At 45.8% G+C, this 288,358-nt stretch overlaps 2 protein-coding genes across 2 annotated transcripts; both read left to right on the forward strand.

Annotated features, from left to right (window-relative positions):
- The first annotated feature begins 76,069 nt into the window (after nt 1-76,069).
- Nucleotides 76,070-83,642, forward strand: LOC146808749 (cell adhesion molecule CEACAM21-like). The gene is made up of 3 exons (XM_085614787.1): nt 76,070-76,100; nt 82,995-83,345; nt 83,539-83,642. Exons 1-3 carry the CDS (start codon nt 76,070-76,072, stop codon nt 83,640-83,642), a joined length of 486 nt encoding a protein of 161 aa, XP_085470913.1.
- On the forward strand, nt 83,216-238,415 carry LOC146808750 (cell adhesion molecule CEACAM1-like). The gene is made up of 14 exons (XM_085615561.1): nt 83,216-83,345; nt 107,020-107,301; nt 109,797-110,081; nt 144,551-144,796; nt 182,071-182,391; nt 195,905-196,024; nt 197,883-197,907; nt 198,893-198,918; nt 218,136-218,180; nt 225,294-225,329; nt 228,866-228,901; nt 230,963-230,998; nt 234,447-234,491; nt 237,678-238,415. The coding sequence occupies exons 2-14, from the start codon at nt 107,079-107,081 to the stop codon at nt 237,680-237,682; spliced, it is 1,449 nt and encodes a 482-aa protein (XP_085471687.1). The 5' UTR covers nt 83,216-83,345; nt 107,020-107,078; the 3' UTR covers nt 237,683-238,415.
- The last annotated feature ends 49,943 nt before the right edge of the window (nt 238,416-288,358 follow it).

Consider the following 288,358-nt stretch of genomic DNA (forward strand, 5'->3'; position numbering starts at 1 on the left):
ACGTGAGTCCCTTGCTCACTTTGCCACTGGATTCAAGCAAGCCTGGCTGAAGACGGCTGAAATGCCAGAAACCGGTCCTAGGAAGCTTGTTTCCGGTCCAGGGAAGGCATGGCTTGGCAGTTCGGGCTGGACTGTTCCCATGAGACACAGGGTCAGACTGATTTGCATATGGCCTTGTCTGAACTGGGGTGGCAGAGTGGGCTAAAGAACGGTGATGGATCAAACCAAGATCTGTTGACTGGGTGTGAGTGTTTGATTGGTTCTGATGCTCCGTCCATCACCACCCCCTTTTGTACCGCTTTGTTCGCCATAAGTGGGCAGGGTATGCTCAGACGTGAGTCCCTTGCTCACTTTGCCACTGGATTCAAGCAAGCCTGGCTGAAGACGGCTGAAATGCCAGAAACCGGTCCTAGGAAGCTTGTTTCCGGTCCAGGGAATGCATAGCTTGGCAGTTCGGGCTGGACTGTTCCCATGAGGCACAGGGTCAGACTGGTTTGCATATGGCCATGTCTGAACTGGGGTGGCAGAGTGGGCTAAAGAACGGTGATGGATCAAACCCAGATCTGTTGACTGGGTGTGAGTGTTTGATTGGTTCGGATGCTCCGTCCATCACCACCTCCTTTTGTACCGCTTTGTTCGCCATAAGTTGGCAGGGTATGCTCAGACGTGAGTACCTTGCTCACTTTGCCACTGGATTCAAGCAAGCCCGGCTGAAGATGGCTGAAATGCCAGGAACCAGTCCTAGGAAGCTTGTTTCTGGTCCAGAGAAGGCATGGCTTGGCAGTTCGGGCTGGACTGTTCCCATGAGGGACAGGGTCAGACTGATTTGCATATGGCCATGTCTGAACTGGGGTGGCAGAGTGGGATAAAGAATGGTGATGGATCAAACCCAGATCTGTTGAATGGGTGTGAGTGTTTGATTGGTTCTGATGCTCCGTCCATCACCACCCCCTTTTGTACCGCTTTGTTCGCCATAAGTTGGCAGGGTATGCTCAGACATGAGTCCCTTGCTCACTTTGCCACTGGATTCAAGCAAGCCTGGCTGAAGACGGCTGAAATGCCAGAAACCGGTCCTAAGAAGCTTGTTTCCGGTCCAGGGAAGGCATGGCTTGGCAGTTTGGGCTCGACTGTTCCCATGAGGCTCAGGGTCAGACTGATTTGCATATGGCCATGTCTGATCTGGGGTGGCAGAGTGGGCTAAAGAACGGTGATGGATCAAACCCAGATCTGTTGACTGGGTGTGAGTGTTTGATTGGTTCTGATGCTCCGTCCATCACCATCCCCTTTTGTACCGCTTTGTTCGCCATAAGTTGGCAGGGTATGCTCAGACGTGAGTCCCTTGCTCACTTTGCCACTGGATTCAAGCCAGCCTGGCTGAAGACGGCTGAAATGCCAGAAACCGGTCCTAGGAAGCTTGTTCCGGTCCAGGGAAGGCATGGCTTGGCAGTTCAGGCTGGACTGTTCCCATGAAGCACAGGGTCAGACTGATTTGCATATGGCCATGTCTGAACTGGGGTGGCAGAGTGGGCTAAAGAACGGTGATGGATCAAACCCAGATCTGTTGACTGGGTGTGAGTGTTTGATTGGTTCTCATGCTCCGTCCATGACCACCCCCTTTTGTACCACTTTGTTTGCCATAAGTTGGCAGGGTATGCTCAGACGTGAGTCCCTTGCTCACTTTGCCACTGGATTCAAGCAAGCCTGGCTGAAGACGGCTGAAATGCCAGAAACCGGTCCTAGGAAGCTTGTTTCCGGTCCAGGGAAGGCATGGCTTGGCAGTTCGGGCTGGACTGTTCCCATGAGGCACAGGGTCAGACTGATTTGCATATGGCCATGTCTGAACTGGGGTGGCAGAGTGGGCTAAAGAACGGTGATGGATCAAACCCAGATCTGTTGACTGGGTGTGAGTGTTTGATTGGTCTGATGCTCCGTCCATCACCACCCCCTTTTGTACCGCTTTGTTCGCCATAAGTTGGCAGGGTATGCTCAGACGTGAGTCCCTTGCTCACTTTGCCACTGGATTCAAGCAAGCCTGGCTGAAGACGGCTGAAATGCCAGAAACCGGTCCTAGGAAGCTTGTTTCCGGTCCAGGGAAGGCATGGCTTGGCAGTTCGGGCTGGACTGTTCCCATGAGGCACAGGGTCAGACTGGTTTGCATATGGCCATGTCTGAACTGGGGTGGCAGAGTGGGCTAAAGAACGGTGATGGGTCAAACCCAGATCTGTTGACTGGGTGTGAGTGTTTGATTGGTTCGGATGCTCCGTCCATCACCACCCACTTTTGTACCGCTTTGTTCGCCATAAGTTGGCAGGGTATGCTCAGACGTGAGTACCTTGCTCACTTTGCCACTGGATTCAAGCAAGCCTGGCTGAAGATGGCTGAAATGCCAGAAACCAGTCCTAGGAAGCTTGTTTCTGGTCCAGAGAAGGCATGGCTTGGCAGTTCGGGCTGGACTGTTCCCATGAGGGACAGGGTCAGACTGATTTGCATATGGCCATGTCTGAGCTGGGGTGGCAGAGTGGGATAAAGAATGGTGATGGATCAAACCCAGATCTGTTGACTGGGTGTGAGTGTTTGATTGGTTCTGATGCTCCGTCCATCACCACCCCCTTTTGTACCGCTTTGTTCGCCATAAGTTGGCAGGGTATGCTCAGACGTGAGTCCCTTGCTCACTTTGCCACTGGATTCAAGCAAGCCTGGCTGAAGACGGCTGAAATGCCAGAAACCGGTCCTAGGAAGCTTGTTTCCGGTCCAGGGAAGGCATGGCTTGGCAGTTTGGGCTGGACTGTTCCCATGAGGCTCAGGGTCAGACTGATTTGCATATGGCCATGTCTGATCTGGGGTGGCAGAGTGGGCTAAAGAACGGTGATGGATCAAACCCAGATCTGTTGACTGGGTGTGAGTGTTTGATTGGTTCTGATGCTCCGTCCATCACCATCCCCTTTTGTACCGCTTTGTTCGCCATAAGTTGGCAGGGTATGCTCAGACGTGAGTCCCTTGCTCACTTTGCCACTGGATTCAAGCAAGCCTGGCTGAAGACGGCTGAAATGCCAGAAACCAGTCCTAGGAAGCTTGTTTCCAGTCCAGGGAAGGCATGGCTTGGCAGTTCGGGCTGGACTGTTCCCATGAGGCACAGGATCAGACTGATTTGCATATGGCCATGTCTGACCAGGGGTGGCAGAGTGGGCTAAAGAACGGTGATGGATCAAACCCATATCTGTTGACTGGGTGTGAGTGTTTGATTGGTTCGGATTCCCCGTCCATCACCATCCCCTTTTGTACCGCTTTGTTCGCCATAAGTTGGCAGGGTATGCTCAGACGTGAGTCCCTTGCTCACTTTGCCACTGGATTCAAGCAAGCCTGGCTGAAGACGGCTGAAATGCCAGAAACCGGTCCTAGGAAGCTTGTTTCCAGTCCAGGGAAGGCATGGCTTGGCAGTTCGGGCTGGACTGTTCCCATGAGGCACAGGGTCAGACTGATTTGCATATGGCCATGTCTGAACTGGGGTGGCAGAGTGGGCTAAAGAACGGTGATGGATCAAACCCATATCTGTTGAGTGGGTGTGAGTGTTTGATTGGTTCGGATGCTCCGTCCATCACCACCCCCTTTTGTACCGCTTTGTTCGCCATAAGTTGGCAGGGTATGCTCAGACGTGAGTCCCTTGCTCACTTTGCCACTGGATTCAAGCAAGCCTGGCTGAAGACGGCTGAAATGCCAGAAACCAGTCCTAGGAAGCTTGTTTCCGGTCCAGGGAAGGCATGGCTTGGCAGTTCGGGCTGGACTGTTCCCATGAGACACAGGGTCAGACTGATTTGCATATGGCCTTGTCTGAACTGGGGTGGCAGAGTGGGCTAAAGAACGGTGATGGATCAAACCAAGATCTGTTGACTGGGTGTGAGTGTTTGATTGGTTCTGATGCTCCGTCCATCACCACCCCCTTTTGTACCGCTTTGTTCGCCATAAGTTGGCAGGGTATGCTCAGACGTGAGTCCCTTGCTCACTTTGCCACTGGATTCAAGCAAGCCTGGCTGAAGACGGCTGAAATGCCAGAAACCGGTCCTAGGAAGCTTGTTTCCGGTCCAGGGAAGGCATGGCTTGGCAGTTCGGGCTGGACTGTTCCCATGAGGCACAGGGTCAGACTGGTTTGCATATGGCCATGTCTGAACTGGGGTGGCAGAGTGGGCTAAAGAACGGTGATGGATCAAACCCAGATCTGTTGACTGGGTGTGAGTGTTTGATTGGTTCGGATGCTCCGTCCATCACCACCCCCTTTTGTACCGCTTTGTTCGCCATAAGTTGGCAGGGTATGCTCAGACGTGAGTACCTTGCTCACTTTGCCACTGGATTCAAGCAAGCCTGGCTGAAGATGGCTGAAATGCCAGAAACCAGTCCTAGGAAGCTTGTTTCTGGTCCAGACAAGGCATGGCTTGGCAGTTCGGGCTGGACTGTTCCCATGAGGGACAGGGTCAGACTGATTTGCATATGGCCATGTCTGAACTGGGGTGGCAGAGTGGGATAAAGAATGGTGATGGATCAAACCCAGATCTGTTGACTGGGTGTGAGTGTTTGATTGGTTCTGATGCTCCGTCCATCACCACCCCCTTTTGTACCGCTTTGTTCGCCATAAGTTGGCAGGGTATGCTCAGACGTGAGTCCCTTGCTCACTTTGCCACTGGATTCAAGCAAGCCTGGCAGAAGACGGCTGAAATGCCAGAAACCGGTCCTAGGAAGCTTGTTTCCGGTCCAGGGAAGGCATGGCTTGGCAGTTTGGGCTCGACTGTTCCCATGAGGCTCAGGGTCAGACTGATTTGCATATGGCCATGTCTGATCTGGGGTGGCAGAGTGGGCTAAAGAACGGTGATGGATCAAACCCAGATCTGTTGACTGGGTGTGAGTGTTTGATCGGTTCTGATGCTCCGTCCATCACCATCCCCTTTTGTACCGCTTTGTTCGCCATAAGTTGGCAGGGTATGCTCAGACGTGAGTCCCTTGCTCACTTTGCCACTGGATTCAAGCAAGCCTGGCTGAAGACGGCTGAAATGCCAGAAACCAGTCCTAGGAAGCTTGTTTCCAGTCCAGGGAAGGCATGGCTTGGCAGTTCGGGCTGGACTGTTCCCATGAGGCACAGGATCAGACTGATTTGCATATGGCCATGTCTGACCTGGGGTGGCAGAGTGGGCTAAAGAACGGTGATGGATCAAACCCATATCTGTTGACTGGGTGTGAGTGTTTGATTGGTTCGGATGCCCCGTCCATCACCATCCCCTTTTGTACCGCTTTGTTCGCCATAAGTTGGCAGGGTATGCTCAGACGTGAGTCCCTTGCTCACTTTGCCACTGGATTCAAGCAAGCCTGGCTGAAGACGGCTGAAATGCCAGAAACCAGTCCTAGGAAGCTTGTTTCCAGTCCAGGGAAGGCATGGCTTGGCAGTTCGGGCTGGACTGTTCCCATGAGGCACAGGATCAGACTGATTTGCATATGGCCATGTCTGACCTGAGGTGGCAGAGTGGGCTAAAGAACGGTGATGGATCAAACCCATATCTGTTGACTGGGTGTGAGTGTTTGATTGGTTCGGATGCCCCGTCCATCACCACCCCCTTTTGTACCGCTTTGTTCGCCATAAGTTGGCAGGGTATGCTCAGACGTGAGTCCCTTGCTCACTTTGCCACTGGATTCAAGCAAGCCTGGCTGAAGACGGCTGAAATGCCAGAAACCAGTCCTAGGAAGCTTGTTTCCGGTCCAGAGAAGGCATGGCTTGGCAGTTCAGGCTGGACTGTTCCCATAAGGGACAGGGTCAGACTGATTTGCATATGGCCATGTCTGAACTGGGGTGGCAGAGTGGGATAAAGAACGGTGATGGATCCAACCCATATCTGTTGACTGGGTGTGAGTGTTTGATTGGTTCTGATGCTCCGTTCATTACCACCCCCTTTTTTACCGCTTTGTTCGCCATAAGTTGGCAGGGTATGCTCAGACGTGAGTCCCTTGCTCACTTTGCCACTGGATTCAAGCAAGCCTGGCTGAAGACGGCTGAAATGCCAGAAACCGGTCCTAGGAAGCTTGTTTCCGGTCCAGGGAAGGCATGGCTTGGCAGTTCGGGCTGGACTGTTCCCATGAGGCACAGGGTCAGACTGGTTTGCATATGGCCATGTCTGAACTGGGGTGGCAGAGTGGGCTAAAGAACGGTGATGGATCAAACCCAGATCTGTTGACTGGGTGTGAGTGTTTGATTGGTTCGGATGCTCCGTCCATCACCACCCCCTTTTGTACCGCTTTGTTCGCCATAAGTTGGCAGGGTATGCTCAGACGTGAGTACCTTGCTCACTTTGCCACTGGATTCAAGCAAGCCTGGCTGAAGATGGCTGAAATGCCAGAAACCAGTCCTAGGAAGCTTGTTTCTGGTCCAGACAAGGCATGGCTTGGCAGTTCGGGCTGGACTGTTCCCATGAGGGACAGGGTCAGACTGATTTGCATATGGCCATGTCTGAACTGGGGTGGCAGAGTGGGATAAAGAATGGTGATGGATCAAACCCAGATCTGTTGACTGGGTGTGAGTGTTTGATTGGTTCTGATGCTCCGTCCATCACCACCCCCTTTTGTACCGCTTTGTTCGCCATAAGTTGGCAGGGTATGCTCAGACGTGAGTCCCTTGCTCACTTTGCCACTGGATTCAAGCAAGCCTGGCAGAAGACGGCTGAAATGCCAGAAACCGGTCCTAGGAAGCTTGTTTCCGGTCCAGGGAAGGCATGGCTTGGCAGTTTGGGCTCGACTGTTCCCATGAGGCTCAGGGTCAGACTGATTTGCATATGGCCATGTCTGATCTGGGGTGGCAGAGTGGGCTAAAGAACGGTGATGGATCAAACCCAGATCTGTTGACTGGGTGTGAGTGTTTGATCGGTTCTGATGCTCCGTCCATCACCATCCCCTTTTGTACCGCTTTGTTCGCCATAAGTTGGCAGGGTATGCTCAGACGTGAGTCCCTTGCTCACTTTGCCACTGGATTCAAGCAAGCCTGGCTGAAGACGGCTGAAATGCCAGAAACCAGTCCTAGGAAGCTTGTTTCCAGTCCAGGGAAGGCATGGCTTGGCAGTTCGGGCTGGACTGTTCCCATGAGGCACAGGATCAGACTGATTTGCATATGGCCATGTCTGACCTGGGGTGGCAGAGTGGGCTAAAGAACGGTGATGGATCAAACCCATATCTGTTGACTGGGTGTGAGTGTTTGATTGGTTCGGATGCCCCGTCCATCACCATCCCCTTTTGTACCGCTTTGTTCGCCATAAGTTGGCAGGGTATGCTCAGACGTGAGTCCCTTGCTCACTTTGCCACTGGATTCAAGCAAGCCTGGCTGAAGACGGCTGAAATGCCAGAAACCAGTCCTAGGAAGCTTGTTTCCAGTCCAGGGAAGGCATGGCTTGGCAGTTCGGGCTGGACTGTTCCCATGAGGCACAGGATCAGACTGATTTGCATATGGCCATGTCTGACCTGAGGTGGCAGAGTGGGCTAAAGAACGGTGATGGATCAAACCCATATCTGTTGACTGGGTGTGAGTGTTTGATTGGTTCGGATGCCCCGTCCATCACCACCCCCTTTTGTACCGCTTTGTTCGCCATAAGTTGGCAGGGTATGCTCAGACGTGAGTCCCTTGCTCACTTTGCCACTGGATTCAAGCAAGCCTGGCTGAAGACGGCTGAAATGCCAGAAACCAGTCCTAGGAAGCTTGTTTCCGGTCCAGAGAAGGCATGGCTTGGCAGTTCAGGCTGGACTGTTCCCATAAGGGACAGGGTCAGACTGATTTGCATATGGCCATGTCTGAACTGGGGTGGCAGAGTGGGATAAAGAACGGTGATGGATCCAACCCATATCTGTTGACTGGGTGTGAGTGTTTGATTGGTTCTGATGCTCCGTTCATTACCACCCCCTTTTTTACCGCTTTGTTCGCCATAAGTTGGCAGGGTATGCTCAGACGTGAGTCCCTTGCTCACTTTGCCACTGGATTCAAGCAAGCCTGGCTGAAGACGGCTGAAATGCCAGAAACCGGTCCTAGGAAGCTTGTTTCCGGTCCAGGGAAGGCATGGCTTGGCAGTTCGGGCTGGACTGTTCCCATGAGACACAGGGTCAGACTGATTTGCATATGGCCTTGTCTGAACTGGGGTGGCAGAGTGGGCTAAAGAACGGTGATGGATCAAACCAAGATCTGTTGACTGGGTGTGAGTGTTTGATTGGTTCTGATGCTCCGTCCATCACCACCCCCTTTTGTCCCGCTTTGTTCGCCATAAGTTGGCAGGGCATGCTCAGACGTGAGTACCTTGCTCACTTTGCCACTGGATTCAAGCAAGCCTGGCTGAAGATGGCTGAAATGCCAGAAACCAGTCCTAGGAAGCTTGTTTCTGGTCCAGAGAAGGCATGGCTTGGCAGTTCGGGCTGGACTGTTCCCATGAGGGACAGGGTCAGACTGATTTGCATATGGCCATGTCTGAACTGGGGTGGCAGAGTGGGATAAAGAATGGTGATGGATCAAACCCAGATCTGTTGACTGGGTGTGAGTGTTTGATTGGTTCTGATGCTCCGTCCATCACCACCCCCTTTTGTACCGCTTTGTTCGCCATAAGTTGGCAGGGTATGCTCAGATGTGAGTCCCTTGCTCACTTTGCCACTGGATTCAAGCAAGCCTGGCTGAAGACGGCTGAAATGCCAGAAACCGGTCCTAGGAAGCTTGTTTCCGGTCCAGGGAAGGCATGGCTTGGCAGTTTGGGCTGGACTGTTCCCATGAGGCTCAGGGTCAGACTGATTTGCATATGGCCATGTCTGATCTGGGGTGGCAGAGTGGGCTAAAGAACGGTGATGGATCAAACCCAGATCTGTTGACTGGGTGTGAGTGTTTGATTGGTTCTGATGCTCCGTCCATCACCATCCCCTTTTCTACCGCTTTGTTCGCCATAAGTTGGCAGGGTATGCTCAGACGTGAGTCCCTTGCTCACTTTGCCACTGGATTCAAGCAAGCCTGGCTGAAGACGGCTGAAATGCCAGAAACCAGTCCTAGGAAGCTTGTTTCCAGTCCAGGGAAGGCATGGCTTGGCAGTTCGGGCTGGACTGTTCCCATGAGGCACAGGATCAGACTGATTTGCATATGGCCATGTCTGACCTGGGGTGGCAGAGTGGGCTAAAGAACGGTGATGGATCAAACCCATATCTGTTGACTGGGTGTGAGTGTTTGATTGGTTCGGATGCCCCGTCCATCACCATCCCCTTTTGTACCGCTTTGTTCGCCATAAGTTGGCAGGGTATGCTCAGACGTGAGTCCCTTGCTCACTTTGCCACTGGATTCAAGCAAGCCTGGCTGAAGACGGCTGAAATGCCAGAAACCGGTCCTAGGAAGCTTGTTTCCAGTCCAGGGAAGGCATGGCTTGGCAGTTCGGGCTGGACTGTTCCCATGAGGCACAGGGTCAGACTGATTTGCATATGGCCATGTCTGAACTGGGGTGGCAGAGTGGACTAAAGAACGGTGATGGATCAAACCCATATCTGTTGAGTGGGTGTGAGTGTTTGATTGGTTCGGATGCTCCGTCCATCACCACCCCCTTTTGTACCGCTTTGTTCGCCATAAGTTGGCAGGGTATGCTCAGACGTGAGTCCCTTGCTCACTTTGCCACTGGATTCAAGCAAGCCTGGCTGAAGACGGCTGAAATGCCAGAAACCAGTCCTAGGAAGCTTGCTTCCGGTCCAGAGAAGGCATGGCTTGGCAGTTCAGGCTGGACTGTTCCCATAAGGGACAGGGTCAGACTGATTTGCATATGGCCATGTCTGAACTGGGGTGGCAGAGTGGGCTAAAGAACGGTGATGGATCAAACCAAGATCTGTTGACTGGGTGTGAGTGTTTGATTGGTTCTGATGCTCCGTCCATCACCACCCCCTTTTGTACCGCTTTGTTCGCCATAAGTTGGCAGGGTATGCTCAGACGTGAGTCCCTTGCTCACTTTGCCACTGGATTCAAGCAAGCCTGGCAGAAGACGGCTGAAATGCCAGAAACCGGTCCTAGGAAGCTTGTTTCCGGTCCAGGGAAGGCATGGCTTGGCAGTTTGGGCTCGACTGTTCCCATGAGGCTCAGGGTCAGACTGATTTGCATATGGCCATGTCTGATCTGGGGTGGCAGAGTGGGCTAAAGAACGGTGATGGATCAAACCCAGATCTGTTGACTGGGTGTGAGTGTTTGATTGGTTCTGATGCTCCCTCCATCACCATCCCCTTTTGTACCGCTTTGTTCGCCATAAGTTGGCAGGGTATGCTCAGACGTGAGTCCCTTGCTCACTTTGCCACTGGATTCAAGCAAGCCTGGCTGAAGACGGCTGAAATGCCAGAAACCAGTCCTAGGAAGCTTGTTTCCAGTCCAGGGAAGGCATGGCTTGGCAGTTCGGGCTGGACTGTTCCCATGAGGCACAGGATCAGACTGATTTGCATATGGCCATGTCTGACCTGGGGTGGCAGAGTGGGCTAAAGAACGGTGATGGATCAAACCCATATCTGTTGACTGGGTGTGAGTGTTTGATTGGTTCGGATGCCCCGTCCATCACCATCCCCTTTTGTACCGCTTTGTTCGCCATAAGTTGGCAGGGTATGCTCAGACGTGAGTCCCTTGCTCACTTTGCCACTGGATTCAAGCAAGCCTGGCTGAAGACGGCTGAAATGCCAGTAACCAGTCCTAGGAAGCTTGTTTCCAGTCCAGGGAAGGCATGGCTTGGCAGTTCGGGCTGGACTGTTCCCATGAGGCACAGGATCAGACTGATTTGCATATGGCCATGTCTGACCTGGGGTGGCAGAGTGGGCTAAAGAACGGTGATGGATCAAACCCATATCTGTTGACTGGGTGTGAGTGTTTGATTGGTTCGGATGCCCCGTCCATCACCACCCCCTTTTGTACCGCTTTGTTCGCCATAAGTTGGCAGGGTATGCTCAGACGTGAGTCCCTTGCTCACTTTGCCACTGGATTCAAGCAAGCCTGGCTGAAGACGGCTGAAATGCCAGAAACCAGTCCTAGGAAGCTTGTTTCCGGTCCAGAGAAGGCATGGCTTGGCAGTTCAGGCTGGACTGTTCCCATAAGGGACAGGGTCAGACTGATTTGCATATGGCCATGTCTGAACTGGGGTGGCAGAGTGGGATAAAGAACGGTGATGGATCAAACCCAGATCTGTTGACTGGGTGTGAGTGTTTGATTGGTTCTGATGCTCCGTTCATTACCACCCCCTTTTGTACCGCTTTGTTCGCCATAAGTTGGCAGGGTATGCTCAGACGTGAGTCCCTTGCTCACTTTGCCACTGGATTCAAGCAAGCCTGGCTGAAGACGGCTGAAATGCCAGAAACCGGTCCTAGGAAGCTTGTTTCCGGTCCAGGGAAGGCATGGCTTGGCAGTTCGGGCTGGACTGTTCCCATGAGACACAGGGTCAGACTGATTTGCATATGGCCTTGTCTGAACTGGGGTGGCAGAGTGGGCTAAAGAACGGTGATGGATCAAACCAAGATCTGTTGACTGGGTGTGAGTGTTTGATTGGTTCTGATGCTCCGTCCATCACCACCCCCTTTTGTACCGCTTTGTTCGCCATAAGTTGGCAGGGTATGCTCAGACGTGAGTACCTTGCTCACTTTGCCACTGGATTCAAGCAAGCCTGGCTGAAGATGGCTGAAATGCCAGAAACCAGTCCTAGGAAGCTTGTTTCTGGTCCAGAGAAGGCATGGCTTGGCAGTTCGGGCTGGACTGTTCCCATGAGGGACAGGGTCAGACTGATTTGCATATGGCCATGTCTGAACTGGGGTGGCAGAGTGGGCTAAAGAACGGTGATGGATCAAACCCATATCTGTTGAGTGGGTGTGAGTGTTTGATTGGTTCGGATGCTCCGTCCATCACCACCCCCTTTTGTACCGCTTTGTTCGCCATAAGTTGGCAGGGTATGCTCAGACGTGAGTCCCTTGCTCACTTTGCCACTGGATTCAAGCAAGCCTGGCTGAAGACGGCTGAAATGCCAGAAACCAGTCCTAGGAAGCTTGTTTCCGGTCCAGAGAAGGCATGGCTTGGCAGTTCAGGCTGGACTGTTCCCATAAGGGACAGGATCAGACTGATTTGCATATGGCCATGTCTGAACTGGGGTGGCAGAGTGGGATAAAGAACGGTGATGGATCAAACCCAGATCTGTTGACTGGGTGTGAGTGTTTGATTGGTTCTGATGCTCCGTTCATTACCACCCCTTTTGTACCGCTTTGTTCGCCATAAGTTGGCAGGGTATGCTCAGACGTGAGTCCCTTGCTCACTTTGCCACTGGATTCAAGCAAGCCTGGCTGAAGACGGCTGAAATGCCAGAAACCGGTCCTAGGAAGCTTGTTTCCGGTCCAGGGAAGGCATGGCTTGGCAGTTCGGGCTGGACTGTTCCCATGAGACACAGGGTCAGACTGATTTGCATATGGCCTTGTCTGAACTGGGGTGGCAGAGTGGGCTAAAGAACGGTGATGGATCAAACCAAGATCTGTTGACTGGGTGTGAGTGTTTGATTGGTTCTGATGCTCCGTCCATCACCACCCCCTTTTGTACCGCTTTGTTCGCCATAAGTTGGCAGGGTATGCTCAGACGTGAGTCCCTTGCTCACTTTGCCACTGGATTCAAGCAAGCCTGGCTGAAGACGGCTGAAATGCCAGAAACCGGTCCTAGGAAGCTTGTTTCCGGTCCAGGGAAGGCATGGCTTGGCAGTTCGGGCTGGACTGTTCCCATGAGGCACAGGGTCAGACTGGTTTGCATATGGCCATGTCTGAACTGGGGTGGCAGAGTGGGCTAAAGAACGGTGATGGATCAAACCCCGATCTGTTGACTGGGTGTGAGTTTTTGATTGGTTCTGATGCTCCGTCCATCACCACCCCCTTTTGTACCGCTTTGTTCGCCATAAGTTGGCAGGGTATGCTCAGACGTGAGTCCCTTGCTCACTTTGCCACTGGATTCAAGCAAGCCTGGCTGAAGATGGCTGAAATGCCAGAAACCGGTCCTAGGAAGCTTGTTTCCGGTCCAGGGAAGGCATGGCTTGGCAGTTTGGGCTCGACTGTTCCCATGAGGCTCAGGGTCAGACTGATTTGCATATGGCCATGTCTGATCTGGGGTGGCAGAGTGGGCTAAAGAACGGTGATGGATCAAACCCAGATCTGTTGACTGGGTGTGAGTGTTTGATTGGTTCTGATGCTCCCTCCATCACCATCCCCTTTTGTACCGCTTTGTTCGCCATAAGTTGGCAGGGTATGCTCAGACGTGAGTCCCTTGCTCACTTTGCCACTGGATTCAAGCAAGCCTGGCTGAAGACGGCTGAAATGCCAGAAACCAGTCCTAGGAAGCTTGTTTCCAGTCCAGGGAAGGCATGGCTTGGCAGTTCGGGCTGGACTGTTCCCATGAGGCACAGGATCAGACTGATTTGCATATGGCCATGTCTGACCTGGGGTGGCAGAGTGGGCTAAAGAACGGTGATGGATCAAACCCATATCTGTTGACTGGGTGTGAGTGTTTGATTGGTTCGGATGCCCCGTCCATCACCATCCCCTTTTGTACCGCTTTGTTCGCCATAAGTTGGCAGGGTATGCTCAGACGTGAGTCCCTTGCTCACTTTGCCACTGGATTCAAGCAAGCCTGGCTGAAGACGGCTGAAATGCCAGTAACCAGTCCTAGGAAGCTTGTTTCCAGTCCAGGGAAGGCATGGCTTGGCAGTTCGGGCTGGACTGTTCCCATGAGGCACAGGATCAGACTGATTTGCATATGGCCATGTCTGACCTGGGGTGGCAGAGTGGGCTAAAGAACGGTGATGGATCAAACCCATATCTGTTGACTGGGTGTGAGTGTTTGATTGGTTCGGATGCCCCGTCCATCACCACCCCCTTTTGTACCGCTTTGTTCGCCATAAGTTGGCAGGGTATGCTCAGACGTGAGTCCCTTGCTCACTTTGCCACTGGATTCAAGCAAGCCTGGCTGAAGACGGCTGAAATGCCAGAAACCAGTCCTAGGAAGCTTGTTTCCGGTCCAGAGAAGGCATGGCTTGGCAGTTCAGGCTGGACTGTTCCCATAAGGGACAGGGTCAGACTGATTTGCATATGGCCATGTCTGAACTGGGGTGGCATAGTGGGATAAAGAACGGTGATGGACCAAACCAAGATCTGTTGACTGGGTGTGAGTGTTTGATTGGTTCTGATGCTCCGTTCATTACCACCCCCTTTTGTACCGCTTTGTTCGCCATAAGTTGGCAGGGTATGCTCAGACGTGAGTCCCTTGCTCACTTTGCCACTGGATTCAAGCAAGCCTGGCTGAAGACGGCTGAAATGCCAGAAACCGGTCCTAGGAAGCTTGATTCCGGTCCAGGGAAGGCATGGCTTGGCAGTTCGGGCTGGACTGTTCCCATGAGACACAGGGTCAGACTGATTTGCATATGGCCTTGTCTGAACTGGGGTGGCAGAGTGGGCTAAAGAACGGTGATGGATCAAACCAAGATCTGTTGACTGGGTGTGAGTGTTTGATTGGTTCTGATGCTCCGTCCATCACCACCCCCTTTTGTACCGCTTTGTTCGCCATAAGTTGGCAGGGTATGCTCAGACGTGAGTACCTTGCTCACTTTGCCACTGGATTCAAGCAAGCCTGGCTGAAGATGGCTGAAATGCCAGAAACCAGTCCTAGGAAGCTTGTTTCTGGTCCAGAGAAGGCATGGCTTGGCAGTTCGGGCTGGACTGTTCCCATGAGGGACAGGGTCAGACTGATTTGCATATGGCCATGTCTGAACTGGGGTGGCAGAGTGGGCTAAAGAACGGTGATGGATCAAACCCATATCTGTTGAGTGGGTGTGAGTGTTTGATTGGTTCGGATGCTCCGTCCATCACCACCCCCTTTTGTACCGCTTTGTTCGCCATAAGTTGGCAGGGTATGCTCAGACGTGAGTCCCTTGCTCACTTTGCCACTGGATTCAAGCAAGCCTGGCTGAAGACGGCTGAAATGCCAGAAACCAGTCCTAGGAAGCTTGTTTCCGGTCCAGAGAAGGCATGGCTTGGCAGTTCAGGCTGGACTGTTCCCATAAGGGACAGGATCAGACTGATTTGCATATGGCCATGTCTGAACTGGGGTGGCAGAGTGGGATAAAGAACGGTGATGGATCAAACCCAGATCTGTTGACTGGGTGTGAGTGTTTGATTGGTTCTGATGCTCCGTTCATTACCACCCCTTTTGTACCGCTTTGTTCGCCATAAGTTGGCAGGGTATGCTCAGACGTGAGTCCCTTGCTCACTTTGCCACTGGATTCAAGCAAGCCTGGCTGAAGACGGCTGAAATGCCAGAAACCGGTCCTAGGAAGCTTGTTTCCGGTCCAGAGAAGGCATGGCTTGGCAGTTCGGGCTGGACTGTTCCCATGAGACACAGGGTCAGACTGATTTGCATATGGCCTTGTCTGAACTGGGGTGGCAGAGTGGGCTAAAGAACGGTGATGGATCAAACCAAGATCTGTTGACTGGGTGTGAGTGTTTGATTGGTTCTGATGCTCCGTCCATCACCACCCCCTTTTGTACCGCTTTGTTCGCCATAAGTTGGCAGGGTATGCTCAGACGTGAGTCCCTTGCTCACTTTGCCACTGGATTCAAGCAAGCCGGGCTGAAGACGGCTGAAATGCCAGAAACCGGTCCTAGGAAGCTTGTTTCCGGTCCAGGGAAGGCATGGCTTGGCAGTTCGGGCTGGACTGTTCCCATGAGGCACAGGGTCAGACTGGTTTGCATATGGCCATGTCTGAACTGGGGTGGCAGAGTGGGCTAAAGAACGGTGATGGATCAAACCCCGATCTGTTGACTGGGTGTGAGTTTTTGATTGGTTCGGATGCTCCGTCCATCACCACCCCCTTTTGTACCGCTTTGTTCGCCATAAGTTGGCAGGGTATGCTCAGACGTGAGTACCTTGCTCACTTTGCCACTGGATTCAAGCAAGCCTGGCTGAAGATGGCTGAAATGCCAGAAACCAGTCCTAGGAAGCTTGTTTCTGGTCCAGAGAAGGCATGGCTTGGCAGTTCGGGCTGGACTGTTCCCATGAGGGACAGGGTCAGACTGATTTGCATATGGCCATGTCTGAACTGGGGTGGCAGAGTGGGATAAAGAATGGTGATGGATCAAACCCAGATCTGTTGACTGGGTGTGAGTGTTTGATTGGTTCTGATGCTCCGTCCATCACCACCCCCTTTTGTACCGCTTTGTTCGCCATAAGTTGGCAGGGTATGCTCAGACGTGAGTCCCTTGCTCACTTTGCCACTGGATTCAAGCAAGCCTGGCAGAAGACGGCTGAAATGCCAGAAACCGGTCCTAGGAAGCTTGTTTCCGGTCCAGGGAAGGCATGGCTTGGCAGTTTGGGCTCGACTGTTCCCATGAGGCTCAGGGTCAGACTGATTTGCATATGGCCATGTCTGATCTGGGGTGGCAGAGTGGGCTAAAGAACGGTGATGGATCAAACCCAGATCTGTTGACGGTGTGAGTGTTTGATTGGTTCTGATGCTCCGTCCATCACCATCCCCTTTTGTACCGCTTTGTTCGCCATAAGTTGGCAGGGTATGCTCAGACGTGAGTCCCTTGCTCACTTTGCCACTGGATTCAAGCAAGCCTGGCTGAAGACGGCTGAAATGCCAGAAACCAGTCCTAGGAAGCTTGTTTCCAGTCCAGGGAAGGCATGGCTTGGCAGTTCGGGCTGGACTGTTCCCATGAGGCACAGGATCAGACTGATTTGCATATGGCCATGTCTGACCTGGGGTGGCAGAGTGGGCTAAAGAACGGTGATGGATCAAACCCATATCTGTTGACTGGGTGTGAGTGTTTGATTGGTTCGGATGCCCCGTCCATCACCATCCCCTTTTGTACCGCTTTGTTCGCCATAAGTTGGCAGGGTATGCTCAGACGTGAGTCCCTTGCTCACTTTGCCACTGGATTCAAGCAAGCCTGGCTGAAGACGGTTGAAATGCCAGAAACCAGTCCTAGGAAGCTTGTTTCCAGTCCAGGGAAGGCATGGCTTGGCAGTTCGGGCTGGACTGTTCCCATGAGGCACAGGATCAGACTGATTTGCATATGGCCATGTCTGACCTGGGGTGGCAGAGTGGGCTAAAGAACGGTGATGGATCAAACCCATATCTGTTGACTGGGTGTGAGTGTTTGATTGGTTCGGATGCCCCGTCCATCACCATCCCCTTTTGTACGGCTTTGTTCGCCATAAGTTGGCAGGGTGTGCTCAGACGTGAGTCCCTTGCTCACTTTGCCACTGGATTCAAGCAAGCCTGGCTGAAGACGGCTGAAATGCCAGAAACCAGTCCTAGGAAGCTTGTTTCCAGTCCAGGGAAGGCATGGCTTGGCAGTTCGGGCTGGACTGTTCCCATGAGGCACAGGATCAGACTGATTTGCATATGGCCATGTCTGACCTGGGGTGGCAGAGTGGGCTAAAGAACGGTGATGGATCAAACCCATATCTGTTGACTGGGTGTGAGTGTTTGATTGGTTCGGATGCCCCGTCCATCACCACCCCCTTTTGTACCGCTTTGTTCGCCATAAGTTGGCAGGGTATGCTCAGACGTGAGTCCCTTGCTCACTTTGCCACTGGATTTAAGCAAGCCTGGCTGAAGACGGCTGAAATGCCAGAAACCAGTCCTAGGAAGCTTGTTTCCGGTCCAGAGAAGGCATGGCTTGGCAGTTCAGGCTGGACTGTTCCCATAAGGGACAGGGTCAGACTGATTTGCATATGGCCATGTCTGAACTGGGGTGGCAGAGTGGGATAAAGAACGGTGATGGATCAAACCCAGATCTGTTGACTGGGTGTGAGTGTTTGATTGGTTCTGATGCTCCGTCCATTACCACCCCCTTTTGTACCGCTTTGTTCGCCATAAGTTGGCAGGGTATGCTCAGACGTGAGTCCCTTGCTCACTTTGCCATGGATTCAAGCAAGCCTGGCTGAAGACGGCTGAAATGCCAGAAACCGGTCCTAGGAAGCTTGTTTCCGGTCCAGGGAAGGCATGGCTTGGCAGTTCGGGCTGGACTGTTCCCATGAGACACAGGGTCAGACTGATTTGCATATGGCCTTGTCTGAACTGGGGTGGCAGAGTGGGCTAAAGAACGGTGATGGATCAAACCAAGATCTGTTGACTGGGTGTGAGTGTTTGATTGGTTCTGATGCTCCGTCCATCACCACCCCCTTTTGTACCGCTTTGTTCGCCATAAGTTGGCAGGGTATGCTCAGACGTGAGTTCCTTGCTCACTTTGCCACTGGATTCAAGCAAGCCTGGCTGAAGATGGCTGAAATGCCAGAAACCAGTCCTAGGAAGCTTGTTTCTGGTCCAGAGAAGGCATGGCTTGGCAGTTTGGGCTGGACTGTTCCCATGAGGGACAGGGTCAGACTGATTTGCATATGGCCATGTCTGAACTGGGGTGGCAGAGTGGGATAAAGTATGGTGATGGATCAAACCCAGATCTGTTGACTGGGTGTGAGTGTTTGATTGGTTCTGATGCTCCGTCCATCACCACCCCCTTTTGTACCGCTTTGTTCGCCATAAGTTGGCAGGGTATGCTCAGACGTGAGTCCCTTGCTCACTTTGCCACTGGATTCAAGGAAGCCTGGCTGAAGACGGCTGAAATGCCAGAAACCGGTCCTAGGAAGCTTGTTTCCGGTCTAGGGAAGGCATGGCTTGGCAGTTTGGGCTGGACTGTTCCCATGAGGCTCAGGGTCAGACTGATTTGCATATGGCAATGTCTGATCTGGGGTGGCAGAGTGGGCTAAAGAACGATGATGGATCAAACCCAGATCTGTTGACTGGGTGTGAGTGTTTGATTGGTTCTGATGCTCCGTCCATCACCATCCCCTTTTGTACCGCTTTGTTCGCCATAAGTTGGCAGGGTATGCTCAGACGTGAGTCCCTTGCTCACTTTGCCACTGGATTCAAGCAAGCCTGGCTGAAGACGGCTGAAATGCCAGAAACCAGTCCTAGGAAGCTTGTTTCCAGTCCAGGGAAGGCATGGCTTGGCAGTTCGGGCTGGACTGTTCCCATGAGGCACAGGATCAGACTGATTTGCATATGGCCATGTCTGACCTGGGGTGGCAGAGTGGGCTAAAGAACGGTGATGGATCAAACCCATATCTGTTGACTGGGTGTGAGTGTTTGATTGGTTCGGATGCCCCGTCCATCACCATCCCCTTTTCGTACCGATTTGTTCGCCATAAGTTGGCAGGGTATGCTCAGACGTGAGTCCCTTGCTCACTTTGCCACTGGATTCAAGCAAGCCTGGCTGAAGACGGCTGAAATGCCAGAAACCGGTCCTAGGAAGCTTGTTTCCAGTCCAGGGAAGGCATGGCTTGGCAGTTCGGGCTGGACTGTTCCCATGAGGCACAGGGTCAGACTGATTTGCATATGGCCATGTCTGAACTGGGGTGGCAGAGTGGGCTAAAGAACGGTGATGGATCAAACCCATATCTGTTGAGTGGGTGTGAGTGTTTGATTGGTTCGGATGCTCCGTCCATCACCACCCCCTTTTGTACCGCTTTGTTTGCCATAAGTTGGCAGGGTATGCTCAGACGTGAGTCCCTTGCTCACTTTGCCACTGGATTCAAGCAAGCCTGGCTGAAGACGGCTGAAATGCCAGAAACCAGTCCTAGGAAGCTTGCTTCCGGTCCAGAGAAGGCATGGCTTGGCAGTTCAGGCTGGACTGTTCCCATAAGGGACAGGGTCAGACTGATTTGCATATGGCCATGTCTGAACTGGGGTGGCAGAGTGGGATAAAGAACGGTGATGGATCAAACCCAGATCTGTTGACTGGGTGTGTGTGTTTGATTGGTTCTGATGCTCCGTTCATTACCACCCCCTTTTGTACCGCTTTGTTCACCATAAGTTGGCAGGGTATGCTCAGACGTGAGTCCCTTGCTCACTTTGCCACTGGATTCAAGCATGCCTGGCTGAAGACGGCTGAAATGCCAGAAACCGGTCCTAGGAAGCTTGTTTCCGGTCCAGGGAAGGCATGGCTTGGCAGTTCGAGCTGGACTGTTCCCATGAGACACAGGGTCAGACTGATTTGCATGTGGCCTTGTCTGAACTGGGGTGGCAGAGTGGGCTAAAGAACGGTGATGGATCAAACCAAGATCTGTTGACTGGGTGTGAGTGTTTGATTGGTTCTGATGCTCCGTCCATCACCACCCCCTTTTGTACCGCTTTGTTTGCCATAAGTTGGCAGGGTATGCTCAGACGTGAGTCCCTTGCTCACTTTGCCACTGGATTCAAGCAAGCCTGTCAGAAGACGGCTGAAATGCCAGAAACCGGTCCTAGGAAGCTTGTTTCCGGTCCAGGGAAGGCATGGCTTGGCAGTTTGGGCTCGACTGTTCCCATGAGGCTCAGGGTCAGACTGATTTGCATATGGCCATGTCTGATCTGGGGTGGCAGAGTGGGCTAAAGAACGGTGATGGATCAAACCCAGATCTGTTGACTGGGTGTGAGTGTTTGATTGGTTCTGATGCTCCGTCCATCACCATCCCCTTTTGTACTGCTTTGTTCGCCATAAGTTGGCAGGGTATGCTCAGACGTGAGTCCCTTGCTCACTTTGCCACTGGATTCAAGCAAGCCTGGCTGAAGACGGCTGAAATGCCAGAAACCAGTCCTAGGAAGCTTGTTTCCAGTCCAGGGAAGGCATGGCTTGGCAGTTCGGGCTGGACTGTTCCCATGAGGCACAGGATCAGACTGATTTGCATATGGCCATGTCTGACCTGGGGTGGCAGAGTGGGCTAAAGAACGGTGATGGATCAAACCCATATCTGTTGACTGGGTGTGAGTGTTTGATTGGTTCGGATGCCCTGTCCATCACCATCCCCTTTTGTACCGCTTTGTTCGCCATAAGTTGGCAGGGTATGCTCAGACGTGAGTCCCTTGCTCACTTTGCCACTGGATTCAAGCAAGCCTGGCTGAAGACGGCTGAAATGCCAGAAACCAGTCCTAGGAAGCTTGTTTCCAGTCCAGAGAAGGCATGGCTTGGCAGTTTGGGCTCGACTGTTCCCATGAGGCTCAGGGTCAGACTGATTTGCATATGGCCATGTCTGATCTGGGGTGGCAGAGTGGGCTAAAGAACGGTGATGGATCAAACCCAGATCTGTTGACGGTGTGAGTGTTTGATTGGTTCTGATGCTCCGTCCATCACCATCCCCTTTTGTACCGCTTTGTTCGCCATAAGTTGGCAGGGTATGCTCAGACGTGAGTCCCTTGCTCACTTTGCCACTGGATTCAAGCAAGCCTGGCTGAAGACGGCTGAAATGCCAGACACCAGTCCTAGGAAGCTTGTTTCCAGTCCAGGGAAGGCATGGCTTGGCAGTTCGGGCTGGACTGTTCCCATGAGACACAGGGTCAGACTGATTTGCATATGGCCTTGTCTGAACTGGGGTGGCAGAGTGGGCTAAAGAACGGTTATGGATCAAACCAAGATCTGTTGACTGGGTGTGAGTGTTTGATTGGTTCTGATGCTCCGTCCATCACCACCCCCTTTTGTACCGCTTTGTTCGCCATAAGTTGGCAGGGTATGCTCAGATGTGAGTACCTTGCTCACTTTGTAACTGGATTCAAGCAAGCCTGGCTGAAGATGGCTGAAATGCCAGAAACCAGTCCTAGGAAGCTTGTTTCTGGTCCAGAGAAGGCATGGCTTGGCAGTTCGGGCTGGACTGTTCCCATGAGGGACAGGGTCAGACTGATTTGCATATGGCCATGTCTGAACTGGTGTGGCAGAGTGGGATAAAGAATGGTGATGGATCAAACCCAGATCTGTTGACTGGGTGTGAGTGTTTGATTGGTTCTGATGCTCCGTCCATCAGCACCCCCTTTTGTAACGCTTTGTTCGCCATAAGTTGGCAGGGTATGCTCAGACGTGAGTCCCTTGCTCACTTTGCCACTGGATTCAAGCAAGCCTGGCTGAAGACGGCTGAAATGCCAGAAACCGGTCCTAGGAAGCTTGTTTCCGGTCCAGGGAAGGCATGGCTTGGCAGTTTGGGCTGGACTGTTCCCATGAGGCTCAGGGTCAGACTGATTTGCATATGGCCATGTCTGATCTGGGGTGGCAGAGTGGGCTAAAGAACGGTGATGGATCAAACCCAGATCTGTTGACTGGGTGTGAGTGTTTGATTGGTTCTGATGCTCCGTCCATCACCATCCCCTTTTGTACCGCTTTGTTCGCCATAAGTTGGCAGGGTATGCTCAGACGTGAGTCCCTTGCTCACTTTGCCACTGGATTCAAGCAAGCCTGGCTGAAGACGGCTGAAATGCCAGAAACCAGTCCTAGGAAGCTTGTTTCCAGTCCAGGGAAGGCATGGCTTGGCAGTTCGGGCTGGACTGTTCCCATGAGGCACAGGATCAGACTGATTTGCATATGGCCATGTCTGACCTGGGGTGGCAGAGTGGGCTAAAGAACGGTGATGGATCAAACCCATATCTGTTGACTGGGTGTGAGTGTTTGATTGGTTCGGATGCCCCGTCCATCACCATCCCCTTTTGTACCGCTTTGTTCGCCATAAGTTGGCAGGGTATGCTCAGACGTGAGTCCCTTGCTCACTTTGCCACTGGATTCAAGCAAGCCTGGCTGAAGACGGCTGAAATGCCAGAAACCGGTCCTAGGAAGCTTGTTTCCAGTCCAGGGAAGGCATGGCTTGGCAGTTCGGGCTGGACTGTTCCCATGAGGCACAGGGTCAGACTGATTTTCATATGGCCATGTCTGAACTGGGGTGGCAGAGTGGGCTAAAGAACGGTGATGGATCAAACCCATATCTGTTGAGTGGGTGTGAGTGTTTGATTGGTTCGGATGCTCCGTCCATCACCACCCCCTTTTGTACCGCTTTGTTCGCCATAAGTTGGCAGGGTATGCTCAGACGTGAGTCCCTTGCTCACTTTGCCACTGGATTCAAGCAAGCCTGGCTGAAGACGGCTGAAATGCCAGAAACCAGTCCTAGGAAGCTTGTTTCCAGTCCAGAGAAGGCATGGCTTGGCAGTTCAGGCTGGACTGTTCCCATAAGGGACAGGGTCTGACTGATTTGCATATGGCCATGTCTGAACTGGGGTGGCAGAGTGGGATAAAGAACGGTGATGGATCAAACCCAGATCTGTTGACTGGGTGTGAGTGTTTGATTGGTTCTGATGCTCCGTTCATTACCACCCCCTTTTGTACCGCTTTGTTCGCCATAAGTTGGCAGGGTATGCTCAGACGTGAGTCCCTTGCTCACTTTGCCACTGGATTCAAGCAAGCCTGGCTGAAGACGGCTGAAATGCCAGAAACCGGTCCTAGGAAGCTTGTTTCCGGTCCAGGGAAGGCATGGCTTGGCAGTTCGGGCTGGACTGTTCCCATGAGACACAGTGTCAGACTGATTTGCATATGGCCTTGTCTGAACTGGGGTGGCCGAGTGGGCTAAAGAACAGTGATGGATCAAACCAAGATCTGTTGACTGGGTGTGAGTGTTTGATTGGTTCTGATGCTCCGTCCATCACCACCCCCTTTTGTACCGCTTTGTTCGCCATAAGTGGGCAGGGTATGCTCAGACGTGAGTCCCTTGCTCACTTTGACACTGGATTCAAGCAAGCCTGGCTGAAGACGGCTGAAATGCCAGAAACCGGTCCTAGGAAGCTTGTTTCCGGTCCAGGGAAGGCATGGCTTGGCAGTTCGGGCTGGACTGTTCCCATGAGGCACAGGGTCAGACTGGTTTGCATATGGCCATGTCTGAACTGGGGTGGCAGAGTGGGCTAAAGAACGGTGATGGATCAAACCCAGATCTGTTGACTGGGTGTGAGTGTTTGATTGGTTCGGATGCTCCGTCCATCACCACCCCCTTTTGTACCGCTTTTTTCGCCATAAGTTGGCAGGGTATGCTCAGACGTGAGTACCTTGCTCACTTTGCCACTGGATTCAAGCAAGCCTGGCTGAAGATGGCTGAAATGCCAGAAACCAGTCCTAGGAAGCTTGTTTCCGGTCCAGGGAAGGCATGGCTTGGCAGTTTGGGCTCGACTGTTCCCATGAGGCTCAGGGTCAGACTGATTTGCATATGGCCATGTCTGATCTGGGGTGGCAGAGTGGGCTAAAGAACGGTGATGGATCAAACCCAGATCTGTTGACTGGGTGTGAGTGTTTGATTGGTTCTGATGCTCCGTCCATCACCATCCCCTTTTGTACAGCTTTGTTCGCCATAAGTTGGCAGGGTATGCTCAGACGTGAGTCCCTTGCTCACTTTGCCACTGGATTCAAGCCAGCCTGGCTGAAGACGGCTGAAATGCCAGAAACCGGTCCTAGGAAGCTTGTTCCGGTCCAGGGAAGGCATGGCTTGGCAGTTCAGGCTGGACTGTTCCCATTAAGCACAGGGTCAGACTGATTTGCATATGGCCATGTCTGAACTGGGGTGGCAGAGTAGGCTAAAGAACGGTGATGGATCAAACCCAGATCTGTTGACTGGGTGTGAGTGTTTGATTGGTTCTCATGCTCCGTCCATGACCACCCCCTTTTGTACCACTTTGTTTGCCATAAGTTGGCAGGGTATGCTCAGACGTGAGTCCCTTGCTCACTTTGCCACTGGATTCAAGCAAGCCTGGCTGAAGACGGCTGAAATGCCAGAAACCGGTCCTAGGAAGCTTGTTTCCGGTCCAGGGAAGGCATGGCTTGGCAGTTCGGGCTGGACTGTTCCCATGAGGCACAGGGTCAGACTGATTTGCATATGGCCATGTCTGAACTGGGGTGGCAGAGTGGGCTAAAGAACGGTGATGGATCAAACCCAGATCTGTTGACTGGGTGTGAGTGTTTGATTGGTCTGATGCTCCGTCCATCACCACCCCCTTTTGTACCGCTTTGTTCGCCATAAGTTGGCAGGGTATGCTCAGACGTGAGTCCCTTGCTCACTTTGCCACTGGATTCAAGCAAGCCTGGCTGAAGATGGCTGAAATGCCAGAAACCAGTCCTAGGAAGCTTGTTTCTGGTCCAGAGAAGGCATGGCTTGGCAGTTCGGGCTGGACTGTTCCCATGAGGGACAGGGTCAGACTGATTTGCATATGGCCATGTCTGAACTGGGGTGGCAGAGTGGGATAAAGAATGGTGATGGATCAAACCCAGATCTGTTGACTGGGTGTGAGTGTTTGATTGGTTCTGATGCTCCGTCCATCACCACCCCCTTTTGTACCGCTTTGTTCGCCATAAGTTGGCAGGGTATGCTCAGACGTGAGTCCCTTGCTCACTTTGCCACTGGATTCAAGCAAGCCTGGCTGAAGACGGCTGAAATGCCAGAAACCGGTCCTAGGAAGCTTGTTTCCAGTCCAGGGAAGGCATGGCTTGGCAGTTCGGGCTGGACTGTTCCCATGAGGCACAGGGTCAGACTGATTTGCATATGGCCATGTCTGAACTGGGGTGGCAGAGTGGGATAAAGAACGGTGATGGATCAAACCCATATCTGTTGAGTGGGTGTGAGTGTTTGATTGGTTCGGATGCTCCGTCCATCACCACCCCCTTTTGTACCGCTTTGTTCGCCATAAGTTGGCAGGGTATGCTCAGACGTGAGTCCCTTGCTCACTTTGCCACTGGATTCAAGCAAGCCTGGCTGAAGACGGCTGAAATGCCAGAAACCAGTCCTAGGAAGCTTGTTTCCGGTCCAGAGAAGGCATGGCTTGGCAGTTCAGGCTGGACTGTTCCCATAAGGGACAGGGTCAGACTGATTTGCATATGGCCATGTCTGAACTGGGGTGGCAGAGTGGGATAAAGAACGGTGATGGATCAAACCCAGATCTGTTGACTGGGTGTGAGTGTTTGATTGGTTCTGATGCTCCGTTCATTACCACCCCCTTTTGTACCGCTTTGTTCGCCATAAGTTGGCAGGGTATGCTCAGACGTTAGTCCCTTGCTCACTTTGCCACTGGATTCAAGCAAGCCTGGCTGAAGACGGCTGAAATGCCAGAAACCGGTCCTAGGAAGCTTGTTTCCGGTCCAGGGAAGGCATGGCTTGGCAGTTCGGGCTGGACTGTTCCCATGAGGCACAGGGTCAGACTGGTTTGCATATGGCCATGTCTGAACTGGGGTGGCAGTGTGGGCTAAAGAACGGTAATGGATCAAACCCAGATCTGTTGACTGGGTGTGAGTGTTTGATTGGTTCGGATGCTCCGTCCATCACCACCCACTTTTGTACCGCTTTGTTCGCCATAAATTGGCAGGATATGCTCAGACGTGAGTACCTGGCTCACTTTGCCACTGGATTCAAGCAAGCCTGGCTGAAGATGGCTGAAATGCCAGAAACCAGTCCTAGGAAGCTTGTTTCTGGTCCAGAGAAGGCATGGCTTGGCAGTTCGGGCTGGACTGTTCCCATGAGGGACAGGGTCAGACTGATTTGCATATGGCCATGTCTGAACTGGGGTGGCAGAGTGGGATAAAGAATGGTGATGGATCAAACCCAGATCTGTTGACTGGGTGTGAGTGTTTGATTGGTTCTGATGCTCCGTCCATCACCACCCCCTTTTGTACCGCTTTGTTCGCCATAAGTTGGCAGGGTATGCTCAGACGTGAGTCCCTTGCTCACTTTGCCACTGGATTCAAGCAAGCCTGGCAGAAGACGGCTGAAATGCCAGAAACCGGTCCTAGGAAGCTTGTTTCCGGTCCAGGGAAGGCATGGCTTGGCAGTTTGGGCTCGACTGTTCCCATGAGGCTCAGGGTCAGACTGATTTGCATATGGCCATGTCTGATCTGGGGTGGCAGAGTGGGCTAAAGAACGGTGATGGATCAAACCCAGATCTGTTGACTGGGTGTGAGTGTTTGATTGGTTCTGATGCTCCGTCCATCACCATCCCCTTTTGTACCGCTTTGTTCGCCATAAGTTGGCAGGGTATGCTCAGACGTGAGTCCCTTGCTCACTTTGCCACTGGATTCAAGCAAGCCTGGCTGAAGACGGCTGAAATGCCAGAAACCAGTCCTAGGAAGCTTGTTTCCAGTCCAGGGAAGGCATGGCTTAGCAGTTCGGGCTGGACTGTTCCCATGAGGCACAGGATCAGACTGATTTGCATATGGCCATGTCTGACCTGGGGTGGCAGAGTGGGCTAAAGAACGGTGATGGATCAAACCCATATCTGTTGACTGGGTGTGAGTGTTTGATTGGTTCGGATGCCCCGTCCATCACCATCCCCTTTTGTACCGCTTTGTTCGCCATAAGTTGGCAGGGTATGCTCAGACATGAGTCCCTTGCTCACTTTGCCACTGGATTCAAGCAAGCCTGGCTGAAGACGGCTGAAATGCCAGAAACCAGTCCTAGGAAGCTTGTTTCCAGTCCAGGGAAGGCATGGCTTGGCAGTTCGGGCTGGACTGTTCCCATGAGGCACAGGATCAGACTGATTTGCATATGGCCATGTCTGACCTGGGGTGGCAGAGTGGGCTAAAGAACGGTGATGGATCAAACCCATATCTGTTGACTGGGTGTGAGTGTTTGATTGGTTCGGATGCCCCGTCCATCACCACCCCCTTTTGTACCGCTTTGTTCGCCATAAGTTGGCTGGGTATGCTCAGACGTGAGTCCCTTGCTCACTTTGCCACTGGATTCAAGCAAGCCTGGCTGAAGACGGCTGAAATGCCAGAAACCAGTCCTAGGAAGCTTGTTTCCGGTCCAGAGAAGGCATGGCTTGGCAGTTCAGGCTGGACTGTTCCCATAAGGGACAGGGTCAGACTGATTTGCATATGGCCATGTCTGAACTGGGGTGGCAGAGTGGGATAAAGAACAGTGATGGATCAAACCCGGATCTGTTGACTGGGTGTGAGTGTTTGATTGGTTCTGATGCTCCGTTCATTACCACCCCCTTTTGTACCGCTTTGTTCGCCATAAGTTGGCAGGGTATGCTCAGACGTGAGTCCCTTGCTCACTTTGCCACAGGATTCAAGCAAGCCTGGCTGAAGACGGCTGAAATGCCAGAAACCGGTCCTAGGAAGCTTGTTTCCGGTCCAGGGAAGGCATGGCTTGGCAGTTCGGGCTGGACTGTTCCCATGAGACACAGGGTCAGACTTATTTGCATATGGCCTTGTCTGAACTGGGGTGGCAGAGTGGGCTAAAGAACGGTGATGGATCAAACCAAGATCTGTTGACTGGGTGTGAGTGTTTGATTGGTTCTGATGCTCCGTCCATCACCACCCCCTTTTGTACCGCTTTGTTCGCCATAAGTTGGCAGGGTATGCTCAGACGTGAGTCCCTTGCTCACTTTGCCACTGGATTCAAGCAATCCTGGGTGAAGACGGCTGAAATGCAAGAAACCAGTCCTAGGAAGCTTGTTTCTGGTCCAGGGAAGGCATGGCTTGGCAGTACGGGCTGGACTGTTCCCATGAGGCACAGGGTCAGACTGATTTGCATATGGCCATGTCTGAACTGGGGTGGCAGAGTGGGCTAAAGAACGGTGATGGCTCAAACCCAGATCTGTTGACTGGGTGTGAGTGTTTGCTTGGTTCTGATGCTCCGTCCATCACCACCCCCTTTTGTACCGTTTAGGCCAGCGGCTGCAGCACTTTGAAAATCCCCTTACAAAAATTCGAGCAGCAGCGCGTGCGCTGTTCTAGGCTCGACCTAAAAAGACCCTGGGATTCATATCTGGTACAAACCTTACCTGTTAAATCAATGTTATGGTCAAAGTCAATCAACAAGAGCCTCAAATCAATGCAATCGTCAAAGGTTATCAACGTGCACCGGTATGTGCCACTTAAAATACGCCAGCTAGTGTGACCTGCTCTCTGTGAATGGAGCTGATAAAGTGCTTGGTTTTGTGGTGCCTAGATTATTGTCATGTGATTTATAAAGGCTACCTAAGAAGCTTACAGACATTTTGCAGAGATTTCAAAACTATGCTGTCAGGATGCCAATAAACCTGCAAAAGGACAACCTCATAAAATGTGCCTTGAAAGCTCTCCACTAGTTTCCGAAGGAGTTTAGGATTGCCTTTAGTGTGTGCTGCTGTGCTCACAATGCCTCCGGATTTATGAAACCCCCTGGTTTGTTCAACAAGTTGTGATTGCCAAAAGCAAGTGTTTCGTAATGATCATGATGAATCTGTCAAACATTGCAGGTGACAGTGACGCATATTGCTTTCTTCAATGCGACTAAGTGCATGCCCATGTTTTTGACCTTATGTGATTTAAATTAATGAACATGATCACATTTTGGGCAGTTTTAAAGTGTCATTCAATGATGAAAGCATATTATTTCTATGCCAGGTCTGGTGGCTTAGTTAACTAATGTCTCCCCTGTAGGTCCCTATGTTCGACCTCCTGGTCACAGGCTCAAATCCTGGCGGGTCTACTCCGCCTTTCACCCTTCTGAGGATGATAAAAAGAGTACCATTGAGTTGGGTACCAATAAACATCTGTTAATCAGCACCAAGATTCCCTTCTGGGTAGACGTATACTTTACAAATACACTTTATGCCTATTAACGAACAGTTAGGCCAATAGGTTAGAACCTGTATTTAGCAAGCATTTGTTTGTGATGCGCCACCATTAAATCAGAACTCTGGAGACACATCAACATTTGTAGTGAGTGTCCCTGCTCATTCAGACTGGGACGCAAAGGAGTCAGTCAGACACCAATAATGAGACTGTGCTTGTATAATATTAAGTGAGTCTTACCTCGCTTAATTTATCATTATGGGTAGGGCCTATTCAAGATAGAAACTAGTTTTACTTCATGAGACCTAACTGCTCAGAATGTTGTTGTGCTAGAACAAAGGCCCCATATACCTGTTAAAATGGTGTCGTAAACGACATCAACAATTTTCAGGTACTTAAAGCGGGGTTTAAAAAAAAGCGATTTGTCTAATTAATCAGTAAATGGATGGAGTGGTTTTACACAATTGAATGGAGGGTGTGAAACGTGTTTTAGAGCGGTCTGATTTATATATGATTTACTCAATTACACATGAAATAAAAAGTGTAAGTTGGTGTCTTCTAACTAAGTGGCATTGATGATTTGAAAGCATATTGTATAGATTTTGTAACTGGTTTCTTTATTGCCTGAAGACGCATAGTTTACGCAAAACACATGGGCAAGTGGTCTAGACATTTTTAATGTTTTAACTTTTATATTGTGAAATATTTACTATAAATACATAATAATATTCTTTTGTATGATGATAAAACGTGCCTGTAGCATAGTAACTGTGATGGATGACAAGTGGCACCGACAAAACCGCAAATTTAAAAATGTGCAAACACTCTGAGAGGGTATCTGGCGTGATGACGTACACTAATACAAGCGCTTGAATATTTCCCAAGTAAACACAGTTGTCAATGTCAATGTCAAAGATTTTTGTATAGCGCACAAATCACCAAAGGTCGCAGGGCGCTGGCAACCAAGACAAAGAAACCGGGCAGTAACGTGATATTAATGTGCCTAAGCTTTTTGAGAAAAGAGCCAGGTTTTCAGCTTTCTACGAAAAAGTGGATGGTCAGTTATGGAAAGTAAATCCAATGGAAGTCTATTCCATAGCATGAGAGCCTGGTATGAAAAAGAGCGACCTCCATTACGGGCAGTCCGGACACGGGGTTGGACAAGTAGAGGTCTAGAGCTAGACCGCAGTGAGCATCCTGGGACGTACCTTTGAAGTTTTTTCAGTTGAATAATAAGTATCAAAGATGTCACCCACTGCACCCCGGCCATGCGTTTCGTTCGGATAAACCACCTCACATCGATGCTAAACACCCCTGGCCTTAAGCTAGAAGTGGGAGAGGGTGTGGTCTGGTGGCTAGACTGCCGACTTTGATGCTGGAAACCAGGGTTCGAGCCTCGGGTTGCGTCCACATTCTGTGATTCTGGGTAAATCACTGAAACTGTCCTTGTGTAACGTAACCGGTGCTCATGTAAACCGCTCCTATACCTACGGGTGGAGTTCAAGCTATATAAATCTGCATTATATAAAAAATAAATCACAAAGGTCTGTCACTGCGAAAAAAGGGTGCGAAATGCTAAACTCTTCAAAGTAGTTAGAATTCCGGGAACTCTGCAAAGCTGAAATGTTCAGATAACAACTCAACTGAAAGTATGACTTTTGTGAAGCTTCCGAAATATACTTTTAGTTGAGTTGCTATCTGAACATTTCAGCTTTGCAGGTAATAGAATAAATACATTATAAATTCACCCCCAATTTAATTTACTGAAATAACTTTTTTTTTCAAACACTGGATATTGATATTTAATGTCGTTACCCAAATTTAGTATTTTCTGCAGTTTTGTAAATCTGATTTTTCTCAATTTGTAAATATTTATTTGGGAAAATCCGGCGCACTGATGTGCTTGCATTTGATCTTTTACTGTTGCTCTCAATCATCTAATTCCAACCATTGGTCATCTTTCTTAATGTGTTTGCGGTCCGGGGTATCGGGTGGCAAATGTGAAGAGAAGAACAAAAAAAGCAGTAATCTGCTCCGCACACACGCTTTGAGAAACATGCGTGCACGAGAAGAGAGCATTGGAATGTTTGTATTTTTTTTTTACTCCGATTTAAGCACAATAATTGGTCGGGTCCAACCTTTACAATAATTGGATAAATCATGTATTTCATCAGTATGGCAATATCGGGAGTACAAACCGCTACAATTCGTTCACAAAGGAAAATGGACACTGAAATCGCATCCAAATCATATTCCCTTTCGTACCCACTTGAGAATTTCCTAGGGAAACTCACTCATCGGTTTATAAAAAGCATAACATCGGGCAACCGAAGGGATATTATTTATGTACTTTACTTTCGCTATAATCACGGCACCGGCGCTTTATTTTTAACACTAAAAGTAAAGCGCCGGTGCCCGATTATAGCAAAAGCGCCTTCATGAAGTACAGTACCCGTGATGGAGACATATGGCGGCTGCGCGCGTTCACGCGCATATGCACGCAGGCTTTAGGCCAGCGGCTGCAGCACTTTGAAAATCCCCTTACAAAAATTCGAGCAACAGCGCATGCGCTGTTCTAGGCTCGACCTAAAAAGGAAAGGGGTCCCTAATGGGTCGCAGGTCCATGTTCTTCACAGGCACACACACACATGCTTGAAATCCTACTGACTGTAGAAAGCGTTGATCCATAACAGTAAGAGCTCTGGAGATGAGTCTGAAGGTTGTGTGAACTTCACACGGTGCTTGTCAGTGAGTCATAAGGTGTTCAGACTTCATGCACATGCAATCTGGGCCAGTAACAGGTCCGCTCTCGCTGCCCATCCTAAGCCCGGTCTGCTGATGTCAGGGGCTTGTTCTAGTCGACTCTTCCACGCCTCCCTCGCTCACATTATTGTGAGAAGGAACTGGACTGGAGTGCACAGCATACTCCAGGCTCTCTCCGAGGTCCTATGCCGATTGGCCTTACATTTCCAAATAACTGGACACGAATCACCGTCCAGTGGTGCCAGTCCATCCTGACCTTCTAAGTTGTGTACACCTCGTTGCCTTTTAGGAAATTTCAGACTCACAGTCTGACATTATTGAGTACGCTGCGCTCTTCCTGGGCCATGAGAGACAAACTCCCTGGATACACATATTGTTGCCCAGTGTGACAAGCGGTTCAAAGGTGACAATGGTACTCATCTATGGCCAAACGATAAGGGGCTTGTTAGAGCCATGCTACTACCTCTGACACTCTATACTTCAAGCCCTCAGGAACATGATGTAACTGATGCAAGGTAATGTTCTGTAATGCAATCATGAGGACATCCCATGGCCATGACACCACAAGTGCATAGGTTTCCAGATCGGCAGCATGATCCGGGTTAGAACTCTGTGTTCCTCTCCAGGGCGCCTAGAAACAATATTGTAATGCAGCACACACTCTAGAAGCGAGCACATAGCAGTAACTTGCATCCTGTAGGTTGCTGCCTCTCGGCACATGCGTCACTAAAGACAGGGTTGCAAAGCCAATTGGACTGAAAGTGCTTCAGCCCTCCCGTCGTGTGTCTCAGCCTGGGCAGCGGCAGCTTCCAGGACACACACAGATCTGGGCTGGACTGTGCTGGAGATGGGGCCTTAATGACAGCCCCATAATATGGCCAAAGTGTCTGAAGTTGTTAGACCTGGCATCCTTGGCGTGGTTGTCCCTGTCTTTTCACCTCCACCCCCTGTGTTTTTGAATTTATGCTGGACTTCGTTTTTGCTGGGTTTTGTACTCTGGGCACTTTACCACTGTTGATCAGTGCTAAAGTGTAAGCTCTCCCTGTGTAAATTGTGAATATGATAGGTTTCTCCAAGACTGGTATATAAGATTTACTAGTAAGTCCCTAGTACAATGCACTGTGTGTGCCCAGGACCTGTAAATCAAATGCTATTAATGAGCCTGCATTGTTCAACACTTATACCCTTTCTACCAAACATTTCACTTTTATTTTATAGGACGTATAACCTACATATACACTGATAGGTACATTATTCCCTTATTGTTTTGATTCTGTGTATTACCAGACCTCCTTTCCTCTTCATATGATAAGTTTTTCTTATACTTGTGTATCACACTTGTTTTATATCTCAATTCCATAACAAACAACATGTGCGTGAACATCACACTCTAACATAGCATGTATTTCTTCCTCTGTTATTTCTTTTTGTTATTGTTTAGAATTTTTTTTTTATATATTATGTGTACAATTAAACCCTCATATGTAGTAACCACACATTTTTGGCAATAGACGCTACATTACATATATATATATATATATATATATCTCTATATTATCTACTGGTGGTCACCAGTAGATAGTTATAATTAGGACCTACTTTCCATTGGAAAAGCCTTTTTTGTTCTCCCAATAACTTTGGTGCCGCTCGACGAATCTTGGCAAAATTTTCAAACCTTATGGCCCGCTCCGGTCAGCTCCTATCCTGAAAGTTTCGGGGTGATTTGCCAAGTAGGTGCCGAGAAAATGGGGGGTCCCAAAACGTGTTTTTTCCATGTTATTTTCCATAGGAAACTTTAGACACGGCTACAGCTCGAACTGCTGAACGGAATTACACCAAGTTTGACAAAAAGGTAGCCCTTGGTTCAGATAGAGACCTTTTTGTTAAATTGTGTACATCCATTCAGTAGTTCCTGAGAAATTAAAAAAAAGAGGTCGAAAAATGCATTTACTATACGAAAATTTAGACACGGTTACAGCTCGAACTGCTGAACGAATTAAACCAAATTTGGCAAAAAGGTAGTGCTTGGTTCAGAAAGCGTCCTTTCTTTTAAATGGTGTAAATCCGTTCAGTAGTTTTTGAGATATTAACGGAAAAAATCTTTATATATTTGGGCGGGACCTAACTACACAAGCATAAGCTTGGCTCTAATTGGCTGCCAACACTTCAGTCCAGGAAGTGTTGGCAGCCATCTTGGTGCACTGCTTTTTAGGTCTTGCCTAGCGATGCAGCGCATGCGCTGCCCACTACACAAACACCACTGCACTACCCTAAACAGTAAAACACTACCCCAGCACAGCCCCCTACACTACCTAAACATCACTGCACTACTCTAAACCCTAAAACACTAACCCCAGCATGACGATCCCCTACACTACCCAAACACCACTGCACTACTCTAAACCCTAAAACACCACACCAGCACGACCCCCTATGCTACCCAAACACCACTGCGCTACCCTAAACCCTAAAACATTACCCCAGCACGACCCCCTACTCTACCCAAACACCACAGCGCTATCCTAAACCCTAAAACACTACCCCCAGCACGACCCCCCACGCTACCCAAACACCACTGCGCTACCCTAAACCCTAAAACACTACCCCCAGCACAACCTCCTACACTACCCAAACACCACTGCACTACCCTAAACCTTAAAACATTACCCCCAGCGCGACCGCCTACACTACCCAAGCACCAATGCGATACCCTAAACCCTACAAAACTAGCACCAGCACGACCCCCTACACTACCCAAACACAACTGCAATACCCTAAACCCTAAAACGCTAGTGCCAGCATGACCCCCTACACTACCCAAACCCCACTGTGCTACTCTAAACCCTAAAACACTAGCCTCAGCACGACCCCATACACTACACAGACACCACTGCGCTACCCTAAACCCTAAAACACTAGCCCCAGCACGATCCCCTTCACTACACAGACACAACTGCGCTACCCTAAACCCTAAAACATTACCCCCAGCATGACCCCATACTAACCAACACCACTCAACTACCCTAAACCCTAAAACACTACCCCCAGCACGACTCCCTACACTCCCCAAGCACACCTGCACTACCCTAAACCCTAAAACACTAACCCCAGCACGACCCCCTACACTACCCAAACACCACTGCACTACCCTAAACCCTAAAACACCACCCCCAGCACGACCCCCTACACTACACCACTGCACTACCCTAAACCCTAAAACACTACCCCCAGCACGACCCTCTACACTACCCAAACACCACTGCACTACCCTAAACCCTAAAACACTACCCCCAGCATTATCCCCTACACTAACCAAACCCCACTGCACTACCCTAAACCCTAAATCTACCCCGAGCATGACCCCTACACTACCCAAACACCACTACACTACCCTAAACCCTAAAACACTACCCCCAGCACGACCCCCTACACTACACCAACACCACTGCACTACCCTAAACCCTAAAACCCTAACCTCAGAATGAACCCCTACACTACACAAACACCACTGTGCTACCTAAACCCTAAAACACTACACCCAGCACGACCCCGTACACTACCCAAATTCCACTGTGCTAAACTAAAACACTACCCCCAGCACAACCCCCTACACCACCCAAACACCACTGCGCTACTCTAAACCCTAAAACACTACCCCAGCACGATCCCCTACCCTACCCCAACACCACAGCGCTACCCTATACCCTAAAACACTACCCCAAGCACGACCCCATACACTACCCAAACACCACTGCGCTACCCAAATCCCTAAAACAACACCCCCAGCATGCCCTCCTAAACTACCCAAACACCAGTGTGCTACCCTAAGCCCTAAAACACTACCCTCAGCACGACCCCCTACATTACCCAATCACCACTGCGCTACCCTAAACCCTAAAACACTACCCCCAGCATGACCCACTACACTACCCACACATCAAAGCGGTATCCTAAAACACTACCTCCAACACAACTCCCTATGCTACCCAAACACCAAAGCGCTACCCTAAACCCTAAAAGACTACCACCAGCATGACACCTTACACTACCCAAACACCACTGCGCTACCCAAAACCCCAAAACACCACCCCCAGCACGACCCCCTACACTACTCAAACACCACTGCGCTACCCTAAACCCTAAAACATTACCCCCAGCATGACCCCCTATACTAACCAACACCACTGCGCTACCCTAAACCCTAAAACACTACCCCCAGCATGACTCCCTACATGCCCCAAACACCACTGCACTACCCTAAACCCTAAAACACTACCGCCAGCACGACCCCCTACACTACACCAACACCACTGCACTACCCTAAACCCTAAAACACTACCCTCAGCACGACCCTCTACACTACCCAAACACCACTGCACTACCCTAAACCCTAAAACACCATCCCCAGCACGACCCCCTACACTACACAAACACCACTGTGCTACCTAAACCCTAACACACTACCCCCAGCATGACCCCCTACACTACCCAAACATCACTGTGCTACCCTAATCCCTAAAACACTACCCACAGCATGACCTCCTACACTACCCAAAGACCACTGCACTACCCTAAACCTTAATACACTACCCCAGCGCGACCGCAAACACTACCCAAGCACCGCTGCGATACCCTAAACCGTAAAACACTAGCCCCAGCACGACCCCCTACAGTACACCAACACCACTGCACTACCCTAAACCCTAAAATATTACCCCCAGCACGAACCCCTATACTACCCAACACCACTGCACTACCCTAAACCCTAAAACTCTACCCCAGCACGACTCCCTACACGCCCCAAACACCCCTGCACTACCCTAAACCCTAAAACACTAACACCAGCACGACCCCCTACACTACCCAAACACCACTGCACTACCCTAAACCCTAAAACACTACCGCCAGCACGACCCTCTACACTACCCAAACACCACTGCACTACCCGAAACCCTAAAACACTACCCCCAGCATGACCCCCTACACTACACAAACACCACTGCGCTACTTAAACCCTAAAACACTACCCCCAGCAGGACCCCCTACACTACCCAAACACCACTGTGCTACCCTAAACCCTAAAACACTACCCACAGCATGACCCCCTGCACTACCCAAAAAACACTGCACTACCCTAAACCCTAAAACACTACCGCAGCACGACCCCCTACACTACCCAAACACCACTGCGCTACCCAAAACCCTAAAACACCACCCCCAGCATGCCCCCCTACACTACCCAAACACCACTGTGCTACCCTAAACCCTAAAGCACCACCCCCAGCTCGACCCCCTACATTACCCAAACACGACTGCGTAACCCTAAACTCTTAAGCACTACCCCCAGCACGACCCCCTACACTATAAACATTATCTACTGGCGGTCTCCAGTATTATCAAATGGCGATCGCCAGTAGATAGGTATAGTTAGGACCTAGTTTCCATAGGAAAAGCCTTTTTTGTTTTCCCAATAACTTTGGCGCCAGTTGACGAATCTTCGTGAAATTTTCAAAACTTATGGCCCGCTTCGGTCAGCAACTCTCCTGAAAGTTTCGGGGTGATTTGCCAAGCAGGGGCCCAGAAAGAAGGGGGGTCCCAAAACATGTTTTTTCCATAGGAAACTTTAGACACGGCTACACCTCGAACTGCTGAACGGAATTACACCAAGTTTGGCAAAAGGTAGCCCTTGGTTCAGAAAAATACCTTTTTGGGAAATGGTATAAATCCGTTCAGGATTTCGTGAGAAATTTTTAAAAAAGAGGTCGAAAAATGCATTTCCTATAGGAAACTTTAGACAAGGCTACAGCTCGAACTGCTGAACGGAATTACACCAAATTTTGCAAAAAGGTAGTGCTTGGTTCAGAAAGCGTCCTTTTTTAAATGGTGTAGATCCGTTCAGTAGTTTTTGAGATATTAAAGGAAAAAAACCTTTATATATCTGGGCGGGACCTAACTACACAAGCAAAAGCTTGGCTCTAATTGGGTGCCAACACTTCACTCCAGGAAGTGTCGGCAGCCTTCTTGGTGCAATGCTTTTTAGGGCTCGCCTAGCGACACAGCGCATGCGCTGCCCACTACACAAACACCACTGCACTACCCTGAACACTAAAACAATACAACAGCATGACCACGTACACTACCCACACACTACTGTACTACCCTAAACCCTAAAACACTACCCCAGCACGACCCCCTACACTACCCAAACATCACTGCACTACCCTAAACCCTAAAACACTACCCCACCATGATGATCCCCTACACTACCCAAACACCACTGAACTACCCTAAACCCTAAAACACTACCCCCAGCATTACCCCCACACTAACCAAACACCACCGCACTACCCTAAACCCTTAATCTACCCCGAGCATGACCCCCTACACTACCCAAACACCACTACACTACCCTAAACCCTAAAACACTTTCGCCAGCATGACCCCTACACTACCCAAACACCACTGCACTACCCTAAACCCTTTAACACTTCCCCCAGCATGACCCCCTACACTACCCAAACACCACTGCACTACCCTAAACCCTAAAACACTACCCCGAACACAGCCCCCTTCACTACCCAAACACCACTGCACTACCCTAAACCCTAAAACGCTACCCCCAGCATGACCCCCTATACTACACAAACACCACTGCACTACCCTATACCCTAAAACACTACCCACTACACTACACAAACAGCACTGCACAACCCTAAACCCTAAATCTACCCCCAGCACGACTCCCTATAGTACTGAAACAACACTGCACTGCCCTAAACCCTAAAACACTACCCTAGCATGACCCCCTACACTACACAAACACCACTGTACTACCCTCAACCCTAAAACACTACCCCCAGCATGACCCCCTACACTACACAAACACCACTGCACTACCCTAAACCCTAAAACACTACCCTCAGCATGAACCCCTACACTACACAAACACCACTGTGCTACCTAAACCCTAAAACACTACCCCCAGCACGACCCCGTACACTACCCAAATTCCACTGTGCTAAATTAAAACACTACCCCCAGCACAACCCCCTACACTACCCAAACACCACTGTGCTACTCTAAACCCTAAAACACTACCCCCAGCACGACCCCCAACCCTACCCCAACACCACTGCGCTACCCTAAACCCTAAAACACTACCCTAAGCACGACCCCATACACTACCCAAACACCACTGCGCTACCCAAATCCCTAAAACAACACCCCCAGCATGCCCCCCTAAACTACCCAAACACCAGTGCGCTACCCTAAGCCCTAAAACACTACCCCCAGCACGATCCCCTACATTACCCAAACACCACTGCGCTACCCTAAACCCTAAAACACTACCCCCAGCATGACCCACTACACTACCCACACATCAAAGCGGTATCCTAAAACACTACCTCCAACACAACTCCCTACACTACCCAAACACCAATGCGCTACCCTAAACCCTAAAAGACTACCACCAGCATGACACCTTACACTACCCAAACACCACTGCGCTACCCAAAACCCCAAAACACCACCCCCAGCACGACCCCCTACACTACTCAAACACTACTGCGCTACCCAGAACACTAAAACACCACTCCCAGCACGCCCCCTACACTACTCAAACACCACTGCACTACCCTAAACCCTAAAACACTACCCCATCATGACCCCCTACATTACCCAAACCACTCTGCGCTACCCTAAACCCAAAAACACTACCCCAGCATGACCCCCACACTGCCCAAACACCACTGCACTACCCTTAACCCTAAAAAACTACCCCAGCAGAACCCCCACACTACCCAAACACCACTGCACTACCCTAAACCCTAAAATACGAACCCCTATACTGAACAAACACCACTGCACTACCCTTAACCCTAAAACACTACCTCCAGCCTGACCCCCTACACTACACAAGCACCACTGCACTACCCTAACCCTAATACTTCCCCCTACACTACACATACACCACTGCACAACCCTAAACCCTAAAACGCTACCCTCAGCACGACCCCCTACACTACACAAACACCACTGCACTACCCTAAACTATAAAACACTACCCCAGTACGAACCCCCAAACACTGCCCAAACACCACTGCACTACCCTAAACCCTGAATCTACCCCCAGAATGACCCCTACATTACCCAAACACCACTGACCTACCCTAAACCCTACATCTACCCCCAGCACGACCCCCTACACTACCCAAGCACCACTGCACTACCCTAAACCCTGAAACACTGCCCCTAGCACGACTCCCTATACTACACAAACACCACTGCACTACCCTAAACCCTAAAACACTACCCCCTACACTACACAGACACCACTGCACTACCCTAAACCCTAAAACACTACCCTCAGCATGACCCCCTACACTATACAAACACCACTACACTACCCTAAACTGTAAAACACTATCCCCAGTACGAACCCCCAAACACTACCCAAACACCACTGCACTACCCTAAACCCTTAATCTACCCCCAGCACGACCCCCTACAGTACCTAAACACCACTGACCTACCCTAAACCCTAAATCTACCCCCAGCACGACTCCCTATAGTACTGAAACAACACTGCACTGCCCTAAACCCTAAAACACTACCCTAGCATGACCCCCTACACTACACAAACACCACTGTACTACCCTCAACCCTAAAACACTACCCCCAGCATGACCCCCTACACTACACAAACACCACTGCACTACCCTAAACCCTAAAACACTACCCTCAGCATGAACCCCTACACTACACAAACACCACTGTGCTACCTAAACCCTAAAACACTACCCCCAGCACGACCCCGTACACTACCCAAATTCCACTGTGCTAAATTAAAACACTACCCCCAGCACAACCCCCTACACTACCCAAACACCACTGTGCTACTCTAAACCCTAAAACACTACCCCCAGCACGACCCCCAACCCTACCCCAACACCACTGAGCTACCCTAAACCCTAAAACACTACCCTAAGCACGACCCCATACACTACCCAAACACCACTGCGCTACCCAAATCCCTAAAACAACACCCCCAGCATGCCCCCCTAAACTACCCAAACACCAGTGTGCTACCCTAAGCCCTAAAACACTACCCCCAGCACGATCCCCTACATTACCCAAACACCACTGCGCTACCCTAAACCCTAAAACACTACCCCCAGCATGACCCACTACACTACCCACACATCAAAGCGGTATCCTAAAACACTACCTCCAACACAACTCCCTACACTACCCAAACACCAATGCGCTACCCTAAACCCTAAAAGACTACCACCAGCATGACACCTTACACTACCCAAACACCACTGCGCTACCCAAAACCCCAAAACACCACCCCCAGCACGACCCCCTACACTACTCAAACACTACTGCGCTACCCAGAACACTAAAACACCACTCCCAGCACGCCCCTACACTACTCAAACACCACTGCACTACCCTAAACCCTAAAACACTACCCCATCATGACCCCCTACATTACCCAAACCACTCTGCGCTACCCTAAACCCAAAAACACTACCCCAGCATGACCCCCACACTACCCAAACACCACTGCACTACCCTTAACCCTAAAAAACTACCCCAGCAGAACCCCCACACTACCCAAACACCACTGCACTACCCTAAACCCTAAAATACGAACCCCTATACTGAACAAACACCACTGCACTACCCTTAACCCTAAAATACTACCTCCAGCCTGACCCCCTACACTACACAAGCACCACTGCACTACCCTAACCCTAATACTTCCCCCTACACTACACATACACCACTGCACAACCCTAACCCCTAAAACACTACCCTCAGCACGACCCCCTACACTACACAAACACCACTGCACTACCCTAAACTATAAAACACTACCCCAGTACGAACCCCCAAACACTGCCCAAACACCACTGCACTACCCTAAACCCTAAATCTACCCCCAGAATGACCCCCTACATTACCCAAACACCACTGACCTACCCTAAACCCTACATCTACCCCCAGCACGACCCCCTACACTACCCAAGCACCACTGCACTACCCTAAACCCTGAAACACTGCCCCTAGCACGACTCCCTATACTACACAAACACCACTGCACTACCCTAAACCCTAAAACACTACCCCCTACACTACACAGACACCACTGCACTACCCTAAACCCTAAAACACTACCCTCAGCATGACCCCCTACACTATACAAACACCACTACACTACCCTAAACTGTAAAACACTATCCCCAGTACGAACCCCCAAACACTACCCAAACACCACTGCACTACCCTAAACCCTTAATCTACCCCCAGCACGACCCCCTACAGTACCTAAACACCACTGACCTACCCTAAACCCTAAATCTACACCCCCAGCACGACCCCCTACACTACCCAAACACCACTGCACTACCCTACCCTTAAAACACTACCCCCAGCATGACCCCCTATACTACACAAACACCACTGAACTGCCCTAAACCCTAGAAAAGTAACCCCCACCCCATGACCAATCCCCCTGTCACTCCTCATGGTTCCTGCTTGACGTCGTCTCTGAGGGGCGGTGCATGTCTTTGTGAGGAAACAGAACAGCCTATGTTTTCTTACAACGACGTGGATCGTCTACATTTTTTTAGAACGTATGGTCGTTAACCATACATACATTTACAACAAAATTCGTTGTAAAGGCATGCGTGGTAAATGAACATGCGTTCTGAAAAAATGCGTAGTAATGACTTCGCTTTGTACAACGCATGCATGGTAATGCATGCGTTGTAATGGTATTGCAAAGTAAAAAAGTCGTTGTAACAGCTGGCCCCTGTTCTCCAGTGAGTCTTTTATTTCATTAGGAGGAAGGAATGTATTTTTTTACCGAAAAGAGCATTCCCGGCTGTTGTATTGTGAAAGTGTCCGCGTGGCCTGGTTTCACTTCCGGTGAGAGAGTGGAAGAGTCGGTTTTGATCTAAAATAGTTCTGTTGTTGGACGGGGCCGGTGCGACACGTCATCAGAAAACATAGCTAATGGAAAGCGCCCTCCCCGAAGTGTGGAGCAGTGCCATGAGAGGTCAACAAATGTGCATCCCACCGCGGTTTAACCGTACTGTGCCGTTTTAGGTTACGGAACGCAGAAGCAGCATCCATCGCAGGTCCTCTTGTACACAAAAAATGGACCAAATGATGCTTTCCTTTCTTTTCTTCTTCTGCTGCACCATCTGTTCTTCTTCCTCTATATCAAGTGGATCAACTTCGGCAAAACTAGAAGCCATAGTTGTATTAAAAACAAACAAACACACAAAAAAGGTATATCATTATAAAGAGAAGCAAGAAACAGGTCTTCTCTCTATCAAGGACACAAAGTAAGGGAAATATCTGAAGGATGGATCCTCCCTCTTTCACAATGAAATTGATTTCAACCAATCAGATTCCTTTTTTCTTTCGCTGACATGAAGACGCGTAGGGTGCCCGCACTCGTCACGCACCCTTCGCGCACCCGCAAAAATCATATAAATCATTATACACTATACATAAAAATTTCTATAATTTTTTAATAAGTATATTAGCAAAACTGTTCAATCTAATATCATATTCAAACTTTCTATAGTCATTTTATCAACTTTAAAAGTACACCGAAGTCTCGACTTCGGCTCGATCTCAGTGCGTTCACGGCACGACCCCGGAAATAAGCCTGGGGAGATGTTGCACACATTAAGCGGCTACACCGCGCATTTTGTAACTTTACTTTCGTCTAAATTATATTGACAATAATACTTTAAAAATACTTTTATTAATAAATTTAGACAAACACTTAAAGGTAAACTTTTATTCATAATTAATTTAAAGATATTTCATACTTTACAAATTATGCCAAAGTCGCGACCCTAGCGCGACTTTTCAAAATGGCTACCGAAATGCGCGCAGCCATCGTGTAGGATGCGCGAAGGGTGCGCGACTTCTGTATACTATTACAAAAAAGAACGAATATAGTTTTCCTAACTAAAAATTATTCACAATTTTTTTATATATATATATATATGTATAGAAAATAAAAAAACATAGGATTCAGGTACATTAGACTTACAAATTTTTATTTAAAGAACCTTTGAAATTCACTGAAAAAACCATAGGTTTCAGGCACGTTATAGTTAGAAATTAGCATTAAAAAAACATAGAAATTCACTGTAAAAACCATAGGTTTTAGGAACGTTATAGTTAGTTGGACATTTCACTCCTACAAAACCATAGAAATTCCGGTGTTATAGTTAGTTCAGCTAACTATAACTCGCGTCCCTGCAATGCACTACTGATGACGTCACATATTACCACATTCATGACATGGTTAGTGACATAAAAATACATTCCAATCTTTTTGAAGGTAGAAATTTAAATACAATTCCAAATCCTTTTTCAGAAACACTTGAGTTAAGTTTTGATATTTTGTGCCTACTTATTAGTCAGTATGCTGTACTTTTTTAATCGAAGCCTCAAAGGGTTAACAATTGGCCATTTGCGTGTTCTTCTTAATACTTCCCAGCGTTTAGGGTCTCCCTAATCTGTATCGGCAAAACAGGGGCGATTGCCATTCATTTTGTAAAGTATCTTCAAATGTATCTACTAACACTAAAAACACTAAAATTACTAAAACTAAAACTAAACTGTGAGGTTATTTTAAGAGTGACGGGGGAGGAAGAGAGGTATGTGCTTACCCGCTTTCACAGTCAGTGTTTTCGTGCGGTTTAATCTGCAGTTCTGGGAGAGCGATTTCCTGGTCTGAGAACTGCAGAGGAAGTTGCATTGCTATTGGTCCTCAACTTAGGTTTTACTCGGCACACAACTCCTACCATTTAGTGTCTTTTACTTCTGTTATTACTACCTACCCTATCGATTCTACTGCACTGTAAGGGCAAGGCGGATATGAAGAGACAGATATATTTTATTGAATTCATTCCTTGCTGTATCTGTCAATAAGTTGGAAGTTAATAAAGACTCGGGAATCAAGACTTTTCAACCCTTCTTTATCTGTAGTTTTGTACACTTCCGCCCTCATTATTTACTATGCGGCTTCCTGTTTTAGGAGCTACAGGGAAAGACGCAATACTATAGGTCCATTGCATGCTCAATTTCAGACCAATCCCTGCCTTGGATTCGAGGAGGTGCATATTGTCCTGTTAACCTACATTTTCAAAAGTGTGATTTGCTTATATGAAAGAACCTAAAGTGAACCACCTCATCCTCCATTATAATACCCAGTCATCAGAATAATCATCTTGAATCATGCGACTGAAACTTTGGCTGCAATTGAATTTCCAGCTAGACAGTTGTAGAATTTGCTTTAACATAGAGTTTGTGTGTTTTTTGTCCACAATGGTGCCAGCGCAGAGGCCGTACACCAGCACTCCCCATGTGTGCACTTAGCATCGCTGTGTCCTGCCTCTTCAAACTAGTGAAGCTTGGCACCAAAATGCTTGTGAAACCTTATTCTGCTGCCACACTAACCAGGGTGCCTGAAAAGCAGCATAAATCTGACTTTGGGTGTAATATGTTACCAAAGAAAAAGCATTGCACCGTGGGAACACTACTTTGTGCACTGCTTGTTCGTGTGCTACCATCAAAAACTGGTAACCATGTTGTCTAGCTTGTTTCTCTCTTGTGGCCCATTCAAGGTTGTATCTTTCTCTACCAGGCTGATTGCTATAGTTAGTACAGACTTTATCGACAAACTTTATAGAGAATATGGTAATTCTTTTCAAAGGTGTTTTGAAGAAATGTGTAATTAATGTTGCATTGTATAATTCACATTGCCTCAGTACATTATTGCTATTTTAGTGTCTTTGACATTTTATGCGATTTGGGAAAAAGGGGGTGGTGATGGACAGAGTTTCTGAATGATGAAGAATACTCTTACCAAGTCAAGAGATCATGGTTTTAATCCATCACCGTTTTTTAGCTCACTGCACCATCCCAGCTCAGAACCTGGCTACATGCAAATTAGTCTGTAGCTGTCCCAGTGCATGATGGGAACAGGGCAAACCAAACTACCAAGCCAATTCTTATACTGGGAAGGAAACAAGCTTCCGGGGACCGGTTTCTGGCATCACAGCCTTCGTCTGCATCATTCAGAAACTCAGTCCATCACCACCCCCTTTTTCCCAAATCGATTTTATCCACACTCAGTGTGGGAGGGTATGCTCAGACGTGAGTCCCTTGCTCATTGCACCATCAGGATTCAGGCAAGCCTGGCCGACGAAGGCTGTGATGCCAGAAACCGCTCCCCGGAAGCTTGTTTCCTTCCCAGTATAAGAATTGGCTTGCTAGTTTGGTTTGCCACATCAATCAATGAGATTGGACGGTAGCATTGTGGGCTGTCCCTGTTCCCCTTTTTAAAAATCGGAACAATTATGGCCGTTGACCAAGATCGGGGAAGGCCCAGCCTAATGGCGGCATTTATCACTCTTGTGAGTATTGGGGCCCATAGCTCAATATTGCTTAGGAACAAATCTGGAGGTGTCCCATCAGGACCGGATGCCTTATTTTTTGTCAAACCCTCAATTCCCGATGTGATTTCTTTTAGAGAGAAATGAACGTCCTGCCCCAGCTTAGTTATCCCCCCCTCCTCTACACTGGGTACTGGGCCAAGACTGTACAAACCCTTAAAGTGTGTCAGCCACTGGTCCGGGAGAATATTTGTTCCAATTACTGGTGCATTCTTGTCCTGGAAACAGGGTTTGTTAATTATTCTCCAGAACTTTGTGATATCTCTCCTTTCTGCGGCCTCTCTTAAGTCAGCCCATGCTTCGCCCTGTAGAGTTGCTTTCCTTCTCTTAATCTCTTTCTTGTACCTCGATCTATACTGGGCTACTTTTTGTTTATCCCTTGGCCTTTCCTTAAGGCTACCTTTAAGGTCCCTTAAAGCGCGAGAACAGTCCCCATCGAACCATCTCGGGCAATCAGTTCTCCTTGTTGGGGCGCTAGTTTTTAAAAGCCCATCCACCAGGTTAGTTATCTGCCCATATGCTTCAATTAACAGTAACCCCTCCACTGTGGGATCAAGACAGTCATCAATGAAGGTTTTCCCTCTGTCCATAAGGGATTTATAGAAGTGTTCCCCATCTATCTTTGACCACCTAAGCCGCCTCCCCTGGTCTGTTGCTCTCTGGTGGATACCACCCGACTGTTCCCTGCCAAACTGGGGCTGATAAAAGAGCCCCAATACCACAGGATTGTGGTCACTGAAAGGACTCCATTCAATCCCTGCGGCTATGACCCTATGTTTTAGGCGGCTAGATAAAGCAATGTAGTCAATGAATGAAGAGCAGCCTCGACCCTTAAAGGTGGGAGGGAACATCCCATCTTTGTCCACAGCCATCATATTCATGGTATGCACCAAGTCGTGAGTGTCTAAAAGTTTGGTGAAGGCCAAGCCTTCCTGTGTGTGGCAAAAATGGGGTCCATTTTTATCTGGGCAATGGGACCAGTCGGCATCAGTGGGAAGTAAAGCCGGGCAAAGATGGCAGTTAAAATCACCCATAACTAGAATAGCAGGGGCTGGTGCCCCCTTGCTCACTTCCATCTCTTGGTTCAACCTATGATCCAATTCCAGGGGGAGTGGATTGTTATTCCCTGGGGACCCATTATTATAAACATTAAACAGGATCAACTTTAGCCCTTTGCCCTTAAACCGTACAGCCTGAAGGTTCTGCGAGGACCAATTCGTGCCTGTCCATGATCCCTGTATATTTAGGTCCACATATATGGACAGGCCACCTCTAGCTCTGCCTGATCTTGATTTTTGGGCTTGGACAAAAAAGCATTTGTACCCAGGCATTTGAACGAGACTGTTGTCAACCACCCAGGTCTCCTGGAGGCTGATTATCTGGAACTGATTTATGTACTGCCTCCACTCATAGTTATTGAATTTATTTGCCAAACCGGCTATATTCCAGGAGATGAGTTGTATCCCTCCCGAAATTTTGTATGTACCAGCTATGCCTGCCGGGTTAGATGATATATTTAACAATCCCGTCGTTGTTCCTGGTACTGGTCCACTACCCCGTGATGTGTACTCACTGCTCTTTTCCCTTGTCTCACTCAGTGCTAAGGTATCTCCCCCCCTGGTACGGTTAACTGTATTGAGGATTTACCGAGGCTCTCCCCCCTACAGTTACACGGGATTTCGGCCTTCTCCCGATGCCGGAGAGTTAATGAGGTGTTTGTTTGTATTATCTCTATTACTGCCTCTTGTGGTTCCTCGGGGGTCATGTTCCTCTCTTTCCGTCTATGCCAGGGATCTGCTGTGAGTGAGGAGCTATTGAGTCAATCATTCTCCTCAAGCGATATCAGGGGGCTAAACCTATTTCGCCAACTTAAGGGTCCAGGGTTCCTTGCTCTAGGGCCGTCGCCAACGTGCCCCTGGGCCCTGTAATTGTTTGGTCTCTCCATATGTCTCCCCACTGATAAGGTTTCATAAGGTGCTACATGCCTGGGATAAAAATAGCCCAGTGGCAATGATTGTATGCCACTAGAGTAATTAACTGTCCCAAACAACCTAATGTGTTCCACAATTCTTTTGTCCCTAAAGTTAACTATAATACAGTTACCCGAAAGGTCAGTCAAAGGGTCAAGTCATAGCTTTGATATGGAGAACACAGAGCATGCATCAATTGGTTATGAATAAAACATGCAATGAGCAATGCATTAATCCTTGCACGGTATGCATATGAGCTACTGAAAAGTTTGTATGACTATGAATACAAGCTACAGGATGAAGAAATATTGTTTTTTCCAAAGAAGAAACTTTGGCTGGCACGATGACGTAGGTGGTGCTGCGTTTAAAATGTCTCTCTTCAAAGGATTTTCCTTCTTGCTACAGCGCTCACCTCAGTGACGACACATGCCGTAAACAGCGCAAAGAGCATGCGCGCGCATGCTCAACCGGAACAATGAAAAACAGGGACATTTCTGTGTTTAACGGGGACACTATTTGAAAACAGGGACATTTGAGTCACTTGGAGAAAAGTGTCGGGACACGGGGACACTTCCCCAAAAACGGGGACCGTCCTGGGAAAACGGGGACATCTGGTCACCCTATCCCAGCCTGCTTTATCCATCCACCGTCTCTGAGATCGTTTGTGCCTTCAGCTCCCTAGAACTCAAGGCTACATTCCAAGAATACCACACAACGCTCTCGAGACCACTGTGGTTACATAGGGCAGGCTGTAACTATACAGAACAAAAGAAAATTACAAAGCCCCGACTGAAAATAAACCATAGACTGTTTTTCGCCTGCCGTGAGGGAAACGGCCAACAAAGACTTCATTCCCCAGCACCCCCAGCTCAGGTGCCTGACACCAGCGTCACCAGACAGCGCCAGGGCTGCATTAAAGCAGAGCCGGTGCCCCGCAGCACGGGACGCGTGCGGACGTGCGCCAGGCTAAGCCCGGGCAAAGGGTGGGCCGTCTGTGGCCGTCAGGGGCCAAAGGAGGCTGGGCCGGGCCATCCCTCTAAGCGGGACATACCGCATTTGGACTCGGACTGTTTTTTGGTAATTTTTAATATGTTGTTCAGTCAAAGTTAGGCTTTAAAGTGATTATTTCATATGATTCACTGTTACAGCGTTTTTAATGGTGTTATTGTTAACGTCTTAAAGACCACTACCCTTTGCAAATTGTGAAGTACTGGGTTACTACTATCCTAAACGATTAAGCATTGTATGTGTTGCATCACGGGCAAAACAAATCCTCCATCCTCTCGCCCTCTCACACGACAAAAAGCAGCCCTAATACCCCCAGTCCCAAGTCTAACTGCTATAGATAAAATGCTACAAAAAACAATAGGGGTGGTAGCATCGGCTATTGAGAATACCGAAAGACGCCTTTCCCTTACTCCAGCTATACCCCCCCTCTTGCTGTCTGGGAATATATCTTTAGCCACTTGTAATGCACCTGACTCACTGTTAGCTTCCTCCTTTGCTGAGCTCCCTTGCGCACAGGTAGTGCAAGATGTTAGCTATCCTACTAATTTGGTCACTGAGACAGCTCCTAATGTGATTTAAAAGGCACCTAAGCACCGTCCCAGAAATAAGAAATCAAAAACGAAAAAAAACCACCGCTGAAGATTAATCATCTGCCCTAGACACCTCTCAGGATGATTTAGGCACCCCTTTCTCCACTTTAGCACCCCCGGTCTGGGCCACTCACTTATTAATCGATTTTCAGGCCCAAATGGAACAGCTTATCAAATCTCAGTTTAAAATCTTGATGAGTAGAATTGATAAAGTAGTCTCATTGATTAACAATAGGAGTTATGGGGGTGAACAGTTGCCCATACGCACTGGGAATAACTCTGGGACATTGGCTGCAGGTAACATTGACCAGGTGGTTCAGGGCCCTAGTCCTAATGAAGGGTCTCGATCTGATGTTCAGGCACAAGGATCGGTATCAATGAACACGTTTAGACGCACCCCTAACAATATTGGTCCCGGCCCTGACACCTGTTCAGGGTGCACCTGGACAAAGTTACTCTTCCCACTCTAGACCCACCCATATTCCAAAAATCCATTAGTAAGCAGCAGCCGGAGGGGGGTCCGGCGCCTCAAAAGCCCAACATGAATTTTTCCAAAAATGGAAATCGTCAATCATTATTTTACCCCCAGTTACCACCCGAGGCTTGTCCGTACGTGGTGGTATTAACCGGTGTCCCTCCGCTGTCGGGCGAACGAGGCGAAACATACACCGCCCTGAAGAATAAAATTACTTTGTGGTTAAACAGACACAGACCACTAATGAGCTTGGGTCAGGGGGAAATATTATTTGTCAGAAGAGTTACCTGGCTGGGGACCAAATCAAAAGATATTGGAGGGGAGTGCGTGATAGTTGATTTTAGGGATCCTGGAGCAGTCAAGCACATCCTTGATTGGGGAGGACCCTGTCAAATGGGGCCAATTATTTCACTTCCTTTGGGGTACTTCTGCTCTCGGGAAATAGTATCAGGGGGACTTGAATCAACTCATTTTCATCAAGGTGGTCTGGAGGAGGAATATAATATACCCACAGCCAACGGATTTAGTGCCTTGAATAATGTAGATTGACTATTTCACTCATTGGGGTCTAAAAAAATGAATTCCGGGACGCGCCATACACTGTTTTTCGCCCTCCGTGAGGGAAACGGCCAACGAAGACTTCACTCCCCAGCAGCCCCAGTCCAGGCGCCTAATACCAGCGTCACCAGGCAGCGCCAGGGCTGCATTAAAGCAGAGCCGGTGCCCCGCAGCGCGGGACACGCACGGGCGGTTGCCGGGCAAAGCCCGGGCAAAGGGCGGGCCGTCTGTGGCCGTCAGGGGCCAAAGGAGGCTTAGCCGGGCCATCCCTCTAAGCGGGACATACCGCATTTGGACTCGGACTGTTTTCTGGTAATTTTTAATATGTTGTTCAGTCAAAGTTAGGCTTTAAAGTGATTATTTCATATGATTCACTGTTACAGCGTTTTTAATGGTGATATTGTTACCGTCTTAAAGACCACTACCCTTTGCAAATTGTGAAGTACTGGGTTACTACTATCCTAAACGATTAAGCATTGTACGTGTTGCATCACGGGCAAAACAAATCCTCCATCCTCTCGCCCTCTCACACGACAAAAAGCAGCCCTAATACCCCCAGTCCCAAGTCTAACTGCTATAGATAAAATGTTACAAAAAACAATAGGGGTAGTAGCATCGGCTATTGAGAATACCGAAAGACGCCTTTCCCTTACTCCAGCTATACCCCCCTCTTGCTGTCTGGGAATATATCTTTAGCCACTTGTAATACACCTGACTCACTGTTAGCTTCCTCCTTTGCTGAGCTCCCTTGCGCACAGGTAGTGCAAGATGTTAGCTATCCTACTAATTTGGTCACTGAGACAGCTCCTAATGTGATTTAAAAGGCACCTAAGCACCGCCCCAGAAATAAGAAATCAAAAACGAAAAAAAACCACCGCCGAAGATTAATCATCTGCCCTAGACACCTCTCAGGATGATTTAGGCACCCCTTTCTCCACTTTAGCACCCCCGGTCTGGGCCACTCACTTATTAATCAATTTTCAGGCCCAAATGGAACAGCTTATCAAATCTCAGTTTAAAATCTTGATGAGTAGAATTGATAAAGTAGTCTCATTGATTAACAATAAGAGTTATGGGGGTGAACAGTTGCCCATACGCACTGGGAATAACTCTGGGACATTGGCTGCAGGTAACATTGACCAGGTGGTTCAGGGCCCTAGTCCTAATGAAGGGTCTCGATCTGACGTCCAGGCACAAGGATCGGTATCAATGAACACGTTTAGACGCACCCCTAACAATATTGGTCCCGGCCCTGACACCTGTTCAGGGTGCACCTGGACAAAGTTACTCTTCCCACTCTAGACCCACCCATATTCCAAAAATCCATTAGTAAGCAGCAGCCGGAGGGGGGTCCGGCGCCTCAAAAGCCCAACATGAATTTTTCCAAAAATGGAAATCGTCAATCATTATTTTACCCCCAGTTACCACCCGAGGCTTGTCCGTACGTGGTGGTATTAACCGGTGTCCCTCCGCTGTCGGGCGAACGAGGCGAAACATACACCGCCCTGAAGAATAAAATTACTTTGTGGTTAAACAGACACAGACCACTAATGAGCTTGGGTCAGGGGGAAATATTATTTGTCAGAAGAGTTACCTGGCTGGGGACCAAATCAAAAGATATTGGAGGGGAGTGCTTGATTGTTAATTTTAGGGATCCTGGAGTAGTCAAGCACATCCTTGATTGGGGAGGACCCTGTCAAATGGGTGCAATTATTCCACTTCCTTTGGGGTACTTCTACTCCCGGGAAATAGTATCAGGGGGACTTGAATCAACTCATTTTCATCAAGGTGGTCTGGAGGGGGAATATAATATACCCACAGCCAACAGATTTAGTGCCTTGAACAATGTAGATTGACTATTTCACTCATTGGGGTCTAAAAAAACAAATTCCAACGTAGCTGGGTGCCCCGTGGAGGTTTCTGGGGTTAAGAAAGTAGGTCTGGGAATAATCCCCTTAAGCCCAGGTGCAGATACAAGCTTGTCAAGAAATGGATTTGAACTGGACAATTCAGCAGGAACTCCCTCTATCAACATGCCCTCTTCCACCTCACCCAGTCCTCATTGGGTGGAACCCCCAAGATCATTATTAGGATTCTGGAATGTAGCAGGGCTGAGATCTAAGCTATCCAATCCAGAATGGGGTGAGTTGGTGGATCAGTATGATCTGTGCTTGGTTCAAGAAACCTGGATGGTGACTGCCCCCACCAGGGTGGGATTTGCAACATTCCATCTGCCCGCTGTACAGGGACCTAGAGGAAGACCCTCGGGGGGACTGGGCATCATCTGGGTATCTACGCACCTAGGGTGTACAGTGAAAGTAATAGAGTCTCATTCCCCGGATATTCTCTCTATCGTCCTTAGATTTATGGATGGCTCGAAGGTGATGGTTGCTAACATATATTTCCGTCCTGCCCCCCATGAGCTGGGGCTATCTATGTTAAAGGCTCTTGATGTACTTCTTTCATCTTCTTCACCATCAACACACAGAATTATCGGGGTGACTTTAACTGTCACTTCGAACCTCTTGTGGGGATCCCTTCTGTATCCTTAGAGGAGGATTCCACCTGGCATATCCAGGAGTGTTCTATGTACCCAGCCAAGTGCTTAATGCCAGTGGCCATACAGATTAATAAGCTTCTAGTAACCCACTCTCTTAGAGCCTGTAATGGCAGATTTCCTCCTGATGTTCCAGGGAATTTTACATTCAATAGAGTGGGGAAAAGCAGTACTATTGACTACATTATGGTCAATGTAGAATTCTGGTCTCAAATAAGGGCTTTTTGTGTAATTCAAAGGGCAGATAGTGACCACAATCTTTTGTCTTTAGAACTAAAACACACACTGGGTCACCCACATGGATCAGGGGAGTTGGAGTTCCGTGTTGACAGGAATTTAATCTCAGTAGCGGGAGGCAGACGCATCAGGTGGGCCAAGTTTGTGCTAGCACTCGAAAAAATTGCTGAGCTATATCTACATGTAGCTCGCTCCCTAGAAGAGGCCTTTGAACTTCCAGCTGTGAATTGTGATCTTTCTTACTTTCAAGCACTGGACTGTACTCACACTAACCTAATCGCCAATATGGCTGATTATTTTTATACCATAGTGAATAATAGGACACGAACAAAAAAACAGGTCCAGTGGTTTAATAAAGCTTGTAGGGAGGCGAAATGTGCACTTGTTAGCGAGGTCAAAATCGTTTCTGTGCAGAGTATTAGAGTGGCCAGAACTGCTTATAAAAGTATAATTGCGGAGGTCAAGTCGGAATGGGAGGCCCTAAGATGGGCAAGTATAAAAGAAGCCTTGGACAGGCGCGACTATGGCGCGTTTTGGAACCTTGTAAGATCAGGCTCGTCAGAAGGGATGCCCGCTATAACACCCAATCTGAGCGAAGAGGTTTGGATAGCCCATTTTAAGCCCTTGTACTCCCACACTGACATTGTTTCCTCTGTAGAACTAGGTCTCCCCGCAAAGTGCACATCCCCTTTAGAATTATCGGAGGTGAAGGACTCCGATTGTCAATCTTGTTCTATGCAGGAAATTAAGGCGGCCCTTAAAATTTTGTCTTCTGGGAAGGCTCCGGGATTGGATAGAATCCCAGGAGAGCTATTTCTGAGTGAGCAGAAGGTTTGGGTTCCCTACATCTGGTAATATTTTAATGCCATCTTACATGGCATGGAAATTCCCCGAACTTGGTTGGGGGCCGAGGTCATTCCCCTTTATAAAAAGGCATCCCCACTTGATCCGGCTAATTACCGTCCCATTAGCCTCATTGATGTCTTGCAGAAACTGTTTGCCCGCCTTTTACTAACGAGGTTGCAGTGCTGGATGGACGATCAACACATCCTGACCTCCCTCCAAGCGGGCTTTCGTGCTAAGGTCTCTACCATCGACCAACTGTTTAGACTTCAATTGGTCTATTGGAAGACGGTGACTCTGGGGGCTGGTAGCCTGTACTTGATCTTTGTAGATCTTCGATCTGCATTTGATTTGGTCCAGAGGGATAAGCTCTGGGCCATACTGATAGAGATGGGTATCCCAGCATACCTGTGCCAATTGTTCAAACGTCTACATCAAGGCACCTTTGCGAGGGTGAGGTACGGGAGAAATGGGGAGCTTTCGGCCCCCTTTCCGGTGGAAAGGGGAGTGAGGCAGGGATGCGTGTTGGCCCCTACTCTCTTCTCTTTGTTTCTTAATGGATTAATTGACCACCTTTTGGGGGCGAGGGATTTAGATTCTCCTAGCTTAGCAGCCCGCAAGATACCAGCCCTGATGTTCGCTGATGACACCCTCTTGTTATCAAAATCCTCTATGGGTATTCAGCGAACACTGGAGGCGTTCTGCTTTTTTTTCAAGACAAGAAATCTGGAGATCAACCTCTCCAAAACCAAATTCATGGTCTTTAATGCAAAATCACCTAATTGCCCCCACCCCCATTTGGATGGCACGGTGTTGGAAAGAGTCTCCACCTTCGACTATTTAGGAGTAACACTCAACGATAAGATGGGTTGGGGGTCGCAGATGGCCAAGGCAAACATGAAGCTGGCCCAATCCTCTGGTGGTATCTTAAAGGTCCATAAAGAGTGTTCACTTAAAACCCTGGGACCCCCTTTAGAAATATAGAAGGCCCAGGCGAGAGGTGGGGCGCTCTATGGGGTAGAGCTATGGGGCCATCTGAGCGCCACCCCCTTGTCCATCACTGAGAATAGCTTTATTAGGCGTCTATTGAGTCTCCCGCAGAGCACACCTCTGATTCCCTTACGGTTAGATCTGGGTCTGGCCCCCATTCAGGGGATCATTTCGAACCGACCTGTGATGTACTGGAGGCGACTCTGGGCTACCCCAGAGCTGCTAAGCTATCGGGATGACCTAAGGGATTTAATGACCATAAGGGGGGTAGGGAAAATCCCCTGGCTAAAATATGTTAAGCAGCTCTGCTATGCACTGGGTAGGGGAGACATTTGGCTCTCTCCAGAGCAGACATGTCCTAAAAGGGTGTTGGTCAACTTACTCAGTCAATATCAAATGGATCTTGTATGTTCTAGTCCATCCCTGGGCAAGTTGACCAACAGATTTCTGGAGGTGAAGGACACTTACTGCTTTGAGAAACTCTTGGATGATATTCAGCCCTCACTGGCGAAGAAACTTTATGTCCAATTTAGACATGGGACACTCCCACTGAGGGCAGTGACAAACAAGTGGTCAATCGCTTCACATGTTTCTAGCTCATGCCCGGGATGTGATGGTTGTGGGGAGACGGATCTGCACGTAAGTCACTGGGTCTCAGGGATTACAGGGAAGCATTTATAATATTTAAATATGACACCACCCCCCTGATTGTCTTTGCGACCTCTAGATACCTCTGGGCCATGTGGTGCGCCAGAGGCGCAAAAATTAAAAAACAATTATCTGCCATACCCGCGTTACCACAGACCCAGCATATCACAGGGATTCCCTGATATTAACTTGTGAAGGGATTGATTTTATTCTTTTATCTGTTATGTTTTAAATTGCATAGGATTATTGCCTGGTTTTATATTTGCATTTTAAAACCATTTTAGTAGTATTCCTCTTCATTACGAATATATTGCATTGTGGGATATTGGTATGTTTTATTTAAATCTTTGTAAATATGTGCTTTTATGGTTGTTAGCCGATAATAAAGCTTTTTTGACTTGACTTAACTTGAAAATAAACCTACACTTCGACATTACCCCATGACATAATCATTACATTTAGAGGGGGTACGACGCAAACGGGATCGCTTCACAGGCACATTTCCACTGCCCATCGGAACAATACTTTTGTACGATTTGCTCCCAGTGTCCTATTCATCTCCATTTGCTGACCTCACCTCAACGACTCCATCAAAAAAGTCCCCATTTATTCCCACACCGTTGTCAATTTTCTTACAGTACAAAGCCACTCTCCTTCTATCCACTTTTCTCCATTCTTTAAAACTATATGCCACCTGTGTACTTCTTTCACTTCCATTGGTGCAGAAAATCTGTGCGCACCATGCCCTTTCTTTTTCAACTTGACTTTGATTAGATCTCCTACTTCTTTTCTTCCATCACACCATCCTTTTCCATGCTGCCACACTCTCTTTCAATCATCCACTGAGGTGTAAGTTTGGTTTTGGGAACTCTGCCCCTCATTCTTTTAAAAGGCATTTCGTCGGTGGCTCCATCGACCGCAGTATTGTAGGCCCAAACCATATTATCCACACATCTCTGAACATCCTGATTTCCCTGCCTGGCCATTTGAATCGTGCCCTTGATGACCCTGTTCATAAGTTCCACCATGCCATTCCCTTGAGGATTATATAGAGACGTGCAGATGTGCCTTATTCCATTGGCATGCAAAACAATTGTGATGTGAGTTGCGTGCCGTTATCTGTCCCTTACACGCTTAGACACCCTTCTCTCTTAAAAATGGCATCTAAGTTCCTGATCACGTTGCTTGTAGTGATATTTCTCAAAAGTAAACATCCACCAGTACCGTAGCAAATCTCTAGTCTCCGGCTAAAAAATCCATGGGGCCAATAAAATCCAGGCAAACCTTTTCCCAAACCGCTCCATTTTGGCCTCCTCCAAGAGAACCCATGCACTGCGTATCAGCTTTGAGTCTCTTCCCACTATCCCTGCATAGACTACAACTTTCTACCCACAATGTGACATCCTCATCTAATTCTGGCCACCAAAACCTGCCCTTGAGGCATTTCTTAGTACTAGTTTGTCCTAAATGACACTCATGCGCCAGAAGAAATAGGTTCCTTCTAAGCCCTCTAGGGGGTACATATCTCTTGCCACTCAGCACTAAGTCATCGGTTGCACCAACACTGAATTCATCCTGTAATTTGACATAGCCCCTCAAAACTGGTTCGAGATCACCCTCACATTTCCACCCAGTCCTGAAACAACTAACCAGTTCCTTGGATACATCATCATCCCTAACTGCTGCATCCCCCGCGTTTCTTGTTACAGACTTAAACTCATTTTTCAACACATCATCAGCACTAGCCACCACACACACCACTTCTTCATCATCCGCTTCATCACACTCCACACCAAGCGGTAATATCGATGCACAGTCTGCCAGCACATTCTTCCAGCCTACTACATGTTCAACTTTATAAATATATTCTTGCAGATTGGCCACGAAACGCATAAGATGTGAAGAACCGTTGCTCACCTCACCCCCCCCCACCCCCCGCTCAGCATTTTGACAAGACTCTTGTGGTCCGTTCTTAGAGTAAAACATGCACCCCTCAGATACGTGTGAAAATGCTGAACACCCAATGATGCAGCTAACGACTCCCTCTCAGATACAACATAGTTGCGTTCCGAATTGCCACAGGTTTTTCTACACCCCTTTTAACTTGTGACAAAACAGCACCAATACCATACGCACTTGGCATCAACAGTAAGAAGGGTCTCCTTACCCGGTTAAAATGGAGTTAAGATGCCAGCATTCACTACTTCATCCTTTATATTTTTGAATGCCATATCCTGAATATCACCCCACTCAAATTGGATGCCCTTCCTCAATAACTCCCTGAGTGGTTCAGTTTTGTCTGCAAAGTTGAGAACAAATTTGGAATTTCAACTAATCCCATAAAAGATTTGAGTTGATCCTTGCCAGTGGGAATAGCTGCAAGCTTAATGGCTTTTAACAAATCTGCTTTCGGTTCTACACCTCTCCCAGAGATAATATACCCTTAATAGTCTACATCCTTCCATAAAAACTTGCGTTTATCCCTTCTTAGGTTAAGACCTGCATTGTTTAGCACCTCCAAGACCTGTGCCACTGTTCTATTGTGCTCTACTACACTTTTCCCAGTAATAAGAATGTCATCCTGAAAATAATGAGTATTCTGAACCTCACTGAGCAAACTGTGCATCATCCGCTAAAAAACACTGGCAGCTGACGCCAGGCCAAAGGGAAGCCTCCTGAATTGAACCCCCCCGCCCCATGGCGATAAAAGCTGTCAATTGTTTTGAATCATGATGACCTTACCTGATTATAAGTAGGCCTGGGCTAAATTTCCGTTCCGCTCACAGAAATTGCGATAACTTGATATTTTCGCGTTCCGCGGAGAGCGCGAAAATGTCAAAATTTCCACATTCCGCAGCTTAGCGATAATTTGTTTCTTGCTCGCACTGTAAAAATAATACATTCTCGCGCACGCGCGATCGCCTTACCTGAATCCCCGCGTTCGCTGACAAGTTTTCCCGATCCGGTCGCGTTCTCCACGAGATGTTGGATTGTTGGTAGCCATTTGCGCTGTCTCGCGACAGTTCACGCCCGTAGTAATGTCATTGGTCGCGCGATCACGTCTTTCTTCTCGCGATCATGCACCGCGAGAAGAGTGAAAACAAGATGGCCGTGCCCGCGAGCAACCGCATGGGTAAGTTGGCCAGCCGCGACCACGCAGAAAATACCGCGAACAGGCGGGAAAAAAACTTCCGCATCTTCACGATATTTCCACGTGTTTGCGGAGATTTTTAACATTTTCGCGATAATTTGCGAAAGTCACTTTCGCAAATTCCGCCCACCCCTAATTATAAGCTGATCTCAGATCTAATTTTGTAAAGAACTTGGCTTCATTTATCAATAGCACCATCTCAACAATTTTTTGTGAAACTTTTTTTTATATTTTTCAAACGAAACAAAAAAGGTAGCGTACAGGGCACATTGTGGTCACCTCTGGTAGAAATATAGAGACAAGGTACATATTTCCAAGTATCTAGAAGACAGCGGCAAATCACAGCAATCACGGTGTATCAGGGTAATTGTTGCATTACAGCCTCAGGGCATTTTCATGCGGAGCAAATATGAGTTAGGGCACATAAAGGCAGAAAAGCCGCTATATTTGCTGCACGTGTGTGCACCAGTATGAAAGCCCAGTATTTAAGCAAGCAAGTAGTGGCCCGTTTGGGGTAGGACATGGTGTATGAAAAAAATAGAAGTGTGTTAGACCTGGCATCATTGGCGTGGGTCTCTCTTCCATTTTTTGCTGTTGCCTCCTGTATTTTTGCTATGTGTTCTGCTAGTCTAGTTGCTTTGGGCACTTTGCCACTGCTTTTCAGTGCGAAAGTGCAAGTGCTCCCTATTGTAAATTGTTGTAATGGATTTGTGACTGCATGATTGGCTTATTTGATTTACTTGTCAGACCCTAGTACAGTGCACCATGTGTGCCCAGGGCCTGTAAATCAAATACTGCTGGTGGGCTTGCAGCACTGGTTGTGCCACCCACAGAAGCAGCTTGTAAAATGTGGCTCAGGCCTGCCATTGCAGGGCCTATGTGCAGCCTGGGGCTGCCATGCCGACTTGGCAAGTTCACACACTTGCCAGTCCCTAAACCTTCCCCTTTCTACATATTAGTCACCGCTAAGGTAGGCCCAAGGGCAGGGTGCATTGTATGTAAAAGGTAGGACATGCCCTGATGTGTGTGGCATGTCCAATTTCGTTTTTCACTACTGCAAGGCTATCTGTTCCCATAGGCCAGAATGGGCATTTTGATTATAACATCTTATAATCATAACTGACCCTAGGAACAAGATCGGAAAATAAAGTTTAGTATGCCTGAACTCAGAATGTTAAAAATACATCTTTTAGTGTGGGTGATTTTTACATTCTGTGTTTGAAATTACCACTTTTAGAAAGTAGGTATTTTCTTGCCTAACCATTCAGCATGCCTCTGCTAGAATTGTGTATTCCATGTCTGGTTTGTGAGTGACAGGGGGCTGGAGAGAGCCTTGGCTCCAGCAGTCTGATGGGTCAGGGCTGGGCTTAATAGGGCCTGCACTGAATAGAGAGTGGGGGGGCGGAGATTTCCTTTCACTGACCTGAGCCCTCATAGAATAGAGAGTAGGGGGAGGGGATTTCCTTTCAGCTACCTGAGCCAGGTCTTCTTTCAACAATGCTGTCTCCACCTCCTGCCAGGAAGCTGCACAGAACTGGTTTTGGTTGGGCACAGGCTCCCTCTACCTTCAGAGGACAAAGGATTTACTGGTATAAATATTGGGGCCCAGACCCCAGAACTTTAGATCACTTCTGGGAATCAAGACAAACCATTGCCAAGGAGTAAAACCAAGGAAGCTGAAGGAGGAGACTGCCCCTGTGCTGTGTTGCTATTTCTGGGGTTGCCATGCAGTGGTTACTTTATTGCCAAGGAAAGGGGAAAAGGACTTTTGTGAACTTTTCATAATGTTGAAGAAGAATCTCCAAGGGCTTGAAGTGTGCTTGCCTCCTGCCTGAAGTCTCAGGGATACAAGACTTCACCACCAGCTCCCCTGAATTCCCTTGCTTGGGATTTTGCCTGCAGAGAGGTGCCTACTGTTGTTTGAGCCCTCTGAGAAGACTGCGTGTCGCTGGGAGCTGGAAGCGCGATGCAACGAGGAGAAGCGTGTCACCGCCGCAGCAGTTGCCGTCACATCACCGAAGAAGCGTGCCGCCGCCGCAGCTGTTCGCTGTCGCATCACTGCCGAAACGTGTTGCATCACCGGAGAAGCGTGTCGCAGGGCCTGTCACGGCTCAGAAGTTACCGTGTTAACCGCACGGCCGTCGGGCGTGCATGCATCGCATCCAACGTTGTTGCATCACATTGCACCGGATCGTCGTATCACATCGAGGCACCATCTTGTTGCATCGTCACCGGGCCACAGTAAGAAACGACGCATCAACTCCCCACACAGTAAGGAAGCGAGCCTCAACTCCCTTGCGCAGCAGTAAGGAACCGTCGCAACCACTTCCCTTTTGCTGGTTTTGCGTGATGCATCTAAGGTACTTTGAGAGTAAAGTGTCACATTTACCATCTACAGTGAACTAAGCTATTTCTACCATTTTAAAGTCTATTTTTGATTACAGTATTGTGGATTATTGTCGTTTGGTCTTGTGTTAAGTCTAGTAAAGATTACTTATTTTTCTAAACTGGTGTGGTGTCCATTTGTAGTGTTTTCCCTGTATTACTGTATGTTTTCACAAACGCTTTACATACTGCCTCTAGGATAAGCCTGTCTGCTCGTGCCAAGCTACCAAGTGGTTGAGCAGGGGGTATTTTAGAAGTGTAGCCCCTTAGCCTGACTAGAAGCAAGGGTCCCTATTTGGACAAAGGTACCTACCTCTGCCAACTAGAGAACCCCAGTTCTAACAAAGTGGTAGCAAAACGTGTTAACAGTTTGTACAGATGAGCTCATGGGTTTGGGCGCTTTTGTGGAGTGTGAGCTGTTGCATCGGTGTGTGCAGCCACCCATGTAATGAATGGGGCCCAGATGTCTTTGGGTCTTGATGCAGTGGGCACAGATCCCAATACGCTGCAAGCATCTCCTGACAGAAAGTCACTTCTTTTATCCACATGTTGACATTGGGAACCCCAGTGTATCACAATGCGGCGTTTGGCCAGAAGAAACATCGTGGCCGACAGGCGTCCAATGCCTGGAGGGGTGTCAGCCATGTGGCCAAGGATGGCAGTGAGGGGGGTACAAAACCGTGAGATGGGACAACAGTGCCATGCTAGATGTAGGAAGGTGGCTTGTGTGTCCGCACAGCGCCAGCATGTAGCGTCTGGTCTTAAGCCCATTTTCTGTAGTTCCAATGGTGTATGTTATAGCCTGTGCAGGTATGTAAAATGTATTAACCACAGCTTATAATTTGGAGAGAGGCGTTTGAGTTGAGCGCAGCAGAAGGCCCATTGTTTATCAGTGGGTGGTGGATCCAGGTCTGAGGACCACTGAGCCAGCTCATTGGGTGTAGTGATCGGGTTAGTTTGTAGTGTGATGTTATACATGCAGGTTATAAGCTTCTTGGGTGAGGGGTTCACTAAAATATTTTCCAGCGAGAGCAAGGGTGCAGGTGCAGTGGGAAATTAACTGTGTTTTTGCCGACACTTAGCCCTGAGTTGGTGATAAAGTAGGAGGTCCAAGAGAGGGGAGCGTGTGTCGTCCAGGTTTTGTGGCCAAGTGACGAACTCGTTAGCCGGGTATAGGTCGGCAAAAGTGGATAGACCCATCCGTCGGGCTCTTTGTATAGAGCCAGTGTCCTGCATTGGGGGGAAGCTTGGGCGGTGTGCCGGGGGCATGGATGGGGCATATAATCTTTGTAGGTTTGCCCAGTGTCAAAGTCCCTCCCAGGCCCAGCGTAGATTTTCCACTGTATTGATTTCGGCATTAGGCCTTTTGTAGGTATAATAGATAACAGCTGAGAGAGGTGCTGGGAAGGCAACATCCCTTTCCACCGCCACGTGCGGTTGAAACGGGACAGGAAAGACCCAGTAGTGAAGGTATTGGTCCTGAGTGCTCAGAGCATAGAGTTCAAAGTCCGGTGCCCCAAGACCCCCTCTGTCAATAGCAGTGTCAGGCCTTCCAAGGAGATGGGGGGATGTTTACCCGCCCAGACGAGAGAGATCAAAAGGGAGCGCAGCCGTTTGAAAAAGGCCTGCGCAAGGGGGATGGGAATGTTGGCAAAGAGGTACAGGAAATTGGGCGATATGATCATTTTAGCGATTGCTAACGTGCCAGCAAGTGACAGTGGCAGTTTAATCCAAAAGGTGATCGTGCTCTCCAGCCAGGTAATGAGTTGACCGTAATTCAGGCCCCAGATTTCCTGTAATTCACTAGAAAGCCATATCCCAAGGTATTGGGATATGGCTTTCTCCCATCGGGCTACGGGAAAAGGTTCCAATAGTAAGTTGTTAACCTTGAGTCTGGCAGTTGGGTTGGTATAAAGTAAATAAATGAGTTTCAGAAAATTAGGACTCATGCTAATGGTGGAAAGTATGGTAAAAAGGAACGGCCACTCGAGAGAATTGAATGCCTTTGTAGCGTCTAAGAACGCAGAGAGCACAGACAGGTTGGGGTCTAACTGATGAAGTATAGAGAGAGGTTGCAATCTGTTGGCAATCAGTTTGGCCAGTATTTTTGCATCAATGTTAATAAGTGAAAGCGGGGGGTAAGAATCACACTAATTTGCCGGTTTATCTGGCTTCAGGATAATCACCATCACAGCCTCACGCTTCGTCGGGGGAGGTGGCCTATTTCAAGGGATTCTTGGCATACTTCTAATAAATAAGGAGCCAGTTCAGTAGCATGGGTTTTATAGAAAGAAGCTGGTAAGCCGTCTAGGCCAGGCGCTTTGTCTCCAGGTAGACTGTTGATGACTTGGACAATATCACCTTTGGTGAATGGTGCGTCTAAATATTCACGGTGGGCGTTGCTTAACCAGACCAACTCGATGGAGTCTAGGTAGATCTGCAACTCCACGTGAGGCTGGGTCTGGGTCACAGTGTAGAGAGATTCGTAGAATCTCTTCATTCTGTCTAGGGTTTTTGTTAGAAATGGGATCTCTGGTTGGCTAAGGCTTGCGCCAAAGCCAGGCAGAGACCACCACTCTAGTCAGGGAAAGGGAGTTACACGCCAATGAGAACCCCTGCTCACCCCCTTGGTAGCTTGGCACGAGCAGTCAGGCTTATCCCGGAGGCCATGTGTAAAGCATTTGCGCACGCACACAGAAACAACATCCCAGGCACACTTCAAAAGGAACTCCACACAAGGTTATATCAAAAATAGCCTTTGCATTCTCACAACACATTAGAAAACACATAATATACATCGTGCCACCTGACACTAGGTCATATTTACAAGGGATTATTTACACCTGACAGGGCCCACTAGACCACCGTCTGAACCATCACAAAGTGAACTTAGTAAAAGTAAAACATATCATAAACGTACAACCAGTAAACACTGGCAATCACTGTACTTAGCATCAGCCTGTAACATAAACTACATTATGCACAGTATCACATCAGATGCGAATTACATTCTGCGCCAACCTCACCAGCATGAACACATTATGCAATCATCTCATAAGTCTAAACGCATTAGACCCTAACCTACTAAGCATACTCACATTAGGGGCATAAATCACTGTGGAGGATAACCTCGCAAGCATAAACCATATTATGCAATAACCTCATACATAAAAAACACATTTAGAGGTATAAAACAGGGTGCGTAAATCATACTACATGAATCACATTTCCTAGCACCACATAAATCACATTTAGCACATAGTCTCTTGATAAAGACCATAGTAGAGGCATGAATCACATTAGGGCCTTGCGCCCCGTTAACCTCCCCGTTCCCTTGGCCAACTGCCCTGTCTTCAGAATGTCAGGGCTGCTGCCTAGCAGCAGAATCCAGAGTGCGCCACTGTACAAACCTAAACGTAGCAGCTGCCCACTACTTGCTGGGCAGTTGGGAAAGTATGGGCAGAGGAGTGCATCCCACTCCTAACTCAAAACATGCCCCCAAAGAAAGAATAGCCTAAATGGTGCAGCTGGCACTAATTTCTGCACAGCTGTTAATCTCCCATGAAGGCCTGGCACTCACTGTGCCCTCTGAACCCATGTCCAGAACGTTGCAGCTGCCCTCTGTCTGGTGGGGCAGCTGAGAATACACAAATAGGCAGCTGGGATCTATCTCAGGAAGTAGACAAGGGCACCACGGGATCCATCTGGGGTCCAGGAACTCCTGTGCCCATCGTTGGAGCAGCCCGCAACAGCGGGACCGCCCGGGTACCTCCAATGTGCACGTGGGGCCCCCACTGGGCTTTTCAATAAAATTGGCACCCACGTTGGAGCCACATGGCTCTAAAAGAAAAACTGGGGACAACACGGGGAAAGAATAAAGTATCCCCCATTGTTGGAGCGACCCCCTATTAGACGGGAGCCGCTTAGGAAATAGGCGGGGACACAGGACCCAACACTGTGCCTCACAAGGCATCACAACACGGATGAAGCCCCTACTCACCAGGGCTTGCGCGGGGACTCTGCCCCTCTCTTCCCGGTCTCCTCTTCACCCGGGCAGCAGGCAAGGCTCTCTCTCTCATGAGAGCCTTCCTGGGGATCCGGATGCACTTCTCTTGCGGTGCGGGGCTTCCCTTCACTCCTGGGAGCCCCGTGCTGCCGTCGGCGTCCTTGGCCGCCTTTACTCTTCACCCGGGCCCCCTCCTGGGACCCGGGACTTTTCTTTGGTGCTTCGGGAGGCGGGGTGGGCTCCAGTTCTCCCTCTCTCTTCACACCGGGGCTCCCATCGGCTCACGGGAGCCCCGCACCAACACGTGCACAACTTCTGGTCCTGTCGCCGGCCCCGCCCAGAGGCAGGCAAACATTGCCTGGCTTCCCGGTAGGCGGCCATTACTCACTCGGGCCGCGGAGGTGATTTTCATTGCAATTAGAACGCGGAATGGGCTCCCGCTTTAAATTAATAAAATCAAATTGCGGCAATGAGGGGTAGGCTCCCTCCTAATTAAAAGTATAAAGCGGGGTGGGCACCCGCGTCGGCCGGCATCACGGGGGAATCCCTACGATGGGGATTCCCTCTAAACAGACGCCAGCTCAGCGCTGCAGAGCATACACGATCCTCTCTCCTGGGGGAATCAAAATAAAGCGCACACAGGGCGCAGAAAGATGCAGCAAAGGACCTGGAGGTCCTTTTAGGAAAAGTCCATGAGAGGTTTTAGGGGCATAACTGGGCCCAGTGGCCAGCACACAGGGCCCTCCAGCAGGGAGGCAGCCCCCATGGCGGTTTCTCCTGGGCCCCAGCAGCAGCAAGCCCCCCTCCGTCAGGAACAGCACACCAGACCAGGCACATTTTCATGGGGTCACAGCCCCTCTATTTATGCTAACATTTCCTTTGTGTCACTGCACAGGGCTTGGGGATACCAGTCAGGGCTGGTTTAGGGGGGATTTGGAGCATTTTGTTTGGCCCAGCTCCTCTCCCCTTTGTCAGGTAGGGGTTAAGTAATCAGACACACCACAGGGGGCGGAGCCATTATTGTGGAGGGAAGGCACAGCCCTATTCAGGTCCCAGGTGCAACTCCTCCCTCCCATCTGCATGCAGATCTCTCTATTCATCACTGGGCTGACTCACCCTGTCTCCTGGAGCCACCCACACCCTTCAGCTTCTGTCACTCACAAGCCAGACATGCAATTTACATCAGGCAGGCAGACACACAGCACACATAAATGCTAACTTCTAAAAGTGGCATTTCTCCACCAGTCACCATAAATCTGCCCACACCATTGCGCAGCATTTATCCTCATGAGTTCATACATACTAAACTCGACCCTGCACTCCTCTCATACCAGGAATTACCATGGACACACATATCCCCCATGCATTCCTATGGGAGGGCAGGCCAATCTCACCACACGCACTCAGAGAGCGCACGCACTTTACACTGGGCCACAGTGCTAAAGTGCCCAGAGGCCTAAAACCACTACCACCATGTCAGAACTTAAGGCAAAAAGTTCAGGGGTAAACCTGCCAAAAAGGGCCAAGTCCAACAGTTTTATTTTATTTATTTTGATGGTTTTGTATAGCGCAAACAAGACCCTTGAGGGTATCAGAGCGCTTTACAGAGCAAATATAGGTGAATAACATATACATATAAATACACAGAATTATGTGAATACAGTACTGGTAACTGTTAGAGATTAGCACATATCTACAAGAGTGTATAAGAAAAAGTTCAAGTGAATTTGGACACGAGAATCGATGTCACTTCTTTTTTTTAAAAAGCAGCGGCTGGATTAAGTCTCGTTTCAGGGGGTAAGGCGTTCCAAATCCTGGGAGCCATTCCTGAGAAGGTACGATTGTATGTTTTCTTCTTGGAGAAATGGTGTGGTTTAAGTATAAGATTATCAGAACTCCTGATAGATGTGTTTCCACCCGATAAGACTAGTTTCTCCGCTAGGTACCTCGGGGTTTTGTGATGCAAAGCCTTATGTGTCATACAGGCGATTTTTAAATGGATTCTGGCCTCAAAAGGTAACCAGTTGAGGGCATGAAGGGCAGGGGAAATGTGGCAATTTCTTTTGTTGCCAGTGATGATTCTAGCATCTGTATTGATTGAGGTTCTTAGCGGAGCAGTCGTTGATTTAGGAAGGCCACAAAGAGCGACACTCCCATAATCAACTCCAGGAATTACTAGAGTTTGAACTGCCTGTTTAAAGTCATTTGCGGGTTTGAAGGGTTTAAATTTTCTCAGGGTGTTTATCTGAAAATGTGCTCCTTTAGTTGCAGCGCTGATGTGCTTCTGCATATTTAGTTTCTCATCCAGTGTTATTCCTAGGGATTTAGCGTAATCGATGATGAGAGGTTGATCATCGAGTGAAGTTAGGTGCTTCATCCACTCGCGGATGATGGTTGTTTGGTTGGGAGGAGCGATTAAGAGGAATTCTGTCTTTAGTGTGTTTAGTTTTAAATGGTTCCTAGTCAGCCAGGTCTGTATTTTTTGGAGCGTTGAGTTAAGGGACTTGATGTCGTCAAAAGAATGGACCTTAATGTAGAGTTGTGTGTCATCGGCGTACAAGTGATATTGGATATTTGCGGAATTAAGAAGCTTAGTGAGTGGTTACATAAACAAATTGAAGAGTGTTGGGGAGAGGGAAGATCCCTGGGGTACTCCCAAAGTGACTTGGGTGGGGTTAGATAAAGATTGGTTGATCTTGAATCTTTGTGTTCTATTTTGGAGGAAGGAGGTGAACCAGTTTAACACCGTTCTAGATAGTCCCATTCTATGCTTCAAGAGGTCAAGTAGGTTGTCGTGTTTGACTGTATCGAAGGCTGAGGATAAGTCAAGTAAGATTAACAAACAGGCTTTGTTTCGATCCAGTATTTGTAATGCATCATCTATTATGTGGGTCATGGCTGATTCGGTACTGTGCCCTGCACGAAAGCCTGATTTGAATTGGTCGAGCAGGTTGAAGTGGTCTTTGTGGTTACTAAACTGCATGTGGACAAATTTTTCGAGCAGTTTGGCCAGGGTTGAGATGTTAAATATTGGGCGATAGTTATTCAGGTCTGATGGGTCTGCTGATAATTTCTTTAGGATGGGGGGAACCTGACCAGCGTTGAGGATGTCTAGGATGGTTCCTTGCAGAAGAGAGGTATTTATAATCCTAGTCCATAGGGGCACTATCAGTGGAATGAAGGTCTTTAAGTGGGATGCTGGGAGAGGGTCTGTGAAATGATTGGAGGGATTCAAAGTAGTGAGCGTGTTTAGGATAGTTTCTTCGCTAGTAGATCGTTAAGTAGGTCTGTTTTTAAGTTTTCCCTTTTTTTGTGAAAAAGGAGGCAAGATCTTCGCAATTGGGGAGTGTATCCGGATTGACTTGGGGGGAGTAGGAGACACCCTTAGATTGAGCATTGATTTTTTTGAACAGTATTTTGGGGCGATTCTTAGCTTGGTCTAATTGTTTGCATATAAATCAGCTTTTGAGCGTCTAATCCTTCTGTAATAGGCATTTCTGGTGCTTCTTAGTAATTTGAGGTGGGTAGTGGATGAGGCGGCTCTCCATTGTCTTTCAATTGCTCTCAATGATCTTCTGTCCTCATTTAGTCTACCAGCATACCAGGGGTTTGAGTTTTTCTGGTGACTCTTTGTAATTGTAGGCGAGCTAAGGTGTCGAGTACCCTGTTCATAGAGTGGAAGTAGTGAGTGGTCATATCCTGTACATCCTTTGATCCACCCAGTGGGGGCATGAGGATGTGACTAGCGGATGCGAGATCGGCAGGATTTATGTTTTCTAGGTTCCTCTTTCAGATTTTTGTTCTCGATGGTTGGACTGAGAGTAGTTTAGCTACTTCCCTGATATGGAAAGGGATTATGTAATGGTCTGACCAATCGCAAGGGAGAATCGATTCCAGCTGGGTAGAGTCTGCTTTGAAAATTACTAGATCAAGGATTGAGTCTTTTTCGCGGGTAGGGCTGCCACAGATTTGGGACAAGTTACGGTCGGACTGGAACGCTTTGAGGCTATTGACCTCTGGGTCATCAGGATCGTTCCAGAGGAGGGTGAAATCCCCCAGGAAGATCTGTGTATTCTGCTGTCCAACATTTGTGGCTAGGATATCCATCATGTGTTTGATGAAGGTAAGGTTGTTACCAGGTGGATGGTAGAAAGAGTGTAGTGAGCATATTGGCTTGCTATTGCTAGTGATGTGTAGGCAAAGGTAGTCACAGGAGGAGTACATAAGGGTGTTGGAGCGGTTCACAGAGAGGTTGTTCCTATGGATGCAGGCAATACCACCACCTAGCCTATCGGGACTATCTAGTCTTGTGATGTGATAGTTTGGGTGAACTAGTATGTCTAAGATGGGCGTGGATGATTCGCTTACCCAAGTTTCCGTTAAAATTATAAGGTCGGGTTCATTGGTTATAATAAGTTCAGCTATATCGGCGGCATGACGTGCTACCGATCTACAGTTTAGTAGGATACATTTTATCCCGGCCTTGGTCAGGGTGGTGTTCTGGTCGTGGGAGATGGGTACTCTTTTGAGGTTGCTTTCAACAATACCTCTGGGAGTGTGTCTTGTAATTCTGGAGGCAATGGAATGGATGGGTTGGATTAAGGACAGTTTCTGTATATTCTCCGTGTGCGCAGGTCTAGAGGGTAGGGAAGGGGGTTCGTAGGAATGAAGTAGGGAAGTAAGATCATTCAGTGATAGGGTTTTTCCCTGATTGGATGGAATGGGGCATTGGGGTAAGGTACTGTTTTCCATCTGGGGAGCAACTGAGGCGAGGGGCTGGTGCATGGCCTCTGAATGGGTTTCACTTGTGGTTTGGGTTGTTGCCGGATCAGGACATGAAGAGATTGGATGTCCTCTTTTATTTGTTGTAAGGATAGTAGTATCTCATCTAATTTGGGGTCAGATGTAGAAGTTGTCATATTGATAGCCTGGCCTGTGGTTAAGTGAGGAGGGGTTGTAGCTTGTGTGGTGTTCCGCGGCGTGATGTGAATTGGTTCGAAGAATGGTGTCTTTTCAGTGTGGTAGTCCGTGGGGACGGGAGGGGTGGAGAGGGGACGTGAAGGGGTATTGACGTGTGCTTTACGGGTATCTGTTTCGTTATGTGGCATTGATGCAGAGTGGAAGTCACTGGAAAGGGGGGAGTAGAGAGGGGATGTGAGGGGTTTATGGTGTGGGCTGTAGGAGGAGGGACGGTGAGAATCGTAGTGCAGGGAGGGGGAGAGGGTGGGACTTCGGACTTATCGGGAGTAGCTGTGTAAGGAGAGATTGGAGTAGAATCTGGAATGGAGAGGGGTGAGCTATCTAAAGAGGTGATGAAGATGTGGTTGTGGAGATGGGATGTGGTAGTGGGGGGCGAGGGGACGTGTGGGAAGGCTGGCGACGAGGTGATGCGAGTGTGAGGCGAGGTGGGTTTAGTAGATTGTAGTGGTGGTGGGGGGACTAGGGATAATGGAGATGTATGTCATTTAGTGGGGTGTCGGTTAGGCCTGGGGTGGGTGTATTTGTACTATGGGATACAGAGAGAGAATGTCTAGATGGGGAGTCAGGTAGGGAGTCAGTCAGAGGGTAAGGAGAGTGGTTTGTTGGGGAGGTGGGATAGGGTCTTGCAACCTTCGGTTTAATGATCAGGAAGATGTAGTCCAGTATATTAAGGTTATGGTCCGATGCCTGCATGAGGATGATCCCATTATGATATATGGAAATTGTAGCAGTCGCTTTGTAGAACGGGGAGAGAATAATAGATAATGTAAGACCATGTGCAGTTTTCTTAGTGGATGGCAGACTGTTCACGTGCAGAGCTGGAGTCATCCTCCAAGAGCTCAGTAAAGTAAGCGGAAGCACAATGTTGTTTAAGTGAGTAGGCTAGGGCTTTGCCCAGGTGATCCCCCTCTCCGTACCTGCGGGCTTTGGCGTTTCTGCCCAAGAAATTTGTCTCACGGATCGCTTTGTCACCGTACTCCAAAATTTTACTACGAATAGGAGCGAGGTGCGATTTTAGGCCCGTTTGGAGGTATAGCATCTCCGCCTTTTGTATTTCCTTCCCTATTCGTTCCAGGGTGAAGCAGATGGATTTTGACACCCCAGGTTTGTTTTGAAATGCAGACCCCTGTATAACAGTTTTAAAGGCATCCCAAAGTGTAAAGGGGGAACCAACAGATTTAACTTTTGTAGCAAAGTATTGTTGGAGTTCCTCATGGACCTCCTCACGAAATACGGTGTTACGCAGTGCATGTGGTGGCCCACGCCAACTGAAAGCTTGCAGCTTAGTTAAAGGTATGGTCAAGGTTAGCTGAGCCAGGGAATGATTGGACAGTGTGCGTGGTGTATGTTTGATGCTAGTGGTCCAAGAGGCTACATCCTGGGTGACCAGCCAGAAATCAAGCCGAGACCAGGCATTGTGAGAGGAAGAGATACATGTACCCTCGCGAATGTGTCTGGGTTCCATAAGCGCCAAATGTCTATGAGGCCATACGTCAGTGCTATGGTGTTGAGTACTTCGGTAGTTTTGGGGTGTGGCTGCCTAGAGGTGCCCACATGGTTCATTGCATCTTGCATGACTGCATTAAAATCTCCACCCCAAAAAACTGTGTTGTCTCCGAACTGAGTTATCTTGGACCAAATGGTTTCAAAGAGGGCAGGGTCATCAATGTTAGGGCCATAGATGGCTGCTAGGGTCAGCTGTGTTGTGTGTAGCGTGCCTTTCAGCAGTACATAACGACCCTCAGGGTCCACACATGATTGAATTGTAATCCAGCCCACATTTTGTTGGATCAGTATTGCAGTGCTTTGGGTGTAGTTGGAGTACGTGGCGGAGTGTATCTCCCCCCAATACCTATTGTGAAACTTAGGATCCGCAGTATGAATTAGATGTGTTTCTTGAAGGAAGCAGATATCTATTTTGTGTCTGATCAAGTAGGCATGCGTGAGTCTCGCCTTTCTGTGCTTGTTCAGACCACGTATGTTCAAGGTTAGGAACGATACTTCGGTCATTCGATGTGGTGTGTAGCGCAGAAAGGCGACCACTCGTATGTGATGAGGGGTCTGTTAATAAAATGAAGTACAGCGCTGCCCTTTGCACCTATTTGTCGCCGAGAGTGGTAGAAGCTGTGCCTCATGATACTCGTAGGAGCGAAAAGAATAAGTGACCTATTAGTGCCTGCAAACATCCAACTGTACATGCTTAAAACCAAACACCTCCCTGTGGGGGCATGGGTTGCCGTCAAACTGCCCTGCATCGGGGGCATGGTGGCTGGGCGTACATATCAGCAAGGGAGGACAATCATAGAGCTCAGACCAAGAACAGTAATTGTGCTAATGGTGGGGGGTAGACTACTGGAGAATAAAAATATACTACAACGGTGGAATTGTGGGGAGTAACAAAATGTGTCCTACAGCATGATCCCATGTTCAATCATTATCGCTGAATCTATCCCTTGACTCCTCGTTTAGGGACGTTCTGGTCGAGGACCATCCCAGACAAATATGTTTGGCGAATTTAAGCGCTGATTTACCGTCAGTGAAGAAGTGTGCTTGTCCGTCGTGGAATATCTTCAGCTTCGCTGGATAGAGCATTGCATAGGGGATTTCAGCGCGTTGAAGAGGGCATTTTGCGGGCAGGAATTCTTTACGTGCGGCCTGAACCGTGGGAGTAAAGTCCGGAAAGATAGATATGTTGTTACCCTTCTGAGGTATTGGGCCATGTTTTCAGGCTGTTTTCAAGATGGAGTCTCTGTCGTGGTAATTTAGTATGTGTGCTATGATAAGTCTGGTTGTGCCACCCACGGGCGGTTTTGGGGCTAAGCGAGTGATGTGTGCGTTCAACCACAAAGACTGCAGAAAGAGCTGTTGGAAAGAGTTCACGAAACAAAGTCTCCACAAAGAGCTCCATTCTGGGAATAGCTGTGATTTCCAGAATCCCAGCTATGCGTAGGTTGTTGCGCCGAGATTGCGCTTCCAAGTCTTCATTTTTTGCCTTTATTAGTGTAAGAACCCGTTCCATATTTAGGAGGTGCTCCTTGGATTCAACTTTATACTCGTGGGCTTCATCTGCGCGGTTCTCCAGGGCATCTAATCGGGATTCATGAGTGTTCACTTGGCGCTTTACCGTGTCGAGCCTAGCTGTCAGGGTGTCAAATTTGGTGTCCGTAGACCTGAGATTGGAGCGGACCTCCAGCATGATGGCACGCAGGTCCTCATCTTGTTTGTCGACGGCTTGAGAAGATTAACCATCAGGCTCGGAGCCTGCTTCCCCAGCGCGGGTTGTGCCCTTATTCTGGAAGGGCAGTTTGGACTGTTTGGGGTCATTTTTCCCCATGATGAAAAGTGTATGCAACTGTTAGGCCGATTGAAATGGCACACTTTAAGGCACTGTGGAGCCACTGATGCTGATGTCTATGTCCACAGGAGCAGGCAACAAAACACATGCCGTGTCTGCCAAGCGCTGGGTCTCTTGCCTGGTCAAACAGTACTCAAGGGGCTAAGACAGGTCTATAAGAGTAATGCCAGTGAGGGGGAGAGCGGAGCGCAGCATCCACAGAGGCGATGGGAAAACAGCACCACCTAGGGTGCCACACTCTGGGCAAACGTGCAGCCCGTAGCACCCAGTGATCACCTAACGGCGACCGTCACAGGTGGCAGAGCCCCCGCAACCCAGCACCCGGAGGTAGGAATCAGGGCCTACAGGCCTACTCACATGACCTCAGGCCTCATGACTTCTGGGTGTCGCAGGATCAGCTTGCACGGTGAAGATGGGCCTCGGATCCACGAGGCATAGTAGCGGCAGTCACCAGCTCCCGCAGTTCTCTTCACTGCTTGTAGCAGCTTGGGTCAGGGGCCACTCCACAGCTCCCGATAGCGAGCAGGGCCTCCTCAGTGACTAACCCCATACACTCGCCAATGTCCTCAGCGGATAGGGACCTCGACAGCCCCTCTTTAGGCCGCCTTACTCTCCGGGCTTCAGCGTAGGTCAGCGGTGCGCCTCTGTGTGCTGCGCAACCACGCCTATCAAACAAGTGCTCTCTCCCCGCGTCCCTGGGTGAGAGACGGAGGGATTGCCGCTCCGCTCAGGGGTGGCCATGGCAATCTCCATAGAAGTCCATCGGAGCCACCCAGTGAAGGAAGGTCGCACAATGGAGGTCGCCGCCCCTGAGCGTTGTGCCCTCATGGGCACTCCGCTAGGCGGTTTACGTAGCCGCCTTTCCACTTCACCGTGCTGCCCGATAAAGGTATGGGCATGTTCTTCGTCTTGTGCCCCGTCAAACGCTGTAGGGCAGGAGACGCTGGCTCTCCGTTGTACAAAGGATGGTGCAGGATAATGTGCCCGACTGGCAGAGCCTCTTCAGAAGGTGGCCATCTTGCTGCTCGGCCAAGCCATGCCCCATCGCTCAGCCAAGCCACGCCCCAGCATCCACTACTATATTCTAATTCACCGAGCAGAGGCCAACACAAAACCTGAGCTTACCATCCTTCTTCTTGGTGATCACTACCAGAAAAAGCCATTCTGACACCTCTACTGGTTCAATGATGGCTCGCTTTTGCATATCACTCAACAATTCCTTGACTTCATCCCGAATAGCAACTGGAATCTTCCTCAACCCATGTCTCACAGGTTGCGCTCCATCCTTCAACTTGATGTCATGCATGTACCCCACAATAGTTCCCAAAATCATCCCTAAAGACATCTTTGTACCTAGCTCAAATAGATTCAAGCACCTCACCATCATCAACCATCAACACTTGTTCTTCCGATCTGGGATCAGGAATCACATGTATATCGTGTTGCTGCACACTGCCCAGAATGGCTAGCCCATCATTCGACACATACACTTTACCCATTGCACTTCTCCTTTTAAATTCAAAACTAGCCTCCACACAGCCCTTGATGAAAATGGCTTTGCCACTATTGTCCTTGGGAGAAATGTCACTTTTACTGAGCTACGTATTCAGCCAATGCGCTCATTGAAAATTCTCTAAGGTAGAATAGTAAACATGGAACCCAAATCCACCATCAACCCCACGGGTACACCATTGACCATGAAAATTGCCTTAGGCCTTTGCATTCTGCCTTTGCATTTATCCTCCACACAAAGTTCAATGTCTGGTGCAAAAGATCCTTCCTCAACCTTCGGGCCGAGTTTGTGCTATATAAATCTGACATTAAAAAAGTGACTCTACCTTTAGGAAGATCTTTGCTAATTCTACTCAGATGTCCTTTTTTACCACACTTTCTGCAAACTTTGGGGCATATCAGCAACAACCGGCGATAATTATCGCTAAGCGCACTTAGCGCTAGGATAATTATCGCCGGCTAACGTGGATTTTTATCGCTGAGGTAGCGTGGTATTATCAACGCTTATCTCAAAAGCGATAAAAATCGTAGCGCTAACTGCCTAACGTGAGATTATAGCTGGAAACCCAGCGATAATCTCACGAAATGTGGCGTTAGCTTGTTGATAGGGCCTCACAAACTTAGCCATGATATCCACCTTCCATAGGATATCATGGCAAAAGTCAGTCCTGAAGCAGGTGTAAGGAAAGTACCGATGACAGGGGTTATCGCTACTTTTCTTGCCGTTATGCTTCATAGTGTGGGGCTTGATGATAGGAGAAATGTCGCTTAGCGACATTTCTCCTGTCATGTCAGATCAGGAACGCCCACTTTGCATCTCATTAGAGATGCAAAGCTGGGGGTTAAGAATACATGCGCTAATGCAAGGTTTCACGCATTAGCGTGACCTTGCTAATTAGGCGATAATATTATCGCCGCTTTTCGGCCGACAACGGCCGCAAAAGTGGCGATAATTTTCTATCGCCGCCTATGCCCCTAAGTCCCTTGCATAATATAACCCATAAAATCAGTTACATGACTCATGCTCCCATACCTATAACACCCATTGAATTTCCTTTTGTTTTCACTCAGAGATTTTGCTCTAGATTTGTATGAAACAGGTTTATAATCATTAATCATTCCTTTGCTTTACTCTGTGGTCACTGTCTGTAAGTTTATCCTTCTTACTAACGACGTTTACTGTATCTTCTTTTTTAACCTCTAAGTTCTGCATCTCTCTCATACATGTGTCGGATTCCTCTCATTGTTTCAAGTGTTAGCCCCTCCCCATTGTTTCACAGTGTTAGCCCCTCCCCATTGTTTCAAGTGTCAGCCCCTCCCCATTGTTTCAAGTGTTAGCCCCTCCCCATTGTTTCACAGTGTTAGCCCCTCCCCATTGTTTCAAGTGTCAGCCCCTCCCCATTGTTTCAAGTGTTAGCCCCGCCACATTGTTTCAAGTGTTAGCCCCTCCCCATTGTTTCACAGTGTTAGCCCCTCCCCATTGTTTCAAGTGTCAGCCCCTCCCCATTGTTTCAAGTGTTAGCCCCGCCACATTGTTTCAAGTGTTAGCCCCGCCACATTGTTTCACAGTGTTAGCCCCTCCCCATTGTTTCAAGTGTTAGCCCCGCCACATTGTTTCAAGTGTTAGCCCCGCCACATTGTTTCAAGTGTTAGCCCCGCCACATTGTTTCAAGTGTTAGCCCCGCCACATTGTTTCAAGTGTCAGCCCCTCCCCATTGTTTCAAGTGTCAGCCCCTCCCCATTGTTTCAAGTGTTAGCCCCGCCACATTGTTTCAAGTGTCAGCCCCTCCCCATTGTTTCAAGTGTTAGCCCCGCCACATTGTTTCAAGTGTTAGCCCCTCCCCATTGTTTCAAGTGTCAGCCCCTCCCCATTGTTTCAAGTGTTAGCCCCGCCACATTGTTTCAAGTGTTAGCCCCGCCACATTGTTTCAAGTGTTAGCCCCGCCACATTGTTTCAAGTGTCAGCCCCGCCACATTGTTTCAAGTGTTAGTCCCTCCCCATTGTTTCAAGTGTTAGTCCCTCCCCATTGTTCTCCCCATTGTTTCAAGTGTTAGCCCCGCCACATTGTTTCAAGTGTCAGCCCCTCCCCATTGTTTCAAGTGTTAGCCCCGCCACATTGTTTCAAGTGTCAGCCCCTCCCCATTGTTTCAAGTGTCAGCCCCTCCCCATTGTTTCAAGTGTTAGCCCCGCCACATTGTTTCAAGTGTCAGCCCCTCCCCATTGTTTCAAGTGTTAGCCCCGCCACATTGTTTCAAGTGTTAGTCCCTCCCCATTGTTTCAAGTGTCAGCCCCTCCCCATTGTTTCAAGTGTTAGCCCCGCCACATTGTTTCAAGTGTCAGCCCCTCCCCATTGTTTCAAGTGTCAGCCCCTCCCCATTGTTTCAAGTGTTAGCCCCTCCCCATTGTTTCACAGTGTTAGCCCCTCCCCATTGTTTCAAGTGTTAGCCCCGCCACATTGTTTCAAGTGTCAGCCCCTCCCCATTGTTTCAAGTGTCAGCCCCTCCCCATTGTTTCAAGTGTTAGCCCCGCCACATTGTTTCAAGTGTCAGCCCCTCCCCATTGTTTCAAGTGTCAGCCCCTCCCCATTGTTTCAAGTGTTAGCCCCGCCACATTGTTTCAAGTGTCAGCCCCTCCCCATTGTTTCAAGTGACAGCCCCTCCCCATTGTTTCAAGTGTTAGCCCCGCCACATTGTTTCACAGTGTTAGCCCCTCCCCATTGTTTCAAGTGTCAGCCCCTCCCCATTGTTTCAAGTGTTAGCCCCGCCACATTGTTTCAAGTGTCAGCCCCGCCACATTGTTTCAAGTGTTAGCCCCTCCCCATTGTTTCAAGTGTTAGCCCCTCCCCATTGTTTCAAGTGTTAGCCCCGCCACATTGTTTCAAGTGTCAGCCCCTCCCCATTGTTTCAAGTGTTAGCCCCTCCCCATTGTTTCAAGTGTTAGCCCCGCCACATTGTTTCAAGTGTCAGCCCCTCCCCATTGTTTCAAGTGTTAGCCCCTCCCCATTGTTTCAAGTGTTAGCCCCGCCACATTGTTTCAAGTGTTAGTCCCTCCCCATTGTTTCAAGTGTCAGCCCCTCCCCATTGTTTCAAGTGTCAGCCCCTCCCCATTGTTTCAAGTGTCAGCCCCTCCCCATTGTTTCAAGTGTTAGCCCCTCCCCATTGTTTCACAGTGTTAGCCCCTCCCCATTGTTTCAAGTGTTAGCCCCGCCACATTGTTTCAAGTGTCAGCCCCTCCCCATTGTTTCAAGTGTCAGCCCCTCCCCATTGTTTCAAGTGTTAGCCCCGCCACATTGTTTCAAGTGTCAGCCCCTCCCCATTGTTTCAAGTGTCAGCCCCTCCCCATTGTTTCAAGTGTCAGCCCCTCCCCATTGTTTCAAGTGTCAGCCCCTCCCCATTGTTTCAAGTGTTAGCCCCTCCCCATTGTTTCACAGTGTTAGCCCCTCCCCATTGTTTCAAGTGTCAGCCCCTCCCCATTGTTTCAAGTGTTAGCCCCTCCCCATTGTTTCAAGTGTCAGCCCCTCCCCATTGTTTCAAGTGTTAGCCCCGCCACATTGTTTCAAGTGTCAGCCCCTCCCCATTGTTTCAAGTGTCAGCCCCTCCCCATTGTTTCAAGTGTCAGCCCCGCCACATTGTTTCAAGTGTCAGCCCCTCCCCATTGTTTCAAGTGTTAGCCCCGCCACATTGTTTCAAGTGTTAGCCCCGCCACATTGTTTCAAGTGATAGCCCCGCCACATTGTTTCAAGTGTTAGCCCCTCCCCATTGTTTCAAGTGTCAGCCCCGCCACATTGTTTCAAGTGTTAGCCCCTCCCCATTGTTTCAAGTGTCAGCCCCTCCCCATTGTTTCAAGTGTCAGCCCCTCCCCATTGTTTCACAGTGTTAGCCCCTCCCCATTGTTTCAAGTGTCAGCCCCTCCCCATTGTTTCAAGTGTCAGCCCCTCCCCATTGTTTCAAGTGTCAGCCCCGCCACATTGTTTCAAGTGTCAGCCCCGCCACATTGTTTCAAGTGTCAGCCCCTCCCCATTGTTTCACAGTGTTAGCCCCTCCCCATTGTTTCAAGTGTCAGCCCCTCCCCATTGTTTCAAGTGTCAGCCCCTCCCCATTGTTTCAAGTGTCAGCCCCGCCACATTGTTTCAAGTGTCAGCCCCGCCACATTGTTTCAAGTGTCAGCCCCGCCACATTGTTTCAAGTGTCAGCCCCTCCCCATTGTTTCAAGTGTTAGCCCCTCCCCATTGTTTCAAGTGTCAGCCCCTCCCCATTGTTTCAAGTGTCAGCCCCTCCCCATTGTTTCAAGTGTCAGCCCCGCCACATTGTTTCAAGTGTCAGCCCCGCCACATTGTTTCAAGTGTCAGCCCCTCCCCATTGTTTCACAGTGTTAGCCCCTCCCCATTGTTTCAAGTGTCAGCCCCTCCCCATTGTTTCAAGTGTCAGCCCCTCCCCATTGTTTCAAGTGTCAGCCCCGCCACATTGTTTCAAGTGTCAGCCCCGCCACATTGTTTCAAGTGTTAGCCCCGCCACATTGTTTCAAGTGATAGCCCCGCCACATTGTTTCAAGTGTTAGCCCCTCCCCATTGTTTCAAGTGTTAGCCCCGCCACATTGTTTCAAGTGTCAGCCCCGCCACATTGTTTCAAGTGTTAGCCCCTCCCCATTGTTTCAAGTGTTAGCCCCTCCCCATTGTTTCAAGTGTTAGCCCCGCCACATTGTTTCAAGTGTCAGCCCCTCCCCATTGTTTCAAGTGTTAGCCCCTCCCCATTGTTTCAAGTGTTAGCCCCGCCACATTGTTTCAAGTGTCAGCCCCTCCCCATTGTTTCAAGTGTTAGCCCCTCCCCATTGTTTCAAGTGTTAGCCCCGCCACATTGTTTCAAGTGTTAGTCCCTCCCCATTGTTTCAAGTGTCAGCCCCTCCCCATTGTTTCAAGTGTCAGCCGCTCCCCATTGTTTCAAGTGTCAGCCCCTCCCCATTGTTTCAAGTGTTAGCCCCTCCCCATTGTTTCACAGTGTTAGCCCCTCCCCATTGTTTCAAGTGTTAGCCCCGCCACATTGTTTCAAGTGTCAGCCCCTCCCCATTGTTTCAAGTGTCAGCCCCTCCCCATTGTTTCAAGTGTTAGCCCCGCCACATTGTTTCAAGTGTCAGCCCCTCCCCATTGTTTCAAGTGTCAGCCCCTCCCCATTGTTTCAAGTGTCAGCCCCTCCCCATTGTTTCAAGTGTCAGCCCCTCCCCATTGTTTCAAGTGTTAGCCCCTCCCCATTGTTTCACAGTGTTAGCCCCTCCCCATTGTTTCAAGTGTCAGCCCCTCCCCATTGTTTCAAGTGTTAGCCCCTCCCCATTGTTTCAAGTGTCAGCCCCTCCCCATTGTTTCTAGTGTTAGCCCCGCCACATTGTTTCAAGTGTCAGCCCCTCCCCATTGTTTCAAGTGTCAGCCCCTCCCCATTGTTTCAAGTGTCAGCCCCGCCACATTGTTTCAAGTGTCAGCCCCTCCCCATTGTTTCAAGTGTTAGCCCCGCCACATTGTTTCAAGTGTTAGCCCCGCCACATTGTTTCAAGTGATAGCCCCGCCACATTGTTTCAAGTGTTAGCCCCTCCCCATTGTTTCAAGTGTCAGCCCCGCCACATTGTTTCAAGTGTTAGCCCCTCCCCATTGTTTCAAGTGTCAGCCCCTCCCCATTGTTTCAAGTGTCAGCCCCTCCCCATTGTTTCACAGTGTTAGCCCCTCCCCATTGTTTCAAGTGTCAGCCCCTCCCCATTGTTTCAAGTGTCAGCCCCTCCCCATTGTTTCAAGTGTCAGCCCCGCCACATTGTTTCAAGTGTCAGCCCCGCCACATTGTTTCAAGTGTCAGCCCCTCCCCATTGTTTCACAGTGTTAGCCCCTCCCCATTGTTTCAAGTGTCAGCCCCTCCCCATTGTTTCAAGTGTCAGCCCCTCCCCATTGTTTCAAGTGTCAGCCCCGCCACATTGTTTCAAGTGTCAGCCCCGCCACATTGTTTCAAGTGTCAGCCCCGCCACATTGTTTCAAGTGTCAGCCCCTCCCCATTGTTTCAAGTGTTAGCCCCTCCCCATTGTTTCAAGTGTCAGCCCCTCCCCATTGTTTCAAGTGTCAGCCCCTCCCCATTGTTTCAAGTGTCAGCCCCGCCACATTGTTTCAAGTGTCAGCCCCGCCACATTGTTTCAAGTGTCAGCCCCTCCCCATTGTTTCACAGTGTTAGCCCCTCCCCATTGTTTCAAGTGTCAGCCCCTCCCCATTGTTTCAAGTGTCAGCCCCTCCCCATTGTTTCAAGTGTCAGCCCCGCCACATTGTTTCAAGTGTCAGCCCCGCCACATTGTTTCAAGTGTTAGCCCCGCCACATTGTTTCAAGTGATAGCCCCGCCACATTGTTTCAAGTGTTAGCCCCTCCCCATTGTTTCAAGTGTCAGCCCCGCCACATTGTTTCAAGTGTTAGCCCCTCCCCATTGTTTCAAGTGTCAGCCCCTCCCCATTGTTTCAAGTGTTAGCCCCTCCCCATTGTTTCAAGTGTCAGCCCCGCCACATTGTTTCAAGTGTTAGCCCCGCCACATTGTTTCACAGTGTTAGCCCCGCCACATTGTTTCAAGTGTCAGCCCCTCCCCATTGTTTCAAGTGTTAGCCCCTCCCCATTGTTTCAAGTGTCAGCCCCGCCACATTGTTTCAAGTGTTAGCCCCGCCACATTGTTTCACAGTGTTAGCCCCTCCCCATTGTTTCAAGTGTTAGCCCCGCCACATTGTTTCACAGTGCTAGCCCTGTCCCGTTGTTTCAAGTGATAGCCCCGCTTCCAATGGTTGGCTTGTGAGCCCCTCCCAAGTTAGGTGTAGTTGCCCCTGACTGAAGGTGCGCTGACCCCGCCCCGGCCTCTCCTGCACTGCGGCTCATGTTCATAATCTAAGTGCAGTTAACTTGAGTCAGAAAAATACATCTCATCTCACAAACACAGAAGGCATGTTAAGATAATAGGCCTCCCACTGAAGTGCGTGGAAATATCTGTTTTAACCGAAGATGTCCATGTTCCGTTCTCTCATCTCGCTGTGTTATTTCTTCTTCTCTCCTCCCTTGCAGCCTGCCTCGGTGTCTGGACCCAGGGGACGGCGGGGCAGTGGCCCGGGGTAGATGTGGTCACTGCCAGAGTGGGAGAGACGGTCAGTCTGTCAGCCCCAGTCACTGCGGATATACTTGTCTTCTCCTGGTACAGAGGGGCAGCTGCGGAGTATGAACAACTGATCTTCAGTTACGTTGTGGTTACTTCCAAGCAGACCAACGGCCCGGAGCACACGGGGCGGGAGACGTCCCTCCCGGACGGGTCCCTGCGGATCAGAGACCTGACGACGGACTACAGCGGAGACTACACGGTGACCGTCACAGACAGTAACGGGAAACCTACAACAGCCACCAGGCGGCTGCGAGTCTACGGTGAGTGAGGGGAACCTGTCAGCAATGGGGGTTTACAAATCAGGAGTGAAGTGTGTAAAGTTCCTTCCCAGGGCCATCACGTTTCTTGTGCCACCGTCACATGTTGAAGGGAGCAGGTATGCCTCAACATCATCCCTTGCCCCTCAATTCCAAAAGGACTGTGCATTATTCACCCTTTGTGCTCTCGTGGCAGCCACCAACCCTACCGGGGGCAAGCGAGTAACTCAGTACTCCCCCCAACATCACTTCCGGCAGATAACAGAAGAACCCACCATGAGGGAACCTGACCACCCATGATAAGAGAGGAGAGGGAGAGCGCCTAGAGGCGAGTGGGCACTGGGTAGGAGCTGCGCCCAGGCACGGGATGGCACTGCCATGAAAGAAGCTGGTTGAACGGCTGCTTCACCCTGGGGCATGAAGGAGGGATATATATCATGCCACCCCTACCTGCACACACATCTTCTTACCCAGGCAACGTCTCAAAGGCAAAGAAGGAGTGAAGAAATACCCAGAAGTGGACAGTAAACTCTCATCTCGGGCTTCATAGCTTGTATTAACAGACCAGGCACTTGTCAGGGGGTTATTTCAATTACCAGCTCGAGGGTATATGGTATCCCTGTAGCATTCATCCATTCACCGTCTGCAGTGAACCGGCGTCAGTCAGACCGCCCTGACCTCTCCTCTCAGAAGTCTAAAAATCACTAAAATGCAGTTTCTTTAATAGTATATTCTAATATAATCCATTATCAAACAAAGCAATATAAAAGAAAAAATAACCAACACATCAAATGCATGCAAAGACTAATTGTATTCCCTTTTTAGGAATATTATTTAAAAAAACTAAGAAGTTTATTTACAGCCTCAATATATATTATTAAGAATTTCAACCACTTGATGATTATGAGGATATATTATGTTTGTAGGTTCTCCAAAAGCCCAAAGTCTTCAGAGCCAATAACTGAGCTGCCCCTTAGCATGGCCTTTGATTGTACATGGACTATAGAGCATTTCATACGGTGAAATATAAAGAGTGATAAATGGGTATGAAGGAAACCTATGTATTTCTGAAATGCACACCAGATACCGAGTTGAGGGGCACTGGTTATTTCTTCATCTCTGAATCACTGCAATGTTATTCAGAGTCCAATTTGCAAAATGTCTTCTTTCTTTCACTCTAGCTTACGTTTAGAATGCCCAAATACAGAGAAATTCAATTGGTAATATCAAACGCTCTACTATTATGTATACCCACATGTCTCCTGATAAAAATGGTACAATGCTCCCTAAAGCGTGACCTGGAGACATCTAAGCCTGGGCAAAGCACTACACTACGCTCGCGTAGTTAGCGAAGTTCGCGCTACTTCGCACTATGCGAACTGCACGTAGCACACGCGTAGCGTAGTGTTGCGTAGTGCTGCGGTCATTTTTTGCTTGCTCGCGGTCCTCAACGTCAAGTTGGCGACCGCGAGCAAGCAAAATGACATCCCGGCGAGACTTTTTCCTTGTTCGCGATCAGCAACATCAAGTTGGCGATCGCGAGCATGGAAAATAAACCTCCCGGCGAGATTCCCAACGCGAGGAGGTCAGGTTTCTCATTGCGAGGGGTCGCGTATGCTCGCGACCGCTCGCGATGAGAAACTACCAGTTCGCGTTGAGAAAGCTGCAGCTCGAGTAAACATCTACTCGAGCAGCAGAAAACTACAGCTCGCACTGTGCAAGATGCCATTTTCAATGATTGCACAGTGCCGGTTGCTTGTCCGCACTGTGCAATCATTGAAAACGACATCTGGCACAGTGCGAACAAGGTACTACGCAGTTCGCAAAGTGCTACGCGTAGCTCGCGTAGTGCGAACTGCGCTTTGCGTAGCTTCACGAAGTGCTACTTCGCGAACTACGCCCAGGGTTAGAGACATCATATGTTACCCAGCAGAAGTCCTGCTTCTGTGTGTGAGTACCTGCAGAATCAATGCTTATTCACCACCCAGGAAAATGTACCAGACCCAAATAATTAGGAAACCTAGACATGTCAGGTTGTCCATGAGGGTGTTACTTGTGTGGTTCTACGAGCTTGTCCTGCAGGTAAAATCCAGGTCACCGGATGACCCGTGCCCTCCCAGAATTCTTCTACTGGCTCCTGATCAGGTTGCATCCTTTCCTCAAATTTTAAGTACTGGTACCTTTCCTCCTTCTTGGAAGGAGGCAGTAGTCACCTCTCTTAAGAAGAAACCCAATGGAGACCCGGAAGACCTTAACAACTTGCATCCCATTTCTTTACTGCCTGCGCCTGCGAAAAATACAATAATCGGGTAATCATGGACTTCCTGATTACTCAAGATCTTTTGCTCTGCTGTTGGCTACTGATGCTATAGGTGGCCAGGTGGACCAGGAAGGATCTGCTATACTGGTATTGTTGGATACCTCATCAGCATTTGATACGGTGTACCCAACCTGCCTGGTACATAGATTGCGTCTGGGGGTGTGAGAGACTGGCATTGCTGGAGTCCTTTGTCGCTAACAGGACTCATACAGAGAGCTGTGGGCATTTAATGGCAGAATCTTACCAGATGCCTTTTGAGGATCCGCAGGGATCTTCACTCAGCCCAACTTTGTTCAATCTGTATGTTGCCCCTTAGGTAAAAAGTATAACATTTTTTGGGATGAATGTATTGTCATATGCGGATGACACCCAAATGATTGTGTCTATTACAGATGACTTAATGTGAGGTAACGGATTGGTTCAAATTCTGCATGACAAAAATTTCTAAAGAATCAAGGAACCCTGAAGGTACGAGGGAAATAGGTTGTACATATTTATTACAAGAACAAAGGTTCATTCCAGGACAAATTAATTAATATACCATAGAATTTACAATGATAGACTTACTCCAAATGGAGACTTAAATCATTTATTGTGTCAAACTCATAGTCGGAGGCATCTCACGTTCTTGCACACCCGACCAGGATTTGCGCCTTGGTTCATTACTTCTCGCTACCGCGGGCACCGCAGATTTCAACGATTGCGTTGAATTCAGTGTTTTTCTTCGAACAGGGCATAACTCCCCAACTCCGTGATTGATCGTGGATCGCCTCTTTCCCCATCCAAAAATTGACCTGGGACTCGTTCATTCACTGTTTCCTTGAGGCATAGTTCTCAGGCATAATTCTTGTGTTCTGATGATGATCCCTTGTCCGATCACCAAAGTCAAAAATCAAGTGGTTATCTTTGCCAGTACCCTCTCTCAGGTCAACACAGTGAGGGCCTGTTTTTTCATCATTAGAGTCTCGATGTATTTAAATATCACTAAAACTAACCTCAACAGACTTCTGATTGCTCAAAAAGCAGCTGCTCGCTTTACTCTGGATGTCCCTAAACGTTTTTCAGTTAGGGAGGGCATTAAATCTCTTCATTGGCTACCCATTAAGAAGCGCATGACCTTTAAAGCTCTGTGTCTGGTTCATAGTGACCTGCACTTGCAGGGCCCACTTGCCTTTAGAACCTCTTTCCAATGGTATATTCCTAACAGACTTCTGTGAACTTCCTCTTTTAGGAAGGTGAATACTCCAAGATTGTGGAAAGCCAGCTCACAAGGAGGAACCTTTTCGGTAGCTGCAGCCAAGCTGTGGAATGCGATACCTCCCGCTATTGCTAGTATCACTTCCCGCACAGTTTTCTGTAAGAAACTAAAAACCTGGCTTTTCCCCGCATGTGATTACTGTGGATGTTTCCCACACGTTACTGCTTCTTTCATTACTGCTAGCGCTTTGACACACTCGGCTACGATGTGCTCTACAAATTCCAACTACAAGTACAAAACGTTACATGGACAGATCAAAATTTTACACTAAAAAAACAACCCTTTTCTGTTATGTTGGTGGATGCAGAATTTGGCTCAGAAGCACCCAGGAAAACCAACCATACCTGCACATTTCTGAGACCTAGATGCCCAGGGGAGTTCAGGGTGGCTCTCACCAGGTTTTTGTTTTATCTAGAAGCCCTTTTCAAACCTCAAACTTTGTCTAAAAATGCATATTTTCCAACATTTATGTGAGGTAAAGTTCTGGAATCTGTGGGTAGCCACACATTTCCTACCACTCAGTGTTCCCCTAAGTCTCCTGATAAAAATAGTATCCTACTTGTGTGGGTAAACCTAGCGCATGCAACAAAAAGGGCCCAAAACGCAATGTGGAAACATCAACATTTGCTGTCAAAAACATGTCCTAATTTGCAATGGGGGTAGCTACGTTATTTGGGCCCACGATCCCCAACCACCCAGGGGAACCTGCCAAGACCAGACATTTCTGAAAATTAGACATCCTCGGGAGTCCAGGGTGGTGTACCTCACGTGAATCTCACAAAGTTTTCCTTCTCACAATGCTCTGCAAACTTCAACTTTTGCTTAAAATTGGGAATTTTCCTTGAAATTCTGTGACTTACACTTAGGAATCAGAACAGATCCACAAAATTCCCAACACCCATGCTTCCCCTCAGCATTTCTCCCTATGAAAATGTAACCACACTTGTGTGGCCGGAACTAGTTCTTGCAACAGGAGAAGTCAAACCAGGGTCAATGAGATTCCTCACTTTGGTGGAGGGAGAGAACAGGCTCGTGCACGGGGATATGTTCCCCTATTCTGGTGTCTAGTGGGGGGAATCGTTTTGGGGCATAGGCCTCCTGCAGCAATTCCCAAGCAGGAATTCACAAGGGAGAGATAGCACTGAAAAGGGGAGATTCTCTCCATACAAATAAGTTCTCGGGGCTGAGATATGCCCCCAATCACAGCTCCAGTGAAAGTGAAATAAGACAATCAGCTCAATTCACTTTTAAGGAAATTATGTCAACATGCTATGTACGCTTATCATCAATGCCTCAGGCTGCTGGGGAAGTTTTCTGTTTACTGTCCAACCAAGCTTTGGCCTGTGGCTGACGGATGCACTACAGTGGGAATGCGAGCGGCAGGCGTTGGTTGGCTCTTACATTTATAAGGTTCATGCTTTAAGTATCCTCCAGGCTAACTAGTATCCCCATGTACCTAACATTTTTTATTGCGGTATGTACTACGGGAACCAATAAATCATAATAGTTTGTGGTGTAAATAATTTAGGTTCCAAGCATTACGCTGTATTTCCTGGCACTGTATCCTCCATTTCAAGCACATGATTTTTCATGAATGCCAAAGAGAAATTAGTCATGTTTACTTACTAAAATGTAGGGGTATCTATACATTTATCAGTGTTGTGTTTTCATATTACTCATGCAGTTATTATAGAATTTAAGCAGTGCCAATTATGATGATATTGGGGTTAATATCACGTGACAACTTTCTGTGAAGATTCTGGGTCAAAGGTAACTTAATGCTACTTCCTGTAGGTCAAAGGATGTGATGTCACTTCTGCTACACTGCCATTTTGGTGAATTTGCATACCAAGCACAGGCTTAGCATTCCATTTCTGTGTGGCATTCAGCTATCATCAAATTAGGCAACGCTTCAATTTAGGGGAGTCACAAACTCTTGGATTAGCTCTAGATAGTGTCCAATATAGCTGAGTTCAGAGCCTCAGAAACAAACAGAATCTGCAGCAGCAGCCAATTTAAGTGGAATATCGCCTTTGAGAACCATTGCTGAAGTCACTTCCACTCTCAATGCGCACGGGTGAGGTTCAAAGGGAAAACGGGCAACCTTTGCTGGTTTCTATGTGTAAATAAAAAAACAGGCTCCACATCATTAGAGCCTATTGCAGTCTTCAGTACAAAACCATGATTATAGAGATCGCCGTTGGCCCCAGATACGCTTACCTCAGAGAAGTGTGTAAAAAGACCCTCAATACTCTATCGGATACTTTTTCCGCATCTAAGATTTGTATAGTTTCAAAAATGCCCAAGGAGTCGAGTCTGCAGAGAAAAACAACAGCCGCATATAACCTCCAGATAGGCCACCTTTAGTAAGTACAGTCTGTGAAAAGTGAAGTAGAATCCATAAGCCACGTTTCTGCAGGCTAACCATTAGGACCTTAGCATCTCAATGACTGTAAATATAACATATAGTTCAACTGTTCCAAAATTACAATTACTGTATGCAGATTTATCCTAATGAGTGCAAACACTTTATGCACTGAACTAGCCTGAGGATTGTTAATTCTTATATGGCTGAGCTATCACCAGAACTGTAAATGCTTTATGCATTGAGCTATTCTAAGACTTATAAAACTTTATGAAATTCTACCTAGAGGATTAAATGCAATACTTGTAGTTAAGTATGCTGCCCTTTATCCAACAGAGGTACCCTGAGAAGTATAAGTGCCTTTTTGCCATCAAGGTAGTCTGAGGATTGTGAAAACCTTCTCAGGTTGAGTTATCCAGATAATTGACAACATCTTAAGCAGTTGAGTCATTCTGTGGGTTATGAACACTTTAAAATGTTCAGTGAGCCTGAGGATTGTAGGAATATTATGCAGTGATGCTATCCTAAGGGTTAAACACTCCATTCAAATGTACCATAAGGATAGTATATACTTTATGGAACTGATCTATCCTAAGAGTTAAGACACTTCATGAAAATTTTCCTTAAGGACTGTAAAGACTTTCTGCATTTGAACTAACCCAAGGCGTATAAACACTTTATTCACTTAAGCAATTCTATTGATTGTTAACACTTTGGCAGTTGAGCTATTTCACGCATTGGAAATACGTTATGTAGAGTGGAACTAGCGTAAAATAACATTTGGATTGTAAACACTTTAAGCAGCTGGGTTGTCATGGCATTTGTAAAGACTTTAAGCGGTTGACCTTTCCTGAGGATTGTGAACTCTTTATGCCAATGAGCTTTCCTGATGACTACAAATAACTTAACAGAATACGTGCATCAAATTATAAACATGAAATCAAAACTAAAGAAAACAATATAATATGAAAAATATGGAAAATTATACCAATAAAGACAAAGAAAAGGAAAAAGGAAAGAGAAAAAGGAGAAAAAAGAGAAAACCCATGTTTAAATATATACAATTCATAGAAAAAGTTTTATTAACAATAATAAATAATTCAATCTTAAAACATATAAGACAAAAGGCACTCAACACAATACACAAACAAAGACCTATAAACAGTGCAATGTGTAAATAGACAAGTGGCTGAGGAAAAAAGTTTGACAAAAATCAGAAGTTCAGGACAAAACTGAAACAACACAAAGCAAACAATACGTCCTCTTCAATTTCTGCCACATATGTGCGTCAACGACGTTTCAACCATAGCGAAACTGAATGGTCATCAGGACAAACGGTACTTACATGAACGTCCATACCAGTTTCAATAAAACATCTATTGTTAAAGTAGACCCAACCAAAGGTGCAACGATCGTATGGGGTCCACCCAGAAATGACCCTGTAGAATGAAGATCAAGAGGAAATGCTGAAATATAATCGCAGGAGCTTATGCATATGGTATTGTCTTCTATGTTTTAAGTTTGAATTATTTCTCATTGTTAATAAAACTTTTTCTATGACTTGTATATATTTAAAAATTGTTTTTTTCTTTTTTCTCCTTTTTCTTTTTTTTCCTTTTCTGTGTCTTCATTGAAAGAATTTTCCATATTGTTCATAATATAATGTTTTCTTTCGGTTTTTTGATTTTTTTGTTTAAAATTTGATGCAAATATTGTGTTAACTTGAACCCTTGTTAGGAGTCTAGTATTGGTTGCCCCTGACTCAGGTTTTTAGGGCTGCCTCTGTTGTTGATAACTACAAATAACTTAAGCAGGTGAGCTAGCAGGAGGATTAGAACTACTCTAACCAAATCTATACTCAGGATTGAAAACAAACACTTTATGCAGTTGAGCTTGCCAAGTTTTTAAACACTATACTCAGCTGAGATATCTTCCGGGTTATAGAAGAGGTTTAATGTATTCAATCTATGCCAAGGCTTATAGACAGATTGTGAGGAAAGTGGTTTATTATGTGGTGTGTTTGTGTAATATGTTCACTAGCTGTACTGGGTCCAGTCACATTTTTTGAAAAACCTTACATCATCCCTGGGCATCTATGGCTCTGAGCAGTCAGGCTTGATCCAAGGAACAATTGTAAAGCATTAAGAAGTACTAAACCAGTTGAGTAAGAAAGAAAACAGTCATGGTATAAATCCAACCCCATTTTATTAAAAATAGGTTGCATTTTATCTTCCAAATGACAGCACATGAACAAAAATCCATCAGAGGCTTATAGAGATATGAATTTATAAATGAACAGTAAACCACTGCTTTCACTTAATGCAATATATCATTGTGATATCTTGCGATCGAACTCGGCAAACTTTGGAATACTTTTATAAAGTTATAAACTACTACACTAGCCTATTTTTAGTGACCAAATCCAGCAGGGAGCAATTCACAAATGTGACAGAGAGGCTTAGTTGGGCTGTTACTTTGCTGCCAAAACCAAAACACACAAAGTACAGAGGGGTGAGAGGAAAAACCCTTTTCGACCTCCCGCTCAATAATTAAATATCACAAAAAGAAGAGGGCTAAAAAAAGGGACTATGTGGAGATGAATAAGTGTGTGGGAATGCACCAATTTTGTAAAACTGCCCTCACACACAGCAAGCTGTGTCATGCTTCATCATAGGGCTGCTAACACACCTCCACGCCAGCCAAGCGTTGGAGGTGGAGCAATAGGGAAGGGAAGACAATACAACACACAATGTGAAGGGGAACCATGGGTGAGCTAATGGTGCAGAACAAGTGATAGAAAGTGATCTAAAAATGGTACCGGGAAGTCCTTATTCCAATTTTAATATTAGGTGCCCAGTAATTATCTACCCTGTTCTCCTGTTCACCATTTACCTAATTACTTAAATGTATAGCTCCTGCCCCTGTTTATTTATCTGGTTTTGCATAATGCTCATGTTTTTTGCACTTTGTATATTTCAAACTTCTGTTGCAATACCTTTCATATGCTTTTATACCCTATGTGCCTTATACTATCCTTATCTTGTGAAGCGCTCTGATACCTCTGGGTCTAGCCAGCGCTATATAAAACCTTCAAAATAAATAAATAAATAACTGTCAAACACACAACCACAACCACACACACAGCCACACACACAACCACACGCACAACCACACAACCACACCCACAACCATACACACAACCACACACAACCACGCAACCACACCCAACCACACACACAACCACACACACAAACACACACACACAACCACACACACAACCACACACAACCACACACAAACACACACAACCACACACACACACACACACAACCACCACATACACAACCACACACACAACCACAACAACACACAAACAACCACACATTCAAACATACACACAACCACACCCACAACCACACACACAACCACACACACAACCACAACCACACACACACACAACCACACACACAACCACAACCACACACACAACCACACACACAACCACACACACAACACACACAACCACACATACAACCACACACACACAACCACACACACACAACCACAACCACACACACAACCACACACACACAACCACACCCACAACCACACAAACACAACCACACACACAACCACACACAACCACACACACAACCACACACAGACACACAACCACACAACCACACACACAACCACACACACACAACCACACACTCAACCACAACCACACATACAACCACACACACAACCTCAACCACACACACAACCACACACACACACAACCACAACCACACACACAACCACACACACACACACAACCGCACACACAACCACACACACACCCACACACATACAACCACACACACAACCACACACAACCACACACACAACCACACACAACCACACAACCACACACACAACCATACACACACAACCCCACACACACAACCACAACCACACACACAACCACGCACACAACCACACACAACCACACATCCACACACACACCCACAATTGCACCCACACCCACAATGGCACCCACAACTGCACCCACACCCACAGCTGCACCCACACCCACAACCGCACCCACAACCACACACACAAAAACACACACACAACCACACACACACAACCACACACACACAACCACACACACACACACAACCACACACACACACAACCACACACACACACACAACCACAACAACCACACACACAACCACACACACAACCACACCAAGCATTGGCATAGCCAATAGGTCTCGCCTTTGGGACCATATAAGTGTTTAGCCACACAACAGTTGATGTGGTTGCACCAAGGATATTGTGCTGCATAACTAAATACTTAGAAGGTCCCAAAAGCGAGAGCTATTGGCTATGCCAATGCTTGTTTTAATTTTGCGGTAGGAAAACACCAGTAAAACCTATTTTTGGATCACCCACATAAAGTGTTAATATAAGTCTAACAGTTTAACAAAGAGAGAACATAAAAGTCGACATACCTGACATGATCTCACCCAAACTAGAGAAGTCATAATTAGGAAACTGTACAGACAGTGAACCGTAGTATTCTTGAATGTCTGCCAGTGCAAGGTATGGACCCCGCGGATAAAGCACTCCATACTAGGCAGGTGAGTGTAGATCATCCTATAGGAGGACATTAATGTATGGTAATTCCATGAGAGGTTTGGCTGTTTCTTGCAAGAGCTCTGTACTTCTTGTATGTTTATGTCTGTTTTTTGAAACCATGAAACAACCCTTTAACACCTCTCACTCACTCTGTAGTGTGTTAGCTGCCGGTGTTGTACCTGCCCTGTAGGTGTGAGAGAATGGTGTGATGTTCCTTCTGCTACTGCCGTCCGTCCTTTACTTATATCTTGTGTTAGCATAGGTTGTGTGGCGGCTGTCCATGTTGTACCTCTGTCTTGTGAGACTTGGTATAAACCTTTCCACTGCACACAAGAAATATCGATTAGAATTGCCAATGCTTGTGCGTGAAAGAGCGAACCCTCACAAACTATGTGAGCAGAGTTTAATTTTGGTTTTACGAGTCAAACAAGCATTATTTAAGACGGAGTAGGCAACTTTCTAAAATGTTAAAACCTAGCTAACAAGTGGATCCATCGCATGTATAACACATGCAGACAATTTTGGCATTTTAGCCAACAGCACGCGACAAGCTGGGATTTCGAGCCCATAATTAAACTATTAAAAGTTACACTGGTAGACCCTCAGTGCGGCATGCTACTGGCTGAAACTAATACATGTTGGCATCCTAAGTCCCAAAGAGCAGAATTGTGAAGCGCAAAATAAAATGTAATTCCTGGCTTTCAGCCGTTCTCTCTTGTAGGCAGTCACAGGTGAGAGAGCCCAGTGTGTGATAGGGCAGGGATGCCTTTCAGATGCAGATGTGAGCATCTCCTCTTGATGGGCAAACATGAACACTACTCGGAAAACCTGCATTCAAAAGGACTTTTAAATAATTATCGCCGCTTTTGCATCCGTTTTCGGACGAAAATCGGCGATAATTTAACGCCCTATTAGCAAGGACACGCTAATGCGTGAATCCATGCTTCTTCGCCCTTTCCCTTAATGCCCAGCTTTGCATCTCTAGTAAGATGCAAAGTGGGCGTTCCTCCCCAGGATAACGGGACAAATGTCGCTAAGCGACATTTCTCCTATTATCAAGCCTCACGCTAAGAAGCATAGCGGCAAGAAAAGTAGCGATAACCTCTGTTATTGCTACTTTCCTTACGCCTGCTGTGGAAATATGGATTTTCCTGATCAGTTATGTCCCCTATCTTGGACCCCAACGGTTCTATATGCATGTTACAAGTACATGTATGTTCCCTCCAGTCCCAGTTTCTAAGACGCAAACATATGTGTGTCTACCGTCGACATGTTCTCTGTCAGATCCGCCATCAATGGGCTGGATATTCGATTCCTAAGCATGAAAAGGCCACCGACTTTATATGGCTAAGTTACTCCATTTTTACAGTTCAGGCAAGTAGGCCCGATTCTGTCCTCAAAGCCTCTCCCTGCTCTCTGTCTCTGACAGCTTCAGCTTGAGCTCGCATCTGTATCCATGAACTTTGTCCTACTCCCTGTGCAGCTAACGGTGCCTGCCTCGGCCAGTTTTCGCCTGTCTGCCAAGAAGCTGTATTTCACCTTCGAATTATCTATTTTGCTCTCCAGCCGATGCATTCCTGTCCAGTGATTCAGGTAAACATTTCCTTTAGCTCACAAGCAAGGGACTCAGCCTTTCCGTCCTCCTGCAAATGATTCATAGCCCTGTTGCCATGGAAAGTTTTCTATCCCTCGCATCTCATATAGACACTTAGACGCTTGTACACGTACACAGTCAGTATAGAATAGATTCTGTCCGAGAGTCTCTTCCTTGTGGATAACATAGTTCTTTAAACATAGGATGTTAGATATGATTTGGGATTAGGTTGACTTGACCCCCAGACTTCTCGTCTCCACATGTAGAGCTAAAATGTCAAGTCCCCTTCACCCCCTAGTTGCACGTCAATTACACGTCATGCTGCCGCGCGCGCATCTATGCCAAGTATTATCTTATAGATCCACCTATGTCTGATAATTCTAACCAATCATGTTTCTTTTATTCCTTATTACGCCTAGTTTCGATTATGTCACTGTTTTGTCACTTTTCTTATCAAATGTTACGCCTTCTACATTCGTTTCATTGTAATGTACTTATTATAAAAATACATGTCGGTTAATAAATTATTGTACTTCACTTCCTGAACCCTCGTGGTGACGGAACCTGAAGGCCGCGACTCGAGTCGGCCATTTTGAATGGAATAAAGCCCATTAGAAAACCTCTTATACCACGGATTCTGCCTCTTGTTATTTTGAGCTATTTACTTTATTTTAAGATTCCGTATGAAATTCAGTCCGGTATTTTTATTTACCACATAATGGCGCCCGAACAGGGACACTTTCTCATCTCACGCGCCGGCGGTGCGTTGCAGGCCCGGTCTCCTGCCACAGCTGGACGGACCATAAACGCGTACCAGCAGGATTTCCTGTAAGCTCCCTCCGGTCAAGCGGGGGCGACTGAGGCTGCGATCAACCCAGACGAGGCGGTGAGAAGTGCGAAGTATCCCGACCAGAGCCTAGCTGAGAGAGCAAGATCCGAGGTATACAGAGGCCCACCAGGTTTTCCGAAATCCCGACGTCCAGAGGGTCCGATGTCCGCAGTTATCGAGTCCTGTCCATTCTCTGAGGCCTTCCGTTTCAAGGAGCTACTCGGTGAGTACCATCGCCGGGGAGGCGTGTTGACGCGCACATAGGTTGTGCCGGTCAAGACGGATTTGGGTACACAAATCCGGTCTGCACTGTTTAGCAGTGTATATGTACTGTTTAGCAGTATATCAAGTATTCCGAAGTATTCAGTTATTGTCAAGAATTCAGCGTGGTGATTAGTTAGGCAGACTGTCATCATTGTCGATCATTGTTATAATGTTTAATGTTTAATGTTTAAAGTATTCAGAAATGTCTTGCATATTGTGGTATGAATGACTGTTCATTGTTCACTGTTCATTTATGGTGTTTTTCGTATTAAGAAAATTCAAGAGTAAGTATCAGATCAGTTGTCAATATGCCGCTCTTCTCGAAGTTAAGACAGATTACTACCAGAAAAGGGGTGCTTGAAGAAGCAGTTCCTATTCCTCCTAGGGACACCCCAGGGCATTTCATGTACCATAAACATGGCTTAGATGCCATATTGTTTCTTGATCTATGGGTAGATTATACCAAAGGATTACCGGAAAGTCAAAGGTGGCCCATAGCGGGAACCTGGGATGCAGAGTGCATCATGAAAGTGGAGGAAGAGTTATGGAAAAGAAAGGTCAGACAGTCACAGAAAGACGCTGTTGAGTTATGGCGTAAAGAATCTCATAGACGAACAGAAAAAGCACGTAGACAAGAAGAGAGGAGTAAAGAAAGTTCAAATAAAGTTCAAGAAAATCTATTTATTGAGGAAGGTATCCGAGTGAAATCAGAACAAGTGAATAGACAAAGAAATGCTCTTATGAATGGTATGTATCCCCTTCTAGCCGAAGGACTACCTAAGGCTGTTACAGGGATGCCAAAAGACTTGCCACCCCCATTATTTCCAATTACGGTACATCCAAAGGGGCATCCCAGAACCGCAGAAGATGTTTTTCTTTCCTCATATCTAGATGACGCAGCTCCCGAGTATGCTAACGCCGCACCACATAGACCGTCTGGCGGAGGGGTTCAACGTCAGGATCAGGTATCTGTCCCCGTGCAACAGCAAGTCCCGATACAAGCTTCGGCAAGCACATCTGTTTCCGCATCTGTCTCCGCAGTCGATTCTACAGAGGTATCAACACCCATAGTTGCTGTGTCACGTTCGACGAACCCTTTCACACCCGACGCCCCAGATGGGGCCACGGGAGGTGCTAGCAGTACTTTTACACCACCTAGAATAAATAAACTTGTCTTTCAAGAGTCAGCACATTCACGTACACCTAAATTCGTAAGTGAACGTACGCTTAAAGAACTCCTTGTAAATTGTAGATATGACCCGGTGGTTGGTAAAGAGGACGAAATGGTCCTGGCATCATTACGTATCAGGCGAGCCGCAGAGTATTTAGCGAGGTTACCAGGGATGACTACGCATCTAGACAACATATATCATTTTGTTCAAACAGGACGAGATCCAGGATGTATTAACAGAGCTATGGAATTCCAGAAGGTAGAGATACAGGGGGAACTGTTACGTTTCCTCATAAACTGTGTGATCAGAAATCAAGATCGTCCGGGGGTAGACCCGAATACAATGCTTATTCTTACAAGATGGAGTCAGAATATATCAGAAGGGAGACACGATAAGCAAAATTGTATAATAGCCATGTGCCGAAAAATCCGTAAAGAAATAGAGCGTATTCATGAAGAAAGATTGGGAACAGACGAGTTTGAGCAAGATGAAGTGTCCGAATCAGGGAACTCTGCAAGACAGTCAGAGACCATAGCCTATGTAGGCAGAGGAAGATCTTGTGAAAATACTAGATGTTTTTCTGATCCCATACACTCTGTATGTCCAAATAATAGCAGAACGTATCCGACGCCTGTAATGAATCTGAAGTCTCCTGAACATTTGTTTCAAGCCGCAGATAAAATACTACGAGAACGAAGAGGTTACCACCTCCTCGATTCCATGGATGAGCAAGAATTAGCCAGATCAGCCGTTCACTGGATTGACAGTCCTGAAAAATACGGTGATGAGACCGTAGCACACACGTTTTTTAACCTCAGTACAGATGAACAACGTTTAGCTGGAATATATATGATTCAGCAACTCCTCAAATTATATAAGAGCCAACATGCTGACCCTGGTCCTTTACCTGATATATTAACGGAACTACTCACGAACAGATGGAGAGGTTCTAGTAACAAGCTAATTAAAGAGATATTAGTGTCACGTAAACAGTATGTCCTTTTTGTAAGTCCGGATTCTCTCTCGCTGCCCCACAGAGAAAGAGTGCCGTACTATATGGATAGACAAAATCCCCTACGAGAAGTGCACCCAATAAAAGGCGAAGACAATGAGTTTCACCGTGTATTTGTTTACACACCCATATCAAAAATGGAATTATTAGAAATGAAAAAAGTAGTACCTAGTCATGACAAAGACCCAGCGGGTTTCCACCGAGAAATTAAAGACATGTTACTGATGGGAGAGTACACCTTTCCTGATATTATGACGATATTAAAGGTGCTTTTGCCTGCTGGCATATATGAAAAACTGAAAGAAAAAGAGTGGGAAGTGGGAGACCAAAAGATAGACTGGACAGCATTAGCAGAGGAAGAAAGGGGCCGAGCTGCAGGTTCGGGGCTCGGGGATAAAGTTAAACTATTACCAGGTTTACTAGTACAGGTACTGCCACGTTTATTAACTACAAAAAAGGAAGATTGGGGTGCAATCACAGCCTGTAAACAAAAGCAAGATGAAGACACAAGCGATTATTATGCTCGATTTGAAAAATGTTTTGGTATAAATAGTGGTATAAAAGCAAGTAGTGATTCATATCCACATTTATTTGTGACAAAATTAGTGGAAAATGCATTGCCCCCAGTGAAGAATAGAATATTAAAATTCGAGAGTACCTGGCAAAGTAACACTCCGTCGCAAATGCTACAAATGTTACAGTATCATCACAATAGAATTAGGGATGAACAAGAACACGAGCATAAACGCATGAAGGATACAAAAATGAAAATGCTAGTTTCTCAGACAGTACCAGCAGATGGTCACAAAAAGGGTGTGACACATTCTGGTGATTCTGCAGTTCCTGTAAAAGGAACCTGCAATTACTGTAAACAACTAGGCCATTATGTACATGATTGTCAAGTCCTGAAACGTAATATAGCTACAGGTATTGCAAAAGAGAGACCACGATTAGTTAGACAAGATCAGAATGAACAAGGAGCTATGCAGCACGGACAGTCCATGCCAGTTCAGCAACAGTCTATGCCAGCCTCACAGCAACCCATACAGTTTGTGCCAGCTGCACCACCGTTGCCTGCTACTGCCACACAAACCACAACACGACAAATGTATCAGACTGCACAGTATGAATACCCTGAGTATCAGCGTTACGCATGAACCAGCCTAGAGAGGGAAGTTGACTTACCGCTTATCGAGATTCCTGTAGATCAAGAAGGACCTTATGTACATAGTGAATTATTAGGTCAAGATAGAAAATTCTTACTCGATACAGGGGCAAGTCGAACAACCATAAAACGTAGTGAAGTTCCAGGGGCACCCCTCTCAGGCTCTCAAAATGTTTCCCTTGGTTTTTCAGGAAAACCTATTGTTAATGAAGTATCACAGCCTCTACCACTTACGATAGGACCTTTGACACGAACTACAGATTTATTGCTTACTAAATCATGCCCAGAAAATCTGTTAGGAATTAAGACTCTGAAAGCACTAGGAGCCATAATATGTTGTTCTCCGGAAGGAGTAAGGTTGTTTTTGCGTGATTTTAAAGGTCACTATGTGTCTAGAGACATGGATCCCCGACTACAGACTTTACCAGTACATCTATGGGCACAAGGCCCTACGGATGTTGGCTGCATGAACATTACACCCTATCGAGTTACATTGAAAGCAGGAGTGGTACTACCACGAATGCGACAATACAAGTTACCGCATGATGCTGTAGTGGCTTTGCTGAAAATCATTGATGAGCTGATTGCCCAGGGAGTAGTTATAGAAACAGACTCCAATATATGTAATTCACCGATAATTCCGATTCTTAAACGAACTGACCCTACTGCCGCACCAGTATACCGATTGGTTATTGATTTGCGTGAACTAAACAAGTGTATTGTACCACAATTCCCTGTGGTCCCTGATATATCATCATTGTTGACAGCAATTGATTCCGAAGCAACATTTTTTACTGTAATTGATCTCAAGAATGCCTTTTTCAGCGTCCCAATAGATCCGGAAAGCCAATACTTGTTCGGATTCAGTTTAAATGGGCGCAGCTTTAAATTCTCACGCGCTCCTCAAGGATTTACAGAAAGCCCCAGCATTTACAGCCAAGCACTGAAACGAGAACTTGACAGTATCCACATGCCAGTCAATACTGCACTGCTTCAATATGTCGATGATCTGCTGATCACCGCAAGAAGCGAGCCAGAATGTGAAAAGGCTTCTCTGACAGTTTTACATTTCCTAGCCGACAAGGGGCACAAGGTGTCCCCTTCTAAGCTGCAATTCTGTGTTCAGCGAGTTATTTATCTTGGTCACTCGCTGTCCAAGGAGGGAAGGCAGCTTACGCCAGATCGCATTCAGTTAATTGCTAACATGTCAATACCCCAGACACAAAAGGAGGTGCGGGCTTTCATAGGCCTCACTTCATATTGTAGGCAGTGGATCCCTCAGTACGCATTTCTAGCAAAACCACTCATTCAGTTAACCACACAGGAGGCAGCCACATCGACTGTTCTCCCTTGGACTCAGGAACATACACTAGCTTTTGAAAGCCTAAAGGAAGCCTTATGTCAAGCACCTGTTTTAGCAACACCATGTTATAGCAAACATTTTACACTCTTTGTTACAGAACGCGAAGGTACTGCCTTGTCAGTACTCACTCAGGATCAAGCAGGATCACGCAAGCCATGTGCTTATTTTTCCAGTACATTAGATCCCGTAGCTCAGGCTTTGCCTGCATGTCTGAAATCAGTGGCAGCGACAGCTTTAGCAATCAGACAAAGCGATGCCATAGTATTAGGACACCCATTGACAGTTCAAGTACCACATGCAGTAGAAGTTCTTGTGAACCGAACACAAACACAACACTTGACCATAGCAAGACTTACCGGTTATGAACTGACATTGTTTCAACCACACATAGAGATCCGACGGTGTAATACATTGAATCCTGCTACACTATTACCTGTAATTGGAACAGACCCACTAGCTCATGATTGTGTTAAAATCATTGAAATAAAGACGAAACCTAGACAAGACTTGACAGACGTTCCATTGTTAGATCCAGACCTGACGTTGTATGTAGACGGATCATGCATGAGAGCAAGTACAGGAGATTTAGTGGCCGCGTATGCAGTCACAACAGACACTGAAGTTATTGAGACACATTGTATAGATACTCTGTCAGCCCAAGCAGCAGAACTTATTGCTCTAACGCAAGCCTGTATTCAAGCCACAAATAAGAAAGTTAATGTATACACTGACTCACGTTATGCATTCGGAGTTGTACACGACTTCGGCGTGCTGTGGCGAGAGAGAGGTTATCTAACGTCCCATGGTGCCCACATTCAGCACGGGCCCCTCATTCATGCTTTGTTAGATGCAATACATCTACCCACTGCTATATCGATTATGAAATGTAAAGCACACACGAAGGTTACTGATACCATTTCTCAAGGCAATGATTTAGCTGACAGAACAGCTAAACAGACTGCTCAGAATCGCACATTAGACATGACAAAGCCAATAGTTCAGACCCCAACACAGTGTATGACAATTAAGGATCCCGCACTTGACGTAATTGACATACAGACACATGCCACAGCAGAAGAAATAAAGAAATGGACTGAACTAGGAGGGATCCAGACAGATCAAGGGTGGATGACGAAGGAGAAATCTGTATGGTTTCTCCCTGATTCCATGGTTCAAGCCATTATAGCTACAGTTCACAGTCCAGCACATTTAGGAGAGAAGGCTATGCTAGACAGCATTCAGCACATTTGGTTCAACAAACATTTACGAGCAGCAGCTAAACAAAAAGTTCGTACCTGTATGATATGTTGTCAGTTTAATCCAGGAAAGAGTGTTCCCGTAGAGCAGGGTGGATTTCAGCCTCCTGACCATCCTTTTGAAGTCCTCCAGATGGATTATATTCAGATGGAACGTTGTCGAGGATTCAAATATGTCCTCGTAGTTGTCTGCGCTCTCTCCCGTTGGACAGAGGCGTATCCCGTATCAGATTACACTGCCCCGACTACTGCCAAGCAGCTAGTTCGAGAATTCTTCCCACGGTACGGTTTACCACGTGTTGTATATTCAGATAACGGTCAGCCTTTCTCATCCGAATTAATGAAACATGTCTCACTTTTGTTGGGATATCAGTGGAAATTCCACTGTGTCCGACACCCCGAGGCAGCAGGTCTCGTAGAAAGACATAACCAGACACTGAAAATCAGACTGTCCAAAATATGTAGAGAGAAAGGTGTCGACTGGATAGTAGCATTACCAGTTGCACTCTTTTACATGAGAATGGTAGCACACTCTAGAACAGGGCTATCCCCGTATGAGGTGATCTTTGGTAGACCACCGAATATGTGGGGGACGCCTATACCACGTAAAATAACTGATGTTGACTGTAATATGCTGACAGATTACTTGGCTTCCTTGATGTCTGCACTACAATCTTCTCGTTCACAGGTAGCTGCAGCCTTTCCCGACAACACTGAGGCGAAACCCCATGACGTTGTTCCGGGTAATCTTGTCTTTGTGAGAAATTTCGACAGGAAAAGTCAATTGGAGCCCAGGTGGAAAGCACCCAAGTTGGTCCTGTTGACCACAAGAACAGCCGTGAAGATCGAGGGACGTAAAGGGTGGATTCATTCAAGTCACGTCAAAAAATTTCATGGACTACCTTCAGATATAGACACTGTGCCCTGCACTCCCTCACAGACTGATTCAAAACTTCCTTTTGTTGAAAAGAATGACTCTCAGTGCTATAAATTAAAGCTTAGGCCCAAACAGTCGAGCAATTTGATTGTTTAAGTCCTCTCCAAGGTGAAGCGGTTGAATTGTCTCCGACATGTATCCCTTGGACCTGAGTAGAGAAAATACCCGAGAAATGTTGAAACGACAGGCGTATTGTAAATCACTGCGTAGCTACTGTATGAGGACATTATTAATTTTGTTTTTATCGAGTATTTTAGTAATTATTACGAGTGTGATTTTGCACATATATCATCCTATCTCTAGACATGTTTATAATGTTGCTGCAGAACATTCTTTTAGTGACCTACCGCCACATGAATTATCTTATAGACTTGCGCTGCGCAATAACACCTTCATTAGTATGTTACATCATTCCCATCAGACTAGTAATGCGACCAATTGTTGGGTGTGTGGCCGACTTCCTCCCTATCAGAATAACAAAGGAGTTCTGCCTTTCTTTCCACATCCATTCACACACAATGGCTCCTGTGGAGCATGGTTTAGTTTATTAAATTCCATAGACCCCGACACAGCAGTTTATCAACAACATTGGATATGGGGAAATCTGAATCTAGTTTTATTCAAAGTCTGTCACCCTAATAAGGAGGGTCACCCCAGTAGAACAGGAACTGACTTAGAAAATGAAGTGTATAAATTAGGTAATTTTACGCCTAATCTTATGATTTTGAATGTCAAATCCGAAGTTGAACTAATTCTGCCCACTATGTCAGTATTCCCAGTAAAGGGTGAATTATGTGTAAGAAAAGTTGGTTCCATACATATGGGCCATAGCAAATGCGTTACTACAGTAGTATATAGTGATCAAGGTAAATCTTCATTTAGAGCTTCTCGCCATTCTTACTTCATATGTGGTCAGACGGCATATATGCGTCTGCCTCTAGATTGGGATGGTACTTGTTACATAGCATTCCTTTTGCCACCTGTTTTCCTAGCTCCCCCTGATTATTATCGAAATGTTCATTTAGTACACAATAGAGAGCAAAGAGATCTCCCAGTTGTCGATTATACTGAGACGGCATGGGACAAGTATGTAGATTTCAATAAAGGTATCTTTCCCTATATAGGTACAATATCAAATAGTAAGCTGATACGCAGACTCACCAAGACTCTTGAAGCTGTAGTAAACGAGACTATAGCCGCCCTAGGCAATCTGACAGAGGAACAATCAGTGATGAGAATTGTTGTTCTCCAGAATCGTCTTGTCCTTGACGTCATCCTGGCCGATAGGGGCGGAGCTTGCAGGGTCATCGGATCCAGCTGCTGCATATTCATACCAGAAAATTCGCCATCTGTATATAAAGCTATAACACGCCTTCATAAGATTGTAAGCCAGATACACGAGAATCCAGGCACTTGGACGTGGTCCGGGTGGTTTTGGAGTGTGATATCAGCCTGGGGATGGAGAGTTTTATCCTTCCTAGGTATTGGCCTTCTTATGCTCTTCAGTTGTTGTTTATGCCTGCAAGGTGGACCAGCGATTTGTGGTCTGTGTGCCACATCATGCATTCCACATCACAGGTCCCGTTCAGAATGCCGGAAGAAGAAGGAAGAAGAAATGATGCTCCATGAGCAAATCGATGGAATAATGAAGATTGATGTCTCTTGAAGGGCAAGAAGGGGACAAGGAGGGAATGTGGAAATATGGATTTTCCTGATCAGTTATGTCCCCTATCTTGGACCCCAACGGTTCTATATGCATGTTACAAGTACATGTATGTTCCCTCCAGTCCCAGTTTCTAAGACGCAAACATATGTGTGTCTACCGTCGACATGTTCTCTGTCAGATCCGCCATCAATGGGCTGGATATTCGATTCCTAAGCATGAAAAGGCCACCGACTTTATATGGCTAAGTTACTCCATTTTTACAGTTCAGGCAAGTAGGCCCGATTCTGTCCTCAAAGCCTCTCCCTGCTCTCTGTCTCTGACAGCTTCAGCTTGAGCTCGCATCTGTATCCATGAACTTTGTCCTACTCCCTGTGCAGCTAACGGTGCCTGCCTCGGCCAGTTTTCGCCTGTCTGCCAAGAAGCTGTATTTCACCTTCGAATTATCTATTTTGCTCTCCAGCCGATGCATTCCTGTCCAGTGATTCAGGTAAACATTTCCTTTAGCTCACAAGCAAGGGACTCAGCCTTTCCGTCCTCCTGCAAATGATTCATAGCCCTGTTGCCATGGAAAGTTTTCTATCCCTCGCATCTCATATAGACACTTAGACGCTTGTACACGTACACAGTCAGTATAGAATAGATTCTGTCCGAGAGTCTCTTCCTTGTGGATAACATAGTTCTTTAAACATAGGATGTTAGATATGATTTGGGATTAGGTTGACTTGACCCCCAGACTTCTCGTCTCCACATGTAGAGCTAAAATGTCAAGTCCCCTTCACCCCCTAGTTGCACGTCAATTACACGTCATGCTGCCGCGCGCGCATCTATGCCAAGTATTATCTTATAGATCCACCTATGTCTGATAATTCTAACCAATCATGTTTCTTTTATTCCTTATTACGCCTAGTTTCGATTATGTCACTGTTTTGTCACTTTTCTTATCAAATGTTACGCCTTCTACATTCGTTTCATTGTAATGTACTTATTATAAAAATACATGTCGGTTAATAAATTATTGTACTTCACTTCCTGAACCCTCGTGGTGACGGAACCTGAAGGCCGCGACTCGAGTCGGCCATTTTGAATGGAATAAAGCCCATTAGAAAACCTCTTATACCACGGATTCTGCCTCTTGTTATTTTGAGCTATTTACTTTATTTTAAGATTCCGTATGAAATTCAGTCCGGTATTTTTATTTACCACACTGCTTTGAAACTGACTTAGCCATGATATCCTATGGAAGGTGGATATCATGGCTAAGTATGTGAGGCCCTATCAGTAAGCTATCGCCAAACTTTTTTGGGATTATCGCTAGGTTTCTAGCGATAATCTCACGTTTGGCAGTCAGCGCTAGGATTTTTATCGCTTTTGAGATAAGCGTTGCTAATAGCACGCTATCTCAGTAATAAATTTCCACGCTAGCCGGCGATAATAATCCTAGTGCTAAGTGCGCTTAGTGATAATTATTGCCGGTCCTCGATGATATGCCCCTAATTTACCAGACAGAGAGAGCAGTAGCTAATCCTGGCTAGAGGCACAGGGGCAGGACAATGACGGTCACCCTCTTCGTGACCCCACCCTCGGGGTTTGTGTGGTTTAGGTGGCTGCCTGGCCGGGTTACATCACCCTGTGATGTGCCCAGTGTTGTAAACACATTGTAAAACTTTATGACAAATGACCGTATGCATAAGAGTGTGCGTAAGGATACATTAAGCACAGGCTCACTATATTAGCTATTTCATTTTGAAACCTTGGGAATATAATGTGTGTCACATATGCATTTAAAATACATTTAAAAATGTAAAATGTTTGCTGTGAATTTTCAGTGTGAACTCGATGTCTTCTAGATATCCTTCCCGAACCATCCCTGGTCATAGCTTCAGGATTGGACTTTAATGGATATAATATGACCCTAAAGTGTGAGGCCTTGAGCCAGACAGTGGAGCGATACCAGTTCATTAAAGATAACGTGAACATCACCTGCGACCAGCAGCGCATCACATGCAATGAATCCAGCCCCTTCCTGCACTTTCACCCACTAATGGCATCCGACAGCGGGGCCTACACCTGTGGAATACACAACCCCGTCAGCAGCAACACCAGCCGCCCCCTGGAGATCAGGGTGAAAGGTGAGGCGTGTTTTGTGGTTACATGATGTCATGCCACATCATTATTAGTTCTTGTGTAATGGTCATTTGCCATTAGTCGGGGCAGATACTGGTTTGTGTTGGTTTATCTGTGTCTTAACATGTTATCTACATGGGTGGGCGGAACTCATGGAGTTTCACTCTGTGGAATTCCGCAAAGTTACAGATAAACTCCATGGAGTTCCACCCATGGGTGGAAAATATGCACGTCGCACTGCTCGCACTGCAATCTAGCGCCAGTAGTGCGAGCAGCACTCAGTGTGAATGGCACCGTGCAGTGCAAAGAGTGCACGCCCATTCAAGTTGATTTTGCTGCCACTCGAGTAAAAGATATACATTACTAACTCCTCTCACCGCTTCACGGCAATCAGTGGGTTAAAAGTGTAGCACTGTGTGATGCTAGCACACCCTGGGGAAGCAGTCTAGTGGAGGCACCAGGTCAGAGTTCCATGTGAATCTCAGGGTATTTACATCTGCCACAAATGTTGTACAACTGCTGAACCCAACTTGTGCTTTGTGGTACTGTGAGCAAGATTGGAGAATAAGTTTAGACCAAATATAGTCACCTCAATTGTAGATGTGCTCAATGCCACCCCCCTGACTTCTTTGGGCGAGGGATAAGACCCGGGAATTTGTTTTCAGCACCTTCTAAGCCGATCTATTTCCATATCACCTGCGGGGGAACTGCCTTTTTCGCTCCAGCAGGAGAGTGATGTGACTAAGAAACAGTGAAGAGGACCTGGCAGACCCAGTGGCAGCCCTGAAGCTGAAGGACAGCAGTGCTGAGCTGTAGGGAGCAAGATTTACACCACACTCTACTCTCAAATGCCTTAATTACAAGTAATTGAACAAGTTCTGCTAAATACCAAGGGGCAGATTTACAAGATGCCAAATCCTTGCGTCACCATGGGTACGCCGTATTTACAATACGGCGCACCATGGCGCAAGGATTGACAGATGCGTCAGAAATTCTGACGCATCTGTTGATGGAAAAGTCACGCATTGCTGGAGTCGTGTCGCAAGCACGACGCAGCTTCAGCAATGCTCAGGGGCGCCCTATGCCTAACATGCTGCGTCTCTCCTTACGCCTGCTTCAAGCAGGCGCAGGGTTTTGACGCAGCATGGGCCTAAAAGTGACTCAGTGAAATCTTGTAGATTTCACTGCGTCACTTTTCCGGGGCTTCCTGCGACGGAACGCCCACACTGCATACATTAAACCTGACGCAGGTTTAATGTGGCACAGGGCTTCACAACGTGACGCATCTCCCTAGATGCGTCACGTTGTAAATGGGCCGCAACTTTTACGCTGCCGCTGCGTCACAAAACTGACGCAATGACGGTGCAAAAGTGACGCAAGGGGCTTGTAAATCTGCCCCCAAGTATGTGTGTGGGGAGGAGAGGGGGGGTTATATCTGAGCTCAGAATTCCAATCCTTGCATAAATTCCTGTTTGCACAGAGCTTCTAATCAAGGACAAAGAAGATGTTAATGCGCCTAGAAGCCAGATCACAAGCGCCAGCCCTGATTTAATATGAGGGGAGAGTTGAGCAGGGTCAGTGGTGCAGAATGACGCCAGAGACCCCACAAGCTAAGGAGAGGGGGCTCCCTTTGTTTTTTCTGAGTTTTCTATAGCGCAAACTTGAACCGAATCGGATATCAGAGCGCTTTACAGAGCACCAGTTGCGTTACATGAGAACACATGCATTTTTGTTAAGCGATGGGAGATTAAGTGATTTGCCCAGAATCACATGATGAGACTCGAACCCTGTTCCCCAGATTTGATGTCACATGTTAAAAGTGACGCAAAAGTGGCGCAAGGGGCTTGTAAATCTGCCCCCTGGTGTCTTGCTGGGCTGCGCTGCGCCGCCTAACGTAACATTACCTTAACCTTAACCTGTGTTATTGTAAGGGCTGCTCACCCTTCACCAGCTCTCTCCTGTTTACACCCAGGAAGAACCCGTGCTTCTAGGCGCTCTGCTGCCTTTCTTTCCCTTATGTCTTTGTTCATCCCTGAGCCCAGACTGCCCTTACTTTATGGTGCTGTCTCTGCAAAGCTCCTCCTTGTTGTCCAACACTCTGAGGGCACACCTTGGTGCTATGTGGAACAGGATGAATAGATGAATGAAGGGGAGCCTGAAGGAAATAGAAACATTCCATTCTGAAAACACATTTTCAGAGCCGTCTGTAAGGTTTTAGCCTTCAAACACCGTCCTGCCACCTGCTCCATAGCTGCCCTATGACATGCTTCATAGCACGTGGACACTCACAAAACAGGTCTCTGTAATCCTGTCCAAGGAGGAGACCCCAGCACCGGTGGACATGTCTCTTTTCACAGAGAGGTGCCATCATGGACAATAGAGAGTGTAGCGCCTAGACACTTTCCCTACATTTGACCTTTCCTCTGAACGCTATCACATATGTTTTGTTCCATAAACACAAACCACTAATCTGTTCATTTTTCTGTCTTCTGATTGGCAGATCCCATCTCCAGTGTGACTATCTCTAGTAATGTGACTTCAGGTCACCTTTGGGAAAATGAAGGATTTGTGACTCTGACCTGCTCAGCTCTGGGTACAGATCCCATCTTCTCCTGGACGTTCAATGGGATTGCTCTACCTCAGGACCCACGGTACCACCTGTCAGCGGACCGGTCATCTCTCGTAATCAGCCCGGTGACCAGAGGAGACACCGGTCCCTTTGTCTGCACAGCGTCCAATCCTGCGAATACCCTGAGCAGCCAGCTATTCCTGCTTACCATCTCCTGTGAGTACGGCCTAGAGAGTGGATGGAGCGATGGATGAATGGTTGGCTCAAAGCTAACTATGATGTGTCTATTGCATGAATCATTGGCCCTGTACTGTAACATATCTTGAATTTCTTAGTCAAAGTAGTTGGGGTGTAAAGGGTATAAGAAGCGCACATATAGTAGTCACACTAAATATTACTAAGAAACAAAATAATACGGTGCATCCAGAAAAGGGAGAGAAATCACCCTAGCCTCTCCAAGATTCAATCATAGGATTGATTACAGCATTCACAATTTTTCGGAGCACACGTCACCAAAATAATCAAGAACATTCATCAAAGAATAATACAAATAGATAGATTATTTTCTTATTCTTCTTCTTGTTTAATTTCCATAAATCTTCCAATTCCTTGTGCCAACGCGTTTCGTCGTTAACGGCATTAAGCCCACGACTTTCTCAAGGCTGGAAGTGACACAAAATTCAATATTGTAATAATAAACAAAGTACAATTTTCATAAGACCAAGAAAACCCAAGACATTTGCACCCAGTGCAATGGGCTATTCAAATGAACTGATTTGTGACAATATAAAATATCCCAAATAGCATTAAAGTAATTGCATTAAAGGATAAGTAAAGCAATGATTCTTTCATTACATTGGCATCCAATTCAAGACCACCAATTACTTTTAAATCATTCATTAAATTTGGTCAATGATAAAAATTATAGAAATGAATATCTGCCTCCTTGATATGTAGTAATTCTTGTAATAGTGATATTGTGATACTCAAAAATCAACCTAAAGATTCCATAATGAGTATAAAACCCTTGTGTCATTAGGTCTAAATATCAAAATTCAGAAAGTACCTTTAGAATCCTATTTAAGGCTGAATCTGTAAAGATCAAAGGTAAAATTGCTTAATAGACAAGGCAATGGTCTTTCATGGTGTCTGTTTTAATCACAAATGACCGTACTTTCCAAAGTAAATCTTACCTTAATAAAGGTAATTTAAGGTAGTATTAATTATCCGCGAAATGAATTTCTACAAAATATCCAAATTACCAATCCTTGTATTAGGTCTGTCCAAATGTTAGTATGTCGATTTTGCAAAATTATAAGATAAATACATTTGTAGCACCCTTTAATATTCGATTAATAACTCATTTCCAAAATTTGGGCAAGCTTTGCCGATCTATTTCATCCAACAATTAAATAATATCAAACTATAGTCCAAGGTTATCACCAACAAAAAAAAGCGCTACTATAAAATACCGTATTCTTTCTCTATGCGTCTTAGAACATGGCGTTATTTTTGCCTTATGTCTCGTGATAACAAAATAATATTTCCAACAAACTGGCACCTTAACATAGCCTTATAGCCCTTCGTAGCGGGATATACCGGCTATTAAAGGCCCGCTGCAGCGTTAAAGGCCCGAGCCGAAGGCGAGGGACTTTAACAAAAGCAGCAGGACTTTAATAGCGGTATAACCCTGCTACGAAGGGCTATAAGGCTATTAGAACATTCTGCCACTAGAGGGCAGAATGTTCTAACAAATTAAACAAAGGCTTCTCGAAGCTCGAGGAGATTTAAATCTCCTCGAGCTTCGAAAGGCTTTTGTAAAACATTAGAATGTTGCTCTGCGGGCCTTTACCGGCCCGTAGAAGCACGGAGCACTCCATTGTCTACAATGGAGTGCTCCACATTCCAATGTTCTAATATACAATATAATATTCTAAATCCTGCAATATGTTTATACAGGCTTGCCCATACGAAAGTACGTCAAGAACGCCAAATCGTCGGCACCCTCCAATGTCCATTAGTTTGAACAGATTAAACCCATCTATTATGTACAGCTAACAACTGATAATCCCCAATAGTCACAAATAGAAAAGAAACGCCACTATATTGTACCTTGAATTTATCTCCAATCGTATCAAAACACGGCGTCCATTACCGCCGTGTATCTTAATAATCAAATAAGGTCCCCAAAGTCCGGCACCTAAAGTACAAAATAATATTCTAAGTATGGAAACTATTTCACGGTCAATGAATTCAATACTAAATGTAACCAATCACAATAAGTATCTTCGCTAGCCTTAAATAGGATTCTAAAGGTACTTTCTGAATTTTGATATTTAGACCTAATGACACAAGGGTTTTATACTCATAATATGCACATTATGGAATCTTCAGCCCCTGATGTGTCACTGCCACACAGTGATGCAGCAAAACACCACCACCCGCATGTGAGGCACCTGACACTTCAGAGGACGAAGATGATGATGAATCTGGGTTTGTGGTAGGAATTAAGTGGTAGCATTCATCTCCGCCACATGGCCGGGTTCGTCTTGGTTCTGCCCTCTGCATCATTCCCTGGAATAACACCTCCCACTCTACCCCAATACACTGAGCGACACTCACCTTGGACTTCGACATGGACTGCCATATTTGGTTTGGTTACCAATGACACAGCAATCACACTGCGGACTGTAGTCTTCCACTCCCTATGAACTTGTCAATCACGAAAGGGCTCTGACTGGCCCTCCACGGGCCGACAATGTAAAGAGCGGTTTGCATGGCCCTGTACTGATCCAGCTTCAACACTCCACTGAATGTGAATAAAACATTCCAATTCACACAGATGTGTAATGGCCATGATCAATCAAGAATGAAAGTATGGATGAATGTAGGGACAGTGATTCCACAAAAAGGCACTCCTGGGTAATGCTATCAATGCGCATGTGTTGAATTGAAGGGGCATTTATAAAGCGCATGGCTACCCTAGAGCATCCCAGCGCTGTAGCAACTCCCAGAGCAAGTGGACGAATTACGGGAACAGAAAAGTTTTTAAACATTTGCGAAACAGAATGTAATTAGATTCAGATCAAATGGTCAATGGTAGGCCATTCCAAAGCTTTGCAGCATTGTAGCCAAAACATCGTCCTCCACTATGCATTCGTTTTACAGTTGGTACTAAAGCCAGGTGTTTATTTTCTGATCTCAGGGATCTAGTAGGACAGTAAAACTGAATAAGATATCGAACAACTGGGGGTCCCTTTTTAGAAAGTGCCTTGTGAGCAATGCACAAGGCTTTAAAGTGGATCCTTTGGGGAACCGGCAGCCAGTGGAGTGATGCCAGAGAGGGCTTGGCAGAGATCCACCTGGCAGAATTGGTGAGAAGTCGTGCTGCACAGTTCTGAATAGCTTGAAGTCTGTTAACGGCGACCACAGGAGCTCCCAGATATAGAACATTCGCATAGTCTAGGCATGACAGAATGAGCGCCTGGACCACTGTTCTCCTAACAGTAGATGGATGAAAATGGAGAATCTTCCTTAACATTCTGAGCAATCCGAAGCAGCTAGTGGCTACCTTATTCGCTTGTTTCTTAAAGTTCAGATCATGGTCTATCCAAACTCCCAGACTCTTAATTTGTGTTTTTGGAATCGGGGGGGGGGGGGGGGCAAGACAGTTAGGCCACCAGGGGGCTATCGATGTTGGGGGACAATTTCCAAGAAACATAAGTTCCGTCTTGTCCCCGTTAAGTTTTAAATAAGAAGCATCCATCCATTTTGATACTTCTTGCAAACACAGCATGAGATTGGGAGCAGACTTATTTTCTTGGCTGAGTGATACCACTAACTGGGTATCGTCTGCATACGTAACAATCTGAATTCCATGGGGAATTACCAGTTCGGCAAGGGAACTCATGTACACATTGAATAGAGTGGGGCTCAGGGACGAGCACTGAGGGACCCCACAGCCAAGAAGTAATGGTTCGGAAGGGACATTCCCATCGAAGACCACAAATGAGCGGTCCTCTAGGTAGGACTGTAGCCACTTTAAAGCCAAATCAGTAATTCCAAGGCTTTTAATTCTTTGGATTAAAAGCTGATGGTTCACGGTATCGAAGGCTGCGCTGAGATCGAGAAGAATCAATGCAGCACAGCCTCCATTATCCGTGATCCTTCTTAAACTTTCCGTCACAACTAGCAAAGCTGTTTCCGTACTTTGTTGGGCTCTAAAGCCTGTCTGAGTTTGATGGAAGCAGTTGTTAGTTTCCAAGAAGGATGAGATCGTAATATTAACATACTTCTCTGCCAGTTTGCCAATACCTGGCAGTAGTGAGATAGGGCGATAATTAGACAGTATCTCAGGGTCCAGATTAGGTTTTTTCAGTAAGGCTCTGACCATAGCTTGTTTCCATAAGAGGGGAACAGAGCCTGATTCTAGGGAGGTATTAATAACTTCAAGAACAGTTGGAGCAATGGTTTTAAAATCGAAGGGGGGGCAACATCTGACGGAGCTCCAGATTTAACCTGGTTAAAAATGTTCTGAAGAATAGTTAAATTTATAGGGGGGGAAAACTTGAGTTGCTTAATGACAGCGCATTACCTGTGATTCTAAGCCGATGGGAAATGATTGATAAATAGTCTGAATTTTTTCATTGAAGTATTTAGCAATTAAATTACAGTGTTGGAAACTATCCTTATCATTGCTAAGGGAAGCGGGGGGGATAAAGAGAGATTTGGCGATTTAAAAAAAGTTTCATGGGGGCTATTTTCAGCTAAAAGAATTTCTTTTTCATAGAAAGCAGATTTTGCTAATTTTATTTCATCTTTATAGCTTCTAATTGCGCTTCTATAGTCCTCCTTCCTATCCGCTGTCGGAGATTACCTCCAGCGACGTTCTAGCTGCTTGGAGTTTTGTCTAAGGGCACGTAACTTAGGTGTGTACCATAAGTTATGGCGACCCCCTCTTTTTTTATGAATAACTTTTTTGGGTAAAACCATGTCCAATGAGGATTGTAGCCAGTTATTAAGTTGGTCATAAGCAATTGTTGGATTAGAGTCTAGTCTAGGAACAGTTTCTTCTAGATGCTTTGACCAAGAATCATATGACAGTTTTGCCCAAGGTAGTACTAACTTGGTACTTTTTTTACCCATAAATCAGCTCCTTGGATTGTCCATGAAAAGGGGATCAAAGAATGGTCTGACCAAGGAAGAGGATTTGGGTCAGCCACCCTTAGATTAGAGATGTTAGAAAAAATGGAGTCAAGAGTGTGTCCTTTATTATGGGTAGGGTTGTTACTCAGTTGTTTTAGGTCCAGTACTCCGAGACCTTCAGTCATCTCCACTACTAATGGGAGAGAAACCTCATCTAGGTGGAGATTAAAATCTCCAAGAAGCTTAAAGTTCGGGAGCGAACTAGCCAGGTTTACAATATTGTCAAGAAGATGTTTACAAAAATTGCCTGCCGGGCCGGGGGGGCGGTAGACTAAAATGCCGGAAAACGTATTCACCTGAGATAAGCTAATCGTGAAGAAGATACTTTCGCAGTTAGGTAATGGACTAGATGTGGTACGACATTTAAGACTGTCTTTATAAATGATGGCTAGGCCCCCCCCCCTCTGCCTGTGGTCCTGTCAAGCCTGGATATAGTGTGGCCGTGAGCCAGATAGGCAGTGAGACACACATTGTCATTCAAATCAACACTCATCACAGTTGAATACAAGTGAAGGTGCGTAGACTTTATTTGCATATGCGGGTCAGTACGAGCAAGATAAGTGCCACAACATGCAGACCAATGCAGCAGTATGTCAGAATGAGGAACGTAGCCAAGCGCCGCTGTCCACTCCGGGGAAGTGCCTCACCTTTCACAGGTGTGTGTTAACCCACGTTGTTGTCCGCTCATGTATTCGGAGTCCAGGCGAATGCAGCCATGTCCACTGTTGTCGTGGGATATGTGACCAGATCTCCAAGAAGCAACAAGGTGTCGGGACATGTGCAATGGGTTCCAATCTTTTGTGGCTGCAGGTACGTAGTTACTCGTCCATGAAAGCGATTGCAGCTTCGTAGGCTAATATTTCCAACATGAGGTCGTTGTTGACTTCATCAAACAGGACGGCGAGTCCATCCATTAGCAGGTCCGGACAGATGTGCTGTGTCCACCCCCTTTCACCAACTTGCGCTACAGCCCAGTAGGGGAGTGGTTCAATGTGGTCACTGCACATGAGGATTTCTGCAATTTCCCAGGTTCAGCTGCCAGCATGTATGCCAATTATCAAGGCATCCCATAAATGTGTATCATGGTGACAGTCCTGGTTGTGTGCCAACAGGGGGTGTACACACATGTCAAAATCCAGTTCATCTACCGTCCTGTTGGATAGGCAGACATCCATGCACCACTCGAATATGCAAAATCGACAATGCAACACAGGCTAAATGCACATGACGTTGGCAAGGCGGAAGCTTAGCCGGTTACTGATCCGCATCACTGCCAATGGTAGTGCCCCCAGTAAATGCAGCATACGTCCATGGTACAGTGCCACGTGACAGGGGTTGTGCATGTGTCCGGAATGTTCTGCCGTTGCGTCAGTGGCTCTGGTTGAAGCGGCACTGTTCTGACCTGCGCTAGGTCTGTGGATGAAATGCTACAGCTCAGATCAATGAGTTGTTTTAGTGTGCAACGGTTGTACGCCTGGGATGGTGTGGGAGTAAGTGTGAAGTCCATTCCATGAAAGATAACTTCGAGCAAGGACTTCTGTCTGTGGGGTGTGTATACGTTGTTCCTTCCTCGGGCTGTACGTAGTGTGGGAGTCATCCTCAGCTGCATGGCATCTGTCAGGGGGTGCCGGGCACATGCAATTCCGAGGTCGGAGGTGCAGATGTGCTCCCGCCTGATAGTTCAAACAAAGGAGCTTTCATCCCTAATGTTAGTTTGTCATCTACTTGCATTCAGGAAATGTAACGTGGCTTGTTGGGGGTGGGGTTTGGGATATATGCGACTTTGGAATTCATGTTTGACATGTCTTGCATGTGGCATATGAGCGGCATCACTGTGTGTTACGTTGCCTCACAGCTGCTCCTTCCTCCCCCCCAGGGGTACTCACAAACTTTCTCTTGGGGGCCAAATTTACAGTGTGGTTTGTGGCCGAGGGCCGCACCTTGGGGGCGGGGTCATTGGGGGAGGGGGCGGGGCTAGAGCAACCAAAAAAAACTGTGACCATGAGGTGGAACACAGGTCCCTGCAGCGGACGCCTTCGTCCACTGAGCCACCGAACCCGGCATATACATATCTCTCTCTCTCCCTCTCTCTATCTCCCTCCCTCTCCCTCTCCCTCCCTCTCCCTCCGTCTCCCTCCCTCTCCCTCCGTCTCCCTCTGTCTCCCTCCCTCTCCCTCCATCCCCCTCCCTCCCCATCTCCCTCCCTCCTCCATCTCCCTCCCTCCTCCGTCTCCCTCCCTCTCTCCTTCTATCTGTCTCTCTCCCTCTCCGTCTCTCTCCGTCTCCCCCTCTCTGTCTCTCTCCTCCTCTGTCTCCCTCCCCCTCTGTCTCCCTCCCTCCCTGTCTGCCTCCCTCTCTCTCCCCCTCTCTCTCTCCCTCTCTCTCTCCCTCCCTCTCCGTCTCCCTCTTCTGTCTCCCCCCTCTCTGTCTCCCCCTCTCTGTCTCCCCCCTCTCTCCCCCTCTCTGTCTCCCCCCTCTGTCTCCCTCCCTTCCTCTCTCCCCCTCTCTCTCTCTCCCTCTCCGTCTCCCTCCCACTCCGTCTCCCTCCCACTCCGTCTCCCTCCCCCTCTCCCCCTCTTCCCCTCTCTCTCTCCCTCTCCGTCTCCCTCCCTCTCCCCGTCTCCCTCCCTCTCAGTCATGGTTACCTTTTTCCTTTAACACTCATTATTCTGAAATTAGTGAGTGCTTTTGCATGAAAAGGTAAGGCCATGACTACAGGGCCCGGAAGCGACCCGTTTCAGTGCCCATTGCTTATATTCGTTCAAAACATAGGCAGTATGGTATAAAAAGACCACATTCGTAAACACACAGTCGCTGTACACATTTTGTTTTCCAATTCACCCATAAAGCAGGTATTTCAGTACCTTCAGGCAAGGTGCACTTTCCCAGACAGGGATAACTATGTTGTTCAAAGAGAGAGGAGTAAACAAAAGTATCACTTCACTGGCAAACACTGTAAAGTGGCGCTAATGTGTTTAGGTGTAAATAAATCAATCTGGACATCTTGCAACCATTCGGTCTTGCTTTAATTAGTTATTTATTTTTCACATTTGGAATGTATTATTTCTCTCCACCCGGAGGCTGCACTTGTGTCAGAGAAAGACAACGTTTCCAGCAAAAATGTTATTCTTTTTTGGATCCATTTCACAGGGGAGCAAATAAACGAAAGGAGGAAAGAGAGGGTAATACCCGTTTCTTGAAGTCTCGGTTTTCATTAAGGAGCGAGACAGAATGAGAGGGAAGACTCTGAGGCTTAGATGCCGTCACCGTGGTGTGCGCGTACAGCTTAATTTATTGGGACTAGGGGAAGCTGAAGAGGATTGCTTCCAGGCGCAGCCGTCTCCCTCGCTTAGAGTGAGGGGGCCCCTGGAGCGTGGGGGCCCCCGCACCACGGGGGCTGCGTTATGCCCCTGGCATCTGAGGCAGCTTCCCTTCCAGGGCACACACACAGCCCCACCCGAGTACTTCACAGGTCTTTAAGAGACCATTTGCATGATAACGAGGCTTTGTTGCATTTCACCTCTTAGCGCCCCAGCAGCTCCACCCGGACTATCGCTTGAATCCCCGGGCCCCACAGAGCAGAGTCTGTGTTTGCTGACACTGTTAAACAAACACCGGTACATGTCTACAAGGTCCGCGGGCCGCCAAGAAAGGCTTGGCGGGCCGCTGGCGGCCCGCGGGCCGTACTATGAGTACCCCTGCTCACCCGAACCCATATACTTATGTGCATTGCACGATTGTATCACTTGCACTCCAACGGCACAGTATTGTCATGCCTGTCTGCGCATGTCCACAAGCCTGACAATGACACAGTGATGTTGGCCGTTGAAGGTGGGCGGCCACGTGAGTGTAGGCCTAAAGAAAGTATAGGGCGGACACAGATGTAGAGTACATGCCTGGCTGAACTGGTGCTGCTAATGTGGCTAGGCATGTGGCTCATGCTGCGGCAATTCAGATTCACACAAAACTTGGCATGCATGATCCTGGACCCCGAGCGGTCTTGTGCTCCCTTCATTACTCCGTTCATGCGAGACCACCTTCCGGGTGCATGCTACATTGTCACTTACAGGGGGGGAAGACTTAGCTACATGTCCAAGCTCTTACCCACTGCCTGAGGGGACATGGTTGCATCTGCAGTACACAGCACAATGCAATGTGGTAGGGCCCGGGGCCATCATTCATACATAATGACCACACGGACACACTTGGATTGGTAGTGGAACTAGCTACGGGCACGTGAGCCCGGCCCCTTTTTATTACCAGGATCACATATCCAGTGGAGCCTGTGCTGGATGGGTGTGCGGTGAGTGTGAGCCAGCTCTCAGGGAGTGGTTGGTGCTGGCAACAACTTGAACAGTGATCACTATTAAAGCGGAAACAGAAAACACCAACATAACACAAACAACTGAGAAGCATCATGGAGGTAGCTGGAGCAAGTACAGTGGCCACCCAATATTCAATCGGAAGGGGCCATGACTTGTGGTGCACTGAGGTAGGGGCACCAGAGCTGAGCGTGCTCATGTGAAGAAATTGTCAATGATTGTGTCCCTTTGGGATATTCCTGCTGCAGCGGCAGTGAGGTGTGTTACACCTGCCTAATCTTCATCATCATCGTCCCAGGTCTTCCACACTGCCTGAGGTGACATTGTAGCATCCGCAGTATGTAACTCAATTATAAAGGGTCCATGCGTTGTGGTGCACAGAATTAGTGGCACCTGTGGCGCTCAGTGGGTGCGCAGCCTGCGATGATGCAGCGTACGTGAAGGTCAGGAATGGATTGGATGTGTGTGAGCCCTGCTGACCAGAGTGTAGGCCAGAGGCAGAGGTCAGCAGGGGCCCACAGCCACATGGCGTTGACTTGTGGTGCACAGAGTTAGTGGCACCTGAAGCACAGCCAGCAATGATGCATCGTCCGTGAAGGTCAGGAATGGATTGGATGTGTGTGAGCCCTGCTGACCGCAGTGTAGGCCAGAGGCAGAGGTCAGCAGGGGCCTACAGCCACATGGCGTTGACTTGTGGTGCACAGAGTTAGTGGCACCTGAAGCGCTCAGGGGGTGCGCAGCCAGCGATGATGCATCATCTGGGCGGGCCGCACTGGGAGCAATGTATTTTGCCTACTGAATTCTACCTCATTAAGACCACGTGGCTTTGACATGTGGTGCACAGAGGTAGTGGCATCTGAAGTGCTCAGGGGGTGCGCAGCCAGCGATGATGCGTCATATTGGTGAGCCGCACTGGGAGCAATGGGCCCGATTCACAGAACTAACTGAAGACAAAATCCTAAACTTACTACCGTTTTGGTATTCACAGAAGGCACTTCCTCATTTCGGTATTCACAGACCTTAGGAGTCCTAACTTTAGGACTCCTAAATTTGGCTTCTGTGAATACCAAAAGTCTTAAAGTTAGGATTTTTCTCAGTTTAGGAGTAGTAAAGTTAGGAGTCCTAACTTTAGGACTCCTAAATGCCTTCTGTGAATACCGAAAGTCTTAAAGTTAGGATTTTTCTCAGTTTAGGAGTAGTAAATTTAGGAGTCCTCACTTTACTACTCCTAAACTGAGAAAAATCCTAACTTTAAGACTTTCGGTATTCACAGAAGGCATTTAGGAGTCCTAGAGTTAGGAGTCCTAACTTCTGTTAATACCGAAATGAGTAAGTGTCTTCTGTGAATGCCAAAATGAGTAGGTGCCTTCTGTGAATACCAAAATGGTAGTAAGTTTAGGATTTTGTCTTAAGTTAGTTCTGTGAATCGGGCTCACCGTCTTTTGCCTACTGAATTCTGCCTCATCTGCAATCGCGACTCAATCTGAATTGTGAGCCCTGCTTCCCGCAGTGTAGGTCAAAGGAAGTAGTCAGCACAGACATAACTCCACAGTGCTGTGCCACTGGGTTCGCTGGGGGCCTGTGTCGACGATGCTGGCAGTCACGGTGGCGGCCTCGTGGCAGGATGAGGGCCGCCTCCCTGGCAGACACGTTGGCCTTCCCGGAAGTGAACCACGCCTAGAGCCCCGGCCTATTTATTCACACTCTAACACTGGACTGGCGTACGCTGGACCCGCCCACTCTGCTTACGCTTACAAGGGGGGGGACACAGCTACATGCCCAAGGTTTTCCCCACTGCCTGAGGTAAAATAGTTGCATCCACTGTCCACAACATTACAAGCACCAGCAGTATATGTCCACATGGACAGCTCTGTGCTCTATATACTGGGGTCTGCCCAGCACATCACCACCACACTTGGCATTGTGTGCATTCTTATTCATGGGTGACTTGCCTCCTTCACACATACTTGGTTCCCACCTCTCCCCACATTCTGCTATTGTGTGGCTGAGGGGCCATGCCATTTTCAGAACGTCCGCTGTCCTGTTCTGTGCTGCCTCGGTGGTAAGTGGGGGGGCACGGGGGTGGTGGCAGTGGATGTTGTGGCCCTCTTGGGTCACCAAGCTGCATGATCAGTGTCTGCATGACATGTGTTGGTCTTCAGATGTGGCTCTGGGCTGGGATCCCTTTGATACTACAGTTAGTCATCCTGCTTAACACCAGTAAAAGGCAGGTGTTAAATCCCTGCTGCTAAGGCGCCTTATCGCCTGTTTTTGAATCGCATCACCGATCTGGCTGGTCGTTGAGAATATCGCGAAGTGGTGTTTTCGTGTTTTTTTGCACCTACTCTGCATATCATTAGCGTTAGTTGTCACTCTTATCTGTGGCGATGTTTTTTGCGGAAGCTATCACTGGAAAACTGGCGATATTGGCAGTTTGCACCAGCTTGAGAAATGGGCGATAATTCTTTTGCCATTTTTGCTGCGCTAAAGTGCTGATAACTTGGCGATAATTCCTTGAGTATATGCCCCTGAGTGTAATACAAAAACGAACTTCCCTCCTGGACAGGCTCTTATTTATTATGGACCTGACGCATGATGCCAGGTCCATCCATGTCATGACCTTTCACAGGGGGATACGAGGAAACCTCCCCTCATTTGGACTCAGGTGGTATTTCTTGATGGACTCGCAACACTGCATCCCTCCCTTGCCCAAAGATAAGAGGAACATAACTACATGTAACATTCATGAACAAGAGTCAATAAACAACGCCAACATGGCCAAAGATGGGGGTGTGGGCTGCCCCACCCCCAGGGTGTAATAGTTCATGACTCTTCTTTAGTCCACTACAAAGTCTGTGCATCGCTGAGAGGGTTTCGGGTCGTATCTCAGGTGACACTGTTCTGTGCCTACTCTTGAACGGGAGCATGGGTGGTTTCATCTGCTCTAGGACCTCTTTCGGCACAAGGGCCCTATTCGTAGCTCTGTGGGGTGAACATTAATAGTGTAATCCTCTTGATCCCTTTCAGCTGCTCAGCGGGGGCTCTCCCGGCTGCCTTGAGGGGTGTCCTTGCATGAGTCCTGGTCAATCCGGATGCTGTCAGTCCCAGCTGGCGCCATTTTGAAATGGAAGAATTTCTGGGTGCCAGTCTCTTTTGCCCTCTTGGCAGTCACCATAGTGCCTTTGGCAGGTTTGACAATTCATGGAATCACTTTGAACTTTCCTCCTGGGTCACTGTCCTTTTCGAACACCTGATGTCTGGTCTGTGGCAGATGGTGCGATGTCTGGCTCGCCGCCTGCGTGCGGCGTAGGCATTGTTATTCACTCAGCAGGCATCTGAATGGTTCGGGGGTCAGGAAGACCAGCCACCTGGGGTGGTGGGGAATGGTGTCTCGTATTGCCAGGCCGAGGCTCAGGTGGCATGGGGCAATGTCGGTAGTGGAATTGGGTGTTCACTGGTATTGTCTTAGGAACATGTGAATGGCGCTCTCCACATTTTTGGCTGCCGCTACTGCTATGCGGAATACTTTTTTCAAAGTTCTCGCAAATCTCTTCACTGCTCCATTGGCCTGGAGCCATCTCGGCATGATACCTCAATGTTTGATGTTGTGCGCCTGGAGATAATGGGCCCACTCCCACCTGTTGAAGGGTGGCACGTTATCTGTACAGATCGTGGGTGGCCGTGATTCTTTCTACCTTTGCGTTGACTACTGATGCAGATGACAATTATTTATTTATTTGAAACGTTTTATAAAGCACGAACATGACCCGCCAGATTATCAGAGCAATGTACATCGTCGCCTGCTTGTTTAGGCTAGAGCGGGAAGATATAATCGAAATCAACGTAACAACAGTAAAAGCAGATTGCAGACAAAGGTAGATCGACATCAGTGTGTTGCGCAAACTGTAGCTTGCAACGAAGGACAGGTAGCACATAAGATGTGAGCAGCATTTCACAGCATGGCACTAGTTCTACTTTATGGTACCAGCAGGAATCATCTATGAGGGTAAGCATGTGCGACCCGTCAGAGAGGCTGCCAAAATCCACGCTGACTCTTTGCCACGGGGCGGTTAGTCCTTCTGTAATAACTGGCACTGGAGGTTCAGGTTGGCTTGTTGTCTGACATGCAGTACAGTTTTTGACGACTTCCTCGAACCATACTTTGCTCCTAAGCCTGTTTTTAGATCACACCACCCCTTAGTGAGCTCAGTGAGCCAAAAGAAAGGCTTGGTGTCTCAGGCTGCTGGAGAGGATAATATGAGTTCTTGCAGAAAACAACCGTCTGCCCTTACCGAGAGGTCCTATCAAACATGGTGTAGGCACTGGAGCATCCTTTTCGCTTTTTCTGTTCAGTGAGTAGAATGGCAGCGGAGGGTGTCCCAGTTCCTAGTATGTACTGCAGTGATGGCGATTTGCAGGCAATCATCTTGCTCCAATGGTTCCATGACATCTGAGAGGGATTTGGAAGTGGCTTCGATCTCTTCAAGACAAGGCAGACGTACTCCTCAGTGTCGAGGGTCATGGGCCTCTGAGGGGGTGACTGGTCAAGCATGGCGTGTTAAGAAGTCTGCTGGAATACTGGTGCCTGGTCAGTTTTCTACAGTGAAGTTGAACTTCTGTAATTGTAGGATCCATGTATCGATTCTCGGTGGTGGCTTGGATGCTGAAACTTTGAACAATAGAATTAACGGTTTGTGATCCATATGGATGGTGAAAGGGTGGCTGTGTAGGTACACGTAGAAGTGGCGACACCTCAGTGGATTGCAATGGCCTCTCTCTCTATCTGCAAATATATTTGCTTGGTTGATGTGAGCGTTTGGCTTACATAGGTGACGTGGGCCCACTCAACACATTCTTGACATTGGGAAATTTCTGCTCTTAGCCCGGTGGGGCTAGCATCTTCACCTTACTTAGATTCTTTTCTGGGGTCAAAATATGCTAGAGTCGTGTCAGTTCACAGCACGTCTTTGGTGTTGCAGAAAGTGCACTCTTTCTCCTCTCCCTACACCCACCGCCTTCTTCGAAGCACTCCAGTTCTTGTTAACCTTGGGGTGAAGGTGAAATACTATCGGCTGTTGGCAGAGTTCCACTGGTTCAATTGACTTTTCGATGTGCAGTTGGATGGATTAGTCCTTGAGACAGACTATGCCATTGAACATGTTGGCAAACTCATGCATGAGCTTGCCAATGTTGCTGGCATGTATACTAAAGGTTAAACACCAATCTGAGTTATTCTGAAACTTGGCAGCTTAGAAGGAAACTAGCACCATCCTGGGAAGCATATATTTTGGCTTTGACAGAGGTGCCTTGCTGGGTGACTTCAATGTGAAATACTCCAGCAAGCTGCAGGCATGATTAGTTGCCAAAAGAATATACTTTTACCTTGGTGGAGTGAAGGGTGGGTGACTCAGGCTTGTTGTAGTATAGGTCTGTGCCCATGTCTATCAGGTAGGTGACTGGCTGGCTCTGAACCTTGAGGAGGCAGGTGGGCATGGATCTGGGTGTTTTGCATGTCAGATCGACAGACTGCATGAAGTGGATGACTTCTTGCTCATCATTGTCTATGTCACTCTCCACGGGTGTGTCAGGATGTGCATCTACAGAGGCGATGCTCTATTTTGGCTGGGCCGGGGTAGGCACACTTTGGATAAGTGGTTCAGTTTTACGCTTGCAGCGCACCTCTTACTCCACGCTGTGCAGTCTCCTTGATTGGAATATGGACCTCCACACCACCGGCATGGGTGGCTGGACACCTCTGGCTTCACTCTCCGGGCCTCTATGCTGGTGTTATTGGCAAGCTCCTCCTTGATTGGTGACTGTAGGGCCATGTCTACATGTGGTGCCCTTGCCTTGGAAAGTTCTTTGGACTGCCCTAGGGACAGAATATCTCTCATAAACATGCAGGATGCATTCTCGAGTTGTACTGATGTGCACCCCTGGATGAACTGTGCCCTCACCTCATCCTCATCATTTGGAAGAGTGCAGGTGCTTGCCAGTTCTTTAAAGTGGCCATGGAACACGGCCACTGACTCATCTGGTTTCTGTTGAGCTTGACGGAGGAAGCTTTCATAGTGAGGGTTTGCAAAGGTTAAAAGTGGGTGGAGATGGCAGTCTTGAGAGTTGTGTAAGTGGGTGACGGGCCTGCTTCAAGGATAGACTTGGAGATATTTTGCACATTGGCTCCACCCAGCTGTAGAAGCATAGGCTGTTTCCTGCCAACGTCAATGTGCATGCTCACAAAAAAGGTCTCCAGGTGCTCCATCTAGGCCTCCAGAGGGTGGGTTGAGTTGGTTAGGGGCCAGTGACAACAAAGGGTTCCAGTGAAGGAATGGATGTAATGCTGGGTACTGGCTTACTGGGTCAGACATGTGCAGCTGGGCTGTGTAATATACCACCCTCAGCAAGAAGCAACCAGGCAGCGTGGAACTTCCAGGTGGGAGCAGGACACTGGGGCGGCAGCAGTAGGCGTGTTGTTCAGTCACATGGAGCTGCTAGGTGCGTCACATGGTGACTCCTGGATTTGAAAACCCACGTGAGCGTTGCTTCTGATGGGGCCAGATTCCACTTCCTGATGGTCTTTATTGCCTGCTAAAGAAGTGTAGAAGGGAGCAAGATAAATTACCAATTATAAATGTTCCTTTTCCCGTCTGACTAAAGGACCACTGACTCCGGATTCGGGTTTTGTTAATTTATTACTAAACCAAAAATAACAGACTAAAGACACACCTCAATATCAGAGTATAAAGATACATGAATACTAATACAGAGTCAAGCCTACGAATATAGTTCATTCGGCACAATAAGCATAACACAATGAACTCCAAAATCAGAACACAACTAAGTATAGACGCTGAGTCCAAATCCCTTTTCATTTGTACTTCAGGAATTAAAAGAATAGTCTGTCCCTCCTCTACCTCTAGAGTGACATCCCTACCTAGCTTCCCAGTCGGATCCCCCTCCAAGGTGTCAGCACGTTAAATGGGTCAAGTAGCGTAAACCCACGGAGCTCATTCCAAGATGCTCCCTTTCCTCAGTCCAAAGCAGAAGTCCTGCAAATCTGTCCTTGTGCCTAATAAAAAAGACAAAGTTACACCCCTAACAAGTCACATGGTAAGCTATTCCCGGGAACACCTTCTTTGAGTAACGTTCCACAGACTCCAATTAATTCGATTTCTTCTCCGACGACCTTGGTTCCCAGGTTTCACAAGGCACGAAAGGTGTCCTCCCTTTTCTCTGTTTGAGTTTTTGAAAGACATTCCTCTCCTCCCATGAATCTTTTAAAATCTAAAATAATGAGGTCGCATTCCTGCACCTGCAGTAGGGGCGAAAGGAATCTTTCTACACACGCATAAATTCTAATTAACTCATAACTTGAAAGCAAACGAGGAGTAACGAAACTTAAGAAAAACGAAAGGTAGGCCTACAACTGTCTAACCGAAGAACGTTTTTTAATGTGCAGCCGTTACACAAGCCTCTATATGAATCATTTATAAACAGTAAATACAATTATATTGCCTAATATTCATAATGCACATTCATGATTACATTGATTTCTCTAAATACGTACAAAATCCTGATCATTCTTGTAAATAACATTACAATTTCATTCTACTGGTTTAATAGGAAGATATAAACTTCATTCTAACAACACGAATTACAGCAAAACAACAGAATATGTGTGAGTGCAGTTTGTACATGAATATAATACACCCTTACAATTTTAAGAGCGTCAAGCGCTCTATCATTCCCCCTCTAATGACTAGTGTAATCAAACATATCACCTTTCCCTCGCTATGTTCTCCTTGCAGAAAAGACCAACCTAAACAGAAGTTGTAGTCTGCCGTTCCTGCCTAAACTTCTACAGATTCTCCAGGTTCTGATAATGACTGTCCTGCAGACTTTCCATCTGCCTTTCCCTTCTCCTAAGGGCGCTCTCAGCCAATCTTGCCTTATGCCACTTTCTAGCTCTGAAGGCACCCAACAATACAATGATACACACCACGACTATTATGATAGGTTTCAGGATGTAGCCAATAATTCCCTGTACTAGACTTCCAAACCAACTTCCAACCTTTCTAAATCCTTGGCCAATTTTATCCCAGATCCCTTCAGTAGCCAGGTCATGTATGTCCTGATGTATCTCAGTGATGTTACTTATATATTTCTTTAAATCATTACTAGTATCAGGAATATAAGTACAACACTGTTGGACCCTCAATTAGCTACAGACTCCCGCCTCTTTTGGCAACAATACGTCTAATGCAAGAAGGTTTTGAAGCACTATGGCCCTTATAGAGACCATCTCTCCATCAACAAGTAGCAAAGTTTGAGCCGTATTCACTGACAGCTTATCCACCAATGTTGACAACCTTCTAATCTTTACGTTATTCAGAACCACCCTAAACTTGGTATCATTGCACCAAACACATCATCAACAATTTCTCCCGCACTCGTGCCACGTTTCTCTCTATGAGCTCGTTCTCCCTTCCAAGGGCCACAAATCTTCCACGTGGAATATCCTAGGACACACCACAGCCAAATAACACGTTCCATACCAATTTTGCTGCAGCTGGACTTACGCGTTTCTCCCACATACAAAATACACATTGGGCACTATGGTCAACTTATCCAATAACGCCTTCTTTATTGATTCTTCAATCAAGAAAATGTGCTCACATTCACTCTCTCCCACAAACACTTTATTATATGTCTTTGGTTGTCCAATGCACAGTTTCCCTTTTTGCTGCAAATCTAGAGCTATTGGACCAGAGCTTCCTTTGCCTTATGATCTAAATCCTCTTGGGTCTATGGAATCACCTCATGCTTAGGATCAGGCATAATAATGTCTGTCTGTGTCTATCCTCTATCTGATCCACAAATTTATTTTCTATGTCAGATAAAATACATGTCAAATTGTGTCAATGGGCATATGCTGTATACAAAGTTACTGTGGGCACAAAATATTTTGACATTCTCTCTTCCTGATTCATCAACTATCATCAATAAATTGTATTCGGCTGCAAATCACCCATAAAAGATTACATAATAAAAAAAATTCATACAATTAATATACTCAAATTTATGATAAAATATTGTTTCAAGCAAAATAAAATCATTTGCCCACCATGTTCCGAAGGCGCATCGCAGTGGAAATGTATTTATAAATCATTAGGCAAATAAATTCATCTTTCAGGAGGCGCAAATATTGTAACGCAGCCCTGCACTTTCTTATATTTAAAAATCTTAACAGTGGTTTTAAACAAGCACATCTAGGAATAGTATATTGTCCACAGAAAAACATAAAATGTAAAGTGCTCTGTGCTGATTCTGAGTCACAAGGACACAAATCCAATTTTGCGTCACAATGTGCATCACGCGGATAGGAAACCAATAAGTGGGCAATACCCATCCTGAATCTTATAAGATAAAACATCTTAGGGTGATTAAAAAAATAAGAGAGATAGGCTTCAGTACCTAAAGAACAAACCAGCAATGAGTGTTCGACAACTCTTTTCTTGCTATATTCTGCACGATCTCTGAGTTCATAGCTATATGTCATAAACATTCTTTTCAATTTGACTCTTGGAATTCTGACTATATTACCAGGAGTGTCAATACAGTCTGGTAGTCCCAACTTCCCTAGTAGCTCGTGTATATACATAATTCAGGGAATTTTCTTGACACAGTCCAGTTTCAAACAATCAGTGATTATAGCATGATTTAGGACAGTCTCTTCTTTCACCCAAATACTACACCATAACAGATGTGGTGATAACTGAAGACGGAAAGATAGCGGGGTTACACCTAATTCATTATGACAAATAGTAAGAGCAGTACTTTTAGGCACTGTTAACAACCGTTTCAAAAACATATTTTCAACTCTCTGTAGACCAGCAATATTACAAAACCCCCAGACACCAGCGCCATACACAGTGACGGCGCACGTGCGAGCCTTATATATGTCTGTAATGACTTTCATAGACTGGGAGCCCAGTTTTTTTGTGAAGCTAAACATAGCCTCAACGTTACGATTAAAACCTCCAGTTCTTGCCTCCACTAAGTGGGACCATGTATTTTTTTGATTAAAAAGAATGCCCAAGTAGGAAAAGGTGGGTACACAAAGTAATTTTTCATTATTAATAAAACATGTTTTTGTACTCATGGGAGGTTTGCCCACCACCATAACATGGAATTTAGCAACATTTGTTTTCCGTCCAAGATCACTCATAAAACCATTAAAATTAGTTAAAAGCCTCTGCAGCCCCACCCCTGTTCTGGACATTAAAACACAATCATCGACATATAGAAGTGCTGGAAGGGGTCTACAGCCTATCTGAGGTACATCCATATTCCCATTGCAAATTACTCTCCAGGTCGTTGATGTAGAGGCAGAATAAAAAAGGGGCCAGGACACAACCTTGACGGACCCCGCGATCCATCTTTATTGCGGCGGTGAGCTCGCCGATGACACCATACCGCACTCTACCCGTTACACCCTGGTGCATTGCTGCCAAGAAGTGGACAATCGATGGTTGTATACCCATAGAGAGCATCTACTCCCAGAGTCTTCCCCTTTGCACCCAGTCAAAGGCAGACGTCAGGTCCCTGAACCCCAAATAAAGGGTTCCTGGCCTGGCTAAGATGTACTTGGCGATGACCAGGTGCAGATTCAGACACTGTTTGACAGTGCCAAGGCCTCTTCTGAACCCATATTGAACATCTGAGAATTTCCCCGTCTCATCTGCCCAAGTCTCTAGCCTCTCTAATATTACCCGTCCCATGATTTTACATGTACAATCAATCAGTGATATGGGGCGGTTATATTTGGGGTCCGATCTATTACCCTTTTAGAAGATAGGGACTATTATCACTGTTCTCCAGGATTCTGGGGGACAATGGGCTGCATAACATCTCAGTAAATTGGTCAGAAGAGGCAGCCAGAGGGGAATATTGGCTAAAAATAGATCTGCTGGCATGCCATCAGGTCCAGAGGCCTTATTCTTGACTGTCTGGGATAAGGCTCTCTCCACCTCTTCCAATGATGGCGGTGCCAGAGAAATACTCCCAGATTGATAAGTGAGCCTCACATCAGAATTATTACAACTCCGGTACAGGCCAGAAAAATGATCTACCCAATCCTCAGGCATAATTGTTACGTTGATATTATCATTAGTAGAACCATTAAAGTAATCTTGATTTACGGTACGCCAAAGAAGTCTGGAATCTCTATTTTGACTTGCCACGTGAAGCTGACCCCAAGCTTCTTGCCTAAGCTCGGTCTTACATTTCTCCAATGCATGTTTGTAATAATGGCGTACATTTTTTATCTTGACAGTATCTCGGGGTTTTTCTTTAAAGGCTTTAATTAATTTACTGTGATGAAAGGTGCAATTACTGTTGAACCACCGTTTATTATTCCGTGGTCTTGCACCTTGCTTCCTGATTAATATAACATTCGTGGTCTCAATTATTGACATAAATGATGTTGCAATGGACTCAAAATGTATATCCTCAGCTAGACAGTCTAAAATTTCTCTTAAATTGACTTCTATGATCTGCTTAAGGACGCGGTCAGGATTTATAGCCGACCCTTTCCTAAGTAACCCCTTATTTCTAACACGATTCAAAGGGGGTATTCTCACAGGATCATAGTTATCATCAATTATGTTTACCAAATCTAGTGAAAGGGGACAATGATCACTTAGTCCATTTTTGTGTATATTAAAGATAACAGAATGCAAGCTAAATTAATATGAGAAGACAATAAAGTCAATCAGAGTGCCCTGGCCTCTTCCTACATATGTTGCCAAGTCATGGCCCACATCTTCTAGGAGATCAATAGTCATATAGAGAGAATATTTTAACAAAAGGTAGTTAAATATATTCCCACATGGGTTATGATCAAAATGGTGACCACCATCACTGTCCCTATTAAATAAATGGCATACAGAGCATTTAGAAAAGGGGCATATCTTACAGTTGAAGTCACTTCCCCAGAGTTAAGCAAAATCCATAGTTATCTCCTCAATATGCCTAGATAATGTGGATTACAATTCTTGGGCAATACAGGTATCTAACATACTAAAATTATTGTGGTAAAAATTTACGACAACCAGAGTCTGATTTGATTTGAAAGTGTGGGGACTTCAGGCACATTTTTCCCAGTTTCCTATTTAAGGTGGTTGAGACCAGGGTTAGACTCCCTCCTTTATTGTGTCCTCCTAGGGATACCCTTGCTGGTGTATGGATGGAGTAAAACCCATTTAAATGTGTAATGTCACGCATCCAAGTCTCCTGAAAACAAATTATGTTATATTTTTCAATAAAGCTGACCCATTTCTCTATCTCCAATTTGTTCCGCAGCCCCGCAATGTTCCAAAAGAGGCTTCCGTGAGTTATCAAAGTGTTCTGAGTGATTTGCACTCTCTCAATGCCATTTGGGCTAGTACTGGACCCTCCCGGAGCACCTGATCAATCGGTGCTTGTGCATCCAACTCAACAGAGGCAGATGAGTCTGTGTCGCTGGACGCACCCAGAGACTGTGAGGCCATGTCACGCTGTGTGTCAGTGGACTCACCAAGAGACTGTAAGACCTGGGTTTTAGAAAGCAATCCAGTGATATTCCATGAGGTAATCCTCCTGAGGTGATCTGCGGGGGTGGGCATGGAACTAAATGGCTGCACAACTAGGGGGGAAGGACAAACCGTACAACATTGGGTCAGGGGACTAGAACAGCGTTCACGTTGGTCTGAGCGCTGGGTCATGGACAGGGTAACACCATCTCTCTCTATTAAGTCCTTTATTTTCCACGAAGCGGGTGATCTTTCCACTATCTTACTACAACGGGGTCTGCTAGCCTGATCTAAAGTACCCCCCTCACAGCCCACAACCGGCCTTCCACCAGATTGTTAAGGGCTTCAAAATAGTTGTTGACTGGGACAGCATAACTGTGCCGAGCTAGCCCCGAACCAAAATCCTCCTCCAAGAAGTGCTGAGAAGGTCTGGGGGTTGATAGAAGAACCCTAAGGGGACAACACTTATCCCCCTACTTCTGACCGGCCAATTCCCCATCCTATCTAAGATAGTTCGGACCAAGGCTGGGGATCTGAAGGACAACACTACAGTCACCGGGCAAAGCTTTATAAGAATTTCTGACTCACCCTATTCGCCATGCCATCCTAAATTCAGTGAAAAGATTAGACGTTATTCTTGTTTTCCCACCTAAGAAATGGAGGGCTTTATTTCGCAAAGTCGACCAATGCTCAGCTTCTCAATGTGGCAGTGGGGACACATTCACCAACACTACAGTGTATGGTGTTGCTTCTGGTGGAAGGTGTAGTTCTTTTGAACCCTGTAAACTGCCCCAAGTGCCCTTTTGGGTACCAAAACTAATTTGATTGTGGCCCACCTGGCCCAAAATATGATCCTCTCTGCCTAATGTTGCCCGATTATGGACAGATCTTATGATGTCCTTACCCAGAGATCTACCCTCTGTGTGTAATAAGGGGCCTTTTGCTGTATTATCGTTGGAAGTGCAACTCCTACATCCTCAGGGGCAGGTCTTACTGAGCCGCTAGATGATGTTAGGGGATTCAATTTATGTTGTCGAAAAAGAACATTACACATAATATTACCCCGAGGGTTATTTGGCCCCCCATTTCCCATATCAGTGCCCGGTGGGTCTGTAAAGCAACTAGGACGACTCTCTGTCAGTAGTACAGGGGAGGAGTTAATATGTCTTTCCAAATTAACTAACCTCCCCTCCATACAAGTTAACATTGCCGATAGTTGCTTTAAAAGGACTGACAGTGTTTCCTCCATTTTTTTCCAGAACTCCCCTTGTTCCAAAGGTGTAGAACCGCCAGACTCTACAATAATATTAGGGGATGTGGCGTGGACCTGATTTAAATCAATGACCCCGGGTGCAGGTGCGAGATTCACAACCGTGTGTTTTTTGCTAAATGTTAGATTGCCTGTTAGTGCCCTGACCCTTTTTCTTCTTCGCCAGAGGGGGGAGGCACTTTGCATGACTATTTTATCCTTTTTGACCCCTGGTGATTACATTGGGTCTATTGGGTCGAGGCAGTGGCTCCTGGGACTCGGGTAAATTGGTATTTATAGTATTTATGGTATCAATTACGGGGGAGTGTGACAGAGAGGATGCCGCAAGATTAGGTGCTGGGGTGATGTAAGCATCCTGTACAATCAATGGCTGTGATTGAACAGCCAGGGGCTCAAGCGACAGTCTGCGTTCAGTTAAAGCACTTTCATGCATTAACGCAGACTCGGCCCTTAACAAAAAAGCATCCAGCGTGCCAACTACCCCCTGCCCTGTTAGTGACTTGCGTTTACTCATTGTAACAGCCCTAGGATATCAGAAGGTGATTTACAGTCCAGTACAGTCCAGTATCTTATAACACACTTGCAACACTTATAGCACACAAACCAGGATACCAATCTCTTCCTGTTTACAATAATCATATTTGTTCAGATATTTAAGTGCGAGGACCTCAGGGAGCACTACGTGATAATTGGAAAAATATGACTCAAAATATGCTTTACCATAAAACATACTCAGCAACACACTACAAGTGATGCCATATGTCAGGGGTAGGTGGCGATATCTAATGCCCTCCTCCACCGATGCTGGCAACTGCATACACACACAGCAATCTTTCCCATCCATGGTGTTCACATACTCATACAATAATCTTGCATACTTATTTAACGTAAAGTCACTTTTGGATAGGTTTACATGTAATAAGCGACTAGTTTCTTTTATCATATCTCAATCTGATGCACCCCCCCCCCCCTTTTCTCTGGTGTATTCGGTGTAGGTGTCCCCCCTTCTCCTTCCTCCACTGCAACATTGGATTCAACTATGGAAGTGATATCCACTACTGTAATGACTATAATCACTCCCACTATAAGTGTACCTATCATGCATTTCTGCCTACGGTTCGAATTTCCAGACTCCATATTGAATCAGTTCTCCAACCAGGTGCAGTAGTGGAATGAAAAAAGGGCTATATGTATCAACACATTTCCCCATATAATGGGCAAAACCCTTTGATACATCTGGCCCAAAGTCTTTTCTTCTCTTCTAATGGTTCTGTGTATAAAGTTCTTACTGATTCCTTATGGGGATTCTGGAATTCTTTTGTAATGATTTCAACAGTATTGATTTACAGTTCATCAATAGCCATCCCTAGCCATTTTTCTTCTTCTACTGGAAAATCCCTCAGATCTAGGTTGGCTTCTTTTAGAACAATGATTATATATTTTCTATCTTCCCTTGCCCAGTTCAATTTTCATCATAGATCTAATCTGTGCCAAGAAGATCAACAACAAATTGCAAGATCTCCATTCGAAAAACTGCCAATTCCTGAGTTGAGGGCTGGCGACCAAACGTTGGAAATGACAGTTCATTCAAGATCAGAAGTCGCAATCCGCTCAGCCTTGGGGATCTGGTACCGTGAGAGTCAACAGCCCTAGGGCCTAATCTCCAGGGACTAACAGTTCAATGTCAATGATCAGTGTGGTCTCCCCTTGTCTCACTTTTCCAGACCCCAGTCTCCTGGACCTCCCGGGCCCCTGCATCTGTGACAAGGTTTGTCCACTCTGGAGCAGCACACTTCCGGCACGGCACTCTCTCCCTCTTTGATCTCCTTAAGCTTTCTTGACTTGGTTCTGATTCACTTTGCTTCGATTCAGACTTTTCAGAAATGGGAGCGAGATCCTTCTCTGACACAACTCTCAAATTCAGTCTTTCTTTTCTCACTGTCCATGTTTGGCTTCCAGCCTCTGCTCTCCTCTTCTCCTTCTGTGCCTGCTCCCACACCTGGATCTGACTCTACTTCAACTTCAACGATCCTGTCTCCCTCAGAGTCCGTACCTGGACTTTGTGCAGCTTGATCCTTTTCAGCTTGATCTGATGAGCAGTCAGTCTCGGCAGGAACCCTTATAGCTTGGCTTGTCTCCTCTCCTGACCTTCTGATTTCAGCTGGAATTCTTTGAGCGGGAGGAGCTGTTTCTTGCAAGGGTTCTGTGGGAGGCGTGGATCCAATTCGGTATGACTCCGCACTTCACAGCTGTGTTTGTTATCAGAATCACATGGTATGGGCCTCGCCATCGTACATCAAGGCAGTTCTTCCTCACTTGCTTGTGGACCAACACCCAGTCCCCCAGGCTTAGCTCATGCAGGAGACCCTTCGAGGTGGGTGCAGTTGTAGCCTCGACCTGATGAGACACAGAATTAAGCACATCAGCAAGACCCTTGCAATAATCGAGAACCATATCATCGGTGATGATTATCAATGCTGTAGGTGGGACTGCAGACAAACGCATCTCCCTCCCCATTAATATCATTGTGGGGTGAAAGTCCTGTTCTCCTATCAGGGGTGCTACGCAGGCTCATCAGCACCAAGGGCAGCGCATCTGGGGTCACTTCAAAGACGTTGACTCGCAAACCTTTGCCACTCTCATTTTAATGGTCCCATTTATTTGTTCCACTAGACCAGATGCCTCCGGCCTGTAGCTACAATGTAGTTTCTGATAAACTTGCAAAGCCGCACATAACAGCTTCACAATCCACTGTCCGATTCCAATTAGGTTGGAAATCTGAACCGTGGGATGAGCTCTCTAAGCAATAACTTTGCTACTGTGAGACTGAAACACCGCCTAGTTTGATATGCCACAACCTAATGTGATATGACGCATACCACCACCAAAACATACCTCAACCTATTGCATCTGGAGATTTCAATCAAGTCCAGCTGCATGCTGTTAAAATGACCTCCTTATCTCCCAATATGACTCAAAGCAACCACAGTTTTCTTTCCTGCATTCATTTGCTGACAAGTAACACACCGATGACACACTGCCTTAGCATGCACACAAAACCGTGGATTGAACCACGTCTGTCAAAACATCCTCACCATTGAATCCCTTCCAAGATGAACTGCTTCAAGAATATGCCTTGCCATAGGATTCAACAAGCAATTGGGTTACACTGCCCTTTCATCTGCTGACATCCAGATTCCATCCCCTCTTTTCTCGCAAACTGCTCTAATCCAAGCTGCTTCTTCCTCTTTGGGGACCTCTTCTTGGAGACGCTTAACCTCGTCTTAGGTATCTGCCACAGCCAACATCATGCTGAGCTCGGTCATTTCTGTGCTCTCTCCTACATATTCCCCATTAGAAATGCAGGCATGTATGACACAAAAGCAAGCTACTTCATCTGCATAGTGGTTTCCCAATTTTTATAAAATCCCCCCCTTCCATGTGCTGCACATTTCACCACCGCCACCTCCTTGGATTTCTGCAAAGCCTCTAACAGCTGTGGCACATATTCTCCGTTCCTGATAGGAGATGCTGATGACGTTAAAAATACCCTCTGTGACCACAACTGACCAAAATCATGAACAACTCCAAACCAATACTGACTATCGGTGAAGAAAGTCACTCGGACTTGAAACGAGATAAGACATGCTTGTATCAGGGCAATTATTCCATCCACGTGTGCGGAGTATACTCCTTGTAAACAAGTGGCTTCCACAATTCCAGGAATGGTGCAAACAGCAAAGTTCCTTTCAAGCAACCCTCTTAAGCATAAACCATCAACAAAGAGGACTAGATCAGATTCAGGTAAGGGTTGATCAACAATGTCGTGTCTCGGTTTGGTAGAAAGTTTAGTCACATCCAAGCAGTCATGTTCTTCACAATCTTCTTCTTCGCTAGGTGGTAATGGTATTAACCCCTTCCATGCCCATGACGGAACGGTTCCGTCATGAGCATCGGTTGCGCTGTGCTCATGACGGAACCGTTCCGTCATGGCCCCGCCCGCGCTCGAACCCTTCAGCACCGCGGGGGAATTCCCGCCGCGCTGAAGGGGTTAAGGCAGCAGGATTCAACATAGAACATATTTTCAAAGAGACATTTTCGGATGCCAATATAACCTACTCATATTTAGTAAGCCTGTTATTTGTCAAATGCTGCGTTTTGGTTCTTGTCAGCAGGAGTTCTAGTGAGTGTGGAACAAAAACAGTAAGAGGGGGACCCATTACAATACTCTCACACTTTTCAATGCTGACACCTGTTGCAGCAACGGACCTGAGACATCCGGGCAATGCAGAAGCTACCGGGTCTAAGGTAGCTGAGAAGTAAGCCACTGGGCTACAGACACCCCCATGTGTCTGTGTGAGCACCGCTAGTGCGCAACCCTCTCTCTCATAGCAAAAGAGCAAAAACGCTTTGTAGTAATCGGGAATTCCCAGAGCTGGAGCATGACATAGACTCTCCCCCAGCTCCCGGAAGGCAACCAAACAGTCGTTATTCCATGGTACTGGATCATTTAAATCCTTGCATGTCAACCGTAACACTGGTTTGGCTTTGAGGGAAAAAATTAGAATCCACTGCCAACAGTAGCCAACCATTCCCAAAAACATTTGGACTTCCTTTTGCGTCTTTCGAGTACCCATTTGCAAGTTTGCCTCTATGCGATCTGGTGACACCTTTCTCTTTCACTTTTCAATCTGACGTCCCAGATACTGAACCTCAGGAAAACAGTACTGAAGCGTGTTTGCGGACACCTTGTATCAATTCTCTGCCAGGTGATTCAACAAAGTCACAGTATCTATCCTGCAAGCATCTTCCGTCTCTGAGACAACCAAAAGATCTTCTATGTACTGGATGAGAACTGAATTTTCTGGCAGTACCAGACTCTCAAGATTCTTCTTTCAGATCTGATTGAAAATGGATGGAATTTCAGTATACCCTTGTGGGACACAACACCAGGTTAACACACGATTTTCCAGCCAAAAATATAATTAAAATTGGTTTTCCTCATGGAGGGGTATCGAAAAGAAAGCTTGACACAGGTCAATGACCGTGAACCATTCCACTTCACAAGGTATTTGGAACAAAATTACTGCTGGATTCGGTACCACAGGACAACATGGAAATACTATCTCATTAACTCGTTGCAGGTCCTGAACTATTCTGTACTTGCCACTAGGCTTCTGCAACCCCATAATAGATGAATTACAGAGGCTCCCTCTAATCTCTTTCAGAATGCCTTGTGTAATTACAGGTCTTATTTTCGCCAAAGTCTCTAGAGACAATTTATATAGTGGTGGCCTTGAAAATACAGCATTTGGTTTGACCTGTACCTTAATAGGTTCATCTCCTCGAATCAGGCATATCTCTTCGCCAGTAAAATCCCATCCCACAGGAGAGACCTAGTCTCTCAAGTCAAATGGCAACTCTTCTGTGGTCAGGACAATGAACATTTCCGCACACAAGTCCTAACTTGCCACCTTAAAGGCGGCATCGTCGTCACATGTCTGTAACTCTACACCCCTGAGAGTACAATAGATGGTACAATTTAACTTGCACAAAAGATCACGTCCCAATAACCCACTTCTCTTCCGACTGGATCAGTGCTTTAAATGGGCCGGTACTCACCGGTACCGAGTACCGGCACTTCTAAATTTTCGGCGCCTGAGTACCGGAACTTCTCTTTGTTCAAAGAGAGTACCGGTACTCATGGAGATGTATGCTTAGCTCAGTGAAATTAGCATTTACAAAAAAGCCTAACAGCTGAGAACAGTGGATCCGTTTTCGTGAAACACTCTGATTGAGTGCTAATCTCCCCTTACAATGTACTAATGGAGCGGCCTTCAGAAGGCATTCATTCAGAGCTGGCTTCCTGCTGGTATAGCAGAGTACAGCAGCACTTGTTTGCAACCAGAATGAGGAGGACGGTGGCAATAGTGATGCTGTAGCACAGCACGTGGGATCACGGTTTAGTAATGAGGGCAACAACGAATGTAAGCGTCTCTAAAATACATGTACTGAATGCCCTGTCTGCCTGCATGAATGCTTTAATGGGTGCCCCTGGCCCGATCCCTTTGCACTGGCCATAGCCCTGCCCCTTAGCCACACCCCAAGCCCCGCCCCCTATTCCACATCTCAATTTGGTGAGTACCTGCACTTATTTTTTTCCATTTAAAGCACTGGACTGGATGACATATGTAACCTATTATTGTACTACCATTCAAACTAGACATTGGTACGCACAAAGTGTTATAACCATTTCTGTTGCTAAAAATGTTTACAAACATCTAAAAAAACAGAAAATGTCTAAAAAACTTTAAAAAGTTTTAAAAAGAAAATGTTTGTGAACTATAGCTCTAAAAGTGTCTGTAGTTATAGTCCGAATCACTATAAGCATTAGAAAGCCATTTATGCCCAATAACGATAGCAATGTCAATGTCAATTTTGATTCTTAGTTCCAAATTGAGTTTGTTTAAAAAAGGGAGAATTTCTTCCAGCACATGACAAGCCAAATGTGAGTCAATTGTTTATGTGTCCTGGCTGGTAGACGCAATATTTTTGTTGCTTGCTTCTGCAGTAGACAGCCCCTGTAGCACCTCGCAGAGTACGTCCATTGAGCACACATGATGTTCTACGCTGTCCGCAGCCAGTGCTGGGGCAGCCTGTGTGCCATCCAAAGCCTGGGTGACGGTGGAGGAGCCGGTGTCCATACCAACAGGTGCAGTTACTACCTGCAGTGGCTCAAGAAATGCCGCCGCCAACATTGGAATACGCTGAGGATGCTCCAGAACATGGGCTGATATTGAGTCCAGTAGAGCAATCACTTCCGGTTGAGCACATGATGGGAGTGTCAAGCAAAGTTCTAACACGCATTCTTCTCCGCAAAACAGGCATCGGAGGACAAGTAAGATGCAGTCCCTCCAGACTGGTCGAAATGACAGGAACCAAGATGCACTTAGTTCTCTTAGGCGAGGCGTGCCTAGATGTTGTACCATGCAATCATGGTATTTCCGCTCCAGGAGTTCTTTTTCTATCTCCTTGGTGACTGGGACATCCATTGCATAGCAGATAGAATACAATCAGGATAACTGCTATTAGAAACAGGATTAGCGGAAGTCTTCCAAAGATGCTTCTAAATACGGAGTGTATGAATTTTGGTATGACTTCAAGTACTGTCTGAAAGGTGCTTAGAAGTCCAGAACCTAGGGTCTTAAATAGGTGAACAATGCCAGTCATATCAGACATGTTAAAGATACGTTTTACCATTCCTACAAAATGGAAATGGCAGTTCATATGAATAAGCACCTGTATCCCTGCTGAAGACCTTGCGACCTGGAGATCAAAAGTCTCTCGAGCGGAGGTTAAGGGCACAGACTTCTGTAAAAGCATGTCTTTCAGTCTGCTTAGAGTATCAAACCGTATAAAAGAAATATTCAGTGAAGGCCATAACGGCGCCTCACTGACTGTATGTGTCAGTGGAAACAACACTTCCATACAACAAGTAACCCTGGAGCTCACGGGTACTAGATATGCGTTGCCCAGAAGCATTCTGCAGCAGCCTTGATCTTTCAGCATCAAGTAACTCCCATTTGAAAGTTTCCCGAATACTGGAGTAATCACTGCAGCTGGGGAACCCCCTCAGATGACAGCACCAGATCACCACAGAACCATTACAAGCCCCTTGCAGCATTATATCCTGAAGTAAAAGAAGGGGGACACTGTTCCTGAGAAGTAGTGCAAAATGTCACTCACTCAATAGGGACAGAGAGGGAAGCAATAGAAGGATGATAGGGATCCGAGGTCTAGAACCCACTGTTCTTCAATCTTAGCAGTAGGTTCTAGAGCTAGGATCCCCATCCTCCTTCTATTGCTTCCCTCTCTGTCCTTATTGAGTGAGTGACATTCTGCACTACTTCTCAGGAACAGTGTCCCCCTTCTTTTACTTCACGTTTAGCGCTTGGAGCACGGGCCCTGGACCTTTAAATGGCTCCTTGTGCCCCCCTCTCTCTTGATTGACAGCATTATATCCTGACATATGAGTGATCCACTAAAAGTGTTCTCACAGTTGGTACTGCTAAGAAACACTTCTCGATCCCCACTCCGGCATCGGAATCTATATGGTAATTCCCAAGAATTCTTAATGTATTCCTTACCCATTTTTTCATATCTGCCTGCCTGGTTTTGCTCAAGGCAATATTGAAACTGAAAAGTAGTGAACAGTAGAGTTATGTGGCCATGGATTAGCCATTCCGTGGTTGGTGATTCTGCCACAGTAGATGGTAATCAACCAGTTTTTCAATACGCAGCATTGTATATTTTGCTCCCCTTTTTGCCATTTCTATCTGTTTATCTGTTAGATTGTATTCAGAAAACAGAGATGTGCTGTTGATAAAACTCCATGACACGTAGCCTGCATGCAAAGATTGCAGTGTCCAGGTTAACAACATGATAGAACGTAATTGAGATTGCCCATGTTGGAATATGGCCAAATCTTGTTCTAGGATGTCTATCGCAGAAGATACTATGAATGTTGCCTAAGGAATATATCCTGGAGATCACTGTTGTTAACCCATTGTCTACCACTGCTAGAGATTTTTCTAGATTTATACAGTCTATTTCCCGTAGTCTCTCTGCGGCCTCTTGGTGGGATATTTTCCATATTTAATTGTAAGCAGCATAAATGCCAGCATATATGAAATGTTTCTGACGTGGTTTCCTCGGACCTAGTAAAAAATCCATAAGATCCATATCCTGTGTGAGTAAGGATAAGTGTTGTTTCACCTGTATGAGTGTTGAGGTTTTTAGCCAATAAAGGCACAACTACCCAACACTGTATGATGTCACTATCCCTGGATGTGGTCTCTGTACATAGCGTGGATCTTGCCTATGGATTGTAAAGCTTTAGGTTTTACCCATGAATCTTTTCTGACAACCATTGGTGTCTGTGGGCCAAATCAACCATTTCTTCCAATCGGGGTCTGATCTGTAATATTGTATGTCATCTATTGTAATCCCTCCCTTTGATGTTTCATTACCCCCAGTGTGTGGTGGTGTTGGCAGCCAAGGTGTGTTCAAGTCTTTGTTCTTGGTTAGTCCAAGGCAAGACGTCTGTTGCACTGTCTCATTCAAAAAGTTAAGTTGTTGAGGGATGAGGCATGCTCTTAATAAAGCTTCTATTCCATGCACTTGCCATTCTCTAGTATTCCAGACTGACTTTAAGTCTATAGCGTCTTTCCATAAGTTGAAACCTTGTGCAGACAACAAGGCAATAAATTATGCAGAGTAAATCTGTTTGGTGTTTGTTAACATATTTTTCTGTGCTGATGTTGGTGCAACCTTATAATAAAATGAGGCTGGGTCAAACATATTAAATCCTGAAAAATATGGAAACTTCTGTGTAAAGGTTTTTGAACTGCCTTTTGGCGGTGTTGGACAATGTTCCCACTGGTGGTATGTGAACACATTTCTAGGATTAGATGATTTGTGCAGAAAGTGATGATCATAATGTTGATAACAATACATGGTTTCGAAATCTGACGTGCCTTGCAATGTTCCACTATTAGAAAACGCAGCAGATTTTTCCAAATCAGACAACCTGTTATTTACAGTCTCAAAATCCCAATCATCGGAAAATGTACTTGAGGTAATGATATAATTTAACAATATTTTAAATATATGTGGAACTTTCAAAAGTTCAGTCAGGCCGAATATATCAAAATCAACCTTGTCCCATACTATACAATCCGGTATAGGAACTGCTGTAATGTTCACAGATGACAAGTCTCTTTGTTGTCGATGAGATGATTGATGCGGTTTTAAAAGTAAATTCCCATTTTGGGCAGCAGAGCTTTGCTGAATGTTTTGTCCATTAATAAGCATGTTAAAAACTATCACTAAACCTACCCAGAAAAGAAAGAAAAGTACCCCGGTAGATTAGTGATGTTATGGATATGCAGATAGCCCTTTTGCCCCGTGGATGAAGATAGCGATGACATTTGTACATGGTGTGAAACGAGACCTTGTACATGATGTTCAGGGCGTTATGTTAATGTTGTGCGAAGCTAGATGTGTAAACAAGTTTAGTTTCAGGGAAAATAATCGAACATTATCGTGCACGCAAATATGTGCGAAAGATCACAGCTGAAAATGTTATTTGTGAGTACAATGTAAGAAATAAGCTGCTTCGCTACATCGCCTAACTTGGGAATATAACAACAGGTCTGTAGCCATGAGGTTTCATGGAAGCCCCGTGTCTATCAGGGCAGAGACTGGCTGGCCCTGAACCTTAAGGAGGCACTTGGGCTCTGATCTGGGTGTTGACTATTTCGGTTCAACAGACTGCATGAAGTGGACGACTTCTTGCTCATCATCATCACCCTTTTCACTCTCCACGGTTGTGTCAGGAGGTGCATCGACAGAGCAGGGTGTTTTGGCTGGGCCGTGGCTATCTTTGGGCAGAGCAACATACTTTGTAGAAGCGGTTCAATTTTACGCACACATTAGAATTGATGGAGCTGGTACAACTGCACTTCTAGCCAAGTCTCTGCAGAAGATGTATACTTTTATTAAGAGGGTTTGTAAAGTATTGTAGTCTCACTTAAAATCGGTTCTATCGTGAAAATGTAACTTATATTCTTAACATGTAGTATCAAGAAATCTATACTTTCTATTGGAAGGTGCTGATTCCTTATTTTAGGTCTGATAGGAAGTGGGGGGCTGGAAGATATAATACTGTCATTGAGCCCCATTCTGATGACTCAATCGATTCTGCCAAATAGAAAAGGCAGATTTATCAAGATTTTGCATCACTCTTGTGCCACGCAAGTGGGTGCAAGGGCGCCGGTAAAATCAAAGTGAGATTTATCAAGTCACTTAAGGCCACCTTGCGTGACCCTGTATTGCTTGATAAATCTAGAGTAACACAAGGCAGCGCAAATCACTGCATTGCGGTAGTGTGCCCCAGAGAGGCATTCCATAGGTGGAACGTGGGTTTTCCCATGCAACCACCCATGGATTTTGACGCATTCCCAGACTTACCATTAGTGGTAGACCTGGGAATGTGTCAAAATGCTAGGCGAGGAGACATATCTTTATTTTTTCCTCGTTCTTTCATCTTACTACATGTGCTGCATTCTGCATTCTTGAGCAGGGTTGGGGTCTATGTGGGATCCTGAGTTGGGATTGAGGTGTATGTGGGATCCTGAGCTCAGCGTCAGGTCTACGCGGGTGCCTGCATGTTGTCCAGTGCAGGGTGCTGTGAACACAAGGCCAGTGATCAGGTTGGAGACGCTCCTCACGCCATCTCTCTTTCTTCCCTTTCAGTGAGACCCAGTGGGAGCATCCAGTGTGGAGCCCAGAGTATCAGTGACAGTCACGTGGAGCTCTCGTGCTCCTGGCATGGGGGGTCCCCACCTGCCAACGTACAGCTGGAGCTGCACCCCAGCATTAGTACCAATGCAAACAACGAGGTAAAGCGGAACGTGTCCCGGAGCGATATCACTTCTAGCATGACCCTGACATGCAGCGGGGCACAGGAAGGCTACACCGACAATTGTTCTTTGACACTGGGTAAGTTTATAGTGTTTACCATAATTAACTCGCTCTGCATATTCAATTCAGTTCAGAAAAACGTTATTTCCGTCTATGCGACCATAAAAGTATACTAACAATAGACAGTGCATTACAATTCATAACAGTTTTAAAATTGTAAAAATGATAACCAGTCCTCTTTGCAAGACTATAGTTACATCACCTCGGTAATTCAGATAAGAAAGAGGGACCTGCACTGACACATGACTAGGTCCAGTAGGCGCATTAAAATACATGTGCGGGGTGAGTGCAAAACAAGAGGCAATAACTTAGAAAGGCAAGCACCTGGTAAGACCCATCAATCGTGGCAATAAGGATGCAGTTAGTGAAGGTAGAAATTTCATAAGATAGTCATACAATGGCGATTCATTATAGTTGTGTTGTAGCCAACATAAAAACAAGAAATGTACACATTTTAAACAATAAAAACATGATTAGTTTTAGAGTTAAAAGTGATAAAAGGTTTTAAAAACCAGTTTTAAAAAAACCCTAGAAAATCAGGGACAATGTGCTATTTGTTACTGGACAGGCATATGTACAAACGTCCAGCGCCTACTCCACATTGAGGTCAAGAATCGCAATACAGCAAAAACAATGGGCTTCACTGGTGTCAAGTTTTAAAACTCTGAGTGCCTCTATACAGTGTAAGAAGCCTAGATTCCTACACAGTGGGACATGCCAGTGCTTCCTCGCTAGTTTGTAGGGAGGGCAAAAGAAGATGACGTGCAGCTCTGACTCTTCCTCCCAATTACAGGCTGGACACTCTCGCCAGGCCGCGTTTGACCATTTGCAGGAAAAAACACGGAGCGGCAAGGTGCCTATGGATGGGCTCCCTCGCACCTCTGCTAGCTTACTCCTTCCGTAGGCTTTTACTACTTCGGAATGGGAGACTGCAAAACAGGCTTCCTCTGGGTTGCTCTACAGGCTTGGTTTTCCCAGCCTGCTACATTCTTATGGGTAAGCCAAGGGATTTTTGCTGCTCTTGGAGAGCACAATATCTCTTTTAATTCCGCTCTGTAGACTGCCAGTTCCGGTGTCTGCGTATTGTTTCTCAGTGCTGTAGGAGAGTAGGATCTGCTTCACATGGGTACCCCCACTTTTTGCTGGTGTTTCACTGTTTTTCGACCTTAGTCTGGCAGTGGCCCTGCTAATCAGGACCACAGCCTAGCTGCTCCCTCTCTAAAATGATTTCCATGTACATTAGGTACCTATCAATTAGATACTGGAGTGCCTTATAAGCCCCTAGTATATGGTATATTATGTACCTAGGGCATAGGTACCTCAGAGGCCTAACAGGGGCTGCAGCATGTATTATGCTACCCTTGGGAAGCACTCCAAAATGGCACCACAGGTCTGCTACTGCAGCCTGGGCAAGGGTGTGCTTGCACCCCCTACAGTGGTATAGGCTACCTATATCCACATATATATAGAGACACATATAAACCTATGAGTCACTCCTATGGCAGGCTCTGACAATCCTGAAGGCAGAGTGCTTGGTTTTGTGTGAGAGGGTGCCAAGCATGAGCTGAGCCCCTCTGCAGCTTTCGGAAATCCTTCCTTATAGCTGTTCTGTGATACAGCCATACCATATACTCTTAAGTGCATTATAACCTCGCGGTAAATTCTAACTTTTGAATGGCTGCGTCAAAACATGTTGTGTTTGGTGTCAAACGCTTTGGAATACTACCCCCGCCGCCAGTTCTGGCGGCGGGGGTAGCATTCCACCCATCTAGAGGGAGAGACATGTTCACACTGGTCAAATCCGGTAGGACTTTCCTGAGCCCTGGCATCACAAAATGGATGCCTCTGCCACAGACACAGGTCTGGCCTTCTGCTGTTGACCGAAACTCTGGCAGGGGAGGCCTGGACAATAGGTTTCCTGTCGAAGGGAGGTGTAACCACCTCTCCAGACAGGCAGATGTGTATTGGGCAGGGCGCAAGCACTCTCTGGTGCTTTGAAGTCCTGCACTGGGGGCACATTTGCTGTCCCTGTGCATAGTCCAGTTCAAACCGGATGCAGGGGCTACCTGCCCCTGCTCTGGTATGAAACTGGACAAAGCAAATGGGTGTAACCACCCCTCTTTCCAAGCCCACCCATAGGTAGGGCCTTAGAGTTAGTCCATCCCCTAAACTTGGTATAAGTCTAGGAATCCAGTCCCTAGGACTTTAGATTACCCTGGACGAAACTCTGCAACATATATCCTCCTGGACCTTCGATGTTCTATCCTGACTAGAAGACTGAAGAAATCTCCCTTGGGGTCACGGAGCGACTCCCCTGCTTGGCAGGCACCAAAGAAGCAACTGACCAGTCTGCATCGCTGAAGCTCTCGACGGAGGCCGAAGTCTTTGCATCACCAGAGGTAGATTTCCAGACTTCCCCAAAGCTACCCTGACTCCACAGCAAAGCTGAGGCCCGTGGCTATCGTGGGTGATGTGGAACCGTGACCCCTGGACACTGTTATCTTTTGCAGCAACAGCATCTTTCTGGTTCTCCTCGAAGTTGTGCTTTTGGCTCTGAGTAGCCCCAGCCTTGTGCACCTCCTGCAACAAAGATGGTTGGCCTCCACTCCACGAGTGACCCGTGGGCCAGCTCCAAGTGCGACCGCTCGAGGCTTCTTCGCGATAACTAGCCCGTTGGCTACAGGTCTCCATGAAGGCAACTCCTTTTCTGCTTGGGCTTACCTGGTTGCTCCAGATGTGCCTGGACTCACCCTTGCTGGGTGAGTCCCTCAGACTTTGCTGGTCTGCACCGCAGTCCTTTCTCTGAATTCCAGTGACTTGCTGTTGCCAAGGCTTGTTGAGTCCAATCTGGTCACCAACACCGAAGCACTCAACAGAATTTGTAGGACAGCTCGAATCCGGCTTGTGGACTTTGTCGATGCCTCCTGGATGTCATGGCTGAAGAGTCAAGACACCCATCAACTCACCTGAAGCACCTAACATCTGTGGGCATTGGTCCATCCTGCCCTCGGTCACTGGCTAGTGATCCAGACTCTGTCCATTCTGCTTTCAGGTTCCTTCCATCCTAGATCCAGGCTTGGATCTCTTCGGACACTTCTCCTCTTCACGGCAGCAGCAGTTCTTTGCAGGCTTCCATTGAAATCGACGACGCGACCCGACACCAAAAGACACCTATGCACCCGGCTTCCCTGGGTGAGGTAACCCGAGTACTCCGGTGCTCCCGTGGGTGCTAGCCCTAGAACTTCTTAAGTCCAAAAGGGTTTTGTCCTGACTCGATTAGAAGTGTCCCTAATCTTTAAATTTCCAACCGCAAAATTGCCCATAGAAGATAACGGGAACCCGCGGTTGTGTTTACACACTGCATACAGTCCCCGTGGGTCCCCTGTGTCACTACCTTGGGGGGTTCCTTGGGGTCCCAGCGATTCTACAGGCTCTAGGCCTTGCGTCTATTCCAGTCATGGTTCTTATACCACTTTTTTGGTATATGGTTTGGTACGTCCCTAGGGCCCAAACGTGTATTTGTGCTATTACTGATAATTGCTAACTTGTAAACAAAGTACTTCGAACTCCAGTCTCATAAAGAGACTAGAGGGGTGTGTTTTAACCTAAATACATATATTTTGAATATATACCTGGTGTGGTTGTCTTTTCATTTGATCATTCAAGAGATTATAGACTGATAACACAAGTTGCTTTACATTCCTTCAAATCTTAGCCTGAAGGCTGCTCTCCATAGCTACCACTAGGATAGCTTTCAATAAAGGTTGTCTTTAACCTATCACCATAAGGGGTTGTTTGGACTGATACAAGGTGCCCACTAGAACTAGTGGACAGCATATATCAGGCCACCTTCTCACATTGGTGTGCAGCATGTGGGATTACAGCTTGCTATTGTTTTACCAGATAATCTCAATTGAATTGATCAACTGAAAACCACTAAAGGTACCTAAGGTACATATAATATCAAGTTTAGCGACAGTAAGTTCTACTGAACTTAGATTTGTGTGTTAAGTGATAGCACACCCTTTCTACAACTCAAGAGAGTTTAGTAGGCCACACTAGTGTAGGTAGTGCAATACACCACACCACATTAGTAATGTCTAACCAGCCAGGAACCAGTGGGTCCCTACCAGGAACCAGTGAGCTCCTTCCCTATAAATATGAGGATCTCTCCTTTGCTCAGCTTAGGGCCTTATGTTCCATTAGGAAGCTGAAGACAGGCACAAGTCCATCCACCCAGCATCTCATAAAGATACTTAAGCTGGAAGATATCACAGGGCCTAGTGGGCCAGATGATGTAGACAGCGTGGGTGGGGCAGCAGGTGAGGGTGGGCCTAGGGGTAACAATTCTCCTGACCCCACCTCTAATGCTGACCAGACTGATGACAATGATCAAGATTTGGTGAACACAGCTCTCCAGGATGAGGGTGAGGAGGATGACAACAATGCTCCTGCCTTTATTCCTCCTGGTAGAGTTAAACATAGGGCTAGGTGGGATAGATCTCTGTCAAGGGGATATATCCAGTGTAACTCCTCTATAGGGACCTCTGTCTCTTCTCACAGAGGGAGGGAAACCTCCCAGGAGAGGAGAGAGAGACTGCTGAAGTATGAGCAAGACAAGTTCAACCTCAGAAAACAGCAGATGGCCTTAGATAGGGAAGCCCTAGACCTCTACAGAGCTAGTAAAAAGGAGGGGCTAGAGTCCCTTGGTGGCAGCAATTTCCCTAGAGATAGGGAGAGGTCTTATGACCATAGAAACCTAAGTAAGATTGTCCCTCCCTACCAGAGTGGGGATGACATCCACAAATGGATAACTGCCTTGGAGAGGGCCTGTAAAGTACAGAAGGTCACTCAAGGTCAGTGGGCAGCAATCTTATGGCTCTCCTTTGCAGACAAAGGTAGAGATAAGCTCCTCACTGTAAGAGAAGAGGATGTTGATGACTACAAAGTCTTGAAAAGTGCACTCATAGATGGGTTTGGCCTAACCACTGAACAATACAGGTTAAAGTTCAGAGACACCCAAAAAGCACAAAATCAGGACTGGGTTTACTTTGTTGGCTGTGCTGCTAAGGCTCTGGAAGGTTGGTTATTGGGCAGTAAAGTGTGTGACTTCAAAGAATTGTACAATCTGATAATGAGGGGGAAGATTCTTAATAACTGTCAAAATCAGCTGTTGCACCAGTACCTGGTAGACGATGATCTGACCTCTCCCCAAGAATTGGGAAAGAAGGCAGACAAATGGGTCAGAACCAGGGTGAGGCAGAAGGTACAGAACCAAGGTGGTGACCCAAAGAAGCAAGATTCCAAAAACTCTGACAAGGGTGGGGACAAGGGTAAAGACCAGAAGTCTTCACAAGGGCCCCAAAAATCTTCTTCAGGTGGGGATTCACAGTCAGGAAAGGGTAAAGGCCAAAAAAACCTGTAAACAGAAAACTCACTGGACTAGTGTTAGACCTGGCACCTTGGCGTGAGTTTCCCTTCCACTTTTTGATGGTGTGCCTCGATTGTTTTGCTGTTGTTGTCCGCTCAGGGCACTGCGCCACGGCTAATCCGTGCCGCAGTGCAAGTGCTCCCTAAGTAAAGTGTACCTGTAATTGATGTTCACGATTGGTTTATTGGATTCACTGTCAGTCCCCAGTAAAGTGCACCAGGGGTGCCAGGGCTCGTGAATGCCAATGCTGCTGGTGGGCTTGCAGCGCTGGTTGCGCCACCCACAGAAGCGGCCTTGTAAAATGTGTCTAGGGTCTGCCACCGCAGACCCTGTGCGCGGTCCAGGACCGTCGCGCTGACTGCGCAAGTGCCCCCACTTGCCAGTCCCTAAACCTTCCCTTACCTACATATTAGCCACCCCTCTGGTAGGCCCAAGGGCAGGGTGCATTGTAGGCATAAGGTAAGACATGCCCTGGTGTGTGTGGCATGTCTTAGTAGTGAATTACAGCCCTTTCCGTTCTTCACTATTGAAGGCTACCTGCTCTCCATAGGCCAGGATGGGCTGCTGGGATCACGCCACCGCTGTGACCCCAGTGGACTCAGAGAGCATGGTAGAGTGTCAAGTTTGGTATGCCTGAACTCAGAATAATAAAATACTTCTTGTAGTCAAGTTTATTTTAGTATCCTGGGTTTGTAAATACTACTTTTAGAAAGTTAGTATTTACTGACCTGACCATCTCAGTCCGCCTCTGCTGTGTGTGTGTGTGTGTGTGTTCTGCCTAGCAACAGTAAGGAGCAGGGTGGGGGGATCCCCAGAGACAGGTTGGCTGCCAGGTGGTGGGTAGAGAGATTACGCCAGGATGGGTGGGAGGAGTACACCTTGACTCTTGAATAGACCTGTGCTCTGCCACCACAAAGCCGGCACCGCCCCCTGTGGGGCGGCTGATGTCTCTGCCCTGCTGCTGAAAGGAAAGAGCAGAGTCACCATAACAAAGTGCTCCAGAACTGGACTGAGCCAGGCCTAGGCCCCCTGGCGCTAAAGAACAAAAGAATCATGGTATAAAAGTAGGAGCCTGGCTCCTAAGAAATCAGAATCCTGTTTACCACAAAGAACCTCTGTCCGACTAGAAGGAGAAGGAGACGCTGGAGGAGCTGGACTGCTGCCTGCCTTGCTGAGAAAGGAGAGGAAGAGACTATTGAAAAGACCTTGCTACTTTGTGCTTGAACATTCTCCAAGGGCTTGATCTGAGCTTGCCCCCTGAAATGAACCCCAGGACCAGTGGGTTCTCTGTGCTTCTTGCTCGTCCTCCAATTCGAGCCGTGTGTGCATCCCGCTGGAAAAGAGACTGCGCCCCTCATCGCCCCTCCTAGGGCCGTGACACTCAGGAGCTCACCTGCCGCAATCCCGTGAGAGCCCCGCTCCGTCCGGAGCCGCTCTCTGTCCCCGGGCTAGGCCGCCTGCACCCCTGTCACCGCCTGCCATTGGAGTGCGCTGAACGCGCTATCACCCCTCCTGCCGGAAGCCGTCCGACGACTGTGATCTACGCCGGGTCATCCAGCTGCACTGACTGTGCCCTGTGACCCCGCTTCGCTATCCCCGGACATCTCAGGCCGCGCCGCCCCCGCTGTGGAGACCCTCCTGCACCGCCGTGCCAAAGGGTCGCGGGCCGCGCCTGCCTACTTGCCCACACCTGCTGATTGAGGACCCAAGAACACTTCCCGAAGTTGAGAGTCGCACCGACCTGTGCCGACTCTCCTAATCACGAAAGAAGTCCAGTATCGGGCTCGGGGCCCGCAACGCCTTATTTCCCCGTTCGCAGGAACCGATCTCTGTGAGTACTGGAACTACAAGTAAAGAGACTACGAACTATCCATTTGAAACTACGAACCAAGAACATTTGCCTGCTGTATAACCTGGTGGCCTAGCGAGAACGTTATTGGTCTTGTGATAAGTCTGCGGAGATATATATTCCTTATTTTTACATAAAGAAACGTATTTTTATATATATCCAAGTCTGGCGTCCGTTTCTGGGGGGATTAATGTATTTACTGTGTGTATGATTGTAAGTGCTTAACCAACAACGCCTGGGGAATCGCCTTGGCTGCTCACGCCACGCACCTAGAGGGTGAGCAAGGGTCATTCAAAAGGGGTTATCCTGCGCCCTGACGTGGAGGAGAGGGTTCCTGCTTGACACAAGGGCAACCTTGCGCCAACCAGAGATCCCCGACTCTAACATTGTTGGCAGCGGTTGGGATTTCGGATTTGCACTTGTAATTTGCATACAGTGAATTATTAATCACCAGATAGTGAGAGCAGACCAATTAACGCAACCACAGGTTTTCATTTTTGGAACTTTGTTGAGACATCTGCCATTACTGCAACCATGCCTGGCTCACACTCCGCTGGAAGAGCACTCTCTGTGATTTCCGGAATAGATGAGGTGGATTGGGAGAGACTGGAAGGCTACACGATGGAGCAATTGAAAGGCTACAGTGTAAAATTCAGAGTCCCCCATGCTGGATTCAAGAGGAGAACCCAGTACGCCAAGGCGCTGAGAGCCTGGAAGGAGTCACGAGACCCACGGAATGCGGGGGACATCGTTCCGCCCGACAACCTTGAGGAGCCCAGCAGAGTCCGGTCGCCAGAGGAGCTGGCAGACAGGGCAGCAGACAGGGCGCATGCAATGGAGATGGCAAAGTTGGCAGGACAAATGGAAATGGAAAAGCAGAAGTTGGCCCTGGAGGCACAACAACGCCAAATGGATCATGATATCAGATTGAAGGAGTTGGAGCTGAAGGCGAAAAGTTTGGACACCGCTCCTTCTGGTGGCAGCACTCCACCAGTGCAGGTAGAGTCCAAGGTGTACATCCCCAAAGATGTAGTAAAGGAGTATTTTAGAAAGGATGACATAGGGCAGTGGTTTAGGGCCTACGAGGTGGCCATGTCCTCACACCGGGTCCCTGAGAAAGACTGGGGAGCGGGGTTGTGGGGAAGGTTCCTTGCTGAAGGGCGTGACACACTGTTAGATTTACCCTTAGATCTCCAAACCTCATACCCCCATATGAAGGAAGCTTTAATGACCAGGTATGGGTTAACTCCGGAGCTATATAGACAGCGGTTCAGGGAGACGAAGAAGATCCCTGAGAGTACGTATGTGGAGTATGTGACCTTTTTCTGCAGAGCGCTGGATGGTTGGGTGAAGGGTAGCAAAGTGAATGATTATCAAGGGCTGCTTGATTTAATTGCATGGGAGCACTTGTCCAGTCAATGTTTTCCTGAGCTACGCCAGCACCTGATTGATAGCAAGCTGTCCAACCCGAGGAAGCTTGCTGAGGAGGCGGACCGCTGGCTCAGCACCAGGGTCCACAAGGGTCAAGTGGGAGACTCCGCCAAGGGTGGGCAGGGTCCCGAGCAGAAGAGTGGGGGGGACAAGGGTAAACAGAAGGGGTTCCAAAAAGGCCCCCAAAGTAACTCCCAAGGGAACCAGCAGAAGGGTTCTCAGCCTCCCCCACCCCCGCAGCAGAACGGGGCCCCGACAGGTAGACCTGTTCCAAAGGGGCCCTTCAATTGTTATAAGTGTGGTGACCCGGGTCACATTGCCTCTGATCCTAAGTGTCGCCTGTTTGGTAAGACCGCACCCACTGGTGCTCCACCCCGGCAAGTAGCTAGTGTTAACTTTGGGGAGGAAGTAGCAGTCCAGGAGGGTGGGGGTCCCGGGCAGATGACCCTAGTCTCGCTAGGAGACAGTGAGATGGTCCCTGTAACCTACCTGCCCTCTAACACTAAGAAATATGGGCAGGTGGTGACCATCAATGGAAGGAAGGTGGAGGCTCTTAGAGATACAGGAGCCAGCGTGACCTCGGTGAGGCAACACCTGGTGTCTCAAGAGCAGATTGTACCCAATGCCTACTGTAGGGTTGTCAATGCTGACAACGTAGAGAGTCGTTGTCCAATGGCTCAAGTTCCCTTTGAGTGGGGAGAGGTCTCTGGTACTCTACAAGTCGCTGTGAGAACTGACATGCCTGTAGATTGTCTGCTAGGAAACGACCTGGAGAGCTCCCCTTGGGAAAAGGTGGAGAAGACCACGCATCTGAGGATGGTGGGTCTACCCGACTGGGCGTGCGTGACCACCCGGTCCATGGCAGCCGGTAGGGGTGTTGAGAGGGTCCTGGAGCCTGAGGGAGAGGTCCAGGAACCGGCCTTAGGGAGAAGGCGCAGGAGGCGCGGGAAACCGGCCCCCGAAGTTCCCACGGCCCAGGAGGAAGTAGACCCTGAGGGGGATGCTCTGGAGCCTACCGGGGAACAGATTGCCGAACTGGGAGACTTGCCTGAGCTGACCCATTGGCAGCAAGAAGGAGGTCCCTCCAGGGAGGAATTCTGCAGGGAGCAGAAAGAATGCCCTTCTCTCGTGGGTATGCGGCAACAGGCTGCAGACCAGGCCAATGGTGTTCAGGCCAAAACACACTACGTGTACTGGGAGAGTGACCTCCTGTATTCCGAGCCTAAGGCTGCTGAACCTGGGTCAGCCCGTGTGCTGGTGGTACCCCAGAAGTTCAGAACCTTCCTACTGGGGCTGGCTCATGATGTGCCGTTAGCAGGACATTTGGGGATGGACAAGACCTATGACAGGCTTGTCACCCACTTTTACTGGCCCCAAATGCACAAGAATTCAGATTCCTACTGCAGAACCTGTCAGACTTGCCAGGCAAGTGGTAAGAGCGGAGGGAAGCACAAGGCTCCTCTGCAACCTTTCCCTGTGGTCGGTACGCCATTCCAACGAGTGGGTATTGACATTGTGGGGCCTCTGGACCCCAAGACAGCCCTGGGCAACAGGTTCAGCCTGGTCTTGGTGGACCATGCCACCCGGTACCCTGAAGCCATCCCTCTGAGGACAGTGACGGCCCCCATGGTGGGACGGGCACTGATGGGAATTTTCTCCCGAGTGGGATTCCCTCTAGAGGTGGTGAGCGACAGGGGGACCAATTTCATATCCACATATATGAAATCCCTGTGGAAGGAGTGTGGGGTAACTTACAAGTTCACCACTCCTTACCACCCCCAAGGAAACGGGTTGGTTGAGAGATTCAACCGAACCCTCAAAGGCATGATCATGGGCCTGGACGGTCCAATGAGGCGTAAGTGGGACGTCCTCTTGCCATGCCTGCTCTTCGCTTACCGAGAGGTGCCACAGAAGTCTCTAGGATTCAGCCCCTTTGAGCTTCTGTATGGTCACCCGGTAAGAGGACCTCTGAGTTTGGTGAAGGAAGGCTGGGAGCAATCTCCCAGGAAACCTCCCCAGAATGTATATAGTTACATGCTGGCCTTCCGAAACCAGACTCGGCGTTTCAGGCAACTTGCTGAGGCAAATCTGGAAGCCAGCCAGGAGGAGATGAAGCGGTGGTACGACCGGAATGCCACTCTGGTAGAGCTTCAACCTGGACAAAAGGTGTGGGTCTTGGCCCCAGTGGAGCCTTGTGCACTTCAGGATAAGTGGACAGGTCCATTTGAGGTTGTGGAGCGCAAAAGTCCTATCACCTACTTGGTGGACATGCAGACTCCCAGGAACCCTTTGAGGGTCCTACATGTTAACCGCCTTAAGCCCCACTTAGAGAGGACCGAAGTGGGCATGCTGCTGGCCACTGATGATGGAATGGAAGAGGAGACCGAGCCTCTTCCTGACCTCTTAGTGGCCTCTGAGAAAGATGGGTCAGTGGATGGAGTTAACCTCTCACCCACCCTGACGCCCGAACAACAGGAAGACTGCCGCCACTTGCTGGGACAATTTTCCGACCGATTCTCCCTGGTTCCTGGTGTCACAGATTGGTGCGTCCATGATGTGGACACAGGAGACAGCTTACCTGTGAAGCACAAGGCTTACAGGGTAACTGACAGGGTCAGAGCTTGCATCAAGGAGGAGGTCTCCAAAATGCTTGCGCTAGGGGTGGTTGAGTCCTCCAGCAGTCCTTGGTCCAGCCCCGTGGTCTTGGTCCCAAAGGCTGCTGCGCCGGGAGCCACACCTGAACTCCGGTTCTGTGTGGACTACAGAGGACTCAATTCAGTCACGAAGACTGACGCGCACCCCATCCCCAGAGCTGATGAGCTCATTGATCGGCTGGGGGCTGCCCGGTTCCTCAGTACGTTTGATTTAACGTCTGGGTACTGGCAGATCGCCTTGACCGATGGGGCCAAAGAGAGGTCAGCATTCTCTACTCCAGATGGGCACTTCCAGTTCCGAGTCATGCCATTTGGAATGAAGAATGCCCCTGCCACCTTTCAGAGGTTGGTCAACCAGGTACTGGTTGGGCTGGATGCGTTCAGTGCCGCCTACCTGGATGACATCGCAGTGTTCAGTGCCACCTGGCCTGAACACCTGCGCCACCTCTAGGAAGTGTTGATGGCGCTGCGCCGAGCAGGCCTCACGATCAAGGCAAGCAAGTGCCAGATCGGGCAGGGTTCCGTGGTGTACTTGGGACACCAAGTGGGGAGTGGCAAGGTGGCGCCCTTGCAACCCAAAATTGAGACCATCCTGGCTTGGGAACCCCCCCAAGACGCAGACCGCAGTGAGGGCCTTCCTGGGGCTCACTGGGTACTACAGGAGGTTTGTCAAGGGCTATGGAACGATCGTTGCCCCCTTGACAGAGCTGACTTCAAAGAAGCAGCCCAGGAACGTGATTTGGACTGACACCTGTCAGAAAGCTTTCGACACCCTGAAGACTGCCATGTGCACGGCGCCCGTGCTCTTGGCCCCTGACTTCTCCAAGGAATTCCTAGTCCAGACAGACGCTTCAGAGCATGGTGTAGGGGCTGTTCTTTCACAGATGACTGAGGAGGGCTGGGACCAACCCGTAGCCTTCATCAGTAGGAGGTTACTTCCACGGGAAAGTAGGTGGAGTGCAATTGAGCGAGAAGCATTTGCTGTGGTCTGGGCGCTGAAGAAGCTAAGACCCTACTTGTTTGGGTCTCACTTCCGGGTTCAGACGGACCACAGGCCCCTCAGATGGTTGATGCAAATGAGGGGTGAAAACCCGAAGCTGTTGAGGTGGTCCATCTCCCTACAGGGTATGGACTTTACGGTGGAACACCGTCCTGGTACAGATCACGCCAACGCTGACGGTCTGTCCAGGTATTTCCGCCTTAGTGACGAGGAACCCCCTGGGCAAGGGTAGTTCTCCCCACATTTCAGCTGGAGGGGACACGTGTTAGACCTGGCACCTTGGCGTGAGTTTCCCTTCCACTTTTTGATGGTGTGCCTCGATTGTTTTGCTGTTGTTGTCCGCTCAGGGCACTGCGCCACAGCTAATCCGTGCCGCAGTGCAAGTGCTCCCTAAGTAAAGTGTACCTGTAATTGATGTTCACGATTGGTTTATTGGATTCACTGTCAGTCCCCAGTAAAGTGCACCAGGGGTGCCAGGGCTCGTGAATGCCAATGCTGCTGGTGGGCTTGCAGCGCTGGTTGCGCCACCCACAGAAGCGGCCTTGTAAAATGTGTCTAGGGTCTGCCACCGCAGACCCTGTGCGCGGTCCAGGACCGTCGCGCTGACTGCGCAAGTGCCCCCACTTGCCAGTCCCTAAACCTTCCCTTACCTACATATTAGCCACCCCTCTGGTAGGCCCAAGGGCAGGGTGCATTGTAGGCATAAGGTAAGACATGCCCTGGTGTGTGTGGCATGTCTTAGTAGTGAATTACAGCCCTTTCCGTTCTTCACTATTGAAGGCTACCTGCTCTCCATAGGCCAGGATGGGCTGCTGGGATCACGCCACCGCTGTGACCCCAGTGGACTCAGAGAGCATGGTAGAGTGTCAAGTTTGGTATGCCTGAACTCAGAATAATAAAATACTTCTTGTAGTCAAGTTTATTTTAGTATCCTGGGTTTGTAAATACTACTTTTAGAAAGTTAGTATTTACTGACCTGACCATCTCAGTCCGCCTCTGCTGTGTGTGTGTGTGTGTGTGTTCTGCCTAGCAACAGTAAGGAGCAGGGTGGGGGGATCCCCAGAGACAGGTTGGCTGCCAGGTGGTGGGTAGAGAGATTACGCCAGGATGGGTGGGAGGAGTACACCTTGACTCTTGAATAGACCTGTGCTCTGCCACCACAAAGCCGGCACCGCCCCCTGTGGGGCGGCTGATATCTCTGCCCTGCTGCTGAAAGGAAAGAGCAGAGTCACCATAACAAAGTGCTCCAGAACTGGACTGAGCCAGGCCTAGGCCCCCTGGCGCTAAAGAACAAAAGAATCATGGTATAAAAGTAGGAGCCTGGCTCCTAAGAAATCAGAATCCTGTTTACCACAAAGAACCTCTGCCCGACTAGAAGGAGAAGGAGACGCTGGAGGAGCTGGCCTGCTGCCTGCCTTGCTGAGAAAGGAGAGGAAGAGACTATTGAAAAGACCTTGCTACTTTGTGCTTGAACATTCTCCAAGGGCTTGATCTGAGCTTGCCCCCTGAACTGAACCCCAGGACCAGTGGGTTCTCTGTGCTTCTTGCTCGTCCTCCAATTCGAGCCGTGTGTGCATCCCGCTGGAAAAGAGACTGCGCCCCTCATCGCCCCTCCTAGGGCCGTGACACTCAGGAGCTCGCCTGCCGCAATCCCGTGAGAGCCCCGCTCCGTCCGGAGCCGCTCTCTGTCCCCGGGCTAGGCCGCCTGCACCCCTGTCACCGCCTGCCATTGGAGTGCGCTGAACGCGCTATCACCCCTCCTGCCGGAAGCCGTCCGACGACTGTGATCTACGCCGGGTCATCCAGCTGCACTGACTGTGCCCTGTGACCCCGCTTCGCTATCCCCGGACATCTCAGGCCGCGCCGCCCCCGCTGTGGAGACCCTCCTGCACCGCCGTGCCAAAGGGTCGCGGGCCGCGTCTGCCTACTTGCCCACACCTGCTGATTGAGGACCCAAGAACACTTCCCGAAGTTGAGAGTCGCACCGACCTGTGCCGACTCTCCTAATCACGAAAGAAGTCCAGTATCGGGCTCGGGGCCCGCAACGCCTTATTTCCCCGTTCGCAGGAACCGATCTCTGTGAGTACTGGAACTACAAGTAAAGAGACTACGAACTATCCATTTGAAACTACGAACCAAGAACATTTGCCTGCTGTATAACCTGGTGGCCTAGCGAGAACGTTATTGGTCTTGTGATAAGTCTGCGGAGATATATATACCTTATTTTTACATAAAGAAACGTATTTTTATATATATCCAAGTCTGGCGTCCGTTTCTGGGGGGATTAATGTATTTACTGTGTGTATGATTGTAAGTGCTTAACCAACAACGCCTGGGGAATCGCCTTGGCTGCTCACGCCACGCACCTAGAGGGTGAGCAAGGGTCATTCAAAAGGGGTTATCCTGCGCCCTGACGTGGAGGAGAGGGTTCCTGCTTGACACAAGGGCAACCTTGCGCCAACCAGAGATCCCCGACTCTAACAACTAGTGACTGCACCAAGGCCAAAGAAAGTACTCCAGCCCCCACCAATGCCCCTAAGGCACCTGCTCCCCCTAGTGCAGTTACAATTGGTGGTGGGAATACACAGAATAAGGGTGTAGTAGGGTTGACCCTGGGTTCTGATATGGACTCTGGCCTAGTCAGAGTACCATCTCAGGCTGTGCTTGTCAGTAATGGGGGCATGGATATGTCCCCCTTTGTGAGTCCCAGTAACCTGGGCAAATACAGACAGCAGCCTTTAATTAATGGAGTAGAAGCTTGGGCATTCAGGGACACAGGAGCAAGTGTCACAATGGTGACAAAAGATCTTGTGAATCCTGGGCAGATTATACTTGGTGAAATGTACCAAGTGACCAATGCTAGCAATTACAGAACAGACCATTCTGTGGCAGCTGTTAACTTCTCCTGGGGAGGGGTAACTGGCCTTAAGAAGGTTGTGGTAAGTGCTGACCTACGAGTACAGTGCCTGCTTGGCAATGATCTAGAGACTTCAGCTTGGGCTGAAGTGGAGCTCAGGACACATGCAGAAATGTTAGGGATCCCTGCACATGTCTTTGCTGTGACCAGGTCACAGGCAAAAATGTCTAAAACTGGACAGGCCCTGGATTCTAGAATAATGGACCGGGTGCCTCACAAGAGGAGGAGCAGTAGGGTTAAGGCAGAGCCTTCCCACCTGACTCAGAATGCTGATCAGTCTCCTCAGGGAGATGATCTTGAGCCTGAAGAAGGAACTGTCACAGAGGAGCTTGAACCTGGCCAGGTTGAGTTATTGGGGACAGGGCGCCCTTCCAGGTCTGATCTGAGCCAGGAGCAGAAAACCTGCCCCTCTCTTGAAAACGTCAGACAGCAAGCTGCTGATGAGGCTGCTGGGAATGCTAGTGGCACCCATAAAGTGTATTGGGATGATGGACTCCTATACTCAGAGAGTAGTGACCCCAAGCCTGGTGCATCCAAGAGGTTGGTTATACCTATGAAAATTAGGGGTTGCCTATTGACACTAGCCCATGATATTCCCCTAGCAGGACACCTAGGCCAGAACAAGACTTGGGACAGAATTGTTCCTCACTTTCACTGACCCCACATGTCTGAAGACACAAAGGAGTTTTGTTGCTCCTGTGTAAACTGCCAAGCCAGGGGCAAAGCAGGTGGCACTACAAAGGCCATGATACCACTACCTGTGGAGGGGGTGCCCTTTTAAAGGGTAGGGATTGACATTGTTGCTCCCATGGATCCCCAAACAGCATCTGGGCACAGATTTATACTGGTGGTAGCAGATCATGCCACCAGGTATCCAGAAGCAATTCCCCTAAGGACCACTACAGCACCTGTAGTGGCAAGAGCTCTCTTGAGTGTGTTCTCAAGAGTAGGCTTTCCTAAGGAGGTAGTATCTGACAGGGATGCAAACTTCATGCCTACTTACTTGACTGCTATGTGGAAGGAGTGTGGAGTGAACTACAAGTTCACCACACTGTGGTAAATATTTAATTACCTATACTATTTTTGATGCGGTAAAATCTAGTAAGAATAACTCAGTAAAATAAGAGGCAGAATCCGTGGTATTAGAGGTTCTAAAAGAGCTTTATTCCTCTACAAAGGAATTACAGTTCGAACTGCAGGCATCGTATTCCATCACCACGGGGGTTCAGGAAGGGAAGGCAATATATTATTGACAGGTAATGACATATATAAGAAAACCATTACATTGAGACAGATGCAGGAGGCGTAACAGCTGATAATACAGATAAGAATATGCATACGTAACTAAAAAGGCGGACATATAGGCGTAACTTAGAAAACGTCATTATACATGATGTCACAAGTGGGTGGATCCATAAGAGAATCCTGCAATGTCAGCAGAAATACTTGGCAGAGATGCGCGCGCAGCCGCATGACGTGTGATTGACGTGTAACTAGAGGGTGAAGGGAAATTAACATTTAGACGTACATGGGGAGACAAAAGTCTGGAGGGTCAGGTCAACCTAATCCTAAATCATATCTAATATCCTATGTTTAAAGAACTGGGTTATCCAAAAGGGAAGGTCTCTCGGACGAAATCTAGTCTATACTGACTGTGAGTGCGTGTACAAGCGTCTAAGTGTCTACATGAGATGCAAGGGGCAGAAATCTTTCATGGTAACAGAGCTATGAATTACTTGTATAAGGACAGAGAAGCCGGGCCCCTTGCTCGGTAGCTGAAAGAGTGTTTACCTAAACTACTAGACAGGAATGCATTGGATGAGGAGCGGAGCAGATAATCTTGAAGGTGAAATACAGTTTTTGGCAGGCAAACAGGCCGAGTCAGGCACCGTTAGCCGCGCAGGGAGTAGGACAAAGTTCATGGATAAAGATGCGAGCTCAGACTGGAGCTGTCGAAGGTAGAAGGCAGGAAAAGGCTTGATGGCAGCATTCAGGGCCTACTCGCCTGAACTGCAAAATGGAGTAAATGAGCCATATAAAGTCGGTGGCCTTTCATACTTAGGAATGGAATATCCGGCCCATTCATGGCGGATCTGAAAGAGGACATGTTGACGGTGGACGCACATGTGTTTGCGTCTTCATAACTGGAACTGGAGGGAACATACATGTACTTGTAACATATACATGGAGCCGTTGGGGTCTAAGATAGGGGACATAACTGATCACAAAATTCATATTTCCTCATTCCCTCCTTGTCCCCTACGGACCCTCAGGAGATATCAATCTTCATCAATCCATCGATCTGTTCATATAGCATCATTTGTTCTTCTTTCTTCTTCCGGGATCTTGAGCGAAAACTGGGTGGTGGAATACACGATGTGGCACACAGACCACAAATCGCTGGTCCACATTGTAGACATAAGCAGCAAGTGAATAGTATGAGAAAGCCAATACCTAGGAAGGATAGGATCCTCCATCCCCAGGCTGACAACACGCTCCAGAACCAACCGGACCAAGTCCAGGTGCCTGGATTCTGGTGTTTCTGGCTTACAATCTTATGAAGACGGGTTATGGCTTTATATACAGATGGCGAATTTTCTGGTATGAAAACGCAGCAACTTGATCCGATGACCCTACAAGCTCCGCCCCTATCGGCCAGGATGACGTCAAGGACAAGACGATTTTGAAGAACAACAATCCGCATCGCAGACTGCTCCTCTGTTAAGTTGCCTAAGGCGGAAGTAGTTTCATTTACTACTGCTTCAAGGGTTCTAGTTAATCTATGTATCAGCTTACTATTAGTGACTGTACCTATATAGGGGAAGAAACCTTTATTAAAGTCTGTGTATTGTTCCCATGCCGTTTCAGTGTAATCGACAATGGGGAGATCTCTTTGCTGTCTATTGTGTACTAAATGAGTATTTCTGTGATAATCAGGAGGGGCTAGAAAAACAGGTGGCAAAAGGAATGCAATGTAACAGGTACCATCCCAATCTAGAGGTAAACGTATATATGCGGTCTGGCCACATATGAAGTAGGAATGACGAGAAGCTCTAAATGTAGACTTGCCTTGATCACTGAATTATATTACAGTGGTACATTTACTATGGCCCATATGTATTGAACCATTCTTTCTTACACATAATTCACCTTTAACTGGAAATACTGACATGGCGGGCAAGATTGGTGTAGCTTCGGATTCAACATTCAGAATCATGAGGTTAAGTGTAAAATTACCTAATCCATATACTTCATTCTCTAGATCAGTTCCTGTTCTTTTGGGAAGTCCCTCTTTGTTAGGGTAGCAGACTTTAAGTAAAACTAGGTTCAGGTTTCCCCATACCCAGTTGTCTTGATAAACTACAGAATTTGAATCTAGGGAATTAATCAAACTAAACCATGCTCCACAGGAGCCATTGTGTGTGAATGGATACGGAAAGAGGGGCAGAACTCCCTTATAGTTCTGATAGGGAGGGAGTCGGCCACAAATCCAACAATTAGTAGCATTGCTGGTCTGATGGGAATGATGTAGCATACTAATGAAAGTGTTGTTGCGCAGCGCAAATCTATAGGACAACTCATGCGGGGGTAATTCGCTAAAAGAATGTTCAGCAGTAACATTGTAAACACGTTTAGAAATAGGGTAATACATATGAAGCAGTACACTAGTTACTATGATCAGAAAACTTAGAAAAAACAAGATTAATAATGTTACTGTACAGTGACTACGAAGTGATTTACAATACGCATGCTTTTTAAGCTGCATCTGTCGATTTCTTTCTCTATTCCTGTCTAGAGGATACATGTCAGAGACAAATTCAACCGATTCACCTTGGAGAGGACTTAAACAATCAAATTGTCTGACTTGCTAGACCTTAGTTTCAGTTTATATAGTTCTCTTTCGGACTGTTCAGCAAAAGGGAGCTTTGAGTCAATCTGTGAGGGAATGCAGGGCTGAGTGTCAACATCGGACGATAGTCCATAAAATTTCTTGATATGACTCGAGTGTAACCACCCTTTACGGCCCTCGATCTTCACGGCTGTCCTTGTTGTTAGCAGAACGAGTTTAGGCGAGTTCCACCTAGGCTCCAGTTGGGTCTTCCGGTCGAAATTCCGCACCAGAACCAGATCACCGGGAACCACGTCGTGGGGCTTTACCTCTGTGTTATCGGGGAAAGCTGCAGCTACCTGTGAACGACAAGATTGTAGTGCAGACATCAAGGAAGCCAGGTAATCTGTCAGCATATTACAGTCAACATCAGTTATTTTACGGGGTATAGGCGTCCCCCACATATTTGGTGGTCTACCGAAGATCACTTCATACGGGGATAGCCCTGTTCGAGAATGTGCTACCATTCTCATGTAAAAGAGTGCAACTGGTAGGGCTACTACCCAATCAACACCTTTCTCTCTACATATTTTGGACAATCTAATTTTCAGAGTCTGATTATGGCGTTCCACAAGACCTGCTGCCTCGGGATGTCGGACACAGTGGAATTTCCATTGATAACCTAACAAAAGTGAAACGTGTTTCATCAGTTCGGATGAGAACGGCTGGCCGTTATCTGAGTAGACAACACGTGGTAAACCGTACCGTGGGAAGAATTCTCGAACTAACTGTTTGGCAGTAGTCGGGGCAGTGTAATCTGAAACCGGGTAGGCTTCTGTCCAACGGGAAAGAGCACAAACAACTACGAGAACATATTTGAATCCTCAACATCGTTCCATCTGGATATAATCCATCTGGAGGACTTCAAAAGGGTGATTAGGAGGTTGAAATCCACCCTGTTCTACGGGAATGCTTTTACCTGGGTTAAACTGACAACATATCATACAGGTACGAACTTTTTGTTTAGCTGCTGCTCGTAAATGTTTGTTGAACCAAATGTGTTGAATGCTGTCTAGCATAGCTTTCTCTCCTAGGTGCGCTGGACTATGTATTGTGTTAATGATGACTTGAACCATAGAGTCGGGAAGAAACCATATAGATTTTTCCTTCGTCATCCATCCTTGATCCGTTTGGATCCCTCCTAATTCAGTCCATTTCTTTATTTCCTCTGGTGTAGCATGTGTCTGTATGTCAATTACATCAAGAGCGGGATCCTTAACTGTCATGCAATGTGTTAGTGTCGGGACTATTGTCTTTGTCGTGTCAGTTGGGTGAGTTTGAGCAGTCTGTTTGGCTGTTCTGTCAGCTAGATCATTACCTTGAGAAATGATATCGGTAACTTTCGTATGAGCTTTGCATTTCATAATCGATATTGCAGTGGGTAGATGAATTGCATCTAATAAAGCATGAATGAGGGGTCCGTGCTGAATGTGGGCACCGTGAGAAGTTAAATAATCTCTCTCTCGCCACAGTACGCCGAAGTCATGAACGACTCCGAATGCATAACGGGAATCTGTGTATATGTTGACTTTCTTATTTGTGGCTTGGATACAGGCTTGTGTCAGAGCGATGAGCTCTGCTGCTTGAGCTGACAAAGTGTTTATACAATTTGTTTCGATGACTTCAGTGTCTGTTGTGACTGCATAAGCGGCCACTAACTCTCCTGTACTTGTTCTCATACATGAACCATCTACATACAACGTCAGGTCTGGATCTAACAATGGGACATCTGTCAAGTCTTGTCTGGGTTTCGTCGTGATAGTAATAATTTCAATACAATCATGTGCCAATGGATCTGTTCCATTTACTGGCAAAAGTGTAGCAGGATTTAATGTATTACAACGTCTGATTTCTATGTGTGGCTGGAACAATGTCAATTCATAACCAGTAAGTCTTGCTATGGTCAAATGTTGTGTTTGCGTTCGGTTCAAAAGAACCTCTACTGCATGTGGTACTTGTACTGTCAATGGATGTCCTAATACTATGGCATCGCTTTGTCTGATTGCTAAAGCTGTTGCTGCCACTGATTTCAGGCACGCAGGAAGAGCCTGAGCTACGGGATCTAGTGTACTGGAAAAATAAGCACATGGTTTGTGTGATCCTGCTTGTTCCTGTGTGAGTACTGACAAAGCAGTACCTTCTCGTTCTGTAACAAAAAGTGTAAAACATTTACTGTAACATGGTGTTGCTAAAACAGGTGCTTGACATAAAGCTTTCTTTAGGCTTCCAAAGGCATGTGTATGTTCTTGAGTCCAAGGTAGGACAGTCGATGTCGCTGCCTCCTGTGTTGTCAACTGAATGAGTGGTTTTGCTAGAAATGCATATTGAGGGATCCACTGCCTACAGTACGAAGTGAGGCCTATAAAAGCCCGCACCTCCTTTTGTGTCTTGGGTGTTGGCATGTTAGCAATTAACTGGATGCGATCGGGTGTAAGCTGTCTTCCCTCCTTGGACAGCGAGTGCCCAAGATAAACAACTTGCTGGACACAAAATTGCAGCTTAGAAGGGGACACCTTGTGCCCCTTTTCGGCCAGAAACTGTAAAACCGTCAGTGATGCTTTTTCACATTCAGGTTCGCTTCGAGCGGTGATCAGCAGATCATCGACATATTGAAGCAGAGCAGTGTTAACTGGCATGTGGATACTGTCAAGTTCTCGTTTCAATGCTTGGCTATAGATGCTGGGGCTTTCTGTGAATCCTTGAGGTGCGCGTGTGAATTTAAAACTTCGTCCATTTAAACTAAATCCGAACAAATATTGACTTTCCGGATCGATTGGGATGCTAAAGAAGGCGTTCTTGAGATCAATTACAGTAAAGAACGTTGCTTTGGAATCAATGGCTGTCAGTAATGAAGAGATGTCGGGGACCACGGGGTATTGTGGCACAATGCATTTATTTAATTCGCGCAGATCAATAACTAATCGATATACTGGCGATGCTTTTGGATCAGTTCGTTTAAGAATCGGAATTATCGGGGAATTACATACATTGGAGTCGGTTTCCACAACCACTCCTTGGGCAATAAGCTCGTCAATGATTTGCAGTAAAGCCACAACAGCATCTGGGGGTAGCTTGTATTGTCGCATTCGTGGTAGTACCACTCCTGTCTTGAGTGTGACTCGATATGGTGTAATGTTCATGCAGCCAACATCAGTGGGGCCTTGGGCCCACAAGTGTGTAGGTAAATTCTGCAGTCGGTGATCCATGTCTCTGGACACATAGTGCCCTTTGAAATCACGTAAAAATAATCTTACTCCTTCCGGAGAACAACATATTATAGCTCCTAGAGCTTTCAACGTTTTTATACCTAACAGATTTTCTGGACATGATTTAGTAAGCAATAGGTCTGTAGTTCGTGTCAATGGACCAATCGTGAGTGGAAGGGGTTGTGATACTTCATTAATGATAGGCTTTCCTGAGAATCCAAGGGAAATATTCTGTGAGCCTGAGAGGGGTGCCCCTGGAACTTCACTGCGTCGTATTGTTGTTCTGCTTGCCCCTGTATCAAGTAAAAACTTTCTGTCTTGGCCTAATAGTTCACTATGTACATAAGGTCCCTCTTGATCTACAGGAACCTCGATAAGGGGTAAGCCAACTTCCCTCTCTAGGCTGTTTCATGTGTATCGTTGATAATCGGGATAATCTGCTTGTGCATACTGATACATCTGTTGCGTTGTTGCTTGTGTGGCAGCAATAGGCTGCTGCTGTGATGTAACTACGATCCGTTGTGGAGCTGACTGTTGTGGAGCTGGCATGGACTGTTGTGGAACTGGCATGGACTGTGCATGCTGAGGGATTTGTTGTTGGTTCTGATCCTGTCTAGGTGGACGTGGTCTTTCCTGTGTTTTACCTGTGGCAATATTATGTTTTAAAACTGCACAATCGTGTATATAATGACCTGGCTGTTTACAATAGTTGCATGTCCCCTTAACAGGACCCGCTGAATCACTGGACTGTGTCATCCCCTTTCTATGACCGTCAACTGGAACTGACTGAGCCACAAGCATTTTCATTTTCGTGTCTTTCATACGTCTTTGTTCATGTTCTTGTTCCTCTCTAATTCTATTGTGGTGATATTGTAACATTTGTAACATTTGTGACGGGGTGTTACCTTGCCAGGTACTCTCGAATTTCAATACTCTATTCTTAACTTGGGGCAGGGAATTTTCAACTAATTTTGTCACAAACAGATGTGGATATGACTCGCTACTTGCTTTTATGCCACTGTTAATACCAAAACATTTTTCAAATCGGGCATAGAAATCACTAGTGTCTTCATCGGGTTTCTGTTTACAGGCTGAGATTGCACCCCAGTCTTCCTTTTTCGTAGTTAATAAGCGTGGCAGCACTTGCACTAGTAATCCTGGTAATGCTGTAGTCTTCTCCCCAAGCCCTGAACCTGCACCTCGGGCTCTTTCTTCGGTTTCTAATACTGTCCAATCTATCTTTTGGTCTCCCACCTCCCAATCTTTTTCTTTGAGTTTTTTGTAAATACCGGCAGGCATTAATACTTTTAATATTTTCATAATGTCGGGATAGGTATACTCTCCCATGAGTAACATGTCTTTAATTTCACGGTGGAAACCTGCGGGGTCTTTATCATGGCTAGGTACTACTTTCTTCATTTCTAATAATTCCATTTTAGTTATAGGTGTGTATACAAACACGCGTTTAAACTCATGATCATCACCTCTAATTGGGTGCACTTCGCGTAAGGGATTCTGTCTATCCATGTAATACGTCGTTCTTTCCTTGATGGGAATTAAGACATGTTCTGGGCATACGAAAACAATATACTGGTTTCGAAATTCTAGAATTTCTTTAATTAAATCAGTACCTGAACCTCTCCATTTATTCATGAGTAATTCTGTCTGGGGTAAGGTTCAAAAACGTGTGTGCTAGCGCATCATCACTGTATGTTCCGGGACTGTCAGCCCATAGGACTGCTGACCTGGCTAATTCCTGTTCATCCATAGAATCAAGCATATGATACCCCCTTCGTTCTCGGAGTAATTTATCAGCGGTTTGGAATAAGTGTTCAGGAGACCTTATATTTATTATAGGGGTTTGGAAATTTCTGTTACTTTCTGGGCGTGCCGGACGTATCGGATCACTGAAGCCTCTAGTATTATTATGGGGTCTTCCTCTACCTACATAAGCCATCGTCTCTAATTGTCCTGCGGCTATTTCTGATTCCTGCTCCTCCTCTCCCTCTGATTCAATTCTGTCTACTTCTCGTCTTTCTTTATGTATTCGTTCTACTTCCTTGCGGATTTTTCGATACATGGCGATTATACACGCCTGTCTATCATGTTTCTCTTCTGATATATTCTGACCCCATTTGCCAAGTTTTTGCATAGTACCAGGATCTGCCTCAGGCCTGTCTTGGTTCCTGATCACGCAGTTTATGAAAAAACGTAGTAGTTGTCTCTGTACATCCACTTTCTGGTATTCCATAGCTTCGTTAATACATTCTGGGCCTCGCCCTGTTTGGACAAAGTGATATATATTGTCTAGGTGTTCAACCATTCCTGGTATCGTCATTAAATACATTGTAGCTCATCGTATACGTAGTGATGACAGTAGCAGTCTGTCCTGCTTACCTGGCACTGGATCATATCTACAATCCACCAGTTGCTCTTTAAACATGTCGGAAGTTGCTAGCTGGGGTGTACGTTGGAGTGCTAAATCTCTAAGGGTCTGTTTATTTCGCGGCGGTGTGGCAAACATGTCTGTCGTACCTCCTGTAGCACCACCTGAGGTGCTGGCCAAGAAAGGATTTGTTGGATGTAAAATAGAAATTGTAGATGCGGGAAAAGCGGTGGAAACGGACGGACCTGTGGGAATGGTCGTAGGAGTTTGTTGTTGCAGGGATACAGGCGAATGATCTTGGCGTTGAACACCATCGGCAAGCGGTGTGTGTGGCGTGGTATTAGCATATTCGGGAGCTACGTCGTCTAAATAGGAGGAAAGGAAAACATCTTTTGCTGTTTTGGGATGTGCTTTGGGATGCGCTTTTATCGGGAGCAACGGAGGTGGCAAGTCTTTCGGTATTTCCGGGGTAGCCTTAGGTAACCCTTCGGCCAGAAGAGGATACATACCATTCATAAGGGTATTCCTTTGTCTGTCTGCTTGTTCTGATTTTACTCGGGTACCCTCCTCAAGTAATAGATTTTCTCGGGTTTTATTTGAATTCTCCCTATTCTTCTCTTCTAATCTGAGCGCTTTTTCTGTACGTCTATATGATTCTTTACGCCATAATTCGATGGCATCTTTCTGTGACTGTCTGGCTTTCTTTTTCCATAATTCTTCTTCTACTCTCATGATGCAATCTGCATCCCAGGTCCCAGCTGCGGGCCACCTCTGACTTTCTGGTAAATCCTTGGTGTAGTCCACCCATAAATCAAGAAATAATACGGCATCTAAGCCATGCTTATGATACATAAAGTACCCTGGAGTGTCCCTAGGTGGAATGGCAACAGCTTCTTCGAGTACCCCTTTTCTAGTTTTGATCTGTCTTAATTTCGAAAAGAGCGGCATTTTTAGATCTGGTTACTTAATCTTGAACACACTTAATACAATAACCACAATAATGAACAGTCATTCACACCACAATATGTAGAACGTATTATAACACTTAACATTTAACATTTAACAAACAATGATAACTAATAGGAAACTAGTTACTGGCATAATACTAACACTGGATGATACTTAATTTTACATACAAGACATACTAGATATACTGCTAAACAGTACAGATACACTGCTGAAACAGTGCAGACCGGATCTGTGTACCCAAACCCGTCTTGACCGGCACAAACTATGTGCACGTTTAAATGCCTCCCCGGCAATGGTACTCACCGGGTAGCACGGAACGGAAGGCCTCGGAACTGACTGGATCGGACTGGACTCGACTCGACGCGGAACTTCGGAACCTGGCGGGCCTCTGTATACCTCGGATCTTGCTCTCTCAGCTAGGCTCTGGTCGGGATACTTCGCACTTCTCACCGCCTCGTCTGGGTGTTGATCGCAGCCTCAGTCACCCCCGCTTGGCCGGAGGGAGATACAGGAAATCCTGCGGGTACGCGTTGTTGTCCGTCCAGCTGTGGCAGGAGACCGGGCCTGCAACGCACCTCCGGCGCGTGAGATGAGAAAGTGTCCCTGTTCGGGCGCCAATTTATGTGGTAAATATTTAATTACCTATACTATTTTTGATGCGGTAAAATCTAGTAAGAATAACTCAGTAAAATAAGAGGCAGAATCCGTGGTATTAGAGGTTCTAAAAGAGCTTTATTCCTCTACAAAGGAATTACAGTTCGAACTGCAGGCATCGTATTCCATCACCACGGGGGTTCAGGAAAGGAAGGCAATATATTATTGACAGGTAATGACATATATAAGAAAACCATTGCATTGAGACAGATGCAGGAGGCGTAACAGCTGATAATACAGATAAGAATATGCATACGTAACTAAAAAGGCGGACATATAGGCGTAACTTAGAAAACGTCATTATACATGATGTCACAAGTGGGTGGATCCATAAGAGAATCCTGCAATGTCAGCAGAAATACTTGGCAGAGATGCGCGCGCAGCCGCATGACGTGTGATTGACGTGTAACTAGAGGGTGAAGGGAAATTAACATTTAGACGTACATGGGGAGACAAAAGTCTGGAGGGTCAGGTCAACCTAATCCTAAATCATATCTAATATCCTATGTTTAAAGAACTGGGTTATCCAAAAGGGAAGGTCTCTCGGACGAAATCTAGTCTATACTGACTGTGAGTGCGTGTACAAGCGTCTAAGTGTCTACATGAGATGCGAGGGGCAGAAATCTTTCATGGTAACAGAGCTATGAATTACTTGTATAAGGACAGAGAAGCCGGGCCCCTTGCTCGGTAGCTGAAAGAATGTTTACCTAAACTACTAGACAGGAATGCATTGGATGAGGAGCGGAGCAGATAATCTTGAAGGTGAAATACAGTTTTTGGCAGGCAAACAGGCCGAGTCAGGCACAGTTAGCCGCGCAGGGAGTAGGACAAAGTTCATGGATAAAGATGCGAGCTCAGACTGGAGCTGTCGAAGGTAGAAGGCAGGAAAAGGCTTGATGGCAGCATTCAGGGCCTACTCGCCTGAACTGCAAAATGGAGTAAATGAGCCATATAAAGTCGGTGGCCTTTCATACTTAGGAATGGAATATCCGGCCCATTCATGGCGGATCTGAAAGAGGACATGTTGACGGTGGACGCACATGTGTTTGCGTCTTCATAACTGGAACTGGAGGGAACATACATGTACTTGTAACATATACATGGAGCTGTTGGGGTCTAAGATAGGGGACATAACTGATCACAAAATTCATATTTCCTCAACACTCTATCACCCACAATGCAATGTCTTAGTTGAGAGATTCAACAAAACTTTAAAGGGCATGATCAAAGGAATCCCAGTGAAGCTTAGGTGAAAATGGGACCTGCTCTTGCCCTGCCTTTTATTTGCATATAGGGAGGTGCCTCAAAAGGGGGTTGGTTACAGCCCCTTTGAACTTTTGTTTGGTCACCCTGTCAGGGGTCCTTTGTGTTTGGTGAAGGAAGGATGGGAGTTACCTCTCAAGCCCCCAAAGCAAGACATAGTGGACTATGTACTTGGTCTCCGCTCCAGGATGGCTGAGTACATGAAAAAGGCAAACAAAAACTTTGAGGCTAGCCAGGAACTGCAAAAATCCTGGCATGACCAAAAGGCTGTACTGACTGTTTCCCAGCCAGGACAGAAAGTGTGGGTGTTGGAGCCTGTGGTCCCAGCAGCTCTCCAGGACAAGTGGAGTGGACCCCACACTGTTGTGTTACAGAAAGGGGAGTTTACCTACTTGGTAGACCTTGGAACCTCTAGGAATCCCCACAGGGTACTTCATGTCAACAGACTTAAACCATATGTTGACAGGGCAGACATGGGCTTGCCTAATGGCTACTGATGAAGGACAGGCGGAAGAGAGTGACTCACTCCCTGACCTGCTTTCTCAGAACCCTGATAATGGGTCAGTTGATGGTGTAGCCTTGGCCGGCAGCCTCACTGCCCAGCAGCAAACTGGCTGCAGGAACCTCCTCAGCCAGTTTAGGCATATGTTTTCTCTGACTCCAAGTAAGACCACCTGGTGCACTCATGAAGTGGACACTGGGGACAGTCTACCTGTGAAGAATAAGATCTACAGGCAACCTGACCATGTCAGGGACTGTATAAGGACAGAAGTCCAAAAGATGTTGGATCTGGGTGTGATTGAACCCTCAGTTAGCCCTTGGGCTAGCCCAGTAGTCCTGGTACCTAAACCTCACACCAGTGGTGGAAAAAGAGAGATGAGGTTTTGTGTAGACTACAGGGGTCTCAATGCAGTCACTACGACTGATCCCCATCCCATCCCTAGGGCAGATGAGCTGGTAGATACTTTGGCCTCAGCCACGTTTCTAAGCACATTTGACCTAACAGCTGGCTACTGGCAGATCAGACCTGCTGATGATGCAAAGCCAAATACAGCATTTTCTACCCCTAGTGGGCACTATCAGTTTGTGGTAATGCCCTTTGGTTTGAAGAATGCACCTGCCACTTTCCAAAGGTTGATGAATCAAGTCCTTACAGGCCTGGAATACTTTAGTGCAGCATATCTAGGTGATATTGCTGTTTTTAGCTCCACCTGGGAGGATCACCTGGTCCATCTGAGGAATGTTTTGGAGGCCCTGCAAAAAGCAGGCCTTACTATCAAGGCTACTAAGTGCCAGATAGGGCAGAGTCAGGTTGTGTACCTGGGCCACCTTGTAGGTGGAGGCCAGGTTCAACCATTGCAGAGCAAAATCCAGACCATAATGGAATGGATTGCTCCAACTACCCAGACTCAGGTGAGAGCCTTCTTAGGTCTGACTGGGTACTGTAGGAGATTTGTCAAAGGGTATGGATCAATAGTGACACCCTTGAATGACTTAACTTCTTAGAAAATGCCCAAAAAGGTTCAGTGGACAGCTAGCTGTCAAAAGGCATTTGATGATCTGAAGCAGGCCATGTGCACTGCTCCCATTCTGCAGAGTCCTGTCTACTCCAAGAAGTTCATTGTTCAAACAGATGCATCTGAATTGGGGGTAGGGGCTGTACTGTCACAATTGAATGAAGAAGGTCAGGATCAGCCAGTAGCTTTCAGAAGCAGATGGCTGACCCCTAGAGAGAAACGTTGGTCAGCCATTGAGAGGGAGGTCTTTGCTGTGGTTTGGGCTCTGAAGAAGTTAAGGCCATACTTGTTTGGTACTCACTTCCTTGTTCAGACAGACCATAAGCCCCTCTTATGGCTAAAACAAATGAAGGGTGAAAACCCCAAACTGCTTAGGTGGTCCATTTCCCTACAGGGGGATGGACTTTACGGTGGAACATAGACCTGGGAGTAACCATGCCAATGCAGATGGACTCTCTAGGTATTTCCACTTAGAACATGAAGACTCAACTGGTCAAGGTTAGTTTAATGTCCCTGCATTTGGAGGGGTTGTGTAGGAGAGTAGGATCTGCTTCACATGGGTACCCCCACTTTTTGCTGGTGTTTCACTGTTTTTCGACCTTAGTCTGGCAGTGGCCCTGCTAATCAGGACCACAGCCTAGCTGCTTCCTCTCTAAAAAGGTTTCCATGTACATTAGGTACATATCTAATTGGATACTGGAGTGCCTTATAAGCCCCTAGTAAATGGTATACTATGTACCTAGGGCATAGGTACCTCAGAGACCTACCAGGGGCTGCAGCATGTATTATGCCACCCTTGGGAAGCACTCCAAAATGGCACCACAGGTCTGCTACTGCAGCCTGGGTAAGGGTGTGCTTGCACCCCTTACAGTGGTATAGTCTACCTATATCCACATCTATATACAGACACATACAAACCTATAAGTCACTCCTATGGCAGGCCTTGATAATCCTGAAGGCAGAGTGCTTAGTTTTGTGTGAGAGGGTGCCCAAGCATGAGCTGAGCCCCTCTGCAGCTTTCGGAAATCCTTCCTTATAGCTGTTCTGTGATACAGCCATACCATATACTCTTAAGTGCATTATAACCACGCGGTAAATGCTAACTTTGGAATGGCTGCATCAAAACATGTCGTGCTTGGTTTCAAATGCTTTGGAATACTACCCCCCGCCAGTTCTGGCAGCGGGGGTAGCATTCCACCCTTCTAGAAGGAGAGACATGTTCACACTGGTCAAACCCGGTAGGACTTTCCTGAGCCCTGGCATCACAAAATGGATGCCTCTGCCACAGACACGGGTCTGGCCTCCTGCTGCTGACCGAAACTCCGGCAGGGGAGGCATGGACAATAGGTTTCCTGTGGAAGGGAGGTTTAACCACCTCCCCAGACAGGCAGATGTGTATTGGGGCTGGGTGGGAGCACTCTGGTGCTTTGAAGTCCTGCACTGGGGGCACGTTTACTGTCCCTGTGCATAGTCCAGTTCAAACCGGTTGCAGGGGCTACCTGTCCCTGCGCGAAATTGGACAAAGGACATTGGTGGGGCCTTAGAGTTAGTCCAACCCCCAAACTTAGTATAAGTATGGGAACCCAGTCCTTGCGACTTTAGATTACCCTGGACAAAACTCTGCAACATATATCCTGGACCTTTTACGTTCTATCCTGACTAGAAGACTGAAGAAATCTCCTTTGGGGTCAAGGAGTGACTCCCCTGCTTGGCAGGCACCAAAGAAGCAACTGACCGGTCTGCATCGCTGAAGCTCCCGCCGGACGCCGAAGTCTTTGCATCACCAGATGTGGATTTCCAGACTTCCCCGAGGCTACCCTGAGTCCACAGCAAAGCTGAGGCCTGTGGCTATCCTGGGTGATGTGGAACCCTGACCCCTGGACACCGTGATCTTTTGCAGCAACAGCATCTTCCTGGTCCTCCTCGAACTTGTGCTTTGGGCTCCGTGTAGCCCCAGCCTTGAGCACCTCCTGCCCTGAAGATTGTTGGGGTCCACTCCACGAGTGACCCGTGGGCCAGCTCCAAGTGCGACCGCTTGCGGCTCCTTCGCGATCACTAGCCCATTGGCTAGCAGGTCTCCATGAAGGCAACTCCTTTTCTGCTTGGGCTTACCTGGTTGCTCCAGACGTGCCCTGACCCTGACTTACCCTTGCTGGGAGAGTCCCTCAGACCTTGCTGGTCTGCACCCGCAGTCCTTTCTCTGAATTCCAGTGACTTGCCGTTGCGAAGGCTTGTTGGGTCCAATCTGGTCGCCGACACCGCAGCACTCGACAGACTTCGTGGGACAGCTCGAATACGGCTCGTGGACTTCGTCGACGCCTCCTGGACTTCGTGGCTGATGAGTCAAGACACCCATCAACTCACCTGAAGCACCCGACATCTGTGGGCATTGGTCCATCCTGCCCTCGGTCACTGGCTAGTGACCCAGACTCTGTCCCCTCTGCTTTCAGGTTCCTTCCATCCTAGATCCGGCTTGGATCTCTTCTCCTCTTCACGGCAGCAGCAGTTCTTTGGAGGCTTCCATTGAAATCGACGACGCGACCTGACACCAAAAGACACCCATGCACCCGGCTCCCCTGGGTGAGGTAACTCGAGTACTCTAGTGCTCCCGTGGGTGCTAGCCCTAGAACTTCTTAAGCCCAAAAGGGTTTTGTCCTGACTCGATTAGAAGTGTCCCTAATCTTTAAATTTCCAACCGCGACATTGCCCATAGAAGATAACGGGAACCCGCGGTTGTGTTTACATACTGCATACAGTCCCCGTGGGTCCCCTGTGTCACTACGTTGGGTGGTTTCTTGGGGTCCCAGCGATTCTACAGGCTCTAGGCCTTGTGTCTATTCCAGTCGTGGTTCTTATACCACTTTTTTGGTATATGGTTTGGTACGCCCCTAGGGCCCAAACGTGTATTTGTGCTATTACTGATAATTGCTAACTTGTAAACAAAGTACTTTGAACTCCAGTCTCATAAAGAGACTAGAGGGGTGTGTTTTAACCTAAATACATATATTTTGAATATATACCTGGTGTGGTTGCGTTTTCATTTGATCATTCAAGAGATTATAGACTGGTAAAATAAGCTGCTTTACATTCCTTCAAGACTTAGCCTGAAGGCTGCTCTCCATAGCTACCACTAGGATAGCTTTCAATAAAGGTTGTCTTTAACCTATCACCATAAGGGGTTGTTTGGACTGATACAAGGTGCCCACTAGAACTAGTGGACAGCATATATCAGGCCACCTTCTCACAAGTTGTGAATTCTGGTTTTAAACCCCCATTTTTCACTCCTCTGACCTAAGAGCAGCACATTTGTAGCTCTGACGGCACTGCTTTAATTAATGGTCTTCTGAGACCTTCACCCAGGCCTCCAGAAACCGAGGAAAGGGGCGGGATGAGCAAGGGTGCCACAAGTCATGGACTCACCTGCCGCTGTCACAGAGCTGCTGCCTCAGAGCCGCTGTCGCAGAGCCGCTTTCGCAAAGCCACTGTCACAGAGCCGCTGCCACAGAGCCACTATCAGCACAGCGCGGCTCTCCCTTTCACAGTGAAGCATTGAGAGCAGAGCTTCAGGTAGGAAGAGGAGGGAAGTCATAGAGGGTGGTGATAGAGTGTGGCAGGTATTTGTTTTTGTGAGGAGTGTGGGGAGGTGGTTGCTTGCATGAATCTAGATACTTTTGAGGCCAGTTTAGGGCGAGGAGGATATGTTGTGCATGGCTTCCTCATGTCCGCTGTAAGCATGTGCTGGCTGCTGACATGAGCCATAGAACGTGTTTTAGGGCAGCCATTCAAAACTGAAAATTGTAGCTGCTTCAAGTGGAAAACAACCCTGTGATTTGCAGCTACCCAGCTCCAGTTCTTCATCTTACAGGGACTGGCATCTTTGTCTTGACCATCTACACTCTGAGCACCATGAGACCTCACCCATAAGCACCACCCCTCTCGTTTAGTAGCCTGGACATCGAAAGACAGATATTCTTCTAAACCAACTGCAGACACATCCCATGTCTCATGCAGCAGTAGTGCAAGGGCTCGGCGGAGAGGAAAGAAGCTTTCCCTAAGCAGCAGTATGGGAAAAGTCAATTTACATTCATTGAGAGCACAAAACAGTGGCTATCGATGAGTCTCTTGTTGCAGGACCAGAGGCCCTCCTGACCATGCAGGTCTGTGCTTCCATCTGTAAGGACCAGTCACACATCAATCCTGAGAACAAATGTGGACTTTGAGTTGCAGAATGTTGCACTTTTTCTGAAACATCACAAGAGTTACTTTTGTGTTTCCAAAGCATAGTATTTTTCTTTTTCTAACAAAACTAGCCAACAATGTGAAAACTAAAGGCAATGAGGTGTAAAGAGGTAAACGGAGGGCTCCATAAACAGGGCATCAGGAGGGAGAGGGCCATGAAAGAAGAGAACAGTCACTGCTCTGCTGCCTCTGGAGTAATAGCAGCTGTGACTGATGTCCTGTGGAACGAGTACATCCTGCAGGGCCAACAAGCGCATGTCAGCCTCAAGGCCACAGTCACTTGTGCATGCTTAGTTTCTTTTTGCACTTCAGCTCGAGTCCTGTGCATGTGCCATATATTCCCAAGGACAGTGGCTTTGCTTCAGTGTTGAGATCAAGGACATTTAGTAATTATGGAAACACTGACCATTCCAGGCTTGGACCATTAAAGATGAAGTTGTGGGAGATTACTGCTGCCAAGTATGGGTGACATGGTGGGTCCGAAGACCACAGCATAATTCCCAGGAAGTAGAGAGCAGTCAATATTATGCCAGAAACAAGGTTTGATAGTGAGCCAGTAGGACTGGAGACCCCTAACAAACATGGAAGAGAGTGAAGGCACATTTAAGCTTTGGGTCTCCTCTGCAGCTGAGTAGCGCGTCATCAAGTCAGATAGCGTTACAAAATGTCCCTCCCAGTCTTTGCCCCTCGCAAGGAGCACCTGAAGACCAGTCATCCCCCTGGGGGATAGCAACTCAAGTTCATCCCTCTCTGTGCTCCTTTGCTGGTGCAGTCTCGTCAAGCCTTCACTCATGGTCTTATATTCTCACTTCTCACTCCTCCTTGCTCCCTTACATCTGGACCTTCTGGTCAGCGCAGGACTGCCCATTGTACCACTTTGGCATTTTATCAGTTGGCAGTAGACTAGAAGACTGCAGTCAGAGCTGGATGGGCCACCGTGACCCACCCGTGGAAGTCACCTTGGCTCCATTGTAGTCACATTCTCCTGCACTGTGGGCTGGCTTGTGCATTTCTGCAGTGACTGGATTTGATTTTCAGTCTGGCCCTTCTTCTTGTGAATACAACACACTACACGTTTCTCAATTCTGTCCATGATATTCTTGACATTACAATATTTTTGACATGATATTTGTGTCTCACAATATATTTTACACTATCATTTGTAGGAATACTGTTTTACTTTCTCTTCCTGTTCTCTGGAGCGGCCTAGGTAACTGTAGTGCTTTATGAACCTAGAAATAAATAAATATAGCCCTTCGTTATCCTGTAAACAAAAACCTAATTTGTTCAAACTAAATCTTTGATAAACAAAGACCATCAACAGACGGTTGTACATTTGTTAAGCCAGACTGATAAATACAGAACACAAATCTGCATGTATGTGCTAATGCAAATAACACTGATATATTGTTTTGAATATGTAAAGACAACATTTGTGGCAAAAAAGGAACTTTCTTGAGCATTGGTACCTATTGTACAGTATAAGTGTCATCTTATTGATGAGTCGCGTAGCCTCTGAGTATTCTGTACAATTATTGTACAGTAAAAGGGCCATCATGCTGATGAGTCGCGTAGCCTCTGAGTATATTCTGTACAATTATTGTACAGTAAAAGTGCCATCATGCTGATGAGTCGCGTAGCCTCTGAGTATTCTGTACAATTATTGTACAGTAAAAGGGCCATCATGCTGATGAGTCACGTAGCCTCTGAGTATTCTGTACAATTATTGTACCGTAAATGTGCCATCATGCTGATGAGTCGCGTAGCCACTGAGTATTCTGTACAATTATTGTACAGTAAAAGTGCCATCATGCTGATGAGTCACGTAGCCTCTGAGTATTCTGTACAATTATTGTACCGTAAATGTGCCATCATGCTGATGAGTCGCTTAGCCTCTGAGTATTCTGTACAATTATTGTACCGTAAATGTGCCATCATGCTGATGAGTCGCGTAGCCTCTGAGTATTCTGTACAATTATTGTACCGTAAATGTGCCATCATGCTGATGAGTCGCGTAGCCTCTGAGTATTCTGTACAATTATTGTACAGTATAAGTGCCATCATGCTGATGAGTCGCATAGCCACTGAGTATTCTGGACAATTATTGTACAGTATAAGTGCCATCATGCTGATGAGTCGCATAGCCACTGAGTATTCTGGACAATTATTGTAGAGTAGCAGTTTCATCCTGCTGATGAGTCATGTAGCCGCTGAGTATTCTCTACAAGCTTAGCAATTCTAAGGATTTAGGCTATAGGCTGCCACATTTTTGGCCGCACAACCACCTCTTGATTAATCAGGGTAATCCAACTGCAGCCTGTGTGTCCCACAATATCAGCTCCTTTCACACGGTCACCTGATGAAGAGCAGATATCACACAGTAGCAGGCAAGACAAGATGGAAACCTGCAAGGAGTGGATTTCCAACGCAACATTTGAGGCTAAAAGCCGCCAATGTTCAGTAAGCCGTTTGAAAACACCCTGAGACATCGACAGCAGCCCCAGCAACCTTTGTTTGTTTTGGCAGAGGAAGGAGATTAATGGGGGCAGAAGACAGGGACAGTCAGTTCTAGCTATAAAGCCCCACCCCTGCAAGCCACGCCCCCTTCTCATGCAGAAAATTTTATTTTCATGTTGGCAGGTCTGGCTCTGCTTTCTCTGAGACTGGAAGACAATCTCCACTACTTCATTCTTATGTGCAGTGAAAAAGAATAGACACAAAACCATCTGAGGAGAACATACACTCTAGTAGCCAATCAGGGGGTGGATACCTGAATGTGGGACAGATCACAAAACATGTCGACTGGTGCTATTTATTATTCTTGATGGTCGATTAAACAGCGATTGCTTCAAACACCTTTCACCACCATATTATGAAATGAAGATTCTGATGTTTGTTGTGCTGTGGTTGTTGAGTTGTGGTCCATTTTGTTGTGTTGTTACCCGTTATGGCTTAGTTGTGTTGTCATGTTCTTTTGTGTGAGTGATTGGATGATACACATTTCTTACATACGTCCACACATACTTCTACATTTCCAGCCAAAAGCAGCACAAGCCTTTAAAGTTCAAGTTACAAAGCCACAAGCTGTGGTGGTGAAATAGCGTTTCTCCTATTCCTGAACTAAGATGAAAGTCAGCCCCAAACTGGACTTTGACTTCCTGCTTACAGTTCTCCCGTTCTGGGACACCCCCAAACCCGAGAAGTAGTAGAGTCAGCGTGAGGTTGAGATAGAGAGACAGAGGGCATTGGGCGGATTTAATAAAAGATAGGGAGGGGCAGGCAGGAGTGGAGAGTAAGTGGGAAGAGAGATGCAGGAAAAACCAGGCCCGAGAAAGAGAGTTTAGGGCCAGATACTGCAGGTGTCCCACTTGATATGTAAGTACTTGGTCCTGTCCTGGTTTCCCTTTGCATTCTGGTTTTTGTAGTTTTGCATTATCTGAAATAAATAAACTACAAGTGTGAGACACAAAGAAAAGACTGAGTATCTACTTACACGGGGGACTCTCCCTGGGAAGAGACAGTAGGAAGCTGTGGTTGAGAAGAGTGAGATGAGGAAACAGGACATGATGAAAGAGAGAAGCACCAAACAGAATGTTAAGGAACACTTGAGAGGTTACAGTAGGAAGTGCTGAATGACAAAGAGGTAAAAGGGAGTGGTAGAAAAATAAAGTTAACATAAATCAGGTGTGATGATCTTTTATAGTAAAGTTTATTTTTCTTTGCAGTATGGCGTTTGATTGTCTCCCTGTCAGTGTCTCTGTGAGCACCTCTTAGTCTCTGCCCTCACCCTGGAAAAGGTTCCCAATCCCTATCACTCTCATAAACACATTCTCTTTCACTGTCTCTCTCACAGGCCCCTAATTAAACTCTAATGTTAAACTTCACAGGATTACCGCAGGATCCAGGATTTAAGGACACCACATTGCCCGTGACCGGAGGACAGCCGGTGGTTCTGGTGGTGAACCTGATGAGCCGCAGCAGCAGCCGGGTGTCTTCAGCAGGGGTTCTCCCAGCCACCTTCACTTGGTTTAATGCCACATCCAGCGTTGGGTCTGGCGGGAGAGTGGAAATCACCTCCAATGCCTCCTTCTCCCAGATGGTGATTGCCAGTGCGATGGAGAGCGACAGCGGTGACTACGTCTGCCGGGCTGAGAATCTCATGGGCACGACTAGCTTTTCATTCCGTATCCATGTTTCTCCAGCACCAGGTAATCTTGAGGGTGGGTGTGTTTTCAGTGGCTTGGATCACTCAGACCATATGATCTCGGAAAGGGTGGGAGGATATAGGGACTGTTTACCTAAGTCACCCACCAGACTCATGGGTGGTACATGAGCCTGTTCCTAGGGGTACTTACCCAACTTTTTGCTGATTAAAATGGGATCTTGACTTATTCTATTTCTGAAGTAGGAATGTACCAGGCAGAATGGCTAAATATATCAATGACCACCATGAAGATCAGGATGAACCGCAGTTATGGTACGGTAGCGGGGACCTTAAAACCCTACTCCCTTACAGCTTCCATGTAGGTGGTCGCTTCATAGGAGAACAACACCCCAGACACAAGGTAGTGCATTTGTACGCTGTACTGGGCCACCCTTGTATGATCCCCTTAACATTCTACAATCACACTGTTTTGGAGAAGATACTACACACACCCTGACATAGCAAGGAGCATCCATTTCTCCAACCTGTAATTCTGTGTGTTTGGGTGTGTGTTTAATGTTTTCCTTGATTCATAACAGTGGTGGAGGCAGGATTTTGCACCAGGCAGTGAAGTACTCTTCAAGGGGTGCCATACTCAATAAAGGCCGATGGACCTTTTAAACTGTGGGTGACAGTGGGGGCTGCTGAAGGTTAATGATGGCGGATCAAGTGGGCAGTGGTACAAGAAATGCCACACAGCAAGCAGGCAAAGTGAGCAAGCTGTAACTACTTTGGTAAAACTTGGAAGTGGAAGGGTTTTTACTTCAAGATAGAACATGCAGTATTTTTACCTAATTGGCAATAAACCCATTGATCTTAAATAGGGCACTCATGGAAAGGTCCATTGTTGTCATTGTGTGCCACGAAAACTTTGAAGAATGTGGCCAAAGCTGCCTTTTAATCACAAATTTGTTAAATTGTGGCTACGTAGTCATGGGAGTGGAAACAATAAAAAAGTGGGAATGTAATTTCACATGATCTATTATTGATTAAAATGGATGTATACTTTTTCACTTCTATATCCCATTTCCTTCCATTTGCCATCCTGTTGTGTTATGTTATATTGTGTTGAACTGCGCTGTGCTTTTTACTATGCTGTAATGTTATGCTATGGTATGCTATTCTGTGCTATATTATGCTATGTTATATTATGTTATGTTGTGCTGTGATGTGATGTGCTATGCTGTGCTATGCTATATTATGTCATGCTATGGTAGGTTATGTTATGATATGCTATATTGAGTTATGATATGTTATGTTGTGTTGTGTTGAGTAATATGGTATCCTCTGTTATGGGTATTTGTAAAGTGCACTATGACCCGCAAGGGTATCCTGGCAGCGAGCATGTGTGTGTGCCTAGTCCTGCCTCTGGTAGTTTTGTTAACTGAAAAGCCAGTTCATCAGCTTCTTGCAGAATTCAAGAAGAGAGTAGGAGGCTCTGATGTGTAGTGGGGGTCGTTCCACACTTTAGGAGCAACGTAAGTGAACACCTGTCCTCCTGACCGGGTTCTGTGTATGTGTAGGATGTGTGCGAGTAGGACTCCTAGAGAGCAGAGGCGTCTGAGTGGTTGGTGAAAGGAGATGCAACTGTTCAGGTGAGTGGGGCCTACCTTGTGTAGTGCCTTGCAGGTGTGTGTGAGGAGCTTGAATTGAGCAGGTTTGTGTATCAGGAGCCTGCGGAGTTCCTTGAGGTGTGAAGTGAGTTTTTTGTGGGAGGTTGAGTATAAGTCTGGCTGCCGAGTTCAGACTGGCTTGTAGTCTTCCAGTGAGTTGCTCGGGCATCCCGGCATAGAGGACATTCCCGTAGTCCAACTTGCTGATAACTAGGATGTGAGTGACAGTTTTTCTGGTGCTGCTTGGGAGCCATGTGAAGATGTTCAACATCAACAACATCAATTCAATATTTATTAAATTTTTAAAAAAACATAAAAGATACAAGTTCCAGCATTTAATACATATCGAGTATATAGTGCAATATAAGAGTCCAAACTCGCACATGGTGGTTACAAGGTTATTACCTGACATCTGTTTTTAAATTTGTCAATCTGAATACAAGGTTCATTGTTTAAAACCGCACTATAAAATATGCCAGTGATTACCATTGTCTTCAGGTTGTGGAAGCAGGATGCAGTGACAGCGTTCACTTGTGTGTTTATGTCCATTTTGCTGTTGATTATTCTGATGTTCCTGGCGTGGGTGTGGGTGTGCATCTGACTTTGGTCGGCCACCAGTTGGAGTCTCATGGTGAGGTGTTCTTGTTGAAGGTCACTTCTGTTTTGTCCGTGCACAACTTATTTGAGTTTAAAGAAAGTTTATCGAATATAAGCAATAGATACATCAATAGTACAGTCCAGCATATAGAAACAATATCAAATAGAAAATAAACTATATATACTAAGGGAAGAGAAAAAGAAAAGAGGGGAGAAGAAAAGGGGAGGGAGAGAAAAAGAAAAATATATATAAATCCTATAACAATACCATAGAACAGTATTGTACACCAAATACAACAGGTACATCATAATGAACTCACTACTACGAATTCACTTATATATGGAGAGTATATATAAACTAGAACAACATTTAAGTTACTTTAATGGAATTAAACTTAATTTAAGGAGGCTTGGAAACTTCCTCTATGGCAGGAACATGGGATGGTAATGATTGAGCAGATAAATCTAAAAAACTGGTAACAGGAAGCCATAACAAGTCACGTTTAATAGCCAGAGTAGTCGGATAAACATAAGCTCTATCCAACCTATGATTATAACAAACGCCATACCACCAGGCTTGAAAAGAGACATTAGAAGCATTTTTCCACGACTTAGTGATCTGTTGAAAGGCAACAGCAATGAGTAAGTCAATAATAAGAGTATTAAGGGAAGTGGAGGAAGGCCAAACTTCCGCAACACTACCTAGAAGAATGTGAGAGAAAGAAAAGGGGATCTGTGTGTGAAATATTTTGTTAATTTGCTGCCAAACTTTAATCCAAAATTGGTGAATAACTGGACAAGTAAACAACATATGTTTAAGGTCTGCAACTGGAGCTGGGCATGACCAACAAGTAGAGGGAGAGACAGGGTTATTCTGATGCAATTTGGCTGGAGTAATTAATAGCCTATTATATATAAAAAATAATGTTTGTGTGGTGTTTGCTGCCCTAGAAGATTTCCTTATCTTAATCCAAATGTTATCCCATACTGACGTGGAAAAGGAAGTGCTTAAGTCGGATTCCCAATTAATTTCAACTGCAGATTTGTCCCGAGTCTGATTAGTTTGTCTCAATTTATTGTAAATTTGAGAGGCTGAGGGGTTCGATTTCAAGAATGAAATCGTAACAGGAGAAGAAATGATCTGTGTGGAGGAAGCCAGGAGCTTATCATAGGAACTTTGGGCAGCTGAGGTCAATAATTTATATTTAGGAAGAAATGAGGAGGGAAGAGAGAAGTGTTGTTGCAGTATATGAAAAGGGATGCAAGTATCGCCTATGAAAAGTTGATGAGTCCATTTAAGACCAAGATTGAACCATTCTTTCCAAAAAAGGGTCCGATTTTTGATCCTAATACGAGTATTATACCAAATCGGTGATTGTAAGAAATGGGTACGGTCATCTAAACCATCTAGTGTAAGAGGATGAAGAATTTTACGAGTATGTTTAAGAATAGGAAAAGAAAATTTCTGAGGAGAATTCGATATGGATAAAAAGTCATCAAATGAAAGAGGGTAAATGAAAGAAGATTCAATATCTACCCACAGAGGTAATGATAACAAATCAGTCGTATTTTGAGATAGTAGGGAAGAAGAATTCTTAAGAAAGAAGGAAGTATGGTATAGTGCAAAATCAGGGAAATTAACCCCACCCAAATTGTTAGGTTGTTTAAGTTTGGAAAAAGACATCCTAGATTTTTTGTTTTGCCACAAAAATTTTGATAAAATAGTATATATTTGTTTGTAACAGGATTTAGGTATGTTAACAGGCAGATTAGACAAGAAAAATAAGATTATAGGGACCAACATCATTTTTATAGAATGCAATCTATCCCACCAAGATAAAAACAAGGGGTGCCATCTTGTTGTGGAACTAATCAGAGTCGATTGGAGGTTTTTAAGATTAAGCGATATAGTTTCCTTAATAGAAGGGGTGAACTATAAACCTAAGTATTTAATTTTGGTAGAACTCCAATGGAAAGAAGAAGATACAAAATCAGCATGAAAACAATATTTATTTAATGGAAGAATTTCACATTTATCCACATTAAGTTTATAACCTGAAACAGAAGAAAAAGAAGAAACTTCTGAAAGAAAAGCCGGTAGAGAGGTCTGAGGGTTAGATAGAAATAAAAGAATATCATCAGCGTACGCCGAGATCTTTAAGTGTTTATCCCCATACGGGAAGCCAGTAATATTTTCATTCATCCGGATTTTAGATAAAAAGTAGGCCTGGGCAAAATTTCCGTTCCGTTCGCGGAATTTGCGATAATTTGGCATTTCCGCGTTCCGCGGAGAGTGCGGAAATGTCAAAATTTCCGCATTCCGCAGCTTTGCGATAATTTGGTTCTTGCTCGCGCTGTAAAATAATACATTCTCGCGCGCGCGCGATCGCCTTACCTGAATCCCCGCGTTCGCCGACAAGTTTTCCCGATCCGGTCGCGTTCTCAATGAGATGTTGTATTGTTTTAGCCATTTGCGCTGTCTCGCGACAGTTCGCGTCCGCAGTGACGTCATGCGTCGCGCGATCACGTCTTTTTTCTCGCGATCATGCACCGCGAGACAACTGAAAACAAGATGGCCGCGCCCGCAAGCAAACACATGGGTAAGTTGGCGACCCGCAACCATGCAGAAAATCTCGCGAACATGCCGGAAAAAAACTTCCGCATCTTCGCGATATTTCTGCTTGTTTGCGGAGATTTTTAACATTTTCGCGATAATTTTCGGAAGTCGCTTCCGCAAATTCCGCCCACCCCTAATAAAAAGGGCTCTAACGTCAAAATAAATAAAAGAGGAGAAAGAGGACACCCTTGTCTGACACCATGGAGAAGTGGGAAAGAGGAAGAAACAAGGCCATTAGCTAAAATAAACGATCTCGGAAAAGAATAAAGTAAAGAAATATAGGATAAAAATTTAGGGCCAAAACCAAACCAAGTAAGAGTTGAAAATATAAACTGCCAATTAACCCTATCAAAAGCTTTTTCAGCATCTAAAGCTACAGCTGCTAACGAAGACTTATGAGATTGAGATTTACTAAGGACATTGAAAAAGAGGCGAGTATTATCTGAGAGATGACGACCTTTAATGAAGCCACATTGTTCTTTGCCAATTAAATGAGGTAAAATATTGTCCAAACGAAGCGCAAGGATCTTTGCAAAAATCTTATAATCTAGATTAATTAAAGAGATAGGTCTGTAGTTCTTACATAATGTATGGTCCTTACCCTCTTTTGGAAGAAGGCAAATCAAAGCTTCTTGAAAAGAACCTTCAGATTTTCGGGAAGATATAAAAAACAAAAATAAGTTGAGTAATTTAGGGATAAGTAATTTGGAAAAATGGGTATAAAATTCTATGGTAAAACCGTCAGGACCTGGCGCCTTTCCCTTTTTAAGTGACTGAATCGCAGTAAGAACATCTTCAATCTGAATATCCGATTCTAAAGCAGAGAAATCAACATCTAAAGAAGGAGGTGGAGGGATGGAAGCTAAATACTGATCAATGTCAGATAAAAGAGGAGTAGATTCAGGAGTATATAAGGTTTTATAGAAATTAGAAAATTCCAAAAGAATGTCTTCATCTTTATGAAGCACGGCATTAGCAGAGGATACAATAGAATCGATTTTAGTACGTTCCTTTTTGATCTTGAGATATTTAGCAAGAAGATTGCCAGATTTGTTCTGCGCACTATAAAATTTAGCACTAGACTTGAGTAAATATAAATTGGCAGAGTCAGTAGAAAGCTTATTGAAAGAGAGTTTAGCATTAATTAATTCTTTCAAGGTAGATTGACTTTTCGATGAATAATAAAGATGTTCCAGTTTTTTGATTTGTGAAGTAAGTGCTTGAGATGAGAGAAAAGCTGCACGTCTTTTCCGGCCAACAAAGGATATAATAAAATCTCTAGAAGCAGCTTTAAAGGAGTCCCATACTAGTTGAGGAGATACTTGAGGGGACTCATTTTCTTTAAAGAATAAAGAAGCAAATTCGAGAAAAGCTGGCGGGAACTTAGGGTCTAAAAGAAGAGAGTTATTGAATCTCCAGCGTCTATTTCCTTTACTGGGAGGAAGTAAATCTAAATTCAAGGAAACTGGGGCATGATCAGAGAGAAGAATAGAGCCTATGTCCGAATAAGAAATGTGTTGAAGAAGAGCTTTAGAAATAAAAAGATAATCTATTCGGGATTGGGAGGAGTGAGCAGGTGAGTAATAAGTATACTCTTGTAGTGTGGGGTGACACAGCCTCCAAGAGTCTACAAGAGCTCTTTGAGAAATAGCAGACATCAATTGAGAATGCATAGAGGACGGGACGAACCTGGAGCTGGAATTCCTGTCAATAAAGGGATCCACAATCATATTGCAACCCCCCCCAAAAATTAAATAATCATCAGTACATTGCATTAAACGGGAGAGAATCTGAGGCCAAAACAATTTATCTGGGGAAGTAGGGGCATAAACATTAAAAATAGTGAGAGGAATCTTGTTAATTAGCAAAGAGACCACAACCCATCTACCCTCAGAATCACTATCTTGACTTATGAGTTGAACATCTAAGCGCTTGTGACAAAGAATAGCAACGCCATTGCGTTTTCCGGAACCTGGTGATGCGAAAACATTGCCCACCCAACAGCGTCTCAATTTAGTTACCTCAGTGTCCGGTATATGGATTTCTTGTAGAAGAACAATATCTCCTTTTAAGTTTGCAATATGAGACAAAACTCGTTGACGTTTGATAGGAGAACCCAAGCCTTTAACATTCCAAGATATAATGTTTAACGACATATTAGATCATATTTAAATATATTCAAAACTGTTCATAAAAGAATATATTGTGCATAAAAGACAGAAGTAATAAAAAAAAAACACATCAAAAACATGAAAACAACTTCTTATTGTGGAAAAATAGCAGTGAGAAACAAAGAAGATCAGGAAACAGTGCAGAAAAAAGAGAATGAGGATAAGAGAAACATTGTAGACAAATGAGAAATATAAGAGGACAACCAGAGATAGAGAAGAACAGAGGAGTGAGGAGAAAAGAGGGAAAAGGAAAAAGAGATAGGAAACAGAAGAACAAATTACAGCTAACAATTGATAAAACAGTACAATAACAGAAAACGTACCACAAAAGAACAAGAGTAACGGGGTAGGTGGAGCCATATGGGGAGGGCCACACGCCAGACGGGAGGACGCAGGACGCGAAGTACACAGAGAAACACCATCCAGGCGAAACGTAGAATATTAAGAAGGGGGGCACGGAAACCACAACCTGGCAGAAAAGAAATGAAATAAGATAACAATTAATGTGAGAAGTGATAATGACATCAAAAACTTACGAAAATGGCTGACACATACGAAGTGTACATAAACGGGTAAATACGCAACAAACACTACACGACATTTCATGGTTTAGAGATATCCATGGAAATTCCTTTACAAGAGTCCAAAAATTGTTGCAGGACAGCTGGATCTTCATAGTTGGTGGTTCTGTTGTTAAGAGTCACTTTAAAAAGGCAGGGGTGGAATAAGCCATAACGGGCATTCAAACTGCGTAGAGCTGGTCTCATATCTAAAAACCTTTTTCGACGGTCAGCAGTTATTTTGGCATAGTCCTGAGCAAAGAAGAGGTTGGAACCATTCCAGGTAATTTTTCCTCGTTGTTTGGCTGCTTGTAAAACATTAAGTAGATCCGTATACTCCAGAAAGTACAAAATTACTCCTCTGGGTTTTGTTGATGAAGATGAAGAACGGGGACTCTGGCCCAAACGGTGTGCACGCTGGATATTTAATGGAGGAGATTCCGGAAGGCCAAGAAGAGTCGGAAGAAATGACTGAAAATAGGAAATGGCGTTAGAACCTTCAAGACCTTCAGCCAAACCATAAATGCGCAAGTTATTACGCCTATTACGATTTTCCAATTGTTCAACTTGTTGCTGAAGACGTTCAACATCTTTATGGATAAGAGGAACCTTGTCAGCGAACTCCTGAACAGCATCAACACGTTTCTCCAGACCCTCCACCCGCTGTTCAGTGTGAGACCAGTTATCTTCTAATCTCAGCAAACGGGTGTTGGTTTCCTCCATATAGGGTTTGAGGGCGCGAATCTCCTCAAGAAGAAGTTCCATTGAAAGGGGTGTAGAAGAGCCAGTGGGAGATGGAGGATTCGCTTTCCCTCTTTTCCTAGGGGTGAGGGGAGTTGAAGATGGAATTTTAGACCCCTGTTTGGAGCCCAAACGAGTCGTAGATGAAGAGGAGCTTTTTATGGCCATAGAGTCACTGAGAGCTTCATCTGTAGTTTCTGGCAAAATAGTAAAAGGATTGAAGTCCTCTAAAGAGGCACCAGCGGACTGCGGCACCTCTTTACGGCTGGTTCGAGATGCCGCCATATTGTAGATCTTGTTAGACGCAGAAATGCTGATGACGGCTTCAAAAAAGTCAGACCCAGAGAGTATTGTAACACAAAGCAAGCTGGCAGAGGTACGGAGTCGGGGTAAGGCAGTTTTAACCCACAAGTCTGGAACCAGACGTGGAGCAAAATAACTTGAAGTAAATAAATAGCACAACTGGAATGTTCAAATATGAAGATCCAAGCGCATCCTAACACAGGAAATCCATGAAGCAATAGAAAAATTCTGGTTAAGTAGTCATTTCAGGCGATAATACGCAACTTCTGAGGTAAAATATCAGGGAATGTGAAAAACGCCTGAAAAATGAAAACAAAATGGCGGCCGTGAGTGCATTTCAGCCGTTTTGAAGAGAAAAAGCTGTTAGGAGCTCACCAAACGGTGGAAAAGATATTGCGTTGCATCAGGATACACTTCCGACGCTGATATATGCACTTTCCGCGCTCCAAAAAGTGGCGAAAATATCCTGGAGAGGGTGAACTGTGTCACAGTACTACGGAGCTCCCGAAATCGGCGGCCATCACCGAAGACGCCGAAGCCACGCCCCCCCGTCCGTGCACAACTTATGACCATTGGCTTCCATCTAATTGTTGTCTTCAGCCATGCAGGGGTATGTGTGTTCCTTGTGCTGGAGGTCTTATCTTATCTGAGAGGGATATTATAAGTGGCGGGATCATAAAAGAAAACAGATTAAAAACATATAAAATCCCAATACATGAAGGTATATGATAAAGCCAGCATGATATCAATATAATAATATTTATAATACTAAAAAACACTCCAAACATACTGCACCCATACGGCTCACAGTTTATCATTAAGACTAACAGGCTGTTTGGAAGTAACATGGTGGAAACAGTAAAAGTTTCATAGAGTTCATCTTTCAGGCTGTGGACAGCACAGAGAGACACACCTTAAAAGCTCAAACAGCAGGGATTCTTCTACATTTACCACAGGCTCAGACCTCAAAGTGAAGCTGCCATAATGTCATTAAAAAACTAAATTAATGGAGATGGTGAAATACCACAAGTCATGAAATGAAGCCAAGATCAGAAAGCACCCTGGGTCCTCAAGGAAGAAAAAAAACATATTAAGGAAAAAAAACAAATTAAGTCTCCCAAACTCATTGCATTCATAATTCCTCCAAACACCAGTTTGCCCATTTTTAGAATTATAAAGACTGTGCTATTAAATACAAATTTTCTATTTGGCTAAATACACTCAAATGTCCCACAAATATACATGCCATTTTGGGGGAAAGCAATTTTTCACAAGGAATATTAGCTGATTTCAGTAATTACAAATGTGATTAGTAAATCTCAGTGTGTCACACATGGACAGATTGTGCCTTGCGTTCAAACATCACCATCACTCAAAAATAATGTATATTTTATGGCAAGTAGTTTCATTACCATTATGCCAGGGTGGTCATACTCATGCCATGGAAGCCCACAGGATGCCAAGAATCGCCACTATTTTGTCCCACCAGTGCACCAGGAGTAGCATCCCGCAGGGGAGCCCCATTGTTGAACATGTCATAGATGCTTACAATATGTCAAGAATTATGAACATTATTCTATGCCAAGGGGGGTACCATTGTGGCATCAAAATACTAAGAGCCATGGGCATCATTTTATCAGGGATGTGCACCAACTTACTATGGATGCCCACAGTATGCCAGAGATTGCCCCGTTTATGCAGCGTTGTTTAGGTATTAATGCAAATCCCTAACATTTTAATTGGATAATGGAAAACATTCATGGGTGGACCATGAACGCTGAGGGAGGGGTGGAGGGGTGGGGGCGGGAGGTGGAGTCATACTAACCACCCTCTGGCGATAGGAGAAAGAAATGCAACAAATCACAAACATCGCAAGAGAAATATATCACTTTTGAAACAAATGTCTACATGGGGCGTAATTCCAGCCCCTGAAAAGGTTCCTGAATAGTGGGATGTGTTGTCACGTGAAGGGGAAGACACAGAATTCTAGAGATGCGCTCACAAACACAGGCACTGACACTCACATTGAGGATTTTACCCTAGTGTCTAAACAAGAGGAGAGGAGAGATCAGGCGAGGTTACCTGCCCTTCCCTCGGCCTGAGTTAGAGGGGCTCACCTGTCAGCAGATTCTAGTTCGATAACAAATCAATAAAGGGTTTTTAAAGTGCACCTACTCACCCGTGAGGGTCTCATGGAGCTGGGTGGGTGGGGGCTGCTGATCCATCTGGGCGTGGAGGTTCAGTCGTAGTAGCACAGATGTCACCCAACAAGCAGACAAAGCAAGCAAGCTGTAACTGTTCTAGTGAAACTTGAGGGTGAAGACTTTTTCCTCTGAGATAGAACCAGCAGCATTGTTACCTAATTGGCTACGAACCCATCGGTCCTAAATGAGGCACTCATGTAAAAGTCCATAATTGTCATTGTGTGCCGAGAAAACTTTGAAGAACATGTCCAAAGCTGCCTTTTAATCACAAATCTGTTAAAATGTGGCTAAGTAGCCATGGGATTAAGAAACAATAACATACACAACATAAACTAACACATATATTCAGTATAATGGAACAAAAACAAGCAAAGGATGTGTAGATGAGTCACCTTCCCATGGGTCTGTGTACATGTGATTGGCGAAGGAAAGGACATTAAGAGGCATATTTTCTATTTTTTACACAACACTGTTAAGCAGGGGGACTTACCGCACTGCGTTGCAAGATAGGAAAGGATCAGACATACTCCATATTTACAAAGATATGGAGCATTTCTGTGCTCTCTCTTTACGCTGCTGAGGGCCAATGCACACACCCTGGCACCATAGTGCAAGTGTCCCTGTGTTATGGTCAGGATTATTATTGTACAGGACACCTTCTTGTGCAAAAAGAATCCTGAGAGGCGTTTCCTCTTTCCATGTGTGCTGCAAGTAAAAAGGACAAATAAAGATTTTTCTCCTATTCACGCCTCTGTCGGGTAGGGACACAGTTTGGGCGCAAACTCAGGTCAAAATCATAGGTGGATGCATGGGATCACCCATTCTCCACTAATGGAACACATTCCCAAAGTAGAGGAAGGCAGAGGATCCCAGAGATCACACCGCGAATGGTACAGTTTACACTGAGGCTCATACAGTTTACACAGAGCATCTTAAAATTTACACTGAGGCTCGCACAGTTTACACTGAGTATTGTACAAATTATGCTGAAGATCATATAGTTTACACTGAGGATCTTACAGTTTACACAGAGGATCTTACAGTTTATACAGATGATCTTATAGTTTACACTGAGAATCATACAGTTTACACTGAGGTTCATACAGTTTACACTGAGGATCTTACAGTTTACACTAAGGTTCTTACACTTTACACTGAGGATCTTACACTTTACACAGAGCTTCTTACAATTTACACTGAGGCTCATACAGTTTACACTGAGGATCGTACAAATTATGCTGAAGATCATATAGTTTACACTGAGGATCTTACAGTTTACACAGAGGATCTTACAGTTTACACAGATGATCTTATAGTTTACACTGAGGATCGTACAGTTTACACTGAGGTTCATATAGTTTACACTGAGGATCTTACAGTTTACACTAAGGTTCCTACACTTTACACTGAGGATCTTACCCTTTACACAGAGCATCTTACAGTTTACACTGAGGCTCATACAGTTTACACTGAGGATCGTACAAATTATGCTGAAGATCATATAGTTTACACTGAGGATCTTACAGTTTACACAGAGGATCTTACAGTTTATACAGATGATCTTATAGTTTACAAAGAGCATCTTATAGTTTACACTGAGGTCGTACAGTTTACACAGAGGATCTTACAGTTTACACAGAGCATCTTACAGTTTACACTGAGGTCGTACAGTTTACACAGAGGATCTTACAGTTTACACTGAGGTTCATACAGTTTACACTGAGGATCTTACAGTTTACACTAAGGTTCTTACACTTTACACTGAGGATCTTACACTTTACACAGAGCATCTTATAGTTTACACTGAGGTCATACAGTTTACACAGAGGATCTTACAGTTTACACAGAGCATCTTACAGTTTACACTGAGGTCGTACAGTTTACACAGAGGATCTTACAGTTTACACTGAGGTTCATACAGTTTACACTGAGGATCTTACAGTTTACACTAAGGTTCTTACACTTTACACTGAGGATCTTACACTTTACACAGAGCATCTTATAGTTTACACTGAGGTCGTACAGTTTACACAGAGGATCTTACAGTTTACACAGAGCATCTTACAGTTTACACTGAGGTCGTACAGTTTACACAGAGGATCTTAGAGTTTACACTGAGGTTCATACAGTTTACACTGAGGATCTAACAGTTTACACTGAGGATCTTACAGTTTACACAGAGCATCGTACAGTTTACACTGAGCTTGTACAGTTTACACTGAGGATCATAAAGTTTAAAGTTTGCACTGAGGATCATACAGTTTACACTGAGGATTTAATACAAGGAGTCCTCTAGTCTCTATTGGGGTATTACATAAATCCTGTCCCTAAGCATTACAGTCATTGATAATTTTATTAGATTGAACTTTTCTTCATTTCATAGCCTCTTTTGAGTAGCTAAAATGAAGCAAACTATGCACTAGTCGCTGCATTAACACAAAATGAGAGGAACTGTGGATGTGATGAATAACCAGAATGATCACAACGCACTGGGAAATTGTGGTGTAGAAACTAGGCTTCAGCAGATCTCTTCACCAGACAGTTATTTTCTGATGTAGGTTAGCTCTCATTAAAATCCCTTTTACATGAGTCATTTTTTAACATCTACCTCCTGGGGATGTCCTTTTTGGTTTCGGGTCTTTGGTGGGTGTGGCTCTAACAGTAGCTGGATTCAGACTTCCCATTTAAATTATCCTGCTTCTCTTTGACAGAGACACCCACAACACCTGGAGGACTGTCAGCCGGGGCGATCGCAGGCATTGTCGTGGGGGTGCTAGCCGTGGTGGTGATCGTTGGAGTCACGGTGTACTTTGTTCTAAAGAAAAAGAAAGGTGAGTGAGGGCCAATGAGGGGATCCTTCCACTTAGGACCAGTAAGGGAGTTGGAGTACCGACAGCTTGTTGTCCTTCTCCGCAGATGAGGAGCGTATGGTCTCTGCTGCCATTTCTAGATACCTAGTGTACATCCAAAGGCGAGCACTGCACATGCTTGTTATCCTGTGTGTGCACTAATCTTACCCTTCAGAAGACGGCCAGTGTTTGTTCACATTACATATAGGTTTCCCTCTCCAGAATGACAGACTGGTCAGGCACATACTTCTGTCACAGACAATCCTTGTCTGAGGATAATAGATCATCAGCTTGAAAAAATATTTTACAAATCAAACTAAAATAAATAAAATGTTGAGAAAAAAAGTGTATATTACATGTATAATAGATGGCGCTAAAAAGTATAAAAAGCAATTCACTAATTACTTACAGGTAATCTTCTTTACTCTGATTGCCCTTCCTGTTCTCAATATTTACAGATTTGTGGATATACTAGTGCAGTATACCTGAATTTGATCCAGCATAAGACTCTTGTTTGCAATGCTACTCAATGCTTTATTCTATCAAATATATTTATAACACGCTAGATCTGAACCGAACAGCAGCAAAACTCTAATTTAAAATTTAAAAATTGTACATCTCCCACATACTGTCTGTAATCAGATACAAACGTGAAGGAGTCGGCTGAGATAGCGGCTCAACATATATCCTAGTTAGAACCTTCCTCAGCTTCGACTCAGATAGCAACCACTCCCACGAGTGGACGACCTTGAATGGTAGAAGGTAAGATGTCTCCATGAACATCAGAAGCAAAAGAAATAGATGTCCTAACCCAGAGACTCACAGAAGAGGAACAATACTTCTGTCCTTGTGGGAAGATGGCAAAATTAACAAAAAGACTACGTAAAAATCTACAACCTGTGGAGCTGGAAATGGAGATCTTTATTGATGAAGAATCTCTTCCTCTTCTGAATCAGAGTTGGGAAAACATATGGTAAAGTGATCTGCTCGGTATGAAAGTTAGAGTTAGAGATGACTTTCAATAAGAAAGAAACTGAAGATAAGAAGCCTTAACCAAGAGAAGCAGCCAACTCCCTAAGCCTACTGGCTGAGGTAATGGCTACCAAAAAGATGGGTTTAAGAGTCCACAACGTAATGCCAACCTCCTTCAATGGCTCAAAGAGAGGGAGTTGTAAATCCATGGAGCCAAGGGGCCTGATTAAGAACCTGGCTGACGCGACAGTGGTCTGCTGGGCCTAAAGAGTAAATCACTCCCTTGCCCTGGTGGAAGGACCACCCATCAGATTTATAAATGATCACCAAGCAGGCGGTCATTTATTAAAGCGCTGTCAGGAACAGTCGTGACAGCGGTTCTAGTCAATGCACTTTATTTTCTGGTACGTCAGGATGCAGTCCTGTAGCACAGAGAATGTCATGTGATTTCCTCACACTCATAATAGGTGCTATATATCTCATCAGACAAATAACATACCCCGTATATCAGGTGCGATAAATAGCGCCTACACCCCAAATCAGGCCCTTCATATTAATACACACATTAATCTTTATACTCTTCAGTCCAGAGTACCTTTCAGTTGCTTCATTCTGTTCCACATCAGGCTGAGCTGTGATTGGGAGCATGTAAAGAGTTCTAGGTTGTTATGGTGTTCTTGTGACATGTCAGGATGAGCAGAAAGTGTCTAGTTGGGCAGCAAAATGTGTGTGTTGGGTGTGGTATTTAGGGTATGCTATGTAAGGTATGTTATGTAGTGTGTGTTATGTAGTATTCTGTATCATTCGTTATTCACCACCCAGGCCCTTGATGGATATTCAACTCTAACCCTGTACATTCTCTCCTCAGATAAAGTGCCAAGAAGTGAGAACAGGTGAGAGTCTCTACCAGCCACCCAGACAGACAAGGTGAAGCAGTGACCTGTCCAGCACTTAAGTATCCATTCAAAGCCCAGGTCCACTCACTTGTGCGAACATCTGATTATTTCTTTAATGACATGACACATCTATTCTCCCCCTCCCATGGTGGTGTGTGTGTGTGTGTGTGTGTGTGTGTGTGTGTGTGTTGCTCACTGTGGAGATGGTGCTCGTAGCTGGACACCCCCCGCCCCTTTCTGTTGTCTGTTCTTGTACGGTGATGCTTACATACCTGGCAGTGGACCGGGAGTGAAGATAAGTTAACAATGAGTTGACCTCACCTTATGGACACACTTCAGGTGAGCCAGTAAGGGAAGTCCCTTAAGTAAAATAATGCGCCCTTGAGGCGTTGCATCATTTGTTCTTTCCTAAATAAGTAACAAACATCCCATAACAATGGGGTCGTATACATCATTGTCACTTTGTGATGGATTCAGGTGCATGAACCCAAACACATCCTCATTCATTTCAAACCACACTTTCCTGTACTTCGATACAACACTGTATTTTTTGCCTCGAAAAGGCTGAGTGTTTGTGTGATCGAGCAAAACACACTTTCCATGGTAATTGTTTGTCTATTACGTCATTAACAGCAAATCTATGTCATCAGTTCATCAGTCAAACAGATGAAATCAAGAAAGACAAGATGACAACTTCTCTTTGCTTTGAATTCCATCCTTCATTAAACCCCTGGAGTGTGATACAGGCTCTGACACCTCTTGTATTCTCCAGTTGTATGTGTCAGCTTCTAAATGACTCCCATGACGCCACTACCACGCACGCATCTATCACACAAGCATCCAGTGATTACTTTTCCTGTGTGTCCTTCCTCTCGTCTGCATGGACCTCTGTTCTCTGTTGTCAGCTCCACACCCCCTCATCTGCGATTGAGATGGTTACAGAGAGAACAGTCAGTAATTAACATTATGTGTCTGTTTCTAGACCCAACGCTGGAAGACCCCAGCAAGGTACAGTATTCATCCACTTTTATTGTTTATGAACAGGTGGGGGCAGCTGTAAATAGGGACTCCAGCAAAAAACAAAAGCATAAAGACCTGGAAAAATGTAAGCATAGAACATTTTAATGACACATGTTGAAATATGTTGGCCTATGAGTAAAGCAGAGAGACAAGTAGAGACAGGGAACATTTCCAGACTCTTAGATAAAGACAAGAATGCCTGTTTTTGGTAGCCTGTGAGTTTGTTTGGTTGTCCTTAAGGGAATGTTATTTAGTATTATTGGCGTTAGCCAAGATGATCTGATTTTACTAAAATAATATGTATAGTAGACTTACTTAAATGACCTTTCAGCCAGCTCTCTTCATCCATTGGTCTGTTGTTGTGTCATTCACCCTCTACTGCATGGGACAGTGGTTCAGCCTACCCCAGCCATTGGTTAACCTCACTTTGAGTTCTGCATCTTGCTCTTTCACAAGGAGCACTTCCACATAAAAGAATAGTTCCCTTCAGTGCCAGTGTTTTTGTTTTATTAGTTGACAATTACTTTAGAGCAGGGTTTCCAACTGGTATCTCGGGAACCAATAGTAGCTCGGAAGTGCCCTCGAAGTAGCTCCCTCGGCTGCAGCCCAGCACAGCATGTAATTTAGAGGATCTCCCCACATTGAAGAAGGCAGACATCTTCAGACTGCGCACTGAGGCAACCTGCAGGGCTTGAACCACATCAAAGAAGGCAGACATCTTCAGACTGCGCACTGTGGCAACCTGCAGGGCTTGAACCACATCAAAGAAGGCAGACATCTTCAGACTGCGCACTGTGGCAACCTGCAGGGCTTGAACCACATCGAAGAAGGCAGACATCTTCAGACTGCGCACTGTGGCAACCTGCAGGGCTTGAACCACATCAAAGAAGGCAGACATCTTCAGACTGCGCACTGTGGCAACCTGCAGGGCTTGAACCACATCGAAGAAGGCAGACATCTTCAGACTGCGCACTGTGGCAACCTGCAGGACTTGAACCACATTGAAGAAGGCAGACATCTTCAGACTGCGCACTGTGGCAACCGGCAGGGCTTGAACAACATCAAAGAAGGCAGACATCTTCAGACTGCGCACTGAGGCAACCTGCAGGGCTTGAACCACATCAAAGAAGGCAGACATCTTCAGACTGCGCACTGAGGCAACCTGCAGGGCTTGAACCACATCAAAGAAGGCAGCCAGCTTCAGACTGCGCACTGTGGCAACCTGCAGGGCTTGAACCACATTGAAGAAGGCAGACATCTTCAGACTGCGCACTGTGGCAACCTGCAGGGCTTGAACCACATCAAAGAAGGCAGACGTCTTCAGACTGCGCACTGTGGCAACCTGCAGGGCTTGAAATATAATCACCTTCTCCTCTCTCTAGTTACAAAGTCAAATGAAGAGTTATGATTTTGCAAGACCCATCAGTCATACAGTGCACAAGGTGTTCTTGGACTGTTTTTACTTAAATTGAAAAGGGAATAGTTGATAGAAATGTGTGTAATTTGAGAGAGTGGCATGCTGATACATTTAAATTTAAAGCTGCTCTTTGAATGATCATTCATGTATTTTTAGGTGGTTTATAGCTGTTAACATGCTTTGGAGTGGTCGGGTTCTATAAAGATAAATTCAGATGATCAGAATATTGGCAAGCACAACAGTATGATAGAAAGTACATATAGGAATGTGTAGTTTAATTTGTGATATACACCTTGGCGATTGATACTCTGATCCTGCAAGGTGCGGTCACTATTGTGGTCGTATTTGACGTGGTCACTACTTTAACAATGATCAAAATTGTTAGCGGCTCTGGAATATTTTCATTGATCAGAAGTAGCTCTAACTACAGAAAACGATGAAGAGCCCTGCTTTAGAATTTTGGGGCATATTCTCAAGCACATATCGCCGAGTTATCGTCACTTTATCGCAGCCAAAGTTGCGATAAATTTAACGCCCCGTTCACAAGCTGGTGCTAACAGCCGATATCACCAGTTTTCCGGTGATAGCATCCTCAAAAACCATTGCCACTGATGACCCTGGCGACTATCGCTAATGAGATGCAGAGTAGGCGTTCCAGAGCAAAACGCAGCGACAACACCACTCCTCAACATTCTCAACGACCAGCCGGATTGGTGATAAGATCACAAAACAGGCGATAAGGCGCGTTAGCAGCAGGATTTTAACACCTGCTCTGACCTGGTGTAAAGTCGGACGACAACCGAAAGCAGCCAAGGAAGCACAGCCCATAGCCAAACATGAAGAACCACAGATGCCCCCAAACAACAGAACAGGCATCCCGGAGCCCCAATAGGGCAACAACACCCACCGCCACCCCCCTCCTCCGGACCTTACCACTCCCCCCCTCAACCAAACAAATCGCCTGAAGTCACACAATCACAACACCTAACATACAGGTATGGCCAGAATGGAGATCATACATTCATATCATATAATCTAAATAAACGTTTATTACAGATTTAAAAACAACAATAATCTTGAAGAGGTACTGCGGGTCTTCTCTGGGTATTCTGTAAGTCACAGCCTGCAAGACAGAAATAAGGTGTGTCATGCGCCCATCAAAGTACAGAGAGAGCAAAAGAGAGAGAGAGAGAGGGGGAGAGGGGGAAAGAGAAGGAGAGGGAGAGAGAAAGAGAGAAAAAGAGAGGGAGAGAGAAAGAGAGGGAGAGTGAGAGAGAGAGAAAGAGAGGGAGAGAGAAAGAGAGGGAGAGAGAGAGAGAGAGAGAGAGAGAAAGAGAGAGAGAGAGAAAGAGAGGGAGAGAGAGAGAAAGAGAGAGAAAGAGAGGGAGGGAGAGATAAAGAGAGAGAAAGAGAGGGAGAGAGAGTGCCGACACTGCAGACCCAGCCTCACTGCTCACCTGCAGCCACTGGTGTGTCTCCAACCACGTGCCGGTACACACTGCAGTCTCCCAGGTCACTCATCTGAAACAGTTACCAGAGACATGAATGGCAGAGTCCATACAGTAGCACACGCCATCATCACTTGCCCTCCCCTGCGCACACAGGCTGCTGCACCCCAGCCCCTCGCGCCGCCCAGCCGAGATTGCCCGCCCCTGTGCAACCAGGCCTCACTGCTCACCTTCCGCCACCGGCGTGTCTCCAAGAGGTCCCACCACGTGCCGGTGGGAGCCTCAAGCCCGGGGCCTGCGACCATGGCACCCTCCACATAATGCAGCCCAGCACCGCGGGCCACTAAGTCACACACTTGATTCTGGGTCTTGATTTCGCTATGGCAGAGAACATATCAGTGCACCCGACCTCATCGCAGGCTGCAAACCCGCTCAGCCCTAGAGGTGCCACTAACTCTGTGAACTGCGATGCGATGCCACATGGCGGTAGGCCCGCACTGCCCGCTGGCTCAGACCTACACTGAGGTCCAGCAGGGCTCACAATAATGCCGCCATTCTGGACCGCCTGGACGGCGCATTATCGCAGGCTGCACACCCGCTCAGCACTTAAGGTGCCCCTACATCAGTGCACCGAAAGACACCGTCCCGTGGCAGTGTGCCTGTGCCTGCTGCAGTGTATCCGGTGCCACCAAGTCTGTGCACCGCAAGCCATGGACCCTGTATGATTGAGTCTCGTTGTGCGGACGCCATCATGTCACCCCTGGCACTGTGCAATGTGCTGTGGCATGCATAAATGAGAACCACATGGAGGCACCCAGTTGAAGAGTGGAAATGGCATCCAGCACGTGCGCCAGGCCCTTTTTATTGGCAGGGTCACATGTCCTGTGACAGCTGTGCTGGATGGGTGTGGTGTGGGTGTAAACCAGCCATGAGGGAGTGGCTGTGGCATGCTGACAACTAGACCTGTGAGCAGCAGATCGCTACAGGGTAGACCTGGGACATGTAGCGTTGTCGTCCCCCCCTGTGAGCGTAAGCTTAGTGGGCTGGCCTGGCGTATGCCAGTCCAGCGTAAGGGTGTGAACAATGACCCCCGGGCTCTAGGTGTGGTTCCATTCTGGGCTGGACAAGGAAGTAACTAGTGCGTGTGTCTCCGTTCTAGTGACGGCACCACCCGGCACGCATTCGGCAATGTGTCACCCTGTGACCCAAGTCCCACAACATGAGCAACATGGACGTAAGGGGAAATCATTGACCCTACATGCATCCATACCTCCACACTTGCAAGATCATAGACATGACACATCGGTGTGAAAATGATTGTTTAATGCACATTCAGTGGAGTGTTGCAGCTAGAGCAGTACAGGACCATGCAAACCCCACTTTACATTGCTAGCCCGTGGAGGGCTAGCCAGAGTCCTTCAGGGAATGAAAGTACCTCAGTAGAGGAGGAGTTCAGTCCGCAGTCTGATAGCTGTGTCATTGGTGACCAAACAGAATATGGCAGTCCATGTCGAGGTCCAAGGTGAGTTTCGCAGAGTGCATCAGGGGACAGTGGAAGGTGATGATGCAGAGGGCAGAACCAAGCAGAAACAGGCCATATGGCAAAGATGAATGCTTCCGCTTCCTTCTGACCACAAGGGCAGATTCATCCGCATCTTCGTCCTCTGCTGTTTCAGGTGCCTCACATGTGAGTGGTGGTGTTCGGTCTCCAGCACTGGGTGGCAGTGACACCTCAGGAGCCAGAGGTGGAATGTCCGCCGCACTGTGTGGCACTGACACATCAGGGGCTGGAGATGTGGATGGAGTGGTAGCAGCAGCATGCATTAGCGCCAGGCCTTGTGGCAGCAATGCCATGAGAAGGGTCTTTATGGCATTGAGGGACCCAGCTACCTCTCTCTGGTGTGCAGCCATGGCAGCCACTCTTTCCGCATGCATCTGGTCCATGTTCTCCATGAGCCTTCGCATGAGTCCCAACTCCCGGGCGAGCTCGCTGGAGCCACTCTGACTAGACAGTTGATCTTGTCGCAGAGTCAGGACTATGGTGATGTCAGCCATGGTTCATTGGAGGGCATGGAGCGGACTGTGGGTGTCCGTTAGGGACTGTGAGTGCTCCCTGATGTGACTTAGACACCCACGTATGGCATCTACTTTGTCTTTCATGCGGTCGAATCACACCTGCACCTGTTCAGCCAGCTTCTCCTGGCACCCCAACACACGGCGTTGGAAGGCCATGTGTTAGTTGTGGGGGTCCTGGGAGGCAGCTGTAGTGGTGGGTGCTGCCTGCTGTGTGTTCTGTGCAGGGGGTGGGTTCTCCTCGTAACAGCTGGGCTGCCCTGCTCCTGGAAGTGGGCTGCGGAGACTCTCCACGAGCTGTTGGAGGGCGTCGTAGTCGAAGGTGTGGTGGTCCTCTTTGTCATCAGAGAAGAGAGGTTGGGACTGCTCAGCAGGAGGTGTTGAATTTCCCTCTGCAATGTGAAGGGGAGATGCAGTTTAACATTGTGTTCACATGTATGTTGACGCATTGTACATGTTTACATTCAGACTGTATTACAGTGTACATTGTGACTGTTTGGGAGGAGCTGCCTATTTGATGCGGGACAGTGGACATTTCGACAACCTGACGGATGTGTGTTTGTACTTGTACATTATCAACTCACATTTCCATGCGATGCCATATGTGCTTGGCCAGTTTCTGCACACAAGCGGCGCCAGTTGTGTCCTCTATTCTGTTGTGGACGTGTTGTGGATTGTGCCACATCGTTGTCAATGTTGATGTGCTCTGCATGTGATGTGTGTGTGCCACATTTTGGGGGAGTCGCCACCGCAGCTCCGATTTAGCTGCCCCTTATCCCTTACATGCGGTGTGCCTTTGACTTCTGTGCTTATACATTGCTAAGATGTTGCATACTTGGTTGCATTAGTCTCTTGGTGGGAGTTTGGGGCCTGGGGAATGGTTTGTCCGCAGCTGTGCTATGCTTACTTGTGCATGTGTGCCATTGTGCCCATCTCCCCCTGTCCCTGGTCGTTACTCACCCTGTTGCTGTTGTGTCCGGTCATGTTGAGCAGTGTCCGGTCCCCCAACTCCTGCCACCGTCTCGCCACTGATGACTGTGGACACCATTTCCTCCATCTCGTCCAGTTCCTCCTGTGGCGCTGGGCTCCCACCTCCAGTCTGCATTGCTGCCTTCCGGTTGTTTGCGGGTTTCTGCTTGGTTTTGCGCTTGACATAATTCCAGCGCCTCTTGACCTCTTCCATTGTCCTCGTCACACCTCTGACTGCATTCACCTTGTCCACGTTGGGCTGCCATATTCCATTTTTAGTTGTCAGTGACACAGTGAAGGTGACAAACAGTAGTTGATGGTGTTTTATCACCTCCATTATCAGGATCCAGTTTTCCTGTGGACTGAACCGCTTTGTCCTACTCTTCTTCTCCTCGCCCTTACCTGACCCGAGGTTCCAGGCTGGTCCTCCGGGGAGCTGGTGGGGTCCTGGTTGTCCTCTGCACTTGCTCCGGCTGACTCCATTGTGCTTCACTGTTGTTTGGCTTTTGTATGTGTTTTTTTTCCCAACTTTTATAGTGCATTTTCCCGCATGTCGCGTGGGGATTGCAGGCCTGTGGCTGGTTTTCACAGATTTTTGTATGCGATTTGCTTCATCGCCACTTTTTTCACGTAAGTTTTGCACATTTCTGCGGCGTTGCGTTGATTTTAACGCATTAGTTTGATGCGCTGTACTTGGTCTATCACATGGTGCGGCCATGTTGGGAATACCACGTTAACACAGTGTTATTTTCCCACGATAGACTGCGTTGTAAATAGTTGCGTTAAGCTACTTTTGCGGTAGTTATCAATCAATCAATCATGTCATTTATAGAGCGCGATACTTACCAATGAGGGTCACAAGGCGCTTTGGGTTGGGGGGTGCTGCTACTGCTCGAAAAGCCAGGGCTTGAGGAGTCTTCTGAAGGTCAGCAGGTCTTGGGTCTGCCATAGGTGGATGGGGAGGGTGTTCCAGGTCTTGGCGAGGTGGGAGAACGATCTGCCGCCCGAGGTCGCTCTTCGGATGCGGGGGACTGTGGTGAGGTCGGCGGAGTGGAGCTGGCGGGTGGGGGTGTAGAAGCTGAGTCGTCTGTTGAGGTACGCTGGTCCGGTGTTGTGGAGTGCCTTGAGTGCATGGGTGAGGAGCTTGAAGGTTATCCTCTTGTTGACGGGGAGCCAGTGCAGGTCTCTCAGGTGGGGTGTGATGTGGCTGCGGCGAGGGATGTCGAGGACCAGGCGTGCCGAGGCGTTCTGGATGCGTGGAAGCCGTCTCAGGAGTTTGGCCGCACACGTTCTTGAGAATATCCTCCTCTGTTTTTAGAGCCTGATGTGAAAGCAGGGTGCTTTTAATGTGAGCACAGGGCATATTCCAGCTGTGCAGATCTCATCTTCTGCTAAAATGTTGTAAACTTCTTTCAGAGTGACCTTGTTTATCTGACTGCTATTATTTTACATCAACTCACATAAACTCTGAATATAAGTTCATCAGTGTGCTCTATCAATATTGACAACCCTGTCTATCTTAATTTTTCTTTTTTCTTCTTTCTTTTCCTCTTTCAAATCTTCTTTCTTTCATTCTTTCTTTCTTTCTTTCTTTCTTTCTTTCTTTCTTTCTTTCTTTCTTTCTTTCTTTCTTTCTTTCTCTCTCATTCTCTTGCTCCCCTTCCCCCGTTCCTTTTTTTTTGCCTTCTGTCTTCGTTTCTTTCTTGCTTTCATTCTAGATTGAAAGCTTGAGAAAGCTCTGTATGGTCCAATTAGTCATTAACTGTCCATATACTTGGCTTGTCAAATCGAGATGCTTAATGCATTTCGTAAGTATTCTGCAGTATCAACTGAATCTAAAATTGCCTAGTTGTTACAATTGCACACACTTCCTGCCACTCATCTGACATCACTCCAAAAGCCTATAACTACAAGCTTCTCTCTCCAAACAGGTTTAAAGAGGCTCTGCCGCCAAACCAATTAGTCACTGGTGCTGTTTTTGATGTTCACATATTTTGCCCTAATCTTCTCTAAGAGAGTTCACCAGTGATATAATTGGGGTTGTGAAAGTCCCCCTTTCTTGATGTGCCCCTTCATTTCTTCCAAGGCTGCCTTGTACTTTTAGAGGCACAGACAGAGCTGTTTAACATTACCTACATGTCACCCACCTCACCCTATTAAAATGAAGGGAAACAAAAATGTGTATCTCGAAACACCCATCATTTTTAATTGATTTATTCCTCCATATATAATGAGAGGAAGACAGATATTACACATTGTAAGAAATTGGGTTGTTGGTTGACTGGGGTGTAAGCCCTTGTTAAGCAGCAACCACAATCCTTGTCAGGGTAAGGCACAAGTCAACCTTAAGCTAACCTGTGCTCTACACTCTGATAGCTTGGCACAGAGCAAACAGGCTTAACATAGAGGCAATGTGTAAAGTATTTGTGCAACACTTCAAACAGTAATAAGTGAACACACCACAAAAAAAAAATCCTACGCCCGAGTAAAAAAAATTACAATGTTCTTTACTAAATAAAACAAGACCAAAATGACAAAAATCCAATCAGTAGAGCCAGAGATATGCAATTTTAAAGAGTTTAAGAAGAATAGTGCCAGCAAGCACAAGGCGCTAACTGTTGATTTCTGGACCAGGACACAGTCACAAGTTCAGGCCGACTATAGTGTAGCACAGGGCGGCTACAAGTATTCAGTCCCACTGAACAGAGCATCTTAAATCCAGGATTGCCATGCGTAGCGAGGATCCACATGTATCAGTTCTGAAATTAAGCCTGGGCGGAGTTCGTGGAGTTCTGCTACGCGGAAGTCCGTGAAGTGTAAAAATAGACTCTGCCGCGCTACACGGAGTTCCGCAAGCGGCTGAGTGCGTTGGATAAATGCTGTTCGCGGTGATTTTCAGTGCCAGGTGCTTGTCTGCACATTGTAATCATCGCGGACAGCACCATGCACAGCGCATACGGGCGCTGCTTCCTTTCTGCCACTCGAGTAGATTTTTACTTGAGCGGCAGCTTTCTCAATGCGAACGTACAGTTTCTCAACGCGAGCAGTCGCGAGCAGATGCGACCACTCGCAATGAGAAACTTGACTGCCTGCATTGAAAAATCTCGCCAGGAGGTTGATTTTCCACGCTCGCCAGCTTGATGTTGACGATCGCGGACGAGGAAAAATCTTGCCAGTAAATGGATTTTCCTCGCTCATGCTCGCCAACTATGTGGAGTCTGGCGTCATTGTCGAGGCTGCCGTTGACAAGGGATATGAGAGCCTGTGCTGAGGATGCATCGCATTCAGGGCCATTCTGAAGGGGTTGCAGGGTGCAGAAGTGATACGAGTCTTTCAAACGGGTCCAATCCATGCAGCAGCGGAGATGCGTTGGTTCTGCTTGGGTTTCCGCTGTGCAGAATAGGAGATGTGTTAATTCTGCTGGATCACAGAGGCTGGCAGAGCACCTTAAGCCCTCTTCCAAGGATTCAGGACTAGAGTGGCACCACTTGGCTGGTTAGACTCACAGATGGCAGAATCTAGGTGCAGAAGCAAGGTTGTTGGAAGCCTGTTATGTCCTTGAGGCTTCATATCAGGAGGCCAGCCAACTAGCCATTTGGAGTCACTCTGGGTTCAAGAGTTGCAGGTCCAGTCCTGCTCAACCAGGCAAGGAGGTAGAAGGCAGTAGGTCAGCACAGCAGGGCAGCAGACTTTCAGAGCTGCAGTCCAAGAGAGTGGCAGTCCTTTCAGCAGCACAGTAGTCCTTCTTCCTGGTAGAGTATCCAAAGGTTCAGAAGTGTACTGAAATGGTGGTGTCTGAGATCCAGTATGTATACCCATTTGTGCCTTTGAAGTGGGGAGAAGCTTTTAGAGGCATACCTTTGAAGTGCACAGTTGCCCTGCCTTCCTGGCGATGCATCCAGACTAAATACAGCGAAAAGGCATCCCTTTGTTTGGAGACAGGACACAGTATATTCAAGTGTAAGTGATGCTGGCTCCAGCTCCTCCCTCTCCTCCTGACTGTGATGGCCCATCCAGTCACACCTAAGCTTCTTATCATGTGTGGTTGTCTAGGAGGAACACCAAAGCCCAACTGTCACCCACACCCATTTATGTGACCCAGAGACAGCTGCAGGCACCAAATATTTAAGGCAAAAAATGTCACATTTCTAAAAGTGGCATTTTCAGAATTGTATTTAAAAATCTAACTTCATTTTCATTACAATTCCAGAGACTCCAAATATGAACTGGTTAGATGTTCCCATTTAATTCCAGAGACTCCAAATATGAACTGGTTAGATGTTCACATTTGGAAATGTAATAAGGAACTCCAATGTTATCCTATGGGAGAGGTAGGCCTTGCAGAAGTGAACAACGAATGTAAGAGTGTTTCACTATCAGGCCATGTAAAACTTAGATGTCCATGTCCTAAATTTTAGATACACTGCACCCTGCCCTCTGGAACTTGCCAAGTTTCACATGCCACGTCTACATAGCAGTTTAAAACTGTACACACACAGGCCGAAATGGCAGGCCTGAGACATGTTTAAAGGCCTACTCAAGTGGGTGGCACAATCAGTGCGGCAGGCTCACTAGTAGCATTTAATGTGCAGGTCCTGGCCACAGGTAGTGCACTTTACTAGGGACTTACAAGTAAATTAAATGTGCCAATTTGGTATAAGCCAGTGTTACCATGTTTAGAGGAGAGAGCACAAGCACTTTCGCCCATGTTAGCAGTAGTAAAGTGCACAAAGTCCTAAGGCCAACAAAAACAGATTCAGCTAAAAATAAGAGGAGGAAGGCAAAAACTCTGTGGATGACCTTGCAGAGAAAGCCAAGTCCTACACACATTAATAGTTGTTCTTGTTTGTTGTGGTTTTTCTCAGGTTAAGAAATGACAGAGAACTTAGATCTTTACTGATCTATACAGCTGACCATCTCATTTCATATACCTCATGCCATGAAAGGGCATGGACAATAATCTATGTTCCAAAACACGATCTCAAATGTATTATATGTTGCCTTATTAGCCAGAGAGCTTGCCAAACTCATCTACTATCAACATTCCAATTTCTTGATATCCTTTGAAATCTCTGACTCACACGCTGGATATTCCAACAGCTCTGTAAATGTAAATGTTGTAGACTTGTAAAGCGCACAGCTGCCCCAGCAACGGGGCGTCCCGGCACTGTAGACCGCTGGGGAACCTGTCCTGGCTATCCCTGTGAGATGGTCCCTTTCTGGGTATCTCCAAGGTGAAACCAGGCATCCCCGGCGTCTGTGGGGGGCCGTTGTAGAGATGAGGCAAGCTTAATGCCCAGAGTTGCAGAGTGTGTTCCTGGTTAGAGTAGGTACTGAGGCGAGAATTATCGAGTCCGTTTTTGACCCTGGTCCACGACCCTGCCGCGTCGGGAATTGAACCATGGTCCCTGGCCGATTCTCTGCTTACGGGTCTGCCGCCTCTAACTAGTGAGCCACACCTCTCCACAGCTCTCAGTTGAGGCGTGGCTGGTTTCTAGTGTTGAAGAATAACCTCAGATAATGAGTGGATGCAGATTCAATCATATATCTTCACCTTTCCATAATCGTTTTTGTGGAATAAATGATCTTGAAGAAGATTAGAGACCAGAGCTTTCCCAAGCATTCAAGATTCCACCCAAAGGGCAGATTTATTTCCTGGCAGATGGCCTGTAGTTTTGCCAGGGAGACAAAGTAAATTACTCCTTCGCCCTGGAGGAGGAACAGCCTCCAGAATGATAAATGACCACCAAGCTGGCCGTTGTTCATAATACATTTCTAGAACTGTCCTCACAGCGGTTCCTGTCAATGCATGCCACTGTTTGGTGCAGGGCTCCCTCAGCAGCACCAAATAGTCTTCTTATTTTTAAATTTTCAAAACAAAAAATCCCAAAATGGGATATTTTTTTAAAATATATATACAATAATGCTCGCCTCACAATGAAAATCCGCTCCCACGGCGAGAGGAGAATTCAGCATTTTCCATTGCCTCTTAGCTCCCATCTGAATTAGGTGGGTGGAATTACAGGTCAGCCTCTAACAGCCTTTACTCCGATGGGCGGGGCCATCAGAGGGGTTAATAACGGCAGAGATAAAGTAGTGTCTGTCGTAATTGAACCTATGGTCCACTCGCATTTAAATTTGGCGAAAGGACCCCAGTCTTGGCAGTATGTTTACTCTGTTGCTGTTGCAGTGGAGTATACATACTGCCAAAATATCAATCAGGCCCTAAGTCCATTATTAGAACATGCCCATAGGATCTTATGTACACTCGCACTTGCAGGCTGATCACTGCTTCGTATGTTAGGTTACCTGCCACCCTTGTTGAGGAGCCGCGAGAAATGGGATGGTTGTAGTGAGATGCCTGAGAGGCGGTGAAGGAATAAAGGGCACCTCCAGTGCAGAGGTAGAATTGGTGAGTCCAGAATTAAAGTCCATGAGTGAGGTAGGTGAGTTCAGAGATGGAACTAAGTGGGCACTCACACGGAAATCTTGAAGTTTCCACTAAGTTCCAGGGGCTATTTTAAGAGTTATACTGCATCAGAGGGCAGTGTTACTCTAAATCACAGGACAGTGTAACCCTGTATCAGAGGACAGTATCACCCTGTATAAAAGGGCTGTGTTACTCTGAATCAAAGGGCAGTGTTGCCCTGTATCCGAAGGCAGTGCTACACTGTATCAGATGACAGTGTTATCCCATACCAGATGGACCCTCATATCAGCACAACATGCACAGGGTAGTGTTACCCTCTTATAGAGGGCAGTGGTACTTCATATCATAGGACAGTGTTTCTTCATACAAAGCGCAGTGTTACCCTATTACAGAGTGCAGCATGACCCCATATCAGAGGCAGTGTTACCCCCTTACAGAGGGCAGAGTGAACACACTTACAGACCCAGTGTTACCCTTGTACAGAGGGCACTGTTATCCCCTTACAGAAGACAGTGTTACCCTCTTACAGAGGCAGTGATACCCTCTTACAGAGGCAGTGTTGCTCTCTTACAGAGGCAGTGCTACCGCTTTACAGAGGGCACTCTTACCCCTTACAGAAGGCAGTGTTGCCCTCCTACAAAGGCAGTCTTACCCCCTTATAGAGGGCAGTGTTACCCTCTCACAGAGGGCTGTGTAACCCCCTTACAGAGGCAGTGTTAACCCGTTAAAAAGGGCAGTCCTACTCCCTTACAGAAGGCAGCATTACCCTTTTTCAGAGGCAGTGTTACCACCATACAGTGGGCTGTGTTACCCCCATACAGAGGGCAGAGTGAACCCACTCACAGAGGCAGTGTTACCCTGTTGCAGAGGCAGTGTTACCCCTTACAGAGGGCAGTGCTTCCCTGTTTCAGAGTGCAGCTTTACCCCCTTACAGAGGGCAGAGTTACCCTCTTACAGAGGGCAGTGTTATCCTCTTACAGATGGCAGTGCTACCCCCTTACAGAGGGCAATGTTACCCTCTGACAGAGGGCAGTGTTACCCCCTTACCTAAGGTAGTTTTACCCTCTTGCAGAAGCAGTGTTATCCTCTTACAGAGGGCTGGGTTACCCCCTTAGAGATGTGGTGTTACCCTCTTACAGAGGCAGTGTTGCCCTCTTACAGAGGCAGTGTTACCCCCTTACAGAGGGCAGTGTTACCCCATTACAGAGGGCAGAGATATTATCTTACAAAGTGCAGTGTTACCCCGTTACAAAAGGCAGTGTTACAGAGTCAAGACTGATTTGCATATAGCTGGGTCTGAACCGGGGTGGCGAAGTAAGCTAAAGAGCGATGATGGATTCAACCCAGATCTGTGAGTGTCTGAAAAGTTTCCGTGCTCTGTCCATCATCTCCTTGTGTTTGCTTTGTTCGCCCTAAGTTGGCAGGGTTGACGTGGGTGCCTTGCTCACTTTGCCACTGGATTCAAGCTAGCCTGGCTGATGAGGACTGTTAGCCCGAAACCAGTCTCAGGATGCTTGTTTTCGGTCCAGGAAAGACATGGCTGGGCAGTTCGGGCTGGTCTGTTCCCATGAGGCACAGGGTCAAGACTGATTTGCATATAGCTGGGTCTGAAATGGAGTGACAAAGTGAGCTAAAGAACGATGATGGATTCAACCCAGATCAGCGACTGGGAGTGAGTGTTTGAAAAGTTTCAGCACTCTGTCCATCATCTCCTTGTGTTTGCTTTGTTCACCCTCTTACAAAAAGGCAGTATTACTATCTTACGGAGGGTAGTGTTACCGCCGTACAGAGAGCAGTGTTGCCCCCTAACAAAAGGAAGTGTTGCCCTCTTACAGCAGGCAGTGTTACCCCATTACAGAAGGCCGCATTACAATCACACAGAGGGCAAAGTGAACTTCTCTCATATGAACAGCCTCACCTCTGCATTGTGCATAGCTTTAAATCCTAGCACTGTCACTGCACGAGTTTTGAATTCCCATTTTGAGAGTTCTGTGGAGCGTGAGTGACAGTTGCAGGAGTCTTGAGAATGAAGGAGAAGTGTACTGTTGGAGGTGTTCATTTCTACAAATAAATACTCAATTAATCAGTTCTGGCTTCGAGTATCTACTTGGCACACTGATTCTGTGACAAACGAGGAAAATCAGCCCCCAAACTGCAGCAATGTTGTGCTGAAAAGGACCTAGCGGTGCCAAAGGCCCCAAAGCAGCTCCTTTTGAGAGCCTTGAAGCTCTCTGTTGCTCCTAATTCGCACACACGCATTCTCGTTGGGGGCCATTTATCTGGCACCCTCTCTCCGCTAAGGGTCTAAAAGCTGCAGTGTAGGGCCAGATGCTAGATCGAGGCTGCATGAACTCTTAAATGGGCAAAATGGATGCATGTGTGTTTCAAAGGCTTGTGCGATGTTGTATGAAACCGAGCGGTCTGGAGCTGTGCAGAGGCTGCTTAGAAGAGGTGGGCAAGCCAACAAATTAACAGGGCAAGCCAGGGTCTGGCTTGTCTCTAAAGATCCTGCACACGGGTCGAGCCCTGAAAATGTTTTTGATATAAATCATACAACAAACATCACATAAAATATGATAAAGTCTCTCAAATTCTGTAAAGTAAATTTTTCTAACATGTGGAAGCTTTAAAATTAACACCTGACATTATAGCACTGCTCTGAGAAGTACTTATTAAAAGTGGAAGTTTTTAAACTGCCCTAATGACAGTTCTATTAGTGAAACAAAAGGCAAGATAGTTGTCATCTAATCCCAGTACGTGTCGTAGATTCTTATATGTAGATCACCATTATAGCCAAACACTATCAGGTACGTGCATCAATATAGGCTTTTGAGATTCCTTAATTGCGATTATTTAGGAATCGCAATTAAGAAATTGCAAAAGCCCATGCATGTAGGAATCGCTATATAATTAGCAATACCCAAACATTCCTTAATTGCAACTAGCAAATTGCGAGTCGCAATTAAGGAATGCCTTCCTATTCATTCCTATAGGCCTACAGGCCCATAGGAATGAATGGGAGATTGCATGAGCAATTTGTGAGTACCATTAGGTACTCGCAAATTGCGCATGCAATTTCAAGGGTGCAAGGGTGTCAAAAGGATCCCTAAAATTGATCTGTGCACACATGTTGCGCACACACATGCCCCAAGGGCATGTGTGTTGTGTAACCTACAACTTGGAAAATGTACTTTAGTGCATTTTTCAAAGTTTTTGCAAATTACCATCAAGTACAAATTGATGGCAATTTGCGCTCCCTATTAGCAAAACCGCAATTTGCGATTCTATCATGCATTGCATTTAAGGAATTGCAATTTACAATTCCTTAAATGCAATCACAATTTAAGAAATCTCAATAATTTGCGATTTCTTAAATTGCGAGGGGGTGACAGGTTGATCCATCGCAGAAGCCCCTTTTGCGGGCGCAAATGGCCGATTTTTGCAAATCGCACCGTTTGCGCTCGCAAAAATAGTTGATGCATGTGCCTGAATAGGTTTTTGTACAGATGGTATTCTGAACTCAAGTATTTGATGGTATTTTCATACAAGATAGTGAAGAAAAAGAAGTATGGGTAAAATGAAAATATTTGCCTCAGATCACACAATTTGGTTAAGGAGAGAAACGGGGAATAATCTTGGTTTTCTGGAATCCTTTTATTCAAATCAGCAACTAAATGTTTGTATCTCCTTTTTACCTTAGATGTTAATGCTTTGTTTTTACCTCCTTATGTATGGTGTAGAGAGAGGGTGGAAGGCAGAAGCCACATGAAAGCTCGGCTCATTATGGGCTTGAGGTTCCAACATGACCTAGAGCTGAGCTACAGCTAGGCGTCAGGTTCAACCCTGTTTGGAGCTTTCAGCGGCTCGGCCACATCTATGTCTTAGCGTTTTTTGGGATATTAAGATAATGAGACAAATCCACAAGGTCTGCTAGAAGCAGTACCAACTTCGAAGGAGCGACACAAGCCCTCGCTCTCACCTGGAACCTCTTTCAAAGGCCTTGCAGTACTCAAACTAGACCTTGAAGAGAGGGAGTGTCCAATGGAGGGACACTCAGGGCGCTCCCCGACAGCATTGAAATGTATCAATTGGTGACTCCATCAGAAAGAATAAAAACCTGAAGAAGGTCTGAAAGCGTCACGCCATCTTCACCGCCCAGGAGTGGAGCTTTCATCCAAGGAATGAGGGAGACATCTGCAGGCTGGATTGCTTGGTTTATCCACCTGGCATTTTCCCTGTGGGTTGGAGCAATTGAAGGCCAGTTTGTACAGCAAGGGCCGCTACTAGCGCCTTCACCACTTTCTCCATCTTCTTCAAGTAGTTATAGGAGGCACAGGGGTGTAAAGGGATCTTCTGTAGAGAGAACAAAGAGAAAGAGAGAGGAGAGAAAACACAAGAGAGAAGGAAGGAAGAGGGGGAAGTTTGAACATTTTTGTCAGGGCAGATTTTCGTTCCCAATCTAGCCCTGGACATCTCAGTAGTAGGCTGATCGAAGAGTTGAACTGGACTGTTGGCACTTTTGAGATGCATCTTATACCTGAGTGTCCACAGTGATGAGGCAACAAACAATACGGATAATTCATTTTTCCCAGCATTCCCCGTGTGTTACCGATTACGGGCAGTTCATGTAATGGTACATAAGGAATTTCTATGCATAATCTGCATTGGTTAATTGCAGATTTGATTTATCATACTATGTATGCAGAAGAATGAAGGACACTGTGCATAGTTCAGTTGTGAAGCTGAACCTCAGTGGGTTGGATAGAGAACAGACTAAAAACAAGCATTGGCAAAGCCAATACATTTGGTTTTGGCTGCCAGCCATTTGGCTTTAGGCAATCCAATTTTTGTTCTTTCCTGGTTTTTGCAACACATTATTGTTGGGGAAGCTGAGGGTCCTCATCATTTAAAAAAAACAACATCTAGGGACAAAAATAAAAAAAGCACACATTCACTTAGTAGTCCCTGGCCATGAAGGGAACTACATAGTGTGTGGATGCGCTCTTTGTGAAAAGGGCAGCATGCCGCCACTCACAGTGAAGACACCCAATGGCTGAAGTGGGGGCCTATGTGTAATTTGCAGGGGGCGCCCTCAAGTTTCGTTTCCCACTGGTTAAACTTGGAATTAGTCTCAAGTACCAAGTGTTTGTTTCCTACTCTTCGCTTTCACAGTGCACGCTTGAAAAAAATGCAGAACTGCAGAACACTGCAGTAATGAATTTAAACAACAAAACCTCTATATCTAAACCCATAAAATGTGCTAGGCTCCCAGAAGAAGGAGGTGTTCCCTGGAATGTGGGCACCTGTAAGTTGCATAATGAGCACTGGCCTCTGAAAGGATAGTAGGTATGCAGAGGGGCACAGTGTGTCAGCACGGTCATCAGAGGACATACCCACCTGCTCGTCTTCTATAGGTCGCTTCGCATCAACGGAGCACTGTGAGCGCTAATTTAAGAGAGTCTCTGCCACAGTCTTGGGCTGACTGGTGTCTTATGCAGTTAAAACTCTGCAGCAGCGCAATTTAACCACCTTAGGCAGTGGTTGCTGATTGTTTGTCAAAGGAACAGAACATTCCACAATAATATACACAAAGCAACATTAGAACCAAGTTAGAACACAATAGGGGACATCATAAAAAAAACAATAAAAACACAACACAGCTGCTGTACAATGCAAAGAAATATTGTTGCAATAATGCCACACAAAAGCACAGCTTCAGAAAAAAATAACAGAACCCTATACCACCACCACAAGAGGCCACACAAAACATGCAAAAACGTTCTGGTCACACATACCACCTCAGGAATCCTGGTTTCCAAGCCCTGCCTTAACTTACCACCAAGGACTTGAAATAGCGCAAGTCAAAAATTGTTTTGTGATCCGCTCCCTAATAATTCACCAGATGATCCAGACTTTCACAGAAGGTACCCCAGCTTCCGGATGGAGCTTCATGAAGCTGCAGCTCCCTGTTGGCCGCGCTGATATTAGTTCCTGGAGCGGGACATCAATAGCTAACTTGAGGTTTGAGTCCATTGCCCACGGTGCTGTGCTTCTCCTCAGCCATCCAGGTGCCTTCTTGGCACCACAGCAGATGATGACATGGAGCCTTATATAGGCCTTGGTGAGCGTCCCAGCGTCCCACAGGGGGATGGAGGTCATGAGCCCCGCCACCCTGGTGGAGGACCACCCGCCACATTTACTGATCTCCACCTGTCTGGCAGGGGTCTCTTTCCACTGATGACATGTTTGAGGCACCTGCTTGGGAAACTTTTTGGGTTCAGAGAAACAATCTATTGGTTTGTCATCTCTGCACGAATAGTACATGTGGGGAGAGATTTTTCCTGCATGTTCGGGCTATTTGACATCTTCTCTGGCCACTTCCGCCATGCATCGCATAGCAGAAACAGGCAGGGAGAATGATAACCGGTCACCCTCAATAGGCCAAGATGACTGTCACTGTGACAAGGCAGATCCTTGACAGATGGACCACTGAGTGAGCGATTACCGCCCAGTGAAGGCTTCATCAATGGTAAACCAGCAAGTTCCCCGACTCTAAATAGAGCGGGGGAACCACAGGTTGGTGGCGACGAAGGAGCAGCGACATATATTCTTATTCTCAGTTCACCAAACTCTAAACAAATCCCATAGTCACTTTTGAAACTCAACTATCTAAGGTCCGGGCAGCTAACCATGGATTGATCAACCCAACCGTGGAAGGTTTTTACTTAGTAAAGTATCTTGTGGTATGTTTGTAGTATTTCTTTCATCTCCTTCTAAATCCATGATTCCCTTTTCCACCCCTTTTGTGCACTCCAATGAAGATGTGTCTGACCTGATGTCAATTGAACTTTCTTCTCTGTTTTAATAGATGGTTCCCTTTATTCAAATGTCTTGGAGAAGGTTGGTGAAAAAGGTAAGTAGCACTTTGTATGTTTTCAGCATGTCCTTCACTGTTATCATGGAGCTGGAATGTCCTTAACATGTTCTCAGAGTGCAATGTTATGAGCAGAGATGTGTGGCATCCGAGAGTTGTGGAACATAAGAATGTGGCAAGCAGTGGCGGATGGAATGTACGGAGGCTGGTGGGGTGGGTGGGACAAAAGTAAAAGTAAATAAGTAAAAAAATAATTACATTTACCTTCCTGGTGCGAAGTCCTCCTCGCTCGGGTTTTCTCCATGCAGGCAGGCTCCAATGTGAGACCCAGGCAACTGCAGTAACCAATCCTGGCACTGCTCTCATGTAGCATGAAAGACGTACCAGGATTAGAGGAAGCGCCTCTTTCTGCGCTCCCGAGGACACTGGAGCCCTATGCTGTCTTACCCAGCATTGGAGAGGATTAAAATGCGCATGTCTGGCTGGCCATTTCAAGATGGCCGGCCAAAGAGATATGCGCATTTTAAACTTAAAATGCCCTGCCCATCACTGCTTTCTGCTGCTGCTTGACTGGCGGGAGCCGAAAGCCCTGCCACCCATCTTGACACTCAGCTCGGGACTGGGTTTTGAAAAACAGAATGATAATAAATGAACTTTATTACCATTTTATTTTTCCATCTCTGTGGGCAATTTAGTTAGTGGGGGGATGCTCCTGCGCTTTAAAAGAGGAGCTGCCCAGGGTGGCAAGCCTTGGAGTGATTGTGCTCCCACTCAGAGGCACGTGCCCCATCAGTTTTACTGGACTGTCTCCTCAGAGACATGTGGCCCTTCAGTTTTACTGGACTGTCTCCTCAGAGGCATGTGCCCCATCAGTTTTACTGAACTGTCTCATCAGAGGCACGTGGCCGCCTCAGTTTTACTGGACTGTCTCATCAGAGGCACGTGGCCGCCTCAGTTTTACTGGACTGTCTCTTCAGAGGCATGTGCCCCATCAGTTTTACTGGACTGTCTCCTCAGAGACATGTGGCCCTTCAGTTTTACTGGACTGTCTCCTCAGAGGCATGTGCCCCATCAGTTTTACTGAACTGTCTCATCAGAGGCACGTGGCCGCCTCAGTTTTACTGGACTGTCTCCTCAGAGGCACGTGGCCGCCTCAGTTTTACTGGACTGTCTCATCAGAGGCACGTGGCCGCCTCAGTTTTACTGGACTGTCTCTTCAGAGGCATGTGGCCGCCTCAGTTTTACTGGACTGTCTCCTCAGAGGCATGTGCCCCATCAGTTTTACTGAACTGTCTCATCAGAGGCACGTGGCCGCCTCAGTTTTACTGGACTGTCTCCTCAGAGGCATGTGCCCCATCAGTTTTACTGAACTGTCTCATCAGAGGCACGTGGCCGCCTCAGTTTTACTGGACTGTCTCCTCAGAGACATGTGCCCCATCAGTTTTACTGAACTGTCTCATCAGAGGCACGTGGCCGCCTCAGTTTTACTGGACTGTCTCTTCAGAGGCACGTGGCCGCCTCAGTTTTACTGGACTGTCTCTTCAGAGGCACGTGGCCGCCTCAGTTTTACTAGACTGTCTCTTCAGAGGCACGTGGCCGCCTCAGTTTTACTGGACTGTCTCATCAGAGTCACGTGGCCGCCTCAGTTTTACTGGACTGTCTCTTCAGAGGCACGTGGCCGCCTCAGTTTTACTGGACTGTCTCTTCAGAGGCACGTGGCCGCCTCAGTTTTACTGGACTGTCTCATCAGAGTCACGTGGCCGCCTCAGTTTTACTGAACTGTCTCATCAGAGTCACGTGGCCGCCTCAGTTTTACTGGACTGTCTCTTCAGAGGCACGTGGCCGCCTCAGTTTTACTGGACTGTCTCATCAGAGGCACGTGGCCGCCTCAGTTTTACTGAACTGTCTCATCAGAGGCACGTGGCCGCCTCAGTTTTACTGGACTGTCTCTTCAGAGGCATGTGGCCGCCTCAGTTTTACTGGACTGTCTCCTCAGAGGCACGTGGCCGCCTCAGTTTTACTGGACTGTCTCTTCAGAGACATGTGGCCGCCTCAGTTTTACTGGACTGTCTCTTCAGAGGCATGTGGCCGCCTCAGTTTTACTGGACTGTCTCTTCAGAGGCACGTGGCCGCCTCAGTTTTACTGGACTGTCTCTTCAGAGGCACGTGGCCGCCTCAGTTTTACTGGACTGTCTCTTCAGAGACATGTGGCCGCCTCAGTTTTACTGGACTGTCTCCTCAGAGGCACGTGGCCGCCTCAGTTTTACTGGACTGTCTCCTCAGAGGCACGTGGCCGCCTCAGTTTTACTGGACTGTCTCCTCAGAGGCACGTGGCTGCCTCAGTTTTACTGGACTGTCTCCTCAGAGGCACGTGGCCGCCTCAGTTTTACGGGACTGTCTCTTCAGAGACATGTGGCCGCCTCAGTTTTACTGGACTGTCTCCTCAGAGGCACGTGGCCGCCTCAGTTTTACTGGACTGTCTCCTCAGAGGCACGTGGCCGCCTCAGTTTTACTGGACTGTCTCTTCAGAGGCACGTGGCCCCATCAGTTTTACTGGACTGTCTCTTCAGAGGCACGTGGCCAGCAGTTTTAGTGGTAGAGATGGTCTGAAAGACAGTGGAATGATTACCATATCAAGGAGTGTTATCAGAGTAATTATAGTCCTGTAGGTGGCTTCACACACTTCCACCGCCGCGCTTTAGCTGAGTAATCGAGCCCCCCTCATTGGCACGTGTGTGCCCAGCCTCGAGGCCTGTAGCTCACCATACCACAGGGGCATTAGCTGCTCCAAGGCCAAAGCTTGTCAGTGGTTCTTACATTCCTTCTGAGGGTGGGGGGGGTGGTGTGGTTAAGGGGGGGCAAGACTGATATTCCTGGTCTATAGGGACACAGACAAAGAACATTTGTGGAGCTCCCCCTGAAGGGTTCCCTGTGGCTTCAGGGTGATTCATACCTAAAGCTCCATCACTAATGTCAGGGGTGATGGATCTGTTTTCAGAGTGGGGGTGCTGCCATCAATGTTACATAGCTGAAGTCATAAGGACTGTGAAAGATCCAAGCATCACACAAACAATAAGTGAATTCAATGTGCCAGGGCCATTCAGGGGAGTGGTTAGGGTGGGGCATGGAGCTGGTGGTGCATAATGGAGGACTGGTGACGTAGTGCACTGTCATTTACAGTCAGCACAATTTTTGTTGAAATGGCCTCTATGGGAATGCAGTTTTACTGGTAAAAATATATAGCGCAAAAATGAAAATGTGTTGAAATCATGTTCATTGAATATTTATCACCAAGTAAAGTGTTTTGATTTGTTTTTAATCCTATTAAAATCTTTGTTACCATCACACTTTCCTAATTGCTGAAATAATTTGAAATATGTGTGTAGAGCATTTACTGATATTTAAATGTGTGTTAGAACTAAACTGACATGCTACAGCCTTTCCTTGCACTTGGCAGTCAGAGGAATAAGAGTAACTCCAGTTTCTGAATCAGCAGGAATTTGCGCGAAGAAATAGCCTGACATTTGACCTCTGTCTTTGAACAAGCATCAAATGGGACAAGATAAACCCAACTTTTAAGGGCTTCTGTTTTGCTCATTCACTTTCTGAACTCCAGGAGGAATATTTATGTGAGTGCGTCAGCACTTCCTCCCCCCTCTTCCAATGCCTGTGATAATATGTCCTTTCAGCCGAGCTATCCCTAAGGTTACACAGGGCTTACTGGAGCAAGCCTCAGACAGCAGAGCTAGCACTAATGTTACACGAGGCTTCCTGGACAAGCCTCAGCCAGCAGAGCTATCCCTAATGTTACACAAGGGTTCCTGGTTCAGCCTCAGAGAGCAGAGCTATCCCTAAGGTTACACAGGGTTTACCGGTTCAAGCCTCAGACAGCAGAGCTCTCACTAATGTTACACAAGGGTTCCTGGTTCAGCCTCAGAGAGCAGAGCTATCCCTAAGGTTACACAGGGTTTACCGGTTCAAGCCTCAGACAGCAGAGCTCTCACTAATGTTACACAAGGGTTCCTGGTTCAGCCTCAGAGAGCAGAGCTATCCCTAAGGTTTCACAGAGCTTACTGGAGCAAGCCTCAGACAGCAGAGCTAGCACTAATGTTACACGAGGCTTCCTGGCTCAAGCCTCAGCCAGCAGAGCTATCCCTAATCTTACACAGGGTTTACTAGTTCAAGCCTCAGTCAGCAGAGCTATCCCTAAGGTTACACAGGGTTTACCGGTTCAAGCCTCAGACAGCAGAGCTATCACTAATGTTACACAAGGGTTCCTGGTTCAGCCTCAGAGAGCAGAGCTATCCCTAAGGTTTCACAGAGCTTACTACTGCAAGCCTCAGACAGCAGACCTATCTCTAAGGCTACACAGGGTGTACTAGTTCAAGCCTCAGTCAGCAGAGCTATCCCTAAGGTTACACAGGGTTTACCGGTTCAAGCCTCAGACAGCAGTCCTAACCCCAAGGTTACACAGGGCTTACTGATGCAAGCCTCAGACAGCAGACCTATCCCTAAGGCTACACAGGGCTTACTGCGTCAAGCATCAGACAGCAGAGCTATCCCTAAGGCTACACAGGGCTTACTGCTTCAAACGTCAAACAGCAGGGCTATCACTAATGTTACACAAGGGTTCCTGGTTCAGCCTCAGAGAGCAGAGCTATCCCTAAGGTTTCACAGAGCTTACTGCTGCAAGCCTCAGACAGCTGACCTATCCCTAAGGCTACACAGGGTGTACTAGTTCAAGCCTCAGTCAGCAGAGCTATCCCTAAGGCTACACAGGGCTTACTGCTTCAAACGTCAGACAGCAGAGCTATCACTAATGTTACACAAGGGTTCCTGGTTCAGCCTCAGAGAGCAGAGCTATCCCTAAGGTTTCACAGAGCTTACTGCTGCAAGCCTCAGACAGCAGACCTATCCCTAAGGCTACACAGGGTGTACTAGTTCAAGCCTCAGTCAGCAGAGCTATCCCTAAGGTTACACAGGGTTTACCGGTTCAAGCCTCAGAGAGCAGTCCTAACCCCAAGGTTACACAGGGCTTACTGATGCAAGCCTCAGACAGCAGACCTATCCCTAAGGCTACACAGGGCTTACTGCTTTAAGCATCAGACAGCAGAGCTATCCCTAAGGCTACACAGGGCTTACTGCTTCAAACGTCAGACAGCAGAGCTAATACTAATGTTACACAAGGATTCCTGGTTCAGCCTCAGAGTGCAGAGCTATCCCTAAGGTTTCACAGAGCTTACTGGTGCAAGCCTCAGACAGCAAAGCTATCCCTAAGATTACATAGGGCTTACTGGTTCAAGCCTCAGCCAGCAGGGCTATTCCTAAGGTTACACAGGCCTTACTGGTTCAAATCTCAGACAGCAAAGCTATCCGTAAGGCTACACAGAGCTTACTAGTTCAAGCCTCAGCCAGAAGAGCTAGCCCTAAGGTTACACAGGGTTTGCCGGTTCAAACCTCAGACAGCAGTCCTAACCCCAAGGTTACACAGGGCTTACTGATGCAAGCCTCAGACAGCAGAGCTATCCCTAAGGCTAAACAGGGCTTACTGGTTCAAGCATCAGACAGCAGAGCTATCCCTAAGGCTACACAGGGCTTACTGCTTCAAACGTCAAACAGCAGGGCTATCACTAATGTTACACAAGGCTTCATGGTTCAGCCTCAGAGAGCAGAGCTATCCCTAAGGTTACACAGGGCTTACTGGTGCAAGCCTCAGCCAGAAGGGCTATCCCTAAGGTTACACAGGTCTTACTGGTTCAAACCTCAGACATCAAAGCTATTCGTAAGGCTACGCAGAGCTTACTGGTTCTAGCCTCAGACAGCAGAGCTAGCCCTAATATTACACAAGGCTTCCTGATTTAAGCCTTAGACAGAAAACCTATATCTAAGGTTACGTTGGGCTTACTAATGCAAACTTCAGCCAGCAGAGCTTCCCTAAGGTTACATAGGGATTACTGGTACAAGCCTCAGACAGCAGAGCTATCCCTAAGGGTCCACACGGCTTACTGGTGCAAGAGTCAGACAACAGAGCTATCCCTAAGGTTACACAGGGCGTACTGATGCAAGCCTCAGACAACAGGGATATCCCTAAGGTCACACAGGGCTTACTGGTGCAAGCCCCAGACAGAAGAGCTATCTGTAAGGTTACACAGGGCTTACTAATTCAAGCCTCAGACAGCAGAGCCATCCCTCAGTTTACACAGGCCTTACTGGTCCAAGCCTCAGACAGCATAGCTATCCTTAAGGTTACACAGGGCTGATTACTGCAAGCCTCAGATAGCAGAGCTATCCCTAAGGTTACACAGGGCTTACTGGTTCAAGCCTCGGACAGCAGAGCTATCTCTAAGGTTACACAGGGCTTACTGGTCCAAGCCTCAGACGGCAGAGCTATCCCTCAGTTTACACAGGCCTTACTGGTCCAAGCCTCAGACAGCATACCTATCCTTAAGGTTACACAGGGCTGATTACTGCAAGCCTCAGATAGCAGAGCTATCCCTAAGGTTACACAGGGCTTACTGGTTCAAGCCTCGGACAGCAGAGCTATCCCTAAGGTTACATAGGGCTCACTAGTTCAAGCCTCAGGTGTCAGAATAATCCCTCACATCACATAGAATATTCAAGATCATACTAGGACAGCAGAGCTATCCCTGCCATCCTGCAGCTATCTTAAGGTCTAGGAACTCAAGCATGACTCATCCTTTAGGATAATAAAATCCAGCATGCTGTGGTGGTAGACAGCAGTGCTGTCATACACTCTGCACAGATACTGCAGACTCCCAGAGAGAACAAATAAACCTAAGGTTACATGGATCTTAGAGGTTCAGGCCCTGACAGCAGGAATGTTCCTCAGGTGGCAGAAATCCTACAGACATAAAGCATCGGCCTCATACAGCATGGCTATCTCTCGGGCTACAGCTAATGTGTGAGGTTTTAAAACTGACCTTCGAGTATCAAGTCAGTCTTTCTCAGAGCTGATGGGTGTGGTCTTCAGAGGCAAAAATGGGTAAATAGCTATACAGTTGATGCATGGATGTGTTGTAAACATGCTGCTGCATGGGATGTAGGCCGTGTGATGACCTGCGGAGCTCAGGTATTAATCACTGGATTCCATGGTTGCATCTTGAGAGTCTAACACTACGCCTTCTTTTACAGCTGAACCCTACTATGTCAACGTGGACACAAGACCAGGTGAGTTGACTCTCTTTCCTCTGTGCTGAGTGTACCTCTGTGTAGGGGCTGATGCCACTATCTGGCTTGCAGGGCAGTGATGATATCACAGGGTACTATTGAAGAAGCATATGTTCTCTGAGAATCATTCTCTGTAGGGCGGGTACCGTCCAGAACAGGTTCCTTTAAGGAGACTGACTGTGGCGGGAATTTGTTGTGAGATTACTAGCTACATTAAAGGAACACAGGCACCTCCTGCCTTCTAGAGACTAAGAACCAATCCAGATGAATGCCCAAGTTGTCTCTGGAGATGTGAGCTGAAACATCCTCCCATGACCCACTGTACAGTTTGTGCGACACGTCAGCGTACTGGGGGAAGGTTTAATGCCAGGGTGGGGGCATCTCTTTGTGGTTCTTGATCAATATGGGACCCTCTGGTCTCTCTGCATAGAATACTTTATTTTAGTACACTATATAGAGAGTCAGCTTCCTACATTGGTGGCAGCGGTGGAATCTATGACCTTGCATTATCTTAATAAGTGACCACAAAAGTAAATGAAAAATTTGCCTTTAGCCAGCTGTATTTTTCGATTGGTCTATTTTTCTGAGTCTTAAAATGAACTGTTGTTATCTTGGTTAAGTCCCCTGTAACCAGCTGTTCGAATTTAAAAAATCTTACTGTAGTTAGTCCAAAGGAAAGTGTTAATTTTTTTTCTAAACTTTATATAAAGGTCTCAACTTTAGTAAAATAATTAGTGATACCGATAACCAGGCTCTGGAGCTCGACCTGACCTGTTACATGGACCTGTCCTATTCCGGGTTAAGGGCCCCCTGTAAGGGTTATTGTATCAAAGCCGGCTCTCATGCTATCACAGATAAACTTAGAAGGCTTTTGGCAGCATTTGAGAGAGACCACCTAGACCTAGTAGCTGAGACCTTTGAGAATCAGCCTACTGAAGAAAATCCTGCTGAGGAGGTGATAGAAGCCCACCAGCCAGAATCAGAGGATGAGCCCTCAGAGGAGGAACTCATGCTGGAAAGGTTAGCCAGGAGAACTTAGAAGCGCAACTCCTGGACATAGAAAGACAAAGAAAAGAGATGGGTCTAGGATGATGGCAGAGACTTCTTTAATAGGGAGAGAGAAGAATACTTTGACTCAAAACTCCCCAAAGAGATTGTCCCTGAATACTCAGAGGGTGCCACTGCTTTTGAGAGAGACTGCCTAGCTACGAAAGTGGCCAGAACAAATTGAGCTTGTCTCTTGTGGGAACCATTCTCAGGAAAATGCAGAGATAGAATCCTGACATTAAATGAGGAAGATGCTGAATCCTATGAAGTCATGAAGGGTACGCTGATTGAGGGCTTTGGACTCACCACTGAAGAATACAAGATGCAATTCATGGTGACCCAAAAAACCCAGAGTCAGACCTGGGTGGAATTAATTGACTTTTCAGTGAAAACACTAGTTGGTTGGTTAACTGGTAAACATGTGTATGACTATGAAAGGCTTTACAATGTAATCATGAAAGAGCAGTTACTAAGTAATTGTTGCAATGAGAAGTTACATCAGCATCTAGTAGACCTAGGTCCACTTTCTCCTCTAAAGTTGGGAAAGAAGCCAGATCACTGGGTCAAAACAAGGGTAACCAAGACTACCACTCGTGGGAGTGACCAAAAGAAAGAGAGCAAGGGAAAGATGGTGACCAAAAAGATAAAAACAAAAATGAGTCTTCTTCAGGCCCCCAAAATCCTGCTCAAGAGGGTGTGCCCGAACCTCTTCACAGCACAAGGGTGGGTAACAGGGTAATAACTGGGATCCCAAAAAGGACTGGTGTCATGGTTGTAAGGCCTTTGGAAACTGAACTGGAGGCCCTCGCTTTAAAACAACAAACAATGCCTCTAGCACACCCACAGCAAATGCAGAGGTGAGTCTCCAGATGGGATCACAGGTGAACCCTGCCATGTCAAGGTGCTCAATGAAGAAACTCTAGTCTAGAGGGAGGGGTGGATGTAGCTACCCTGGCTGTCTGACCCACTGACCTGGAGAGATACAGATAAGAGCCAAATATCAATGGGATTAGGGTGGAAGCCCTGAGAGACAATTGTGCCAGTATCATTATGGTGACTGAGCAGCTGGTGTCCTCGGAGCAAAATCTGCATGGAGAGACCTATACAGTCCTCAACGCTGACAATCAGACTAAGGTGGATCCAATGGCATTGGTGTCATTAGAGTGGGAAGGGGTTACTGGCCTCAAAAGGGTAGTGGTGTCTTCGGATACACCTGTACAGTATCTGCTTGGCAATGATTTGGAGTACTCAGCATGGGCTGAGATACAAAAGAAAACCCATGCAGCAATGCTGGGAATACCTGAATGGGTGTGTGAAAACCAGAGCACAGGGTAGTAATCAGGATAAAAAAGAAGTGTTGGAGCCTGAAAGTATGAACTAACCTTTCAAGAGAAAAGGCCAGAAGTCTGGAAAGCCAGCTTCTATTCAGACACCAGGTAAAGCCCCCCTCCTCTGGGAAAAGACTTGCCAGCCCCAGAGGGAACTGAGTCTCAGGAGCTTGGGCCTTACACTGCAGAGCTCTTAGGACTAGGGTGACCCTCTACGGAAGATCTTTGCCAGGGGCAGAGAACCTCTCCCACTCTTAAAAGCCTGAGGCAGCAAGCTTCAGACCGGGTAAAGGGAAGTCAGTGGTTCTCACAGGACCTATTGGATTGAGGGACTCCTATAGACTGAGGTCAGAGACCCCAAACCTATTGCCACTAGGAGAGTGGTAGTGCCTCGGCAGTTTAGAGAGTTTCTCCTAACATTGGCTCATTACATTCCCCTAGATGGGCATCTTGGCCAGACCAAAGCTTGGAATAGTTGGTGAACCACTTCTACTGGCCAGGAATGTCCCTGAAGGTGAAGGAGTTTTGTAACTCCTGTGCCATCTGTCAAGCCAATGGCAAGACAGACTGCCACCTTAAGGCCCCCTTAATTCCACCTTCAGTGGTTGGGGTACCCTTTGAGAGGGTGGGGATCAGCACTGTTGGTCTCCTTGACCCTCAAACAGCATCAGGAAAATAATGTATTCGGATGGTAGTGTAACATGCCACCAGGTAACCTGAAACAATTTCCCTAAGAGACTTCCACTGCCCCTGCAGATGCAAAGGCCCTCTTGGTATCTTCACCAGGGTTGGGTTTCCTATGGAGGTACTATCAGACAGAGATACAAACTTTGCATCTGCATACTTAAAACACATGTGGACATGTGAGAAAGCCTTACACAGAGCCAGTCTTGGAGAGTTCTCTTGTGGAAAAATGTTTGACAAAATCCTCTTGAAATTATTTGGGGTGCATAAATCTTCTCAGTTTGGCACAGCGAGGGGACTCCGCAATCTTTGGAAACTGTGCAAAGAGAAAGAATGAAATTTCTCCCCCTTCTTCGCCCCCTCCTCCTCCTCCACCCACCAGCCACCAGGTGAAACAGCCAAGATGTCTTCTTTCTTTTTGATGTCTCTGTCACAAAGAATGGATTGTAGGCTAATGTGTGTCTCTTTTTTTTGCAGCTGAGCCCAGATATGAAACTCTCATTAAAGAAACAGGTAAAAATAAAAAAATCTGTGGTGTTGGGGTGTTGAGCGGAAGATCATTATGCATGGTTTAATCCATGAATATTATTAATTTGGCAGGCAATAACTGACAGCAACGAAGCACAAACAATGCACATAATAGGTCTGGCTTTGGGCCCTGTGCAGGTGTTATTAGAAGGTGTGAGGGTACACGTTATGACACTATCATCATCTTGTGTCTATCTCTCTTATTGGCCTATCCGCAGCGTGTCTAATTACCTGTTCTTCTTACAAGTGCGCTCACCATGCGGCTTTATCTCGTGGCAGGATTGGTTCCAGCACCACTGCCTTGCAGCACTGGTGTACAATGAAAGCTGCAAATAAATGCTATACCCAGCCTTGCAGGAAGTGTGAATGTGATCACATGTGCCATGTGCGTAGTACTGGCAATGTTCGCCACACAACTCATGTCGCGAGGGTAAGGTACATAAGATGATGGATTCCTGCAAACATAGGGTGAGGATGGGGCTCGTCCAATTAAATGCATCAAAATCATTTTAATTAGCGTGCAGACATCCACCCTTGCATAGTGCACACATCCACCCTTGCGTAGCACAGACATCCACCATTGCTTAGCAAGACACCCACCATTAGGTAGAAGGCGGAAGATCCTTCTAGTGATGGGAAAGAGTGTATCTTGTCTGGTCAAAATGGACGCTTTTGATGAGAGTTCTCCCTGTTGAGCGAAAGGATAGAGAACCTGTATACTTAACATTGGAAATAATCATCGGTCGAAAGTGCGGGTGTCCTCTTCACCCTAATATATAAAGTTCCATCCACATAGATCCGAACGCACACATTCCAAGCCGACGTGTGTCAGTAATCAGAGTGTAGCTGGGTCTCCTGGTCTCAGAGGAATCCCTGGCTCCCCCTTTGTAGCTTGTACAAATAACAATGCATCCTCAGAGTAAATGTATGGCTATGCTGGAACAGCTAGTCAAACAACATTAACAAATGAAGAACATGAAAAGGTCTAGACTAAGTTAGTTACATAGCTAGAAATAAAATTCCCCCCAAAACAAAAATTAAACTAACTGGATATGGGGAACACACAGCATCATAGGAAAGCATTGGGAAATGCTCTCAGTGTTATTCAATGAGAAATGCACAAGTGAATAGAAACATGTTGACAATGTCTCTTTTGAGGTTAACCCACTAGGGACAGTGCCTAAATGTAAGATGAGGGTTAATCTAACTTTTTATCTTCAAAAATGGAAATGTTTCTCGAATTTTCAGATTTTAGCCTATTAAGCCTATAAACCGTCTTTGAAAAGGTCCTAATGAGATTAAATTAATTCAGTGAGCAGTCCCGCTGCTGTCTTGAACTTCTAATAAATATGCTGAGTGGAAAAAACTCTTAAGATGTGGCCTGCAAGGTCAAAACTTTTCAGGTTGGCTTGGTGGCTTGTCCTGATTCTTCAAGTGTTAAATGCTTGTTTGTACAAGTTCTGGTAGCACTGTGACCATGAAGAAAGGTCCTTCAGCAGTATTATCAATGATGATTTTACCATCACAGGATGGTTCTAACACCAACTATTGCAAAACAATAAGTATAAATAGAATTCTAACTGCTCCATTGGAATTCCCATGTGCCTGGACCTTCTTTTCCACTCAGCCTTGGAAGAAATGGTTCATGTAGACCAAACAAGGGACATGTCCTGTTCCAAGTAGCTCAGTTGTATTCTTAGAGAGATAAAATCTTCCTTTGTCTGAGGATCTTCTGTACCATCAACCCTAAGCAAGGATCATTCACAAGGGACGGTTGGTTTCTCTGGCAAGACAAAGATCACTTGTATCCCTGTGGTTCAGCAGAGCACTGATGCAACAGTGCAGCTAACTCCTGGGGCACTATGATGACAATCTTTGGAAACTACACAAAGGGAAAGTATGTCAACTGTTCTCTCCTTCATTGCCCCCCCCCCCGGCCAACTTAAACAGCCATGATGTCTTCCTTCGTGTAATAAAAGCATCCTTTCAATGTATCTGTCACAAAAAAGTGATTTGTAGGCTAATGTGTGTCTCTTTCTTTTGCAGCTGAGCCCAGATATGAGACCCTCTTTCCAAAAACAGGTAAAAAATTGTTTTAAAACTGTGGTATTGGGATGTTGAGGAGAGGAGTGTTTGTCATGATTTAATGCATAGATACCTTTTATTTGGTGAAAAATGACTGACAGCAACAAAGCGCAAACAATGCACTGACTTGGTCTGGCAATCGTCCCTGTGCGGTGGTCATAGGAAGGTGTGATGGTACATTTTATGGCACGAGTATCATCTGGTGTAGATCTCTCTTATTGGGCTCTGCGCAGCACGTGTAATTACCTGTTATTCTTATATTAATGTAGACCAATAAGGGACATACCCGATCCAAGTAAGCAATTGGTATTCTTACTGGAAGGCAAAAGATGCTTGCTGTCTGAGGGCCTTCTGCGCCATCCTCCCTAACTAAGGATGATTCACAAGGGACAGCTAATTTCTCTGCTGGACCACGATCCCTTGTATCTCTATGGATCAGGAGGACACTGATGCAATCAGTCCTGTGACACAGTGATGGCAACAAGAGGTCAAGGTGTTGCCTGGATATTGCTGCTGGCCAGACTGAGGAGCGTGGGTCTGCCACTGTGGCTGCAAGCATTCCTTTCTGATTAATCCCATGGTTTCTTCCTTCCACCTTTTAAGACTGCACCATGATATGCTGCCGGTGGAGGGCTGCAAGGATCTGTATTGTCTCCATTAATCATTGACATCTACATGGTCCAGCTAGGATTACTGTTGCAGTCAAGAGTACACTTTTACAAGTACACAGATGATGCACAACTGCTATTCAAACTGGCATCTCAGCATTCAAGCCAACCATCTTTACCCCATAGCTGGTGCATGGCCAGCTATAAAAAGGAAATACTCTACTTGTGATCATCAGCTTAAAATGTGGTGGCCAACTGGTACCCCCATTTCGGCCTGAGAAAATTGTTTGGGGCACCACTCTTATGTGGAAATCAACATCTTGTCTTCAGGCCTGTACGGTTTGTTGATACCAATGCTTAATTTGAGCTGAGGCTTTCTGGTGCTTGACACCGGTACTGAATTTGCAACAACGGCACTTATGGCAGTCTGCGCTGTTCTAACTTTTGATCCATATGAGCTAGAAACTAAGTTTATTTTTAATTAAAATTGGCAGAATATGCAGCAGATCATGGATTATGTGGCAAATATGGCAAATCCATCATTATGCAAAAATAGCAGCGGCAGCAGAATTGCATAATTCCAGTGGCCATCAGAACATCTTCCAAGATCAATGGGATTCACATGGCAGTGGGGGACCAACTCAAACTCATGCTGTAACTGAGCAATGTGCCACCGACCATAAATAATCGGAGGTCACCATTGCAGCCCTGATGGACCTTATTCATGACTTCTCTGTTCTATGAAAGTAGAAATAAACTAGACTAAAAGCAAAGCCTGACCAATGAAGCCCAATGCCTCTATATGGGCTCTTGTCAATTTCCCTTTAAATTGCTGCCCTGCAAACCCAAAAATCTGGGGCTGCTATTCAGAAGGTAGTGCCCTGTCATAGTGAAGGACAAAGTGTTAGGTCTACTTAAACAATGAAAACTGAATTTGTTAAGTGGGAAACACAACAGTTCTCCCTAGGGGTAGTGCCCAACAGTTGTGAACTTTATCTGTGGCATGTTACCCGTTAAGATACCAGCTTCCATGTTAAGGTTAATAGATAACCTCATACAAGAATATGTCTGGGCATCGAACCCACCAAGGCTTGACTTATCGAAACCATAAGCTGTTACCAGTTCTGGAGGGTTACAATTGCTACAGATGGGGATATACTATAGGGCAATCCATCTCTCCTACATTGCTTATCACCTGAATATGAACAATGAAACCCAGACTGGGTTCAACTGCAGAGGTACCAGCAACCACGTGCAACTGGAATCCATGCTCAATGTAAATGGATCAAGTTTGCAAAAGTCCATGACAGTCCCTTGTTAATGGGGGTGTTGCATGAAGGGTCCTCGGCACATCAATCCTTAGGGGAAGAGATGTTTCTTCACTCTGCTGTGTCTGCCTGGAACAACACATGGTTAACAATAGCATATAGGCTATGTATATGGAATTATTCAACACCAAAGGAAAGGCAGCCTCCTAGGTTGGGGAGTTGGGAGGGGAATCGTGTGTTTTTAACAGATGGCCACTCACACACTAGTCAGATCTCATGACAAAGGCCTGGGGGAAGTACACCTTAAATGTAGCTCCCTTAAGATTCTTCAGGATTGGCATTGGGCCTCCTACAAACTGCATAGGGCCTGAACGTCCACCTCTTCATGTTGTTGGCGCTGTGTTCATATTGTTTGGACTGCTCCAGCATACAAATCTACTGGTGACAAATATGGCAGATCATTTGCGAGAAACGTGATGTGCCCGTCAGCTCTTCACCTGCACTAGTTATAATACATGATGCCCGGGATATTGTAGCAATGACGAACCTTAAAAGAAATGAGTCTTCTGAGAAAATTGAAAATAACAACACCACCCACATATAAGGACTAAATGGAATCGATGGCTTTGATAGCAGCACACAAGAGCCTGACTACAAAATTAATGATCAGATTCAGGCAGATAAAGTTCACTTTTAGAGGGAGAATGATCTATGGAAAAAAGATTTCCTGAGTAAGTTCTTTAGCAAAACATTTTTTGTAGCAAGTGCTCAAACTGATTAAAGTGGAAATTATTCCAGATTTGTACAGGTTCTAGGTCAAACTTTGAATATTCAGCATAATTAAAAGTAAAATAGAAGCTTTGTAATTGAGATGGTTGAAGATATGACTACAAAACAATGAATACAGCTAATACTATCTAGAATATGCAGATGATTTAGGTATTGAATTGTTAAGAGAGTCTATTTTACATTATGCCCCATATATATTTGTTCACGTCTTCTCTTGCTGTGAAGCAAGATCCTTTCCAGTAGGACAACCGAAGATGTATTTGTGATCCAGTAGATAATTGAAATGTTTGATCAGCACTTCCAGGTTCCTGGTAGAAGGACTTTGGTCACAATCATGGCTTTAAGAATCGTATCGCCCCGGAGTGCTACATGCATTTTGTCCCATGTTAGTGTTGTTTCTTTTGGTATTTTAAAATGTTGTATGACAATCACAATCAGTAGGTAATGCTTATGGTTCAATCAGGTAAGGACATCAGGCGTGGTTGATGAAGATGGCCATCCCTGAACATTCTCATGTGATCCAGTTCTGAGATCTTTAGAGAGCACTGGGGGTCAGGGCGTTGCTTAGGTTCTTGATCATGCAGCCTCTTTAGCGATCATGGTGGGTCGGGCACTGCTTAGGTTCTTGATCATGCAGCGTCTTTAGAGATCATGGTGGGTCATAGTGCTGCGTAGGTTCTTGATCATGCAGCCTCTTTAGAGATCATGGTGGGTCAGGGCGCTGCTTAGGTTCTTGATGATGGAGCCTCATTAGTGATGGCTCTTCTCCTTCTTTTACAGCTGCACCTGATTATTCTAACATAAATGTGAAGAAGTCACCCAGAGGTAAAGCCGTTTTTATATACATGAAGGTGTACATTGAACTTGTCACTTGTTTCTTGTTTTAATCTCAATTACTATTTACTAGCAGATACTGGTTACTCACACAAAGGAATTGATAAACATGTCCACCTTCTTTACTGTCTGGCTCTACTGAACTTGTGTGATAAAGACATGTAACAGGTCTGCATGCTGGGGGCTTCTTGTTCAGACTTTAGTTGATGAGTTATTTTTTCTGGCAGTACGTTTGTGTGGTAAGTTTTTGGAGGTTGAAACGCTTTGTGCTTGGGTTTTATCTGGGGATGTACAGATGCATATGTCCACCTGTAAGAGGATTTACATCCTGAGATTAAGCTTCATTTTTGAGGTACTCCATATGTATACCTCTAAATATGTTCCTCTGTACTGTTCATCTGTGCCTGGAACTATGAATCTCTTTAAAGGGGTATATAAACACAAAAGTTGTATCCAATAATTGACAAAGATACTCATTCCCAGACGGATATAAGTGGACTTTTGAACAGAGTACAAGTACCATTATGTTACTTGGGCACCATTACATATATCTAGGCTGCCAGTCACATACAGGATAGCCATCTGGTCTCCTTTGCTGAAAATGCATTTCAAGTATCAGGATAGACCTGAAGGTATTTATCGTTAGAAGCACCATGTGAGGAAGTAGATGCCATCTGTGGTGTGTCGGAACCGGACATCAGTGTATTAGGGTAATAGTAGCCCACCCCTGTGTTGAGTAATTTGTGTTGCAGATAGTCTCTTGCCCACTCATGGGAAGCCTTAGGTACCATATAGACCAGCTTGAATAAACGCTGGGCCTCTATTGGGCATTTAGTGTGATAAGGATAGCGAAGATGTGAACTGATCTTCTTCAGTGAATAGTGCGATGTGGACTGGTCCCAGGAGGGGCACGGTCAGTACCGGTTTCCCTAAGGCAGGCGTCTGTCTACAGAAGCATAGTGGGGAAAAACGATAGATTGGAATGGGCCATGGAGCGATTTGGTTTTTGCAAGCCCTCCTCCCATCTATATTGCTGTGTTTTATATACGACTATGTGTCATGGATAGGTGAAGGAGATGTTTAATTGGCTAAGGAGTAATATAGGGGGATTCTTGTACAAAGTCAAGAGCTTCAGATGAAGGAAGGATCCATGGGAGACTCCTTCTTGAAGAGGTAAGAGGCTCTCAATAATGTCCACAGATTTATTTACTGGGTACAGTTGAAAGGATGTGATTCAAAACATCTTAGAATTATCCTCCTGATCCCCATCTGATATTTTAAGACTTGGAGAAGAGAGGAATGATTGACTGTTTCTAATGTTGCTGCCAGGTAAGAAGGAACAAGAAGGAACAAATCTCCTCTGTATAAGATGAGCGGTCCCTCATCAACTATTTGTAGCATTGTCATCTCAGTGCTGCAGTTTGGCATAAAACATTATTTAAAATAATCATGGAGGTTGTTTTCTTTGAGGTTTATTAGGCTGTTTTGCAGCACAAGTGTTTCAGAGCTTTTTCCATGATGGGTACGTTGGATACTTGGCAAAAGTAGGTATTTAGATCTTCGTGGTCCATAAATGTCCATTTGAGAAGAGGGATAACCTGCCCAATTGTGTGGCAGCCAGGGACTACTGAAGTGTTGGTTGTGATAGTCAGGCAGGGAGTAATGAACAAACACTTGCCATTTATGAACTTTGTGGGGATAGCGGCAACAAAATTAGATGATGGACTAAGGCCAAACCATATGTTCACCACGTCAGTTTAAGGTAACTTCTTGAAATATATCCATTCCTCATATATTTTTCTGGGTAAGGCCTCTTGTAGAATGTTAGTTCTCCTGATTAAGAGAACAAGCTGAATGTTTTTTATTATGTCATCCAAAAATTGGGATAAATTGCAAGTTTTCCATGTTGTGGGAAATATCCGGGATGACTAGATGGTTTGTTGGTATTTTACTAATGCTGAAAAGTTTCCTCGGCTGTTTTTATGCAGAGTTTGTCTTAAACAGGTGCGGGCTGGTGTTTAAGAACTGTTTTTTGTAATTTTTAAAATGTATTCTCATTTTTTCTAGATTTCGCTTAAAGGGATTTTATGCAGCAGACACTTTTGAGTGCTCTAAGATTTCTTTACTCTTCAAATAGTTTATTTGATAATCATTGTGCAGACTTATAATTGTTTCTTGTTTTTAGTTTAACAGGTTCATCACCTACCCTTGTCAAGAGTGCACTGAGAATATCCATGGTTCAGTTTTTTCCACTTTTCTGGGTTTTTCATTGCCTAGGAGAGACAGATTTCTGTCCTTAAAGCCTTTACCACGAATCCATCATTTTTTTTAACCACAGGTCATTATTTGGCACATACTACAGAGAAAGGGTTCAGATAGAAATATATGTATATAAAGCTGATTCATCCTTCTAAAATGATACAGAGATGTGTGTTACATGTACAACGCGGTGTTAAACACACACTTGTGTATTTTTAATGTGCCTCACAGTAGTACACGCATATGTGAGATGTACTGTTTCTTAACGTCTCACAGAAGTACAGAAATGTGTGATACATACTGGTTTCTAACATCTCTCACCTTGTAATAATGTGCGATGCATGTTGGTATTTAACATCTCTTGCAGATTTAGAAAGGTTTGTGATACATGTTGGAATTTAAAATCCCTTCAGTTACTTGAAGATGTGTGATAAATAATGGTTTTTAACATTTCTCCAGTTGTATGAAGATGTATGACGCCTTTTTAAAATCTCTCCCAGATGTTTGAAGATGCGTGATACATGTTGGTGGTGTGCAAAGCTGGACACATTTCTGAAGTCTTTTTTATAACTTAAGCAACTTTGCAATTTTGAAATAGTTGTCAAGGTTTTTCATTAAATTGTGCAAAAACATATTTTATTGAAAAATTGCCCTTTAAAAATGTTTTAGCAGGACAATTCTTCAGCTAAAGCATACATTTCTAGGAAGCCTATGCCACAAGATTTTATATGAAGGCCACACCATTCCTAACTTAACCAGCATCAAGGTTCCCAATTTTGAACAAATCCACTGATGGACTTTAAATTCAGCAAACCTCTAATGTACACTGTCTACAGAGATTTGCGATACAAACTGTTCTGTGGAAGTCTACCCTGTTTCTACAACAAAATCTGACAGATATTTGTGTTTTTTCTGCAGTTTGATGAGAGAGAAAGCAGATTAGGCTTCTTATTCTCATCATCTAAAGTGCATCAATGTCAACAGATTACAACAGAATCTAAGTTCTCCAATCACCACGTGCCATCTGATGGATACCAAAAGAGCAGCGATCCACTGGAAGAACATTGTGCTGCGACCAAGAGAGCATGAGGGACTGCAGGTTGCTGCCCACTTTATGGGCCAGACATGGAACACTCATTGTTCTGCTCATAAACTTGTGAATAGGATATGAGGGACTCTTTGTCATAGACACTTGATATCTCAAATCTGGAAAAAACAGCATTGTATCTCGTGTGGACTGTAATCATGGTTTACCTCGATTGTAAAAGAGCTGGGGCACAGATCTACTCAGTTTGTAAATCTATGTTTACGCCCCATGTTTTCTTCTTCTCAGACCCTTTTGTACAGAAAGAACAAACTACTCTTTCTACTCAATCTTGTCAGGTACTGGGAATGTTGGATGGACATTAGTTTACTTTTTTTCTGAAGGTAACATTTACTGTTCACCCTCTTGTTGTCCAGTTACAAGAGCCCAGATATTATTTGAGCCTCAGTGAGAGGCAGATAAACAGCCTCTTCTCTCTGCTTCATAATGGGTGTTCTGCAACAAATGCAATGTAAACAACACATATAAATGCAAGAAAGCCTCAGAAACAGAAGAACTACATCTTCCAAACATATGGCAGCAGATACATAATATAAACATATATATAAAAATAATCTTAAACCCAGTCCTTTAATCAATTGAAAGAGATGGATGAAGTGATGAAGAGGGTTTGAGGAAGACACATAGACACCCAGTGGCATAAACTCAGAAGAAGAGAGTTATATGTTTCTCTGGCAGTTCTTGCTGGAGCTTTACGTGGCAGCTTTAGTGCAGCATTATGTGCAATAATCAGTTTGTACTTAACACAATACAATATGTCATAGCATAACATAATTTAACATAACGTAATGTAGTTTAATACTGTGTAATGTAACATTGCAGGAAAGATTTGTATTACTAGTCTATCTAGGTACCTTAATGTAGCACCCTTCCAGCCTAGGCATTCACCAAAAAGTGCACCACACAGAAAGAGTAGTTTTACATGTGTTTATTTTGCTGCATGTAATTCAGAACTCAACATTCTAAGCCTGACTTCAAATCATCCCTCCAATGCTTACATCCGAGGCATGCGGTATACAGTGGGAATCGAAAGAGTTCCAGTGTTCGTTTTATTACAAGACACTACAATTTATACACTCTCTTTCATTCAATGAATGTTAAATTCACACAGCCAGCTTATTGATGAAAAGCTGGGGAAAAATGTATTGCCCGATTAGGATGTCAGGCGGACCACCACCGATAGGCCATAGGTGCAGTCTTCCCGACACCTAGGGCAACAGTCCAACCGCTTGATTACGATTCAGGTGGTCGGAGCCCAACGGGCAGGGCCGCCACCTCCGGCAGGCTCAAGTAGCCTGTTGGGGGAGCCTAATCCCTACAATGGAGGCGGTGGCTGCGGCAGCACCGATATAGGAACTAAGATGTCCCTTTTCCTCAGCCTTTACAGGGTGGTTCAGATGGAAAGGGACTTTGGGGGCCCTCTGCAGGGCCTCCATAGCCAGTGGGCATCCGTTATGTGGCCCAAGGGGCACATGTGGTGCCCCAAACATCCGTGCATTGGGTGCCAGGCACAGCATGGTGCCTGGAATAGGTGCATGGATGTTTAAAAACATCCCTTTTTCTGTTGCACAAAAAAGGGCCCCAGCACAGGCTGCAATAGAAAAAGGAATGTTTATGACAGCCTGCACGGCAGTCGTATCGCAATTGGGCTCTCAGTACAGCCAACTCCTTGTCAGACGGTCTTGAGCCCGAAACAATGGTGGTCAGATGCTAGTCCGACTGCCGTCGTAATGAGGCCATTCGTAACATAAGTCAAAAGGGACTAGAACAGACACAAGGGCAAATGCATAGTGTGAACGACAGGTAAGCCTACTGTATTACTCAGCAGCAGGTATGGGCCTGACAGCTGCTATCTCACGTTAATAGTTATGTATTTCTGTTGTATAAAAATGTTCAGACATTTTTCCACACTATTGTGCCCCTTTCCAGGTCTTCTGCTACATCACTCAATTCTCTCTTCCACCTACCGCTGATATAGCATCTCTCTGTCCCAAATCACAATCTATCTGTACACTCGGCAGTCACAGGGCAATATCAATTGGCATTTACACATTCAAGAGCAACTCTTCAGGGCATGTTGTAAGCACTATATGAAACTTAGGGTAGAGGATGAATAAGAAATACAAGGACATATGTTCACATCAAAGATTACTCCTGAAGTAGACTGCTGTGATGGGCAGGCAACACCTCTACATTAGTAAAGCACAAGAAGGTCCCTAGTGGTGGGGTCCGGGAGTAAAGACATTCTTTTCCTATTGCACAAGTGACACTTAAACAAACATTTTTGACATATGCACCTTAGAAGGAGACTGTAAAAGACATCTGTTTAACCTGCCTCCTTGATGCCCTCTCAAAATATTTAAAATGAATGCAAATAAAGAATACCAAAGCATGTTACCTACACCAAAAAACAAAAGCAAAATGAATATGGAAGGTAACACTGTCAAGAAAGGCACAACACAACATCCTGTGGTCCACGGAAGAAGAGAAGAAACACAGTTCCATTTCTAACCAGTCCCTAACCTTGGACCACACATCCATGGAAATACTCCACAAACTCTTTTCAGAAAGACCTTCCAAGATCACAATCCGATTTCACCTCCGTGTGACAAGCGAATTACACAAACGTTCATCACGGCCAACATCCAGCATTTAATACCTTGTTAGCCAAACTGCCAATGGGTTTGTCTTTGTAGTGTCTTGTGAGTTAGACATGATGGTACCTTTTTGGTTCCTGATGGACTCCGTAGAACAATGTGGTAAATGCTTGGGTGTGGGTGATAGAATTCATGATTTAGAATGTTCAGTTAATGGTTACCCGCTAAGGAATAAAGACATGTAATACCAAGCGCCGTGTGTGATGTTATCTTGTACATGTACTCGGGCTGGGGAGGAAACCACAGTTGTGTCGTGAACTTACATCAATAACATGTTCCAAATCCCCTACACTTTCTCTATCTGAATCTATGGTAACCTTTGTTAACTGGAAAGCCAAAATAAATGAACTGATTCATTGGAAACAGTCAATTTTAATTCATATGTTTAGGACTCTTTTGGTTTCTCCAAATTCAATAGTTTCAAATGTGTTATTATATGGAGCAGGACCCTTCCCACATGCTTCTCAACAACTTATGTTCCTATTTTAATCCCCATTGGCCTCAAAGGGTGTTTTGTAGCATGTTGTTCACTCCCATCCCTAACATCGGGTCCCACAGATTGTTCCAGAGTTTTTTTTTGGCTTGTCACCACTTCTTTTTATTTATTATTAATTTAATGTCAGCACTCACTACCCTTTGACTACAGACAAATAACTTTTTCCTCACTTCCTCAATTCTACCCTCTTTTGACCTGTTCAAGTCTTCTTCCTTTTACTTCTGCAGCTTTTTGGTTATGGACACCACAAACTTTAGAAATAAACCAAGCAGCTGCAAAGATCCACACCTGTTGAATAAACGATTCAAAACTGAAAATCCCTGCACCAGCATTCCTCTACTGAAAAAAGCTGTTGCTGTTTAACTGGAAACAGATGTCTTAAGTTAAGGATTCTTGAAACAAGTAATTCATGTTTTCATGTCACATCCCATGCTACACAGGGTGCAAGCTTGTAGCAAATTGAATGTAGCCTGGGCAGAACCCATGCAGAATCTCTCACATTTCCCTAATTCTGCATTACTTGAATTTCAAAATGTGCAAAATTATGTTTGATTTGAGTTCGCTGGTGGCATTTGAATGTGAGCTACATCGAATTTCAGGTACAAGCACTTTTCACAAAATTTCCCAGAATCTCACATTTGTTTCTGAAATATCCAAAATTGTGATGTGCCCACCACCAGTTCCAGGCATCTGACGTATTGCAGAGGAACTGCACTATATATATGTATATATTCACTGAAAAAACCAAAGGTTTCAGGGGCGTTATAGTTAGGAATTGGCATTTAAAAAACCTTAGAAATTCACTGAAAAAACCATAGGTTTCAGGGGAGTTATAGTTAGCTGGACATTTCCCTCATACAAAACCCTAGAAATTCCCCTGTTATAGTTAGTTCAGCTAACTATAACTCGTGCCCCCGCAATGCACTGCTGATGACGTCACATATTACATCACTCATGACATGGTCAGTGACATCACTGATGACATCAACAGCGGGCAAAAAAAAAAACAATCAGAAAGATTGTTAAAAAAAACCAACATACTATTCTCAGTAAAATACCAGAAAATACAAATCATACATATATGAAATGCTTACAGATTACAACATTTTATAACTTTAATTTATAAAAACTGTAAATGTTGCCGCATTAAAATAATCACCGAACAAATGACCACCAAAAAGTCCATAATTCAAAAATATACCTTTCCTTGAGGCCAAATGGTATTTTAGCACTTCTTCTTTATGTAAATTGTCCAATGGTAGTCCTATTAAATTATAATAATAAATTCCTCAGAGAGTGAATTATCTTCCTAAAACTTTGGCTTTCAAAATATTAGTTAGGAATTTTGTAATTCCCTAGGCAAACGATGTTTGAAAACCAACTGGGCATCATTACAAATTGTCCAGCCTTTGTCACATTTTAGATAGGCAGTGTAATGTCCAGATGTGGTGGAAGGACCATCATGGAAAATTATTGCAATTGCTACAAAAGTCCTTCCTGATATTGATAGTTGTGCCTGCTACAAATTGTTTTATTAAAGTATCCAATCTTCTTCCATTAGCTGTACAATGTTGCATTATTAAAATTATGTATTCTCCATATTTTCTTAAAAATAATGTGGATAACATTTCTGATGTACATTGGCTACACTCCATGTTTTGATTTGCACCTTTAACTAATGTATTGAAAGACACTGATTTACAGTCTGGTAATGTTAAATTCAGAAATCTTTCAGTGTCTACATTAGTGGTACATGTATACATGCAATTTTCACAATGATGTTCCCATTTGTAAGAATGACCAAAAATAATTTCTATTTCTACACCTTCATTTTCAAAAATGGTAAACAAATATACTTAAAAATTGCTGAGCATCTTGTTGAATATTTTGTGCAAATTGTGTAGAACCTGAACACACATCCAAAAGATTCCGAACGTTTGAAACAGATTGTATTTTACTTGCATCTGTTGTCAATTTTTCATAAACAGAATGCAACAGAGAACAAAATCTTTTTTCCCGATTCTGCATAATTTGTACTTGCAAACCTTCCATATAAAAAACAACATTAACCACTCCATTAGCATAGCAGTTGACACCAGAACTATTTTCAAACTGATAACCAACAATCTCTTCAACAGTGTCCGATTTCTTTTTACCTGCAATCACAACATTATCTTCTTCTTTTCTTTTCTTGATACCTCCAGAACAGATATTCTCTAACCTTCTTTTTCGACCAACCATACGCATTTCAAATACAGGATATTGACCTAAATTTGGAGCATACACCCTTCTTAACCTATTATACTCTTTTACACAGTTTGCATCTGCAGTAACATTTGTCTCATCAAAATCAATCAAAAACAAACCAGATTATGTTCTGACTCGCGACAAAGCAACATATGCCATACCCTCTTTAAATACAGTAGATCCAATGTTCACCAATGCACTGTCTACACTTAATCCTTGAGATTTATGAATAGTCATTGCATATGCCAAAGAAAATGGAAATTGTTTCCTACGGACATATAAATCTTTAACAAGCAAAAAATGAACTGAACAACGACCAATTTCTTTAACTTCATCAATCTGATCAAATTTAATTTTTAAAAATTCAATTACTACTTTTTTCTGATAATTCACAAAATCCACCACTTTGCCCATTGCACCATTAACTAAACCTTTCTCTACATCCAAATTACGCCTTAAAATTACACGACAGTGTACACACACATACAGTGTCTTTTCCAAACCAGCAGTTTTAGATATTTTTTTTTCTAAACAATCTAGTTTTGATTTCAACTTACCCGTCAAAATAATAGTGATTCTTTCATGTAGTATTTTATCGATGGCTTCTATTTTCCCAATTTCTTCATTTTCCAATTTTAATAATTCTTCGTTGAATATTGAACACTCACGCAGTGTCGGCATTAAGCAAATCACTGACTTATTTTTAACAATTTCCACGTACACTTTTGCAGCAACTGCATTTTCATTTGGAAAGACATTGCAAAGTAATCGACTCTCCAAAGCTTCTTTCCCTTTTTTTGATAGAATTCCAATTCTTATGTCTTGAAGAATAATTCCATATTCAGCATCATTTGCCTGTCGCATATTTGTTGTCAGTTCTTTGTATTCAAAATTACTCCAAATGTTCACATTACCAACACTGCCAAGAGACTTTCTGGTATCTTCATGGGCAAGTGTTTTAAATACCGGTTGTCCTTTTACCGGTGTCAGTTGCAGTAGATCTCCAAAAACTATGACGTGTTTTCCTCCAAATAACACGTCATACTCTGTTTTAAGAATTTGCTGCATTCTTAAATGCACAAAGGCAAGCATCAAGTTTGAAACCATGCTCACCTCATCAATAATGAGAAGTTTCATTTTCTTCAGCACTCTTGAAACTTCACAACAAGCTTCTCCAGATAGCTTGTGGTATTCCAATTTGTTCTCATGCTCTACTGGCAGCATTAGTAAACGATGTAAAGTAATTCCTTTAATGTTATGTGCTGCCAACCCAGTTGGAGCAGTGACAACACAAGACAAATGCGACTCAGTTGTTTTTTGCAGATAACTTGTAATTACTTTAAATAAGAAACTCTTTCCTGTTCCAGCTTGACCACTCACATACATTCGGATAGGTTGAAATGATGTACATGAGCACCCTTTCTTTTCATGAAGTAATCCATGGTCAATCTGCTCTTTCACTTGCTGATATATTTCTTTCTGTTCAACATTTAGTTGCTCTTCCAAGTTTCCTAACTGTATTGCATCTTCTTGTGCTTGATACATTGCTGTTTCCACCTCATTCATTGCAATCGCTGCTTCATTTTCAACAATTGGTTGTCCTAGTGGATCTTGACTCAGTACAGCAGAACTTTGACTGTCTTGAGAACTGTCTCTAGCAATCTCAGCTGCAATTGTAGCTTCTTGATCAATTTCATCATTCAACATTTTCACATAAGTTGCAAAAGCACTGCATTGTATGCTATCTTTACAAGCAATAAATGAATCTTCATAGCTGGGAAAATCTCCAAGTAATTCCGGTTCAGAACGCCATGGTTTGAACATTTGCAAAAGGGCTAAATAATAAAATTCCCTTTTGTCAGCAGTGTCGCAACTCAGTTTTCTGTGATTAATTAAATTTTCTTTCTTTTGTTTCACCAGACATCCTTCGGAACCAATCACTCCATATTTTCCATCGTTGATAATCTCTGTAATATTCTGTTTAAAAGTGTAGTTTTGCAGCACTTCATAGAGATACATGTTCTCAAGATGATGACTTCTCTTTGGATAGTATGTGTCCAACATATTGGTTTTCAAAATATCTGTACTTTCAGGGTCATTTTCTGCTAAATATTCAATTTCTTGAACAGATTTCAGTACCTGATTTTGCATTCCTGCAAGACCTAGACTCACCCAAATGATTCTTCTACTTTTGGAATATAGACTTGCAGATGATAACAGATCTGAACATTCATATGCTCCAATTTCACGATGCGATAACATCTTCAAACTGAAACTGTATAATTTCTTACTTAGAGTCTTCTCGTGAGAAATCTCTTCCCACATTTCTTTCAATTCAGTCTTTTCTGATTTAGTAATGTAAGACGTTACATATCGAGCAACAGCAATGGAATTGTCCGCAACATACTTAATATCCATGTTAGCGTTCCACATGGATAAAATAACTGGATTGTAGTCATTTATGTATTTTGATTCTTCGCTTCTTCTTAAGTTGTAAGTGTTTTTCGGAGACTTTCTTGTGATGGTATGTCGTACAGCTGACTTAAAACTGTTCACTCTTCCTTTGGCTAATACAGGACGTGGAAATCCGGACATTTGGTGTAGAACTTATCCTTTGACTTGTAATTTCGTCGACAGTATTTTCCACACCTATGGCTTTGAAATCGTAAGACTTGTTGTTTTAAGTTTTTCTCTTCTCTACTATTTGGAAGAGCACATGTAGCATAATTTTCAATGAAAGACAAAACAGTTTCATCTGAATCTGTTCCAAATTTGGGGGCGTCCTTGACCCATAACAACATATGTATGTGAGGAGCACCTCTTGCTTGATCCTCCTTTCTTCAAAAGAAATCCACAACTTCTCCAAGAGGAGGATTCTCTTTATTGCAGATGAAAGACATCATAGCTTCAAATCTATGATTGAAATATCTGCATACATTGACAGGATCCAAAGAGCACAATTCTCCAGGTGTCTTGTATTCAATATTTTTTATATTGGAATTTGCCTCTCGAAGAAATACAAGTAAATCATCCCAAGCATACTCAGCACAGCTTAGTGTAACAAACCATGTAGGAGTTCCCAAGTTCCGAAGCATGCATTTCAGTTTTCCATGTCGACGGTACCAATATTCATTAGTCCCACGCTGACATGCCATCAGATTATTCAACTGAGATTCTAAATGATCATCTCTCGGATGCACTTTATCCATAAAATCCTTTGCAGTTACATTTTGAAGATGCATTCCAGTTTTTAAAATGTGATTTACTGCATATGAAAGTCCAGACAAGTCACTTTCAAACAGAAGATGAAACATATAAGGGATACATTGTCGAAATCTTGGATCTTCTGCATATAATCTTGTTGTCCGATATTCAGATGCAGGAATCTGCACAGGACGTTCATCATATCGTCCACCTTTTCCTGTTGGAAACAACTGCGGGAAACAACGAGCTTCCAAGCTCTCTTCCCATACACTCATGGGACTTCCAGTTGCTTTCTTTCATTTGAAACAACTCAATTGTATTCCCCATCACCTCTTTGGAATGAAGTGGATGTACACTATAATGTTCATAGATCTCTTCCCATCTGGACATGTCCACTTTTTCAATTTGTCCACTTAATGTTTCACTATCTTCTGCTAAATCTATTTCTTCTTCTCCAACAAACACATTTCTACAGTACTCATTATTTTGTAACAGATACAATGATGCCTTTTGCACTTTTCTAACATCCACAAACTCTTGCCAGATTTTCTTATTCTTAGTAGGAACACCATTAACTAGAATGACTAGTGGCTCATTTTCTACATGATCTACACCAATAGTTTCAACATTTTTCCTTAAATCTAATGGTAAATACACAACTTTTCCTTTCAATCCTCTTTGCAACTCTGATGGAGGTAATTTACTTGTTTTGGGCTCCATGCGAACAATAGCCTGAAACGGGTGAACACATTGTATCAGAATAGACTCATACGTATTTAAATCTATCAGCTCTGGAGGAATAGCAACCAACTCTAGATTATTGTGAACAGCTCTAGCAGGCATTTTATTCTCAGCTAATTTATTATAACAATATTTGGAAATACGCTGCTCACATCCCAAATCAAAACAATCCTCTACCAACAAATAAGTTGCAAATTCCATCCACTTATCATTATCTTCTATTTCACTTTTTAAATACAGATTGATACCCCTAGTCTGATTATTATAGTGACTTCGCCGACAACAAATACAAGAAACATTTGGTCTTTCACCTGAAATTACCTTAAACTTTGTGATTTCATCCTCATATTTTTCTGTAATTACGGGTTGTACATTGTCTTCAACATTTTGTTCTACTAATTTGTCGGTTTCTTCACTCTCTTGCTGAGGCCCAAAGTAACAAAACTCAATATCCTCACAGACCTGCTTCACATCTGATACTGACCCACACAAAAGAGCACTGTTCAACTCACTTAACTTTAGTGCTGGACTTTTTGCATAATACAACCTTCTCACTAACTTCCGCATTTGAGTATGATGTACTGCCAGCATTCTGAAATGGTGAAAAACACTTTCACAAACTTTCCTAGAAAGACAAGCCAGAGAATGACCTTGCAAACCAGTATGTTTTCTCACTTGGCAAGGGTCTAGTCCTTGCAACAGCTTAATCTTTTGTTTTACAAATTTTTTAGTATAGGTTCGTAAAAAACTACATAATTTTTCAATAGATTCCTGTCGTACACTGCAAACACTACTGCAATCCCAAGTGTACACAGGCTTTTTAGCACGTCTCCCTAAAACTTCATCAGCTATCACTTATTCTGCATTTCTTTCAACCATTTTCTCTTTCTCCATTGGACAACCATCACTAACTTCATAACCTCTACCACTGGTGTCAACTGCATACAATAATTTTTCACTTAGTGAATAACTCTCTTCATTAAAAAAAGGCTCTGAACTAGAACTGTGTTTCCATTCTCCCAAAAAAAATCACAATTTTTATTTTTTATTAATAACTCTTTTCCTCCTACTTTTGGCCTTCATTACAGATATTGGTTTATCTAGTGATTGAATTCTGTTTAACAATAAAATAAACAGTTTCCTTCTTACTTCAAAAGCCTTTTCCACAATGCTTTCAATATGCTTCTTCTTTTTATAAAATAAAGCTCTCTTTTTATATTTCTTCACATCTTTCAGCAAATTATGCACTACTCTCTTGTAAAATATTTTTTGCGTAATTCCTTATACGGATTTTGTCTTCTTTTACCATACTTTATCTCATTTGACTGAACATTTGATTTTTTACTTTTCCTCTTAATTTGATTTTTTTTCTTACTTAAAAAAATCTCTGAAACTGCAGCATTCTCTACATTCTGTTTGCTCCTACAAACATTTTTAATAAATTGCTTCGTGATCTTACCAGATGATTTTTTCCTTTTAGCCACATTATCTTGTACATTCAATACTTGTGGTTGATGTTTCTTCAAATAATCCTCCTGTCTCTGCTCTTTTCTTTTTCTGGCATAAGTTCTCGATTTTAACGTTGAAAAACAGTATCTGCAAAAAAGAATTACAAATAAATGTATATTAATAACTTTCAAATTTACAGTATTCCATTACTGTACAAACACATTTTATATAAAAACTGACTAAGAAACTATAGCCCTGAACCACAAGTGTGACGATGATTAAAACACTACATACATAGTGCATACTACTTTGGAGCAGTTCATGCCCTAAAGCCTACCTCACTAAAATAATACATGCTAACTGACTGAATGATTATAGTACTAAAATGAGACACACTGGGTGAGTAACAGGGTGTTTCCTAGAAGTGTATGAATACTAACTGGGGAATTGAAGGTGCGAAAGACAACTGTGTAGCTGATAAGAGAACTGAATGCCTACTGGATAGGCATTTAAAGCAGTCCATGTGCTAAGCCCTAGCTCACTGCATGAGTACTTGGGTACTGACTGAATGATTAGACTATAGCAAGGAGACTGCCTGGATGAATTTATAAGTGGTAGGCTTTTCGCACAGGGAATGGATTAGTACTTGGTACTGAATGGGTCACTAGAGGAGTGCAAAGGCAGTGACAGGATGTTTGCTGGTCTGCATGGATACTGACTAGGGAATTGAAAGTGTGAAAGACAAGTGTCTAGATGGTTAGAAGACTGCATGCATAGTAGATAGGGGTTTGAAGCAGTCCATGTGCTAAGGCCTGGCTCAGTGCATGAATACTTAGGCAGTGACTGAATCATTAGAGTACTGGAAAGAGAGTGTCTTGGTGAATTTATAAGTGTTTGGGTTTTGGCTGAATGGATTACTACATGGTGCTGAATAGGTCACTAGAAGACTGCAAAGGGAGTGACAGGGTGTTTCCTGGAAGTGTATGCATACTGACTAGGGAATTGAAGGTGTGAAAAACAACTGTATAGGTGGTTAGAGAACTACATGCATACTGCATAGACATTTGAAGCAGTCTATTTGGTAATGAATGGTTCACAACAAAAGTACATAGAAACTAACTAAATCATCAGACTACTTCTAGGACAGTGCCTGGGTAAACATTTTAAATTTTCAGTTCTGGTGCAGTGAAGACAATACTACATGGTACTGCACTTTAGTCTCAAAGCATGATTCATTTTTCAATGCATAAGCAAACACTGGCTTCTAATGCTACTAAAACTTGACAACATGACAGGTTTAAAAACACTTATCTGCCACTAAATACACAATGTTACCAAATGCTTCTCTCACAGTGGTTCCCAAATGCACACAAACTCACAGTGTGATTCTAGACAACAACCACTATCCCTAGGAGTTTACCAAACCTCATTCACTACAGTGGAAGTGGTAAGGGAACTGCACACAATCTACATATTTCACGTCTGCACTTTAATGTCAATGCCTGACTAATTTAATGAATGCTTAAGCAAAGACTGGCTTCTAATGCTACTAAAACTTGACAACATGACAGGTTTTAAAACACTTATCTGTCAGCAAATACACGATGTTACCAAACGCTTCTCTCACAGTGGTTCCCAAATGCACACAGACCCACAGTGTGATTCTAGACAAGCACCACTAAACCCTAGGAATATACCAAAACTCATTCACTACAGTGTAAGTGGTAAAGGAACTGCACACAATCTACATATTTCACGACTACACTTTACTGTCAATACCTAACTCATTTAATGAAAGCATAAGCCATAACTGTCTTCTAATGCTGCTAAAACTTGACAACATGACAGGTTTTAAAACAGTTATCTGTCAGCAAATACACGATGTTACCAAACACTTCTCTCACAGTGATTCCCAAATGTACACATTCACACCATATATGCAAAAGGCACGAGTCCGAACTGAGGACTACCTCTTTGCCAAATTTGGTGTCATTCCGTTCAGCGGTTCGGGCTGTAGCTGCGACAACAGATCCTATGGGAAATTGCATGGGGAAAACGCGTTTTGGAACCCCCCTTTTTTCTCGTCCCCCGCTTGACAGATCACCGCCAAACTTTTAGGGTAGGAGCGGAGCAAAGCTGGCCAAATGTTTGGAAAATTTCGCGAGGATTCGTCAACCGGTGCCAGACTTATTGGGAATAGAATGTTGCAGATTTCCTATGGAAAATAGGTCCTAACTATAACTACCTACAGGCGACCGCCAGAAGTTAATGTATATATATGTATTTATGAAATCCACAATCCTGAGCCAACCTAGTCATGGGCGCAAGAAACAGGTACGGACCACACTTTAAGAGAAAGTTTTTCGTTTATTGTTGCAGATAAACGTGGCTATTTCAAAACAAGTGCCCAGCCTGACGCGTTTCGACTGCCCCACGGCAGTCTTGATCACATTCAATGTATATATATGTATATGCTGATACACAACCCAGGAAGCAGAGGTGCTTTACTAAACATTTAAAAGGGGGCAGCAGCTTCTCTGATGCGTTTCAACTCCCAATGAGTCTTAATCATCGACCAGCTGATCTGAAGTGACCACAGCTTTTACATAACGACCTTTGTAGTTTCGACGCCTTGAGGTCCTTCTATGCCCAGAATGCACCGTGAGGTAGAATGTTAATATTTGAAATGTGCTGCAGTGCACATTATTAATGTCCATCCTGTACATCGAGCACTGCAGCCACCGATATAAGTATACACACTCCAGGGTGCTTCATTTTAAATATTGCAGGTTACTGCCAAGGTACATTAATGTCCCTCTCTGTGCCCATGCCAGTCAATTAGAGCAGTAAACCTCTCTCATCTCCCTTTCTCACCGCCACATATCCTCATTTAACTTAAGATAAATCCTTCCTCTTTGTTCAAATATTTATATGTATATATATATATATATATATATATATATATATATAGAGAGAGAGAGAGAGAGAGATAGATATATTTACAAACACATAAAAATATTTTAAAAAATAAACTGCAAAATAATGTACAATATTTCCAATTTAATTGTGGATAAAAATTAAACAATATATAAAAATAAATTTTAACAAAAATATCTTTAAAACTACATACAATTATATATATAAAAAATATAATATTAAAAACACAAACACATAATAATATACATTAATGCAATATTTAAACATTTGTAATCCTATATAATAAATATAATATTCCTACTCCAATGTATACAACAGTAGAGAAAGTGTTAAACTCAGGAGAGATAAAATGTACTATTTCAACTCCAGTCTGTGCAACAGTAGGGAAATCATTGGAGTCATGAGGGGTAACATTTACTATTCCCACTACAGTCTGTGCAACAATAAGGAAAGTTTTGGAGTCAGGAGGGGTAAAATATACTCTTCCCATTCCAGTCACTGCAACAATAAGGAAAGCATTGGACCCTGGAGAGGAGTAAAAATCACTGTTCCCACTGCAGTCGGTGCAACAGTAGGGAAAGCGTTGTAACTCAGGAGGGGTAAAATGTATTATTCCCACTCCAGTCTATACAACAGTAGAGTTAGCGTTGGACTCAGGAGGGGTAAAAAGTATTTTTTTCACACAAAAAGAGCTACCGGAAATTTCCTACTTTTTACAGTTATGTATCCCTCATTGTTCTACTCAACATAATGTCCAGAGTTGGACATACACAAATATGTTACGGGATGTACTCACACACCACCAGGTGTCATGCTTCATCATAGGGCAACCCACGCTCTCCCAAAACCTGGGTTGATGGAGGGAGGGTTTTACCTGTGGCCAGGGAGTCACGTCTAACTGAGAGTGGACCTGTGATCTAAGTTTATTAAAAACCAATGTGACAACCTAAATATACCTTTTAATGACACTTGGTATTAAAGACAACTGTGGGGACAAGGGAAATTAGTACTCCATCACAACTATACCATCAACATTTTTCTCCCTGAGGGCTCACGCGAGTCCGTGGTATTCTTCAGGACGGAAAACACAGAAACCTAGTTTGGCAAACCTACAATAATTTTGCCACTACAAAAAGAGTGACCTATGTTACCTCATTTATATCAGGCCCATATATATCTGCAAACAGATTTTTTTTTAAATGGGATTCTTGCAATACATAGATAAGGGATATAAACAATTGTAGACAACCGTAAGCATGCAACATTTGTATGTTTGGTCGTAAGTGGCACTGCACATGTGAGAAAACCCAAAACAATTATCTGTCTTTGTTGAGAGACCAGCTCACATTCTTACCCCACTAAGGGGTCTTCCGGGCCTCATAGATGGAGGGCTTCGGAACCCCTGTAGTCACACTGTACACAAAATAAAAGGGAAGGAGTCCAGGATTATTTTTTATGGTGTTTACTATCACTCGCCGTCACCAACATAAAGGAATACACTATCCCCACACACATCCACTCTCTTACTTGATCAAGGTGCGTTCCTCACGAAAAACCTGATCACGTCTGCTCCTTCCTCCCGCTGTGTGCTGGAGGGGTGGGGGAGACGCGTATTTATAGCGATGCACCATATCAGGGCTGAATGATGAAATCCCATGGTTACAATTAACATAAAAAACCTATCTATATTGTGTGCAAGATCACCGGCCTTTGCCATCTTAGACCCATCCAACTGTATTACACCCCACATAAGCCCCCAAAGACCATGTAAAACAACTTTAAGAGGCTGGCATCTAGGTAGCTCGCACGTACCCTCATTATGTAGTTAGGCATAATACAGCACTGAAATATAACACAAACATTGCATAATTACACATTTCACATAATTATCAATTAAATAATTGTTAATTAACATTAATCATTAAGTAATTATAATTGATCACCTTCTCAACCTTTAACCCTACAAATCCCAAAACCCACACCAAAAATATCAATAAAATATTTAATTAATTACATAATTTACATAATTAACAATTAAATAATTAATAATTAACATTTTAATAATTAATTCATCATAATTCATTTACTTCCCACCCTGTACCCCTACAAACCCCACAAATTGCACCCAAAACTTAAATTAAAAAATAAATGAATTGCACAATTTTAGCAATTAAATAATTAAGAATAATTAAACATTAATTAATAATCACTATAATTAATTTACTTCCCACCCTACAGCCCTACAAATCCCATAACCAGCTTTGACACAAAAAATTACAATAAGTAAGTAAATTACATTTAAAAACAACTACAAATTCACAAAACCTTTAACAATAATTATACAAACAATTTATAACATATACAATTAAAACATGCTAAAATATATAAAAAGTATTAAAAATGATATTATTAACAATGGAACAGCATAGATAATTTTGACATAGATATGAACTACATATATATTTGTGTAAATGATATTAACAACATAGATGTTTTTGACATCAATATTACTTACCTTATAAAATTGATATTCTTGTCAACGATATTCCTGCATCATGATATTTATGCATCTCAATATTTTTTACTCAATATTTTGTCCGAATACCATATAAACAGGCAGGAAACAATGTATCAGACTTGTGAACATGCCAACATGTGGTCACCTTTTTTCTAGTATGTGTCACCCTATTCAAGAAAATATTTGTAAATTGTGACTGTGCTATTACTACCTTTGTGTCAGGGGAGTAAAATTATCTTACATGTTTTAGGCCCATGAGATATTTGAAACATTCTGAGAAGACTGAAGATCTGCCAAATGATGGAGTCCAAAAGTGTCTCTGCACTGTTTAAAATTACACATTTCACATTTGCCCGTTGTTCGATGAATCTAATGATGACCATAGCGATAGAATCAAAACAGTTGTTTAAACTTTTAGGCATTGTTGTTTGTTCATTGTCCAATGAAGCATTTGACAAAAGACCACCCAAAAATTATTTAGTTGAGTAGATGTTCCATGAACTTGCAAAAGGATCTGGTGTAACAATGTAACAATGTTTGATGTAACATTAAAATTCTTGCAATGTAAGGTATTTGAATCACTTCCTTAGTGCCCAGAATTTGATATGGCTCTCTTTCCCAAATAACACCACCAGCCATAATATATGCAGTGATGCAGACAACTTGATAATTTCGTTAACTCTGTATGAAGGAAAATGGGGTGTCTATTCCTGTATCACAGGAGATGGTATCAGACTTTCAGGAAGATAGTGCCATGTACTGTCATCAAATAATAATCAGCATTTTAAACCACAAAAGAAATAGTGAGATTGCATCAAAGACCGAAATGTATGAGAAGGGTCGTTCTATATACCTGGCGCAGCATCACACAACACTCCATCTGTAGCACCAATTGATTTCAAATGTTGGCATTTCCAGGAGAGGTGTATCTTCAAGATTTGGTGGTTCATTTGCTGACAACACAATCGCTTTTAGAGGTTATGTTATGTTATGTTGATTTGTATAATGCACTTATGACCCGAGAGGGTATCCAGGCATTCGGAGGTAATTCATCTGTAGTTGATGTGCATTCTTTGGGTGGTGCACAAGTGCAGCTGATGCTGCAGCTGGTTCAATCATTGAAAATGTTGGTTGCACCATATCTGGTTCAGTACTTAAGGTTGTTTGTAAAATTAGAGACTCGGGAGACTCAGAAGTCCCTCTATTGGGACCAATGATTTCATTTTGGCTGATCTCTTCTCTGGGTAAGTCGAGGATAGGCAGGGCATGTTCTGGACTAATCTGGAGGCCTTTGTGCCAGTAACAGGCCAGTGAACAAAATGAACCAAAAGATGCTTCCTTATGTGATTGACACTATCCTATTTTTCTTTGTACCAGGAAACTGCTGTATGAATACTATATGCGTGCCTTCTTCCGTAAGAACTGGCACAGATAGACTATCGGATGGTCCAAAATGCGTTCCATTAGGAATCCATTCCGGCACTAATTATTCCTCTTTTGGGAGGCACACATTGTCATCAGCTTTCTCTTCAGTTGTGGAGTCAGATAAACTCTTCTTGTTTGGAAGTTTATCTTCTTGGATATTCTGCAACAAATTAATTAATAAGAATTTATTTAATAAATCCTCTTAACTAAGCCTTTCCAGGGAGATCGAAGTCAAGTACATACACACCTATACCATACAGGTACATACATACACTGTACACTATACAACATGCTGTTTGTGGTACCAAAGTACATTTTGTATAGCGTAGCGTGATTTTGTACTCCTCTAGGCAAGTCATTAAGTGCTCGCTGAACCCTGTACAGTTTATGATACCATGAAAATCCAGTACTCCAGCAGACAAGGCTCGTTTTACTGGATCATTCCATAACTCAAAGATCATTTTCCATTTGAGACAGAAAGGGTGCAAAAATAGTAGTTGTACTCCCAAAGCAGACATAGCGTACAAAAATGCCCTAGTGGCAAAAGTAGGACCACTGTCTGAAAGAAAGTATGAACTGCTCCCATCACTACTACATACTGCAAATCGTTTATGATCGCTTAAGCAGAAGCAGTCTTTTGTGGCCACACCTACATAAATCTGGAGTATGAATCGACTGCAACCAATATACAGGTATTTTGATTGCCTACGGCCAACAGGCCAACATAGTTGAGGCAAACAATATCCAATGGTTTATCAGACATCATAAGGGAACAAAGACGCTGGTCTTACAGCAGTAGAATACTTCATTTTCTGACAAATATTACATTCCTGTTTATTTCTTTACAATCTTTGGTAAATATGACCACTTTATTGGTTCTGTAGCATTTAAACCGTAGCATGGATGCCAGCATGAGCAAAAGCTAACCCTTCATGAGCTGCCCTGATTAATTCTAACCTAACTTTGTAATTGCTTATATGACTATCCTCAATCCCAGGTATAAAAACCATAGGAACATTGTCTTTGGTGAGACTAAACAAATATTTAGAAGGCAAACCATGAGGGGGTTTCCCCTTTCAATGTTGCTTACTCTAGTGCCATAGCAGCAACCTTACAGGTTTACACCACTGTTCTTGCAGCTAAATCAACAGTACAGTGCCCCGTAGTGTGAATTAATTTACTTTTATAGGTCATGTTGTGTGGCTTAAGGCCCGTCACTCTAAGGTCTCATATCCCACTGGGGTGTAAACTTCTGAAGTAATTTTTGGAATTCCTTTCCACGATCTTGATAGGTAACCATTGCCAACTATTGGCTCATTGCCAGAACTGCAGCTTCTCTGCAAACGTTACTCAGAACTATTGAGATCAATTTAATCAATTTAAATGTAATCCCCAAATCCAGAGAAGCTGCCGCTGCAGCTCCATTCTCATGCTATACTTGTTTTAACACATCTGGTAACACCGCCAACAAGGGGGCTCCATGTGTAGCTGTATAAAAACTCACTAATGCCACTCCTCAAGTGTTACATCTTTCTACATGGGATACCATCCCAAGGGGAAGACACATGGTCAGGATTCCATGCCTATGCTGGGTATTGCATGAGAATAGACCCTTTCCAAAAGATTGGTCTTGCGAGCAATCCATAATGGAGTTTTGCCTTGTTTTGTGGGCTCTTTGCATAGTCTGTGGTCTGATTGCCTGCATTACGGCAATGGCAGGTTGTGCCGGTCAGTGGCCAACTGATCTTTAACAGTTAGTTGTAGGACATGCATTTGAAGTCACCAATAAACAGACACTACCTGAGTCAGTAACTCTCTTACTTCTGGAAGCGTTGGATTTGCTATGATGAATTATGAATACCCCCATCATTACTTAGGGGACCCATTCTAATCTTCTGCATAACATGTGGCAGTTGCCCACCAAACTATGCCTGATGTACTTGATAATCCAAAGGGACATCTAAGCTGCAATATGGCATATAATTAGCTGGCATTGCAGCATGCCTGTATGTATGAAAAGTACCCTGTATTAGCATCCACAGAATCAAACACTAAACATGAGCAACATATTTCAAAAGTATATGCAGCATTGTGCTAGCAGCAAATGTGACCTCACCCCAGTGTTAGCGACACAAGTAGCTAGGAGATATTGTTTGACCGCTGCCCTGTAGTTTCGGAATAGGAACCTGCACCATTTTCAATAAAGAGATGCAATAAATATGAGATTTAAAAAACAGAAATCCAAATGAGACATAATCTATAAGTTAAGTGCCTGCAAAACATGCAGCAGACAGGAAGTACCTAACTGAGCTGAAGGAAATGCCTAGTATTGCAACGAAAGTCTCCGCTAACTGTAGTCTCTTGAGCGTGTCACCCACAATTACTCAAGCATCTAGAAAATGTGTGCACTGGGTGCCAAATGGTCTGTTTTCTACATTTTCTAGAAAAACTGAATTCGGTTTTCTAGAACCCCCTGGCACCAAGGAGTCAGTCAATCGTCTAACCCAAATCAAATAAATAAACAGTTATACTGCAACCACCCCACAACCCACTGTGCCATAAAAGTGAGATGTGTTTTACGTAGCAATCAATCTTATGAGACATTACAGGGATAGTTAGTAGAAATGAAATTCAAACCCCTCTTTAATTAAGGAATAGCACACTCAGGAACACAAGAAAATCAAAAACCTGGTCTAATGCTTGCAATATAATTTGTAACCACAAAAAAAACAGATAAAATAGCAGCAGCAATGTTAACCTGAAGCATGAGCAAAAGGAAGAACTCCAATATGTTTGTTGTTATATGTTCATAGCAATCACACCCCCAATCTGCTACTTCTAAGCACTGAGCAAATCATAGCAGAATAGAAAATAAAAACCTATATTGAACTTCAGATAAGGTTCACAGCTGTAAACCAGTTTGAACAATAGGCCTTGTGTTCAATATAATAGCAAAGCCTTCTGTCCTTGTCATGTGCAGCCAGCTGCATTGATACATTCTGCAGTTAAGAGGTGAAAGCTAAGTTTCTCTCCACTAGCCTTTAAATAGAATCAGATTTGTATGTTTTTTTTAATCCATCTTTCCATGTGCTTGGCTTTTAAAAGATTTTTTAACAAATCAAATTCAAAGCTTTATTCGACAGCAATGTCATAAAAGCATATTTACATCCTAACAATAAATATAAATACTATATTAAAACAATATACAATCTTAAAAATACATTAAACCATGATGCTGGCGAATAGTTCCGATGAATTGATAACATCGATTAAAAACAAATTTATGCTAAAAATAGAACAATGTCCTTGGTGTCAGATGTTCTTTATCCTTCTTCTAACATTATAAGATTTTTTAACTGTTATAAACATTCTCAGCATAAACTCTTAGCAGAGAATGATGTGATTTCCTTTCACTTATTATCATTCTGTGAGATGGTTATTTTGAATGAAAGCAAAAAACAATAGACACATTGGGGCATATTTACAACAAAATTTCGGAGCTACGAGCTGTGCCAAAGTTGGCAGCGCCGCGCTCTGACGTTTCCAAATTGCAGGAATGCGCCATATTTACAACAATACGGAACGCCCCTGTGTTTTCCCTAGCCTTGGTGCTAAATGTAGCTGCCTAGCGCCAACCCAGGCACCCTTACACCATAGTGCAAGTGTGCCTGTGTTGCAGGGAATTATTGTTTATGTGCAGGAAGGTGTTCATTCCTGCACATACACAATCCATACTGGAGATTTGTATCTTCTATGTGTGAACACCTTCCTGCACATAAACAATCATTAATGGCGTTTTGCTCTTTTTATGTGTGCTGCAGAAAGCAGCACACATTGAAAAAGCAAACACTATGAGAAAAAGAGTATTTCTCCTCATTTTGCCCTTCTAACGCCTGCTCTTACAAGGCATTAGTTTTTGGCGCTGCCTCAGATTTACGCATCCTTGTAAATCTGGGGCAGGATCAAAAATCAATGGGTGTTACTGTGGAACGCCCCTAGGAACACCTATTACACGCCCCTTTCATGCTAAGTAAGTGATGAGTGTAAAGGGCCCATAATTACAAGGCAGCTTTAAACCACAAAAAAGTGGCTTAATACAGCTTTGTAAATATAGAGGAAGGCATAGCACCACTAGTGTGTCACAAAAAATAACGTTCTGGTGGCACTATCCCGTTGTATATATATACCCCATAATTATCAACTTTCTAGAAACTCATCAGAAATCAATAGCAAATAATGCAGGACAGAACAGTCAGCACTTAGATTAAATAGTGTGAATATATTTAAGCAATACTTGAATTAAAGCACAATAATAGAAGAACCTAAGAGTAATTTCTATTTAATCACACATATGCACTTTCAATTGATTGACACCTGTAACTTATTACTGTCATGGTGTAGCGAAAAGAATCCTAGTGAGTGACTAAGGCCTTTACTCACTCATTACTGTCACTGTCGAGTGAGAGGAGCATAGTTAATCACCAAGAATTTACTCAGTAAATAATGACAGTGTGGAGTCAAAGTGGAGCCTGGTGAGTGATTGAGGATTTTATTATCCTTTACCATCACTCTCTGCTGGAGGCACTGAAGAGTCTGGTTAGTGACGGGGGCATAAACTAAATTTTTGTTGCCCATAAGGAATCAGTGAGAAGCCTGGTGAGCAATTAGAGGTTTTGCTCACACACTGCGATCACTATGGGACCAAAGAGGTGCATGGTGACTAACTGAGACTTTTACTAACTCTTAACTATCACTGTTTTTTTTTTTTTTTTTTTTTTTTTTTTATAAAGTTTTATTGAAACCATAAATCAGTTACAGGTACGGGCCTACAACCACCAGGGCCGGCCGCTAGGTTCAGGAAGTATCGTACAGTAGTTAAAGCAGTAGTCGACTCCTGGGGAACAGCCCCGTAGATGGCTCAGGACAGCGCGTTAAAGCAGGAGACATACAGGTAACATAAATAACAACTCAAAACAAAGGGCGAGGCATAAGGGCAAAAAGCGTGGGTCAGGCTACACCCGGGGGACCTTACTCTAAACCATCAATTAGTTATCAGGCAGGAGGGGGTACCGAAAGATCAGGGGGGGGTAACGGGAGAGGAAAATATATATTTATTACAACCAGTTACAAGGAACCATCAAGGGTCAGGGGGACAAGGCAATATCGATGTCCACTAGGGGGGGCGTACAGATACCTCCACGATACGCGTTCCATTGCCCCCAGATTCTACCCCATGCCCCGGGTTTACCACGGGCCACATACACAGTCTTCTCCCTGAACATACACCAATCCATGTTCTCCTTCCATACTGACACGGTGGGCGGCCGCTGGGAGCCCAAAGCTGCGCAATATCCCGCTTGGCGATCATGTATCCCAGGGCCGCCCACCGAGTCTGAGCCGCGTTATAATCATTGGGCTCCCACACATTCAAAACACAGCGACGCACCTCCGGCTGCAGCGCAACCCCGGTGACCTGGCCCATGACCCCATGTACCCGACGCCAGTACTCCGCCACCTCCCGGCACTCCAAAAGGATATGGAGAAAGGTGGCACTGAGCCCACACCCCCGCCTACAGAGCCCGTCGTCCGAGAATCCCATCGAGAGCAGACGGGGGCCCGTTACATACACCCGGTGGAGAATCTTTAACTGGACCAGGCGGAGACGGGCTGGAATGGCTACTTCCTTGGGGGACGACAGTGCGGACTGCCAGTCCTCGTCGTCTAATTCCACCCCGTCCCCTGTCCACGTCTCCCGAAGGCGCACCAAGAGGTCAGCCCGATTATTGATAAGTTTTTTATAGATTAAGGAGATAGTACTGTCGGGGACATGACCATCGAGGATGCGGTCCCCGAGGGGCGAAGAGGCGGGGATCTTGGTCCCTTCCCCAAAGACCGAGAGCAGGGCGTGCCAAACCTGGGCATATCGGAAGAATTCCTTTTCCGTGAGTTCGTATTCGCTCTGGAGCGCCGCGAAGGTCTTAACCGCGCCCTTCTTCCATAAGTCTCCCACTCTACTGATGCCAATCGTGTCCCAACGGTCAAACCCCTTCGTTGTCCAGAGGCTGCCCAGTCGGTCGGAGGCAAATAAAGGAGTAGCACATGTTAGTCGCTCACTCCAGCCCATGGCTGCATTGGCCGCCTTCCAGATCCGTACCGCGATCTTAGTAGGGCCCGTCAGGTTCCGACTAGCCGAGCGGGAGTAAAGCGCCCTGTTATAGTTCCCACCGGGGAGCAAGAATTTGTCCATCTCATACGCCGGATTCAAGCCAGGCGCATACGTGGCATGGTTGATGGCCGATAGCTGCGAGGCCCAATAATACCTGCGAATGTCGGGGAGCGCGATGCCCCCGTCGTACCAGGGGAGAGTAAGCTTGGCCAGAGCGATACGCGCCCGTCCGTCCCACACCAGTCTCCTCTGCAGGCTCTCCACCTCCCGAAAGTAGGCCACTGGAATGATGTCGAAGGAGTTCTGAAGTGCATAGAGGAATCTGGGAAGGGACATCATTTTAAACAATGCTGCCCGACCCAGTGGGGACAAGGGCAGCCTACACCATCGAGCCGTGTCCTCCCTCAAACGCCGAAGTGGAAGCAGGAGATTGTGCTCATAACGAGCCACCGGGTCCAATGAGACGTGTATCCCCAGGTATTTAAAGCCGGACAAAGATATTTGAATCGGAAGCCGAGGCGGCAGGAGAGGGGGGCCGCCGGAGATAGGATAGACACAGGATTTAGACCAGTTAATCGTGAGACCCGAATTTCTCCCATAGGAAGTCAGAACATCGAAAAGAACATTAAGCGACTGCCGCGGCGAAGTAAGATACAGGAGAATATCGTCAGCATATAACGAGACCCGATCTTCAAAGCCCGGGGCCCACCGGATCCCCCTGATCGAGGGCTCCCAGCGGAGCCAAGCAGCGAGTGGCTCCAGGGCGAGAGCAAAGAGCAGAGGGGACAACGGGCACCCCTGCCTCGTACCCCTACCGAGAGCGAAGGGCCGAGAGACCCGCCCATTAACAACCACTTGAGCCATGGGTCCCGTATAGAGCAGCTTCACCCAGCCAAGAAATCCCTCCCCAAAGCCGAATTTGGTCAAGACAGCCCAGAGGAATGGCCACTCGATGGTGTCGAAGGCCATCGTGGCATCTAATGAGACCAGCACGGCCGGTTCGGAGAGATACTCCGCCCTGGCGAGGGCGCCATGGAGACGCCGCAAGTTGAGGGCGGTGTTGCGATGCGGGATGAAGCCGCATTGATCTGGGTGAATCAGATCGCAGACGACGGTCAACAGACGATTGGCAAGGACTTTAGCCAGGATTTTAGGCTCTGCATTTAGCAGTGAAATAGGCCTGTAGGAGGCACAGCGGTCCCGCGGCTTACCTTCCTTGGGGATAACGACTATCGTGGCCAGTCGCTGGTCGGCCGGAAGGGAACCGGCCTCAAGGGACTCCTGAAACATACGACGGAGGAAGGGCGCTAGCTTATCCGGGCGCAATTTATATAATTCGATAGGTAGACCGTTGGGACCCATGGCCTTGCCCGAGCGAAGGGATCGAATCGCAGTCGCTATTTCATCTACCGACAAGGGAGCGTCTAGCTGCTCACGGTCCTCGGCGGACAGGCCGGGCAGAGCAATGTCCCTCAGTAGAAGGCGAGAGTCCTCCTCATCCTATCAGTCACCGGGGAGTACACGGTCCGGAGGTGGTCGGCAAAACAGTCCACAATCTCACCAGGCTCAGTCAGACACACTCCATCCGCGCCACGCAACTCCGGGACCACCCGATTCACTCTTTCCTTCCTGTCCAGCCACGCAATCAGCTTTCCCGCCTTGTCCCCGGCATCATACAATCGACCCTGTTGCTCCCTATACATGGTTTTGGCAGCGTCAGTGACAAGAGACTTGTATTCAAACTGTTTCAGGCTGAGGGCGTGGAGCCCGTCCGGAGTGATACCCGCCTCCAAGGCCGACTCCAGCCCCGAGATGTCCGTCTCCAGCTTCACCACCGCCTCACTCCTGAGCTTCTTAGCCACCACTATCTGGGAGAGGGCGTGTCCGCGGATTACTGTTTTAAAGGCTTCCCACAGGGACATTGCGGACAACACCGACCCCTCGTTTTCAAGAAAATATTGGTCCATCGCCTTAACCAGGCTATCGCGAGTCGTAGGGTCTCGCAGGTACCATGGGTTGATAGGAGCTATTCGCCCTGCAGACCGCGACTCGGTGTCAAAGAGAAGCCACAGCGGGGAATGATCGGAGATACCCCTCGCCAAGTGCCTGACCTCTCGAATTCGACCCGTCTGCGCCGCGGGCATAAGGAAATAGTCTAACCTAGAAAGACTCCCATGTGCCCCAGAGTGAAAGGTGTATTGACATTGGGTCGGATGCATTAATCGCCAGCTATCCACCAGGCCGAAGGTCTCCAACAGACCACCCAGCCAAGCCTGGGCAGCGGGGAGGGCCCTGGGTGGGTGACGATCCAGGTCACCTGAGACCACCGAGTTAAAGTCCCCGCCCATAAGCAGAAGACTGTCCGGAAGCTCAAGCAGCATTCGACCCAAGTCCGCAAAGGTGGAGTTCTGGAGGCCCGGGGGGACGTAAACTGAAACCAGGGCAAGGGGATGTCCCTCCCACCTCCCAGTCAGACAAACGTAACGTCCTCTGTCATCTGAGACTACCCTGGTGATCTCCAACGGAAGTGAGGATCGCAGGAGAATGCCCACCCCCCTGGAGCCAGTTGTGAAACCAGAGTGAGCCACGAGGCGGTATCCCCCCCTGTTCATTGCATGACAAACATTGCCAACCAGATGCGTCTCCTGGAGAAACACCACGTCAGGAGTCAAACGACGCAGATACTGCAGTACTACACCCCGTTTGATACGGTCCCCCAACCCATTTTAACTATCACTGTTTAGCCAGAGATGAGCCTGGAGAGTAAATAAGGACTGTACTCACTTGTCAGTCACAGCGGAGATTGAGGAGCCCGGTGAAAGACTGAGGCCTTTACTCACTCACTAGTACCTGTGTGAAGTCCCAGAGAAGCCTAGTGAGTTCAGAGAATTTTACTCACTCTTTACTGCCAGTGTGGGATCATAAAGGACCGTGGAGAGAGACTCTGGCCTTTATTTACTCATTGTGGACAGAAAGGAGCTGGGTGGGTGACTGAGGCTTTAAAAACTCTTTTCTATCACTCTACTCCAAGGAGTGTTGAGGCAGAGAGGAGCCTGGTGAGTGACTAAGAGTTTTACTCACTCTTTATTGTCTGTTTATGGTCAAAGAGTGGCCCAGTAAGTCAGGTTTGGTGAGCAGACTCCAATGTGCCTTGTTGAAAGGTTTGGAATCCTGAAGTGGTGAAGGGAAGCTTAGGCCTGTGAATAAGTAATGCTGGACTGTGTTTATATTCTGGATGTGTATCAAGAGAGTGTGTTAAAGAGGTAAAGAATTGTTGTGCTGTGATGTAAGACATCACCAGCTGTTTATATTTCTTCCTGTTTTTGGAAGAAAGCCGATTGTGTAGAGGTAGATGCATGTGCTGGTAATTTTATTTATGAAGATGGATTGCCATGCAAGTGACAAAGTTAATACACTATCCAGTTATGCAGAAGCATGGTGGTGTGGGTCAACATGGCGACTAAGAGAGTGTGCTCGTTATCAAGACCTTTGGAAGTCCCTACTGAGAAGGTAAGGTGGGGTTGTGTTTTTAGAAGACCGTACTGGGAAGTGATGTTAAGCTAACATTTTTTAAATACCTTACTGGGAAGGGAAGGTCAGTCTATCAAGCTGGGAAATGGCGGGGAAACTTTGCATACTACTAAGATGGATGGGACCAAAGAGGCGGAGTTTGTAGGTGATTTTACACATTCGCATTCACGTAGAAATTTAAAGGGAGAACTATTGACTCTGCTCTCATAAGAAGATGACAAGAAAGAACCCACTGCTCACAGTCACTACAGAAGAGATTGCGCTTCGATAGATCAACAATGCATTCACCTCCATCAAGTAATCCAGATCATTTTTCAATCTGGAATTGCCGAGAAAACACATGTGATCTGCCTGCTCATCCTTACCTGGTGACACAGTCAAGCCATGTACCAGCCGTGAGGGGAACGGCCTTCATCGGGGGACAGATCCGCATTTGAACTCCAGCGCTCTTTCCTGTTGTCGTGAGGGGAACGGCCTTTCAAAAAACTATAACGCCCAAAATCCCTAGTCCCGGGCATCATCAGGCAGCGCCGGGGAGGGACTTAAGCGCACCAGTAGCCCCGCAGCGCGGGCCGCGCACGGGCCTCGCCCTGGCAAAGCCCGGGCCAAGGGCGGGCCCGTCCTTGCCCGTCAGTGGCCGGAGGAGGCCGGGTCGGGCCATCCCCTTAACATCGACAGTGAACACCCTTGATGGCCTGGTTATTTGCTGCAAGGTACTGTTGATTTTGATTCATACTTTGTACCCTGGACCTCAGAACTAAGGTATTGTAGAACGGGATTTACCCTATAGCTAAGTTCCAAAATGGGTAAAAATCAAAAGACTCCAGCTTCCCGCCCTGTGACGAGGCAACAGGCGGCAACGGCTCTACCCCTCCCTTCGCTCACGGCTATTGATAAGATGCTACAAAAAACTATTGGGGTAGTGGTAAATGCTATTGAAAGTACGGAGCGAAGGTTGTCTATCTCTCCTGTGGCACCTTCGGTAGAGCCACAGGAGAGATACTAGCTCGGTTACTAGCTTAATAGCTGATTTCCAGATCCTCTTAGAACGGACTATTGGCAACCACATTAAATCCCTGGCATCTAGGATTGACAGATTAGTTTCTACCCTTAACAATAAGGGCCTGGGAAAAATGTCTCCAACGATTCCATATGGGAATTTTGCCTCTAGTGGAGCAGGTTGTAGTGTTTCCCAATCTGAGATTTCCTCAGTAGCTGATAGGGCTATAGGGAATAAAGACATTCAATTGATTACCACTAGCGATGAGCCAGCTATGGAAACAGTTAGCCCTCCCTTAACTACATCTATAGTTGCTGACGGTTCCCATGTTGCTGCAATCCCGACCCAGGCCCCTGATATCCCAAAAGTTATCCCCAGTGAAGAAAAGACAGAATGTGAAAGATTTAGCCTGGAAAGGGGGCCCTCCGATGTTTCAGTTCCACTAAATGTAAATCCATTCTCTACTGGTATACCATCGGAGTTGCAAACTATTAAACTCCCCCCAGAGTCTCTACCATACGTTGTAGTCCTAACGGGGGTACCATCATTAGCCCAGGGAAAATACGAAACCCATACTGAGCTGAAAAACAAGTGTGTGCAGTGGTTAAATGTAAATAGACCTCTCCCCTCTTACATCTCTGGGGAAATCCTGTCTGTAAGACGTATTGACTGGATTGGGAAGGGTCCTAAAACCATAGTAGGGAATTGTGTTGTCATAAATTTTAGGGATACTGCTGCCGTAGAGTATATCTGCGGTCTGACTCCCTGCAGTTTAAACACTCAAATCCTTACCCTTCACCTGTCATACTTCTATCCCGTCCCTCCTTTGAGATCAGTTTATCCTAAAAGAGCAGAGTATGTCGAGGGTCGAAATGGCTGTTTCTATGGAGTGTATCAGGGGTAAGCAAATTGGGTAGACAATCCCTCCCTGCCATCCTTTGTGCATAGAAATAGGTTTAGTATACTGAACCAGGTTGACTGACGCCCACACGATAAGGAGTTACCCTCGAACAACACCAGCGAAAAACCTACCTTTTCAATTATATTGGAGGGAAGTATTAAAACCCTCATCTCTGCAGTGGCCACACCCTCTGATGGTGCGGGCAGGGTGGTAGGGTGTGCCGTGGGGGACGCCGGGGATACAGGGTTCCCGCGAGGGGTGTCTGCTGCAGGGGGGGTGGCACCTTGTATAGAAGAAACAGAGAAGAAAGTCCATCCAGAGTCTCCTACCTGTGTTAGCTTTTTAACAACGGAAACAGGAACCCCAAAAGTCACCGGTATTGTAGCCAATGGTACCATAAAAATCCTTTCGTGGAATGTTGCTGGTGTAAAAAATAAACTATGCAATCCTGACTGGGGCTCTTTCATGGCAGGACATGATATCTGCCTGATTCAGGAAACCTGGGCATTAGAGGAGAGTGTAATTCCAGGCTATGCAACATTTCATACCCTGGCAGTATCTAGTGGTAGAGGCCGCCCATCCGGCAGCCTGTCAATTTGGATAGGTACCCACTTGGGCGTCAAAGCTACCCAATTGCCAACTAACTCCACTGATGTCCAATGTGTGTTATTGACACCCCTGAATTCACCTAAAATAGCCATAATAAACATTTATTCAAGGCCAGTTAGGCATGGGCAGGAGTCTGATACGATTAAAGTATTAGATCTCTTTATCCAGACACTTGACCCTTCAGTTATACTAATAGTTGGCGGGGATTTTAATTGCCAATTCGAGCTCTTGATCAACCCTGTTTGGGATGAACAGGACGATGAAGATTCACTCTGGTGTATCCCGGAACCAAATATCCTTCCTGTTAAGGCATGGACTCGGTTGGTCCTCCAAATAAAATCATTTTCGCTTGCTACGTCCTTGCGGGCGTGTAATGGGAGACTGGACCCTGATCGTCCGGGAAATCCAACATTTAATAGGGTAGCACAAACATCTATTATTGATTATATCATGTTGGAAGCAAAACACTGGGACAAGCTTCTAGAATTTAGAGTGTATTCGAGACATGATAGCGATCACAATGCCCTTGTTCTAACACTTAATCCTGGGAGTTTTGGGCTGACTAACCCTGAAGCCGGCCTTACCTTTAATAAGAACATGCCTCTCATGGTTTCGAACAACCGTCGTAGGGTCAACTGGCCCCACTTCCAAAATTCCCCGACTACGTTGGGTAAAATATACCAGCTCGCTATACCATGGTTAGTTGCGATGGCTGACCTGCCACCAAATGGTCACGCTGTAAAAATCCATAACCAGCTGGCCAGTGCATTGGGGGATGTGCTTTGCCCATCATCCAGACCTAGACGAGGTGGGGCTAAGACACACCCCTGGTTTAATGGCACCTGCAGGAAAGCCAAGAAAGATCTTCTTATCGCAATTAAAGCCAAGGATAGCACAAAAACAAGACTATCTCGATCGCTCTATAAAAACAATTATTGGGGGAGCTAAGAGGGACTGGGAGGAGACAAGATGGGAAGAGCTGAGAAACGCGCTCCTGAATGGGGACGCAAAGTTGTTTTGGGCTATAAGGGGGAGGTCTAGCTATCATCCCAAATATCGCGCCCCCAGTGTGGGAGGCTCATTTTGGGGCTCTATATGCATGCTTGGTGCACGATGACCCATCATGGCTGGATTCAAGTCTAATCCCTGGATCTGGCCCGGAGGAAATTGCGACACCTGCCCGACCCCCTGCCCCAGACCCCCGCCACGAGTGTCGACTGACAGGGGCCTCGGGCGGAGGCCCCGGATTGTGTGTGCATCCACCTGACCTCCCAGAGAGTATCACCTTGAAGGAGGTAGAATCCGCAATAGCTAGATTGCTTCCCAACAAAGCTCCCGGCCTCGAGAAATTGCCGGGGGATCTGTTTCGAGCCCAGCCGAAAATATGGGCGCCTTATCTAGTCACCCTATTCAATGTGATCCTCGAGGGGTCTGACCCACCGGACACTTGGCTGGGGGCCGAGATCGTCCCTATTTATAAAAAAGGCTGCCCACTTATCCCTTCAAACTATAGGCCCATTAGTCTCCTTGATACAACACAAAAACTAATGGGCAGAATTATCCTGGAGAGGATCCAAGCCTGGATGGGGGAACGGGAAATACTGTCCACTCTCCAGGCTGGATTCAGATCCGGAATTTCCACTTTGGACCAAATCTTCAGGCTCCAGGTCCTTTTTTGGAAAACCACAAAGGTCGAGGGTGGCAGCCTCTACCTAGTTTTTGTGGACCTGCGGACCGCATTCGATTTGGTCCCTAGGGAAAAATTGTGGGTGGTATTGGCAGACTTGGGACTCCCGCACTATTTGCTTAAGATTTTGTCCTGTTTGCACGATGGAAACTACGCACAGGTCAGGTGTGGCAGACACGGGCCCTCTCGGATCGTTTCCCTGTAGCCAGGGGCGTCCGGCAGGGGTGTGTGTTGGCCCCTACTCTCTTTAGCCTGTTCATAAATGGTCTTGTTGACACCCTAAACAAAGTCAAGGATAGTGATGCCCCCTGGTAGACGTCTGGCCGTGTACCCGCTTTGATGTTCGCGGATGACACTCTGTTGTTGTCCCGAACTTCCTCGGGTATCCAGCGAGTCCTGGATGGTTTCGTGAGCTTTTGCGCCTCGCGGGGCTTGGAGATCAATATGGATAAGTCCAAGTTTATGATCTTCAATCCCCCGAGGCGTACACGCCCGAACCCTCTTTTGAATGGGATCTCCCCTGAGTGCAATACAGGTGGTAAAAATCTCCCTTTGGTTACGAAATCTGCCTCAAGAAGTAATCATAATCAATGTATATATACATCCAAAACAAAAGCAAAAGGCGCTAAAGATTTGGGAGCAGCCTTGGAGAAGATAAGGGAAGAACAGGAATCCGACTTAATCATCATGAAGGGGGATTTTAACATGCTTCTCATCAACGAGGACCAAGATGATGACCTTATTCGAGATTTGAATGTGGCATGGGGCGTTCCCACACAAGGCTCGGTAAAAAACAGCAAACTAACTAAGTATTCAAAAAACTTGCTCCAAAATTTGGAACATCTCAACCTAAGGGCCTTAAATGGGCGTTATGATGAAGACGACCCACCAGTTGCAACCTTCCACTTTAATAAACAAACCTCTCATCTTGACTACATGTTTATATCTTTAAACATGTTTAGCTGGACCAAAATATTCAGAATAGGGATGAGTGACCTCAGCGACCATCTACCCTTAGAAACCACAATAAACGTTACCTTAAAATTGGAAAAGGAACTATACAAAGGCTCCTGCTTGGATGTCACGTCAAACCTACGGCCGTTACGATGCAACATTGACAACATTAGATCAGTAAGCATAACAGCAAAAAATCTTTTCACTCAAGCAGCCAATTCCTCATGTAAAGCGTTGGAAAACTGGCAAAGCTTCATTACAAAACTTAGCGAGAAGCTGATAAACAACAAGCCAAACACGTTACGCCAGGGGAAGAGAGTCACTAATAAAAATCTAGTAACCCTAGAAATGAAGACTCAAAAACGGCTAATAAATCAAACACTAAGGCTGTTACGAAAGGATCCAACAAATTGCAGTTTGCGAACAGTCCTACAGACAGCAAAAAAACACCTGAAACGGATGAAATGGGAAAAAAGGAAGGAGCAGAAGCAAAGCTCCATTATGAAGGGAAGCAGAAAAACAGTTCGAAATTCTGGCAAATGGTTAAAAAAAAAATAACGCAGACCACAGGGGTCAAAACTCACACTTACCAGAGGAGGTTTGGACAAAATATCTGTCACTGCATTTTAACAATGAGGACATCACAGAGGGAGCCGTAACACACATACCTTGTGCAGTAACCATGTGCCTCAAAATCGAAGGCAAAGAAACCAGCCGTACACCCACAAGATTCCAGTAAAAGCGTGAGAATGGGTCTAAGACCCCACCTAAGCTCGATAAATTAGCACCAATGGCAGTAGTTTCGATATGTGCTGAGCAATGGCTAAAATTAATTATTCCAGCTGACGTAAAACGACAAATAAAAAGAGGGCGATCTGCCGGTGCACCGGGCCCAAATGGTATTCCACCCATGTTGTATAAGGAAGACGTGGAATTTTGGAGCAAATCGTTGGCATCCTTATTCAATAGTCTAATTTACACCCAGATACTTCCTGAGTCCTGGTATGGGTCAGTCATCAGCCCGATTTATAACCACGGTTGCAAGAAGCACCCAAATAACTACCGACTCATTGCATTACTAGATGTAGAGGCTAAATACTTTGCAGGCATAATTCTGGAAGAATTAACAACGTGGGCAGCTGAAAAATCCATTATCCCGATCACTGAAACAGGATTCTGCAGAGGCCAAGGCACCACAACCAACATCATGGCGCTGTCCCTGCTGATGGGACAGGCCAAAGAGACTAAATCGCCTTTATATCTTACGTTCATCGACTACACTGCCGCATTCGATCACATAGATCGTAACAAACTTTGGCAGAAACTAAGCCACTGGGGGATACCGAAACATCTCTTAGACGTGTTAATACTACTTCACTCCAACACTTGGATTAAAATAAACTTGGAACAGGAACACACCTATCGAAACCTATCAAGACAACAAAAGGACTAAAACAAGGGTGCGTACTGGCTCCTCTTTTATTTAACCTTTATTTGGCCGATCTACCAGGAGAACTTGACAAATGCTCTAACCACGCGCCTAAACTCGGGTCAATTATCCTCTCCAACTTACTATATGCAGACGACTTAGTGTTAATAAGTCGAACCCCAACGGACCTTCAACATCTTTTGAATGTTGTATATACTTTTTCTGAAAGAAACGCCCTTCAAGTAAATCTTAAAAAGACTAAGGTCATGGCTGTGAATTATAAGAAAAAAAGGGAAATTCGTTGGTACCTGAATGGAGAGAAAATGGATTTGGTAACAACCTATAAATACCTGGGAGTAATCCTGGACGCAAAAAACACGTCCAAGCCACAACTTGAATCCCTACGAGGGAAGGTGACTATGATCCACCTTGCCATCAAATCACTAAAGGCAAAACTTCCCGATCTTACACTTAAACCTCTCCTTCAAATACTTCGTGCAAAATTACAGACGACCATCACATACGGGAGCGAATCCCTACATGGGAAGGATGCTGCCCTACTGGACATACTCATGGCCAAATCATATAGGGCCATTTTCAACCTTCCCAAATACGTTTCTCCTGCTCAGATTCGGCTGGAATTTGGAATAATTAAACAGACAATAGGAAGGCAGTGCGCGTATGTAGGAACCTGCACAAGATTCGCACCGCTGAGACTGGCTCCCTAAGTTCCAACGTATGGGGGGAGCTATTTCGTCATCAAAAATCACTGGCCAGGGACTATCTATTGGAATCACTTCAAGCCTTGGGCCTTAAAGACTTATGGGAAATTCCAACAGACCATCTGACCTTTAAAAAAATCGCAAAAAAGTGGGCGCGCATTATCTCAGTAATTGAAGACAAGAATGATCTAGCGAAAAGAGCGCATGGTTGGACAACGCTGGGTGATTACGGGTCAGTACAACCACAAGTATATCTTAGTACTGGCATGAAAATAAAAATCAGAGAAAAGTTTCTGAAATTACGCCTCGGAGTAATTCCTATACTCCTGCATTTGCCACCTTGGGAGAGGAATAACTCCTCAGAGCAGTGCCGGCTGTGCAAAACTGGCAAGGAGGACATTGTCCACGTGATCTGTATTTGCACAAAATTGAATGACTTAAGGCATAACTTACTACGCCCTTTCTTTAAGCAGTATGGCACGCGGACTTGTAGACAAGCTGTAATACTCTGTTTTAATCCGAAATATACCAAACTGAATTGCCGGGCCGTAAAGTTTTTCGATTCAATGTGTAAAAGACTTAAGAGCACCTGATGACAACCAAAAAAAACTTTTTAAGCTTACTTAATTGACCTTGAGTAAATTTTTTTTTAGCCAATGGCAATGTATCAATGAATTTTAAAACACTTATTTCGATGTTTTATGATAATTTGTAAAGATTTTAACAAATCATGTACAAATAAACAATTACCTTACCTTACCTTAACACCTTGCCATTGGAACGAGTTAAAACCTTTGTATATCTGGGGATTACGCTGACGGAGGATTTTGGTTGGGGCCACCAGATTGCCAAATCTGCCCTTAGACTCTCACAAATATCTGGCGGTATTGGCAAGCTCCAGAGAGCATCGATATCTAAACTTGTTTTGCCCGCCCTTGAAATTTACAGTCTGCAGGCTCGGACTGCATCTTTGTATGGCGCAGAACTTTGGGGTCACAAGAATGTATCAAGTCTCGTGAGGGTTGAACAGGCATTTATGAGAAATTTGGTGGGATTACCGACAAGGGTTCAGTGACTAAATATCGAGGGACAAAATATCGACTATACAAAAAATCGTCACTAAAATATCGAGGGACAGAATATCGACTTCCTATCTACAAACAGGTAAGTACTAAAATATCGATTCCAAAATATAGACTGTCAAAATATAGTTAGCCAAAATATCGAATTTTTTAAATGTATTAAAAATAATATAAAATTAATTAAATATTAAAAGCAATTAAATAAAACATACATAATATAATATAAAATAGCTTAAAATGTAAACATAATATAAGTAATTTAAAAAAGTCGAGATTTTGTTGGATACTGAGAGCGTAAAAATTACTATTCCCACTCCAGTGAGTGCAACAGTAGGGAAAGCGTTGGATAGCGTAGGGGTAAAAATTACTATTCCCACTCCAGTGAGTGCAACAGTAGGGAAAACGTTGGATAGCGTAGGGGTAAAAATTACTATTCCCACTCCAGAGAGTGCAACAGTAGGGAAAGCGTTGGATAGCATAGGGGTAAAAATTACTATTCCCACTCCAGTGAGTGCAACAGTAGGGAAAACGTTGGATAGCGTAGGGGTAAAAATTACTATTCCAACTCCAAACAGTGCAACAGTAGGGAAAGCGTTGGATAGCGTAGAGGTAAAAATTACTATTCCCACTCCAGAGAGTGCAAAAGTAGGGAAAGTAATGATTTAAATTAAATATAAGATGACATTAATTATCAATACTGATAAAAAGTTAATTAAAAATAATTACCAATTAATAACAATTAATTAACATTTTAAAATATTAATTATCAATTGATAAAAATTTAATACCAATTAATAATAGTTAATTACCAATTACAAATTAATTATCAATTATCAATACACATAAATTAAAAAAATAATATTTACTTTATTACAATTAATTTACTTCCCACCCAATTCCCCTACAAACCCACAACCCACTCCCAATAATAAAAAATACAATTCACATTATTATCAATTAATCAATAATAAAAATATTTTTGCAAATATTAAAAATTATTTAGCAATTCATACAAATTATTTACCCATTAATACAAATGTATTACCAATTATTAATTAATTATCAATGAATTATCAATACACATAAATAGAAAATTAAATATTTACTTTATTACAATTAATTTACTTCCCACCCGATTCCCCAGAAACCCACAACCCGCTCCTATTAATAACAAATACAATTAACATAATTATCAATTAATCAATTAATATAAATTAATTACCAATTAATAAAAATAAATTACCAATTAATAATTAATTATCAAATAATTAATTATCAAAACATATAAATATAATTAACATTTAATTAACCATAATTAAATTACTTCCCACCCTATTCCCCTATAAACCCACAACCCGCTACGGAATTAAATTACGCAATAATTAAATTACATAACATTCATTTGTTTAAATAAATTAAATATACATTACAACAATAATACATCATTTTAACACATATACTACCATATATAACACAAAAAAACTCGATATTATGGTAATCTATAATTTAAAATTCGATATTATGGTATTCGATATTTTTAAGGTCTATATTTTGGTAATCTATATTTTTAAGGTCTATATTTTGGTAATCGATATTTTGTACCCCAATTTCGATATTCTGACCTATCTATATTTTGTAGAGTCGATATTCTGTCCACTCTATATTTTAACTTCGATATTCTGGGCAGTAGATATTTTGGAATCGATATTTTGGGTGTTTACCCCGACAAGTACACCCCTTATTCCATTACGAATGGACCTGGGTCTGGAGTCCATTGAAAATTTGGCAGATGTGCGCCCCCTGCTTTATTGGAGGAGGCTCTGGTCAGTACCTGAGTTGGCATCCTTCAGAGCTGAATTCCGGGAGATCTGGGAACAGTTAAAAAGCAAAAATATCCCCTGGCTTTCCTACATCAAGGCCCTTTCTTCAAAAATCGGTCTGCCTCAATTATGGGGGTCTCCCGAGCTGAGTTGTCCTGGGATATCTAGAGCTCAGTTGTTAGACATGGTGAGACATTACAATCTGTATGCTTTACAAAGCTCAACTTCTTATGGCAGGCTTTCTACTGAGTTCCTCGCATTTAAACCAGAAAGGGGGTGGGAGCAATTTTTGGATGATATTCAACCCCCTTTTGCGAGGAAATTATATGTTCAATTAAGGCATGGCTCTTTACCTATTAGATCATTCACATCGAAATGGGCAAAAACTGAAAACGAAAATTGCCCATTATGTAATTATGCCAGAGAAGATCTTAACCATGTCTTATTTTTTTGTCCAGCTTACAGTAATATCCGTAAATATTGGCTCATCCCAATCTGTAGAAACTTGGGTTTTAGACATTGTGTACAGGCGTGTAGAGTTCTCAAGCATGACACTTCTCCGCCCATTGTATTTGCTGTTTCCCGCTTTCTTTTTGGCATGTGGCGCCGTAGGTTAAAAAGTATTTTAAACTATTGAAACATCTTTGATAACTAATTGTATAATTCTCTTTTAAAGAAATTTTTCTATTTTTATTATTTTATTTGATGTGCCTTGTATGTATGTATTTTATCTGCCCTTTTATGGTCTCTGACTGAAATAAAGTTATCAAAGGAAGGATCTGCCTTTGTCAAGCTTAAAAAGTTAAGGTCATTTGTCCTTTTCAGAAGTGGAGTTCCAAATGGAGCACGTGCAATACTTATATTTGTAAGTGCTTCCTCTGAGGTTTTATTTATGTGGAATGAGCATCAGGGCCAGAACAGAGCCTCACCTGTCAGTTTGTCTAACAAGAGTCCATAGTTTTGCACAAAATGTCTACTCATCTAGAGTACTTTCTACTAATTAGTAAGTGCTACCTCAATGTGTAAATGTCTAGTGCATATTCTACACTATAGCAGTGGAATGAACCATGAGGAAAGGGCTCCAGTGACCTTGTGTGCATTTCATTTCATCAATGTGATTGTTCCTTGAGCTTCTTCTTTCTGAAATCTGAGACAACATGAATCCTCATTTAGAGAAGATGACGAGAATACAAGGAAGTGAATCTCTACCAAACAAGGACAATCATGGGTACTTCATTTTAGCTGTATGAAGTGAGTGATTCTTTGTTTGGTGGAGATGTCCTCATATTCCTCTGTATCAAGAATGCGTCAACAAAATCGGTGGAAAACGCACTCGAGAGGAGAACTTGCTTTAGTTAAGCAGTCCATCAACCGGGGAAAAGGTGGGAAGACTTGTGCAGGCTACTAAGGTGGACAGGACGGGGCTAAACAGGTGGAGCTTATAGGTGATATTGCACATTTGCATACTCATAGTAATTTGAAGGGAGAATCATGGACTCTGCTCTCACCAGGATAGGACAAGAAATAACCCATTTGTTACAGTTATTACAGATTGTGGTTCAATAGATCAACCATCCATTTAACTCCTTTAAGGATTTCATATCCGGTTTCCAATGTGGAAATGCTGAGAAAACATTTTTGCTTTGCCTTCACTAAGCCCATGAAGTTAGCATCACTTTTCCTTTACAGAAGTGGAGCTTCAACTGGAAAGTTTATATTTGTATGTGCTTCCTGTTGAGGTTTAATTTTTTTTAAATGAGTATCACAGCCAGAATGGAAGCTCACCTGCCCATTTATCCAAAGAGTCCACAGTTTTGCACAAAATGTCTACCCAACTGGAGCACTTTCTACTGGTTAATTAGTAAGTGCTACCTCATTGTGTAAATGTCTAGTGCATATTCTACACTACAGCTCTGTAATGGGCCACGAGGAAATGTCTCCAGTGAACTTGTGTGTGTTTAATTTCGGCAGTGTGATCCAAGAAGAGTCCACAATTTTGAGCAAAATGTCTACCCAAATGGAGAACTTTCTACTGGGTAATTGGTAAGTTCTACCTCGATAGGTAAGTATGTAATGTGTATTCTATACTACAGCTCTGTAATCGAGCAGAAGCAAATCTCTCCAGTGACCTTGTGTGTATTTAATTTCGGCAATGTGGTTCTTGTTTGAGCGTCTTCTTCCAGAAATCTGTGATAACATGAATCCTTGTATAGAGAAGGCAACGAGATTACAAAGAGATGAATTTCCACTAAAAAAGGGTACTTTCTCTTAACTATATGAAGCAAGTGCTTCTTTGATTTGTGGAGATGTCCTGATATTCCTCTGCATCCAAAATGTGTCACCAAAATCAGTGGGTAACATGCTCAAGGGGCTTTTTTGAGCTGTCCATCAACCGGGGAAAAGGAGGGAGGACCTTTGCATACTACTAAGGTGGATGAGGCAGGGCCAAATGGGAGCAGCTTGTAAGGGATTTTAAGCGTTTGAATACTCATTTTAATTAAAAGGGATAACCATAGACTCTGCTTTCACCAGGAGATGACAGGAAAGAAGCCACTCATCACAGTCACTACAGAGATTGCGCTCCGATAGATCAACCATCCATTCACCTCCATCAAAGATTTCAGATCATTTTTCAACGTGGAATGGCAGATAAAACACACTTGCTTTACTGTCATCAAGTCCAAAAACTTAGGATCATTTGTCCTTTACAGAAGTGGAACTTCAACTGGGGCACCTACTTTTTTTATATTTGTAAGTGCTTCCTGTTGAGGTTTAATTTCTGTAAATGAGCACCAGCGCCAGAACGGGTCCTCACCTGCCCTTTTATCCAACAAGAGTCCATAGTTTTTCACAGAATGTCTACCCAACTGGAGTACTTTCTACTGGTTAATGAGTACTTACTGTGTAAATGCCTAGTGCATATTGTACACTACAGTTGCGTAGTGGACCACGAGGAAATGTCTCCAGTGACCTTGTGTGCATTTAGTTTCGGCAATGTGAGTATTCCTCAAGGACCTTCTTCCAGAAATCTGTGATAACATGAGGCCTTGTATAGAGAAGATGACAAGTCTACAAAGAGGTGAATCGCCACTAAACAAGGCCACTTCCTCTTGCATGTAGAAAGTGCTTCTTTGTTTGGTGGAGATGTCTTCAGATTCCTCCGCATACAAAATTCATCACCAAAATCGGCACTAAACATGCTCACTGGGCCTTTTGGAAAACTGTCCATCAACCTTGGTAAAAGCCGGGAGGACCTTTGCCTACAACTAAGGTGGATGGGACGGGGCGGGCCGAATGGGTGGAGCTTGTAGGTGGGGGACAAGACAGAACTCAGTCATCACAGTCACTACACAAAAGATTTTGCTCCGATACATCAACCATGCATTCATCTCCAATGCCACACAATTCCACTCCCCATCACATAATTCCACTCCATATTACACAATTCCATGCCACACAACTTCACTTCACTGTGATCCATTCCACTCCACTCTACTCCCCTCCAATCCAGTCCACACAATGCCACTCCAAGCCACACAACGTCACTCTACCCCACTCCTCATAATGCAACTTCCCTTCACAACACACAATGTCACTTCACTTCACACCTCACTGCTACTGCAATCCAAGCCTTACAATTCCACTACATGCCTCACAATGCCACTCTACTCCTCAACAATCAATACTACTCCACACCACACAATACCATTTCATGCAACACAATGCCACTCCACTCCATGCCATGCCACTCCACACCACACAATGCCACTGTACTACACACTCCACTCCATACCACACAATGACACTCCAAACTTCTCTACTCCAGTCCACACAGTGACACTCCATGCCAAAGAATTTCACTCCAATCCACTCCACTCCGCACAATTCCCTTCCACTGCCTTCCAATTCACGCAATACAATTCCACTCCACTGCTCATCACACAATTCCACTCCACGCAATCCAAGTGAGAAATTATTTTAAAAAGGATTTGAAAACAAAAAGAACCAGTGTGCAGGAAAAGGGGTGGCTCTGAAAAGAGCCTTTGTGTTGATGGTATGTAAATAATAAGTACACGTAGACCAGGATAAAATCTTTCAGGTTCTTAAGGTACACATTGTTGTCTATTTCTATGAAATAGACTACTTCTTTTCACTATTTTCTGACCACGTCGAAGCGTAAGTTGATATTGTATGTAGTGCCCATGTTGTGGTCTTGGAGAAATGCAGAAACAGCTTTATTGACATGTTTCCTGGATTTCTCAAATTGGGGACAAAATTGGGTTGGCCACTGCCACTTCTGTCTTTGGCAAATGCTAGAGATCACCTAGGCAGTATGTGGGGAAAGTGACATTAATTTGCCAAAGGTATCCTTCATTAGGATTTCCTGTCCTACCCCAGAAATTGTGCCTAGGTGATTGCCACCAACAGTGCACAATCGTGAGGTCTGGATGTTGGGAAAGGAAGCAATTGATGCTACTTTAACCCTCTCTGCCCAACCCAAGTAATGTTTACATCAGGTATACCTAGGCCCCTGTCAATGCCACTATATCTCGAATTTTCTTTGGCCCAAAACACAAAACTATGGCTCGCAACCCTGACTCTGGACATTGTTTAGACAAACAGGAGGAGCACACAGGAAAAATAAGCAGCAGAATGAGGCAGTTTTGAAGATGAAAGGCAACTAAAATGGAAGACAACAAGTAAAATATAAAAGAACATATTTGATTGGATGGTGGAGATGTAATGGAAACTAAAATAAGGAAGTACTGAATTCCTAACAGTCAACCACACCTACTGCAGTTAATGTGAAGCTAGTATGCTGTTTAGAGAAGGATTTGTGACTTTTCACCTACTGGCAGGCAGAGACTAGAGGAATCATGGGTACTATGGAAACAGAGGTAAAAGAGTGTGGGGGAGGTAAACAAAAGAGATTGTAGTGTGAAACTAAAAAGCAAACTGCTGTACATAAATTTCTCAGTAGGGAGTGTATGTCTTGTAATTTACAATATTTTACAAAATGAAAATATCTCAAAACATTAAAAGCTGATTGTTGAATGCTTTTAAAGGATTCTGTGTGGATCAGCAGATCAGCTATGGATTTAGATGAGGGCCACTCTGAGTGCCACGGTGGATCCATGGATCTGCAGAAAAACCTACCGAATTGAGCTTCTTTACAGGAATAATAGAGAGGGTTCAAAAATAGTGACCATTCAGGAGTGGTATATCAAAAATAAAAGATTAAAGGAAGTCCATGATTTTCTATGTATAGGACTATGTGTAAGACCACATGGGAAGTGTAGCCATTTTAAGCACTTTTCTACTGAGAGTGGAAAAGGATTGCCATCGTTCTGACTGGAGATTTGCAATGGAAAACATGTTAGCAAATATTACACTAAACGTTGGACAACAGCAAAGACATTATAGAGGTATGTTAATTAGGTTGTACTTTAAAAAGTATATTTAAAAAATAAGTGTGAGTGTGTGTAAGCCGAAAGAAAATGTTTAGCTTCTAGACACTACAACAAAAGCTGAAATAGAAGAGAGCTTAGATTAGATCATTACCTAAAAATTTAGTGAGCAGGAAAGGAGGAAGTAGAGTTTCTATACTGAGAAAATAGTTATGTTATTAAGCCAGTATGAATGATTGTGTTAGAAATTAGATGTGGGTGCTTGCTTAAAGTATGTAATTTAGTAGTTCATAAATTGCAGCTACTCATGCAGTCAGGCAGGCACTTACACACCAAGTTACACTCCTACAAAAGCACTTATTTACCCACCACTCATATAGCCAGACAGTGACTGACACACTCAGTTGCACACCCATTAAACCATTCACATACCCATTTACTCACCTATACATCCACATACATAGTCATTGACATGCCCATAGAGGTACTGTCATACCCACTCAAACACTTATACAGCCATTTACTTACCCAGCACTCAGACATTCAGGTACACATTTACTCACACACTGTTAGATTTGGAGATCTCTAGTTGGCAGAGGTAGGTACCTTTGACCAAATAGGGGCCCTTGCGTCTAGTCAGGGTAAGGGGGGTACACTCCTAAAATAACCCCTGCTCACCCCCTCGGTAGCTTGGCACGAACAGACAGGCTTATCTCAAAGGCAGTGTGTAAAGCATTTGTGAACACATAGAGTAACCCAGTGACAACACTACAGATGGACACCACACAAGTTGTAGTATAAAAATAAGTATTTTTTATATAGACTTATCACAAGACCACAAACGACAAAAATCCACAATACTGTACTTTCGAAATGGTTGAAATAGCTTAGTTCTCTTAAGATGGTAAATGCGACACTGTAAGTTCAATGTACCTTTGGATGCGTAATGTTGCAGGGAAGGTGATGCGTTGGTTCCTTACACACAAGAACGGTTATGCGTCGGTTTCTTACTGTACTTGCGTAGCGATGCGGCCCGCAACACCATGATGTGATGAAGATCAGGTGCAATGAAACAAAATGGCGTCTTCTTCTTGATGCAACAACGATGCGTGGACACCCGACGGCCATGCGGCGACTCAACGAATCTTCTGATCCACGACAGGCCCTGCGACACGCTTCTCTGGTGATGCAACGGTATCTGCTGTAACGGCGACACTCTTCTTCAGGGATGCGGTGCGCCTCGGTGATGTGATGCAACAGTGGCAGCGGCAGCACGCTTTCTCAGCGATGCAACGATAGCGGCTGCGGCCGCAACACTTTTTTACGGTGATGCGACGGCGTCTGCTGCGACGGCGACACTCTTCTCCGGTGATGCGAGACGCTTCGGGTAATGCGACAGCGGCAGCGGCGGCACGCTTCTCCAGTGATGCGACGGCATCTGCTGCGACGGCGACACTCTTCTCTGGTGATGCGAGGCGCTTCGGGTGATGCAATGACAACGGCTGCGGCGGCGACACGCTTCTTTGTCTTGAGTTGCGCTTCCAGCTCCTTGCGACACGCAGTCCCTCAGAAGGCCCCGCACAACAGCAGGCACTTCAAAAGAACTCTTGGGGAGCTGGTGGGTGAAGTCTGTTGTCCCTCAGACTTCAGAAGGAGGCAAGCTCTATCTCAAACCCTTGGAGATCCTTCACAAGTTGATTAGAGTACACACAAAGTTCCTTTCTCCTTTCTTTGGCAGTCAGGCAACCACTTCAGGCCAATCCCCTAAACAGCACTCAGCTAGGGATAGTCTCTTCCTCAGTTTCTCTGGTTACTCTCCTCAGCAAAGGTTCTTCTTGTTTCCCAAAGTGATCCTAAGTTCTGGGGTTTGGGACCCCTCTTTCCCTTTGTTCTCTGAAGCCAGAGAGGCCTTTGCCTAGTCTAAACCTGTTCTGGTCAGTCCTGGAGCACTTTGTTGACAAGACTCCTTCTTTCCTTTCACAGTGCAGGCCAGGGTAATCAGACGCACGCCAGGAGGTGGAGCCAGCATTGTGGAGGGAAGGCACAGCTCTATTCAGGTCCCAGGTGCAACTCCTCCCACCCATCTACATGCAGATCTCGCTATTCAACCCTGTGCTGACTCGCCCTGTCTCCTGGAATCCCCCAGCCCCAGTCACTCAAACCCCAGACAAGGAATACACAACCTAGCAGAGGCAGGCTTTGGATAGTTAGGCAAGAAAATACCTACTTTGAAAAAGTAGTATTTTCAAACACAGAATGTTAAAACCAACTTCACTAAAAGATGTATTTTATCATTCTGAGTTCAGACATACTAAACTCGAATTTCTACAGTGTTCCCAGAGTCAGTTAGGATTATAAGATGTAATAATCAAACTGCCCATTCTGGCCTATGGGGAAAAGATAGCCTTGCAATAGTGAAAAATGGAAATGGGTGTAATTCACTATTAGGACATGCCACACACACCCGGGCATGTCCTACCTTATACTTACAATGCACCCTGCCCTTGGGCCTACCATAGGGGTGACTAATATGCAGAAAAGGGAAGGTTTAGGGACTGGCAAGTGGGTGCACTTGCCCAGTCAACATGGCAGTACCAGACTGCACCCTGGCTCTGCAATGGTCAGACTTGAGACACACTTTACAGGCTGCTTCTGTGGGTGGCACAAGCAGTGCTACAAGCCCACCAGCAGCATTTAGTCTACAAGCCCTGGGCACACTCAGTGCACTGTACTAGGGTCTGACAAGTAAACCAAATCAGCCAATCATGGGGTCACTAATCCATACATCAATTTACCATAGGGAGCACTTGCACTGTGGCACTGGACAGCAGTGGCACAGTGCCCAAAGCATCTAACACCAGCAAAACCACATGAGGCAACAGCAAGAAATGGAAAGGAGACCCACACCAAGGTGCCAGGTCTAACACACACCAATACACTAAGTTGTACACTCAGTCACCCACCCAGGCAGCCACTCGCATACCTATTTACAAAACCATACAGCTACTCACACACCCAATTAGACAGCGGCAGAGGCACTTCCACATACATCCACACATCCATGCAACACCAATGCATCCACCACTGATAGACCCATTTGCACACACAGTTACACCCCCAAACACCCACTCACACAGCCAGTTACCACTCCATAGCACTACTTACATACCCATTTAGATACCCTTACACTCACTAAAACAACCAATCACACACCAACACCGCTACTTACACATCCAGTGACACATCTGCAGAGGCACTCATACACTCACTCAAATATCCACTCAATACTCATACACCTAGTCACCCACCCATACAGATACTGATATACCCATGTATACACCCATACTCAGTCTATTGTGCACTAACATAACCATTTATGTTGCTACTCATTTGCTTATAGTACATAATCTAATAATATGTAATCTCAATTAAAATATTTTCTATATTTGCGTTTCAGATATCTACTTGTGTTTAAAGGGCAATGAAAGGCGGAAGGATGAGGTGAAAAATATTAAGAATTATGCTTTTTGACAGCATCCATAAACTGGACAACAGAAGATGTGTTTAGTTCAAGTGGCATATGGTGTTTGGCACAATGAGTGACCATTTCTTGCAGTTTTGGGGAAACAATGGGGATGGTAAGTATCTGGTCAGGTGGTAAGGGTCTCACAGATGGTCCAACTGACAAAGATAATGCATTACCTTACCTCTCTATTATTATCCTCTGATATATCCTTGTATGTATAGTTTTCACAGTACCTCTTGAAAGTGTATTGCTGCATAGATTGCATTTGACAATTTTTGCATGAACTTTCTTTTCTCCTAAAGGGATGGATAAATATTTCCAAACATTGTAGGAATTCTTTGGAGGTGGCACGTCTTCTTGTTCTCTATCTTCAGCATAAGAGGTCTTAACTTTGAAACTCTCTTCTTTTGAAGGAAAGGACAAATACGATGGAGCTGTGCTGCAAAGTCTGTCTCTAAAGAGATTTGAAGCTGTTAGAACTGATTTAGGGTATGGTCTACAATGTGGATGGGTGGCCAGATATGTGGTGGCATGACAGTAGATCTGTGGAGCCATAAAATGAAATGAAAACACTGAATGACTTTGTTTAGCCTTTTTAACAAGTTTATTACGTAATGTTCATTTGTCAATCTTTGTTTTAAACTGTATAATAATAAATGTGAAAATAAAAAGTTTTTATGAACTTGCAAAAAGAAATATTAATGATTTGAACTTATAGGTGAAGTTATAGTACAATTTATATAAAATAACAGTGAAATTCACCTAAAAAACAAAGGTTACAATGATGGTGTAGTTAGGAAATTACATGAACATTTTTTAGAAGTTCATTAAACTAAGGTTAACGGGGCATTATAGCTGGGTTGAGATTTTACACACGCAAAGCATAGAAATTCAGCAGTTCTAGTTACCTAAGCTAACTAGACCTTACTCCCTCGCAATGCATTGCTTATGACCTCACATATTACATCACTCATGACATGGTGAGTGACATCACAGATAACATCACTGATGACATCTCAAATGAAATCACTGATGGCATCAGTGATGACATCATCGAAGTATACACTTAAAGAAATACCATTTCCATTTTTTTTAAATAAGAAGACACAAGTCAGAGATAGCACAGAGCTCACTGGAACCTTATCAACTAATCAACTACTACACTCCCTTATTACGTAAAAGACAGTTCTCAGCAGAAAGTCCTGTGTTTTCTAGACCACCACTGTAAACATTGATGAACAAAGTAAAGTGTCTTTCTGTTTAGGCTAGTCTACCGCAAACCACAACAACACCATTCGTGAACCTGGAAAGAGGTTTTAGTGCAAATGTCAGATTAACATAAACCACTATAACATACAACCAGTAGGGAGGTGTTTGTGCATAGGCCACTGTGTAACAAACCACTAGTAAAATGATTCTTTTCCCTGGTCAAAGGTGTGAGCAGAGAGGTGAGTCTAGTGTAAATGTCTCCTGTCACGTGGTCAGGATAGTCCTGGTTAGAAACACCACCTTTTTACATGCTAATGTTTCTTAAATTGCCTTCATTCTAACACACAGTGACTTTTAACATGCATTTGCATGCGTGCCAGTGCAGTATAATATTATCTGAAATGACATTGCTTACATTCTTACTTCGTAGGCACTTGATCACAACACCTCGAACATTCAGTACAAGGAATAAACTGAGCAAATGTGGTCATTGTTATTGTCCGGTGGCCACAAAGCTATCAGATTTGAATAAACATTTGCGGCCTGACTGGGGCTTCGGAATGGGCCTGTTTTTAAGACACTGTTTGAGTACAGGTGACGTGAGCGAAATACTCATGGCTCGAGACCTTCTCTGGCCCAGCTCTTGGCCTGTAGGGGCTGGCTCCCCAAACAGAGTTAGGCTGGCATCACAGTCACTGCCGAAAAGATACCTGCAAACATCAGGCCTGAAAGGGGCTTCTCTGCTCCATCTGTCTGGAGTTTAAATGCATAACATACAAGTGGAAGTGAGCCTGTCACCGAGCCCTGCACCTCACCTGTGCCTCAGTGAGGAGCAGTAGCTCTGGGGTCCGTGACCACTGTGTGTTTTGAATCCAAGGAATGGCCTCTACTGGGGTGTTGAGGCGCCCCTGAAATCTGTCTGTTACGTCAGGAGAAGCTATCCATCCCGTTGCAGAACTGTACAATATGTGACCAATAAAACTGGGTTGAAATCTTTACATCACTGCTTGACCAAATGTGTGATCCTAGCCAATTACTTTACCTCACATACCCTTCCTTTCCTTCACAATCACATCTGAAAGCACAGTTCAGGGCATGTGCTGTATAAAACCCTCTCTTGCAGATGGTTTAATTGACTGTAAGTTTGCTGCGTCTATCATAATAATACAAGGCATACATAGTACGCACAAAACAACCAATGTGTCTCTTATGTCACTACTAGAAGCAGTTGTTTTCAGGGACGGTTCTAAGTTCATGTTTAAAAATGATAACTTCTAGTAAATATCCCATACGGACTGATGTCATCTGAACTAATGAAGTGAAACAGATCAAATTTTTTAACTACACTTTTCTTAATTTTGAAGAGTTATTACCAGATTTGTACATTACTTTCTTTGCTCAGTTGACAATATGTTGATGGCTCAGCTCAAGCTCTGGCTCTGAGCATACTCGCCAAGTACCACACATCAGGTTTTACTCTGATATATTTCAGTGTGGTGGTCTGCATCACTAACATGCGAAATCACGTATTATAGCGCTTCCTCATCTCTCAAGCTGAGTGCTGCTATAATGCATGAGTGAGCAGCAGCCAGGCAGAGCACGGTGCGTGAGGCGAAGGGAGCTGACTCAAGATCTGCTGTCAGATCGAGTAATCTGCTACCAAAGAATTTGTAATAACAGACACACCCCGGGGCCCGACACACGTGCATTATTATTTGACCTCAGAGGTGCCCTATGGTTTGACTACTTAGAAGTAAGTGAATGAGGTAATAAACTCGATTCACTCATTTCTTCCATTTCCCAGCTTGAAACGTCCATCTCATTTTTAAGTGCCAAGATATCCCCCTTCCCTAACAACCTCCCGAGGAGTTCCTTGCTCCCGCGCCCCAATAAAGCCAACCACAATCTGTCCCCTGCAGACAGTGCCAACTTACTGGCTAGCTACAAGTCTAACAACGTCAATCCCCCTCCACTTTCCTCTCCTAATAATTCTACTCAATTCTCTATTCAGACCATCTCTTCTGTCAGAACCAACCAGCCTTCTTCTTTTTCCCTGGCTCCCTCATACAAGAATCTTATCCCTATCCCCCTTACAGCCCAAACACCCCCATCACCAAAACAGTTGAGTCGGAGCTGCATTGTTTGCTCCACAACTGCAGGTCTGGTATCAAACACAAACTGGAAATCTCTGACACTATCACCCACTACAATCTTGACATGCTCTTCCTCACTGAGACCTGGTTTAATGACTCCTCTCATACTTTGTTTGATCGTCTGATTCCCACCGACTACTCTATCCTCAGAAAGGACAGAACAGACAAAATTGGGGGAGGTGTTGCTATCATTTTCAGAAACTCCCTTCAAATTAAAGCCTGTCCTACCATCTTCTTCCGTACATTCGAATGCCTATCCCTTGAACTTCAAGTACACCACGGCTCACCCTTCAGGTTCCGTGCCATCTACCACCCACCCGGTAACTGCTCTTCCTTTTTGGAGGAACTTACCGACTTCATCAGTGACCAATATTCTCAAAGTGACAGACAGATCTTCCTGGGTGACTTCAATCTCCACTGGGGCTCTTTGGAAGACTCGTCTGCCAACAAACTTGCCTCATTTTTCTCAACCAATGATCTTTTACTGCATTGCTAGGAAATAACACACTCCAAGGGCTCAATTCAGGACCTTTTAATATCTAAAGAAGACCTACTTACTATTGCTCCCCTATCGATGTAGACTGGTCAGACCACTTCCTCATTCCCTTCAGTTTTCACCTATC

This window comes from Triturus cristatus, chromosome 7, assembly GCF_964204655.1.
Source record: "Triturus cristatus chromosome 7, aTriCri1.1, whole genome shotgun sequence".
NCBI classification, from domain to species: domain Eukaryota; kingdom Metazoa; phylum Chordata; class Amphibia; order Caudata; family Salamandridae; genus Triturus; species Triturus cristatus.

What these genes read in the sequence shown, in the direction of transcription:
- LOC146808750 (XM_085615561.1), top strand. Translation starts at nt 107,079, where the DNA reads ATGACCCTAAAGTGTGAGGCCTTGAGCCAGACAGTGGAGCGATACCAG. An exon ending in AACTCTCATTAAAGAAACAG is followed by an intron (nt 228,902 to 230,962) that starts GTAAAAATAAAA and finishes TTTCTTTTGCAG; the next exon opens with CTGAGCCCAGATATGAGACC. An exon ending in GACCCTCTTTCCAAAAACAG is followed by an intron (nt 230,999 to 234,446) that starts GTAAAAAATTGT and finishes CTTCTTTTACAG; the next exon opens with CTGCACCTGATTATTCTAAC.
- LOC146808749 (XM_085614787.1), top strand. Translation starts at nt 76,070, where the DNA reads ATGGAACCCAAATCCACCATCAACCCCACGG. An exon ending in ATCCACCATCAACCCCACGG is followed by an intron (nt 76,101 to 82,994) that starts GTACACCATTGA and finishes CCTCCCTTGCAG; the next exon opens with CCTGCCTCGGTGTCTGGACC. An exon ending in CAGGCGGCTGCGAGTCTACG is followed by an intron (nt 83,346 to 83,538) that starts GTGAGTGAGGGG and finishes CTCTCGTGGCAG; the next exon opens with CCACCAACCCTACCGGGGGC.